Below are 288,358 nucleotides of genomic sequence, written 5' to 3'. Positions count from 1 at the left end.
GAACGTTTGCCATCTTAAAACATAAAAATACTTTCACAATATAGCATACTATATTTGAACATTTTGAATCAGCTCAGTCGGAGGATAGGAGGACTAATTCCTCCGAACCGTCCAACTCTACACAGAGTTTTGTTTCATTATCATGACACAGGCTTACCTCAAGCTGTGCATGCCAACGAAGCAAGTAAAACATCCAAGATGGAAACAAATGGACACCAGATTCGAGTTTACAGAGCGAATTCTAGTGACAAACATAACTTTGAAGGTTATAGTACAGATTAAACCTGCATAAATGTGATGCAAATAAAATGATTCCCACTTCAGTTTCTTTTCCTCATAGTTCTCTCCTTAGGCCTGTAAAGAAGAACCAGGACGTAGACTATTAGCTTTAAATTGCAGCACTGAATTTCCTACACATAAAGCTCTAGGATCCAGGAGAGCCATTAGTGAAGAATCTCATATTAAGTTAGCACAAAATCTGAATCCATATTTGGTACTAATCATCGTTAGCAAAATAACGATATAGGGAAATCAGTGCTCTCTGCTTGATGGAATTTCTGTGGTCTTGTACTTTAAATATCTCAGTTTTATGTGTTTTTAAGACATGGAAGCTACGGAATTGAGCAAGTAACAATCTAAGACACAATGGTCCAAAAGTTCTAAATCTCCGATGCTGATTAATGGTAAGAAGTATAGACTAGATGAAGCTCATATGAGCTGGTTGTGTTTTTAGACCTTTCCATTTCAATGGAATAATGTAATGGTCAACTCATCATTCATATCTTCACTCTCACTATTAGTACTAAGTCATAAATTCAACTAATTTAGAATTAGACCTTATGTGACCTAATAAACAAAATTGGTGACATCTAAGGAAATTTATGGCATCAAGATGAGCTAAGAAGTTTTTTTTTCTGTAACATCATGACCAGTTAGAATAATTACCACTGAAGGAAGATGAGAGAGCAAAGCTGAGTGACTCAGAAAGGGAAAAAGTCAATCTCCTGTTACTAAACTCAAATCAAATGTAACAGGAGAAGTATTGATTATAATTGCTTATCATGCTTCATAACATTTTAAATAATATAAATTTTTATATCACGGCTTAGGGCACTATTTATTAGGTTTATTAAATTGTCTTTATTGTCAGGTACAGCTATGTCACTTTTAACACATGTAGCATTACTGAAAACTTGCATGTAAATGACATATGTGTACTCTGTATCACTTTCCCATAGACTTAATATGTGATCTCAGACGTAAGTTTCTCCTTTGGTGTTGTGGGGAAGTGAATGGAGAAAAAGATTTCGTGAGTCACGACTTTAACACTTATTTCTCTGAGAATCATACCTTTACCAATTTCCTGCCCATTGGCATTTAATTCTTCCTGAATGCATATCTCAATGGGCATCAAATCTAAATGCACTTTCCACACTCACTGAAACCTAGTAGTTTGATTTTCACGTGTGGTTCTCAGTGATCCTATGGATCTTGAATATTTAAGCGGTCACAGTGTTTCATGTATTCTTGTTTTAAATTGTGGTCATTGCTATATTTTCAAATTATATTTTTAAATTGTTTGCTGTTTGTATACACTAATTTCTCTGATGTTTTAAAAATGCTGATCATTCTCTGTAGCTTCTCTTGAACTTTCATATGAATGATAATATCTACAAATGATGACAGGTTTTTTTCTAATCCTTATAAATTTATTTATTTTGGATACCTTATTGATTTAGCAGAGACTCCAGTACAATGTTGAATAGAAGAAGGCTTGAAGTCTTGTTCTTGACTTTAAAGACAATGTTTTAATATTTTATTATGAAATATCTTGTTTCGTGTAGGTTATATTTGGTGGCTAACTTTTTAACATAGTAAATAGTGTCTCTTCTATTGCTATTTGCTAAGAGTTTATGTCATGAATGTGCCCTGAGTTTATTGAACAATTTTCCTGCATGTATTGAGATAATCGTATGTTTTAAAACTTTTAATCTGTTGTGATAAATTACACTAATAGATATTTTAATATTGTTATACCTGCATTCTTAAGAAAAAAATCCTCCTGTGTCATAATTTATATATGTATACTTTTTTGGTTACATTTGGTAATATTTTAATTAGGATTTTTGCATCTGTATTTCTAAAAGATAACAATCTGATATTTTCTTTTATTACCTGTCTTTGTCAGGTTATATCAAGATTATAGCAAATGTTACAATTGCTTTACCAAAACAAAATTGTTGAGGAGCTTTCTTATTTTTCTCTCTTTTTTTTTTGTGAGGAAGACCAGCCCTGAGCTAATATCCATGCCAATCCTCCTCTTTTTTGCTGAGGAAGACTGGCCCTCGGCTAACATCTGTGCCCATCTTCCTCCACTTTCTATGGGACGCTGCCACAGCATGGCCTGACAAGCCGTGCATTGGTGCGCGCCCGGGATCCGAACCCCAGCCGCCAGCAGTGGAGCGCGTGCACTTAACCACTACACCATGGGGGCCAGCCCCTATTTTCTTCTCTTCTTTAGAACAGCATGAACAAAATAGAGATTATCTAACCCCTGACTGTTTGGTCAAATTATCCTGTAAATATATCTAGGATTCATGTTGTTTTTGCTTGTTTGGGTGATTTTTGCCTTTGTTTTGTTATTGTTGTTTTTGTTTTTTTTTCACCCAATGGTTAAATTGTTGACTGCTGATTCACTTTCATTTATTTTAATAGGATTACTCAGATTTTCTATTTCTTCTTGAATCTATTCTATGAACTTTATTTGTCTAAGAAATTGTATTTTCAAAATTATTGGCAAAATGTTATTTTGTAATTGTGGTCTAGTTTTCATTAAAGCTTCTTTTGCTTAATCTGCCACAGATTTGTCTATTGTATTAGTTTCTCTAAAAAAATTACCTTTGGGTATTGTTTGGCCTCTCTATTACTTCTTCATTTTCTATTTTAAAATTTTCTGTTCTTATTCTTACTTTTTCCCTTTCTTCTACTTTCTTTGTATGATATCATTGTTTTTCTATCTGTGAATCAATTTTCTATCCGTAAATTTGAAGCTGTGCTGATTGATTTCTAGTCTTCCTTCCTTTCTAATATATGCATTTAAGGGCTTGCTTTCTAATTGTGTTTTCAGCTAAATCCCACACATTTTGATTTATAGTATTTGCATTATCATTCAGGTCTAAATATTTTCTCATTTTCTCATCATTTCTTTTTGACATGTTCCTTGAGTTATTTAACTCCAGGAGTTATTTATAAATATATTCTTATTCCAAATATATGGAGATGTTTTTCTATGTTTTCCTGATTTTTAATTTTATTGACTTGTAGGCAGAAGCATGATCTATATGCTTTTTTTTATGGCTAAGTATGTTGCCATTTGTTAATAGTTTCATATATGTTTGAAAAATATATACTTTAATTCTTGGGTATAGATTTCTGTCTATGTCAACCTTATAACTGCTTTTTATAGATCTAATATATACTTAATGTGTATATATGATAAATATGTATAAAAAATTATATATATATAATTTGTATATTTATATAGACATAATTTTTCTATAATAAATGTGAACATTACATAAAGAAGCATGTTGAAATATACCGTGATGATTGTAGATTTGATTTTCATTTTTTGCAAACCAGTCCATTTTTGCTTCATATATTTGGAGGCAACACTGTTGAGTACATAGTGGTAAATTGCTCCTTTTATTATTTTGCTATAACTTTTTTTCCTTAAGAATGCGTTTGGCTTTAAAGTCTATTTTGTTTGATATTATTATAGTGATATCAGCTTTCTTTGTTTAGTATTTACTTCAAATATAATTTTCCATTCCTTTATAGTCACATTTTTGTGTCTTTATGTTTTAAGTAGGTCTTTTATAAATAAAACACAGGCAGATGGATTATTTCTTAATCTACTCTAAGAATTCTTGCCATTTAACTTGCAAATTTAGTCAATTTACTTTGGATTTATTTCTATCATTCTATTTTTTTAACTTTTATTTTGAGATTCTCGTAGATTGTTGTGAAGTTATAAGATATACCCTTCACTCAGTTTCCACAATGGGGGAAATATTAAGGGTACTATTTAGTATTAGCTAGATAATGGTCTATAGCAACACATTTATTATCCCACAGTTCTGGAGGTCAAAAGTCCAAAATGGGTTCCACTGATAATATCAAGGTGTCAAGCCTTCTGGAAGCTCTAGGAGAGAATTGGTTTCCTTGCCTTTCCCAGGTTTTAGAGGCTGTTTGCATTCCTTGCCTTGTGGCCCCTTTCAGCAATCACATCACTCTGACCTCTGCTTCTGTCGTCACATCTCTTTCTCTGATTCTGTCCTTCCTGTCTCCTTCTTATAAGGACTCTTGTGATTAGGTCCATCCAGAAAATCCAGGAAAAATCTCCCCATCTCAAGATTTTTCATTTATATCTGCAAAATCCCTTTTGTCATGTACGGTAACATAATCACGGGTTTGGAGGGATTAAGACATGGAAATCTTTGGAAGGCCATTATTCTGCCTACCACATTCTCCCTTGCTGATTCTTCCACATTCTTCTAATCTAAACATTGGTGTGCTCCAAGGGCTCAATCCTCAGATCTTTTTTGCTTCTGTATCTACACTTATTCCTTATGTTAATTGATGTAGTTGTTCATATAGGTCATATATATCATGATTTATAAATTCCAAGTATATGCTGATGATGTTCAAATGTACATTTTTCAGTCTGGACTTCTCTACTGAAGTCCAATTGCATATTTGACAATCTTCACTAATATTTCCAATGGGCATCTCAAATTCAATATACCTTAAATGGAATTTCTCATTTACCGTCTATCCAAAAGAAAAAGGCCAATGGATACGACCCTAAAAAAGAAATAATGCTTGTATTTTTAAAAAAGTACCTTAAACAGAATTATAGGAAATCAGCAATATAGGAAATCAGCAATATAGGAAATCAGCAATATAGGTAATCAACAATATAGGAAAATATTTGCCAAGGCTTTGATAAACAAAAGTTGAATGCCTTTAATATATCAAAAACACAAAAACAAACACAAAAAACTCAAACCCAAAAAGAACATCAAAAACAAGACAAAAAAAACCCCACCACCAACAAAAAACCCACACAAATGGACAAGGCAAATTCTAAGTATTCTACAGGAAATTATATAAGCAGTTATTTGCCAGCTTTAATGAAATGATGCCCTTGTGCCCTTGGAATAAAGTTCATGTAATTTAGATGGAAGAAGCCAACAAGTGATAATTAAATTATTTTTGTCAGTATTATTCTTTATTAATATTCCTATGTTGGCTCTATTCCAGGGTGTCTGGAACAGACCGACGAGACACCACGGACTGCTCTCATAAAATAGAAGCAGTCACGTGGCTTTGGACTTTGCGTTTTTCAAGGAGCACACAGTACATTTTCTTATTCTTAATAGTAATTTTAGGAGTATTTATCAATGTTGAGTAAGAAAATGATTGGTTGTGAGTCACGGCCACAAAACAAGGCGGCTCTTTTTGTACTGCTGTCTTTAATTGTAAGCAACATTCATATACTATTTCTAAGACAGGCCCTAATTCCAGTCGAATTGGTGGTAGGCTTATTTATTTATAGCAAATGTTCTTTAAACAATTGCATAGAATGATTAAACATTCCTAAGTGGACTGTGTATACTGCTATTGCTGAACTTTTTCTTTTCATTTTTTTGTAAACATTTAATTCTTTTCTGATTATAAAAATAATTTCTGTTAATTCATGGTAAAATAAATTACAATATACAGAGAAATATAAAGAAGAAAATTTTTCCTATTCTCACCACATAAACGGTTTCTATTTCTGTATATTTATTTTACAGTAAATTTTCAACTACAGTTTAGCAAAGCCAGGATCTTACTCAATATTATTTTGCTTCTTGATTTTGTAATTCAGTTTCATATTGTGAACCTTTCTCATATCATGTTGTTCAAAAATGCAAAAACTCATAGTTTTAATTTTATAAATGCATTGTATTTTATTTATATGATAAAACTGATCATGTACTCCTATTTTTATCTTGACCTAAATGGAACTGATTAAGGTTTAACACAATTGTCTGTAAGTAATCAGAATTGAAGTTCTCATCGAATAAAATCAGAGCTAAGGACCATTTTCATTAAATTGCTTTGCCTGCAAAACAAGGAGTCAGGCAGTTTAAAATGTATTGGCCTGTTGCTCTTCTTGGTTATCCTGGCTCAGATATGAACGACTGTTTATCAGAGGTTGTGAATTAGCCAGTCTTCCAAATACAGTGAGATATCGTGGCTCAACCAATCGACATCCTTTTAATGATGGAATCACACACTTCTGGCCCTGACCTTGGATGGTCCATCCAAATGAGCAGGACTATTTGTGACTTTTCTAACATCTGGAAGTTATTAAAAAACCAGCATCCTTTCCAAGGTCTTCTGGATCTTAAAAGCTTTTAAAAAAAATGTTTACTAAGCAGCTAATCTTATAGAAAGGACAAGTTTTTTATTAAGAAACCAAGACCATAAATAATACTACATCAGTGCTTTCCAGAAAAGTCTGTAGTTCCTACTATCTGGGACAGAAAAGCAGTTATAATTGACTGCGTCTTTAAAACTCCCTCCTTGTTCCCAAGGAAGAACATTGCCCTCTCTTTAGCAGGGTTCTGCTCCCTGGTTGGCCTAAACCATTTTGAAAATATACTTTCATTTGTAAACATCAACAGTTGGTCTGAAGAAAATTCCACAATATAACATTACAATGTCTACAAACACCAATTCAAAGCTTCAAGGTGGGAGTATATTTGTAGAGTTCAGAAGAACTCCCTGGGTGGAATGGGAAAAAAAGAGTATTTTTTAAGCTGTAAAAGCTAGTGAATAAATAGATTGTTAAATTTGAATCTCTTGCTTCTTAATCTTAAAATCTCATTCCAGTCTCTTTCCACGTCTGATTCCATTTGTTTATATACAAATCCAGGCCCAGGACCATTAGGTTGATACCATTTTTCTTTTTGAATTACTTGTGTATTTCATTTAGTGGTTCTTGTCATGACTTCACCTTTTATTTTTGTGGCAGCTGTAGAGATCAATTAAAAAATATATTTCTTCCCTATTAGCATTCCTAACTGTGATGTCCATCATTTTATCAAATCTAATTGAAAAGGACACTGTATCCTTTTTAAAACAAAGAAGTAAAGGGCTGCTTTAGATTTCTCATACAGCTTATTCCAAAAGAGAAATCACTAGAGCTTTTGGCTTTTCTTCTCCCACTCTCCCTAGGAATTCATTATTTTTAGATTAGTCACATAATGTATAGATTTGATCCAAATAAATAACGAAGTTTATATTTTTAAACAATGTAAATCAATGGAAGGTAATGTTTAGATGCTAAATTATGAGATCAGAATTCTCAAAAATGTCTGTATTGAAACTGAATAAAATACTCAGCACTCATTCACAATCAAGCTGTGTTAACCAAGACACAATGAAATTGTTCAGAAAATGACATTTCCCTACAAACGTTTGTCTTAACACACGTGTCTTGACTAATACTACTCACTGAATTTTCCAACTAAAGCCTATCCATTGATATTTTGAGGATTAGGGATCTGAAAGAACAAGGTTCTACTTCAAATGGACTTAGTGGAGGCCAACCAGGGCAGTTTTATAACTGAAACTTACACTACTCATCTCTAAAAACTGTAGTTTATTGTCTAGCAGTCAACAGATGAAGATAGTCAATGGCCAAATAGGAGAGTCAGTATATGTGTGTGTGTATAGAATTGAATACAATGCGGATTTTGCTTTGCTTTGCTTAAAATTTGCAATTAAAGTTTAATAAGTATATTCTATATAGCAATGTAATGAGCACTTAACTACTGTGTCTGCCCACAACTCCCGTGTCTGCCCACAACTCCCTGAGGCAGACACCCTCTCCACTTTGCTGTCTGCCCCAGGAGGCTGACTTGCTTAAATGGCATCAATAGATTCCTGTGCCCTTGGACTTCCACATGGTTTTGGCCAATGGAGAGCTCAGATAGGCTATGGGGGGGGAAGTATGGGGTCAACGTGTATATTTCCCAGTTCACTCCCTATGAGATTGCCTTGACCTGGCCACGTCCCCAAACAGAAAGTCACTGCTCCTCTCAAGACAGCCTGAGCTATCTAATTCTCTCCTTCTGGGCTCTGGTAAACTCTCCCTCCTCTCATCCTTAATAGTCTACAGATTTGGCTAGCCCAGATTTGTGCATGATCCCTTATGGCTCTCCTACAACTTGCCCACATTTTTGTAATTAGTCACTTTTTTTAGAAACTTTTCTAGAATTTGTGTGGGCCATGTGATTTCTGCTGAGGCCCTGTATTATGTCTGTTTTTGAAGAACTACTCCTCTCCTAGGAAATATTCCCGCCTTCATATTAGTACACGAGCTCGTCCACTGCCACAGTCAATTCGGTGCTGACCAAACACCAGACCTGAGATGAGCAAAGAAGAGTCCCCTCCTAGAAATTTGGAAATGAAACTAAGAAATTACAACTCAATCTGACTGTTACCTTACCTTAAACAGACGAAATGTCACCCCAAGATTTTGGTGGGTTTGAGAATTCAGCTCTTAGGGAGTAAGAAGAAAGCCAATGTGTAAATGAAAGGTGCAGGATCTTTAGTTTTCAAATCCCTGGTTCCAGTTGTTTCTGAGGCCAAGCTTCATTCTCATCCTTGGCTTCTGAGAGGCACGCCAATGTGCTCTCACAGTTCCCTTCTTTTGACTTCACCTTGTCTAAGATGGGCTTCTGCTACTTGGAACAAAAGACCTCGCATACAGCCAGCACTGTGCTTAATATTTCCCTTTAAATTCTCATTTGTAGCTCTTGACTCCACAACAGCCCTACAGGGAAAATATCAGTATTTTCTTTTACAAGACAAAAACCGAGGCTTGAAGAGGTTAAGTAACATATTCAAGATCACACAGCTAGCAAGTGGCAGAGCTAAGATTTGCACCCAAAATTACAAAATCAAAGTACATTAAATAAATTCTTTACAGCAAAATTTTATTGATTTTGGAGAGGTAAAAGGATGTATTTCCACCATGTTTAACCAGAAGTTAAGTTACCTTTCTAAAATGCAAATCTTTCCTGGCACTTTCTTCTCTGCTTAAGAATGTTTCAATGGCTCCAACATCACTCCCATATAGGTTAGAAAGACTATTGCTCCAACATAGGTTAGAAAGATTGGCATGATCCAGCCGCTGCTTGCCTTTTAGGAATTTTTTTTTTTCTTTCTCCTTGACATCCACAACTTTTACCAGGATGTATCCAGGTTTGGAACATTTTCCTTTACACATGCTTGCCATGTTGCATCACCTTCACATCTGAAGGTTTGTGTGTGTGTTTTCAGTTCAAGAAAATGTTGTTCTATTATTCATTGCTCTTGCAATTTTTATTCTTTTTTTTTGATGAGGAAGATTGGCCCCAAGCTAACATCTTCCTCTATTTTGCATGTGTGACACCGCCACAGCATGGCTTGGTGAGTGGTGTGTAGGTCTGCACCCGGGATCTGAACCTGAGAACCCCAGGCCGCCGCAGCGCAGCATGTGAACTTAACCACTATGTCACAAGGCCAGCCCCTGCAATTTTTATTCTTAATTATCCTCCCATACTCTTTTTTATTCTATACCCTGGGAAATTTCCTCATCTTTTTCTTTCTGATCACTAATAGTCTTCAGCTCTGTCTGTTCCATCATTCAGCCTATCTTCTTATTTCAGCAATTACATGCTTAAGTTTTTTGTATTCTTTCTTGCTGTCTGATTTCCTGCTTTTCGTGGCAGTTGGTTCTTGCATTTATGAATGCAGTATCTTCTTGAATTTCTTTGAATTTATTAATTTTGAAAATTATTTTTTACTTTTTGTGTTATTTTTGCTTCTAGTTTGGTTATTTGAGTTATGTTTTCTCTTTCAGGCTGTTAGTTTTTGCCAAATATTTTATGGTCTGTGGTTGTTAATTAATATTTGTAAGTAAAATAATAAGCTGATTGGTTTAGTTAATTAGTATCAGTTTCTCCAGCATTTGTCTATATCATTTTCACAAAAGGCCTGTCCCTGGCATGAGAGGGCAGACTGTGGGCTCTGGGCTTTGTGGGTAAAAAGGCTGGACATAGCACAATCAGGTGGATTCCCTTTAGGGTGCACGGTGGGGACAAGCCAGAGAGCCAGGACCCTTTTGACTGTCAAAGTAAGGAAGTCTTAACTGACAGTAGAGGGTTATAGACCTAACTAACTACTATTTTCTCTCCCCTTCCTTCCTTCTTTTTTTCTTTTCTTCCATCCATTCTTCTTCATGCTTGGATGGCAACTGCAAACTTAAATCAGATGTGATAAATAATGTGTGATTTGAGTCCTGCAGATGTGGGCTCTGCAATAACTATGTCTGAGGATCGTGGACTAGTTTCCATGAGATCCCTATGTATACACTATTGTCATTAGAAAAATCACCTAAAATACTTAATGCCCCCCAAATCACTTGAGATACCTAATGCCCCAAATTTTCCTGCCTAGCCAAAAAAAAATCTCTCATGAATAGGCAACCTCAGCCAGCTGAGAATTTAACCCCAAATTCACTTGAGAAGGTAACCCCAAATACTTGGGATAGTTTATTATTATGGTGAAATGCCTTTCCCTTGAGGAGCTTTAGAATTAAGCATAGCAATAGTTATCAGACTTTAGCATGCATCAGAATCACCTGTAGGTCTTATTAAAACACGAATTGCTGCGCCTCACGACTGAGTTTCTGACTCAGTCTGACCACGGGAGGTCTGGGATGGGACCCGAGAATTTGCATTTCTAATAAGTTCCTAGGTAGGGCTGATGTTTCTGGTTCTAGGACTACATTTCCGAGCTAAAAGATAGAAATGGAAGTAAAAATAGAACTTATAATATTAATATTTTGTGTTAGATTTGGGAATAGTCTCTATACACTTATTGTTTTAATTGCTCTTAATCTTTACAAGAATTTAGACTATTAGAGCACCTAAAAATCAGACTTAAGCTTCCAATTTAAATATGTAATTGAGTTACGGATTTAGACTTAACAGTTTTAGGCCGAGAGGTGTAAGAGTGTTTGACCAAGCGTGAAAACAGTGTTGGAATGTTTAAAAGATTTTTTAAATTGTTATAATTTTATTACTAAGATATGTATACATTTAATTTATTAGATTTATAAGATGTTGTGGTACTTGGGAAGGTTTGCTTGTTAGATGAAGTACTTAAGGAGAAAATTGAGTATACTAAATTTGTAAATGTAGTTTAAAGTGCTTAAAAGAATTTAATTAATCGACTTGTAAAATCTCTCTTAAAAATGATGTTAAAATTTGCTATATTAATAAAAATATAAATAAACAAAATCAGAAGGTTTGTAATTTGGACTTCAAAGTATAAGGAAGAGTTAGGATTTAATTTGAAATATCAATGAAACAAGTAATAAAAAAAAAAGAAGCCGCCCCTGGATAATCTTTTCTGTGCACGGAAGCCACTGTCAAGGATGTCAAACTGCATTGAAAGCCCCTAAATTACATGGGAAATTCTTTTGTGTTTTCCTCTATTCCAGTACTGCGTACAGGCTGGAGGAGCAGGCATGGTAGAATGCCTGCTCGTAGGCTGCTTCTAACGTCTTCCTTCCAGCAACTCCCCCAAACCCACCCCCACCCCCACCCCCCCAGCTGAGGGACCACAGAGGGAAGTACTAGTTCTGCTGGTTTACATCGCCTGTCAATCTCCTTCCTCACACCTGAAACCTAGGAAGAGCTCAGAATAATGGAGAGTTTGGATCTTTGTTTGCTGGTCTGTGTCTAACATTCTCTTAGCTTCTCAGGAGCAACTCATTGTTTTAAGATGTGAGTTGAGGGAAAGTTGAAGTGTCAAAGGTCTATGCAGGGTAGTTAATATTACATACCACCCTGTCCTGTAAGCACAATTGTATGTCCCAGGTTTCATCAGCTTATAATACCAATAGGATTATATTTATATTAGTCCTTCCAAATCCTATGTTTCCCAACATCCTCTGATTGACTAGCATAAAATCCAATATTTTCTTAAGGTCTCCATTTTCCACTATTTCTGAGAATCCCTGCCTATAAATCATTCCTAATCACCCTCAGTGTTCACGGAAGAGTAGGAATTTAGGTATCCCCCTTGAGTTTGGGCTCCCAAACAATAGCCTCAATGATAATTGCATGGGAAATTGATCAGCACTACCTAACTGCTGAGGACAGCCCTTTCAAAGTGAGGAAGAATGCTCCCTTCTCCTGTGCTTTGCTCAGTCAAGGAGTGTCCTTCAGCCAAGCGGCACAGGCCCCAAAGTGTTATAGGTCACCTATACATACAAAAGCACATGAGAACATGCATGCACATACACACATGCCATTTCCCCTAGGGTGCACACAATCTGAATCTGATTGACTAAGGTGGGTCCTGGTGTCAGCTTTACATGGAATCAGAACCACCACTGCTTTCTAACCCTTCCAAACTTTGCCTCTCAATCTTCACACAGATTAGGACTCCTTATTTCTATTTAGAAATTCCATTGTCCTTCTTGCAATCTGTATACAGTCAGCAGCCATTCCCAACCAGCAGACGTATTTTTATATATAAAACTTATGGGGGGGGGGGGGCCAGGTTTCCAGTCCTTTTGTGCCTCCAGAGAGACTTATCAGCCTCATACGTAACCAACTGGACTCAAAACAGCATTTGAGGGGAAGGACACAAAAAACTCCGCCTGCTAATAGCATGCAAGCACCAAAATGCAGATGGAAATCTTGTAAGCAATGTGACACCTGCCTCATTCAGAGCCAACAGAGGCCATGCCCTGTGAGCCTATCTCTCAGCTAAAATGAAGACCACACATATATGGAATACTGTATAAAACATTTGATTTCATTTTTCCATGGGAAAATTAAATCTCATCTTTAAAACTATAGATTAGAAATGTTTATTATTTTGGTATTTAACCAGTTTTGTTTCTTGAATTTATTTTCAAATATGCACATTTCCATGTATTTATTAACCAGTAAGTTATTTTTTCATAGTCACTAATACCAAAGACACAAGAGTTGTGATACAGGCTCAAGACAAGGTTGACATCATTAGGGAAGCCATATTGTAGAAAAGAAACCCTATTGTAACTTTGAATGACCTCTAACTAACTAACCTAGCTGGATATTCACCCTCCAGGAGATCTAACTGATCTGTAGATTTTATGACCCCTGCTTGTGCATGTACCTCCCAGCTGTGATAAGATGATAACTGTGTTCTTTTGAGTTCCATAGGAATGTGATGACCCCCTAACAGAGAGTCTATTCTGATAGCTTTCATCAATGAAAACTGAAAGATCTGGTGTGGCGACTCCCAGTCTGTAACACCAGAGGGTCAATATTCCTAATCCCCTCCACTATAATCCACCAGCCTATATAACTGCTGTAAGATTTTGTGCCCCCTTAAGATGGTTCTTTTGGACATTAGTCAGCCATCTTCCCTCCTGCTAGAAAGCTGTAATAAAATGTCCTTTCTCTGCCATCACTTGCCTCTTGACAATTGGCTTTTGTCTCGCAGCAAGCAGATCCTGCCTTTTGTGCAGTAACAGTTGTAGATACTGATACCGAAATGGTGTTCATTGCATAGTTGTGAAAAATTGATCATTTTCCCCTAGGTGCTAAATTTATTATCAGAGAGAAATGATATGGACTAATAGTTTACTATAATTTTTACTTGATAATAGCAGCAAATTGAGAAACACTACTCCTAGATTTTTCTTTTTCTAATGGCAAGAGCATATATATTAGGAAAAAAATCACAAGTAGGTGTATCAATTAGAAAGTTTTTACCTGTAAGGAACAGAAAATACAATTTGCTTAACAAATAAGGATATTGATTGCCACATAACAAGAAGTCCAGGGACAGGGCAGGCTTCAGGGTTAGTTGATTGATGGCTCATTTTTTTATTAAGATTTCTAGTTCATTTTCTTTTTCTGCTCTTACAAAAACACATTAACTTCATCCTAAGGCTAATCACCCTTTCTTCCATGAGATGGCTGTCACCAACAACTGGGGCTACATGTCTCTTTGTTCAGGAAAAACAGGAGAAAGAAAATCCTCTCTCAAAAACCTTGAAATCAAAGAACTTCCTATTAGTCAGCTTGACCAATTTAAGTCACTAGCTCACCCCTGGACCCATAGAAGCCACCAGAGTTTTGCCATGAACTGAAGAGCCTACATCAGTGTTCTTTACAACTTCCTTAATGGCAGGAAAGATTTACAGTGTTTGGTAAAAACACAGACTTCTGAGACCCCAACTCAGACCTACTGAATCAGAATTTCAATAGAAGAGTCTGAAAATCTGTATATTTAACAAGGTTCTCAGGTAAATTCTATAATCAGGGAAATTTGGGAAACCTGCAGATGGATCAGAATCCGTGACTGGAGTTGGGATGAGGTCAGCTCTGGGTTATACAGGGCAAGTGTGGATACCTCAATAAACTGGAGTTCTGTTAAGATGGAGGAAGACAAAATAGATGCTGGATACCAACCAGCAGTAACATCTAAAGTGGCAGATTTTATCTTAGTTCTTTACTCTGAGCCCTTCCCTCTTATTGATACCTTTCCTACTCTGCCTCCATAGGCGCTCCTTCCCCACCACCCCCACTGCAAGGCATGGATTTCTCATACCTAATTCTAATTATGGGTGCCAGACTGGGAGCCTCTATTGAAAAATTGAGCCTAAGGGTCATCATTGGGTGAGAGAAATGTTTCTCTGGACTTCCTCTACACTGAGAATATCAGCACATAGGCAGTGGCCTATTCGGCCTCTGTGGAGGGCCAGTTCACCTGGTGACATGCAATCCTGCCATGGAGAGCTCCTACAGATTTGTATTCATTCTTCCCACACTCTACATTAAGTCATAGAGCCTTGCACCTTGTCATTAATAAAATAATGGTAAAATATGTAAAAATCTCCTGAGATTGAACATGTATCTTACATAACATGCATTGATTTGAAGATACACCCAGGAGACACAGCAAGAATACAGATCCCACAACAAAAAATGAGATACAGCATTTTACTCTCTGACACTAATAATTTTAAGGTCATTTTTCATTAGAGTAGATGCTGGGTATAGTGTCCTTGGCTGGTTGTTTTATATATAACTAACCATAAACTTATAGAAGAAACAATTATTAAGCCTGTGGTTACTTTCTAAATATGGCACAGAGGACGAAAACAGGTGACAAAAACAACCCCCAATTCACCCTCCTGTCGTTCATGTCATGGTTTCTCATTATTTCACTTCATTATTTCTCATCATACTCACACTCACACATGCCATAGTTGGAAACAAACTTTTCTTGCATTATTCACTAGGAGGAGCCCCTCTCACCTGCATCCTGAATGGGCAGCTGGACAACACACAGGGCTGGCAAAGGTCAACAAGAAAGAGGGGATCCAATGTTCCTAATAAACCAAAGCCCTCTTCATGTTTTCCACGAAAGGATGAGAAATCATCCAGCCTTTCTGTGAAAATTACCATTTGACCCAGCGCAATGGCTGCATGTTTAATATCTACGGCTAGGAACATCCATTTTATTATTCTATGCTGCGTGACTCTCGTACGATTCACTGTATGGTTACATTACTCATCGTTGTGCAAAATTAATTCTCTTGCTGAGGCTGCAGACCATTCACATGGAAATATTTTCTTATGTATGCTGATTATTTTATAGACATTACATTGAGCAGAAAACACATTGTAGCATATGTTTATAGACCAAAAAATGAGTCAATGTATAATTGAGGAAGCTTTCTCTAATTAATACCATGTTTTGTGCATAATCCTTAATTAGCTAGAATGGATTTTTGTGAATTGAATATTGTCTGCTCCTCCTTGCCCTCAACTTATTTCTCTCTTTCTTTACTAATAGGTAAACAACATGGTAGAATGATTGTATTTTAAATTTTCCTAGAATGAAAATTCTATTTGAGAAGGGATTTTTGTCTGTTTTGCTCACCATGTATCTCCTGTGTTTAGAAGAATGCCCAGCCCAAAATAGGTGCTAATAACATATATAACTAAGGCAATCAACTCCATCTCCTGCCCAACTCCACTGTCATTGCTTAGTGCAGTAGTGGTCTCTTACAGGGGTCGCCAAACTACAGCCAGTCGTCCAAATCGGCTTGCTGCCTGATTTTGTAAATAAAATTATGTTGAAACAGAGCCACACCCATTTGTTTACATACGACATACGGCTGCTTTCACACTGCAACAGTGAAATGAATAGTTACCACAAAGACCGTCTGGACCAGAAAGTCTAAAATATTTGCTGTCTGCCTCTTTATTGAAAATATTTGCCAACCCCTGGAAAATTGCAATAATTTATAAGTAATCTCCCTTCACTCAGTAATGCTACCTCCCTACACACACACTCCCACCACAGTCCCTTCTTCACTGGCCTCAAAGAAATCATTAAAATATATATACATATGATCTTGTCAATTCTCTGACTTCTTTCCTAAGACACTCATCCACTGACCTCTTTTTTATAAGCATTTATGATGTTTTATCAATCTTCAAGTAAAAAAATCTTTTCACAATGAAGCTTCAAGCCTACTCTCACGTATATCCATAAACACACATCTCCAACCATATTGTAATTCTACATTCTTTCTATATAGAAACTGTTGAGCTGGTACTGCTAGGACAAGGAAAGGGTTCAAAGAATAAAAAGGAAAGGGCTGCAAGAGAGAGTTTGTGGAAATAAGAAGCAAGCAACAGAGTGGGAAGGGGATCCAAATGAGATATCCCTGGAGGTCTATGTATTGAGGTCTTATGCATTCATATGGTGAAAGGGATCATAATCGCTAGATTAGGAATGTCACCTGATTTGTTAACCCAACTTCTTCTGTCTATTCTGTTCAACTTTGACACTGTGTGGTAGGCAGAATTCGAAGATGACCCCCAAAATATTCATTTTCTGTTGTCCACACCTCTTATAATCCCCTGCCTTTGAGTGTGGATAGGACTTGTGAATATAATGGGATAGTCAGTCTCTTGACTAAATTATGTTATACAGCAAATGATGATGGAATAGTCATTTTGTGATTACATTCAATTATATAAGATTCCTTTGTAGCAGACTGGAGAGAGATTGGAAGTATGAGAGCACCTAAGAAAGGGACCCTGTGGCAAGGACCTGGGAGTGGCTTCTAGGAGCTGAGAGTAGACCTTGGCTGACAGCCAGAAAGACAATGAGGACTTCAATCATACAACTGCAAGGAAATTAATTCTGTAATAAACTGAGGGAGCTTGGAAGTCTATCTTTCCCCAGCTGAGCCTCTGGATGAGAAAATAGATGGCCAACACATTCATTTCAGCCTTGTGAGATCTTGAGCTGAGGACACAGCTAAAACATATCAGAATCCTGAACTGCAGAACCCATAAGACAAGAAATTTGTGTTGTTCCAAGCCTCTAAGTTTGTGGTAATTTGTTATACAGCAACAGAAAACTAATACATTCTATTAATGGAAAAAAAAAGAATAATTTAAACTTTTCCTTAGGGTGGAAAGACATACTTATTCAGAACAACAGTGCCTATCTTTTGATCACTGCAATGGAACACCATATATACAGTCCTCAGGTTGTCAGGTATCAGACTCTTATAATGAGAATATCCCAAGAGAGAAGTTCATTGTCAGTCTCTATAAGTGTGGAGTGGCCAATTTTTTTGAGCCAGGGAAGTGAGGATGGATTAGCATTTGTGTCGCTTAGATTGGTTAGCTCTACATTCCTGAGTTCAAGTTTTCCTCAGAGTCAAGTGGATAATTAAGCAAGTGGTTGACATATTTGCATGAGCCCAACTTAAATTCCTGTAATGCCAAGGTTAAAAATAGTATTAAGTAAAATTGGAAAACCTAGGAGGGGAAGAACATTCTGACCCTGAAATATAAGTTTAGTATAAATTGTATCAGTCAGGAAAATATATGTTATATGGTAGTAACAAACAATCTCCAAATCATAGAGGCTTACAAAAACGAAAGTTTAATTGCTCACACTCTATGTCCATCATGGTTTGACTGGAGCTCTGCACTAAAGGCTCCGTTTCTCTACTTTCACATTTTCTGAGGCAGGAAACTGAATGCGGCAAATCATGTGCTGGCTCTTGAAGCTTCTACTTGGACTTGACACACATCACTTCTGTTCACATTTCATTGGCTAAAACAAGTCATGTGACATGTATTAGTCGGGGTTCTTCAGAGAACAGAACCGATAGGATGTGTGTGTGAGATTTATTTGTTTTAAGGAATTGGCTGGCATAATTGTGGAGGCTGGGAAGTCCAAAGTCTACAAGGTAGGCTGCCAGGCTGAAGACCCAGGGAAGAGATAATGTTGCAGCTTGAGTCCAAAGGCAATCTGCTAGCAGAATTCCTGGGGAATTCAGTCTTTTCTCTTAAGACCCTCAATTTTTTGGATGAGGCCCACCAGATTGTGGAAGATAATCTAGGTTACTCAAAGTATACTGATTTAAATGTTAATTTCATCTGAAAAAAAACCTCCACAGAAACATCTAGAATACTATTTGACCAACTATCTGGGTACTATGGCCTAGCCAAGTTGACAAATAAAATTAACCATCACATGGCCATACCTCACTTCTAAGGAAGTCCAATGTTATCATAGGTTTGGTAGGTACAGCAGAAACATTTGGTGAACAGCAAAACAAATTGCAATCAGCCAAAGAACATAGAAAGATCTGTTTGCCATGTATCTATTTCCCTGAACAGAACAAAAAATTAGAGCCTGTTGAGTCAGTTGTTGGGACTACAAAATAAATTAAGATTAAATGTCTAATGAGAAGCTTGGAGAGATTTTTGGCATAGTGTGTATATATTGAAACACAAGGACAAATGCAGCTCTGAACTTTATGATTACCTGGCACAAGGTTTGTTTGAAGATCTCAAGAAGATGATTGAATTAGGAAAAGAGAGGGCAAACAAATTGGGATTCAGAGGAGCATACGATACTTACACTCAAAGATTCAAAGAGTCTGCCTACCATCATAGCTCTAGCCTAATGGGTAAAACACTATCAACAAACTCAGTGGCTGCCACAACATCTTTTCTAAAAAATTATAAATATCCTCAGCTAACGAGGTTAGTTTTCTCTGAGATGGAAACAAATGCCCTTTTGTACTTTTGTTTTACAGGAGGAAGATAATGTCCTAGGGTCTTAAAATATCAAAGGTTATTTTTTTTTGGATTGATTTCTTTTTCTCAGTGAAAAGTTTAAAGATGATAAATTTAAGCACTTCAAAAACCTCAAGGCTTTTAAAAAGCTTAATTAAAGGAAAAAATGTGTATAATGTTTATAAATTAGGTTATTTGTGAAATTTACAAAAGTATTGTAATAATGTTTGTTAGTTCATGGTAAAATTTAAAATATAGTACATATTTAATATAATTTATATTTATGAAAACACAAAATATTTTATATATTTAATATGTTATTAAGTATTATTATTAAAATACATATAATATATTTCAAAAGGGTAAAAGTAGGTTCACAATCACAGCTTTCTCTTTCAGTTGGAAAACAGAGAGCTTGGAAATTATGATTTGTCATTACAAAGTAATTTTAAAGTAAATAACTACATTTTATACCAATATGAATGTAGTGAAAGTAACATAAGTATCCTTTTCAACAAAATCTGCAAGTGAAAAGGCACCAGAAGAAAGCCTTAGCACTAAAAAAAAAACTCTTAAATTTCTTACCAGCGGGAGTCATGTTGCATTGAGTGAGTTCATACTTTACCGTATATATATACATATATACCACATATAACTGCCACTTACATATATTCCCTCGGAGCCTATGATGAACTCTATTGATGTGAGCCATGTTACCAAGGACCTAATTCTGTTGCAAACCTAATGCACTAGGCAAGAAATTTGCTAAGAGAGTAGGATATAAATGTTCTCCTTAACTCAATTTCTTATTCTCAAGATTTTTCATTGTGGTCCCTGAGGAAATGCCCTGTAGGGGCTACTTTTACTCTCTCCAAGTAGACCCCAGGCACCACCTCAATTGTTAGGAAGCAAAAATTCCCAAGGTACCATAGGGTTGGAGAAAAGTGTCAGGATATCAAAGCAAAGAAATTGCCACAGTCAGGCCTCCCAGGTTTCTAGGCTTAAGTTATATCAGAAGAGAGCCTGGACCGGGAGTTTGGAGGCCAGGGTTCTACTCTTGGCTTTGCAACTAAACCACTGAAAGGCCTTAGCAAGTCACCAAAACTTGGGAGTTCCTGTTCCTTCATTTGTATGATAAGAGGGTTGGACTAAAAGATTACAAAGGTCCCTTCAAACTCTAAACTCCAATTAATCTATGCTCTGGCTAATGAATTCATGGTTAATCCTTCCTTGATAGGCTCCTGGAAGTTCTAATAAAAATTTTTCACGTATCAAGAGTGTGCCATATGCCTGAAATCCTGACAATGATCCAAATGTCTGACACCAAACTAAATGCTTTACTGCGACCCTGTGAGGCCTGTACACCTCTGCTGTACAGCTGAGGAAACTGAGGCTCAGGAGAACATTGCCTAAGGGATGTCTGACTGAGGCAAGTTCTCTCTCTTCATTCCTTCTACACCACATAGCCTCTCATAACTAATCAGCTTTTATGACCATTAGAGCTTTGAAGAGCCAAATGTGAACACTCTGCTAACATTTATGTAAATTAATGAATGAGTCAGAGAATGTGGAGCTAAGACAAACTTAGAGGCCATATTTCAGCCCCTAATTTTACAGATGTGGAAAACGACACCCAGAGAAGTTTAAGAAACTGAGATGTGACAAAGGGAGGACTAGGGTCTATGTTTCCTTCCCCTCCCGTTCCTTTCCCTCCTCCCTTCTTTCCATTCATTCCACAATTCCCAAAGTAATTCTATGATATAACATGTACATTAGAAGGAATTTTTATGTGCTATAAATATTCATTTCCTCTCAGGGGCTACCTGATGACTTTTTGAATACTACTATAGCATGCCTGCTTTTTCTTTACTGATTTAGACGCTACTATCAATACTCAATATTCAAACCAGAAGAAAATGGAGCTTTACTATGACAGGTGCTTTTAAATACACCACCTCATTTCCAAAAACTCATCTCTTTGTACACATGGATGAGGGAAATAATTGAAATCTATAGCCTTGGAGGCATAAAAATTAAAGTTTTAGCTACTATTTAAAAGTTGTACTGAATGACTTTTTATCCATACAATAAGGAAAAATAAACATTTTTTCTGTACCTTAGAAAGCTCTGAATATCTTAGAGGCAGCACATAAATATAGTAGTTTGCTAATAATACATGCATTTACCAATAATATTTGATCTCTACTCTTCTCCAGAGAAACAACATACACTGATACCTTACGCAGTGAAAATAAAACTCCTTTACAACAAAGGTAGTCGAAGGAAATCAAAACAAAGCAGCCGACACGAATGCTGTAATTAGAAGCCCAGCTGTCAGGACACTGAGGGGGGCATGGGGACATATTTTAAATGAAAGTACCCATTGGTAGCAAATTTAAAAAGCACACATGTATACTCTAGTTATGTGTGTGTTCATGTGTGTGTATCTATGCATGCACGTGTTAATTTGTGTATTACACTTGCTGCAAACTCCTACTCTGTCTTATTAAGTTGATCATCGTGGTTTAAACATAACATTATATATTATTTAAATCTGCTCAGAAATCAAAACAACTAGAAGGAGATCTTCACAGTCTCATATTATCCTGTCTTGTCATTATCGCAGAAATTAAGTGGCTCCTGTCAGGGATTACCTTTCATCTCTTCTCTTTCAAATACACGTCTTGACTTTTTAGTCTCTAGAATGAAGTGCCAGAACCAAATGCTAGGAGATGATGATCAATACAATCATTTTTCTTTTTTCTTCTCCAAATCAGAATTTCTGAGGCTGGGTGGTTGACAATGAAATGTTTTGGGGAGAGAAGGACAGGAGTTTATTTTTTAAAGTTTGTTCAGCATTATGAACCTGAGCTAGTTACTTGACATTGTTATAATTTTATCTAAGGCATTCCAGGATTGGGTGGGGATGGAGGGCATAGCTTCAAGTATTCAGGGGATAGGCTAAGTAAGCATTTGTTAGGAGGCCTGGATCTAAATATATATCCCCAGAGACCTGGCTACCGATACTTGTGAATATGTAGTGCTCAGTCCAAGCAGAAGGGCAATTATATTAAACACACATGGAGGGGGCATATTGACCTGGGCCCTGGCCTTGTTAGCATTGATGAAAATCAGAGTTTCCAAGTAGAGGGTAGAGGCTTGAGCAAACGCGATAAGGCATATACCTTTCTGCTTCTCCTTGGGTTATTTTCACCACCTGGAATGTTCTTCCCTTTCTATTCCTCCAAGCCCATGAGATTCCACATCGACATAAAGCCACCTTTGCCTATTCCCACTTCCACTCACATCTCATTTCCAAAGCTCGCAAAGTCCAGAGCAGTGCATTTGTACTTTACCAACTTGTTTTTATCTTTTATTTTCTCTGTTGCTTTGTCTTTTCCTTTTTTTTTTTTTTTTTGAGCTCATTTCACTTATCTGGATATATGGTAACTCTAGCAAAGATCATACTTTTACTAGACCCTATACAACAGTCAGTACATACTGGATATTCAACAATTATTAACTTGCTATCGGACAGATTTTTAAGAAAGAGCACAATAATGGAATGAAACATAAATCTGCTTCAAACTTTATATTCTGAGGTCAGAATAACTACAGATGCCCTTCAAACCTCTTCAACCCTTGATGCTCCCACTGGGGCAGGGCACTTCCTTTGGACACATCTAAGCACTCCCCAGAAATCAAACAGCAAAACAGAAAAGAAAAAATAAAGTGAGCAGTATGGTTGAAAGAGAAAGGGAAAGGAATAGAGTCGAGAACTATAAAATACTCGCCATTATTATTTAATCTCATTCTAACAAAAAATCCTGCAAGGTGCATATTTCTTATTCCTACTTCACAGGTAGAGTCTCAGAGGGTTTTTGGTCAAAGGTAAGGCAGAAGTGAGATGCACACACAGAGTTGACTGGCTCCTTAGTTCAGAACTCCAGGGGCTTATCCTCACTGACTGGGCGCAAGAGGGAAAGAGAGAACAAGACCAAGCAGGAGTTGTATGTATTGGGAGGGAGGACATTATAAAGCCAGCGTACATGGCACTTGTCCAGTCTTGGACAAGAAAATGGAAGGATTGTCCTTGTTGGAGAAAGAAAAAAGAAATCTACTTGAGAATTTTTTTTTTCAGGAAGATTTGCCCTGAGCTAACATCTGTTGCCAATCTTCCTCTTTTTTCGTTTTTTCTCCCCAAAGCCCCCATACATAGTTGTATATCCTAGTTGTAGGTCCGTCTAGTTCTTCTATGTGGGACACTGCCACAGCATGGCTTGATGAGCGGTGAGTAGGTCTGTGCCCTGGATCCAAACTGGCAAACCCTGAGCCACCGAAGTGGAATGCACGAACTTAACCACTATGCCACCCGGCCGGCCCCTACTTGAGATTTTTGTGGGGGAGAAATACTGTGTCTCTCAGTAGATTGGAGAAATGTCCACATCAAAACTATGTAAGGTGAGTATCAATGCTTTTTAGTTCCTAGAAAATTGCTCATTCCCTTTAATGCAGTCCCCTACTTAACTACAAAGAGAAAGACTTACAAATGAAATACTCAATTAAAATTGCCCTTAGTTCAAGTCAACTAGTTTAAGACTAATTTTCTTCTGCTTACTTAAGATAGGGTTCACTGTTTTTGCTGTCACATCAATTCAGCAGAAAGTTTTCCTGCAGGCTTAGAAGTTATTCAAGTCTCTTAAAAAGCTAGCACATGTGGAACACTAAATACCGAATTTAGGGCCTTTTCAAAAAAAAAAAAAAATTCTCCTTTAACGGGTAAGATGGTATTTTGACATTGATTCCTTGGAAAGTAAAGATTCCAAATCAAGAAATTTTATCATGGTATAGAAGTATCTATTTGCTTCCATATGATAGGATACAAGGTACTATTCTATTTTTATTTTCCTACATCGAGTGGATTTTAAATAGATTAATTTGCCATTGAAAAATTTTAAAAAATATGCAGTGAAGTGGGCAACATGAACACCAGTGATCCATTGTGTGTTTTTAGTTTAATATGTATGGGCTTGCTCCTCCTCTGAAATTCTTCAAGGCCTGTGGTCATAGCTTACTCATTTTTTGTATACCTCACAATACCTGGAACATTGCCATGCTTATGTCGTATATTTAATAACTAGTTTTTGAATGGATTTAAAGATAAAGAGCTTTTTATTTCTCCCCAATATATTTAAAAATCTGAAACAAAAATGTCTTCAAAGCAGAAGTTGTAAGCTAGCAGCTTGTAAGCTAGCAAGACTGGGTGCACAGAAGTGTTTTCTTTGGGTGGAATATTATTTTTTAGATGTTTTGACAGTCTCTTTTAAAAACCAAGAGATTTTAACATAAAGATCCAGATTTTTGTTTTGCCTTTAAAAATTGGAAGATCTGGCAAGACCAGACCTTAATTTCAACATGGCAACAATCAGCTGGAGTAGTGTCTGTTTTGAATAGGGACACACTCTCCAATTTACTGTAGTCTACAGCCCCCTATTGTCCTGCACCCAGCTTGCTTCACTCAAGCTGATTAAGAATCCCTGCTTTAGGGGCCAGCCCAGTGGTGTAGTGCTTAGGTTAGCAGGCTCCACTTTGGCGGGTCCAGGGTTGGCAGGTTCAGATCCTGGGCGCCCACCGACACACCACTCATCAAGCCATGCTGTGGCAGCATCCCATGTACAAATAAAAAAAAAAAATAGAGGAAGATGAGCATGGATGTTAGCTCAGGGCTAATCTTTCTCAGCAAAAAGAGGAGGATTGGCAATGGATGTTATCTCAGAGCCAGCCTTCCTCACACACACACAAAAAAGAATCCCTGCTTTAAAGAATAGCCCATTTCCTCATCACTTGAAACACTTGTAGTTTTTAAAATGCTATCTGCTTTCAATATTTCCCAAAAAGAGCCTATAAGGGTGAAGTTTTGCAGAGAAATAGAATGCCTTCAGATTTCATTTGGTCACAGTAATTAATCACCTACCTGTTCAATGACACAATCAGTTCCACAATAATGAAGACCTTGTAAACAGGGAATTACCACAAGGAATCAACACTATTTCCAGGAGCAAAAAAAAAGAAGAAGCAAATAGAAGAATTCATCAAATCTGAAATATCTTTTACCACAAAAATATGCCTGGTAATTTACAAATGAAGGAACAGAAAAATGGTGTTTGCTATCTAAATACTCTCATAAGAAAACTTCTGCCCCCGTGTCCATATGTTACTTTTTTATATTCACCTGCCTCCACTCTTTTAAGCCACGATACTACTTCAAATACCATCAAAATATATTTCATAGCCCATCAAAATATATTTTGTATCTCTTTCCCAATGAGTCTTAATATCCTTCTGTCTTACAAAGAATTGCAATCCATTTGATTTTTCTGCCACTCATCAGGGTATTAGCTCTTGACACAGCGTTTTGGTAATGCCTTCCTCCCATTGATACCGTAGTGCCTCTGTTTTATTCATTTTTTTTTTTTTGAGGAAGATTAGCCCTGAGCTAACATTCATTGCCAATCCTCCTCTTTTTGCTGAGGAGGATTGGCCCCTGTGCTAACATCTATGCCCACCTTCCTCTATTTTTATACGTGGGACGCCTGCCACAGCATGGCTTGACAAGCAGCGCGTCAGTCCGCGCTTGGGATTTGAACCTGCGAACCCTGCGCCGCTGAAGAGGAGCGCACGCACTTAACCGCTGTGCCACTGGGCCAGTCCTCCGTAGTGCCTCTTAACTGTAAATTGGAGATTTTACTGAACAATCAATCAGGGAACAAATTTATTCTTAGGGTATACATGTTGTTATGACAATTTAGGTGAATTAATTAAGAACAGACCAATTAAGTAACTTTAAGGAGGCAATGCAGAAAGCCAATGATAAACCCGGAAACATACCATATTTTTCTTTCTTCAACCCCAATATAAGCCTCTTCCCTACCAATATATTGTTTAGTTGTTTACAGGCACCATTTTAGCTCACGGCATAAAATAATTTTCAATCTGATTCAAGCTCATGCTTCTGTATAATTAACTTTGGTTAATTTTTTAAACCATCTCACGACCAATGAAATTGAGGAAATGTATTCAACTAAACAATTACTGCATTAAATATGTATATTTCAAAATGGCAATATTTGGAATGACTCTACATATAACCCTTTTAGGATTGTGAGTGATCATTACATATTTCTGTGAGCTTAACAAACAGGACCTCTGAATTGTGAACTCCATGCTGTACGGACACCAAGAAACTGGTTTCCTTAGCGATGGTTACTAAGCATGTGAAACATACTGGAATTTCCTTCTATCTTATTGTAAGATATACTGTCATTTTTTTCCCAGAGACCTCATAATTTAATAAATTAAAATTATTTAACTCAAATTTGCTTCAAAGTAAGGCACAATGTTTAGTTTATGAATTTGCTACTGAAAGAACCTGACATTTGAAGTAGTTTCTCAAATATATTAAAATATGGATAGCTACAGAAATTAATTTCAAAATTAGTTCTTTAAAGATTTCTATAATTGCAAAATATATATATAATGATATTGTTTAGTGCTTTCAACAGGAAAAGACTTTTCATAAGATTAAATAGAAAATTCAGCTTGATTCGCCTAGAATTTGTAACTATTGTTCTTTATTAATAATCCATTACACTTCCAATTTTTAATTGATCAACCATTGATCTACTTTTCAGTCTGTCACATACTTATATTGCGCAAAATTTTGTCATATAGTGAGTAAAATTAAAGTTTCATTTGGACTTACTTAAAATCTTAAGTGTATTTATTGTCTATTATTTCAGAATTGCCCCTAATTATACATTTTTGTTACATTTTAGTTATACATTCAGTAAACATTAAGAAAGTTGAAGCAAATAACTGAAGTAAGAAAATTTACTCTGTTGCTAAGTAAAAAATGATTTGATCCTGAAGTAGGTGGATAATTGAAAGGAGGGCAAGACCAGGGAGGAAACTGATTCTATCAAGAGACCATCCCTAACCAACCGAGTTCTTTATTAGCCATGCTCACAATCAGTCCAGTTTGCTTAGAACAACCTCAGTCTTGGCTATTGGCATTGCTTGTTTCCAGATATTTGCTGGATTACATTACGTTTTTACTTTTTTACCTTTAGGTTAATGGCATTATTTTCCTGCACACTACAATCCCACTGGGGTAAAATGATTAGAAAGTCCTTTGTGTAACTGATTTGCTTCTTCCAAGGAAAAAAATCTCACAGTTAGTATAAATGCAGAGTGATTGGCTCGTTCAATATTTAATATTGGTTTCGAGTGGGTTCTTATAAAATTTAGATGACTGTTCAATAAAACATCATTCCTAAAATTCCCATCTTCCTAGGCATTTTTAAGATTGACTGGACTCCTATATGTCCTAGTTAATCTAATTTTTTCTGTCATTTCTCTAAACACCTCCCTACTACTTTCAGATCCTGTGTTAGGATCTCACCTCATTTGCTTCATAGCTCACTGCAAGCTGGTTGCCCCGCTAATACTGCTCTGAAACTTGCTTTCTCAAATATTGTAAATCATTTTTTTAATTTGCATCATTTCTTTGCAAAATTCTCCTCTGGGTTCTGTGACCCCACTCTGCCCTGGCTTTCCTGCCACTTCTCTGACCAGACTTCACTAGAAGGATCTCAGTAGATCCTTTTCCTCTCTTTGCACACTTAAATGTAGTAATTCTCCAAGATTCTGTCACATCTCTTCTCTGCAATCTGGCCACAGGTGGTCTCATTGTTGCCCATCAATTCAAATTCTATGTATATATAGATGAATCACAGCCTTCTAGCTAGTGTTCAGATTCCAGATACATACTTCCAGTTTGATATTGCATATAAAGAAACCTGAATTCCACAGACAAGATATCCATAATTAAATTCATCATCTCTACTTCCTACTCTCTTTCTTGCTTCCTCTTTCTGGTTAATAATATCATTTTTAAAAATTCTGTGGTAAATATTAATGATGTTCACCAATATTTCTGCTTCTCTTCTCCTTTTGGGCACTCCAGGGGATGCCACTTCTACATTCTTTAAAGTTAGGCATGGCCATGTGACACAGTGAGAAAAAAACCATTGTTGCTTTGAGCCGCTGAAATTTGGGTGTTTGTTTTTACAGTGTAACTGAGTCTGCTCCGACTGCTATATAATTTCTCAGATATAAAATCTCACGTCACTGAATTGGTTAGAAATAAGCTTAGGTGTATATAACACAAAAAATTAAAATGTGAACGACTAAAAGATAGTTTTACCTTTATTTCTGTGTCAGGTAAAACGTGTCCAGGAGCAAACATTCTTGGGCCACGGTGATGGCCCAGCAATCACCAGTGACTCGGGCTCCTGCTTTCCGCTCGTCATGAGCAGGAGCATCAGCTGCAGCACTTGGCCTCCCGTCATAGAACAGGATGGTCGCTTGTGCTGCAGCACATTCCATCCACACGTCAGAACCTGGAAGGAAGAAATGGGAGAAGGAAACACTTCTCTTTTAATGAGAATTTCTACAAGTTGCATTTATGCTTCATGGGCTTAAAAATAATCCCATGGCCCTACTCAGCTATTGAAGCTCTAAAATATAATCTTTCAGCTGGGTGGCAATGTGCCCAGCTAAAATTCTGGGCAATGCTATTAAATAATAAATATTGAAAGGTACCTAGCAGTCTCAGCCACAGTTACGCTTGACTTGAACGTTTACCTCATCCTTCACATTATCAAAATTTCTTAATCCCACTTTCTATGTGCCTCTCAATTCTGATTTCTCCTTTTCACCCAATGATACTACGGAAATAGTTTTCATTAGAACTATTGCAATCACTTGATATCTGCTGTCCCTCCTTTCCTTTGAGAATTGGAACATCTCAATGTTCAGTGCTTCATGTAGCCATAAGAGTTACTAGTCTGTATGATCACTATTCTATATAATCCTTTAGTCCCTCATTGTACATTCTTCAATGATTCCCCACTAACCATAAAATAGAGTTTAAATTCTTTTGCATGAGATTCAACACCTTCTATTGTAAATTTTGTCATAATATACCTTTACACCATCATTCCCCATTATACAATGTACATTCACATATATTCCTCCTTTCTGGCGTCACTCTTCTTCCTGAGAGTAGGCATAGTCCTGCCTCATCTCCACTTATCACTGTTGTTCTCATCTTTTAAGCACCAGTTGAAATATTACTTCTAGGAAGACTTTCCACATCTTCCAGGACATTTGCATTGTTCTTTCTTCCTTCCTCTACCAGAGTTTTATTTATATTTCTTTTAAGTACTTAAACTTATATTCATGTATGTATATGTCTTCCTTATTGAATCATAAGATCTTTGAATGTAAGGACTGTGCTTTCTTAATTTTTTACCTTTAAACGTTTTGTATGGATATTCAGGAAATGATTGTTGAATGAGTGTATACATGAGATTCTGTGCCACAGAGATAATATTGTATCCATGCAATAAATATTGTCATGAATATAAACGATGTCTCCTTTAGTTATTCTGTGGCATTAATTACAGTTAAGTAAGACAACACTGGCTCTAAATCAGATTCCCAACTTCTTCCTAGACCTGTCATCATTTATCTTAAATATGCTTCATGACCTAATTGGGAGTCCTAATCAGAGTAAATGAAACAATGTTGTCATATTAACTGCTTTATTTAGAACAGAAAGAAGTCTGATTGCTGCCTAATCAGCTATATTAGCACCTAATAAAATAAATTTCCCTAAAGGAGTCTAGTAAGTATTGATTTTTAATTGCTGACCTCTACATTAAATCAAACAGTGGGTTCTTCCTAGAAAACCTAGGCTCACTTAGATAGTCTCCTACCCTTTTCAAAATAAACACAGTAGTACTGGTGTCAAGAAATAAAAATACTATCTATGTCATAGATTTCCTTAGTTATTATGAGCCAAATAATAATATGTACCTAGGCGTGTATTTTTCTAAAAGCAAAATTTTTTGGCAATTATTAGAATCAAATTCATGGACTAGTGAGGTCTTTCAAAATGAACTGTGTTCATTTTTATTTAAAATAAACAAGATCTTAGTGCACAATCACATCTAAGGATAGAGAGGCCTTTACAGTATCTCCTTTCTTTGGGCTATGACTAGGAGTTATCCCCACTCTAGGTTCTAGGGGTGGGTCTTATTTGGCTACAATTCACTTCATGAGCTCAGGGTCGAGACCTGTGATAACATTTGTGAGCCCTTGATGGAGTATAGCAAACAAGCTAAGGAGGAATTGCCAAAAGAATCTCAAAAAGATGGAGTAGAAGCCTGATGAATCTTTGTCTGTCGTCTGCCAACACTTTGGACATTTCAGCATTTGCACCAGCAAAATTCTTTCTATTGTTTAAGTCAGTTTGAGCTGGAATCCAAACTAATGAATTACCCAAATCAGGGCCCAGGGTCACTGAGGTCCTCTGCAATTGAGCCATCATTATATTTTTCAAGCACTTAAAGGGGAAATCAGATGCTTTTAAAACATAATCAGTGATACTTCTTAAAAAATAGATTCACCAATGGGAAAAAACTTTACTTAAATCTTGGCCTTTGGAAACATTTAAGGGTGAACTCTGCTGGATAATGTGTATACACTCTAGAAGATAGGCAGCGACTGGGAAAGAAGTACCTAATTTAAGTGGCCTACAGAAGCTACCCTCTTTGACTACTTGGCCAATATTTATCCAGCTTTCTCATGTCAAAGAATCTGAGCAAATTATGCCTGCAAAACATTTATTTTCTCTTCACAGCTATTGTTGTCATATTATATGACACACTGTATGTTCCAGAAACACTGAAGTATGAGTTTATTTCCTAGCAATAATTTGTTAAAGGCTGAAGAACTGGCATTTACTCAAAAAAATACAGTAAGTAATTAACTCTGTTATTTACCCTTCTGAGAACATTGCCTCTGTATATTAAGAATATGCTTCAAGAAACAGCTTATAAATGAAAGGTCAACATAGTGAAGCTTATCACCTAATTACTCCATATCACAGAAGAAGAAACATTTTAATTTCCGTACTTTATCCCTGGATTTGAGTCATTCTGAGACTCTAAAGAATAAGACAAAGTTCATCTGGCACCAAATAAAATGGCGAAGATAATAAAAGAAGTGATTCAAATATTTAAAATTCTATTAATAAATTATATCCTTTGCTGAAAGAATACAGTCCAATTTAATATTGAATTTAAATATTTAGTTACTTTCTGAAAAATGTTTAAGAAAAATAAATTGCTCTAGTTAATAATATAGTATTGTATACTTGACAGTCGCTGAGAGTAGATTTTAAGAATTCTCACCACACACACACACCCAGAGTTAACTATGTGAGGTGACGGATATGTTAATTATCCTGATCTTGGAAATCATTCCATACATATATGTATATCAGATCATCAGGTTGTGCATTTTAAATATATTCAATTATATTTGTCAAGTTTTCCTTAATAAAGTCGAAAAAAAATTCTTAGGTATCTTCTTTGTCTGATTCTTGATCTATCTTTATCATTATTTGCTCTGTGTGCATGTAAATGCTCATTTTAATTATTAGTCGCTACATTTGTTTGCTAGGGCTGCCATAACAAAATACTACATACTAGCTATGTAAACAACAGAAATGTATTTTCTCTCACTTCTGGAGGCTGGAAGTTTAAGATCAAGGTGTTAGCAGGCTTAGCTTCTTCCTAGGCCTCTTTCCTTGGCTTCCAAATGGCTTCCACCCTCTTGCTACCCCTTCACCTAGTCATCTCTGTATGCATGGATATTCCTGGTATCTCTTCTTCTTCTATAGGGACACTGGTCATATTGGATTACAGCCCCATTCTAATGGCCTCATTTTAACTCAATCCCCTCTTTAAAGACCTTATCTCCAAATATGCTTACAATCTGAGGCACTGGGATTTAGGAATTCAACATATGAATTTTGGGGAGACATAACTCAGCCCATAACAGTCACTTCGCTTTCTCTTTGGATATAAAATGTGTAAATTACAAATATGTTCATACTCACCTTCCTATCTTGATTGTTACAACAGGGCAGAGGGCATATCCTAATATATGTTCCTGCCAGGAAGAAAATGTCTCACATGGAGAGGACATTTAATCAGTATTTGTTGAATAAATAAATGAATGAATGGATATAACACATAGATATACTTAGTAAATTAATATGTATATGTTCCATGGGCTTCTCAAATGCAACCTCACCAAAACTGAACTCATCGCGTTCCTCTCACAAATCCTTTCCTTCTCTACCCACTGCCCCAGCCAGAATCCTTAATCTCTCCCTTTGTTTTCCTCTCCCTGCCAGTTAGTCACCAACTCTTGCAGATTCTTCCTCGTTAATATGTCTTCAACCCATGCATTCCTCTTTATTCATGTCATAAAGTTTATCTCCCATATTATTGCAACACACTTTTACCAGTCATCTTAACCATAAAAATCCATTGTCCATGCTGGCAGAGTCATCTTCATCGCTCTTCTGCTAAAATCCTTCAATTGCTTGAACTGTTCTTAGCATAAATCCTGACCTCCTTCCTTGTACAGCCCTAAATGAACTCATCCCTTCTTATCCTCTTCATATCTCACAACTCTCCATTTCATAGCCCATTGCACCAATGATATATAAGTTCTCAAGTCAAGCATGTGCTTTGTCTCTTCTAACTATTATTGTATGTTCTTTCCTTAATCTAGAACATTCCTCCCATATACCTCTCACTTTTACTTGCAACTATCGAAATCCCACTTGAACCTGGGACTCTGCTAAGGCATTACCTCCTGCTTGAAGCTTTTGTTGAACACACAGTCTGAGTGCTTCTTCTATGTTTCTCTTATCAGGGACTGGTTAAAGGAAAACTTAGAAAATTTATAACTATTCAAAGCATAAAGATAACTCAGTAAGTGGTTGGATTCAAAATTAAAATAGTCATATCAAGAATCACTAGGCTTCATGTGTACAAACAAAAACCTGCTCAAGTTATAATGAAGAAGACAACATTTACAATCACAACTTTGATGAAATACCTAGGGCAACAGGAATTGTAAACAATCTCTGCAAATAAAACTCTGAAAAGCCAGTGAGAAACCCAAATGAAGAATTGAACAATGGAAAGAATACCACATTCATGACTAAGTGGACTCATAGAGATGTCACATTCCTAAATTAATCTATAAATTTTATATCTGTTCAATAAAAATACCAGTAATGTATTTTCTAACTTGCTAAGCAGATTCTAGAAGTCAAACAGAAAATAAACAAGCAAGAATAGCCACAAAAATTGTAGGAAAAAAAGGAGTAATACTTTATTTCTAATATCACAAGGAGTACCAGATGGATCATAGATTTGAATGTAACATTTGAAGACATGAAAGTAGTAAAAGGAAACATTGGATACTTTATTAATAGAATATTTGTATGAAAATGGCCTTTTAAAGTATGACAAACTCCAGAAACCAGTCAATAAAGTATTGATAAACGAAGACGTTCAATATGTCAAATCCACTATAGTCAATGTCCCAGCCAGAAAAAGATGGTGCATCCAAATTGAGTGATTTGAGGAGTGTTAAATGAAAGGACTAATTACAAAGCTAAGTGTAGGATGTAAGGAAAACACTAGAGTTAGTGCATTGTCTGAGAACTGGTACTAGCAGGGCACATTATCCCCTTTAAGCCTGAGGAAGTGAGGGAAGAGAGTTACTGGTTTCAGAGAGAGAAATTTGTGTTAGAGGTCTGAGTGGTAGAATCTGACCCTGCAAGAATACAGACCCCCTCCAGGGATGGAAGAAGGAAACCAGAGTTATAAATATCCTGTCCTCACTCTCCTCCCTTCCTTTAATCTCCTGTCAGTACTCTTGGTTGGTGGAATTTAACCAGTACCCATCAGTCAGTCTGTAGAGTTCATTCTCTTAAGGCATAAAAGCTAAAAAATATAGGGGCTGGCCCCATGGCATAGTGGTTAAGTTCAGTGTGTTCCACTTTGGCTGCCTGGGTTCGCAGGCTCAGATCCCAGGCATGGACCTACACCACTCCTCAGCCATGCTGAGGCAGCAACTCACATACAAAATAGAGGAAGAGTGGCACAGATATTAGCTCAGAGCTAATCTTCCTCAAGCAAAAAAAGAAGAAGATTGGCAACAGATGTTAGCTCAGGGTGAATCTTCCTCACCAAAAAAATACAGTAAGCAAATTTAAGAGCTTAATGGGTAGGTTTTTTAGATTGGACACAGCAAAGATCATTGTAAACTAGAATATAAGTTAGTGTAAAACACCAGGTTGAAGCACAGAGAAAAAAAGGGGATAAAATATCAGAAAAGAGTAAGAGGTATATTGAATATTGTTAAAAATTCTAAAAGAAAATAGGTAAGAGAGTATGTGACAGAAGCAATATTTGAAGATATGCTGTCAAAGAATTTTTTTAAACTTAATGAATGTTTCAACAAATGGTGTTGAGAAAACTGGATATCTTCATGCAAAAGAATGGAGTTGGACCCTTACCTTACACCATATACAAAAATTAACTCAAAATGGATCAAAGACCTAAATGTAAGACCTAAAACTATAAAACGCTTAGAAGTAAACATAGGGAAAAAGCTTTATGACATTAGATTTGGCAGTGATTTCCTGGATATGACACAAAAAGAATAACAACAAAAGAAAAATAGATAAATTGGACTGCATCAAAATTAAAAACTTTTGTACATCAAAAGACACATCAACAGAATGAAAAGGCAACTCAAAATGGAAGAAAATATTTGCAAATCATATATCTGATAAGGGGTTAATACTCAGAATAAAGAAATCCTACAACTTGACAAAAACAAGAAAACAAACAACTCAATTTAAAAATGGGCAAAAGGCTTGAACAGACTTTTCTCCAAAGAAGATATACAACTAGCTAATAAGCACATGAAAAAATGCTCAACGTTGCTAATCATTAGGGAAATGCAAATTGAAACCACAATGAGATATCACTTCACACTCATTAGGATGGCTATTATCAAAAATACAGAAAATACCAAGTGCTGGTGAGGATGTGGAAAAATGGAACCCCTGTGTACTGCTAGTGGGAATGCAAAATCGTGCAGCCACTATGGAAAACGATATGGCAGTTCCTCAAAAAATTAAGAATAGAATTACTATATGATCCAGTAATTCTACTTCCAAAACAATTGGAAGCAGTCTTGAACAGATAATTGTACACCCACTTTCATAGCAGTATTATTTACAATAGCCAAAAGGAGGAAGCAACCCAAGGCCCCATTGACAGATGAAGTGATAAACAAAATGTGGTGTGTCTATATATATATATATATGTATATATATACACATATACATACATACAGTGGAATATTATTCAATCTTAAAAGGAAGGGAAATCTGACACATTCTACCACATGAATAAACAGTGAAGATATCCTAAGTGAAATAAGCCAATCATAAAAGGACAAATACAGTATGAGTCCACTTACATAAGATACTTGGAGTAGTCAAATTCATAGAGACAGACAGTAGAATTGTGATTGCCAGGGGCTGGAGTATGGACAAAACGGGGAGTTATTGTTTAATTGAAAGGAAGTTTCAGATTGGGAAGATGAAAAACGTTCTGGACATGGATGGTAGTAATGGTTGCACAAAAATGTTAATATATTTAATGCCACTAAACTGTACGCTTAAAAGTGGTTAAAATGGTAAATGCTCATTGTTTCATAAACACAATTGTAAGAATTAAAATCTCCATAAATTGGTCTGCAGATTCTATGCAATCAATCAAAATTGTACATAGGGATGCTCAGGCCAGAAGCAAGGTAAACGACTGAGGCCAGGGAGACAGACGGGGCTTAGTGCATCTAAGGGGGTACAGAAATTGAATCTTGTACTTTGAGAAAAACAAAAGCTCAGTTTTGCAATTTCCACTTAGTGGAGTGTGTAATATATAGTAGGAGCTTTAGAAGTCTTTTTTAATAACAAAAAGATTAGTGATTAATGTATCTTGCTTTTCTTAGTCAAAGGGATGTCATGTTTGTATCTTACTGACTCAACTTTCTTGTTCCAATTATTTTTACCTCCCGAGAAGTAAAGATTGCCTACAAACAATAACACACACTCACACATGCATGCACAAACACACACACACACACACAAACCAATGAAAAAAATGAGGAAAGGCTATGAACTGACAATTCCCAAGAAAAAATAGAATGATCAATAATTATCGGAAAATCATATCAACCTCAGACATAAAATTAAATGGCTTGAGTTGAAATGTTTATTTATGCTGCCTCATGCAACTCTACTAAAACGACAGTAAATAGATATCAGTAGAAAAGAAAGCAACAGTCAACGAAAGATATCCACAAACATTTGCAAGATAGAAAAAGGACAAAGGCATAGTTTTTGACATAAAAGAGCAAAGCGAGCTTAAACTTCAATACCAGTACAGAGGATGCCTATACAGAGCATACTAATTCAAGTAAAACCTATATAAGGCTCAGGAGAGAAGCACCATTTACTTCTGAAGGAGATAAAGATGGGATGAAAGTACAGTGGCAAATTTAATGTGAGCATAAAATGGAGTTAAAACCAAGTTCTCTTCAGTTTGCCTGCCAACTGTGTGCTTATTACTTCCTATCGGGAAACCAGAAGGTTTTTTCATGGGAAAATTGAACTACAGCACTCCCAGATTAAAGAAACTAACCAACTGAAAGTGGAGGTGAGGTGTTGCAATAAAAATGAGTGAATAAAAAATTAAGTGAGATTTTACCCATTAAATAGGGACACTCTCCCTCACCCAATTTTATTTCCCAGTTCATTTGAATAGAACATTGACAGCTCAGCACTTATCAGCACCTACTAAATCAGAAACTGAATGATCCTTCACAAGAGAAATTGAACAGCCCAGAGAAAAGCCCAGCAAATACTGGACTTTGGCACTGCCCTGTCATGCTGAAGTGAAGCCCACTACTGGACAAGTCTCAGCAAAACACACAGAGTTTTCAGTGAGCTTTTTAGAGCCTTACTCTCACATTCTAAAAGCTATCCAAAGATCACCAGATGTTTGAGAAAGCATAAATTTTAGAATCAGCTTGTCAATACTACAAAAACTCTGCTAGAATTTTGATTGAGATTTTAGCTGAATTCATCAAATTGAGGAGAATTAACATCTTAACAATATTGAGTCTTCTAATCCATGGACACAGTATATCTTTCAATTTATTTAAGCTTTTTAAATTATTATTACCATTATTGCTTCTCTCATCAATCTTTCATAGTTTTCATCTTATAGATACAGTATTTTTTTTCCTTTAGATTTATACCTACATGTTAAATTTGTTAGTGCCGTCATAAAGAGTATTGTCTTTGTAATTGCATATTATAATTGCTTGCTGCTCATATATAGAAATACAATTTATTTTTTTTGGTATTGACTTTGTATCTTGCAACATGGTTAAGCCCATTTATTAGTTCTAGGAGCTTTTTTGTAGATTCTTTGAGATTTTCTAAACAGACAGTCATGTTATCTGCAAATAGAGTTTTATTTCTCCTTTTCTGATCTGTATACTTTTAATTCTTTTTTTTTTTTTTTTTTGCGCATTGCATTGGCTACACTTTATAGCACAACATTAAATTGGAGTAGTGAAAAATGACACCCATGCCTTGTTACAGATCTTAGGGGGAAAGCATTTAGTCTTTCACCAACAAGTATGATGTTATCTGTAGGTTTTGGGAGATGCCTTTTATTAGGATAAGTTGCCTTCTATCCCTAGTTGGCTGCGAGTTTATATCATAAAAGGATGCTGAATTTTGTTGAATATTTTTCTATATATATTGAAATGACTTTTTTTCTACTTGGTCTGTTAATGTCATGCATTATATTGATTGATTTTGTAATAAATAAGCCTTGTATTCCTGGGATAAACCCAAATTGGTCATGATGTATTTTTCTTTGTATACATTGCTGGATCTGATTTGCTAAATTTTTTTGAGGATTTTTTTATGTCTATGTCCATGATGATCTGTAGTTTTTTTTCTTTGTAACGTCTTTTTATGGTTTTGATATTAGGATAGTACTGGTCTTATAAATTGAGTTAGGAAATATTCCTTCCTCATATTTTCTAGAAGAGATTTTGGCGAATTGGTATTATTTCTTCTGTTAATATTTGGTAGTATTTATCAACGAAACTATCTGAGCCTGTTTTGTGTGTGTACATGTGTATGTATAAGATTTTTAACTATGAATTCAATTTCTTTAATAGATACAGAATCATCCAGGTGAGCTATTTCTTCTTGACAGAGTTTTGGTAGTTTGTATCTTTCAAGGAATTATTGCATTTAATTTACATTATCAAATTTATGGGGATAGAATTGTTTCTATTATCCCTTTATTGAATTAGTTATCTATTGATGGGTAAAAAATTACACTAAAAATTATAGACAGAGGTTTAAAACATTAAATATTTATTTTCTTACAGTTTCTGTGAGTCAGGAACCCATAAGTCAAAGAAAGAGCCTGGCTTATCTGGATGTCTCTGGCTCGTGATCTCTTATGAGGTTGCAGGTATGCTGTCAGCCAGGACAGTGAATTCATCTGAACTCAGCTGGGGGTGGGGGGAATCCACTTCCAAGCTCACTCAGGTGGTTGTTAGCAGGCCTCAGTTCCTTGCCATGTGAGACTCTGCAAAGCTGTCTCACAACATAGTGTTTGGATTTCCCCAGGACAAGCAGTCCAGGGAAAAGCAAGAGAGAGGGCCAAAGATGGAAGTCACAGTCCTTTTACGATGTAATCTCAGGAGACATATCCCATCATGTATGGAATATCCGATTCATTAGAAGCAAATCAATAAGTTCAACCAACACTCACTGGAAAGGAATTACATATGAAAATGAATACCAAGAAGTATTGATCATTGGGGACTATTTTGGGGGATGCCTTATACACCTATCCTCTTAAAGTCTGTGGGGACTGTAGTGATATCTCTTCCTTTGTTAATAATATTGGTAATTTGTATCTTCTCTCTTATTTTCTTGGACAGTCTAACTAGAGATTTAGCAATATCATTGATATTTCCAAAGAAACAATTTTGGTTTCATTGATTTTCTCTATTGTTTTTCTGTTTTCAATTTTATTGGCATCTGATTTTATATTTATTATTTCCTTCTGTTTATTTGGATTTAGTTTGCTCTTTTTACTGGTTTATTCTGGTGTAAGCTTCAATGTTGATTTTAGAATTTTCTTCTTTTCTAACATAAGCTTTTAGCCCTGTAATTTTTTCTCTAAGAATTGCTATTAGGTACAAACAGAGTTTTGATATGTTGTAGTTTTTATTTTCATTTGGTTTGAAATATGTTTTATTTCCCTTGACATTCTTCTTTGACACATAGGTTCTGTAGAAGTATGTTGTTTAATTTCCCAATATTGGGGGATTTTCCAGATATCTTTCTATTTTTGATTTCTAGTTTAATTCTGTTATTGTCCAAAAAAGTACTTTGACTTCTTTCAAATTTAAGGTTTATTTTTTCGTCTAGCATATATTCTACTTTAGTGAATGTTTCATGTACACTTGAAAGTAAAGTATATGGTGCTTTTCTTGGTGAAGTGTTCCCTAAATACCTATTAGATGTAATTGGTTTATCGTGTTGTTCAGATCTTCTCAACCCTTACTGAATTTCTGTCCACGCATTCAATCAATTACTAAGAGAAAAGTGGTGAAATCTCCAGCTATAATTGTGGATTTGTCTATTTCTCTTTTTAGTTTCTTCATTTTGTGTTCCATGTATTTTGAAGCTCTGTTGTTAGGTACATAAATACACATTTAGAATTGTATTGTCCTCTTGGAAAATTGTACCCTGTATTATTATGTAATGATCCTCTTTATCTCTAACAGTATTTCTTGTTCTGAAGTCTACTTTCTTTGATATTAATATATTCCAAATTTTTATTAGATAGTATTTGCATGGTATAAATTCTTCCATTCATTTACTTTTAACCTATATATGCCTTTATATTTAAAGTAGGTTTCATATAGACACCTTATGATTTGGCCTTACTTTTTATTTTATCCAATCTAACAATCTCTGTGTTTTAACTGGTGTGTTTAGGCCACTCACATTTATGTCATTATTGATATGGTTGCCACAAAGTCTACCATCTTGCTAGCTGTTTTCTATTTATTCCATCTATTCTATGTTTCTTTTTTCTTTTTCTACCTTCTCTTATGCTGATCAAGAATTCTTATTGATTTCAATTTATCTCTTCCACTGATTTATTATTTATATATCTTTAAAAATATTTTTTTATGGGGGCCGGCCCGGTGGCGCAAGCGGTTAGGTGCGCGCGCTCCGCTGCGGCGGCCCGGGGTTCGCTGGTTCGGATCCCGGGCGCGCACCGACGCACTGCTTGGCAAGCCATGCTGTGGCGGCGTCCCATATAAAGTGGAGGAAGATGGGCACAGATGTTAGCCCAGGGCCGTCTTCCTCAGCAAAAAAAGAGGAGGATTGGCGGATGTTAGCACAGGGCTGATCTCCTCACAAAAAATATATATATATATATATTTTTTTATGGTTGCCATAAGTTTTACCATATACATCTGTATTTGTTTCCTATTGCTGCTGTAAGAAATCACCACAAATTTAGGACACAAATTTGTTATCTTACAGTTCTGCATATCAGAAGTCCAAAATCACTATTACTGGGTTAAAGTCACAGTGTTGACAAGGCTGGTTCCTTCTGGAGACTCTGAGGAAAAATCTCTTTCCTTGCTTTTTTCAGCTTGTAGAGACTACCTTCATTCCTTGATTCATGACCTCTTTCTCCATCTTCAAAGCCAGCCAATCTCTCTCCCCCTCATTCTCTGTCTCACCTCTGCTCTCAGCATTACATTTTCTTCTCTGACTCTGACCCTTCTGCTTTCTTCTTATAAGGACACTTTGGATGACATGGGGCTCATCCAAATAATCCAGGATAATCTCACCATATCAAGATCCTTGACTTAATCACATCTGCAGTGTCTTTTACTGTTTAAGGCAATATATTCACAAATTCCAGGGATTAGGACATGGATATCTTAAGATTCCATTATTCTGTTTAACACACATGTTTGACTAATATCAATTTACTTTCAAATAAATATTACACTGCTTCACATGTAGTGTAATGTTCTTACAGCAATATATCTCTAATTCCTTCTCTCATCATCCTTTGTGCTATTGTTGCCATAACTTTTACATTTACATATGCTATAAACACATGATACATCACTACTATTTTTACCTTAGGTAGCCAGTTATTATTTAGAGCAATTAAAAATAATAAAATAAATTTTATTTTACTTTTACTCATTTTATTTCCAGCATTCAAGAGTGGTTTTTCCCCATACAATGGAGTACTAAACACAAGTTTAAATGATTGAACTAATTACATGCATTAAAACAGATAAATCTCAAAAACAAAGTTCAGTTAAATTAGCAGGTTACAAAAGGATATGTATAGTATACCATTTATACGAACTAGGGAAGCATCCAAAATAATTTTTATTGTTTATAATTTTATACCTATGTTTAAAAAAGTATAAAGACCTGCCTGGGGACGAGTCACAACAGCCACAGAATAGCGATCATCTCTGGTGGGAAAACAAGGAGGAAGGGAGAAACAGGGGCAATTTAGATGTTTCTGTGATGTTTCTTTTTTTCTTTTTTAATAGCTATTGTCTTAGTCCATCCACGCTGCTATAACAAAATACCACAGATTGGAGGGCTTGTAAACAACAGAAATTTATTTCTCACAGTTCTGGAGGCTGAAAGTCTAAGATCAAATCTCCAGCATGTCGAGTTCTGGTGAATACCCCTTTCCTGGTTCACAGCAGGTACCTTCTCACCATATCCTCACATGGTGTCAAGGGGTCTTTTTCATAAGAACACTAGTCCCATCATGAGGGCTGCACCCTCATGACCTAAGCCCCTCCCAAAGGCCCCACTCCCTAATACCATTATCTTTGGAGGTTAGGATTTCAACATACGAATTTAGGGGGCACACAAACATTCAGACCACAGCAGATATAAAGCAACATCTGGTAAATGTGGGTTATGGGCACATGGCTGTCTGCTACGTATTTTTCTTCACATTTGAAATATTTCATAATTAAACATTTTTAAGGGAATCCAGTTTATATTGCTCCCATGCTTATTGTTCCAGTCCAATTAAAGATAATCTATTTCAAACTACTTGGACCTACCATACGTAAGAGCTGCCCATACCAACTGTTTTTCAAACAGTTTAGCAAGAATTAAAGAGGAACATTAAAAAGTCTTACTAGTATACAAGTCTTCACTGGTGTGTGTACTTTCCATCAGGTACAGATTAACTAGGAGACAACGTTTGTCCCGAGTTGCTGTGAAGTTCACTGCCAGTTATCTTCCCTGTGAGTGGCTGAAATTGTTACTCTAACTGGTGGGGTGATGATTGTGCTTCCGCATTACCTTCTGCTAGCGGTGCCCTTACACATCTATGACCCCTATGCTGCGATTACATTCTGGTCAATTTAGAGACATTTAAAGTGATCAAGTCATCTCTATCTCATTTATATTTAAATTATTTTATTTCTCAAACATCTCATCATGGTGCATGTTCCCAACACTGGACTTAGGTAGTAGTACATTTTGGGGTAAGATAAAATGTAAAGATGCAATGGGGGTCAAGAGCTATTTGTAAAGGCCTTTTGCATAAGACTTGTAAGTAGCCTGCAAAACTGCAAGCAACTGGGTACGTTCCCTTTTATATTTGGAAACCTCATTTCTTGGTTCATGTAAATCCTTGAACATCTCTGACTATATGTACATATATGAATATTCTGTTAGTAATTCGAATGTCTCTACATGCGTCTTGGTAGGATATGCAGTGATATCACATTATGAGGATTCAACATGACAGTATAAAAATGATGTAAATTTATTGCTGTGGCTAAAATTAATTCTCATTAAAATCCCTACTAACAATAGCAAGGTAATTAGAATCAATATCTGCTACTTTCAAATGTATCACTTTGACAAATATGTCTACAAATATACAATGTCTTTTTGATACTATTAGCACAAATAAGGGCCAATGTAATAGACCCTAAGCAGAATGAAGATGGAGAATTAGGTTTGTAGTGGCTACCGATAGTTCAAGATCCTGCTTCCATTCCTATATTTCAACATTTACAGAAGTGGTATCTTAAAAGTTTCTAGGAAAGCAAGCTTTACAAATGTCTCAAGAAAAACAAAAAACCACCAGGACAGCTTATGGCCCCAAATTGCCTCTGGTCATCTTATTTTGAAATCACGTATTCCATTACTTAATACACAGACAAGAAGAATTTCTTGTAAATGTTTCAGTCTTGCTAATTTGGGAAAATTAAGAAATTTAATTATAATCCTTTATTAACATAGAACATTAGCATTTTAATCAGTATAAATTGGTAATGCAATGTAATAAAGAATAATCAAGTTGAAATAAACACCTTCGGTAATCAGGTTTAACCCAAATTACTTGGTGAGGTGCAGTGCTTAAATCTGAACAATTTTTTCCATTAAATGTGTTTCCAATTCTGAATCAAGATGACGTATTTATGAAATGGAAAGTATTCAATTAAACGGTTGCCTATTGTTGCATGCATCAAATTCCAACACAGCAGGGATATATCTACCCAAAAAAGAAAGATAAATATCCATTATCTACAATGATCAAATTAATTGGAAAATTTCCAGATCTCTATTTCTCTCTGTATTCTGTAGACCTAGTTTCTCTGTTCACTATCTATCCAATCTGAGGAGTGATAGAGCAGCCCATAAATATACTTGCAACCAGTCTATATCTAGGAAATCGATTCATAAATTATTTTAAAAAGTGTTTTATGATAGGAAAACTAGACTGAGTTTTAAGCATTATAAGATGTTACTCGCGTTTATCCAGTTAGTATATTGGGCATATTAGGCAGTCTCCTTTCAGCAGCTCTGGGTAATAAAACCCAAATCAATCAGTCATTGATGAACAATTCTTTATTGATTTCACTGAGGGAGATACTTTGGAAGATAGAGAAAAGTTATCAGACACAGTCTCTCTGCTCTAAAGACTTACTACACTGACACAAAAGTGAACTTTCTATCCCACTCAAAGACATTTCCAGACTGACAACGTCCCCTGAACAAGTGGGGAGAATATCTTAGACCTGTAATAATGTCAAGTATTAGTCATTTTTAATCCAATTGCTCTCAGCAATACAATGTGCATCTATTTAACTTTATTACTATCTCTGGTCCTCAAATCTACCTTTTCTGAATTTCTTTGGGGTGACTGACATAATTTCTGCACTGCAGAGCTAACCAATCCAATCATTGAGTTAGCTAAATGGCAAGTGACATGTATTGTGCTACTATACTGCTTTAGAAACTTGGCAAATATTATTCAATCAATTCTCAAAACAAACATGTGAATTAAATTTTAATATCCCTTTTCTACAAAATACCAAGAGAAGCAAAACTAAGCATGCTTCTGGCTGCTAAGAAGTAGCAGAGCTAGAATTCAAAGTCAAGTGTCTTAACTCCAAAGTTCATTCCCTTATTCTTTTATATTCTTTTATTGGGGCCAAGTTATAACTTATCAGAAGAGTGATGATGTGATTTTTAGTTTTAAAAAGATACATATTAATAACTAACATTCATTGAGCAATTGCTATGAGTCAGGCAGTCATCTGAAAACTTTGGAAGAAAACTTTTAGACACATTTGATCCTCATGAAGACCTTGTAGGCACTACAATTACTCTCATGTTACACATCAAAAAACTAATGCTTAGAGAAGCTCAGTAAATTGTCCAGGGTCACAGAGTTAGTAAGAAGTGCTCCAGGTTTACATGCTATTTGATTAAGGAACCCAAACTCTTAGCCACTAGATGAAACTGCCAGCAGGTACGACATTACAAAACCACCCCACTTTTGATCCGTTGTTTTCATATTCGTATATTTATCTATTCTCTAATTAACACTTTATGCAAGATACTATGCCATGTGCTGGATTCACAAAGAGAAAAAGCCAAAATCTCTACAAAGAGTTTATGTTCTATTGAAGGAAAAAAAGAAAATGATGATTACAATGTTCTGTAATAGGCATATACAGAGATTAATTATGGGTGGACCCCTAATCCATAATGAAGGAATAGAGAAATATGAGCAGAGTCTTATACAAACATAGCATATATTCATTCATAGCCTCTTCTCTTCATAAAAATACAGTGCATTTTATATACTTATAATATTTATATTATTTTTGCTCCAGACTCCTCTGATTTAATAATATTTTTAAGAAAAGTTCTTCTGCAATATTACCTTTGTCCAGATTAACTGACAAGTCTGGCTAAATTATTAGGCTGTTTTCACAATTCCCATGAAAAAATCAATAAAGTTTCCTTTTACTCTGCTGAACGATGTGATATTTGGTGTGGATTTTGTTGGATGAGAGGAAGCTGTCAGTTCATTCTTCTCTAGGGAATGTTCTTGATTTGATAGATTGGGAATTAAGGAATCCAATATATTTGGACATTTCAGTTCGGAAAACTGGCTAAACTGTTCTCTGTGCTTCTGTTGGAGCAACTGAAACATTGGCCTCTATTATAAGTGTTAACTCAGGCATCTTTCCATAAGGATGGGTCAGACTGAAAAGCTATTCCTATCAATGTACATTAGGATGTAACAATCTTCAACATCATGAAATGTCAAGTTTAATCCTCAAGGAGAATGGTATAACACAGAAAAATAGGCCTTTTGTTGTAAATTACAAACTGAACTGCTTAAAATCTTGAGTGAAGCTCTTAGTGATTAACTGGGCTCACACTTAGGGCCATAAACGGGACTGGACCAAAACACACTGAGTTGGTCCAATTCACCTGAGGCAGGTAAAATATGAACAAGCCCTGTTCCTGCCAATCCTACCTGGAGTGAATTGTAACCATTGACTCTTTTAGTTGCTTCGTAATCTGCTATGGTCAAGCAGCAGCCCTTATAAGGTTTCTCACACACTTGCCATCTTTCCACGCTACCTTCTTGCGTCTCGTTATCTTAATGCATACACACCTTCCTCCCTCCAAAAATAAAATTGAACCCTTCAGTTAATTAGTTACTGAGACATGGAATAATGTTTCACCATGAGTTATAAGGTCAATTTGCTTCTAGCATATCAATAAATCAGTTTAACCTTCTCCCACTCTGGCATGATGGTCAAGGATTAGAGAGAGACCTTTGCGATAGGTATAAGAGAAAATGGTCCCCACTCCTTTGAGAACTCACCACTTAGGTGGTGTTTCTTCAAAATCTGGCACTTCAGCAGAAATAGTCAAATACTCCTTTAAACCATAGGCTAAAAAAAGTCTAGGATTTTATTTTTTTATCTGTTTATTGCACTTAAAAAATTATTCAAATGCAACTGTAGTGTTTTCCTTATTATTTAGTTTATAATCACTTGTTTTCTAGATAAATTAGCTTAAAAAGTGAGAGAAAAACATACACACATGCTGCTTAGTTCAAATAGCTCTAATAAGTAAGGTCACATACACCAGCTAATAATTTTAAATATGTTTAGTACTTTTTCTATTTGTTCACTCTAACTTATAGACATACTAACACTAGATGGTGCTTATCTAGTTTTTCTGGAGAATTTTTCTTAAAATCTTTCTTTAAAAGACTTAAAATTCTATCACTCCTCAAAATCCATAAAGCATTTGAAAAATTTATTTTTCTGTTAATTTTTAGCAGAAGATTGCAAAATTGGAGCAGTACATTTTACCTGGAGACATAGGACTATTTTTTTCCTTTGTATTAGGAAATCTAAAGCAGAGTTTTCCTCCTTCTGCTTCAGAATGTAAATGGGAACTCAGAAAGCAAGCTATATGATTAGGCTATTTCTTCTTAACTTAGATGGCATCATCATCGTTACCGTCATCTCTTGCACATCCACAGTAAGGTTTGCATCCTCTAGGTTAGATGTGCTTCCTGCTGCCAACTAGCTCAATGGTGGTTGAGATAATATGGATTAAAAACTGATGATGCTTAAATAAATGAATGATTATCCTGTGATACATGTGGCTATAAAGAATACTTAGTCACATGTTCTTAAAGAGATATGTCATGAGGTAGGCAGTTCCTGTCTAAGCAAAGAAAGCTTCCAAAGGAAATTATTTCTAACATTTATTTTATGTTTCCTTTAATTTTGCTTACTCTTTTAATTTATTTTTAAAATAAACCTTTCTGATTCTGGAAGAAATGCACGGTTATAACATAAAAGTTAGACTACACAGAAGAGGACAAAGACCACAATACAATCAAGTATAATTCAACTACTTCCAGATTTCATGTGCTAAAGACTAGAGAAGAAAGAGGAAGATCCTGGCCTGGGGAAGTGTCTGTTCACCGGTCAGGCCGGGGAAGAGAAAGCCAGTGTAAGTAGTGTGGAAAGGAGGTGCGGGTGCGTGAGGGGAGGCCCAGTGCTGCAGTGTTTGTGAAGTAATTGGTGCTTTAAGAATTTTGAGAAGACCACCATGTTTCGGTTAAACATTGTATCCAAATATCCTATCTTTTAGAAAAATTCTTATGGGTTTTTCTGTTCTTTATGTTTAACTAGACTCTATGGTTAATCACCCTCCTCCAGCACTGAGATGGGATGACTTGTGTGGAATTCAAGCCAGAGACTTTGGCCAAGAGAGGAATATCTTGCATCCACAGCATATTTCTTTGACATGCTTACAGAGTTTCTTTGTGTGGAGCACTGGGGCAGGTAAACTTTATTTAACCAGTAGACGGGTTAAGGCAAATTTAGAAGTGATTTCACCTTGGCAGTATACAAGAGCAAAGAGCTTTGAGTGTTTTCTCAGAGATGCAGTTTGACTCTTAACACCATTCCTGGGACCCTGCCACCATCTTTACGAGCTGCCATTTATCACTTATCTTCCTCTGACTATTCTTCCTCTTTTGTGTAGGCAGCATAAATGACAGACACCAATTCCAAGCACTGTCTTGAATACTTTCTTTATTGAAGCCATACTGATGCAAATTTCTCTAGTCAATGGATTACTTTGAAATCTGTAGATATATTGTTTTAATAACACCAGGCCCTATAGGATAGAAAAATGATGAAGTTGAGTCATTGCGCCAACAAAGCTTGCATGCCCGTCACATAATCAAATGCATCCTTTATGCTCCCTGACTAATTAAAGGCATCTGTATTCATATTTTAAAAAAAGAAAATGCATGGCTCATGGAGCTTAGTCTTTTTAATGAACTTTTCCCCTCTGAAGACAATACTCTGAAGTTACTTTTAGGGAGTAGCCAGCTGATAAATGCATGACCCATGAAGCTCCATATTTCTTCCTGTTAGTCCATTAGGTGGGATCTAAGAACTAGGAGTTTGAAATGTACTTATCACAGTTATTCTACTGTCCATAATGGTGGCCTGAATATTTGTAGTTTTAAAATAATGTCTTGTCATCTTCTAGAAAGAAACTACATTGATTGGAGTGATACACAATAGAAGCTTCCAGAAAGATGTCAAGCTACTGCAGATCCCTGTCCTCAGGAGGCCAGCTCAAATTCTCTAAGCTCTGCTCCACTGGTTCCCATCTGATGTGGAAGACCGCTGTGTGCTCAGAACAGGGCAATAATTAAATCCCAATGTTTTTACCTGCAGTAGTTTGTTTAGAAATTAAGAGTGCTTTTACGTCTATCATGATAAAATAAGCAAGTCTTACATATATGAATTTTAATATGTTCCTTAAAAATCCAAAAACACACAACAGACTATATCCATTGCGTTTCTAAGTCAGGCACCAAAGGAGAACTGGGACACTCTATATGTTTTTGGAAAATACATTTCGTTTTCTATCCATAATTTTCCATATCATGCTTTAGTTACAAATATTTATTCCACAGAATTAATTTGCTACGTTGTTAAAAACAAACTTTTCAAGAACAAAGCCTGTCATTTTCTAAAGAGAAAAAGGAAAAATCCTTATGAATACAAATTCATTTCTAGGCACACTTGATCTCAAAATGAAATGAATTTCACCAAGTATGCCTTATAACTCATCATTTTAAGCTGGCTAGGTTGGTTTACATATTAATCCACTTCCCCAGCATCTCCCTTTGTGCCCTGGCAGGCTTCAGTTATGCACAATGGCATAGAGACAGTCTGCTGAAAGGTCTGTTCTTTTAAAATGTCACTCCTCACTGTGGAATATGTTTTATTAAGGGTAATGGGAAACATGTAGGTCCAGTGGTGAATTTGCTTTTCTTTCCTCAGACGAAATTTGAACACAGACTTAATTGGGAAATTTGTCATTAAATTGTAACAGCAGAATGGGTTGGGGCTGGGTGTTAGCCTCCACTCCAAACAGAGGACTCCAGCCTAACTTCTCAAGGAGGTTGGCCATCACATCCCAGGGTGGCCACTGGCTGAGGTGACAGATCACATGCTCAAGATTAAGCATTGCTTCAGAAAAATCTAATTAACAGGCTAAGAAGGAAAGTTTCTCGGTCACCATAATAGAAAAACTTTTTTTAAGCAATAACAATGATGCATTAACACGATTCATATTGTATGCTTTCATATAGATAATAATATGCAGGTCGAATCATTTGATGGAAAGTATAATGACTACCAAGAATCAAAGCCTACAGTGGCACGGATTGCCTAAAAGGTGGGTGCTAGTCTTTCTCCCCTAACATCAGACATATATGAGGATTCCTCTTATCTTAGTAAGGCTTTTAGCCTTCCATGGGTGATTTTGATCCCTAAGGAACCTGTATAACTCCTGTTTCCTCTACTTGAATTACATGACTTCCAGGATGGGAAGGAATTCGGTTTTAGAGTCCTACATAACTGTGTTGGATTCCAAACTCTGTACTTAGTACTAACAGTGTCAGCTCCATGGGTGTTTGACTTTATGAAGTTTCATGAACTTTAGTCTGTTGTATGAACTCTTCCCCTCTGAAGGCAAGGCTCAGAAGAGGGTCCTGTGTTTGGGTTTCAGTGCTTGGTAGTCGCTGTCTTGAAATTCTTCATAAATTTATCTCTAAATTTGCGATTTGTTAAGCAAAGTCTGATGGGACAATAGCACATGTGCCAGGGCTTGGGGTCTGGGTTCAGGTGTAGTCTTACCTCCCACAATGTCTCATCTTCCTGGGACTGGTTCTCAGATGCCTGCTCCCTCTTCCCCTGGTACCCCAAGCCTCGCATTGGCTTCCTCTCTCAGCCCTGCCCAGTGACCACTGCTGTCTTGCACCCCAGGTGGGACTTAGACAGGGGAGGGTCAGGTTAGGCTTGCAAGCCCAGTGCAACAGGTTGCAGAGCGAGGCTTCAGGCACCTGTTAGAGTCTGCATCTATCATTTGAGCATCCTCATACCCAAGTGAGGGCAACATTCAACCGCAAATAAAGGACACTATGACAACTTGACACTATGACTACTTTTTGAACAAGGGGCCCATATTTTCATCTTGCACATAGCCCCACAAATTATATAGAGTCAGCCCTGACTATCAGTATGATCTTGTACAAATCCTGTAACATTTACAAGCTTTAGTTTCCCCAACTAGAAAATGGGAATGACAATGACACTCAAACATAGAGTTGTAATGAGGATAAAATTTTTAAAAATTTATGTAAAGAAGTTAACGTGGAACCTGGTGCACTGTAAGGAGACTAATAACATTAGTTATTAGTTTCAAAAGTTATAAAACAAAAACATGCTTTGATTTCACATACTTACATGGACAACACAGAAGTATAAAATAAACTTGTAATTCAGGATAGCTCAGAAAATCCAGGGTCTATATTAAGAATATTTTGGCCCATAATTTCTTGAAGTTCATACATACCAAATTAAAATGCATGTGTTTTCAGAGTTACTGAAGACCTTGGCATTTAAAGAAAAACCAAGAGTCTTTCATTTAAAAAAGAGAATAATTTATAAAATGTAGAAAATATTAGGAAAAACAACTTATTAAGGAACAATTGCTAGAATGTCACTCTATGTGGCTGGGGACCACATGGAGAGAACATCTGATACAAAGCCTGTGGATTTAGAGTGTCCAGCCTCAAAGGACTGCTGGCGCAGCCCTGGGAGACAGTGAGCCTTCCATTCTCCATTTTTAGAGAACTCTCAAGGAAAATGTTCCAGCCCGAGCTATAACTACTCTCTAAAAACAATTTGCATAGAAGAAATGGATGGTGGAGGAAAAGGTTAAGAAAAAGAATGAAAAAAGTTTGCTATTTTCTTATGTAGAAAAGCAAAATGTTCACTTTCTATAATTTTGGGGGGAAGAATTTAAATGTGATATGTTGAGTATACTTTGTGCTAAACCCAGAAGTCATTCATACTCTATTCGGTCCTAAGAGTGATTTCTTATCTAGAACAAAACTCCTTTGCCTTCCAAAGAACACATTCAACCACTCAGAGGCATTCAGAGTGGACTAGGCCCTCAGGTGAGGCATTGTCCAGCAGCAGAGTCACAGCAACTTTCCGATTTGTGGAGCTCTGGTCCCTCCCTGCCTCTTGGCCAGAGGCTCTTTAGGACACTCTACAGGCAAACTCAATGGCCAAACGCACATGAGGAGGAAGGCCATGACTCCATTTTAGACTTATTGTCACTATTGCTAGACTGTGATAATCAGAAGATGGAATCACCTGTTGAACAATGACAACCTTCTACATGAAACTTGAAAAAAAATTTTTATTTACCTACAGTGTGATGAAAGCAAGAAAAATATAACAGAAGGAGTATGCCATACATACAGCAGAAATGAAAAAAGAATAAATCTAGTATTTAGAAATCATTTTCTCCAAAGTAAAATTAATATCCTTTTGGAATTAATATCTCCCAGCTTGGTGTTTTCAGACATATTGCTTTTACCTCTGTTATATTTCTGTGTTCTGCTTAATAATTTGTAAACATATGTCTCTTTGAGAATTTTAAGCTCTCAAAAGACAAGTATCATTTCTAATTGATCATTGTGCCTGCCACATCAGCTTCTACTTTGATACTTGGTACACGTATAGTATAGATTAATGCTTATGTACTTGAACTGTTATTCCCTAAGCAAAAACTTTTCATTGTTAATGTTAAAAATAAAATAGCCCCCACCTTGTTATTGATTAATATTGATGATAACAAAAGCTTTATTACAGTTTAATGTTATCCAAACTTTGACAGTCATTAGTCCATTTCCCTGAATTTAATGTACTTCTTAGGAGAGGCAGCATGGTATAGAACACTGGATCTCAAAGTGTGGTCCTCAGATGAGCAACATCAGCATCACCCAGGTATGACAAGTTAGGAATGTAATTTCTTGTGTCCCAGCCCAGACCTACCAAATCACAAGCTCTGGAGTGAGGTTTAGAAATCTCTGTCTTAACAAGCCTTCCGTGTGATTCTCATGCACATTGTAGTTTGAGGACCACTAGTGCAGAGGAAGAAACAAACTATAGTGAGATGACCTGAGTTCTAGTCCCAGTCCCTACTTGGTTTTATAAATTTGTGCAAATTATTTAACCTCTTTAAGGATCCATTTCCTCTGCTGCAAAATTAAGGATAATAATTTCTATTTCATGAGTTTGCCATAAAGATTATAATAAGATAATATTTTCTAGGAGTCTGACACATAATAAGCTCTCAATAAATGGTAGTCATTGCCCTAAGATGGTTCATTCTGAAAGGTCTAGCTTACGGCCCTTCATAAATGCCTAATCATCCTCCTTACTCATATCTCTTAAGACTTTTCAGCAGCTAATACGTAATTCCAAGTTGGGATTCAGAAATAACAGTTATTACAGCTTTCTTCTTTGGAAAAAGAGTCCCCGATACAATTAGCTTTTTGCAACTAGAGAAGCTGTTACAGTATGTTTGTTAAGTACCAAGCGAATACTCCTTTTCACAGCATATCAGTGGTTAGCCCCACTAGATTTTGTACATGGCACAAATTAGGCACTTAAAGTGGATAAGCCATTGGCAGGGAAATCCAGACAGTGGTAAGCAAGGAATAAAATAGAAGGCTCTAAATAAAGAATACCTCGGTTTTGTCAGCAAGACCAGTAGGAAAAACTATACTGAAGTCTTGCCTTCTAATTGGCTCTTCTGTTAGAAAGCAAATCTCTTGTGTACTGTGCTATATGACTGACAGGAAAAAGGTAAAAAAAAAAAAAATTGTTTTGGAAAGGGCCACTTCCTTGGCAGACTTACCAGGCTATTATACTGTTACAGAGCTGAACTTTCCCCAAGGCACTTATTACCAGAAATGACCACCTGGAGGCTGGGTGGGCCCCTTTTGTTCAGGGTCTCGGGTTGCACAGCTCTGTGATGAAAACCCTCACCATCAGTGATAACTACCAGCCACCAGCAGCAGCAAGGTAATGAGATCAAATCATTCCCCTTGCACTTTAACCTGTCTGGGCAAGACAAAGGCTCAGCAAAGAGAATACGTCATTAAATTTAATTTAGACTTCTGGAGTTTAGACTTTTGTTTACATCAGTAAAATAAATGTTTAAATCTAAAGCCATTTGCAGGGGCAGAAGCAATGAAACATTGACTTATTAGCTTCTAGATAATGCTAGGTTCTAGCCAGTGCATACATTCCTAACAAAAGCAAGAAAAATTAAAATGGCGAGTATTGTCTTGTGGGAGATCAAGATTTGGCCACCCTGAAATATGTCTCTTTACCTTGATTGTTTTCTCTGAAGGACATTTGACCGCCCCCACTAACTGCCTAAAGAATTTGACATGGTGGCTCCTTCCTGGAACAGATCTTCTATCATGATGGCTATAAAGATAATGTAGGATAGAGGTTACAATAGCAAAGACACCAAGCCTTTTCTATCAAAAACTCTGTCTCTCCCTGACCACATTATCTATAGATGACCCTGAAAAGAATTGTCCTCCTGCCCTCTGAAGTCCCAGGCCACTACCTACCCCCAACACGCTCCTCGCCTTTAGCTGCAATACTTAAGCAAGCAGCTTAGACAGAGGGGCAAGTTGCTCATTTCTGAGTTTCTCCCATGTATACATGTTATTAAACTTGGTATTATTTTCTCCTGCTAACCTGTCTTGTTGATTATTTGGCCAGCCATAAGAACCTTAAGGAAAAGGGCAGAGGGAGATTCTCCCTCTTCCCCCGACAGTCTATTGCCCATTTAAAAGATCTGTTCTGGTCTACATGTCCAGTGATCTTATACACATAAGCTTTACTTTTTTGGATGCATTTTACATTTGTCTTTGAGTTTGTGAATAATATTATAATTATGTTGAGCCTGAATTATAGGTTTGCATTTGCTCAGCAGAAGATACTCTCTGCACTAAATGACTTTTTAAAGAGTTCCTAATGAGCAGTGGTGTTCAATATGTCGGGAGCCATGAGCACCACATGTCTCAAAGTGCTAGCTATTAAAACAGGTGTGGGACATCAAGATTTGGCCACCCTGAAATCTATCTCTTTACCTTGGTTGTTTTCTCTAGGGACATTTGACCTCCTCCACTAACTGCCTAAAGAATTTGACATGGTGGCTCCTTCCTGGAACAGATCTATCATGATGGCTGTAAAGATAATGTAGGATAAATGTTACAATAGGAAAGGCAGCAACAAGCCCATCTTATCAGAAGTTCTGTCTCTCTGGCCACATTCTCTGGATGGCCCTGCGAGGAGTTGCCAGACAATCATTTACATTTATAAGGGAAATCTCCATTTGTAAAGGTATCTCCCTCTCTGTTTTGGGAAGAGGGGGGTATGGCCTCATTTCTAGGGGCTTATCAATGTGAAAGGTGAGGCCTTAAATCTGCATAATAACCTTACTCTTGTTTACTGTGCTTTAGTGGTAATCTCCTGTAACTGACTCCCCCCACTCCCAACATCCTCCTTTGTCATTGGCTGAACATGGTATTTAAGACGAGAATTTCTGCTATTGTGTTGAGAAACACAGTGTCCCTGCTTTCTCCCATGTATACATGTTATTAAACTTGGTATGACTTTCTCCTGCTAACCTGTCTTGTTAATTATTTGGCCAGCCATAAGAACCTTAAGGAAAGGGGCAGAGGGAGATTCCACCTCTTCCCCCGACATAGGTTTCCTTAATTAAAAGGAATTAAATTATCTTTAAAGGAGCCATTTGACTTTATCAAATAAACACATTACAATGATATGGGGGAGGAGTCAGACTCATTGCAGGTAGTAAAGAAGTGACTAGCGAGATCAATTAAAGTTTCCAATTTTCTCCCTCCTCTTCCCTCCATCAGCTGATCTATTTGCTTCTAAGTTGACTGCAATATAGATGTCTCATCTTCATGTTGACCCTGGCTGTTGCTCAAAGTCCTAGTTTGCTTTTGGCATTTTTGACTTCACAAACATCCCAGGTTACTGCATTACCTCAAACTTGCACTTTGCCATTCCATACTGAAGACTATGAATATTTAAAACATGAGTTATTTGTACTATGTATTTGAACAACTATGGAAGTTAACATTACACATATGCCAAGAAAAGACTAAAGAAAGAGAGAAAGCCTAAATAAAAAAAGAACCAATATTGAAGGCAAGTAAAAAATCTACATGCTACATAATTTATTTCATAACTCCATGAAAGTTTCCTTAAAAATGCATAGCATTTACCATCACAATATTTGTTGAATACAAGTGATGAATGACTTTAGGTCTTGTTAGACTACTTAGTTGGCTGCTGGTACACGTACTATCACTATGGTTATAGGAAGAATGGACATGCATGATCATAAGGCATCTAAATAAGTCTCATTGCTTTGTGGGCTAATGTATTTCTATATGACCATTTATCTACCATGCTGAATAAAAATGGACATGTAATCGAGAAGATGCTGTCAACACAAATCCTTAACTAAAATATTACTAAACAACGAGAGAAGGTGATAAAATTTAATAGCTATTATTTTCATTATTAAAAGTATCTATTATTTTTTAAGATCAAGGAGAGTTTTATTTCAGTGTTCTTCAACTAATCAACTTACCATGGGAATTGGGTAAATTCTAAAAATTAATTTTTAACAAATCTTCAACAATTTATTTTTTCTGTTTAAAAAAGAATATATATATCTATTTTTTAAACTTGGAAAACAAGTAAAACATAGAGAAGAAAAAGAATCCATAACCCCACCACCTAAAAATAGTCTTTAAAATATTGGATATTTAGCTCATTCTTGCATATCATTTCCATACTTTTTAAATAATAGATTTCATACTTCCTCTGGGGAGCCTTCTCTGTCCCCTTCCTTCACCCTGGAAGGCAGACCTGCTTCCTCTCCCAGGAAATCCACATTTCCATCACTTTACCCCATCTTACTCTAGGCATCTATTTAAAGGTTAGCTCACCCTTCTTTACTGAGAATTCCAAATGAGAGAGATCATGTCTAGTTCTTCTTTGTAGCTAGCAATGAGTGCCCTGCATCTATAAACATTAAACCCAAGACTGTGAAAAGAACAAATGTATAAGTGAGTTCAACTGTAATGCTATAATCAACTTTTTTTTATTTAACCTGATATCATAAGAGTTGTCCCATGTCATTAAATTCCTTCAGAAATTCCCATTTTTGAGGCATAATATTTCATCACATGGCTATACTATAATTTCTTTAACCTTTTTACGTTATTAGGTAATCATCCTGCCTTTTTTGCTATTATAAAAAGCACGGTGTTGCTTCAAAGAAGTCAGTATAGCAGAGAAATTGAAAGTATGAATCCTACCATTAAAAATTAAAATTTTTTTAATTTAAAAATTAAAAATAGAAAGTATGTTAATTATTTTTATTGTATGTATGTGTATTTGTAATCTATTTTTATTAGATAAAATAGAAGGTATGTTAGATGATATTTTTGAATTAATGTTAAATGTCCTGACTGCAATAATGGCACGTACTTAAGCAGAATAATGTTCTTATTCTTCGTGATAGATGCTGAAATATTTTGGGGTATATATACAGAGAAAGAGAGAACAAATGTAGCCAACATTTAACAATTGGTAAATTTGATTGAATAGGTGAATGGTTCATTGTACTCAGTTGTCAACTTTTCCATAAACTTAAAATTTTCAAAATGGGAAGGAAACTGGAGACTTTGAATTTCCCACACAGCTAGGTTTTAATTCCAGTTTCATCACTTATCATTTGTGTAATCATTAGTCAATCAACCTCACTTAGCCCACTTCCTTACCAATAAAATAAAGGCAATAACAGTAAATATCACACAGAATTATTTCGAGAATGATTATATGGGATAATACATTTAAAACATCACAGTTCCTACTGTATAATAAGTACTTCATAATAGTCAGCTATTATGAATATCATTATACATAAATGTTTGTGTATATTTTGCATTATTTAGACTATTATAATTTTTCCTTAGGTTAGAATCCCAAAAATACAATTACTGAGTCAAAGAGCATGGGCATTTTTGAGGCTTTTGATTCATAGTACCAAATTGCTTTCCAAATAGGTTGGATCAGTTTACATTCAAGTAGTACTCTTTCCAGCACTGAGAATTTTTATTTTTTAAAATTAAGGATAGTAAATAATTTGAGTTAATTGATTGCTATCTCAATATGTCTTAAATATGATCAGTGTCAAATAAATATTTTTAAAGCTTATTGCCAACACTAAATATGAGAAATAATGCTATAGTCACTGGACTTGCTAAAAAATAAGGCAGTAGGATGAGGATTGTTGTCAATTCTTAAATATCCTGAATTTAACAGATTCAGAGTGTTGTGGATTGTGTATATTTTTTCCTTGCTTTTCCTCTGTGTCTGATTATTTTGCTTTGGAACAAATATTATTTATTATAATCATTAGCAAAAGAACAAGGAACTTACTTTTCTCAAAGCAATTTTTAAAAGTTTAGTAAATGAGGCGGCTTGAAAAGCGTGACTGCAGTGAGCGTTGGTGGGGGTGGTGGAGTTGCTACTTCTTAACATTCCCACTGATTGTAAGTAAACTGTAAATCTAAAGAAATTCTATTTCTCAGGCTGAGTGCACATTAGGATATCTCACACAAACCTACCTGGTGTTAATCATAAATTCTTATTCCTATCCACATATTTCATATACTTGCCATGCACAGAGCAAGCTTAATCACACAGAGAATAGTCCTCAAGCATGGCAGGCAATGAGAAATGAACACTGTATTTAAAGAAAAAGGAAAAAGAAGGAGGCTTCAGAAAAATATGAAATCAAAGTATTTCAGATAGACTATTACTTTTTTATTACATGTCAAGTTATTTCATCTGTAATCCAAAGTGCTAGAACATAAAAAAGGAATTCATATTTTGAAGGCAAATAAACTCTGAAAAACCACCTAAAGTTTTGGCTTGTTTCTAAGGTTCCCATGTCAGTTCAGATACCGTTGGCTTGCTAAAAATTATCCATAATTTTGTCTAAAAGAGGAATGCTGGGGTAGAATCAATCAATAAGTAAAAGTCCTTAACTTTAAGTAGCTTTCATCAATTTCAGAGATAATTCAGGAAAGCTTCTGTTGAACTATCTTTATCAGTTCAAGCATAGTGAATCCTGATTACTACATATAAACCCTCACTGGGAGCACAGCTTCTACCTCCCGTCTGATAAACAAATTCTCATTAGATGAACAATGTTCTCCTTATCTTTGACACAGTGACTGACACCAACCAATATCATGGCTTTTCTAAATTGAGACTATAGACTCCCCCACGTTTCCCATTGCAGCTTTCAGTTCAACCCAATGAAAATTATCTCCACAAGTCACATAGGTTTACTTTGGGTGATCAAGGTCTATTTTTCTCATTTCTTCTGTCATTAACGTTTTGAGTGTGTCAGATCTTCTAAGTTTCTGCCATTTTTCCTAAGATGTGTTCTAAGTATTTCATGTATGTATATATGTGTGCATGCATGCATGTTAGCTATATCCCTAGCTTATAGTCATTAGCTCTTTTCTTTATGATTATATCTGAGTCCTCTAAAATGAGAATTTTCAAAGATAAGACTCAGAAAATTTATATCGATCCTAGGGTTCAGAAATGGCCCTGTAAGCACAAGACCACTTTAAAATCCTCGCTGAACCTAAGGTTCTCACATCCAAAGGCACCACACAAAGTAAAACAAGCTCATTAAAATACATCCACGTTTTGGCCACAAAACAAGTCTCAATAAATTTAAGATTGAAATCATATCCATAATCTTTTCCTATCACAACAGTATGAAACTAGAATCAATTACAAGAAGAAAACTGGAAAAAACACAAACACATAGAGGCTAAACAACACGTTACTAAATAACCAATGGATCATGAAGAAATCAAAAACTACATTGAGATGAATGAAAACAAAAACACAAAAGTCCAAAATCTATGGTACATAGCAAAAGCAGGTCTAAGAGGTAAGTTTATAGCAATACAGGCCTATCTCAAGAAAGAAGAAAAATCTCAAATAAACAATCTAACTTTATACCTAAAGGAACTAGAAGAACAAGCAAAGCCCAAAGTTCATAGAAAAAAGAATTAATAAAGATCAGAGTGGAAATAAATGAAATAAAGACTAAAAAAACAATAGAAAAGATCACTGAAATTAAGAGCTGGTTGTTTTAAAAGAGAGATAAACAAAACTGATAAGCCATTAGCCAGACTCATCAAGAAAAAAACCAGAGGGCTCAAAAAAAAACCAGAAATGAAAGAGAAGTTACAACTGACACCACAGAAAAGAAATACAAAAGATTATGAGAGATTATGCACAATTATACACCAACGAATCAGACAACCCAGAAGAAATGGATAAATTCCTAGAATCATACAATCTTCTAAGACTGAATCAGGAAGAAATAGAAAATCTGAATAGACCAATTACTAGTAATTAAATTAAATCAGTAATCAAAAAACTCACGACAAACAAAAATCCAGGACCAGACAGCTTCACAGGTGAATTCTACCAAACATTTAAAAAAGAGTTAATACCTATCTTTCTCAAACTACTCCAAAAAATTGAAGAGGAAGGATCACACCCAAACTCATAGTACAAGGCTAGCATTACCCTGGTACAAAATCAGACAAAGACATCACAGAAAAACAAATTTAGAGACCCATACCCCTGAAAAACATAGATGCAAAAATCCTCAAGAAATTATTAGCAAACCAAATTAAATAACACATCAAAAGAATCATACACCATGATCAAATGTGATTTATCCTAGGGATGTGAGGATGGTTTAATATCCACAAATCAATCACCTGATACTCCACATTAACAAAACGAAGGATAAAAATTATATAATCATCTCAATAGATGCATAAAAAGCATTTGACAAAATTAAACATCCATTTGCAATAAAAACTCTCAACAAAGTGGGTATAAAGAGAGAACATACCTCAAGATAATAATAAAAGCCATATATGACATACTCACAGTTAACATTATACTCAAGGGGAAAAGCTGAAAGCATTTCTTCTAAGATCAGGAACAAGACAAGGATGCCCACTATCCCCACTTTTATTCTACATAGTATTGGAAGTCCTAGCCATAGCAATCAGATGAGAAAAAGAAATAAAAGGTATCCAGACTGGAAAGGAAGAAGTAAAACTGTCACTATTTACAGAAGACATGATACTATATATAGAAAAGCCTAAAGACTCCACCAAAAACTATTAGAACTAATAAATAAACTCAGTAAAGTTGCAAGATGAAAAATAAATATATATAAATCAAATGTATTTCTATACAGTAACAACAAACTATCAAAAAGAGAAATTAAGAAAATCCCATTTACAATTACTTCAAAAAGAATGAAATATCTAGGAATAAATTTAACCAAGGAGATGAAAGACCTATACACTGAAAACTATAAGACACTGATTAAAGAAATTGAGGATGACACAAATAAGTGGAAAGATACACCATGCTTGTGGATTGGAAGAATTAATATTGTTAAAATGTCCATACTACCCAAAGCAATCTAAAGATTTAATGCAATCCCAATTAAAATAGCAATGGCATTTTTCACAGAACCAGAAAAAATAATCCTAAAATTTGTATGGAACCACAAAAGACCCCAAATAGCCAAAGTAATCTTGAAAAAGAAGAAGAAAGCTGGAGGTATCATGCTCCCTGATTTCAAACTATACTACAAAGCTATAGTAATCAAAACAGTATGGTACTGACACAAAATCAGACACATAGATCAATGGAACAGAATAGAGAGCCTAGAAATAGACCCATGCCTATGTGGTCACTTAATCTATGAAAAAGGAGCCAAGAATATACAATGAGGAAAAGACAGTCCCTTCAATTAATGACGTTGGGAAAACTGGACAGATACACGCAGAAGAATGAAACTGGACCACTTCCTTACACCATATACAAAAATAAACTCAAAATGGATTAAAGACTTAAATGTAAGACCTGAAAACCATAAAACGTTTAGAAAAAACATAAGTAGTAAGCTCTTTGACATTGGTCTTGGCAATATTTTTTTGGATATATCTCCTCAGTCAAGGGCAACAAAAGCAAAAATAAACAAATGGGAGAACACCTAACTAAAAAGCTTTTACATGGCAAAGGAAACCATCAACAAAACAAAAGGGCAACCTACTGAATGGGAGAATGTATTTACAAATGATATATCCAAAAAGGGGTTAATAATCAAAATATATAAAGAACTCATACAACTCAATGTTAAAAAACCAAATAATCCAAATAAAAAATGGACAGAGGACCTGAATAGACATTTTTCCAAAGAAGACATACAGATGGTCAACAGACACATGAAAAGATGCTCAATATCACTACCAGTCAGGGAAATGTAAATCAAAACCACAATGAGATATCAGTTTACACTTGTCAGAATGGCTATTATCAAAAAGACAACAAATAACAAGTGTTGGCAAGTATGTGGAGAAAAGGGAACACTTGTGCACTGTTGGTGGAAATGTAAATTGGTGCAGCTTATGGAAAATAGCATGGAGTTTCCTCAAAAAATTAAAAATAGAACTACCATATGATCCAGCAATACTACTTTTGGGTATTTATCTGAAGAAAATGATAACACTATCTTGAAAAGATATATGCACCTGTATGTTCATTGCAGCATTATTTGCAATAGTCAAGATATGGAAGCAACCTGCGTCCATTGGTAGATGAATGGATAAAGAAGATGTGGTGTATGTATATATAACAATGGAATATTACTGAGCCAAAAAACATAATGAAATCCTCCCATTTGTGACAACATGGATGGATCTAGAGGGTATTATACTACGTGAAATAAGCCAGATAGAGAAAGAAGAATACTGAATGATTTCACTTATATGTAGAATCTAAAAAAATAATGAGGGGCCGGCCCAGTGGCATAGTAGTTAAGCTCGCATACTCCACTTCAGAGACCCAGGGTTCACAGGTTCGGATCCCAGGCGTGGACCTGTGCACCACTCATCAAGCCATGCTGTTGCAGGCGTCCCACATAAAAAAATGGAGGAAGATGGGCACAGATGCTGGCTCAGGACCCACGTTCCTCAGCAAAAAGAGGAAGATTGGCAACAGATGTTGGCTCAGGGCTAATCTTCCTCTCCAGAAAAAACAAAGAACAAACAAAACAAAACAGAAACAGACCCATAGATACAGAGAACACATTGGTGGTTACCAGAGGGGAGGGGGGTGGGAGGAAGGGCAAAATAGGTGAATGGGATTAAGAGGTAAAAATTTCCAGTCACAAAATAAGTAAGTCTTGGGGATGTAATATACAGCACAGAGAATATAATCTACAATATTGCAATAACTTTGTATAATGAGAGACGTTTATTTGTCTCATCAGGGTAATCATTTTGTAATGTAAATAAATGTTGAATCACTATGTTGTACACCTGAAATTAATACAACATTGTATGTCAACTATACTTCAATAAAGAAAGAAGAGATTACATGAAAGTATTATGTAACATATTGTACATTTTTAACAATTATAAATCTCTTCTCAGGAATAAACGTATTGCATAGTTTGTATTATAACTGTAATAAATTGCACCTGTTCTTTGACAGGTTTAAACTAGATAATTTAATGTTAACTATGTGGAAAAATCTATATCTACTTAATTTAACTATAAATTGGAAGGAATATTTATATTCATAAAAAATATTCATATGCCACAATAAATATGATTTTTGCTATAAAAATGTTTGAACAATTTTCATAATATTGTTTTTGAAATTATTTGGCCATGAGTAATTTTCTTAAGCTTGGCTATAATTTTTCTGGCAACCAACAGAGAGGACAGTTAGGAATTTTTGTGAAGTGAAAAATATCTAATCCACCAACAGTTATGAAATGTAATGCCATAAGCCATGAATTAAAAGACTGATAATTTTTCAGTACATAAAATTAAGATCACACTTACACACACTACTACATACAAAGTACATTAAACATCTGTTATGTACCAGTTCAGACTCTCTCAGCCTCAGGTGTCTCTTTTTCCAGTGATGGCTGCTCAGGGGGAAAAGCGAAGTTCATAAAGGAGAAAATGAGGCTTAATCTGACAGTATTTTACCTCATATCACACCAAGAATCTCTCACATCCTGCCCCGAGGCTTCCTCAAAAGACACTGACCAGAACTTCAACCTGGAAGTTTGGAAGAGTTACAGTTTGTTGGGTAAACTTTTCATCAATTGGAGGTAGAAGCTGCTAGATAAATTCTCCCTTTCTTCCTTTCTCCATTTTTTGGGAACGTAGGCTATAATGTTATCTGGAAGAAGTACTTAAGAAATCATTAACACTGGTTAACTTCTATGGAGTAAGATAGGTAGTGAGAAAACAGAGGTAATATATTTTCACTTTTTTATACCTTTCTGTGTCATTTGAAAAGAATTAACATGTGTTTATATTATACTTACACTAAAAATAATTTAGCAAACACTTATACTAAAAAAATTAATGATTTCATGAAGGCAAGGTAAACTAGAAGAATTCTAAAGAGCTTAGGCTGTCAACACCACGGCACCTCTGATGGACATTTCTAGCAATTCATTGGGAAGCCCTGTTCAAAGAAATTGCATGTGAAACCTGGGAGTTGTAAAAATCCAAGAATGTATAAAATTGGTGTAGTTTAAACATTGTTGATTTGCGATGAAGTCTGACAAATTCTTCTTTTTACATTAAACACAAGTATCACTTTAAAATGTATACTATATCCTAGGAGAAAAACTTCTTTAACAATCTTGAGATTCAGCAAGTGAGAAAGATCAAATTGGTTTGATGTCCAAGAACATGTAGTACTTACATCCTGTTCTCACTCAAAAATAAACAGCAACCGTAGACTCTGTAACATGAGCTATAATAAGGCTGAGTGAAACAGTACAAACAAATAAGCAGCAACTAAAACAAAGCATATCAACCCAAACTTGGGCTCAATTTGATAAGGTGGGAGGTTGGGAAGTTTGAATTGAATGGATTAAAAGATATATAGATGAGCCTTTTTATGGGCATTAGAAATATCTGAAAATAGAAAGGGGACTAAGAACTGAACTAAAGTTAATTATAGTCATTTTCTGCATCTTTCAGCTGAAGATATTAAACCAAACTTTATTTGGCGTAAGGTGGGAGGGAAGTGGTGATTACACATTATTTATTTATTTTCCTCAGTCATCATCTCACTTCAACAAATTTAAAATTAGAATTTCCAGTGTCTTTAAATGTGTCAGAGATATTACTGTTCCATGCAAATGACATTACAGGGAAAGTTCTCATAACTTCGGAATTAGCCCATAAGCCGTGTTTCCCACAATCGCTTTTAATGAGACAGGGAAGTAATATTTCTCAGCATACACTCTGAGACACACTGCCATAACCAACTGGTGGCTTTGGAAGGCAATGACCTACTCTGTTGTGTTCACTTCTATATCTCCAGAAGCACAGAGCTTAGGCACTCATATTTATATATTTGTGGATAGACTACGTGACTGACTGACTCTAAATCAGTGGATGAATGAACAAATAAATGGGTGGCTGTGTGAATGAGTATGTAGATGAGTAATTGAACAACTGAGTAAATGAAATGATGGATAAATGAATGAATGAATAAATGCACAGATTAGTCAGTTAATGGATTAATAGGTGAATTAATAATTGAAACATACAAAATGACTACAATTACATAAACTGAAAGAAAATTGCCACTGTTTTCTCTTTTATCCCAATGGCCTTCAATCCTGCCTGCACATTGGAATCACCTGCGGCACTCTAAAGACAAATACCAGTTGCCCCAGCCATGAAATCTGATTTCATTGGTCCAGAGTGAGACCCAGGTATGGGTAATTTTTAAAAGATCCATTGGTAATTCTATTTTGTAGCCAGGGTTGAGAACAACAGCCGGCCCACCCTTTCTATCACATACCTCTTTTTCAGCTCTCTATTTTTACTTTATGTCTTTCTCTGAAATCCCCAGTATTTTCGTCTCCAAGTACTAATTTCCATTCTCTTCCCACCCTGCCTCATTCCTGAGGCCTTGGTTGAGAATGGGGGCCATGAGAGCTAATGTATTTTTTTGAACTAGTTAAGCTTTTGTGCTCTTTACTTCAAGTGAACAGAGTGAAGATCTTCAGGTAAGAGGGTCAAAAAAAAAGGTGAATGTAATAGACGTCCAAGATTATAAATTTATATTAACAATAACTTTCATAGACATGTTCCTGTAACTCAAATATGACCAAACTACACATATAGGATAAAAACAATCTTGCTGATAATTGCATTGGAATCTGCTATAATAAGTGTAAACATGACATAGTGGTTTGCACTTGATAAAGTAGTCATTTGATTTAGCCCTACAATAAGGATATAGTATATTAACACTAGGAAATATTATTACTGTTCATAATTTACAAAAAAACTACTCAAAGAATTTAAATGATCTACTCCACATACTTGGAGTCAGACACATATGGGTTCAAATCCTGGCTCTGCTATTTACCAGTTATGTTACCTGAAGAATGTTACATAACCTCTCTGAACCCTTAGGTCCCTTATTTGTGAAATAGGTTAATAATAGCTATTTCATTGGATAGTTGGAAGTAATAAATTTTATGAAATGTCTAAAATTACCTTCACAGTGTCTGACAGAGAACAAATGCTTGCTAAATAAAATTTAAAATAAAAGATAACAAAGACAATGTGATAGAGAATTTAAACTCTACCTTTCTTCCATTTTACTAGATAGCCCTAACATTTTCTAGATATTCTTACAGCAATACACCTTACTAATTTTGTATCATAGATAATATTCCTTGTATCAGTGCAAATTCTTTTGGTTGCATAGAAAACCCAATTTGAACTCAAGCAAAGAATGGAATACATTTGTTCCAATGACTAAATTGTCCAAGGATATATCTGACAGCAGGCCCTGCTGGAAACAAAGGAAAAAACATCATCATCCATATCTAATTTTATTCATTCCAAAGGGCTCTTTTCTCATGGCTGCAAAATGGCTGCCAGCGTTTATGGGACTGGCAATAAACCAGTCAAACTCAACTGAAATAAAAGGTAGAATCTTTATACAGGACCTCTTGTTCTGGGAATTCTGTATAAACATTTACTCTGATTGGCATGGCTTAGGTCACCTGCCCAGTCCTGAACAAATCAACGTAGACAGAGCAATGGGGCACTCTGACTGGCTTAGATCTGTTTCACATGTCCACTCCCAGCCCTTGAGAGCAGGGCTCCACCCAGATGATATGAGTGAAGAGTGGAGAGGATCTGAATTTCTAAGTAAAAATGGTGATTCTTTGTGTCAGAATGTCTCTTTCTAATGCAAAATGGGAGACAAATACAAATGTCTTCCATGTCTATATTTTACAAAGGAAGAAACCGTGTCCTGTCTAATAAATCTTTGCCTACCCTAGTTTGCGAAGATATTATCATCACGTTTTCTTTAGAATTTTTATAGCTTTGGCTTTTATTTTTAGGTCTATGATAATATCGCAGAGCCATTACTGTATTATATACCTCAAAGTTGCTAAGAGACTAGATCTTAAATGTTCTTACCATAAAAAAGAAATGATAAGGGCCGGCCCGTGGCTTAGCAGTTAAGTGGGCGCACTCTGCTGCTGGCAGCCCGGATTCAGATCCTGATCGCGCACCGAGGCACCGCCTGTCCGGCCACGCTGAGGCCACGTCCCACATACAGCAACTAGAAGAATGTGCAGCTGTGACATACAACTATCTATTGGGGCTTTGGGGAAAAAAAGGAGGAGGATTGGCAATAGATGTTAGCTCAGAGCCGGTCTTCCGCGGCAAAAAGAGGAGGATTAGCATGGATGTTAGCTCAGGGCTGATCTTCCTCAAAAAAAAAAAAGAAAAAGAAAAGAAATGATGATTATGTGATGTGATAGAGGTACTAGCTAACACTATGGTGGGAATCATATTGCAATATGTAAATGTATCAGATCAACACATTGTACACCTCAAACTTACACAATGTTATATAACAATTATATCTCAATTAAAAAACGTGGAAAAAAATGGTAGAGCCATTATTTACAGCAGGTTTTTTGGTTTTACTATGTCACTGACCATCACAAATTTGCCAACCAAGGATTGAGTACATACCCCAGAGAGGATGCTAGAAAAAATTTGTGAGCTATTTGCAGAAAATTAATCTTTTGCTCATAAGGTAAGATGTATGGGCAAACTAGCAAGAATAGGATTCCAAAACCTGTATTCTATCGCCTATTTTTATTTATTGTATTGTCTGATCTTTTTTCTCTTTTATTATTAGAGTAACTAAAATCTTTTTGAAAATTATTCTAACTCAGTTGTACTAAAAATATCAAGAGGAGGTGGTTTTATCCACACTTAACTGAAAGCTTTAAAAAGGGGGAAAATAGATCCCAAGGATCAGTGGGGAAATGGCAGTGGTCTGTCTCCACCAAGAGATTCCCTTGCCAGAACAAAAACCTCAGGGATTCTAGGCCTTGTTTTAATACGGGATATTTTATCAATAATTAATTTCTCATAGAATATTGAAGATTAATTCAAAATGTAAGCATTTATTTTAAAAAATAGGATAATTCCATGGAAACTGCTTCAACATTAGCAAAAAATATATAAAATATTCTGTCCCCGAAGAATTACAGTTTGTTTAATTAAACATTCTCCTGACACTTAAAATCAGCAGGTAGGAAGTCATAGAGCTTTTAAATATTTCTCATTTCTCTTTACTCACCAGGAACTTTAAAAATACAAATGGAGTGTGTTATGAGCCTTGGCAGGTGTTGGAGAACGAAGATAAGCACCTCTTCAATAACCAGGCATTTTTGGAACATAAAGTATATTGAATAAACCCTAACTTCCATCTCTGCAGCATAAAACTATAGGAAGCCAAAAAAGTACAAAACTAATGTTGACTTTCTAAGGTGTTCTCTGACTTGCTAAATATAACTATCTTCTATAACCAAGAGTTTTGAATTTTTCATCCTGTCTCTAGTATAACCTTAAAAGTAAACAAACAAAAAAGAAATTCTATCAATAATTAAAAGAAGGCTTTTAAAATCTTTATAGATTTGTCTATTTCTCTCTTTAGTTCTGGAAATTAATATATTTTGAGCATTGTTATTTGGTTTATACTCATTTAGGGTGGTTACGTCTTCTTAATAAATTGACCATTTTTCATTACGAAATGCCCCTTTTCTCTAATAATCCTTAAAATCTATTTGCCTGAAATTAATATATTCACTCAGCTTGCTTATAATTGTTATTTCCACTGCCTATCTTTTACTTTTTACTTAACTTATACTTTAAGTGTGTGTTTTGTAAAGACCATCTAGTTGTTGTGCTTTTTTATTTCTGATCTCTTCCTTTTCCCTAAAGTGTTTAGTCCATTTTAATGTAGTTATTTATATACTATGTTTATGTATACCATCTTACTACTTGTTTTCTATATGTCTCATCTGTTTTTTGTTCCATTTTATCTTCCATCACTGCCTTCTCATGGATTATTTCTCACTATTCATTGTATATCCTCTTTTGTCTTTTAATTTTATCTTACAGTAATTTTCTTGAGGTTAAAATATACATCCCTAACTTATTTTGAACTAATATCATGCCACTTTCCATATGATGTAAGAACTTCCTAATTATATACCTGCATTCACACTGTTTCTTTCCTTTGTGCTATTGTTGTCATGAATTTTACTTCTACACTATAAACACACTAATATAACATTTTGTCAATATTTTTTCTTTGAACAGTCCATTGTCTTTTAAAGATATTTAAAAATAAGAAAAAAAATTTATTTTCACTCACATATTTATCATTTCTGGTTCTTTATTTCTGCATTCAGACCTGAGCTTCTATCTAATAACATTTTACTTCAGCCTAAAGAACTTCCTTTAACATTTCTCAAAGTGCAGGTCTGCTGAAAACACATTCTCTCAGCTTTGTTAATCTGAAATTTTTGCCTACATTTTTGAAGGATATTTTCACCGGATAAGGACCTCTAGACTGACCGTATTTTTTTTCTTTTCAAGATCGAAACTTCACTGAACTTATCAGCACTCATATTTTTTGTGGGTTCTTTAGGGCTTTCTATACATAAGATCATGTCATCTGAGAATAGAGATAAATTTACGTCTTCTTTTCTAATCTGCTGCCTTTTATTTCTTTTTTCCTGTGTAATTTCCCAGCCTAGATCTTCCAGTGCAATGTTGAATACAAGACACATTGCATTGATTTTTGAATATTGAATCAACCTTGCATTCCTGGATAAATTCCACTTGGTCATGATATGTTATCTTTTTATTACAGTGCTAGATTCAGATTGCTAGCATCCTATTGAGGATTTTCGCATCTACATTCATAAAACATAATGGTCTGTAGTTTTCTTTTCTTGTGATATTTTTGTCTAGTTTGGTATCTAGATCGTGGTGGCCTCATAGAATTTTGGAAGAGTTTGAAATCTTTGTTAGAAGTTGGGTTTTGTTTTGTTTTGTTTTGTTTTGTTTATTGCTGATTCGATCTCAACTTATTCTAGGTTCTTTGAGATTTCCTATTTCTTATTGAGTTAGTTTTGGTAATTTGTGAGTTTCTAGGAATTTGTCCATCTCACTTAGGTAATCTAATTTGTTTGCATATAATTGTTCATTGTATTCCACTATAATCCTATTTCTGCTAGGTTGGTAGTAATGTTCCTTCTTCCATTTCTAATTCTAGTAAAATGAGTCATCTCTCTTTTTCTGTTTGTCAATCTAGATAAAGGTTTATCAATTCTGTTGATCTTTTCAAAGAACCAATTTTGGTTTTATTGATTCTGTCTACTATTTTTCTACTCTCTATTTGGTTTATCTTCACTTTAATCTTCACTATTTCCTTCCTTCTGATTGCTTTGGATTTAGTTTGCCCTCTTGTCCTAGTTTCCTAAGGTGAAAGTTTTAAGTTATTAGTTTGAGATTTCTTCTTTTTTTATGTAGGCATTTACAGATATAAATTTTCTTCTGAGCACTGCTTTTGTTGCATCTCATAAGTTTGTGTATGTCTTGTTTTGGTTTTGTTTATGTCAAAGTATTATCTATTTCTTTTGTGGTTTCTTCATTTCATTGGTTATTTAAGAGTGTGTTGTTTAATCTCCACATACTTGTGAATTTTTCAAATTTCCTTCTGTGATTGACTTCAAATTTCACTCCACTGTTGTTGGAAAATATACTTTGTATTATTTCAATATTTTTAAATTTATCAAGACTTGTTTTGTGGCTTAACATATGGTGTTTCCTAGAGAATGTTCCATGTAACTTGAGAAAAGTGTGTCTGTTATTAGGTGGAGTGTACATAGGCGTCTGTTTGGTTTAGTTGCTTTATAGTATTGTTCAACTATTCTATTTGTTTGCTGATCTAAAGTCTCGTTTTAGCCATTATTGAAAGTGAAGTATTAAAATCTCCAGCTATTATTGTTGAATTTTTTTATTTGTCTTTTCAATTCTCTCAGTTTTGGCTTCATGTATTTTCCTGTTTTGTTGTTAGATGCATATATGTTTAAAATTGTTATATCTTCTTGTTGCATTGAACCTTTTGTCAATGTCCTTCTTTGTCTTTACTTTTTTTGATTTAAAGTGTTTTTTTGTATGACAATAATATAGCATCTCCAGCTCTCTTTTGGTTACTATTTGCATAGAATATCTATTTTTGTCATTTTTCTTTCAACCTATTTGAATACAAAATGGGTCTCTTGTAGGCACCATATAGTTGGATCATGTTTTCTTATCCATTCTGCCAATTTCTGCCTTTTAATTGAAAATCTTAATCCATAAAGAAGGACCTACTTCTGCCATCTTGCTATTTATTTTTATATACCTTTTTTGTTTTTCAATTCCTTCATTATTGTCTTCTTTTGATGTTAAGTAAATATTTTCTAGTATACCACTTTAATTATCTTCTTGTTTCTTTTACTATATATTTTTGAATTATTTTCTTGGTGATTGCCCTGAAGACATAATTAACATCTTAATTTATAATAATCTTGTTTGGACTAATACCAACTTTATTTCAATAATATACAAAACTTTGCTCCTATAAGCTCTGCCTCTCCTTTATGTTGATATTGTCACAAATTATACCTTTATACATTGTGTGCCCATTAACAAAGACTAGTAATTATTATTTTACGCAGTTGTCTTTTAAATCATATAGGTACAAAAGAAGAGTTCCAAGCAAAAAATGAAATAACACTTTCTTTTTTATTTACCTATCTAGTTACTTTTACCAGTGTTCTTTATTTCTTCATGTGAATTCAAGTTACTAACTTGTGTCCTTTTGTTTCAGCCTGAACGACTCCATAGAGCATTTCTTGTATAGTATGTCTGATAGCAATAAACTCTCTGTTTCTCTTCATCTGGGAATATCTTCATTTTCTCTTCATTTTTGAGGATAGTTTTGCCAGATACAAAAATCTTGGTTGACAGGTTTTTTTCTTTCAGCATTTTGAAAATATCATCCCACTGCCTTCTGTCCTCCATGGTTTCTGATAAGAAATCAACTGTTAATCTTATTGAGGATCCCTTGTATGTGATGAGTCTCTTCTCCCTTCCTGATTTCAAGATTCTCTCTTTGACTTGGCTTTTGACGGTTAGACTATACTGTGCTTAGGTATGGATCTCCTTGAAGAGGCCCTATTTAGAGTTATCTGAGCTTCTTATATTTATAATGTTTTTCATCAAATTTGGGAAGTTTTTGGTCATTATTTCTTCAAATATTCTTTCTGCCTATTTCTTTCTCTCCTTTCTCCCTGGGACTCCCATTATGCCTAAGTTGATATGCGTTGTGGTGTTCTACAGGTCTCTTAAGATCTATTCATTTTTGTTTATTTTTTTCCTGTCCTCAGATTGGATAGTCTCAACAAATCTATTTTAAGTTAGCTCATTCCTCCTTATGCCTATTCAAATATGCTGTTGAGCCCCTCTAATAAAGTTTTCAGTTTATTTCAGTGTACTTTTCAACTCCAGAATTTGTACTTAGTTCTTTTTAATAATGTCTATCTTTTTATTGCCATTCTCTATCTGGTGAGTCATTGTTCTCATGGTTTCCTTTAGTTCTTTAAGCATGTTTCAAATAACTGATTTAAAGTCTTTTTCTAGAAAATCCAATGTCTGCTCTTCTTCAGGGACAGTTTCAATTGGTTGCTTTTTTTCCAGCTTATGGGCTATATTTTTTGTTTTTTGCATGTTTCATAAGTTTTTGTTGAAACTTGGACATTTCAAATATTATAATATGGAAAAATCTGGAAATTAGATTCTTCCCTCATCCCCAGGATTTGTTGTTGCAGTTTGTTGTAGTTGTTATTGCTTGTTTAGTGACTTTTCTGAACTAATTTTTTAAAGTTTGTACCGTTTCTCACACATGGCCTCTGAAGTGTCTGTTTTGTTAGCTTTGTTGTCAACTAATATCTGGACAGAGATTTCCTTAAATACCTGGAAGAAAAATATCTCCTAGACTTTGCAGAGGGGCTCTATGTATGTGCTGAGGTTTGTCTTCATCTCTCAGTCAGATAGTTTACAACTTTGCCTTAGCTTTCACTTCCTGCTTCTGCAGACCCTGAATGTCAGCCAGAGGTGAGAGCTTAGGGCCTTCTCAGGTCTTTTCTGAGCATGCAAAGAGCCCTGATCATGGCCTTTTGGATTCTCAGAAACATATTAGAGCTTTTCAAAGATGAATCCCCCAGATCATCTTATTGTTAGCTTTTCCTCCTAAACTTTTTGGTTAATCTATATTTTGTCCCAACTGTTATCCATTGCCTCAGGCAGTAATAACCAAATATTTGCCTGTGAATGTTTTTGACAAATGACCCCAGAGAGCCACTTTAGCATTGGGTGAGTTAAGTGAAATAAAGGCAAGCGTTTTGAGCTAGTCTTCCAGGGAGCCACCAGACAGGTTAAAACAATTACAATTCATTGTGAATATGGTCCATTCTGCTCTCTTCAGTACCAGTACCAGGAATGCAGGCTGTTATTTTCAAGGCTATCACTGAGCTGAGGAGTGGAAGAAGGGACAAGCGTAAGTTATAATGTTATAAAACTCACTGTTCTTACTGAGATTCAGCTGTTTTTTTTTTTTTTTTAATTAAGCACTCACCTGGTTGCTACAAACTTTTGGTTAGTTTCCAGGGTTCAAAAAAAGTTGATTCTGACAGTTTTTGTCAGGTTTTATTGTCACTCTTATAGAGGGAAAAACTTACACCTCTTTACTTTTCCATTTCCACTGATGTTATCTATAGGAGCTCTTTTAAAATCTTTGGCTGCAACTCCACCATCTCTGGATCTGGTTTTTTTTTTTTCTCTTGGTTTTGAGTGATAGGCTCCTGCTCCTTTGTATATCTAATGATTTGCTATTGTCTGATGGACATTTGCATGCTATGTTGTTAAGAATCTGGATTATATTATCTTTCTCTAAAGAGTGTTGAGTTTTGTTCTTGAAGGCATTTGACTTACTGGTGGCTCTGCTTATTCCCATCAAGACTTGGTGGTAAACATTTTTAGGGTTGGTCAAAGGAGCCCTAAATCTAGAGCAGTGGTTTTCAACTGGGGGAAATTTTGTTCCACAGGGGACATTTGGCATTGTCCAGAGACACTTTTGATTATCATAACTGGAAGATAAATGCTACTGCCATGCAGTGAGTAAATGCCAGGGGTACTGCTAACCATTCCACAATGCACAGGACAGCTTCCACACAGTTATCTCACCCAAAATGTCAATACTGCTGCCATTCAGAAACCTTGCCCTAGAGGTAGAGAAGTCGTATCCCAATGATATGGCCTTTTTGAGGTCTCAATTCAATGCTTGAGGTGTCTAGCAGTGTCTCTCCACTCTGGTTAGTCAGAATCCCAATATCTCCTACAACTATGTCATCTCTGGAATCTCTATTCAGCTCATGGCTTCCTCAGAGCTGTTTTCTTCTTGGCCCCAAAGAATCTCTCCCTGAGCATGTGCAGCTTAATATCCAGACAATAACTCATTTCTGGAGTTCCTCCTCCATGTAACTATCTCCCTCTAATAGCCTGGCCAAAAAATTCCACCTGCCTCAGAAGTTCCAAATTTGGTTTCCATTTCTTCCACCTAGTGAGAATTCTGCTTTCTTTTTATGCTCTACTTCCCTATGTTACAGTTTGGGAAGTGTCTCTACTCAGAAATCTAGTGTGAATATGGAGCTCACTTTCCCGCTCTGTCTGATGTCCATTGTCTGAACCAGTTGTTTCATTTATTTTGTTCACTTTTATAGTTGTTTTGGCACTATGAGAGAAGCCAGGCTAAGAATAGTCAACACACAGAAGAGGGCATAACTGAAAGAATTGTAGAGAAATAGAGCCATGACTCTTAATAAAAGAATTACAAATATATATATATATATAGTCTTGAAACTAGCCAAAGAAGCATTTTAAACCTCCAAGCTTGTATCTTTCAAATACTAAGATGCATACGTAATTTTTACAGAAGTATTAATATTTCTGTTTATCTTTGCTTGAACTGGACTACCAAGTTACAAAATTTAAGCAGAAGAAAATCCTTTAAAATAAATTCGTAATTAAGATTATTGTATCCCTATGTAGTGAACATGTTTTTTGTTTGATGCCCAGTATCAATTTCTCATTTCCCTGGTAACATTACTCTAAATTTCTTTTGAAATATTACTCATTCCTCTATCTCAGGGTTTTGGATGAAATTGACCCCACTCTAAGCTTGAAGAATGGACTTTGTCTAGATAAAGCCAATCTAAATATACCACCACCTGTGGTGGTGGACCCAATCAGATATGGGCATATGGCCTAAGGCAGTCAAACTAAACAATATTTACCAGTAATGCTTGCAAACAATTTTTCTTCTTGCTTTTTTTGCAAGCAAACACTTTTTTTTGGACTTGCTGATATAAAGAAGTCAATCCTAAAATTGCTGCTGCCACTTTTGCAAACATGAGAGCTAGTCAACACACAGAGGAGTGCATAGTTGAGAAAATTCTTAAGCAGAACCCTGAAGACGTGAAACTCTGAATCAAACAGCTCCTGAAGCCAGTTCAGCCTCTGAGTTTTTTATTTATTTGAGCCAACACATTTCCTTTTTGTAAAAACCAATTTGATTTGAATTTTCTTTCTCTTTCAACCAAAACACTCTCAAATTATTACTCTTCTTGTCATAATTATCTATGTTTGAAAAAGCCTCCTTCACCAGGTTAAGTTTTTGGCAAGCATTTTTACCTAATGGTAGCATCCTCATGACATGGAAGCCTTAATTCAACCCCAGAGAGCTAACCTTGCAGCTCAATCGACATTATTATCTACATTATTGCTCACTCTCTCCCAGGATAAGTCCATCAGGACTGACTCATAGAAAGTCAGGATCTCGGGTTAATGCCAGTTCTTTCACGTTCTTATCAATCCCTTTAGTGATAAATAGTTTAATTATGAGACAAACCTTAATATTCACCTACTATGAGAGAAGACTTTAAAAATCATCTTGGTAATTTATATTATTTTTTATTTACTCTTGCTCTTTAGTTATAAAATATTGATTATCATTTTAAAAACTTCTTATAAAACAAAATGTGAGAGTCATCCTTTATCAATTCATTGTCATTCAGAATATTACCTTATTCATTTTTAGAGTTATGGATTTACATAGAAATGCATATATTTTTTGTGTGTCAGTCATCCTCTGAAATGGCTCCCAAAGATACTTACCTCCTAGTAGTCATATGCTTCCCTCACCTATGGCCTGGATTGAGTGACTGGCTTCTATTGAATAGAATATGGCAGAAATGATGGGATGTCACTTCTGAGATTAGGTTATAAAAAGACCATGCCATCCTTCTTGGGTGCAGTCTCATTCTCTCTTGGATGACTTATTCTGGGGGAAACCAATTGCCATGTTATGAGGCATCCCTGTTGAGAGGGACATGTGAGTGAGCTATGAAGCAGATCTGCCGAGGACTGTCAACAGCCGTGTGCATGAGCTTGGAAGTGGCTCCTTCTCTAGTCAAGCTTGAGATAGCTGCAACCCCGGCCAATACGTTGACTGCATCCTGATGAAAGACTCTGAGCCTAAACCACCCAGCTAAACTGTTCCCAGATTCCTAACCCAGAAACTCTGAGATAATAAATGTTTGTTTTCTTAAGCTACTATGGTCTGGAGTAATTCGTTATACAGCAACAGAAATCTAACGCACTTTCTTCACATGCAGTTCTGATACACCATTCTTCATATCAGGATATTTGTTTTGATGAAAGTAGACTCTTCCCTTCGCATGTCCCAAGCATGAGTCTTGCTCCTCCAAATCTGGATAATGTCTAAAACACTAAAATCTTAAGATTGTTTTTACTTCTTGGTATTAAAATTTAAATTGTTCCTATTTACTATCAAAACTTTGACTGTATATGAACTTCTAAGGTTATAGGTATTGTTTATGATCCTTTTCTACATGTTTGTTCCTAAAAATTACATTATTTTATTTTTTATTCTGTCATAAATTTTATTCCCTGAGAATATGGTCTTGCTTTTTATATATGGTGTTGTTTGGGACCAGGGCATGTGGGTGATTTTAATGACTCCCAGATCTAATTCATTGTTTGTGAAATTTTAAGAGGTGTCATAAGTTTCCTCCAGCACTCTTCTGTCACACAATGTAGTGTCCCAGATAGGGACTACACCTTCTGCCTGGGTCCTAGAATGAGAAGTCAAGTGGATCAGAGCTGCCACAGAGATGCAGTCATTCTTGCATCACTGATTTATAATGCAAAATTCTTAAATAAATATTAACAATCTGAATTCAGAAATATTTTTTAAAAAAATAACTCAACATGACCAAACTAAGCTTACATGTAAAGTTGGTTCAACATTTAAAAATTGAACAGTGTAATTTACTACCTTAATAGATGAACAAAATTATGTAATAAAATTTGATATCTATGCATGATTTTAAAAATACATTTTCTCAAATATTACATGATAACAGAAAATGAATACCTGGGAAGTGATGGAATACTTCTCATTAAAGCCAAGAAGAACATGATTGTCAGGGTAGCCATAAAACTTATCAATAGGACTTTAAAATAAAAATTTTAGAGGAGGTTTTATTAGTCAGATTTGCTGCAAAACAAATGAACACCCAAATCTCAGTGGCTTATGACCACAGACATTTCTATTTTTTTATTGCCAATGCTTTATATTTTGACTTACGTGATATGTGTCTGGATATATGCTTTATAATTATTCTTTAATCTATAAAATTATACATTTCTGCTTTATGTACTTTATTATGTTATATTTCAAAAAAATCTCATAAAGTTCCAAAAATAGGAATGGGTAAATTTATCTAGGAATAGAATTTAGAGTGTGAAGAAAAGAGGGAACCCTAAGGAACTCTAATAATATTTGAAGGTTGGCAGAAAAGAAATTGCCAACAAAGCAAAGGAAGAGTAATTAGAATAGGAGTCAGAAACATAGGATAGTGATGTGTCACGAAAGTAAAAAAAAAAGTGTGTTTCAAGGAGATCTCGGTCAACTTCTTCCAATGTTCTGGAGAAGCTGCAAAAGATGGTGACTTTCTATTTGAGCTCTAAAAGGAGTCTTCGCAATGTTCTATTCCACTCCCTCATTTTATAGCTGAGGTTTTAAAAAAGAGAGGAAAGAAGGAAAGGAAAGGAAAAGGAAGGGAAAGGGAGAGGGAAGGGAAGGGAAAGAAGGAAGGAAGGAAGGAAGGAAGGAAGGAAGGAAGGAAGGAAGGAAGGAAAAAGAAAGAAAGAGAGAAAAAGAGAGAGAGAAAGGAAAGGGAAGGGAAGGAAAGGAAGAAAAGAAAAGAAAGAAAAAAGAAAAGGTCCAGAAAGGGGAAATGACTTGTATCATATCATAGAAAGGTAATTCTGGAAATAGAACTGAGTTCTTTGACTTCCTACCCAGTCTTACAATTTTAAGAGTTTTGCTCTAGCCAGAATGGGTGGGGTTGTTATATTTTAAAGAGCTTGGACAGGTCTTCTTTCATGTCTCTGATACTGGCTTCAGAATGTAACAATTAGAACTGTCAGTTTTATTTAAAGACGCTATAATTTTTTAGCCTCTTCCTCCATTTTTCTGCAACTTTTGTAGTCTCCTAACTCTTTCCTTCAGTACAGATTGCTGGACATTCAGAAAAATCCACATCTAGTTGCTATGGGCAAAGCCTCATACATTTGAATATTGAAAGTTCTAATGCTTAAAAAAGACTCTTGTTCTCTTTCTCCTCTCCATTTCATTATTCCCTGTACCAACTCCTGCCCATTTAGAATCTCCCAATTCCTGGCTTCCTTTTTGGATTATTTCTTTCATTCTACCCATTAACACAACATCAACAAAATATAATTTGCTTATCAGTGTTTTCTTCCTGTTTTCTGCTGCTTCTGTATTACAATAGCTCTGTGACTCTACATCTGTCTGGAAGCCAGACTTCTGGAAGCCTGACCATTCCAGAATGTAGTTGTACATTCAGAATTAAAAAGCAAAAACAAAAACAAAAAAAAAGAGTATTTTTTGACAGCCTCTAGGCTGTCAAAAGAAATTTCCAAAATCTCAAGCCCTTTACCCCCCTCAGGATGCCAGATGATTACGTTATTAACCACGTAATATGCAAAGCTCAATAAAGCTTGTTACCGAGTTTACCTGATCAGAGAATATTGGAATCAGGAAATTCAAATGGAACCAGGATGTGGTTCTCTTGAGGCAGACTCATGGCGTTTGTTAAAGAAATGACAGTTGATAGCACGGGAAGAGATAGAGCAACTGTAGAAAGAGAAGAATCATACAAATTTGGTAATGTAGAGCCATTAATGTAAATCAAACCAGAAAAGGTCAGATTAAATTCAGTGGAAACAATTTAGGAAGGCAGGGAAGTGTGTAATACATTTCAGAAAGATTTAAATCAAAATATTTGCTGGTCTTTATTTGCTCTTTAGTTTTAGTGCTTAAAAGATAAGTTTAAGTTTTATTAACAACTCCTCAGTACTCAGCAGTATTACAATGATGAGGCATTCTTGTACCACAGAAAATAAAAATAGCTCCTATGTTTCCATCAGTTTCATCAGCAGCATCTTTTTTGACTATTTTGTCTTGTTTTTCAAATGAGATATTGAATAACTACCTCTGTCTCTCACTCACACATATTCTAATATATCTAGTTTTAACTTTGTGTCTGAAAATCTGTTTACTTGCAGTAACATTTTGCATAAAACACGCAGCACAAAAATAACAGTTCCTTTACACATCTGATTAGATAATAGGACTAATGACAGTAATGATTTTTGAAATGGGTCCCTGATCTCTTGTACATAGATTCAATCCATTTTATTATATTTTCAAAGTGTTAAAGCATTTTTTTTGTAAAATAATGTTTAAAAATATTGACTATTAAATAGAAGATAAATCATCCATGATCTTACCACTTTAAATAATACAATTTTGACATCCTTTCTCTTTTTCTATCTGTACATATATTTTGCATGATTCTAATGATGCTATATTCACAATTTATTCTGCTTTTCATCTAATATTATATGCTAATAAACATTGCTTCCATATCTTATAACATTTTTTTCTTGTGGTAAAATACATATAACACAAATTTACTATCCTAGCCATTTTAAAGCATACAATTTTTAAGATTTTTTTAAAACTTTACAATTGTTCATCCAGTAAATGTAATATCATTTACCTTACTATTGTCCAATCGTTAGATATTTAGGACATTTCCTTTTTTTCAAAGCCTACATAATATGATGATAAGCAAATTTGTGTACATAATTGTAAGGTTTTTAAAACTTTTTTCTTAAAATAATTTCCCACAAATGAATCACCAGTTTCAATTTACCATGTCAGCAGCAATGTATGTAGCTTAACAGTTTCAGAGCTAACTTTCAAAATCTCTATGGCAAATCACTTTCATAATGCGAGTACTCGTTCCTGGTTTATCAGATTTGTTAGTTCATATTTTATATTTCAAATTATCTTAAGTCAAGGCATACACAACTGCTTAAAAACTAAAGTTCTCCAATGTACAACCAACGCCATTGGCATACAGAACAAATTACCTCTCTATGAGAATAAAGCATGATCATAATGCTTAATGGTTCCTATTTTTATTCTTCAAATGAATCATTATAATATTATTTTTAGAAAATAGCAGCGAAAGAATTGCAGGTATGGTGATGGCTGGCAATGATTAGAATGACTGCGTTGAACTCTACTGGAAATTTTCAGACTTGTCTTCAGCATCGTGTAGACAAGCAGATGATCAACCATTTTAAAATTCAGTTTAAAGGTGGAAGTATGTTTTTACCAAAGGAAAACGTAAATATAAGTGTGCTAATAAATAAAGTGTGTGGATGTTTAGCAAAAGTAACCATAAATTTGATGCCAGTTATTATGTGATTAAAATTAAAAATCAAATTCTAAATATGTATATATATACATACACATATATATACGTATATGTGGCTATGTATATATTTATAAATATTGTATTACACATGAGTACTTTACACTAAATACATTCTGGCAGAACAAAAATAAGATAAAGTTAATTAACTTCTTTTCAATACATAGGTGCTCATGATTGCAATGATAAAATTCCAACTAAGTTGTTTCAATGGCTAGAGTGTTTCATATTCATACACCAAAGGAGGCAGGTAACAATCTGACTGTGTTTGCTGGGGAGAGTAGGCAAGATAGCGAAAGAGATGACTGGAGGAAAACGCGTCACCAGAATATTCTAAAAGCCATGGAACATAAAGACAGCCCTTATCACAGATTCTACTGCTGTTTATGATTCTGAGGCTCAAAATATCCCATATTAGTCCTCCCTAGTGTGTGCCTGATTTGGTGATTTGCTCATTTCATTTTCTGATTATGACTTCTATGACTATTCCAAGGTTGGCTCTCATAGGTGAAAGAAGAAGGCAAATCCTATGGGAGGTAACAAAACTCTATGAAGATACTCTAGCAAATATCTTCTTGGAAGCTGAAGTTCCTTTAAAAGAAGACAAAGCTCCTAATTTCACAATTCATAATGAAAGCTAAAATGTAAAAACTAAAAAAAAAACCTGTCACGGGGAAGTAAGGAATTCTTTCAGGAATAAACCAGTGGTCAACACTGGCTGCCCAATAGAAACACTAGGGAGTTTCTAAAATATTCTGATGCCAAGACCTCAGATCAATTGGATCAGAATCTCTAGGGGGAGGGGCCCAGCAAATGGCACTTTTGAAAGTTACCCTTTGCTCTCCCACCTGCTTCCTTTATACTCCAGATATTCCAGACAATCTCATCATAATTATCCCAGCTTTCCCTCCATGTCCAGCTCTTATGCAACTATTTTCTTCTTTTCTACTCTCCTGCAATTCCATGACTGTGTGATGTAAATTGACCTAACATCTCTCTTATCAATTAAAAATACTCTTTCTAAAAGAGAAGACAGAGAGAGCAAATGGTGACTCACTATGGTAGAGTTCTAGAGAGGAGAAAGCTGTGAACCTACCAATGTTAACTCTTACTGCAATGCTAGGGGAGTCCAAACTAAAGGACAATTTGAAGTAATGTTTCTTCTACTTACCTGCTTCTTAGTAACCAAGCAACTATATCTTCTTAGTATAAAAATCTCAATAAATATAATTTGAGAAAGCATAACATGTTTCATGGTATATAGCCCTCTCAATTTCTAGAACAGTTGTGGAATCCAAGAATAGGTGTCAGAATTTGAGACCTACCAGTAGCAACCATGACTGTACTCAGCACCATGGGATGATGTTAGCGGGAGAGAAGGCAATAAAAATCTTGTGAAATTGTTAAGGACATAATGAGAACAAAAGAAATAGTCTGATATCTTAGGGAGAACACCAATGTGCAGATGACCCAAATGCTACGAGACTGATCTTGAAGATGGGAAAATGAAAAATTCAGACATAAAAATTGAAAGTGGTTGAATTAAATTTTATAGGATGCCAATGAACAATTGTATTGGACATCTTCCATTCGGCCCTCCAGGTCCACTCCCTACCCTTTTCCACTAAGCTCTGTGCTCCAAAGGGCTGATCTGTATTGATTCTGTCCACAAGCTTCCTTGCATTTTGGCTTCCCTTTAATTTTTGCCAAAGAGAGGTAAAGACAGGAAATAGTTGAATGGGAAGAGAAAGAGGCTGGTTAAGATTTTTATTTTTCCAACTCTCTCCTATGAGGTCACCATGATCTGACTGCATCCTCTACAGAAGGCCACAGGGCTATCAGATAGCCCTGCTCGTGCAGTTACTCTTTCTGGTTTCTTCCTTACCCATTCTTGCTAGTCCTTTGGTACTTCAATATTCCTTGTTGATTCCCTATAAACCCTACCCACTCTTTTATAAATACAGTCATGCACTGCATAGCAACATTTCAGTCTACGATGGACAGCATGTATGATGGCAGTCCCATAAGATTAGTACCATACAGTCTAGGTGTGTAGAAAGCTATACCATCTAGGTTTGTGTAAGTACACCCTACGATGTTTGTACAATGATGAAATCACCTAATGCATTACTCAGAACATATCCCCATCGTTAAGTGATACATGACTGTGGTTCCTTTATCAAATCCCCGCCATTACTGAGTTCAAGTGTGCTGTTTCCTGACAAACCCTAATTCAGATTTCTTAAAAGAAAAAAAAAATTACCATGCTCTGAAACAAGATTGAAAATAATTTCCCAACAAAATTATTTTCCTTATTCTTATCATACATCAACTTCCCACAATTTTTTCCCATCAATATTCTTTATAGCATGATAAATCCTCATATATCCAAGCTAAAGGAAAATACACATATCTATCACATAAAATACAAAAAAAATTTTATTAAAAATTATATTACCTGGCTTTGTATTGCATTATTTTTTTTGATATGGGATGACGAATACATTTGTCTTCAAAGATATCTTGTGTCTGTGACCCAAAATCAGCTTGCCTTTGAGGGTGGAGAATGAAATGGGCCCCCTAGAAGACTGCTGGATTGTAAAGAAAATCTATTCTGAGATGAATATTTGACTGTAACTTTAATAAAATATTGACCTTACGTCCCTGTAACATACACATGATCTTCCTCATAAATACAAATTGTGTTAGCCTCAGAAACAGAATGATTTGAAGCATATTAGGGGAGCTTCTAATAATCCCAAATTTTCTCCCTCTTGCAAGTGTTAAAGTGCTTGAAAGGTTTCCATTAGTTATTCCTTGAGTTTGTTAAACCTTCCTCTCTTCTTTCTATCCTCTCTCTCCTCCTCTTTGCAGATACGTTTACCTACACAGCAGGAACCACACAATAAATCATTAGCAACTTAGAGGGAATTTCCTATCAGATCTTCTCTTGTTAGCAAGAGTAAGGCACTTGAGCTGCCTAAGAGAACAGGGGCTTTGGAAAAGTGAGAGGCTGCACTAGCAAACAGAGGAGGAAAGAACAGCGTTGGAGATGCTGTCTGTGCTTCATAACTGATGTACTTCACAATTCACATTTCTGTAGGTGAGCAGCACAAGTTTCTCAGTAAAGTCCCTAAAAAGAAGACAGAGAAGGAGGAAAAGAATAAAGAGGAAAAGAAAAGGAAGATATTGAGGTAGCTGTTTTGAAGCTCTCCGTTAAATCCACATAGTAACTCATGAATCAGTCGCCCTAAGCTAAATTATGAAATAATTTCTGGCTCCCCTATTCCCTACCAGTGACATGAAAAATTGTTCATTAACCTCTTGTAATGATTGGGCTCAAAGGACGTAGGAGATCACCATTCTCATAAGCTCTTACATGCACATGGGTAACTGCAGGACTTAAAAAAGTCTACACGGACTGAATCTTGAATGGAATTTTGGTCCCAATGATAGATGGTTTGAGCTTCAGGAAACCTCAGGTGGTCCCATCACAGAGGTGACCAGAAAGTCTGCACATATGTATGTCTGCCTTAACCTGGGTATCAGTGATTATCTGCATGACTCCTCTGCAAAGTTTCACCCTAGCTGTACACTTTCAACTCTTCTCCATTAACTGGTCTAAAGTCATAGACCACCTAAGCACCAAGAAAGCAAACAGGCAATCAGATTTAGGAAGCATAGTAGAGATACGCCAAGAATAACCACAATAACAACAACAGAAGCAGCTATAACAAACCTTGGTGCCATGGAGAAAGAAGGCACATCCATTAATTCTCTGAGACAACCTGCTCATTTGTTTGAATATGTTCCATCTTTCTCCTAAATTATATGCTCAGAACCAGCCTGGTTTAGCTGAACGTAGGCATCTCTGAAAACTCCTTTATGCCCAGGTGTGTGTTCTATTCTTGAATCATAATTTTTTCTCTCTCCATTGAATTTGTTTAATTACTCAGTTTGAAGGATTTTTCTAATTCAAACGTCTTTTCAGTTGGCACATCATGACACTCACTTAGAGAGACCTGCTCTTGCTGTCTTCTACAGAGTATTTACTCTGCTCTAAACTGGAAGCACATTTACTATTGTTAGCCGCAACAATTGTCCTACAACGATTTAAGAGTTTTAGTAGCGCCCAAAATGGATCTTCATTATTTAACATTTTTCTAATTTAGTACCACGTACAAGACAGAAATCTTGCTTTCCAAACCATCAGCTCATCCTTATAGATTATGATAAAGTTAGTGCCTACATGTTCACTTTTGTCATTTCAAAGACAAATATAAGGGGCTACATTTCTAAATTTTTACTGCAAATTTCTAATTCCACCTTGTCATTTCCTTAAAGGAGTATTCCTTTCCCTCATTATTTTGTGCTGAATATACAGGTAAAATCCTTTCTTGTTGAAATACTCTGCAATTGCATGCCTCTTGCAGCTTCCCCTTTATAAATTTTCATGTAATTTTTCTGGTGTTCATATCTTAAATTATCTTCCCTGCCTCACAGTTGCAAGTAGAAAAATAAAGACCTTCTTTGGGTTGACATTTAAAGGTTTATTATTCTCTCTTTGATATATGAGCTTAATGCTCATTAACACTAAAATGAACCAGCTGAGAAAAAAAAGCTGCCTTCAAAGTTCCTGGGATAAATAATGTAACACAGTCTCTTCCTTTCCTCTTCACTAAAATGATATTAACCAATTCCACATGCCTTCAAAGTAAGCTTTTAAAAGTTTAATACTGTCTGCTTTCACTTTTCAAGGGTGTGCTAATGCTGTCCTGGAGTCTGACTGCTTTGAGAAAAATTCTTTTTTTCAAAATAGATTTAAAACATCCCCTTCCATCTCATTTTCTATATTTTTCCTTTAAGATTAAATTTAAAGCAACTTCAAAATACCCAGTTATTTGAAATTAAATATAAAGCATGTAATCCTTTGGGAAACGTGATCACTTGATCCTCTTGGGATTTGGGGACCTCCAATAGTTGAGGTAACATTTGTTTAATTAAAAACTTAACATAAGGGGCCCGCCTGGTGGCACAAGCTGTTAAGGGCGTGCGCTCCGCTCTGGTGGCCCGGGGTTCGCAAGCTGGGATCCCAGGCGCGCTTGTCAAGCCATGCAGTGGCGGCATCCCATACAAAGTGGAGGAAGATGGGCACGGATGTTAGCCCAGAGCCAGCCTTCCTCAGCAAAAAAAAGAGGAGGCTTGGCAGATGTTAGCTCAGGGCCGATCTTCCTCACAAAAAAAAAAAAAAAAACTTAACCTAAGAGGGGCCAGCCCCATGGCGTAGTGGTTAAATGTGAATGCCCCGCTGCTGGCGGACCGGGTTCAGATCACGGGCCCGCACGGATGCACTGCTTGTCAGGCTGTGCTGTGGCAGCCTCCCACATAAAGTGGAGGAAGAGGGGCACGGATGTTAGCCCAGGGCCAGTCTTCCTCAGCAAAAAGAGGAGGATTGGCAGATGTTAGTTCAGGGCTGATCTTCCTCACAAAAAACTTAACATAAGAATTTAAATCAATGTTTTTCCTTAATAAATTTTATTTTAGAATCCTTTTCTGCTCTTTATTTTTACCAGTTTCTTTCTGTGTACATTTATTTCTCTCTTCTATTAGCATATTTCAGGCTAACGTCAAAATTACTCAGCTTTTGCTAGGAACTACTCGGAACACAGTTTGTTTCTCTGACCCTTTAAATCATACCCTTTCACTCTGCATCAGCCAAGAAAACATCCTGCCATATGAGTCTAATGGTGATTTTATGTAATTTTCACAGGTCATCTGTCATATATGAATCACATATTAGAGACAGTTCAGGAAAGCCACTGTATTTTCTCTCTCCATCATGAACTTCTAATTACTAAAACAACACTAAACCCTGGGATTTCCTGAGATGGAAAACACTTGGATTTCCTGGAACAAATATTAAATTTCCTAGAGGGATAAGTTGTCAGTTTTGCAAGGTGAATGCCAATTATCAGAAGTCTTCCCTTGGGCATCTTAACCTCAGTGGATAGCCTTCTATCCACTTTGATAGTTTTGAAAATAGAAGTTCTCCAGGAACAGGATGTACAGGCTCCTGTATTGGTGCTAACTTCAATTCCTACCCAGGGTCCCCTGTCCAGAATTTTCCACTTGCTCATATTCTCCTTCCTCAAGTTTCAGTTCTTAATGCTGATCAGGACTACCTCAGGGTTCAGTTTTGTGTAGCAGACTGCATGCAGAGATAACAAGATAGCTAGAGTTTTCATATCTGATGGGCCTCACTGCTTCAGCAGTCTGGATAGTGGAGCCACATTTTCCATAAGCTTGTTTGATAAATAGAGTCAAAGACTGAGTAGGTCCTCTAACATGAGCCTTGACCCTTCCTATGTCAGGCCCTTACCTATATCTCATAGAAATGAGAATCAGCTGGCTTGTGCTTCATTCAGGGAAAACAAAAGTCAAATGTATTAAATCCCAACCGTGCCTTCCTCAATTTGACAAGACACTTATTCGCCTTTAATGCCAAGGTTTACACCAGTACATCCCAGACTGTCATGTGTCTGTGACTCCCTGAGAATCTTCTTATGATGCAGATTCTAATCCACTAGGTCTGGAATTTGGCATGAGATTCTGCATTTCTTACAACTTCCCGGGTGATGCTGATGCTGATGCTGGTCCACAGATCATACTTTGAGAAACACGAGACTCCAGATGCTTAGAAGTTCTCAGACTCTAGTGTGCAAAAGAATTCTCTGGGGAAACTGCTTGAAATGCAGAGTCCCAAACTTCATGCCTAGAGGATCTCAGGTGGAGCTCAGGCACCAATTTTTTCAAAAGTATTCCTCATGTTCGGGCTTCAGAGCATCAGTAGACCACTCTTTAAGGAAGACAAGTTCAGGGTGTGCTGGATTCTACTTTGGACAAGGCATCAGACCAAGGTGCCAATCCTGGCTCTACAACTTACTGTCTGTGATCTGAGATAAGGAATTTAACATCCTTTAGGCATAGTTCCCAAGGCTATAGAATGGGTTTTGTATTGCCTGCTCTGTTGGTGTCCTCGCATTGCTGTGAAATTCCAACAAGATCATGCATGTTCACGAGCTATACAAATGTAAGTTGTCTGGCAACCCTCTCTAATCATTTCCAGAGTCATTTGATACTGAGATGTCAGCACCTTCTTCTTGATGTGACACCAGCCCCGCTTTTCCATCCTTTGAAATATTCAGAGAAGATCACAGTAATATGCTCTGAGGGAGTTCTGGAACCTCACCAGGAAGCCTCAGATGCTGAGAAACGCAGCAGAGCATTTACTTAGGAAAGTCAGAGAGACGGGCTTCGCCTGTGTTGGTTGGAGTTGGCCATCATTCAGGACAAACACAATTGCAGACGCAAATTTGAATCTATATAGCCCCAGTTTCCTAAGAGATCACTTTTCTCTTCAAGCTCCAATAATATCTTTGATATTTTTCTGTTCTTGGAGCCTAAAGCTTTGGTTTAGAGACCTGTATGATAAAATGACAAAACTTTTTTTCCCTCCCTGACTGGTGAAAAAAGAGGATTAGTGACCCTCGGTGTTTGCATCAGACACGTCTCTGAGGCTAAAGGGATGACAGTGTTTTCAATAAATAGAAAACAATGCAAGTGTCAAGTGATACTCTAGCGCTTCTATTTCTTCCATTTCATTGAACATCTATTCAATCTTGTAGTTCCATCAGCCAACAGAAAATATCCTCTCATCTTTCCTAGTGCGTTACCTTCCACCCCAGCTCCCTCGCATTCAACATCTGTTGTTTATTCAAGATGCAGGAAATTCCCTTCTGGGAGAGATCATCATTCAAAGACATGCGAATGCACTATCCCTTGGAAATAATTATCTGAGTCAATATAAAATTCAAAATACTGATTTTAAACATAAAAATAAGTGAAATTGTGGGCTAGCCTGGTGGTATAGTGGTTAAGTATGTGTGCTCTGCCTCAGCGGCCCGGTGTTCACAGGTTCGGATCCCAGGCACGCACCGACGCACCACTTGTCAAGCCATGCTGTGGTGGCATCCCATATAAAGTAGAGGAAGATGGGCATGGATGTTAGCCCAGGGCCAGTCTTCCTCAGCAAAAAGAGAAGGATTGGCACCTCAGGGCTGGTCTTCCTCACAAAAAAATAAATGAGTAAGTGAAATTGAATATGTAAAAATGCACTACACAGTATCTGAATCCATATGCATGCCAAAATATGGGTACATTCACACACATACACACTACATGCACGCACATACATATATATGCAAAAAATTTTCTTTAAATCCTTTATAAACTTTATATGTTTAAAAAAACATCACATGCAAAGCTTTCACTGAGCTCAGTTGAGTTGCTGAGTCTCTGTGAGATCTGCTGTAGGAAAAATGACTTCTGGGATCCTGAGGAATGAGAAGATCTCCAGGAAAGTTTTCCCATCACATATGCTCACCACTTATCTGCCTGCACCCAAACCACAAATATCTTCCCCAGCAGACTATTTCCTGAAATTGTAACATTAGAAAGTCTTTCTTTGGAGGTAAAAAAAGAAAAGACTACACTTTAATGTTTTTAAACTTTGTCAATTGTCTAACCTCCAGATAGATGTCTGTATTAGTGTCCTATTGCTGCTGTAACAAATTATCACAAATTCGGAGGCTTAAAACAACACAAATTACTTCTTGTAGTTCTGGAAGTCAGAAGCCCAAACTGAGTTTCACTGGGCTAAAATCAAGGTGTTGGCAGGGCTGCATTCCTTTCTGAAGCTCTAAAGGAGAATCCCTTCCCTTGCCTTGTAGAAGCCACCCGCATTCCTTGGCTCATGACCCCTTCCTATATCTATATAGGTGTATCTATATAGATGGATAGCCTATATCTATATAGATATATCTATATATATATAGATGTATAGCCAATAGCATAACATCTTCAAATATCTCTTTCTTTCTCTGACCTCTGATTTGTCTTCATATCTCCTTCTCTGACTCTTTTGCCTCCCTCTTCCATCTGTCCCACATAGAAGAACTAGAAGGACCTACATACAACTAGGATATACAATTATGTACTGGAGGATTTGGAGAGAAAAAAGAAAAAAAAAAAGGGTAAACAGTGATGAAGTCAAACTGCATCTACTTCATAGTTTTACTTAGGCTCTTTTACAAAATATCAAATATGTAGGTGATAAGCACAAATATGCTTATGACTATATATACATATACGTGGCATACATAAATACATATGCACATATCTGATGGGAATTACACTGGTCATTTTTGATGGTGTTATATGGGTAATTTTTTCTTCTTTCTGTTTTTCTGTAATTTCTCTTGATTCTACCTTCTAAACATTCCGCCCTCCTGCTGTGAACTGCCCTAGTCCAGGTTCCATCTCTTCTCCCTGGGATTCCTACAGTAGCTTCTGAAATAGCCTCTTTATTTTTGTGTTTGCTCCTTTAAGCCCTTCTTCAAGCATCATCCAAACACACCATCCTAAACTGCATATCTGCCACCTTAGCCCCCACTGCTTCTCCAACCTCAGCTTTTTTCTAGCTTTTCTCACACTCTCTGCTTTAGCCACACTGAACTTCTTGATGATCCCTGAAGACAGACCACCTGCCGTGTTCTCCCATAGTACTCTGAATATCTCCCCTCCTCTTTCCTGCTGTCTTGATTTTTCACTAGACTGTGTTCTCCATAACAGCAGGGATTGTTACAACCAGCATTTGACACGATGTCCAGCATATAATAATTCTTACCAAATGTATTTAATAAGTAAATGTACCACTTTTAAAATAAAAATACAGACAAGATAGCTTTTCCTCTATTCTCAGACAAGAATATAGAAGGTGCTTCTGCCCTCAGCAACACCTCCTTGCCAACTACTCCTTGCAGGAGAGAACCTTAGCAGTGAGAGACCAAAATTCATTGGTCCACATCCTTTGGCCCACAGTGATATGCTTCAGAAAACTGATCAATAAGACAGCATTGAAATTACTAATTGTATATGAACTATGATCACAGTGGCATGAAACATGCATAGTATAAGCAAGCACCAGAAGCATCTACAGAAAATCTAAGATGGCTTTGTAGTAAGATGGCTTTGTACTATAGCAAGTGGCTTTATGGGTAGAGAGCTTTCTATTTTAAAAATGCTTTTTAATTTGGTTCATACATCTCCTTTAAGAGAAATTGCTTGCTATTATTTACAGTGAACTAGCTAGACAGAGCATTACACTCATATATGAAGACATAGCCACACACAGCTCAATTCAGTCATATAGTAGGTGTTTTTTCTACATGTCTCCAGACAATTAGTTTTTTATACTAACTTGACAGATTTGATGCTTTATTTGCTGGTCCAAAAAAATGGATTGTTTTTTCCTTTTCGAAGATAAGCAGCCTAGTAATAACTATCCAATAATTATGCCATGGGCATGGTTTTTATTCCATGGACAAGACCAATTGCCAGAAACTCCAGAGCAAGAGGAGGGGTAATGTCCTGTGTTTCATCTCAAGAAGCAGAAATCACCTTATAGTTTTGCGTAACCCCCAAGCCAGTATGGTGGCAGGGATGGTGGTTTGGAGAAGCAGAGCTCAGGCACTGACCAGAGTAAGGAAAGGGAAATGCTCACATATGAAACCTTTTGAAAATTATTCTGTTGCTGTGTATGCCACTATGTGATCCTAGGGCATAAGTAAACAATGGCTACATCACAGCCCCCAATTCCAGTGAGTTAGTGAGGAAGACAGATATTTTGAGCACTATCTGTTTTCACAGTACACATGTTGATATTTTTTCTTTTTCAACCTAAAACTCAAGATGCAACATATAATATGAATATTGCATTAACAAATAAAATAGCATCAGGGCTGTTTTCTGAAATGATGCAGATACTATATCATTGTGTAATTACATCCCAACTGGTGCATCTTTTATCTTAATCAGGTATTTCTATCAATATTGTCTGATTAACAACCATGACTGGGACTGGTGGCCACAGTCAGCATTAATGGATCCTTGAACCTCTGTCAAATAAATCCCCAGGGATCAATTTTGTTTATTTTATAAGAAAATACAAAGGATTTTTGGCTAAGACATTTAAAGAATCTCTAAGAAACAAGTGAAAAAGATAAGGAAAATATAAAACAATGTCTAGATTTAGATCTAAATTTCATAGTTAACAATACAGAAAATGACACACTCTGTTATGTTTATATAGCTGTATGATAACTAATTGCAATATCAGGCTATGTTTTCACAAATGGATAACACTAAACAGACCTTATAGTGAATTTCTGGTACATAAAAAGTTGCAGCACTGAAGTATATCATTAGTTTTACTAAAGAAACTACTTCATGCAAGTTACAAGATAAGGCTTTTAAGGGACAGAGGGACAGGGTAGGAATGTTAAAAACCATGACCTCATCTTGCTCTCAGTTATTTTGCAGAAAATACAGGACATGGAAAAATGTTCCACCATATCAAGTCACAGAAGTGCAGTAGAAACAAATGAGGAGATTGCTATGGTGCATTGGGCCCTATGAACACAGCACGTGCTTAATGATAACAGTTTGGTGATAATGTATATGAAGTGAATCTCACTCAGACACAACTGCTGTAACAGCGACAGCTTTTTGGTAACCAATGCCACTGAAATTCTTTAATAACTTTTTAGAGAGTAAATCACTTTTTAAAAAATGTAGTAGCCATGAAGAAGCATATAGGGAATGGCTCTCAAACTTTAATTTTAAATAATGTTTTCTGTGTGAAATAGCCACTCTATAAGATCCCTTTGGTACTTCAAACATCCCTACTTAGGTGAAGTTCAAGGCTAGCCTGTCTTATACTAAAATTCATGGTTAAAAACAATAGTAATCATAATATTGAAAAATATAGCTAACAATTTTTGAGCAAAATAATCAATTGGAAATCAGAAAGGTTAGGCCTCTGTTTTATGTCTGAGTGCATTTATTCATTTAATAATAATCCTAACTGAATTTTTAATAGATAATAACAAGATGATTTTGAAGTTAAAAAGGGAATAAAAATTGAAGAACAGATATTTCTTTCAAAATAAATCAATTTCTTAAAATTGTCCAGATGTAAAAACTGAGCTTCACAGAAGTAAGCAACCTGGCTTTAATCACAGAGCTAGGAAATGATGTAGCCAGGATTATGATCCATGTCTGTCTGACTCCATTTCCACGATCCTAACCACCTTGCTGTACAGCCTCCAAATATAAGAAAACATGTGAAAATAATACTCTCCTGGCATATTTCATTGCATTTGCTTGGTGGAGAGGTCCCACGTGTCGGCTCCTGGTACCAAGTTGGGACCCGGACATGTTGTATTGGCTAGCAATTTACCTCCTTCGCACCTCATTCATCTGCCTGGGCCTGAAGGTATTTGAGTTGCAACCTCTGAGATAACGTAGTCTGTGTTTCAAATTATTTTCAGAGTATCTTCTTATATTGTAGTTGCTACTCAGAATAAACCAAAACGTTAACAGGAGATGCAGTGTTATTCCCATATGATGAGAGTGGACTGAAACACAGACAACTTAACTTATCGAGAAACACACTGTAAAGTGGGGAAAAGAGCACCAGGTCTGATACAGATTATCGTTGGACTACTTTGGGGCAAGTTTCTAAAACCATCTGAGCCTCCGTTTTATCATCTGTGAAATGGGGTTCATATTACCATCCTCACTGGCTGTGGTGAGGCTTAAATTATACACAGATAAACCCTCCTACAGAATGTCTATCATCTAACAGATTCTCAACGAAAATTAATTTGTTTCCATCGTTAATGACTGAGAACTAAGCTAACAATGTATGAAGAAATGAGATCAGTGGACAGGATAATAACGATCCCCTCTGCTCTCTCTCCAGGATGTGATCCTGCCCACCACTGTGAATACAGATTAGAAGCTTAATGAAAGTTGAAGAGTAAGATCAATATATTCTTGAGCTAAATGAAAATGGAATCAATGTTTAACCAGATTTTTAATTATAAAAGTACGCTTCTGGTTAAAAGAAATCCAAAGAGTGATAGGAATAAAACTAGAATTCATCGGACTCAAAGCTCCAAGGACACTCCAGAAATAATTACTGCTGGTTACATCTATACTCCTATACTTTTCATGTTCTTTCTAAGCATTTTTACAACATATAAATACATAGATATTAGTATTTGTATGTAGCTCTTTACATAAAACAGATTATAAATATAAATAAATATAAATATACACATACACACAAAGGGATACCACACACATAATGGATATTATATACACGTATGTATATATATGGATATACAGACACATGCATATGTTTATATTAAATATAGCACATTCTTTATAACATCTGTTATAAATTACTACATAATTTAGAATTTTTCTGTCATCTTTAAACCCTTTTGAGCTATTATGAACAATACTACCACAAACATAAATCTTTGCATGTCTGATGCCCTATCTCTAGAATACAATCTACAGGTAGGTCTCAGACATGGCATTCTTACTTGTGACAGGTTTTACCAACTATACTCCAAACAGTGACTCATCCCTGCAACAGGGTATGAGGGAATATTCACTCCAACCTCTCTACTACTGTTTAATATTTGACAATTTGAGAAGAGAAAAATGTAGTCTCACTGCATTACTTTATTTCTTTCATTTTTTTTTTTGTGAGGAAGATTAGCCCTGAGCTATCATCTGTTGTCAGTCCTCCTCCTTTTGCTGAGGAATATTGGCCCTATGCTAACATCTGTGCCCATCTTCCCTTATTTTATATATGGAACGCCTGCCACAGCATGGCTTGATAAGCAGTGTGTAGGTCTGCACCTGGGATCTGAACCCACAGGCCTCAGGCCACTGAAGCAAAGCATGCAAACTTAACCACTACACCACTGGGCTGCCCCAATACTGCATTACTTTAATCGTTTGCGATGTTGAAAATATTTTTTTGGTATTTTTTGTGAACTACTATTAGCTCATTTTCATATATTTTTTTAATTTACAAGAGATTTGCATAAAGAAAATTACCTATTAAAGCATTGCTAATAACTTAAAATTAACCTTTTAAAGCATTGTAAATATTGTCTTATATTGTTCTTTGCCTTTTGATTGTGTTTATAAAGGTTCTTTTTTATCCTTAACAATTTTTTTGGTCTTAAAAATTTTAAAACAATTCTAAATCAATTTTATTCATGATTTTTGGATACTGGTTCATTTGTAGAAAGGACTTTCCCACTCAAGATTATTTATAAATTCACATAAAAATTTATTTTCATGCCCTTGTTTCACTGTTCGCATATACATACTACCACCACCTGTGATTCCATTTTGGTATATCTAATGACAGAAATGTAGCTTAATTTTTTTCCCACTTGATACACAGTTATAACAACACAAATTATTGAAGATTTTCCCATTGATTTGAAATTGTTCATGTTCTAAAGTCTCATATGCATCGGCATATATCGTTGAACTCTCTATTCTGCTTCATTAATTTGCCTTTGTATTTCTGGACCTATGTAAAATATGTTAGCTTTTAAATATACCAAATAAGTTTAATCGTTCACATTGCTCCTCTTTCATTAAATTTTCTTAGCTAACCTCATATTCTAAATGAGGTTTTGTTGAATACAAATAAAGTCTGATTGATAATTTTGAGAGACAACATGGCATATATAGGTTCCCTGCATTATTATTAGCTGTATGAACATGTGAAAGTTATTTAAATGTTCTGTACCTCTGTTTTCTCATCTATAAAGTAGCCATAATACTTGTATTTTTTCATAACATTATTGTGAGGATTATGGAGAAAAAAAACAAGTAAAACACTTAGTATGATGCCTGGCATACGGTAAACATTATAAATGTTAGTGATTCTATCATTATGAATAATTTATAGAATGATTTATAGAAAATTGGCACATCTTCAACATCATGCCTTCTACAATTGAATGGGTTATATCCTTCCATTAATTCAAGGCAGACTTCTTTTACCTCATGTTCTAGGGCTTTAATTTTTCACTTATATAGATTCTGAATGGTTTTATGCTCATTTTGAAGGTGACTTTCTCTACTATTAGTCGTTATATTTTCTCATACATTAATTTTATTACTCACCACTTAAATTATCCTACTATTTGCAACAATTCCTGGCTTTATTCTCTTGTGTTTTCTAGTATAACTATGTCATTTAACAATAATAATAAATTATTGATAAAATTATGATTAGCTCATTTTTTAGTTTTTAGCCTTAGTTATTTCTTCTAATTACATTGGCTAATTAAACATGTCATTTAACACTAAGAGTAATTTTACCTTCTCTTTTCTTGTATTTCATACTTATTTTCCTTCTTGTCTAATTACAGTGGCTAGTATTTTTAGAAAAGTATAAATAACTTCCATAATTTCATAACCTTTATACTTTCATAACTTTTATATTTCAAGTATGATAATTGACATTCTTCTATGTCTCCTATCTTTAACTGTATTGCTTCTATTGTTTCACCTTTGAGCATAATAGGGACTTTTAATTTCCAGTATGTATTTTATAATTTTAAGAATATATCCACCTAATTTAATGAGTTTTTCTTATAAATAAATGTGAAAATTTATCAAATACATCTTACATATGTTTGTGTAAATGTTAATATTTTCTTCTCCTCTGACCTGTTAACATCTATATCTATATGACATATTTTATAATATTGAACATTCATAATTATACTCTACATAATTCCATTTTTATTAATGAGAGAAAATAAGGAAAGTAAAAGTGAGAAGGAGATAGAGAAAGTGTATGATAAAGAGGAGGATATGTGTATATTTTATATGTGTGAGTCTCGTGTTAAATATATTCAGTCACTAATATGAGCAGCATGGTAATGCAATTAAATAAAATTTTTTAAAAAGAAATATTCTTTCTTTCTCATGACTCAAAAATATACTATACTATGTATGCTCATCATGATTTAATGTTTATTTAGTAATAGTTATAGTATAGGTATTCCACAATTTATTAAATCTCAACATAATTCTCACCTAGAATTTTTTACTTAAAATTAGACAAAGATCTTTGCCTTTGCCTGAGAATAGACACACAAATATATGTATGTATGCTTGTAGGTGTATATGTGCATATGCATATATATATATTTAATAATTATCCTAAATGATTGTAATAAGATAATTTTAATGTTATGAAAGGAAAAATAAAAATGCAAGAACAGACATTTCTTGAAAAATCAATCAATTTCTTAAACAGAATACAGGAAGGAAGAACAATAAAAGAAAATATTAATAAACTGGAATACATTAAAATTAAGGACTTCTTGCACATACTTAACCACTGGGAGCTATTAAAAATATAATAAGCTGCTTGGACAAGCACGAAGGTTTGAGAGGCAACAAAGAGCTAGGGCAGGGTTGAATGACAAAATTCATCTCCTATATGAGGCTACTCCTTCAAGACTAGGAGAGGTGGTTGTTTCATCTACTGTATAGAAACCAACACAGAGAATCAAGCAAAATAAAGAAATAAAGGAATATGTTCCAAATGAATGAACAAGATAAAATCTCACACACACACACACACACACACACACACAAACTTAATGAAATGGAGATAAGTAATTTACCTGATACAGAGCTCAAAGTAATGGTCTAAAGATGCTCACCAAACTGGGAAGAAGAATGGATGAACACAGTGAGAACTTCAACAAAGAGATAGAAAATATAAGAAAATATCAAGTAACGGAGCTGAAGAATACAATAACGACACTGAAAAATACGCTAGAGGGTTTCAACTGTAGATGAGATGAAGCAGAAAAAAGGATCAGTGAACTCGAAGACAAGGCAGTAGAACTTACCCAATCAGAGCCGCACATAGAAAAAAGAATGAAAAAAAGTGAAGATAGCTTAAGTGACTTATGAGACAACATCAAACAGACTAACATTCACATTATAGGGCTGCCAGAGGAGAAGAGAGAGAGAAAGGAGCAGAAATCTTATTTGAAGAAACAATGGCTGAAAACTTCCCTAATATGGTGAAGGAAACAGATATCCAGATCCAGGAAGCCCAGAAAGTTCCAAAAAAGATAAGCCCAAAGAAACTCACACCCAGACACATTATAATTAAAATGTCAAAAGCTAAGACAAGGAGATAATCTTAAAAGCCACAAGAGAAAAACAACTTGTTACATACAAGGGAACCCCCATAAGACTATCAACAGATTTTTCAGCAGAAACTTTATAGACCAGCAGAAAATGGCACAATATGTTCAAAGTGCTGAAAGAAAAAAACTTCCAACCAAGAATACTCTACCCAAAAAGTTATCATTCAGAATTAGAGAGTTAAAGAGTTTTCTAGACAAGCAAAAGCTAAAGGATTTTATCACCACTAAACTAGGCTTACTAGAAATGTTAAAGGGACTTTAAGCTGAAAAGAAAGGGTGATAATTAGTAACAAGAAAACATATGAAAGAATAAATCTCACTTCATGTATAGCTGTAATAAATCTCACTGTAATATTATATATAATATATAGGAAAGGTCAATATTTAGCAAAAGTAGTGGATCAATCACTTATAAAGCTAGTATGAAGGTTAAAAGACAAAAGTTATAAAAATAACTATGATTACAATAATTAGTAAAGGATTACACAAGATACATAAAACATGGGGGTGGGGAAAATAAAACTGTTGAGCTTTAGAATGCAATCAAATTTACATTGTTATCAACTTAAAATAGAATGTTATAGATAGGAGTTAGATGTAAACCTCAAGGTAACCACAAAGCAAAAATGTATAGTAAATATACAAAACATAAAGAGAAAGAAATATAAGGATGCCACTAAAGAAAGTTGTCAAACTACAAAAGAGAAGACCAAGAGAAGAAGAAAGGAAAACAGGAACTACAAAAATAGCCAGAAAACAATTAACAAAATGGCAATAAGTACGTATCTATTAATAATTACTTTAAATGTAAACAGGCTAAATTCTCCAATCAAAAGACATAGAGTGGCTGAATGGATAAAAAAACAAGTCCCATCTATATGGTGCCTACAAGAGACTCACTTTAGATCTAAGGATACACAAACTAAAAGTGAAGAGAAGGGAAAAGATATTCCATGCAAACGGAAACCAAAAGAAAGCTGGAATAGATATACTCACATCAGAAAAAATTGACTTTAAATCAAAGACTGTAATAAGAGAAAAGAACAGTGTTACATATGATAAAGGGGTCAATCTAACAAGAAGATATAACATTTGTAAATATTTATGCACCCAACATAGGAGCACCTACATATATAAAGCAAATATAAACAGACCTAAAGAGAGAAATAGATAAATAAAGTAATACTAGGGGACTTTAATATCCAATTTACATCAATGGATAGACCATCCAGACAGAAGACCAAGAAAAAAACATTGGCCTTAAACAACACATTATTCCAGATAAACTTAAGAGATATATAAAGGACATTCCATCCAAAAGCAACAGAATACATATTCTTCTCAAGTACGCATGGAACATTCTCCAGGATATATCATATGTAAGACCATAAAGCAAGTCTTAATAAATTTAAGAGGATTGAAATCATATCAAGCATCCTTTCCAACCACAATGGTATGAAACTAGAAATCAATTACAAGAAGAAAACTAGAAAATCCACAAATATGTGGAGATTAAAAAACATGCTACTGAACAACTAATGGGTCAAAGAAAAAATCAAAAGAGAAATAGAAAAATACCTTGAGACAAATGAAAATGGAATTATAACATACCAAAATTTATGGGATGCAGCAAAAGCAGTTCTAAGACAGAAGTTCATAGCAATAAATGCCTACCTCAAGAAACTAGAAAAGTCTCAAGTAAACAACCTATATTTACACCTCAAGGAACTAGAAAAAGAAGAACAAATGAAGTCCAAGGTTACTAGAAGAAAGGAAATAACAAAGATTAGAGCTGCAATAAATGAAATATAGACTAAAAAGACAATAAAGAAGATCAATGAAACCAAGAGCTGGTTCTTGGAAAAGATAAACAAAAATGACAATCTTTTAGCTAGACTCACTGAGACAAAGAGAGGACTCAAATAAAATCAGAAATGAAAGAGGAGATATTACAACTCATACTACAAATATACAAAGGATCATGAGACTACTATGGACAATTATACACCAACAAACTAGATGACCTAGAAGACATCCATAAATTCCTAGAAACATACAACCTACAAAGACTGAATCACAAAGTAATAATAGAAAATCTGAACAGACCAATTACTAGTAAGGAGATTGACTCGGTAACCAAAAACCTCCCAACAGGGGCCGGCCTGGTGGCACAAGCGGTTAAGTGCGTGCACTCCACTGCGGCGGCCTGGGGTTCTCTGGTTCAGATCCTGGGAGGGCACTGACGCACCACTTGCTAAGCCATGCTGTGACAGCATCCCATATAAAGTAGAGGAAGATGGGCATGGATATTAGCCCAGGGCCAGTCTTCTTCAGCAAAAAGAGAATGATTGGCATCAGGACTATTAGCTCAGGTCTGGTCTTCCTCACAGAAAAAAAAAAAAAAAAAACTCCCAACAAACAAAAGTCTGGAACAAGGTGATTTCGTTGGTGAATTCTACCAAACATTCAAAAAAGAATTAATACCAATCCTTCTCAAACTCTTCCAAAAAATAGAAGAGGAGGGAACTCTTCCAAACTCATTTTGCAAGGCCAGCATTACCCTGACACCAAAACCAGACAAGGAAACTACAAGAAAAGAAAATTACAGGCCAATATCCCTGACGAACATAGATTCAAAAACCCTCAACAAAATCCAGGAAAGTAAGGACGGTTCAATATCCACAGATGAGTATGATACAATATGATACACCACATTAACAAAATGAAGGGTAAAAATCATATGATCATCTCGATAGATGCATAAAAAGCATTTGACAAAATTCAACACCCATTTATGGTAAAAAAAAATAAAAAACTCAACAAAGCAGGTATAGAGGGAATGCACCTCAACATAGTAATGGCCAAGTATGACAAACCCGCAGCTAACATCATACTCAATGGTGAAAAGTTGAAAGCTTTTCCTCTAAGATGAGTTATAAGACAAGGATACCCACTCTCACCACTTTTTGTCAGCAAAATATTGAAAGTCTTAGTCAGAGCAATTAGGCAAGAAAAACAAACAAAAGGCAGCCAGATTGGAAAGGAAGAAGTAAAACTGTCACTATTTGCAAATGACATGATATTATGTAGAGAGAGGTGCCATCAAAGACCTGTTAGAACTAATAAACAAATTCAGTAATGTTGCAGGATCAAAATCAGTACATAAATATCTGTTGCATTTCTATACACTAACAAAGCACTATCAGAAAGAGAAATTAAGAAAACAATCCCATTTATAATTGCATAAAAAAAGAAACAAATACCTAGGAATAATTTAACCAAGGAGGTGAAAGACCTATATACTGAAAACTACAAGACATTAAGGAAAGAAATTGAAAAAGACACAGATAAGTAGAAAGATATTCCATGCTCATGGATTGGAAGCATTGACGTTGTTAAAATGTTCATACTACTCAAAGCAACCCACAGATTCAATAGAATCCCTACCAAAATTCCAACTGCATTTTTTATAGAAATAGAAAAAACAATACTAACATTCGTGTGGAACCACAAAAGATCCCAAATAGCCAAAGCAATCTTGAGAAAGAAAAACAAAGCTGGAGGCATCATGCTCCCTGATTTCAAACTCTATTACAAAGCTATGGGAATTAAAAGAGTATGGCATTGTCATAAAAACACACACATAGATCAATGCAACAGAATAGATTGCCCAGAAATAAACCCACAAATATATGGTCAATTAATTTACGACAAAGGAAGCAAGAATATACAACGGGGACAGACAGTCTCTTCTATAAATGGTGTTGGGAAAACTGGACAACCACATGCAAAAGAACAAAACTGGACTACTATCTTACACCATACACAAAAATTAGCTCAAAACAGATTGAGGATTTAAACATAAGACCTGAAACCATAAAACTTCTAAAAGAAAACATAAGCAGTAAGCTCCTTGACATAGGTCTTGGCAACGATTTTTTGAATCTGACACCAAAAATAAAAGCAACAAAAGCAAAAATAAACAAGTGGGACTACATCAAACTAAAAAGCTTCTGCACAGCAAAAGAAACTATCAACAAAATAAAAAGGCAACATACTGAATGGGAGAAAATATTTGCAAATCATATATCTGATAAGGGTTCAATAGCCAAAATATATAAAGAACTCATACAACTTATAGCAAAAAACAATTTGATTTAAAAATGGATAGAATATCTGAATAGACATTTGTCCAAAGAAATACAGATGGCCAACAGGTACATGAAAAGATGCTCAACATCATTAATCATTGGCAATGCAAATCAAAACCACAATGAGATATCACCTCACACTTGTTAGAACAGCTATTATCAAAAAGACAAGAAATAACAAATGTTGGAGAGGATGTGGAGGAAAAGAAACCCTCATACACTGCTGGTGGTAATGTAAATTGGTGCAGCCTCTATGGAAAACAGTAGGGAAGTTCCTCAAAAAATGAAAAATAGAACTACCATATGATCCAGAAATTCCACTTCTGGGTATTTACTCAAAGAAAATGAAAACAGTAACTTGAAAAAGATAGATGCACCCCATGTTCGCTGCAGCACTATTTACAATAGGCAAGATATGGAAACTACCTAAGTGCCCATCAATGGGTGAATGGAATATTACTCAACCATAAAAAAGAATGAAATTTTGCCATTTGTGACAACAAGGATGGATCTTAGAGGCATTATGCTAAGTGAAATAAGTCAGACAGAGAAAAACAAATACTGTATGATCTCTTTTATATGTGGAATCTGAAAGACAAAACCAAGCTCATAGATACAGAGAATAAAAATAATTGGTTGCCAGAGGTAGGGGGCAGGGTGTAGGAGAAATGGGTGAAGAAGGTCAAAAGGTAAAAAAATAAAATAAAGTAATGTATTCAATGTCAAAAAATAGAAAGTTAGGAATTTATCTTTAGTCAGTGAGGAGTTATTGCAAATATTTGTTTACATAAATGGGATGACCAACATTATATAATTAATTGGCTATCAAGCTTAGAGTGATTTAGATGGAGAATATACTAAAGACAGGAATATGAGTTTCGCAGCCAAAACTGCCCATCCTGTGGTTAACAAAAACCAAAAAATAAAATAAAAATAAAATGATAATGGCTCTAAAGTGTTGATTGTGCCTTAGAGTTATGACTTACAATTTGGATGACAATCAATTGAATTCACATTCTATTCCACTAAGATTGTAAAGACAAGTACGATCCTCTAGTATTCTACTTATTACAACAGTGTTGTTTCTAAGCTAGTCAGGTCTGTTTTAGCGATTTGTCAGGTATAAAGTGAAGGATTGACTTATCCTAAAAAAATTAAATTCAATTGAACTGGATTAAGGACTTATTTTCTTTTAAAAAGGTGGAGGGGGGGGCATTAGAAGCCAAGCTACAGCATGGGAGAAGATATTTCAATGCATACAGCCGACAAAAGACCTAAATCTAGAATATATAAATAACTCCTTCAAATCAACAATAAAAAGACAAAGAACCCAGTCTAGAAAGGGGCAAAAGATCTAATAAAGGAAGTGACATTCAAAGGGCAAATAAGCATCAGAAAAGGTGCTCAACTTAATTAGTCACCAGAAACGACAAATTAAATGCACAATGTGTCTATTAGAAATTTGGGACTATATTAACAGAACAATAAAAACGAATAAGAAATTTCACATATATGTAGACATTTCATTTATGAAAATGTGGTATTTCAAATTAACTGAAAAAGGAGAGATTAGGCAATATATGGTGTGGGGAAAATTGGCTATCCATTTGGAAAACATATAGTTAGATCACTACCTCACGTTGTACAGAAAAATAAATTCTTAGATTGATTAAAGACCTAACTATAAAGCTAAAATTATTAAAAGAAAATATAGAAGAATATAATTTATGTTTTTCTCATGGAGAAGGCTTTCCTATGTAAGACAAAAAAAAAAAACCAAGAATTATAAAAGAAGAAAGTTTGATAAATTTAACTAAATGAAAGTATAAAGCTTTTCTATAAAAAAATAAAAGAGTATAAAGAAAAGTGACAGACTGGACAGAAAAACATTATAATATATGGTAGACAATAGAAGATTTTATCCATAATATACGAAATGCATTTATAATCAATAGGAAAAACACAATGTGATACAGAAATAGACAAATACTAGGAATAATAAATTAATAGGAAATGAAATGCAAATGGCATTTAAAAATATGAAAAGATGCTCAACTTCATTAATAGTTCAGAAATGCAAATTCAAACAATGAAGTATGATTTGTTACCACTCATTTTGGTAAAATTTGAGAGATAAATGATAGCCTATATTGGTGATGATGCAGGGAAATAGGTACTCTCATAAATTCTTGGTAGGAATATAACTGACACATTAGCAATTTCAGTTGGCAGGATCAATAAAAATTTTTTAATTTGTCTATACTTTGACCTCAAGTTTCACTTCCTGGAATCTATCTTACAGAAACACTGGCACATGTACATAAAAGTGTATTATTTGTAATGGCAAAAAACAAACAAACTTAAACACTTATGAATAAATCATGATATGGCCTTATCATGGAATACTTTTCTTCCATTAAAAAGAATGATATAGCAATATACATTAAGACATGAGAGAGAGACATGAAGTAATCTCCAAGACATATTGTTAAAATCAAAGAGCAAGTTGTAGATGAATAGTTTATATGATGCCATTTATGACATTTTTAAAAACCCCTAAATTAAATATGTGTGTCTCTGTTAAAAAGGTCTGAACAAATACGCATCAAACTATTACCAGTGGTTACTTCTGAGGAATTGAGCTGGGGGGAGCAGAGGAGGTTAGAGAGAACTTGATTTTAAATTCCTTGGTATTTGACTTGCTTATATCTATTAGATATTTTACATATTACATTTGTAATTTTTTTTCTAAAAAGACAGAAATACGTAATTTATCAAATGAGAAATGATAAAAAGAAGAGAATGCAAACATGCGAAGCCTGGCTGACCACAATGTTTGTAATACCTACAGTCTTTGGAAAGATGGAACTTAAGCAACATTTGTGAGACAGTGTTCATCACGTACACCTTAAAAATCCATTGCCCTGAAGGCAACAAGAGGTAGAAATAGTAAGAGGTTGAGAACAATTGGCAGCAGGGGACATGAGGTCTTTACTAGTATTCAAACGAAAGCGCAAAGAGGTCAGAGCAAAGAGAACACATCTACACCTAGAAGACCAGGAGCTTTTGACAGAGGAGGATGGGCTCCAAATGCAGAGTATGCCAAATACAGGAATTTGGATTCACCCAAGACCAATTCCGTGCTCCCAGTCCCAGGCTAGAGAGAAGCCAGTGCACGGAGCAGTTACAGCTACCATCAGGTACTGAGGTCCCAGACTTCTTTTATCACCAAGCCTCTCCCCTGGCCTCTCCTTTTCTGCAGCGCTCTACAGAACTCCCTCATGTTAGTATCTGCTGCTTCTTTGCAGTCACTCACTCTTCCCCCTTTTGCCTGTTAGAAGCAAAATGGGATTGGCTACAGAATGGTGCAAACAGCAAGAAGGTGCAAAACAGCAAGAAGAACAGGAGGAAGGGTGGTACCCATTTCTAGATGATCACTGCCTCAGTGTCACAGTCCTGCCCCAGCGTGGCATTCTTACAGATGGACATAAAGACCCAGTGAGCCAAGTCTCAAATACTGGCCGGCAAGCCGTGATTGAAAGCTATAAATTATCTTAACAACATTTATGAGAATTATCAGAGATACCCCTGCTGAAATCCCCAAGGAGTCATCCTAGATGCTTTCTATGGTAAACAATCAAAAATAAACTGAGCTAAGAAGGAAAATACTTGGTCTAATCTTCATGCTATTTTTGACATCTATTTCAGGAACCAATTAGAAATATATAAAGGATAAAATTTAGTTTCAAATATTATATAAAATTAAGGACTTGAAAAAATATATATAATCACACATACACACTATTATTTGACCAACAGGTAGGACATTTGATTGTTCTCCAGTTGAGACAACTAAATGAAAAATTCACCCTCCTGTGACAGTCATTGAAAAACAGCAGTAGCTTAATATAATCCTTGATGTGATGTCTTTGCGAGCAAGGCACTTTAATTCCCAAATTTGATCTTAAGCAATACATAAATATTTCTGCACCAGCCATGACTCTTCAGACACTTTTTAATTATCATAATTAATTATAAGACCTATGACCACCATCAATATTACCTTTGGTGCCCGGCATTGTATCAGCAGATGACAAATCCAGCCTTCACAGAGGGTCATTCTTTGGACTCCAGTAAAGTTGAAAGTATAGAGTAAGCGGCATTATATTAGAGACAGGTTAATTAAAATCATAAAGATGATTCTAGACAAAGGACAAAGAAGCAGCATTTAGTACCAAACTTTTTACTTAATATCATTCGAATCAGTTACTTTTACCTCATATAATCTAATCCCTTTTCCTTTGTATTTTGCAGTTGTTCACTTTTTAAGAAGCGCAACTGTGTTTCTGCAGTTTAAACTGCATTTGGAGCCAAAACAAAGGAAACTAAGAGGTAGACACTACACGCAGTAGGTGAGAGTTTGGGCACTGAAGTCAAAATGCCTTTTTTTTTTTTTTTGAAGATTTTTATTTATTTATTTATTTTTCCCCCAAAGCCCCAGGAGATAGTTGTATGTCATACCTGCACATCCTCCTAGTTGCTGTATGTAGGATGCGGCCTCAGCACGGCCGGAGAAGCAGTGTGTTGGTGCACGCCCGGGATCCGAACCAGGGCCGCCAGCAGCGGAGGGCGCGCACTTAACCGCTAAGCCACGGGGCTGGCCCAAAATGCCTATTTTTGATCTTTGTCCTACCACTTGCTAGTGCAGACTCTTAGGCAAGTTACTAAACTCTAGCATCTAGGACATGGGGTTGATGCCAGAATCAAGTGAGCTAACATGCAGAGAGAACTCAGTCTAATGCCTGGCAGCCCATGGGGACACAAGTTCTGTCTTGCTCTGCATGATCTTTCCAGTACCTAACTTATCTGACACAGAGTAGGTGCTCAGAAAGCCTATCACATGCTGGGATGTTTCCTTAGAAACCCAGTATGAGAAGTTCTGCAGATTACTACATGTGGACTACAGCTTACTTGCATCAGGAGTTGAAAATCAGCTATCAAAACTAAATTCTAGATTTCAAAACTGGGTCTTTTGAAACTGGGCTATGTGAATAAATAAGATTTTTCCATCCCTGGAGACCCACATTCCAGTTTAACTAGCTTAAACCTCCTTATAAAGAACCCTGTCTCCCCAATTCAAAGTTACATTTCGAGGCTCTAAGATTGCATAAGGGGAAGAACTTGCTTAGGGGCATAGAGAAGCGCCTTTTCCTAACTTGGTCAAACATCTCAAATCAACATTCCAGTTGAGAAGCTCACATACATTTCCCAAATCAACCACTGTCCTTTTTTCTCAAATAGATATCAGGCAATGTCAAAGTCATAGATTTCAGTACTTCACATAATTGAAATTTAGCCTTATATGCCTGGCTTGGGCAATTATGAGATAGTCAGGATTGTTTTGTATCTCAATGACCTTCCAAAATTAGATGTGAAGGGGAATGGCTGATCTCAGGACAGTATGCTGTGTTCTCCTCTGAAAACCCAGGAAGGCCCTCCTTAGGAAGCATGTATTCCCCAAAATTCATGTTGAAACCTAACCCCCAACATGATGGTATTAGGAGGTGGTCTTTGGGAAGTGATTATGTCATGAGGGCAGAGACCTCATGAATAGGATTAGTGCCCTTATAAGAGCTCCCAATAAAGCTCCCTTGCCCCTTGTGAGGATACGGTGAGAAGATAGCTGTTAATGAGGAAGCAGGCCCTCACCAGACACTGAATCTGCTGGCGCCTTGATCTTGGACTTCCCAGCCTCCAGAACTGTGAGAAATAAGATTCTGTTGTTTATAAGCCACCTAGTTTATGGTATTCTGCTATAGCAACCCGAACGGACAAAGACAGCTCCCATCATCAATTCATATGCCACTGAGAATAAGTCCAAGGACCTCAACGAGTCCACCCGCTCCCATTTGAGACCCTGTGAACTGTTCTCTAGAGACAGAGTTTTTAGGTAGGAGTCATACAGAGATTTGAATACTTACAAGAATCAAAAATATTAACACAAGTAGAATTAGCTCAGAAGTAATCCTAAGGGATGTGTGATCTATGGCAAACTAGAGCGACAATGACCCACCTAAAGGAAGCAATTGCCACTCACCACCAGAGTATGATGGCCGTGTAACAGCCATGCTATCTTCTGATTTTGCAAGGATTTTTAATTTTTCAATGAAGGAGAAATGGAAATCAAGATTTTTATGTGAAACCTTCTAACTTTTAAAATTATAAGGTAATTGAAAAATTTTAAACATTCTCTAGGCCACACAAATTTGTATTTGTAGGCCAGATGTATCCTGAGAGCCACAGTTTCTAATCTCTGATTAGTGCTGACTGGGCACTATCCAGAACCATTCTGCAGGTCAAGGGAAAAGGTGACCCTATAGGCTTTTAGAAGCAGCTACTTTGGAGAGACATAACTGATGCTAGCCAGTAGGAGAGACCCCTGTGACCTATGGCACTAAGCTGGTAAGAACTTGAGTTGAGAAGAGTCTCCAGGAGCCATTGGTTGAGTGAGCCTCCTGGGCAGAGAGTAGCTGGCCAATGCTGCCAAGAAAGACAATCTGCTGTTGGGAGTAGCAGATAAGAGGGTTATGTGGGAGAACCTCATTCCAATCAGCCAACCAACCCTCTCACATGCTACTCCCAGATCTATCTCCAGCATCTCAGAGTGAGTCATCACTGATAGCTGATGGCTGTGAGCCTTGCCATTTTCCCAGTATACAACTCACTGTAGAAATGAAAGAATTTCCTTACAAGAAAGCAGGGAGAATAAGATTCTCTGGAATTATGGAGAAGCCTTAAATTATATAGACTTTCATTGTGATGGATGTGGCCCAAGAAAACAGGGCTGTACCGTAAAAGAGCAAATTCATTTTATTAGAATTTCTACCCGGGTAATGATAGAAACAAAGCACTCTCACTAGGAGTTATCATGTGATCAATGACAATTTAACACTCTCTAAGCAGCCTCTGAGGTTTTTTAAACAATCAGAGAATCTGTGGTTTTAAAATAGCTTGCTTCGTTCAGATTTAAATTCAGGGTTTAAGTTTTACGCCTTTGCAACACATATTTTGTGCTATGAATGAGGTATCACTTCCTATGTCTTTATCATGGGTTATTTTACTAAAATCTATTAATTCCTGAACACATCAAAGCACGCATTTGGGTTGCATTGAAACTGATTTGAAAACAAAAACAGGTGCTGAAGTTGAAATGAAAGGTTAATGTTACTCTGACATCCTTCCTGAGCATTGACAAGGGTCAGCACACGTTTTAGCATTTCTTTTTCTGGCAAATGAAAACCACCGTTCAGCGCCATGGAAAACAACAGGGCCTATGTGACCAGGGGAGGAGATATTCTCCAAGAGTCGGGTCCTCAAAGATCACAAGTACAGCTGCTGAAACCAATCTAATTTAATCTTAAATTAAACATTCTCTTTCTAATGGGACCTCTGCATAAAGAAACTGTAAACTGTCCTTTCTTCCTCATCTAGGAAAAACATGTCTTGTTTTGATGTCCAGGACAATAATAGCCAGAAATAAAATTTGCTATATTTCTAAATAATCTTAATTATGAACTACTTCGTTGTGATTCCTTAAAGAAGAGAAAAATACAGATAAGGAAGAATAAAAGAGGTAATGGCCAACAATTTACAAGTTTGTGTCATTTATTTCACGAGATAACTTGAAGGAACGCTATTCAGGTAACTGAAGTTTAGTGAATATGGTTAGGCCAGAATCCTAACAGTCTACTCTGATGTCTATTAAATAAACTTTTCATAAATTCTATTTTAAGCTGTTTTGTTTGCCACTCAAGAATAAGATGCAAACGTAGCGCAGAATCTTAAGAGAACATGACTTCAACCATGTCTAAATGAGAATATTATTCTATACTAACAACACTATCATGTCACTTTGCTGTCTGTGAACTCTTCCCTGAGAAGGACAGATGTGAAAAACCAAGGAAGATGTGAATTCGCTATACCCTAGAGCTAATTTGCCTCTGTTTTTTCAACTGAGTTCAAATTTCAAAATTCTCATTTAAAAACTTCAGACAATTGGTTTAGAGTGGGAGTAGAAACCTAATGCGTCTGCTGGCACAGTTCCAACTTCTATATCATCGGCCTGCATTCCTGGGAGTATCTCCATTAGCTGGAGGTGAAAAAGCTAAAATGCAGTTTAAACCAAAGAAAGAGATTGGAGAAGAAGGAAAATGACCAATGTGTAAAATAGTGGAGCAATATTCATCAATATCACCAGTCAGCCACTGGTTAGGACAATCAAGAAAAGCACCATTAGTTTCCACGTCCAGATCTAAAAGAAATTTGGATGAGCCTAAAGGAAATCAGCCAAGAAGATTTTAAAAGCTGGGGCTTTCCTCAGATAATTTAATAAGGTCTATAGCTTATCGTGTGGATTTTGTAGTAATATATATGTGGGAAAACCCTCCAAATTTAATTCCTAAAGACTGAAAGTCTATGTTCTTTCTTTCTAAGTCTCGTTTCCAAAGGGGAAATTGAAGGAAAAAATAAAGAGGAGATGAGAGTGGCCAATAAACTTGCTAGGGGGAAGAAGAATATGGATTCTTACTTTTCAAAATTATTTCTAGATGTGTACATATATATGTAAAACATGAGTGTAATCATTTTAGGAGAAGATGATTGCTTCACTGACGTCCTGAGTATCTGACTGCCCTCTATCAGCCACATGAGCAACATAAAAGAAATTAGTCATAACATCACGATGAATTATTTGGGGATCCTCCATATGACAGCTAATAAGATTGTGGCTTCATGCCATTATTAAGTCAGCATCAGGCAGAGGCTGATTTAAGGCAGCAAGATACATCTTTGTCACAAAAGGAGCTGCTTATGTATGGTGTACAGTGCAGGAAAATATTCATCACTGTTGGATTGAAAGATAAAAATGCTCTGTGTTATAATCCTTCTATATTTTTGAGCATGTCAAATTGATCTAATCCAAAAAGAGAGTCATATACAAGGTTCTTTATCAGCTTATAAGGAAATTTTTAAAAATAATAATAAGAGCAACTCTTTCCCAAATTCCACTAGAGCCCTTGATTCTTCCATCCCTATCGCCAAATTATACTAATATTCAGCACACAGAAATAAATTAGCAGGCCTGACAATTTATTGCTTAAGCCAATCCCTCCCGACACTCACTTCCTCATAGCTACCCAGCATGCACTCAGAGGCTTCTGGAGAGGAGCCACATATGAATTCATTTGATCAAATATTTAATGCCTGTATCAAATTTCTTAGAGTAGAGAGTCCAAAGCTCTCTAATATGGTCAGACAACTGGAGCACAGTGATTTTTATCGGGCATCTCAGTACCAAAGGTGCTATTGTGAATATACAGTAAAGAAACTCCATTCAGGGAAGAGTTTAGTCAGTGTTCTCTGCTCTCTTACCTTGTAAGACTAGCTTCTTCCTCTGCCATGCTATAAAACTGCTACAGTACATTCCTCTGTCAAATGTCATGACAACTTGTGAAATGGAGGAAAGACCTAAAGACTTTCCAAAGAATTTAATTGCCAAGTGCTTTCTGGGCAGACAGGAATTGGGAGGCACTATATCCTGACTGACCCTTGCCAAATGCATGCTTTTCAGACTACTATCAAGTCATCAGCAGAAAGAAGAGTATATATACCAGTCTAGAAATACTATTTATACTTGTAATAAAAGGAACAACTAAAAATGAGTGATAAAATTAAGTACATCCTGTATAGACCCATTCAACCAATGATCATTTCCAGGAAATATAACTGGTTTCACCTGAAAAATAGCAGATGATTGCCCCAGATAAGTGGTCTGTAATTTACTTGCACTTTACAAAAGGCTACTGATTAAACACTATATAAAGAATTTACCCAGAAGGTTAATAAATATGGACTCAAGAATAAGATCCTTTGGTTTGATAGGAAATAGCCTGGCTAAGGTACAGAGGGTAAGGAAGCAGTTTAGCCTAGAGATGAGAGACCAGCCAAATGTCACAAGCTTCAATATTAGAACCAGTTTGCTTATTTACTAGAAAGATTAAAGTCTTGAAGGAGAAAGGTGAGAGAGCGATGACATTTCTGATATAAAGCTGGAGAACTCTCAAATTCAAGCTCCCATTCATGGAGAGTGAGATGAAGAAGGATGAAAGCTATGCTTCGCAGTGTGTGCACCACCCACAACTAAAAACTGGATCTGATGCAAAAAGCACGAGCGGAACCATAGCCTTGTAGAGTGGACTGACCGAGAGAAAGCAGTGGGTAGAACAAAAAAAACCAAAATGTCAGTTCACACTCTTGAACTATCTTAGAGAGCCTTTGGACTCCAGTTCCTTGTTGTTTAGTGAAAACAAAGTTGGTCAAAGTTGTTTTTTGCCTCAAACATCTGGATTTGGATATGAGGTAATCAATTACAAGTCACTTCTACATCCTTAACCATCTCTTACTCAGAAAGTCCTGGCGTTGGTCAGAGAATTTAATTTTTCTGCCTAAGTACAAAGATCTTAGAGACGGAATAAAATATGTGCAAGTCTACATTGGAATTGAAAGCTAATAAAGATTAGTGCAATTGTAATGCTGGTTTGTCCATAAATCCTGGTATTATGTCCACACATGGAGGTGCCCAAAATAATTAAATGCAGGCATTTTCAATATTTAAAAAAAAAAAACAAAACACTAATCTATGCCTTTGACATAGAAGAGTAATAGAATTTCAAAGTTAGAAAGGATCTAAGATATCTGTTTGTTTGATCCCCTCATGTTATGAGATGTAGAACTACAGCCCTATAGTGTCATTTACTCAGGACCAGGCAGGATTTTAACAATCAGAGCACAGAATTCAGATTTTATGACTCCTATACTAGACGTTCATCTACCACACACATCCCTAACTTGTGTTTTCTTTTTGTTTTATATCCTTCAACAACTCTAGGTTCTGTATCCTAAAGCTCAGTATTCTATATTATATTACTGACTGTTCGAGAGTATTGTTAGACATTGTACCAATTTACATCCAGGTTCAATACGTAAAGAATAGAACAACATGAGTCTCTCTTGAAAATCTTGTCATCTCTGTAACAGGCCTTAATTATGCTTAGGCTATGTATAGAAATAATGAATTTTAATTTTCTCAGATTCTGAATTTATTCTACATGAGCAGTAGAATGTGCACATTTACTCCGGGATTCACTAATAATTCTGTCAAAGCATAATATGTAGGAAAATGGATCATTCAGTAATCTTTCATTACCTTGTTCTAGCTGAAATCCGCAGAAAGTCAGGACTAGCTTTTATCACAGCACTTGAATCCTACTGGATTCCTAGAAAAATTAGAATATGAGTACATCATCTAAAGATGCAGCCAAGCATATTCTAAAGTACAAGGGAAGTTGAAGGCTTTGGGATACAGATTTAGTTATGTATTTAAGTGGGATTGGAGAAATTTGAACAAATTTTGATAAAATAGCTATGGAATTAAACCATGCCAGCTCTCACCCACATTAATATAATTTTTTGCCAACTCCTAGCATCATCCTAGGCCATTGTAGCAACCACGTGATCTATTTATGAGGACACTTATGGTTCCTTTACCTCATCAACTCTAATGGTCTTCATCTCCACTCCAAGCACTATGGCTGATTCCCTAAAGAATTCTCGCACAAGCAATCTTAACTTCCTTACCCACTGTCCTTCCACTGCATTGGCCCTACAAATTCCCGCCAGAGGTCAATCCTGCAATTTGCCTGCACCCATATTCATCTACCTGGGTGCCCCAAAGAATACTATACAATCACTTGAGTCAATGACATGACAGATTGTGCAATATAATTTCAGTGGCCCACTCAAATCTCTTTTGTCCCTTTCGGCAAATTTCATTCTCATTTCCTTGATGTCTTTTCCAAAACTTTACCACTTTATTCAGGTATCTTAACCCAGCATTTTTGCATTCTTTCTCATCAATGATATGACCTCCTACTTCACAAAGAAAGCATAAATGAATGAGGATAATCAGGCTTGAGTTGTCCCAAGGTCCCTAAGAAAAAAAGCAGACCTCTGTTTGTACTTATCTCCCTCCAGTTTCAGAGGATGAAGTGGCCATGTTCCTGTTCAAACCCAGTTCTAATCCCAGGATTCTTGACTGCTCTCCCTTCTTCTCTCTCTTCTGATACCTTGCTACATCAGGTATCCCTTCCCTTTCTGTATCTTCAGCCTCTCCCTGTCATCTGATCCTTCTCCTCAATTTATAAAACTGCCCCTGTTCTCTGATACTTTTTAAAAAGCAAAGCCATCCTGTGACCCCATTGCCACTTAAGCTACTCTTTTCTCTTCTTCCTATAATGGGCAGACTTCTTAAAACTGTCTTCATGTGTTGTCTTCATCTCCTCAACACCCAGACCCTTCATTAGACTCAGGTTCTGCTCCCTCCACTCTTAAAGGTTCCCTGGCAAAGGTCAAAAATCACTTCATTATTGCCCTCACAATTTCTCTGAAACTCCCCTTTTTGAGGTTACCAAAGACATAATATCCAAATCCAAATGGCATTTTTCAATCCTAATCTTATTAGTCTTCCACCTTGGATTTTTATTACTTACAACCACCTTGTTCTCAAAATTCCGTCTTTTCTTGATTTCCATAACCTCCATCGTTCCTGGCTTTCCCTCAATCTCTCTGACCATTTAATCTTCTTTATAGACTCTTTTTAATCTGCTCCTCCCTTAAATGTTGCTCCTCCCCAAGGGCTTGTCATCTCTCCACTTATTTTCTCATTGAACTTTCTCTCTCAAAAGGCATCTTTTCCATTCTCATGGTATACAATTTTGAATAAATCTCAGAAAAAAGTACCCATATTTTCACCTGAGTACTGCATTTGTTTTTTGGTACTCTCTACATGTAACTTCGGCCCACAAAATCAGTTTATTTAGTGAAGACAAATAAAAGTAGCCTGATAGAAGTTTTCTTACATTAGTAAAAGGCAGTATGGTATGGAGAGTGTCCTTAACCTGGTTAGATGAATCTGTTTTATGGAGATTCTGAAATCCTTTGCAAAATTTTGTAGAATTGGTGCATATTTTCAGAGGCTTGAGTCAGTTAATTTTAATCATATTCTCAAAGGAATATATGATCCAAAAATTCACTAGTAGAAAAGTAAAATTAAAAGAAATTTAAAATTGTATTCAGTAGTATAAATTTGCTAACATAAAAAAAGCATGGGCTTTGAAGCTAGGTAGGCCCATGGTTGAGTTGAGTTTTGGCTGTAATTTACAATTATGCCTTGGGGTATGCCATTAACCTTTCTAAGTCTCTGTTCTATATCTGTTAAATAAAGGGTTGGGATATTTCTTATAGTTTCTAAAATTATCTTCTATATTTTAGCATTGTTTATGCACAGGATTTAAACAGATTAATTGGTTTTGAAAATCTAATGACATAGAGATCATTTATTAAAAGTTATATGTGGTATGAAAATAGTAACTCAAAGTGTTCAGTACCAATGTTAAGGACTGTATTAGATTTTTATAGCTGCTGTAATAAATTTTCTTAAATTTGATGGCTTAAAACAACACAAATTTATTATCTTACAGTTCTGTTTGTCAGAAGTTGAATGGAAGTCTCACTGAGGTGTTGGCAGGGATGTTGGCAGGGATGCATTCTGTTCTGGAGGCTCTCAGGCGGATTTGTTTCCTTGCCTTCTCCTGCTAGTAGAGACCATCAACATTCCTTGGCTCATGGCCCCTTTCTCCATCTTCAAAGCTACCAACATTGCATCTCTCTGACTGTTCTTTTGTAGTCACATCTCCCTCCAATCGCAGCCGGAAAAGAATAGCCCCTGTTAAAGACACAAGTGATTACACTGGGCCAATCCAGATAATCCAGGATAATCTCCCACCCCAAAATTCTTAATTCAATCACATCTGCAATGTCTCTTTGCCACACAAAGTAACATAATCACAGGTTTTGGGGATTAGGACATGAACATCTTTGAGAGGGGCCATTATTCTGCCTATCATAAGAACCAAGTAAAATTTCAAGCCTAATATAACTTGGGCCCTGTTTTATTTTATTTTTTTAATAAACTTTTTTTACTTTTGAATAGATTTAAATTTACAGAAAAAGTTACAAAGACAGTACAGAGTTCCCGTACACCCCACACCCAGTTATCCCTATTATTCACATCTTACATTAATATTACATCTTACATTTGATGTAATTAATTAACCAGTATTGATGCACTATTTTTTTTTTTTCAGTGAGGAAGATTAGCCCTGAGCTAACATCTGTTGCCAATCCTCCTCTTTTTGCTGAGGATGACTGGCTCTGGGCTAACATCCATGCCCATCTTCCTCTACTTTATATGGGATGCCGCCACAGCATGGCTTGACAAGTGGAACATCAGTCTGTGCCCAGGGTGTGAACCTGCGAATCCCAGGCCACAGAAGTGGAACCCGTGAACTTAAACACTACGCCACCAGCCAGCCCCCCTTGATGCACCATTTTTACTAAAGTCTACACTTCATTCAGATTTCCTTAGTTTTTACATAATGTCCTTTTTTGGTTCCAGGGCCCCATCAGGGTGCCGCACTACATTTAGCCATCATGTCTCCTTAGGCTTCTCTTGAGTCTGACCGTTTCTCAGACTTTCCTTGTTTTTGATGACTTTGACAATTTTGAGGAATACTTGTAAGGTATTTTGTAGAATGTCCCTCAATTGGGATTTGTCTGATGTTTTTCTCATGATTAGACCAGAGTTATTATGGGGTTTGGGGGAGAAAGACCACAGAGGTAAAATCCCATTTTCATCACATGATCTCAGGAATGCATACTATCAGTATGATCTATCACTATTGATGTTAATCTTGATTACCTGACTGAGATAGTGTTTGTCAGGTTTCTCTATTGTAAAGTTACTCTGTTTTTCCGCTTTCCATACTTTATTTTTTGAAGGAAGCCACTATGTGCAGCCCACATTTAAGAAACTGTGTGTATTTCAAATTTATTATTATTAAATATTATATAGACTGTTCTATTCTATTTGCCTTCCTCTATAAATTTTAGAATTAGATTGTCCATATATAGATCCTGTATGTATTTTGTTAGATTTATACCTAAGTATTTCATTTTGGGGTACTATTGTTAATGTTCTTATTTATTTTTTAAATTTCAAATTCCAATTGTTTATTGCTAGTATGTAGAAAAGCAATCAATTATTGTATATTAGCCTTATATTCTGCAACCTTGCTATACTTGCTTATTAGTGCCATAGGCTTTGGTAGATGCTTTGGGATTTTCTACATAGATAATCAAGTCATCTACAAACAATGGCACTTGTATTTCTTTCTTTTCAGTCTATATACCTTTTATTTCTTTTTCTTGTCTTATTGCACTAGCTAGGACTTTCACTGCAATGTTGAATAGGAATAGTGAGAGAAGACATCTTTGCATTCTTCCCAATCTTAGGGCAAAAGTGTCCAGGCTCTCAACATCAAGTATGATATTAGCTGTAGGCATTTTGTACATGTTTTCTCTATCAGGTTGTTCTTTATCCCCTCTATTCCTAGTTTGCGGAGAGTTATCATAAATCACTGATAAATTTTGTCAAATACTTTTTCTGCATCAATTGTTATGATCATGTTTTTTCTTCTTCAGTCTGTTGATATGGAAGATTATACTGATCGATTTTTTGAAAGTTGAACCAACCTTTCATATGTGAAATAAATCTCACTTGGCCATGATGCATAATTCTTTTTATACATTGTTGGATTTGATTTTTTAATATTTTGTTGAGGATTTTTGCATCTATGTTCATGAGAATATTGGTCTATAGTTTTCTTCTCTTGTAATATCTTTATCTGATTTTCACATTAGGGAAATTCTACCCTCATAGAATGATTTAGGAAGTGCTCCCTTGCTTCTATTTACTAGAAAAGAGTATGGCCCATTGATATTATTTCTTGGTAGATTTGAAAAGTAAAATTATCTGGTCCTTCCTTTTTTTGAGGGAGAAGGTTATTAATTATTCATTCAATATCTTTAATAGATAAAGGGCTATTCTGGTTATCTATTTCTCCTTGTGTTTTAGTTTCCATCTTTCAAGGAATGGGTCCATTTCATCTAAATTATCAAATTTGTATACAAAAAGGTTTTATTTTGTGGTATTACTTTATCATCTTTTAATGTCCATGGAATCTCTAATGATAACTGTTTCATTCCTTATACTCATAATTTGTGATTTCTCTCTTTATTTCTTTGTTAGCCTGGCTAGAGTTTTATCAATTTTATTGATGGAAACAGCTTTTGGTTTCATTTATTTTCTCTATTTTCCTGGTTTCAATTTCATTGATTTCTTCCCTAATGTTTCTTCTTTTATTCCTCTTATGTTAGGCTTAAATTGCTCTTCTTTCTCTATTTCCCTAAGGTGAAAATTTAGGTTATTGATTTTTTATCTCTCTTCTAACATATCTATTCGATGCTATAATTTCCCTCTGAGCCCTGCTTTCATGATATTCCACAAATTTTGATAAGTTGTATATTCACTTACATTTAGTTGAAATACTTTTTAAATTTATTTTGAGACTTCTTCTTTGACCCATGTGTTCTTAGAAGTTGTTTTGTCTACTTTCCAGAGACATGGGGATTTTCTAGCTTTCTTTGTGTTATTGATTTCTAATTTAATTCTATTATGGTCTGAGAACATATTTTGTATAATTTCTATTCTTTTAAATTTTTATGGTGTATATGGTGTATTTTATGGCTCAGAATGCATTGTATCTTGGTGAATGTTCCATGTGAGTCTGAGAAGAATTTGTATTCTCTTGGTAGGTGGAATATTCTACAGTGTCAATTAGATCAAGTTGATTGATAGTGAAGTTCAGGTCATCTATACCCTTGCTTGTTATCTGCTTGCTTGATCTATCAATTATTGACAGAGAAGTATTGAAGTCTCCAACTATAACAGTGGATTTGTCTGTTTCTCCTTTCAGTTCTATCAGTTTTTGTCTCCTGGATTTTGATGCTTTTTTGTTAGATGCATACACATTTAGAATTTTTTATCTTCTGGTAGAATTTATCCCTTTATTATTATGTCATGACTTTGTCCTTGAAGTCTGTTCTGAAGTCTGACTTGTCTAAAATTTATATAGCTACTCCAACTTTCCTTTGATTAGCATTGTCATGATGTATTTATTTCCATCCATCCCTTTACTGTAAGCCTATGTGAGTCTTTATATTGCAAGTGGATTTTTTATAGACAACATAGAGTTGAGTCTTGTTTTTCAACTACTCTGACAATGTCTTTTAATTGGTATATTCAGACCATTCACATTTAAAGTGATTATTGATATAGTTGGATTAATATCTACCATGTTTGTTACTGTTTTCTATTTGTTCTTTCTTTCCCCTCCTTTTTCTGCTTTTCTGTTTTAAATTGCACAGTTTATATGACTCTATTTTATATCCTCCCTTAACCCAGCAAGTACACTTCTTTTAAAAGTTACTTTAGTCATTGCCCTAGAGTTTACAATATATATTTTAAACTAGTCTGTGTCCACTTTCAAATAACATTATACTGCTTCATGTGTAGTACAGGTACCTTATACCAGAATATTCCCAATTCCTCCCTTTGATCTCTTATGACATTACTGACATTGATTTCTCTTATCCATATTCTATCATCACCAATACACTAGTATTATTGATGTTAGAATAAAGTTATCTTGTAGTTTAAGAATAAAAAACTAAAAGATTTTCTTTTACTTTCACTTATTACTTCTCTAATGTTCTACATTTCTTTATGTAGATCCATATTTCTGACCCATATTATTTTTCTTATGCCTGAAGATTTCTTTTAACATTCCTTGCAGGAAAAGTCTGTTGGTGATGAGTTCCCTCAGTTTTTGTTTGTCTGAGAAAGTCTTTATTTTTCCTTTATTTCTAAACAATAATTTCACTGGATGTTGAATTCTAGGTTAGTGGTTTTTCTCTTTCAACACTTTAAATATTTTACTCCTCTCTCTTCTTACTTGCATGATTTCTGATTAGAATTCTGCTTTAATTTTTATCCTTGCCCCTCTATAGGTAAAGATATATTTTCCCCTATAGCTTCTTTCAAGATTTTCCTCTTGTCTTTTATTTTCTGCAGTTTGAATATGATATATTTAAGTATGTTTGATTTGGTATTTATTCTGCTTGGTGTTCTCTGAGCTTCTTGGATCTGTGGTGTTTTCTGTCATTAATTTTGGAAATTTCTCGGTTATTATTACTCCAAATATTTCTTCTGCTCCATTCTCTCTTTCTTCTATTCCTGGTTTTTCCTATTACACATATGTTACATCTTTTGATATTGTCCTTAAATTCTTAAATGTTCTGTTTTGTTTTGTTTTTATTCTATTTTCTCTTTGCATTTAAGTTCGGGAAGTTTCTGTTGCCCTATATTCAAGCTCACTGATTGTTTCCTCAGCCATGTCAAATCTACTGATGTGTACATGGAAAGCATTCTTCCTTTTTGTTGCAGTATTTTTTATTTCTAGAATTCTTTTTAATTCTTTCTCCTTGCATAATCATCCGTTCTTATATATTGTCTCCTTTTTTTTCTTATTACAACCTTTAGCACATTAATTATAGTTATTTTAAAAATCCTGTCTGATAATTTTAACTTCTGAGTCTGATTGTGATGATTACTTTGCCTTTCACACTGTGTTTTTCCTTGCCTCTGGCATGCCTTGTAATTTTCTGTTGAAAGCTACACATACTGTACTGGGATATAGGAACTGAAATAAATAGGCCTTTATCGTACGGATTTAAATTAACCTGGCTAGGAGTTGTACTGTGTTTAACATTTGCCAGAGGCTTCAGATTCCCCTCATGTCCTTTCTTTTGGTCTCCTCTTGACTTTTAGCTTCCCTAAGTACTCTTCCTCAGAGAAAGTCTGCATCTTGCAGCTCTTTCAGCTGTAATCCACTGTTTTTATACTATAGCCCTGTTGATATGATGGTAATGTGTGGGGGAGGTGAGCATTCTATAATCGTCTGATTAAATCTTGGTCTTTTGGTGGCCCTATATCTCTGGGCTGTGACTTTCACATGTGCTTCTCCAGTGCCAGCCCCTACTCCCTTCCCTGGCAGCAGTGTTCACAATCTATTTCCTTGGAGTCCTACCCCATGTTGACTATTTTCTTCCATTAGGTGAGAGAGAAAAGCCAGGGGGCCAGGAATTGAAGAAACTCCCTTCCCCACCAGGGATAAAACTCTGGCAGTCTTTTGCCCAGAAAGCAGATCTTTGTTATGGAGAATGTGTCTCACAATGATTACTCATTAGCTCCACTTGCCAAAGCCATGAGGGGATATTTCTCATATCTTCACTATGAATTCCTGGAGGTAGAGCCCACGAATATGTGGGGGGGTATCCCTAAAACTTTAGAGTTTAAACTATCTCCCAAAGTAGTTAAAAGCATTACATAAGGTAATGTAGCTAAAACACTGAGCTTATGGCTGGTCCATAATACTCAAATAAATGGTCAATTTTAATAACAGCTCTGGGTGCTACATTATATCTGAGGAATACAAAAACAGTTAAACCGCTCTCAAGGAGCCAACTGCCTCTAAGAACAAACAGAGATATAAACAGATAATTAATATATATTATGATAATTGCTGTAATATGGACTAGCTGCATCTAACTGCTTGGGGAGAGTAAGAAAGGTATATTGGGGATGTATAATGTGCTGTTTCCTAATAAAGTTATTAATAAATTAGCCGATCAATATTTATTAAGCACCTACTTCTTGGCTAGCACTGGGTTAAGGTTTTGTTAATACTTAACCAAGGTCCTAGCTTGACATTTTGATCTCCAAAAGCAGGAGGAGCAAGTGGAACTATGCTCACCTTAGGAAAACCGGAACCAAGGAGAACGAGTGACTTCCCTGTGTTTTCACAACAAGTTTTGTGATAATAGAGACCAGAATTCAGGAAATGCAAACTTTAGAGCAGCCCCTGTCAATTGCACCAGAGTAAATATTTTTACTCCTATACAAAGCAAATGAGACATTATTTTTCTCTCTCAGATTCAGCAATCATTCAGCTTAGAGCACTTTTAAGCAGCAAAGGGTGAAAATTCCCCATGTCAGTGATATATTTTGAAACAGATTTGTTATCTAGAGCTTTCTACATCAGCTAAAAAGTTTCAATTGAAAAAAAGATAATGTTGCAATAACTAGTTGCTCTGGTTGATTTTTCCAATTCTAAACTGCATCATACCTAAGGTAGAGATTAGATTGTACACTGTAAAATGAGGGGGTAACTTGATCTTACAGGATCAAAATAGCAACACAGTCTAAAGTGGATAAAAAATTGGAAAATTGGCACTCACTTAGCTCAACACTTAAGTCTCTGTGGTGCAGAAAAGGCAATTCTACAATCCTTGAGACAGCTGCTCTGCTGGAAAATCACGGATTAAATCATCGGTTGGTGTCTCCGTATTGGAGATCATAATACCCTACATACAATGAAGAAATGGCTTATAGATCTGCCATGAAGTGAGTAAAAAAAAAGTGGTCTGGACTTCAAATGGACACTTCCCATTTTCTGCCAATGAACCAAAGCACATTCAACTCACAAGGAGATTATACTACTCACCAAAAACATCTTTTTCAAAACTGAATTTTATAAGTTTCCATTTGAATAATAATGCTGCCATCTCTGAGCCCCTAGCTTCCTGCAAGTTTCCTGAAGAAAATTCAGAGGAAATGACTGAATGAGTAAAATAAGTCCTTATTGGGTTGTATGCTTTTGCAACATGTAGTCTATGAACTATCCTATTTGGTGCCCATCCCAGACAGGGACTCTGAAATTAAATCTGATTGAAAGTGCAACTTTTCTGTTGTATATACATATAAACTGAGGTTGAGACGTACTTCCAGTTTCTTCCTGGAATGTAGAGAATTGTAAAGAGTGTCACTTCCTTTCCCTTACCACAACAACAACAAAAGCCAAAGAAACTGCAAGTTTTTTACTTTTTAAAAATCTATCAGAGACCTGAGGTCACAGGGCAACCAACTAGCTCCAAATCTAAGGGAATAAAATACAAAACATGGGCACTTTCCCAGGGGCAGATATTGCTAGAGAAAAGTTAGAAGAATTCAGCTAGAATGGTTAACAAATTGGTAGAGGTCAAGAAAGAAAGGAAAGAAGAATGACCTAGGTGAGTCCAAAGAGGGCATCCGTCATGGCGCAGGTCTAGAAGAGGAGAACATCAGCAAGGTGGGAAGATCGTGAAGCCCCACCCAGATCCTTCTTCCCTATCCTCCCTATTGCCTCTAAGAAACAAAAGTCTTGGGGAGGGAGGGAGGACACACACTGTTGTCCTTAGGGCACTGGTGAAAACCCATTCTATCTGGGGAAGAAAATAGGAAAAGAACCTTCTACCCATGGGAGAGGGACAGAAATATATGCTGGACTCAACAATAGCTGGGGGGGGATTAGGAGCACTAAGAAAGCTACATTCCAGAGACCCAGGGGCACAGTGCCGGCCCAAGACTAAGGTTTCATTAGAGCAACAGAGTATTTCTTCCCTATCCACCACTACCAAGAAAATAAGTATTAAATAACAAGCAATACTGGGATATTGCTGGAAGAGTGTTAGGAGAGAGATAGGAGGACGAAGAGAAAAGCTATTTGAAGCAAAGCTCATAGGGAAGATGCAAAGCTGAGGACGGAGTATACATTAAGAAAAACCCTCTGGCAAAGGAGCCGCCATCCTAAACACAAAATATCCCAAGAGGAATTTGAGACCTGTGGTTGTCTCAAGGTATCCATAGCAACAACAAACCCTAAGCCAGCTCAACTCCGGACCAGACTGGCTTATATCCCCACACTAAAGGCTTAACAGAAGGAACTGCATGCCATTTCTGGGCAAAAAAATTTTTACCTCAGTCTCTACTGCCCTATGTAATACATAAAGCTTTAGCAACAAAAGTAATAAGCCATATGAAAAAGCAAAAAAAACCCAGCACACTGCCATGTAAAAAGGCATTAAACAGATTCAGACTTATCTATGCCAGAGATATTGGAAATATATCCAATTATGTTGAAATTTAAAATAAATATAATTTATATTTTAAAAGCTTTAATGAAAAAGGTGGTAAACATGCATGATAAGAAAGATGCATCATTAGAGATATGGAAATCATAAGAAATACAGGCATATCTCATTTTATTTTGCTTCACTTTATTGCTTCACAGATACTGTACTTTTTACAAATTGAAGGTTTGTGGCAGCTCTAGGTTGAACAAGTCTATCGGCGCCATTTTTCCAACAGCACTTGCTCACTTTGTGTCTCTTTCACATTTTCACAATTCTTGCAATATTTCAAACTTTTTCATTATTATTATATTTGTTATGGTGAACTGTGATCAGTGATCTTTGATGTTACTATTGTAATTTTTTGGGGGCCCCATGAACTGAGCCCATACAAGACAGCAAACTTAATAAATGTTGTGTATGTTCTGACTGCTCCACTGGCTGTTCCCTCAGCTTTCTCCCTTTCCTGGGGCCTCCCTATTCCCTGAGATACAACAATATAAAAATTAGGCCAATTAATAGCCCTACAATGGCCTATAAGTGTTCAAGTGAAAGGAAGAGTCACAAAGAAAGGAAGTACGTCTCTCACTTTAAAGCAAAAGCTAGAAATGATTAAGCTTAGTGAGAAAGGTATTTTGAAAGCTGAGATAGGCCAAAAGCTAGGCCTATTGTGTCAATTAGCCCAGTTGTGAATGCAAAGAAAAAGTTTTCAAAGGAAATTAAAAGTGTTACTCCAGTGAACACATGAATGATAAAAAACTGAAACAGCCTTATTGCTGATATGGAGAAAGTTTTAGTGGTCTGGATAGAAGATCAAACCAGCCACAACACTCCATTAAGCCAACACCTAACCCAAAGCAAGGTCCTCTCTTCAATTCCATGAAGGCTGAGAGAGGTAAGAAAGCTGCAGAAGAAAAGTTTGAAGCTAGCAGAGGTTGGTTCATGAGGTTTAAGGAAGGAAGCTGTTTCCATAACACAAAAGTACAAAGTGAAGCAGTCAGTGCTGATGTAGAAGCTGCAGCAAGTTATCCAGATCTAGCTAAGATAATTAATGAAGGCAGCTACACTAAACAAAAGATTTTCAGTGTAGATGGAACAGCCTCATATTGGAAGATGCCATCTAGGACTTCCACAGCTAGAGCAGAGAAGTCAATGCCTGGCTTCAAAGCTTCAAAGAACAGGCTGACTCTTGTGTTAGAGGCCAGTACAGCTGGTGACTTTAAGTTGAAGCCAATGTTCATTTACCATTCTGAAAATCGTAGGGGCCTTAAGAATTATGCTAAATCTACTCTAATTGTGCTCTATAAATGGAACAACAATGGCTGGATGACAGCACATCTGTTTATAACACGGTTTACTGAATATTTTAAGTTCACTGTTAAGAACCACTGCTTAGAAAAAAGATTCCTTTCAAAATATTACTGCTCACTGACAATGTACCTGGTCACCCAAGAGCTCTGATGGAGATGTACAATGAGATTAATGTTGTTTTCAAGCCTACTAACACAACATCCTTTCTGTAGCCCATGGATCAAGGAATAATTTTAACTTTCAAGTCTTCTTATTTAAGAAATGCATTCAGGACTTTCGGTCAAGATGGCGGCGTAGGAAGACTCTGAACTCACCTCCTCCCGTGGACACAGCCAATTTACAACTACTAGTGGAAAAATTGCCCCTGAGACAGAACTGAAAACTGGATAAGAGGAACTCCTGTAACAACGGACAATCCTAACTGAGGTAGAAGAGGCAGAGACTCCCTTCTGGAGAGGAAAAACACTGCCTTCACAAGCTGCAGCGCCTCACAGCCGCCCGGGAGCAGCCCACAGGTACGCAGCCCTCCCTGGAGGCGCGGGGCCTTGAGCCGGGGAGCGCCCCCGCTGTGGGCATTTTGTGGACCCAGCACAATCGAGACAACTGGCATAATATCTGACTTTGCCTGCTACTAAAACATTGGGGAGTACCCCCAGGAAAGCTGGTTCACAAAGAAATTAAAACCGGCTCTTAAAGGGCCCACGCACAAACTCTCCCGTTTCAGAAAGCAACCTAAAATCACCAGAAAGAAAGGTGCACAGTGCTTTGGTGAAAAGAGACTCACCTAATAGGCCCTGAGTGCATCTCGGTGAGAAGTGAGACCTCTCCAGGGACTGGGACATTGGTGGCGGCCATTATTGTGGCCTGGTGTGGGCGTGCTGACACAGACGCCATTGGAGTTCTCCCTGGGGCCTGCTAGCCCAGGGTCTGCCCCACCCGCTAGAGCACTGATTTAATCCAGCTCAGCCAGGGCAGGCAGCCCACCCTAGAGACTGGCCCCACCCAACAACAAGCCCTCAGGCAACTTGTGGGCCTGCAGAGATTGGTGACTGGATTCTCTGCAGCCTGGCAACTGAGCCCAATTCAGTGGGACAGGGCGGGCACACGGAGCGGGTGGAGAGTGTGGGGCAGTGGTGGAGTGTGTGAGGCTTCCCCCTGGGAGAGACTGGGTCCGCTTCAGGAGGTTGGGGCGTGCACACGGGGCAGGACAGTGTTGACTGTGTGTGTGGACCTGTGGGCGGCAGGGCTTGTCAGCTGCAGAAGACTTGTGCTTCTCAAAGACCCACATAGGGGGTTTGCCCCACCTTCCAAAGCCTGAAACAATTGGGTGCTCCTGTGCCTGAGGCCAGCCCCACCCAGCTGCAATCCTCAGAGAGCTGACAAGAGACCTAAAGGCTGGAGGCTTATAGCAATTGTAAGGCCCTGAGCCTAACAACCTGCCACACTGGGGGCCTACTCACTTAAAAGAAATACTGCAACACAAATGTGGTATTAGAACTTGCAGCCAACTGTGCTGGGGCTCCCCACACCTGATAAAGAGACTGAAAGGCCCACAACAACTACAAGCAGCTGAGCATTACAACAGCTGGCCAGGAGCATAACTCGGCCTCCCTGGGCGCCTATAGGGAGAGCAAACAGGCCACAACAGAAGGACACATGTAGCCTACATAGGGGTCACCCCTGGAACATTGAGAACTGGGGAAGTACACTGCAGGCCTCCTAAGCCATCACTAACATAAGGTCACCTATCCAAGAGCAGGAGACGTAGCTGATCTACCTAATACGTAGACACAAGCACAGGGAAAGAGGCAAAATGAGGAGGCAAAGGAATACATTCCAAGTAAGGGAACAGGACAAAACCCCAGAAAAGGAACTAAGTGAAACAGAAATGAGCAACCTACCTGACAGAGAGTTCAAACTAAGAGTGTTAAGGATGCTCACTGATGTGGGGAGAAGAATAGATGAACTCAGTGAGAATGTCAACAAAGAAATGGAAGATATAAAAAAGAACCAATCAGAAATGAAGAATACAATACTGGAAATGAAAAACTCACTAGAGGGACTCAAAAGCAGAGTAGAGGATACAGAAGAACGGATCTGCGAGCTGGACGAAAGACTAGAAGAAATTACCCAAGCCGAACAGGTAAAAGAGAAAAGAATTAAGAAGAGTGAGGACAGTCTAAGGGACCTCTGGGACAACATCAAGCACACTAACATCCATGTTATAGGTGTCCTGGAAGGAGAAGAGTGAGACAAAGGGGCAGAGAATCTATTTCAAGAAATAATAGATGAAAACTTCCCTAACCTAAGGAAGGAAACAGACATCCAAGTACAGGAATCACAGAGAGCCCCAAACAAGATAAACTCAAAGAGGCTCACACCAAGCACATCATAATCGAAATGTCCAGAATTAAAGATAAAGAGAGAATCCTAAAAGCCGCAAGAGAAAGTCAAGTTACATACAAAAGAAACCCCATAAGGCTATCAGCTGACTTCTCAGCAGAAACCTTACAGGCTAGAAGAGAATGGCACGATATATTTAAAGTGCTAAAAGGAAAAAACTTACAGCCAAGAATACTCTACCCAGCAAGATTATCATTCAAAATGGAAGGAGAGATCAAAAATTTCCCAGACAAGCAAAAATTGAAGGAGTTTGTCACCAAGAAACCAGTGCTACAATAAATGTTAAAGGGACTGATTTAAGGGGAAAAGAGGAGACCACAAATAGGAAAAATTATCTATTTCCATGATAAGAGGGTAATGGATACAAATGCACAAAAAAGAGGTTAGATATGATATCAAAAACATAAAAGAAGGGAGGAGGGGAGTTAAAGAGTAGAGCTTTCAGACAGAGGTCAAACTAAAGAGACCATCAATTCTGTATAGAAGAAGAAAGGAACAGAGAAGGACTACTAAAACACTGAGAAAAAAAAGTTAAAAAATGGCAGTAAGTACATACTTATCAATAGCTACTTTAAACATCAATGGACTAAATGCTCCAATTAAAAGGCATAGGGTGGCTGATTGGATAAAAAAACAAGACCCATATATATGCTGCATAAAGGAGACACACTTCAGACCTAAAGACACTCACAAACTGAAAGTGAAGGGATGGAAAAAGATATTCCACGAAAATGGCAATGAAAAGAAAGTTGCGGTAGCAGTACTCATATCAGACAAAATAGACTTTAAAACAAAAACTGTAAAAAGAGACAAAGAAGGGCATTACATAATGATCAAGGGAACAATCCAACAAGAGGATATAACACTTGTAAATATCTATGCACCTAATGTAGGTGCACCTAAATATATAAAGCAATTATTAACAGACATAAAAACAGAAATAGACAGTAACACAATAATAGTAGGGGACTTTAACACTCCACTTACACCAATGATCATCCAAACAGAAGATCAATAAGGAAACATTGGCCTTAAATGATACACTAGAACAGATGGACCTAGTAGTTATATACAGAGCATTCCATCCAAAAACCGAAGAATACACATTCTTTTCAAATACACATGGAACATTCTCCAGGATTGGTCACATATTAGGCCACAAAACAAGTCTCCATAAATTTAAGAAGATTGAAATAATACCAAGCATCTTTTCTGACCACAACGGTATGGAACTAGAAATCAACTATAGGAAGAAAATCAGAAAAGCCACAAATACGTGGAGATTAAACAAAATGCTACTGAACAACGACTGGGTCAACGAAGAAATCAAAGAAGAAATCAAAAAATACCTGGAGACAAATGAAAATGAAAATACGACATGCCAGAATTTATGGGATACAGCAAAAGTGGTTCTGAGAGGGAAGTTTATAGCAATACAGGCCTATCTCAACAAACAAGAAAAATCTCAAATAAACAATCTAACAATGCACCTAAAGGAACTGGAAAAAGAAGAACAAACAAAGCCCCAAATCAGTAGATGAAGGGAAATAATAAAAATCAGAGCAGAAATAAATGAAATAGAGACCAAAAAAAACAATAGAAAAAATTAATAAAACCAAGAGATGGTTCTTTGAAAAGATCAACAAAATTGACAAACCTTTAGCTAGACTCACCAAGAAAAAAGAGAGAAGGCACAAATAAGTAAAATCAGAAATGAAAGAGGAGAAATTACAACAGACACCTCAGAAATACAAAAGGTTATAAGAGAATACTATGAAAAGATATATGCCAACCAATTCGACAGTCTGGAAGAAATGGATAAATTCTCAGAATCATACAACCTTCCAAAACTGGATCAAGAAGAAGTAGAGAATTTGAATAGACCAATTACCAGTAAGGAGATCAAAACAGTAATCAAAAACCTCCCCAAAAATAAAAGTCCAGGACCAGACGGCTTCCCTGGTGAATTCTACCAAACATTCAAAGAAGACTTAATACCTATCCTTCTCAAACTCTTCCAAAAAATTGAGGAGTGGGGGAAGCTCCCTAACTCATTCTATGAAGCCGACATTACCCTGATATCAAAACCAGACAAGGACAACACAAAAAAAAAGAAAATTACAGGCCAATATCACTGATGAACATCGATGCAAAAATCCTCAACAAAATACTAGCAAATCGCATACAACAATATGTTAAAAAGATTATATGCCATGATCAAGTGGGATTTATTCCAGGTACGCAGGGATGGTTCAACATTCACAAATCAATCAACGTGATACACCACATTAATAAAATGAAGAATAAAAATCACATGATCATCTCAATAAATGCAGAGAAAGCATTTGACAAGATACAGCATCCATTTATGATAAAAACTCTGAATAGAATGGGTATAGAAGGAAAGTACCTCAACATAATAAAGACCACACATGAGAAACCCACAGCTAATATCATCCTCAAGGGTGAAAAACTGAAACCTATCCCTCTAAGAACAGGAACCAGACAAGGATGCCCACTGTCACCACTCCTATTTAACATAGTACTGGAAGTCCTAGCCAGAGCAATCAGGCAAGAAAAAGAAATAAAAGGGATCCAAATTGGAAAGGAAGAAGTGAAACTGTCACTATTTGCAGATGACATGATTTTATATATAGAAAACCCTGAAGAATCCACCAGAAAAATTTTAGAAGTAATAAACGAATATGGGAAAGTTGCAGGATACAAAATCAACATACAAAAATCAGTTGCATCTCTATACACTAACAACGAAGTAGCAGAAAGAGAAATTAAGAATACCATCCCATTTACAATTGCAACAAAAAGAATAAAATACCTAGGAATAAACTTAACCAAAGAGGTGAAAGAGCTATACACTGAAAACTATAAAACATTGCTGAAAGAAATTGAAGAAGACACAAAGAAATGGAAAGATATTCCATGCTCTTGGATTGGGAGAATTAACATGGTTAAGATGTCCATACTTCCTAAAGCCATCTATAGATTCAATGGAATCCCTATCAAAGTTCCAACAACATGTTTCACAGAAATAGAACAAAGAATCCTAAAATTTATATGGAACAACAAAAGACCCCGAATAGCTAAAGGAATCCTGAGAAAAAAGAACAAAACTGGAGGTATCACACTCCCTGATTTCAAAATATACTACAAAGCTATAGTAACCAAAACAGCGTGGTACTGGCACAAAAACAGACACACAGATCAACGGAATAGAATCAAAAGCCCAGAAATAAACCCACGCATCTATGGACAGTTAATCTTTGACAAAGGAGCCAAGAACATACAATGGAGAAAAGAAAGTCTCTTCAACCAATGGTGTTGGGAAAACTGGATAGCCACGTGCAAAAAAATGAAAGTAGATCCTTACCTTATACCATACACAAAAGTTAACTCCAAATGGATTAAAGACTTGAATGTAAGACCTGAAACTATGAAACTTCTAGAAGAAAACATAGGCAGTACGTTCTTCGACATCGGTCTTAGCAACATATTTTCAAGCGCCGTGTCTGACCGGGCAAGAGAAACAATAGAAAAAATAAACAAATCGGACTACATCAAACTAAAAAGCTTCTGCACAGCAAAGGAAACCATCAGCAAAACGAAAAGACAACCTAAAAATTGGGAGAAGATATTTGCAAACCATACATCTGATAAGGGCTTAATCTCCAAAATATATAAAGAACTCATGCATCTCAACAACAAAAAAACTACCAACACAATTAAAAAATGGGCAAAAGACCTGAACAGACATTTCTCCAAAGAAGATATACAGATGGCCAACAGACACATGAAAACATGTTCAAAATCATTAACTATCAGGGAAATGCAAATCAAAACTACAATGAGATATCACCTCACACCCGTCAGAATGGCTATAATTAACAAGACAGGAAACAACATGTGTTGGAGAGGATGTGGAGAGAAGGGAACTCTCATACACTGCTTTTGGGAGTGCAAACTGGTGCAGCCACTATGGAAAACAGTATGGAGATTCCTCAAAAAATCAAGGCTAGAACTACCATATGATCCAGCTATTCCGCTGCTGGGTATTTATCCAAAGAACTTGAAAACACCAATTTGTAAAGGTACATGCACCCTTGTGTTCATTGCAGCGTTATTCACAATAGCCAAGACTTGGAAGCAACCTAAGTGCCCATCAAGGGATGAATGGATAAAGAAGATGTGGTATATATACACAATGGAATACTACTCGGCCATAAGAAATGATCAAATCCAGCCATTTGTGACAACATGGATGGACATTGAGGGTATTATGCAAAGTGAAATAAGTCAGAGGGAGAAGGTCAAATACCGTATGATTTCCTTCATTAAGTAGTAGATAATAACAACAATAAACAAACACATAGAGACAGAGATTGGATTGGTGGTTACCAGAGGGGAAGGGGGGAAGGAGGAGGGCGAAAGGGATAATTCAGCACATGTGTGTGGTGATGGGTTGTAATTAGTATTTGGGTGGTGAACATGATGTAATCTATGCAGAAATAGAAGTACAATGATGTACACCTGAAATTTATACAATGTTATAAACCAATGTTACTGCAATAAACAAAAAATTAAAAAAAAAATGCATTCTGTAAGGCCATCATTGCCATAGATAGTGATTTCTCTGATGGATCTGGGCAAAGTAAATTAAAAACCTTCTGGAAAGGATTCACCATTCTAGATGCCATTAAGAACATTTGTGATTCATGAGAAGAGGTCAAAATATCAACATTAGCATGAGTTTGGAAGAACTTAATTCCAACCCTCATGAATGGCTTTGAGGGGTTTAAGACTTACGTGGAGGAAGTAACTGCAGATGTGGTGGAAGTAGCAAGAGAACTAGAATTAGAAGTGGAACCTGAAGATATGATTGAATTGCTACAATTTCATGATAGAGCTTTAATGAATGAGGAGTTTCTTCTTATGGATGACCAAAGAAAGTAGTTTCTTGAGATGGAATTTAGTTCTGGTGAAGATGCTGCGAAGACTGTTGAAATGACAACAAAGAATTTAGAATATTAAATAAACTTCGTTGATAAAGCAGTGGCAAGGTTTGTGAGGACTGACTCCAATTTTGGAAGAAGTTCTACCATGGGTAAAACGTTATCAAACAGCATCGCATGCTACAGAGAAATCATTCATGAAAGGAAGAGTCAATCCATGCAGGAAACTTTACTTTTTTTTTTTTGAGGAAGATTGGCCCTGCACTAACATCTATTGCCAATCTTCCTTTTTTCTTTTTTCTCCCCAAAGCCCCAGTACATAGCTGTATATCATAGTTGTAGAGTTGTAGCTCTTCTATATGGGATGCCACCTCAACATGACTTGATGAGTGGTGAGTAGGTCTGCGCCCAGAATCTGAACTGGTGAACCCCGGGCCACTGAAGCAGAGTGCGCAAACTTAACCACTACACCACCAGGCCAGCCCCTTCATGTTGTTTTAAGAAATTTCCACAGCCACCCCAAACTTCAGCCACCACCACCCTGATCAGTCAGCAGCCATCAACATTGAGGCAAGACTCTCTACCAGCAAAAAGATTACAACTCACTAAAGGCTCAGATGATGGTTAGCAATTTTAGCAATAAAGTATTTTTTAATTAAGGTATGTACATTTTTTTTAGACACAATGCTATTGCACACAATAGACTACAGTATAGCATAAACATAACTTTTACATGCACTGGGAAAGGAAAAATTTGTGTGACTTGCTGCATTGTGATATTTGCTTTATTGCAGTGGTCTGGAACCAAACCCTCAATATCTCCAAGGCATGCCTGTACAAGATTAGGGATGATACTCAAAGTTATTGTAGGGGGTACTCAGAGGTGTCATTAAGAAAGTAGTGGTGTGACAATCTTACAGAGCTAGAAGAAAAAACTTACCATCATATAACTCTATGCCTAGAAAAAATATCTTTCAAAATATAGAGGAGGAAAAAACTTTCTCAAAGAAACAAAAATCGAGGGTACTCATTTAAAGGAAACTCACACTGTTAAAGGATATTCTTCAGGCAGAGAGAATATGATGTCACACAGAGATATGGATCTACACAAATAAGTGAAGAAAATGGGAAAAGGAATAAATGAAAATAAAAACAAAATTTGTTGTTTTCTTGTATTTAACATTGCTAAAAGATAAATATCTAAGCAAAAATAGTAGTAATGTGTTGTGTGTTTATAGCATATATAAGAAAATTTCTGTGAACAAAAGTGCAGAAGAGGTAGAAATTAGGAATGTACTGTTATAAAGTCTTAATACTACATGTAAAATTGTATAATGTTATTTGAAAGTGATCTCTGATATTGTAAAGCCTAGTATAACAACAACAAGAAATTTTAAAGAGCTAAAAATAATCAGTCAAATAAGAAAAAATGGCTCACTTAGCCCAAGTAATGGCAGAAAAGTTGAAAAAAAAAAGAAATAATGGCATAAATAGAAAACAGCAAGATGGTAGGTTTTACTCCAAGCATATTAATAATTACATTAAATGTAAATGACATAAAAATATTAATTAAGAGACAGACTTTCTGGTTGTGTAAAAAAGCGAGACCCAACTAAATGCTGGTGGAAAGAATCCCACTTTAAATATAAAATATAGTTAGGTTAACAGTAATGTTAAATAACTCATGGATTAAACAAGAAATCAAAAGAGAAGTTAGAATATATTTTGTACTGAGTGAAAATGAAGACACAACATATCAAAATTTGCGAGACACCACTAACTAGTACTTAAGGAAAATGTACAGCACTAAATACCTATGTGAGAAAAAAATAAAGTTCTCAAATTAATGATTTATAATTCATCTTAAGAAACTAAAAAAAGATGAGCATACTAAACTTCAGCAGGCAGAAGAAAGGAAATAACAGAGATCAGAGTACAAATAAATGAAAGAAAAAACAGGAAAACAATAGAGAAAAATCAATAAAAACAAAAGATTGTCCTGTGAGGTCAATAAAATTGATAAACCTCTAGCTAGACTGATCAAGAGAAAGCACAGGTTATCAATATTGGGAATGACAGAGGTAATAACAGTAAAGATTCTACAGCTATTAAGGATAACAGTGGAATATTATGAACAATTTTATAGCAATAAATTTGATAACTTAGATGAAATGAACTAATCCCTTGAAAGACAAAATCTATCAAAGCTTATTCAAGAAAAAACAGATAATCTGGGTAGCTCTTTGTCTATCAAAGTAACTGAATTTGTAGTTAAAAAATCTTCTACAAAAAAAAAATCCAGACCTAGATAGCTTCATTGGGGAATTCTACCAAACATTAAGAAATAAATAATACTGATTCCACACAAACTCTTCCAGAAAATTGGGAAAGAATATTTTCTCATCTAACTCTATGAGACCAGCATTATTATTATACCAAAACCAGATAAGACATTACAAGAAAATAAACTTACACACCAATATCCCTCATACACATTGATGTAAAAATTCTTAACAGAATTTTAGCAAATTGAATCTAACAATATATAAAAAAAGATAATACAAAAATGACTAAGTAGACATTATGTCATGAATGCAAGAGTAGTTTAATATTTGAAAATGAATCAATGTAATTCATTTTATTAACAAATTAATGAGGAAAACTATGTCACAATTTCTATAGACACAGAAAAAAAATAGAAAAGTCCAATATTCATTTCTGATCAAAACATTCAGTAAACCAGAATGTTGGGAAAGGCAGTCTCATGCATGCAGTCTTTTGACACCCCACTGGGCTGCATAAGAATGGACCTTTGGCCTAGAACTCTTTCTTCCCAAGAGATAAAGAACCCACACAGCCTATTCCAGGCTTATCACCTTGTGTGGAAATATCTTTCCCTGTTTCAGGCTCAGTGAGTTCTCTTTTGTTCCACTTAAAGTATGTGAATCATATGGCACCTGGCCAATCCCACTACTATATCTGTCGTCCACAGGGAGGGAATGGGGTCCTTTCACTGCAGCACAAGAGGGGTGCGCATAAACCAATTGCCCTGCATCAGCTGCCAGGATAGACCTGCTGGCCATGGGGGACCAATGCCCACTACTGAAGCTGATCTTGCTCTGTCTCTCTCAGTGTATGTAAAGCATCGTTCCATCCAGTGCTTAACTGCACTGTGTTTTCTTGGTGATGCCAATACCAAGATGCAATAGGCAGAAGTGTTTGGACTCCTATTCCTGGTGGTTGGTATAATGATGATTCCTTGCTATCCTCCACTTAGTTGGAGTCCTCCCCTGGTATTGGTAACTGATGCAGGATAATCTACTCCCTTGAGATTAATAACCAATGCACAGTACTTTGCTCAACATAAAAAGACATGGAAACATTCTCAGGTTGATAAAAGACATCTACAAAAAATTCACAGCTAATATCTTACTTGATGATGTCTGACTGAATGCTTTCCCCCTAAGATCAGAAATAATACAAAGATTTCTATTTTCACCCTTCTATTCATCATTGAACTGGAGATTTCAGCCAATGCAATACAGTAAGAAAAAGAAGTGTAAAGATATCTATATGGAAAAAAAAGATGTAAAACTCTCTTTATTCACAGATGACATGATCATCTGTGTAGAAAAATCTGATGAAATCTACAAAAAACTACTAGGACTAATAAATAAACTTAGCAAGGTTGTAATATACAAGATAAATATACAAAAATTAATTGTATTTCTCTGTATTAGCAATAAACATTTGAAAACTAAAAGTAAAAAAAATACCATTTACAATCCAAAAAACATGAATTAATTAGGGATAAACCTGAAAAAAATGTATAAGACCTGTACAATTAGAATGAAAATACAAATTGCTGAGATAATTTAAAGAAGACCTAAATAGAAATAAAAGGAAAGACATCTCATGTTCATGGTGTGAAGACTTAATATTGTTAAGATAGCAATACTCCCCAAATTGATCCATAGATTCAACACCATCCCAATAAAAATTCTAGCAGGTGTCTTACAAAAATTGACAAACTGATTCTGAATGAATGTAGGTGCTGTATTAAAAAAAAAAAAAAAAAGTTCTAGAATAGCTAAAAATTAGAAAAAGATAAAAAATGCTGAAGAGAAAACAATACCTGTTCCCATATTTTATTAGAAAGCTAGAATAATAAATACAGCATGACATTAGCTTAAAGACAGACAAATAGAGGAGACATCAGCAAAATGGCAGCATAGGAATTTCTACCGCTTGTCTCCCCACCCCTCAACATCAATTTGAACAATTATCTGCACATGAAAATAACAAGAGCCAAGGATTCCAGGTGAGAGATTACAGAACCTGGGTGAAGCACAGAATTAAAAAAAGATGCATTGAGGAGGGTAGGAAAGATAGATTCACACTACCTACATTACCCCTCCCCCAAGCCCAGGCAAGGAAAGACACTTTCCTCATGGGAGAAGGAGAGTAAAGTGAGCCTGACCTCACCATGGACCCTAGAGTCAGCCTGCCCCAGCACCAGGCTGACTCCTGAAGTTCCAGGTGGCTTCCTGTGGGCTCCCGCAAACGCAGACCTTCCACTCACCCTAGTGCCTAGTGGCTCCAGTGACCCTCAAGTGGTGTTCTTGGCAGCAGGCACCTAGCAGGCTTCCATGAGTGCAAATTAAAAGCACAATGAGATACCACTACACACCTATTAGAACAGGTAAAATTTTTTAAGACTTACAATACCAAATGCTGGTAAGGATACAGAACAGCTCAAATTCTCATATACTGCTGATGGGAATATAAAATGATACAGCCACTTTGGAAAAGAATTTGGAAGTTTCTTATGCATAACAATTGATTTTATACTCTATGACCCAGCAACCTCACTCCTAGGTAATTATCCATGACGAATAAAAACTTGTCTTCTCACAAAAGCCTGTGTAAAAACGTTTATAGCAGCTTTATTCATAACCTAAAAACTGATACAACTGGTGAATGGATAAAGAAACTGGGGAATGTTGATACAGTGGAATACTATCCATCAATTAAAAAGGATAAAATATTGATTCATGAAACAATGTGAGTAGATCTCAATGCAATTTGCTAATTGAAAGAAGCCCAACCAAAATATATACTGTGCAATTCCACTTACATGACGTTCTGGAAAAGACAGAACTATACAGATGAAAAACATCAGTGGTTGCCAGGGGTTGCGGTAGGGGGAAGTGCTGACTTCTAGGGGGCAGCCTGAAGAAACTTTAGGGGTTGATGGAACTGTTCTGTTTCATGATTATGGTGTAAATACAGTACTCTAAATATTTGTCAAAATCTATAGAACTGTACACCAGAAAGTACAAATTTTACTGTTAAGTAAATTTTTTAAAAATTTAAAAATAAATTGAAATCAAATTAGATAAAGCACTTTTTAAAGTCCCACAGGGTGAAAAAAAAATGCTAGAAAGATTAATTTTGAATTTTCAATCTAATGGAAAGACAGGATGTATAGAAATGCACACATACCAACAGAAAATTAAATATCCAAAAAGGCTGCATGATGTAATAGAAAGAATACTAGAGAAAGCACCAGAAGATTCAGTCTTAATGCTGAACCTGCATCACCTTCCTATGTGTCCTTGGAAAGGCCACCTGAGCTTCTCAGTTTCATTCATGGTAAAATAAGTTGCTAGCATTTTATAGGGGAAAGACATGGATTTTTCGGTTAGACAAATAGGCCTCATTTTAAATCCTCCCAAAACTTTATGAAACGCCAGTTTCATCTATAAAATGCAATGAAAATACTAATGTGTACATTGTTTTAAGTTTAATAATGCATTGTATTTGGTGAGGCTATGTGAAAATAAGTACATTCTACATTTGATTACGTATAAAAAAATCTCCGACGGGTAACAAGAAACTAATTACAGTGATTCCTTCTGTGGGAGTGTGAACAATGGGAATTTGGTGAAAAGGAGCAAGGGGAAGGAGGGAGACTTTTCACAAAATGTTCTGTAATAAATCATACGAATGAATTAATTATCCAAAATATAAATTAAAAATTTAAATAGGTAAGATATAAAGACCCCTTCCCAGGACCTGGCACTCAGAAGGTGTTTATAAGATATTCCAGGGGTAGTGGTGGTCCTGGCAGGCATTGCCATAATAAAGGTAGTCTAGAAAGGATTCAAGAGGATAGTATTTATGCTAACATGTAAACACCGCCACAAACGATAATCTGACCGTAGTCTCATTGGTAGATGCTATTTATACACAATAGCCTTTACCGTAATTTTCAAAGATGTTTATAAATCAAGACTTCCCCAATAGAACATCCCTATTAACTAAATATTTCACTCTCATTTTTCTACTATCTCATTTTTCTAACCTAGCAGGCAGAATATCTATATTTTTTAATTAAATGTTTATCACAAACCAACTTCTAAGTCTTATTCTTAAATGATCAAACTGTTCTTCTAAGTATTAAAACACTGGCCTTGCTATTTAAAGTTTTGAGCAAATGTTTAAAGTTCAACTAACTTCAAAAAAAAACCCCAACTTCATTATAGCAGCTATTAAAATAGAACATTGCAGAGTGATGGCCTGTCACACAGCACAGTACATGGCAGTTTAATGTAGCATACTGTAATTCCTCGTGACAATGTGTGTCCATGTGTCAACAGCATGCAGTCTGGTTTGCATAACAGTTGATTTTATAAAAAGTGGGTAAATTTATGCAATAAGAATTACGATGATGGAATGTCTAGCTTATTATTACCTCCTGGCAAGCTTTCTCTTTTCCATTTCAAGTTGTCGTTAAGTCATCATAAACGTGCTCCCATACAGAAGGGCTGTATAGGATGCTGCCATTCATCAGCTGTGGTCAGCTGTCCTAACAAGGCAAATGTTTTCCTGGTTTAGCTCTGCAAATATAGAATTCATCATTAGAGTCTACAGTTGCCCAGGAAATTCACGGGTATGACACGCTGTGCAGCATTCCATTATCCAGGGCTTGTCCAACATTTTACAAGATCCTTAACCACTATTGAGGACAAACGATGATTTTAAAACACTTCATCCATTCAACACTTGAAGATCAAGACAGAAAAAATTAAATTAAATCAATAACAAATATTTTTAGTGCATATAATTATGTATAGAGGCCTTCTCTCACTAGGAAAGATCAGGTACATTCATTCTTGTCTGACATCAGTGTTGCATCATAATGACTCTAAGGTTTCCTTCCTTCAAAGACAAACTGAGTTATGTTCAACATAGAGTCTTATCTTCCTCTCTATTTTTACTTATTTGAAAGCACTACTGCTCTTAATGAATACTAGTTCTCGTTAGCATCCCAATACTTCCATTGTATCAGCCAATGAATGCTCCACAGTTCACTGTATATTTATTTCATTTCAACCTCAAAGAAACCCTAGAAGCTAGGGAAGATAGATATTCTGTTCGTTTTACAGATACGGGAGCTGAGGCTCAGAGAACTAAAGAAATTGGAACAAAATCACACAGCTATAAACTGGAAATAGGATTGGAACCTCCATCTCTGTGATTCTCCAAATAAGTTCTTTCCAATATGTTATGTTGCCTCCCCTCAAGACCAAGGCCATCACTTATATCTTCCCCCTTCTCTTAACCCTCACAGCATCTGGTGTAATAAGTACATAATGCTGAGAGACAATTTTTCATGGCATTTCTGCACATTCTTGGACCATCTTTCTAACGATGCTTGATTAGCAAACAGTCTTGGAAGATAGAGATAGTGTCTCCTTCTGGGGCAGAGGAAGATTTGTTTCCTGGTCAGGATAATAAGGATCACGTCTCCCTGTGGAGCGAAGTTTGGGCAGGTTTTGCTAGCAATCTCTTTAGAAGATTGGGGGTGTGGGGCTTGGTTTCTAAGCTCAGTGTTCTCAGCTATGACATTAACCCATTGTGTGCTTCGTCCATTTGGGCCACTCCCCACACCTCCCATGGAACTTGTGGGGTGAAGTAGAACTGAACCAATGTAGATGTATACTGTGGGAACAAATCATTGATAGAAGCTCATGCTTTCTGCTGCTGAGAAATAAAATCCCAGTGGTCTTGTGTGGCTGGCAAACTTGCTAGCTTGCAAGCAGGGTAGAATCACAGACCCCTCACAGTTCTCGACAATAGCGGGTGCTCTATATATACCTGTTGACTTTTTAAAGTACATCAAGTGGTATTCAAATATTTTGCAATTTAGTGAACTATGAATATATAAAAACTGCTATGAATATTTTGAATATAAGGAATATTTTGCTTAGACAGATAATTCATTTTCTGATACACAGTAATAGAACTTGATATAACCGACTGAGCAGTCACACAAATGCCTTATCTCTTTTGTAATGCTAAAGAGTAATTTCTATAAGAATAAAGTCAGTCAGTCAGTCAGTCCATTTTCTACTCTGAGAAGCCAGACTGTACTATAATTTAATTAGGGTTATCAGATTAATAATTATAATAATAAGTAAAAAGAATTCTTGATTCCTCCTGTCCAAAGCCAATAAGATTAGATTTTAGATTCTATTTTGTTTAATTACGAAAAGACAGTGTATAATATTTCACTCTGAAAAAAATTAGTTTTTTCCAACATCATTTCAAATCTATTATTTGCCTCGTAAAGATCGTCAGATAAGCTGAGTCACAAGCAACTTGTCATTGTTCTTAAGAAATTTAAACTGCAAATACCAGCAAGAATTAATCATCCTCTATTTCTTTTGCTCTCAGATTCTCTTCCTAAATTAGAGGCCTCTGATCTTTAAACAACTTTGACTTAATTTATGACCATACTGATGCAGTGTGCACAATTCTGAGAGCAGACTGTTCTTTAGAAGACAATATAGAGTAATTAAAAAATTAGACAAGGTTAAGGTAAATTAAGATGGGCTTTGAGCGGGGAAAACAAAATCAAGAAGCTGGCATTAGGATTTTTAGTATGGTTCATCTTTTCCTTTCTAGGTTAAGTTTTGAACTATTAACATGTTTGTAAGTTCTACCATACTAGTAATTCAGAGAGTAGTGGAGAAGGATGTGTACCTAGAAAGAAAAAAAATAGGCCTATTAAATATTGGCAAGTTTTTGAATACCCAGTGGGCATTTGACAGTTGAATGTGCTGGCTGTTAGGAAAAGTGGGGGACAGACACAGCACCCAGGTTCCTGAATATCTGGTTTTGAAATGAATTTCTCTATCCTCTCCATAAGGTCTGCTTTTTTCTCAGGGTCACTTTACTCAGATGGCGTTAAGTGGGGAAAAAAGAAGAGGGAAGATATTTTTGAGCGTGCCGCCTGCTACAAGTAACCTGTGCCTTTTTCTACGGTTCAGATTGCAGCTGACAACATAATGTATCTTAAATCAATAGAGAGGAACCAACTCTCTTCTGAATGCGCTTTAACTCTCACTGTTTCCAGCTACCTCATACCCTGCCATCCTGTCTGCTCAGCCAGTGCTCCCCAAGCTTTAGTGAACATCCAATTGCCTGGAGAGCTTGTCAAAACACAGACTCTTCCCCCTGCCCCTTGATTTAGTGTGCAGGGTGGGGACATGGATTGGCATCACTAACAGCTCCTAGGCGATGTTGATGCCACTGATTCTTTCAGTAGCACTGTGGCACATCACATTATCGAGAGTGCAGAGTAGGAAGTGCAAAAGACTCTCAGGCTTTTAGCTTCTGCTCTTCTCCTCAGGAAGATTAATGTTGGGTGTGGGGGTGGGGGTGAGGTGGGGGGGGGGTTCCAGGGCTTTCATGCTATCTTACCACTATGAGCCATAGAGAAAAATGTCGTATTTTAGAAGAACTTTTAAAAAGAATTGTCAATGTTAGAATTTCAAGGGCTAGATAAAATTATTTCTTACCTTTAAAATTCCATTAAAGCCAAAGTGATTATGTAGTAAATTGCCACATAATTAGGTATAAATGTGTTGTGTCTGGTCTTCTCTGAGATGTTCTATATAACATCATTTTCTGCATAACACAAGGTTCAAAATATGGTAGTTAGCTCACTATAATTATTATTATTATAACCAGTAGTTAATAGTTATCAAGCATTTACTCAGGATCAAGGGCCAGGATGAGTACTTTCAAATACTACGTAATATATTGTTACTTAATATCATCATGGTAGAACTAGAAGCCCCAATATTGAATTTTTTTTTACATTGGTGACATTATATGGTCTGGTTCTCTACACATATAAAATTGCCTACTAAACTTACAGAACTCTACTTTATTTAGCAGCGTGTAGACATAGTCTTTGAAAAATTATTACATTCCCAACTCATTTTTTCAGGACAGCATTATATCGATACCAAAACCAGACAAAGAAAAAAAATTACAGACTATGTTCATATCTCCTGAACATAGACACAAAAAATCCTTAACTATAAAACTTCTAGAAGAAGTCATAGGAAAAAATCTCTTACAACTCATATAACACCACAAAGAGATACCACTACAAACCCAATAAAATCACTAAAATTGAAAAGACTGATAATACCAAGTTCTGGTGAGGAGGCAAAGCAACTGGAACCCTCATATATTGCTGATATAAGTACAACTACTTTGTAGTTTGATAGTTATACATAAAGTTAAATATACAGTCGGCCCTCCGTATCCATGGGTTCCGATCAGAGGATTCAACCAACTACCAATTGAAAGGCCTGTGATCATTGCGTCTGTACTAATCATGTACAGACTTTTTTTCGTCATTATTCCCTAAACAACACAATATAACAACTATTTACACAGCATTTACATTATAGTAAGTGTTATAAGTAATCTAGAGATGATTTAAAGCATATGGGAGGATGTGAGTAGGTTCTATGCAAATACTGTGTCATTTTATATGAGGGACTAGAGAATCCGCAGATTTTGGTTTCTGTAGGGGGTCTTGAAACCAATCCCCTGTGGATACCAAGAGACAACTGTACACTTATATAATCTGCTAAACCCACTCCTAGATAGGTACCGAAGAGAAATAAAAATAATTGCCCCCACAAAGACTCATACGCAAATGTTTATAGCGGCTTTATTCATAAATGCCAAAAACTGCAATCGAGTTAAACGCTCATCAACTGCATAAACAGAGTATGCTGCAGCCACACAATGGAACCTCACTCAGCAGTAAAAAAGAACAATCTACAGCTACACACAACATCCTGGATGAATCTTAGAAGCGTCATGCTAGGTAAAAGAACCCAGACACAAAAGGCAACAAAATACTCTGTTTGCATTTATATGCTTTATGTATATGACCTTTTGGAAAAGGCAAAACTGTAGGTACAGAAATCAAGTCAGTGGCTGCCAGGGAGCGGGGATGTGGACAAGTGACTGATGGTAAAGGAGTAGGGGGAAACTTACTGAAGCAACAGAAATGTTTCCTATTTTGCTTTTGGTGTGATTATTACCCAATTCTGTACAATTGTTAAAACTCATTGACATGTACATTAAAATGTGTACTAAATAAATACAATGTTTTGTTTTTATTATTTTTTTTTATTTTGGGGGGGGGGGAAGTGTTGTATTGAGAAGTGTTTTCGAATGGCCCAGATCTTAGGGGTGTCCCCATCTCCTCTGGTTCTCCTAGAAATTCACATTCCAGTTGTCAAGCGCCTAGTCATTGCCAGTCAGTGCATTAGCTTTAGCCACAAGAAAATCTAGTATGGCAAAGAATTTGGTATGGCCTAAAATTTGACAAGAAAAGGATTAATTTTCCTCAACCTGGACTTCAGTAGTTTCAGACTACAGAGAGAAAGAGTTTTCTCTAACAAGATTACATAACTGCACTGGTTTTTTTCCCTGTGCCTTTTCATCAGAGAAACATGGAATAAAATGTTGATCTCTTTTGGGAGTGTGGTTTTCCCAGGGATCTAAAGAATAATCAACACATTGTACTATCCTCTCATTTTGCTAACAGGGTCCCCAGAGCTTTACCTTCTCTACTGGTTTGGCTTTGCTGACTTCTCAATCAGGAATGGGTTAATACACACCAGCCAGTTCCATTGAGGGTCTGTGATTTGCAAACCCACTCTTAGTTATCAATTTCTTTTCCAGTTGTATGAATAGCCAAGGGTCACTGAGGCTAGCTCAAGTAAGTAAGTGGCAAGAAGGGGGGAGTTGTAATTTTCTTTAAATGTTTTATTTATTTATTTTTCTTTTTACCTTTGACCTCCTTCACCCACCCCCCACCTCTGGCAACTACCAATCTATTCTCTATGTCTATGAGATTGGTTTGTTTGTTTTTTTAGATTCCAAATATAAGAGAGATCATATGGTATTTGTCTTTCTCTGTATGACTTATTTCACTTAGCATAATGCCCTCAAGGTCCATCTATGTTGTCACAAAGAGCAAGATGTCATTCTTTTTTATGGCTGAATAATACCTCATTGTAGATATATACCACAATTTCTTTACCCATTCATCCATCGATGGACACTTAGGTTGTTTCCATGTCTTGACCATTGTAAATAATGCTGCAACGAACACGCGGGTGCCTTTAAAAAGTGATTATAAAGAGTTTTCTTTTTTGCCTACAGCCTTTATGTTTTAGAAAAATTTGCAGGCATTCCTTCATTGAGAGTATGTGCTTGCTTAGACATTTCAGTCCTTTCATACAAACAAAACATCCTCCAACTTTCTAGAAGGAGTATGAATTTTGGGGGAAGAGGGTTACCCTCTTGTTACCTAAATTATGCAAGTTTTATACAACACTTGTTTAATAGCTGTTTCACATTGTTGCTGCCAAATACTTGGATGGCACATCAGAAGATAATAAAAGCAACACTCAAAACATTTTTATTTGAGCATCAATAAGGATAATAACTCTAATGAACTGACACACTTCAAAAATTTAAATAAGAGTTTAAGATAATGCAAATAATTAGTCACCATTGGAGGATACCTGTAAACCAAATTATCATTTTGAAATGGGTAAATAAATGCAAAGATCAATCATTTATTCTGCTTTTCCTATATTAGTGTACCACTCTTCATAGATGAGAGGTAGATGACAGGAAGTTTCTCTTAATAGAAGTATTGCAGCTGATAAATGAAAAAGAAATGACAGAATTAAGGTATCACCATTTAGCAATAGGTTATGGATCTAGTGATTCATCATCAATGGTTGTTAACATCACAAAAAAGAAAGACAACCAGACATTATGTGTGTTCTGATGGGAGAATGAAAATATATATTAAAAATAAATACACATACAATCTGAACACGATTCAGATGACTCAGTCACTACAAGGGACTGAGGAATACGTAAAATACGTATGAGAAGGCAATCAGGATAATCTAGGTGGGGGGAAAAATTTTTCAAGAGAAAAATGTCCATTTCCTCAACAAATTAATTACAAGGGATAAAAGGGAGTGGGAGTAATCTATTGATTGAAACAGCCTTAAGAAACATATCACTCATTTGCAACGTGTAGACATTATCTAGATCATGAGTCAAACAAACTGTGAATGAAATGTGACATTTGTGAGATAATAAACAGTGGATAATACTAAGTATTCTTAATGTCTGACAGCTGTATTGAATTTGTGATTATAAAAAGAGTCCTTGTCTTCTAGAGATGCATACTAAAATATATAAGAAATGCATGAAAGAGTTAAGAGCTGGGAGTATAGATAAAATAGGATTGGCCAAGAGTTTGTAATGACTGAATCTAGTCAATGAGTACAATGGGGGTTCATTCAACTATTCTGACAGCTTTTTTAAGTGCTTACTTTCCATAAGAAAAAGATTTTTTAAAGGAGATACAAAAGTGCACAAAAAAATAAGACGTTTCTTGAGCGTGTTTTAGCTGGCTCTAACAAGCACATCACAGTTTCAAACCTTAATACAGCCAACACTTGAAGGTATGAAGAGGCTTGACCTTTATTATTTTTTCCTTTCAGATATAAATTTTCTTTGCCCTTTCTAATCTTGTAACTAATGAGCTCTTCAGTTATACTTATCATTCAATATTTTAAAACCAAATTTGCTTTCAGGATGACCCTTCAAAACGACCTTTACTGCCACCAGTTTGCTTCTCTGCCCTATCCCAGCACTGTTAGTACCTGGAACTAAATAGTCTTATACAATTGGTTGTAAAAATGTCCACTTTGAAAAGTGAACTCTAGTATCTAAATATCACAACAAACCTTCAAATTCCCTTATAAATTATTCCAAATGTTGTCTTCTAATTATGGTAGCATGCTCTGTACTTTTGGCTCTACTAACTGAAAGCGGTTCTAGTATTTATGAATGAGGACTCTACTATTCTTTCTTTTTTCCTTTTCTTAGTCAATGGCATACCCATGAGGATACACATTTTTGTTCCACTCTTACTCAAAAAGTATTCAGGACCTACTGAGGGCTCTGAGGTGGGTATGCAAAGGAAGGCATCATTGCCTTAAATTTGATTAGACAGTAGAAAGGAAAGATATTTTTAAAACTAAGGAACATTAGTAAGTTAATAATAACTTAGTCTGAAGTATATGTAAATTTAGTTAGTCCTAAATGTTCTGGATAACCTTTGAGAAAAGCCAGTCTTACACAAGGTTTTCAAATTAAATGATTTCAGTTGACGGAGATGAATCAGAACAACTTTCAGGGCAAAGTGAAACAGTACTAGACTAAAAACTGGAGATCAGTAAAATGTATGAGGCAGCATCTGGTGTGCAAAAGTGCTGGGTAAGACTTATTGGAATGAAACAGAAGGAAAAAGACTTCATTGGATTGGATCTGTTGGGTCGATTAGATTGATTGGATGGATTGGGTCACTGGAGTTGAATTGATTGGGTTTAATTAAATAAGGGAAGAGCTTTTTCTGGGAAATAATGAGAATAAGAGGATGAGGAGATCTGAGACAGCCAGCACAAAGAGCTTGAGTTTGGCTCGTTAGATCATGGGAAAGAGCTCTGCATTCTTGAGCTATATGATCCACAAAATTAAAACTTTGATTCAAATTTAAATTAAACATTTATGGAGCACATTCTAGCAGGCACTATAAACTTTATAATTCTGGTTAAGAAAAAATTATCTCACCAGCTCTTTTAGGATAAACTTGAAGAGGAATAGATTGAAGCGACAGAGATCAGCAAAAATGTCACTGAGTTCCTCCAGGCATAAAATAAGAAGGGCCTGTTGAAGCAGCGACAAGCAGACTGCCAGGATTTCAGTTACTTGACTCTCTTGGTTGAGATCCAAGTCCAACAAAATTTATACCAAATTCTGTTTTATACCAAAAAATATTACATGAAGTTCCAAAGTATTAATATTAAAGTAGCCTTGCAGTCAGTTTGCTTGATAAATATTTTAGACTTGTCATCCTTTATTACAAATATCATCACTAGTAAAAATAACCCATTTTTTGTCTTTACAGGCCAAAAAGCAGAGCTATTCAATAGAGAATATTTTTTAGCAGTGTAGAGTTCCCAAATGGGTCATAGCCCAAAATGTCTAGATAGATGACCCTCCTCCTCCAGACTCCATTCCTATTGGCATCCATTAATTTGCAAAGGGGATAGAAGCCTCCTGAGAAAAGAACTCAAAACAGTTTGTACTCGTAGTTAAAGCATAAAGAAGAAGGAAGATCTAAGAGATCCTAACAGGGAGTACTCTAGGGTTGCTGTGAGACAATTCAGTGTGGTAGTTGTTACTGAACTTGACTCACACCAACCGTCAAGGCGTATATGTCTTAGCAAAGAAAAGCCAGTAAGTAGAACTAAAAGAGGTGTTTGGGTAAATTCTGCAATACTTTGGTGCCGAGTCTCTCTCCCTAGAAACAGCAGAGGGAACCAATTTCCTAGACCTTAAAATATTGATAAAGACAGGCACCCCTGGGGAGGCAAGGCAGAGAATACAGCAACCAAAAGAGCAACAAGCAATAGTCCAGGGTGAAGGGACAACAATAAAGCCAACAGCAGCTTGAGGGAGCTTCAAGCATTTGTTAGATAATCTTGGGTGTTTCTTTAAAGGAAGAAAATCTCCAACAGAAATCAGAGTCTACAGTAACACGTCCTGGCATTAAGGACTATCAAAACAACAAGATTCTGATTAGTTAACACAGAGCTGCCAATAAGGTGAATAAGCGATGAATAAATTGCAGGGGAGCTACGAAATACTTATGGCATCTGTGGCACAGATGAAAGATACTTATGGTAAGATATTTATGGTTTCTGAAGATACCCTTCATCTCTCAGGGTAGACAGATCTCTGGGCAGCAAAAGCCCCACCCTCCACCCCAGCAGGAGACAAGTACCCTCATCTCTGGCTGCTCCATGACGAAGTACTGCTTGCAGGCAAGGAGGTGCTCTATCATCTGGCCAGATTAGAGCCCCCGACAATAGGCCTATGGAGCTGCTGCAGGTGCCTTCTAAGAACGAAGAAGAAAGCCTGAATCAAGGTATAAGGAAGAGCAGGGTGTGGTGGAGATTGAGGACACAGGGCACAGTATAGGTCTGGTAGATGCAGCTCTAGGGAAACAGTAGGGAATCTCTCTTCACGTGCATGGGAGAATGTTCTTTGTGGCTGATGTGGCCTTTACCAGGATATCCAAGCCAGTGGTAGAGTGACTGTCCCAACAATGTGTGTGCCTTCTGTAAGTGAGAGCATCATCAACACTTTGAAATGCTTTCTATGAAAATTTCTGTTGCATCCACCATCTGCTCTCATCATCCTAATTTCCACATTTCACTTGCTAATAAAAGAAGGAGTTGACACTTTAAAAGTAATTTCTAATCTTGTGCATTTTTGAGTAGTTGTGAAAAAATTTTATCACTGTCTGTTGGAACACTCTCAATAATGGCAGAAAATTTAATTCCTTTATTCAACAAATATTTATTGAGCATCTACTATACACCAAGCACTGCTCTGGGTGCTGGGGATACAGTAGTGAAGAAAAGAGACAAAAATCCCGCCTTTGGGGTAGGTCAATAATGAGCAAGTACCATATGTATGCTTTGGATAATGCTAATTGCTAATAAGGAAAATAAATCAGGGAAGGTGATGGGGTTACCATTTTAACCCAGGATCACCAGGGAAGGCCTTACAAGAAGGTGATGTTTGAGTCTAGACCTGAGTCTAGATCTGCGTCCAGATCTAATGAGGAATGGCAGGGCTACTTCAAATGTAAAACTTGATTTTAAAAGATTAGTTCACATAAATAAGCTCAATTTCTTTTTAAAGTTTGAAAGGATTTTATTAGGAAATTTTGCACCAATGTGTGTTTAATATAATTCCTAAATCTCTGATTATTTTTATAATAATATTATATAAAGAAACTCAAATGACACACTGAAGAAGGTCCTGTAAGGCTGTTTCCACAGTGGTGTGGACAGAGGTAATGTCTGGAAATTTCAAACTGCTGTCATTCTTTGATTATAAAGGTGCTTGTGTTAAAAAGTGATTTTTATTTGTATTGTAGCCTGAATTTCTCAAGTAACTGCTATTCTCCGCTGTACTCTTTGGAGATAGAAGGAGCCAAAGTCACAGACTCATAACACGGCTCTTTTCTCTCCTGAACTGCCCACTCCTCAAGGGCAGAAATTTTGTCTTGTTTGTCTTTATAGTCCCGCACCTGCCCAAGCCTGACACATGGAGCCATTAATCAGCATTTGTTAACAAATGAACTTTGTTTTAAATATTTTCCCTCCTTCTAAAAGTAATACATATTCATTGTAGACCTTTGTAGAAAAGTTGAAAGAAAGAAATGTGCCTGTTGGTCACATTCAGCGGGGACAGGACCAGGACACCAGCTGCGGGCCAAATGCCAGGCTGAATCTATCAGCAGCAGAGCAAGAACTGATTTACCCTCCCATTCCCACCTCCAGTAAAGTGAACACAGCCCAGGAAAAGAAAGAAAATTGGCCTGTGCCATTGTCTGCCCCTGCAGTCCATGCCTCAGGGCTCCCTTTAGCCTGCTCTCTGTTGCCATAGCTGCCCGCAGCCACCCACCCTTCTTTGCAGACCAACACCAACTTGTAGGCCTCCCTTCCAAGTTGCAACTGAATTCAATGAGACCCAAGTTCCCCCTCTGTCCAAGGAACTGTCAGGTCCACGAGCCCTCCACCTCGTTCCTTTTTCCCTGGGCATATGACTTAATGTAAAAACTCTCCTGTCTTCTATCTACTCCCAATACTTTCATCATACACAGACCACCCTGCACTTCCTCTCGCTTTGCCCAACTTTCTGCTTTTCTTTTCCCATCCACACTTTGCTTAGATGAGGACTGAAACAGCCATCAATCAACACACTCCTCTGTATCTTCTATCTTCACTGAGTGTCGTCTGGCCTTACCTGAAACCTGAATCTCCCCTGAGGACAAGCCTCTCAACAGGAGCTGGCTAATCATACCACATCCCACGTACCACAGAGACCAGAGAAAAGGAGCCACGCTTATTTCATTCTTCCGTATTACTTCCTACCTCACCTGTTATGATACTTCCACTCCACTGGCTTCATATTCTGGTGGACATACTGATGAAATGTCATCACTAAAAAATAAGTTGCTAATTCAGATGTCCATTCAAATGTCCAGACTATCCCAATCTCCTATCCTTCCAGTGAGCTTGCCCAATTATTCTCACAATTGATCTATAACCTCATAGGTAGCACAGGCAGTCAAGAATTTCAACCACTCTCTTTCAGTATCCTAAACTCTTTTTCCCCATGTTCTTTTCATCCCTCCCATCTCACAAAACCTCAATCCAGAATTAATCCACCTAACTGTCTTCCCCGATCCTGCACTCAACAAAGCACAAATATTGGACAGAGCAAGACATATTTATGGGAGAGTGAATAGGCAAGTTTGTAGAGTACAGGGTTATTCATAGGACAATGAAAATTATGGCAGAGAATGTAGACATAAATAAGCCTCAAAGCTTTTCCTAATGAATTTATTGGCTAAACTAAAAAAAAAAAAAAAAAATTCCTTACCTCCACACTCATTAAGAAATTTGTAACTTATTGTATAACTAGTACCGACTAAAATTTCACTTTACTTCATCTAAAACACAGCTGGCTGGGGAAACTATCTGCTGAAGGCGATTAAGCCTGATTAAGATTGAAGCCCAAGAAGTTCTTTTCAGATAATTATAAAACCACTTTATGGATAAAAATTGCCAAAAATGAATAAGATAATTACCAAAAATACATTTATACGATTCTTAAGACATAGCCTACTTTCCCCTTTCCTGCCCCTGTCAGCAATGTGACTGCAGGCACCTAAAAATAATAAAACTGCATTTTTAAGATGAATGTTCTAAGTCAACTTGTCACTAAAACAGAAAGGCTTTTCTCCCAATTAGGATAATTTTGCCTTGTTTTACTGCATTTAAGGAGGGCTTTAGAGATTTCACATTTTATTTTTCCTTTTATGCAGGTACAGTCAACCTTAATTAATTTAGATTTTCAAAGTAATTCAGAAGACTACTCATTTGAATAAAGATCACCCTTAAATGACATGTTAAAAGTTTTTCAGTTTGTTTTCAAGTAAAGTTGTAATTCTAAAGTAAGGAAGCTGAAATTTGTTTTTAACAAGAAATCAGAAGAATGTCCAAACGTGCATTGACCTTTACCCAGACACACCATGAGCCAGTCCCAACGATATCACTGTTGCATGAAATCTTATCTGAAATCTCCTGTTGGAAAAACTTCCAGAGCCAGTACCTGAGCCTCTCAAAAGAAAAGAAAAGAAAAAAAAAAATTCAATCACAGTACTTCTACTGTGACCAAAAACAGTGCTATTAATTTTATTCTCCAGTTTTGACCACTAAAGAAAATTGGCTATTTCTCCAAAAAAAAATCCCTTTCAAAGGATGTGTTTTATCGTTATTAAGGATATTCAAAAGAACATACTCTGAAAAGTAATTCTAACAGAGGAGCTTCAAAAATATTTTGAACAATGAGAGTGTCATTTAAATAAATGTGTAACATCCCAGAGAGATTGCTTAAGGAAGTAATACCCAATTAGAGATCAAAGTTCTACAGTGTTTATAAAAAGGTCATATCACTGGATAGTCACACTTTCTATTTATTCAACAAATATTTACTGAGCATGTATTTTGTGCAGCACTGTGCCAGGAACTAGGTAAACAGAGATATTCTCTATACTCGGGGAGCTTAAAATGTAGTGGGGAAACAGTGGGCAAGGAAGCAAAGAAATACATAGTGCAAGTTGTGTGTGCCACAAAGTAAAAGAACAGAGTGAGAGGATAGAGAGTTTCAATGGGACCTTCTTAAGACAGACCTGTCAGGGAAGGCTTCTTGAAGGAGGTTATATGTGAGCTGAGATCTAAGGGCTGAGATGGAGCTAGTCATTTGCAGAAGGGGGCAGCTCAGTCCAGCCTGAATGAAGACCCAAATGAAAGAAAGCCCAGTTGATTCCAAGGAACTGAAAGAGCATGACTGTTTCAGAAGTGTGGGGAGACAGGAAGATAGAGGAGAGACACAGGACCAGCACGGGAGAGGCGGACCAGGCAATGCAGAGCCTGGAAAACCCTGGTTAAGAAGTCACTGGCACTATGACGTATGCTAATACGAAAAAGAAAAAAAGACTACAAAATGGTCTGTGCACGTTGATTAAAGGTACGTAAAATGCTTTACAGTGACAAAGAGATCACAGAAACATTAAAACCATTTCTGTTTGAAGGTGAGATTTTGTAGTATTTTGTTTTAGAAATACTCCCTGAAAAAACTGTTAACCAAATAATACTATGATTACACTTTAGATAAAGAAATGGGTTACTGTAATATACTTGAAAAGCTAATTCTCTCAACTAAGGATTCGCTTTAAAATCTTGCCCACACTACTTACTGGCTGTCGCAAACCCCATTCACTTAGGTCCTGTCAATCCCTCTTACCAGCGTTAGGCGTCAACCCTCCAGATCCTACGTGTGCTTTGCTTCTAACTGTTCACTATGGAAATCTTAGATTTGCCTGTAGGGTTGCCTTTGGACTTTGGAGCTGCCTGTAGGTGAGAACCAGAGGGCCCCAGGAATTTGATGTCCTTCCCAACCCGTGCTGAGTATAAACACCCAATTCGTTTTCCCTGGAACGACAAAACTATGAGGTGCAACGTATACTCCAGAACACCCAGGGGAATTAGGCTGAGAGTGGGACTTTACTGGAAAGCAGAGCTTTGCTTGGCTTCTTCCCCTAATTCCTCCGTGGTTTCTCTTGGGACCACTCAGTGCACCAACTGAACTCAAATCCTCAGCTCAAGATCTTTTTAAGGAATAACTGGAAGTAATTATTCCTTTATTTATACATGCAAGTTTTACTTATTCATCTACACATTCTTTCATCTAACTTTATTGAGCATCTATCAGGTGGTGTGCACCACACAGAGCAGTTAGTGTATAATGAAAAAGCATGTTTTCGTCTAACCCTACATCTGAGTATAATATATCCTAAGTCAATGAAGTTATTTGTATGTGATTAATCATATAATTTATTTACATGTAATTAATCAAATTAATTAAATGAAATTATTTGTATTTGATTATATTAAATCAACTGACCAAATGAAGAAGGTACAACTAAAGATATAATGTTTCCAGAAATATCCACACTCTAAATTGTTCTTGAAATAAATACATCTTGAATAAAAGCAAAATATATGCAGTATTTTTAAAGCCTTTACATATCTAAATTCACTGTGTATGTTTAAGATAAAAATGGACTGTGGACTATGTGTAGCATAAGTTACTTATAATTATTGTGTTTTTTATAAGTAGCTCTGACTTATCTAGTTGTATTTAAAAATGCATTTGTATTACAGTGGTTTGCAGAATACATTTCTCCATATAGACTTAATCTGATTGATTTCTAGGTTAACTAGAGCAACACATAGACTGTTTAACCTGTAATGTGCCTGAACTATTATACATTTCCTATAGAAAGATCCTAAGTGTTCACGTTGGTGCAATATTGCTGTCTGATAAAGCAAGCAAGCAAACAAAACCCCATAGAACTAAGAAGAAAGTCATTTTCCTCTTCCCTCAGTTCAGATGCTGTAGGGTATACTCTTCGTGTGGGAGTCTCCCTTCTTCTCCTAGGCCACACCAGGCAGACGCATTTGTCCTTTCACTTCTACCACCCCGCCTTCAGCAATATCATCTCTCATTCAGTATCTGTCATTCCCACATAAGACTTTGGCTATGCTTCACTTGAGCCCCCCCAAATTTCAGTAATACCTCCCCCTTCTCCATCAATGCCCACCTGGAAAGGAATTCCATGAGAGGCCTAATTTGCCTGTCTTCCCTGGGGAGCAAGATGTTCACGCATAATCCTTATATCTTGAAATGAGGAACCTAAAGGGTGCGCCAGCAGCTGGCAAGAATCCTGACAGGTGAGGATCATCATGATAAATAATCTTTTTACTGTTACTTTTACGGAGTTCATTGTCATTAACTATGTTTTGAATTAATTACATAGGCTTTTTTTAAGTGTCAGAATGTTTTATGCAGATTTTCCCTGTGAATATATGTTCAATGAGTGGGTATCTATATCTCACGGCTTGTGTGTCATATTTTAAAGTTAGGGAAACAAACATATGAAATCTTATAAATAGGTATATGAGCATCTTTCTGATAAAGTGGTGTCTGATTTTCCCAACCTGTTGGGAAATACTCGTCTCCTGAATGCTCAGAGGCATACCTTTTGGTATGTATCCTGGGTGGCCCCCCTAGAATATTCGAGTACTTGCTCTAAGTTCAAGTGCAGGGGCAAAATCTTTTTCCTCATTAACTTCCATAGCACCTCACACTGTCATACAAATAGTAGGAAACAGAAAAAGTTTGTTGGAGATGTGAAAGGCATGGAAACTTTTTATCAAAACAAAACGTTCTTCGTTCACTATAATTTGATCTGGATCTTATTGTAAAAGTTGGGTTACTTTGGGACAATGAAATAGAGATCTGTTGCTCACCCATGTATTTGGAACTAAGACAATAAACAGAGGTGAGCCCCACGTGTGGGATTTCAGAGCTTTTATTCCACCATTTGTAGCACAGATGCCACTCAGGTTCATAACACTCCTTAAGATGCACTTAATATTAGTTCAAGTTGCTGTATATTTAATACTCTCCCTGAGACACCTGCAAATTCCTGGGTACTTGGACTCTCATGGTTACTTTTGAATTTCCTTTCTTATCAGAATTTCTGTTCTCTACTCTGGGCCTTGCAGCATTTACTTTACCTCCATCCTGGCATCAACCCAAATGTGGAAAACAATAATTGTCTCTTTATTCCCACCCAAAACAGTTGTATATAAAATATAATTGCATGTAGCAGAACTATTATTGAAGGTGTGTATGCCTCGGAGAAGCTCAAGACCGTACATCACTCAATCAACAACTTAAAAGAGCATCTTAGATGGTCTTCCCTATTCTTTTTCTCATATTTATTAAATATAAAAATATTGCATGCTCATATAAAAGATTCAAACAACGCAGATGGATATGGGGTGAGAACTAAAATTCATACCCCACATCTTAATACTTTTTTGTTTATTTTTCCCAAAAAGAGTTGTACCTATTGTGGTACATTCTGTTCATTGCCAACCCAAAAGCTATCCCCTACCTCTACAAAAAGAACTACTTTGGCTCAGGATGTTGGTATTGTTAACGGCAGGGTGCAATCATGACTTATCTCAGCCTCTCATGTCAATCCTTTTTCCTGTGTCAGATACTCATTTGGGCTTCCCTTGCAGTGAGTGGTGACCATGTGACATAGTTCAGAACAATGGATCATATATGTATGCGGATGTGTGTGTGTGTGTGTGTGTGTGTGTGTGAGTGGAGGGTATGGAGCTGGCCTCTAGCACTTGGGGAATTCATGTGCCTAATTAGTGAAGCACATTTATACACACACATTCACACCAAGATTCATTCATATATACCTTTATATACTCTCTCATACTCACACACGTTCTCAATATATTTCTCACCTTCGCACATTTACAATCTGTCAAACGCTTGCTCACACACATGCTTTCTCCTTCCCTCTCTCTCTCTCTCTCTCACCTTCTCATATTCTCTGGTGTATTCACACTTCCTCTCTCTCATATACTCTTTTTTTTTTTCTTTTTTTTGTGAGGAAGATCAGCCCTGAGCTAACATCCAATGTCAATCCTCTTTTTTGCTGAGGAAGATCAACTCTGGGCTAACATCCATGCCCATCTTCCTCTACTTTCTATGGGACGCCGCCACAGCATGGCTTGACAAGCAGTGCGTCGGTGTGCGCCCAGGATTCGAACCTGCAAACCCGGGGCTGGCCACAGGGGAGCACGTGCACTTAACCACTTACGCCACGGGGCAGGCCCCTCTCATATACTCTTTATTAAACACTCACCTACACTTTCTTTCTTTCATACTCTTTCTCACACACACTTTCGAGTGCACTCTCATACTCTTACACACTCACATGCTCATACTCTTCCACACAAATATTTTCCCAATCTCTCACACACATTCTCATACACTTATCACCCACTTTCTTACGTACTTTTTTGTATACTCACCTCTCTCACACTCTCAAATACAATCTTTTACTTTCTTACTCTCTCACACACACTCTCCCATGTACATACACACACACCCAGGCGCACACACACATATATATATGCTACATATTGTGGCCCCATTTTCCTAGTTTTAAATAAGTGTTTTGTGAGAATAGTTGAAATGGAAATAAAGGAAATGGTGAAAGTAACACGTCTGTAAGTGAGATTTCACCAGCGTCTAAAACTATGTTCCGGTTCTAAAACACACATAGTAGTATACCCAGCAACTAAGTGATGCTGAGTGTTGTAGAAATTTTCTAGAAGAGTTGGAGTAATCTCGAAGGGTTCTAATTCATGATGCCTCATATGGTTATGAAACAGAAAGAGATAAAAATGACCACTTTGACCAATCCTCTCTTGTAATAAATTAAGAATCTGAGACACAGCCAGGCTAAGGGATTTCTCATGATTTAAATGGTTAGTTAAATAAGCCACTATGGAAATTAGTCTCCGGAAATGGTTCAAGGTAACTACACAGCACAGTGATTAAGAGTGTGGCCTGTGGAGTCAACTGCCAGCATTTGAACTTTTCCCTTCCACCCATTATCTGTTTCCCTTGGGCAAAATCACATCTCTAAGCCTCAATTTGCTCATCTGTAAAATCACTATAAAAGTATCTACACACAAGTTTGCTGTAAAGGATAAATTAGTTAACCCATGGAATGCCCTTAGTCTAGTTCTTGGTTCATAAAAAATGTTCAAAAAATGTTAACTATATTGTCTGCCAAATTTGTATATCTATTTTCAAAAGTTGCTTTAAATTATATCACTCTTAATTTATAACAGTCAGGAAATTAGGGGGAAAACGCTTTTTACCTAAAGCTTGTATTTCCAGAAATTGTATGAGACTATTGGACTTTATCCTATCAGGAAAAAAGAAATCTCTGTATTTGGGCAGGGAATGAGATCAACATGAACTGTTTCAGATTCTTCGAGATACCACCTAGAGTAATCTACATCATGAATCCTAAATGTTGTAAGAATGAATACATGACCCACCCTCCCAAAAGCAGACACGTGACATCCTTCCTGACTCTTGAATCAGACTCAAGAGATGGCCTTGGGTGCACACCAAGGAGGCACCAAAACGCGTATTGGGCCAGATTTTGGAGAACTGTGAAGAAACTAGGAGGTAAGAGAAGAGGGAAATCAATACTGACCCCACAATGAGTGCAACAGAAAATAAAATTATTGATCGTGAGATAAAGATAAATAGAGTATATTATGCCTTAGGATTTTGTTATAGTAAATTATTAAAAAGAAGTCTCAATAATACACATTTTTAAATTTTGAATTAACCATTAGAAAATAAAAAATAATAGAATGTATGTTTTTAAAATGGAATCAATATCTTAGCACTCTCATTTATTAGGTTAGAATAATCCAGCACACTCTTTGGAGATCATCATTTACATTCTAGATCTGGGTAAAAAGAGCTTTTTTTTTTTTCACTAAGTGCTTTATGATGGCATTACTGAAACACTATAGTTACATACACGTTCGCATTATTTGTGAGTGACAAAGAGTATAATCAAATTACCCTCATTCTCAACACACACTTGCAGAAGGTCAGGACTGGGACCCAGTTTCAATATTGACTTGAGCAAGGATTGTGGCTGGATGCTGCCAGTTATGCCACAGATTTTATGTGTGTCAATCTTAGCATTCAGGGATTATACCACCTAACTAGTCCACATGAGCACAGTGCTCTTCTCTACTGCTTCCCAGCATTCCTTTCTTTTTTTATGAACCACTTTATTGAGGAATGGTTGACATACAAAATGCTGTACATATTTAATGTATATGACTTGATGAGTTTGGAGATAAGTATACAACCATGAAAGCATCACCACAACCTATGCCATAAGCATATCCATCACCTCCAAACGTTTCTTCCTGCCCTTTTTATTATTTTTTTTAATAACACAACATAAGATCTACACTCTTAGCAAATTTTTAAGTATACAGTACAGTATTATTAAGTATAGGCACAATGCTGTACAGTAGATTTTTAGGACTTATTCAACTTGCACAACTGAAACTTTGTACCCTTTGACCTCCCCATTTCCTCCTTCCCTCAGCCCCTGGTAACCACCATTCTATTCTCTGCTTCTATGAGTTTGGCTATTTTAGATTCTTCATATAAGTGGTATCATGTAGTATTTGTCCTTCTGTGTCTAGTTTATTTTCAGTAAGCATAATATCTTCTAGGTTCATCCATGTTGTTGCAAATGGCAAGACTTTCTTCTGTTTTTAAGGCTGAATAATATTCCACTGTATATTTACCACATTTTTTAATCCATTCATCTGCTGATGGACACATAGTTTGTTTTTATATTTTGGCTATTGCTGCAGTGAATGTGGGGTGTAGACACATCTTTGAGATTCTGATTTCAGTTCCTTTGGATATATACTCTGAAGTGCTGGATCATATGCTGGATCATATGGTAGTTCTAATTTTAATTTTTTGAGAAACCTTCATACTATTTAACATGGTGGCTTATCATTTTACATTCCCACCAACAGTGTAGAAGGGTTCCCTTTCATCCACATCCTCACCAGGGTTCCCTTTCCTCCACATCCTCACCAACATTTATCTTTGGGGTTTTTTTTTTTATAATAGCCATTCTAACAGTGAGGTGATATCTCATTGTGGTTTTGATTTGCATTTCACTGATGTTTAGATGATTAGTGAACATTTTATTCTCTGCAGTGTTTATAAATTTCTGTGAATTCTAGGGCATACCTGTATATTTACAAATGAAGCCTGGAGAGCCGTGGAGGTGGGAGGATGCTGAATGAAGAAAGCAGGGGAAGGAGTGCATGTGAATGGAAGGCCTAGTCTGGATCCTCATATAGAAAGTGGATAGGAAGAAGGGTCACCCCATGGAGTCCCAATATTTATAAACTGTAATGGCTTACAGTTCACACTGTAAGTTAGAAAATAGTCTCATTTCTTGTGTTCTGAAATAAGTTGAATGGTTGTAGATAGACTGAAAAAGAGTTGGTGCAAGATAAAGGCTACAGAGGTCGACATGTTCCCTATGTGCCGTGTAAAGTGGCTTTGGGAAAAACATATGCCCTCAAAACAGTCTTTGAATAGCTGATGACAAAGGCATGACCCGTATAATCCCCACCCATAATTGCCACCAGTAAAGAAATAGGGGTATGTGGGGGGAAGGAATTAGGATGCAGGTCAATTTACTTTTTAGCTATCCTTGCTCTGTAGGTTCTCTCTTTTTAGATGGTTGTTGGAATAGACAAGCAGCCACTTTTTCCACCTCTATCGTATAGGAAACAAGTACTTAACCCAACTTAAAATGACAGCAGACCCACCAAGCAGATAATCCAAGGTGCGCTCTTCTGTGCCACATCTACAGGGCCAGCCACAGAAAGCTCTGCAGAGAGCAAGATTATTCCTTCAGGGACACACAGATGGAGACAAGCAGATGTAGGACCAGATGGAGTTGTGTGATTTTGTCTTATCAACAGAATCAGGAAAACAAGGGAATTTCAGGGGAAATTACTAATGGAAATAGATCTATTCACTCTCTAGGAGGAACATAAGGAAGACCATAAAGGGAAAGTTATAGTTAACTCTTGTGTCTTAAACCACAAGAAAAATTATGGTCCCACTAACAGTAAGAGAGTACAACACCTCCCAATAAGCCTCTGGATTCAATTCAGTTTTTGTGGAAATGGGTGCTCTCAGGAGAAACAAAACGCTATCCCAACTTTCCTACGGGACACTGCCCCTTGTGCTGATCTGTCTCTTCTATGACTCCAAACTCCAATTTGACTACATCGTCACGTTTTTTTTCCAATTGAAATGGAAGCAACATTCTCGTGGATATTTAAGGCAACTTTAGTAGATCTGGCTTCTGCATTTTTCCAATCCTCAAAATGATAAAACCTTGTTCTTTCTATTGAGTGCTTTTATTCATTCATCCAACAAGCATTTCCTGAGCTTTTGCTATATCTTAGGCAAGGGGATAGGTCCTGTGATTCCAATGATCAATAAGAGTCAGTCTCTGCCTTCAAGAAGCACATAGTCTTAGTTCCCATGTGGAGCTGATAACGGTTCCTCTAAAGTGCCACTTCTGCTCCATTGCACCGGCCAGACCTTACATAAGAGGGTTTCCATAGAGCATACTAGCCATTAATGGTCCAGTCTGAACTGTGCAAATGAACTGCTCATCACATTGCCCCAACCTGCTTCCAATTCTCCTCACCATCAACTTCATCACTAGTTCTTACATTTCCCGCCCTACCATCATCAGATCTTTGAAGCAAACTGCTATCTTCCTGGTTATGATCTTGCTTTTCTCAATGGCAATTCTTGTCCTCCACCCTGGCAACACTGCAGTCTTAGCTTGTCTTAGTTATGCCCTTTCTGCCTCAGTTTATCCCCAACACTCTCATACACCTGGCTTCGGCCTCAGGGATGCAGCCCAGAGGCCAGGAAATTAACTGTCAACTCCAAAGTCCTCTTTGTTTCTCTTAGCCAGGGTGGCCCTGGGATGTGTGGGGCCACCTGTTTATATAAGCAATTTTATTTAAAAAGGATTATTATAAAATCCTTGGGTCCACATGAAGTACGGTTATTTATCAATAAAGATTTAGAAAAATGGGTAGAGAAGAAGTATTTAAATATTTGTTTATTTTCCAATCAGTGTACGAGAAGATTCTTCATAGTATTCAGGCAACATCTATTCCTGTTCAGGTTCAGCAACCACTTCATCATGTTTTTTATTGTCAAATGTGTCATTCCTGTCTAATTTCACATCTTCCACTGTGAGAAAAAGGTAATAACGCTATTATTACTCACAATACCTTGGCTCCTCAGAAGTTGTTTGTATGGAAACAACATAAATCTTGTTGCCTCTGCAGTTCACTAATACTATTTATTTAATGCTGGTTACTTACATCATTACTCATGGCACTGCATCATCGGTCATGGCTCCCACAAATACTAGCTTTCATGACTTTATCAGAGGTGGTTACTGTGCTTCCTTGATGATAACCATAAATGCAAGTCTTACCCAGAGTATGCAGAAAAATGTGAATGACAGTGGATTTTCTGGGAATGATAAATTTACTTTTCGGGATTTTATAGCATAAACATAGGGCAACATATCTTCCAACCATCTCTTTTCTTGAGTTCTATAGGCTGTAATCATGTCATTCCTAGAAAGTGATCACTTTCAATGTTGACCACACAGCCCTGCCTTCTACACACCACTACCAGTGGTAGGATAGACAAGAGGCCTAGGGATAGAACAACAAGAGCAGCCCCACTTGCTCAAAGAATGTCTGTCCTCCACCAGCATGGCTTAAGACCAGCGCAGGCATGCTTGATGACGTTACATTAATCAGAAGGCAAGAGAAGTCTCAAGGCCCTCAGGGTGGCCCCAATCCTTGGGTAATGTTGATCAGAGGCAGCGCAGTGGTAAGAACAAGGATGAGTGAGAGCTAATGCACAGGCCCACACAAATAGCTCAAGCTAATAGGTAACGTAAACTCTTCTCACCTCTGATGATTGTGAGTCATCCAAAATCAGCATGTCATCCCCCTTCTGGTGGCCCAATATCATGCATCCCCATGAAAGAAATACCACACCAGCCAGCAGGAGCAATCTGCTTGCCAAGCTGCCCTTTAGGAACCAGGTCCAGGCCAGAGGACCCTGGGATGACCCCATAGAATCAAATTCCAGAACATTTCTGGGCATCTAGTCAACTCTATCCTTACGGAGTAGAGAGTCTGAAAGTGTCCTAAAGAGGAAAATCAAGGACAAAGACTTGCAAAAATTCCTGGGGTGCATCATCTGGAAGTAACTGGCAGCCGTGTTCAGTCCCAGTTTTTGAAAGGTGACTTAGAACATTTTGATAAAGGCTCTCCAACGTCCAGGGTCCATGGCCTGTGCCTCGGGGACAGAGGCCATGTTTGCCCGGATCAAAAGGTAGTACCACTCACTGGGATCAGAACATGCAAATAAAATTCTTAGTGATTGACTTATCATCCCAAACTTTCTGAAGAAGGTAAAATCTACAATCACCATAGCCTTGCTTCATTACTTTTGATCTGGCAAGTAAAACAGGCCTATGAATCTCAACAGGATCAACTCTGAAAGGAACTAAAAAGTTAAGAATGCAGAAAAAGAGAGCAAGGTATTGGGAATTTGATAAGGAGCTATGATTCTGCAAAGAAATAGCAGAAAAGGAAGAGACCAATAGTTTAAATTACAATCATGCTAGGAAGAACAAATATTGTACTGAAAAAGATGTTCCTCCCGTAATCCAATATCTTCTTTTCATCATTCTAGCTCCTTTCCAACTCCCAAGCAAATTCATTATTTTAAAATTATTAATTTGAAAGTTACTTTTAGGCATATAGGTATTCCTGTCCCCAATATACAATTTTTTTTGAGTCATACCAGAAGGAAAAGCTCCTGGGGTTGGAAAAAGCTGGACATACCTACTTCAAGCTGTCCTCATTGGACTAGTGTCCATCATCTATGCATTTTCCATGGAAAGAGTTACATTTTGAATATTACTTTTTCTCTGTAATCACACTAAAGCTGAATTTCAACTCATTTTAGAATTATACCTGATTTGCCCTTGAAATGACTTTAATGCCATTATTATTTAACGTGTTTCCAATTTTAAATATTTTAAAGTGTATTTAAAGTATTATACTTACCACTACAAATCGACTACCTGATAACCCCACCATTTTTATACTATAAAAGATGATTTAAAAATCCCCCAAAAGGAGGTAAAATTACATTTCCTTAAAATTTGAAATAAAAACATTACACATTAAATTAACATTTTTAGTTCAATGTGAAGAAATTAGCATTTTATAACTCAGAGCAACAAGAAAACCATAAATTAATATGTGAGGAAACAGCAATTTTCCTATCATTTTTCTTTTTTGGGAATCAAGATTTCAACAACAGTTTTTAGATTTATCTTAGCTATTATGATGTTTAGCCAGCAAGATGGATATGACATTTTCTATTCGTGCTTGATAGATTTATAAAATTTACACCTGCACAAGACCTTAGAGATCATACAGCCCAATCTCCACTCTGACCGTGGGAAAACTGAGGGTCTGAAAGATTTCCTGACTTGCAAAGGTCTTCCCAGGAGGTCTGTGAGAGAAATTGGATAGATAGCTTGACTCCAAGACTGGTGCACTTCTTTTTAATCTATCAAATAAGAGACACAGAGGGAGATTGTGGATGTAGAAAATTTGAAAAGAATCTACAAACTAGAAAAATCAGCAAGTGAATGGGACTTGGATTGAGATTACATTGAATCTATAGAGCAATTTGAGGAAAACTGATATCTTAACACTCTTGAGTCTTCCAATCCATGCACATGATGCATTCCTCCTTGTATTTAGGTCTTTAATTTCTCTGAGCAACGTTTTGTAGTTTTCAGTGTAGCTCTTACACATCTCATGTACATTTATTCCTAAGAATTTATTGTTTTCTGATCCTGTGGTAAATGATATTGTTACAGTTTTATTTTTCATTGTTTGTTGTTATATAGAAATAATTGACTTTTTAATGTTGATTTGTATTTAGCATACTTGCTAAATTCTCTTGCTAATTATTCTAGTTTGTTGCAGATCCTTTTGAATTTTCTACATTCACAATTGTATCATCCACATTTCGTGGCACTTTTTCTTCCTTCTTGCCAATTTTTCTTTTATTAATGATTAGGACCTCAAAGATAGTGTAATTACAAGTGGGCATGGTGGACACCATTTTCTTCCCAACTTCAAGAAGAAAAGCTCTATTTCACTACTATGTAGACTTTTTTTTGTAGATATTCTCAGTAGATTGAGAAAGTTTTCTTTTATTACTATTTTTCTGTTTTTTAAATCATGAATGAGTGTTGGATTTTAGCAAATGCTTTTTATGCATCTATTGATTTGTTAATGAGATTAATTATATTGATTAATTTTCAAATATTAAACCAAACTTGCATTTCTGGAGTAAACTCCACTTGGTCACAATATATTATCCTTTATTTACATATTGCTGAATTTGATTTGTTAATGTTTTGTTTTATATTTTTGTATCTAAGTTTATAAGGATATCAGCTTATAATTTTCTTTTCTTGTAACGTCCATATAGAGTTTGGGGATCAGGATATTCTACCCTAAAAAAGGCATAGGGAAGTGTCTTCTTTATTTTCAAAAGTATGTATAAGGGCCGGCCCCGTGGCTTAGCGGTTAAGTGCGTGCGCTCCACTGCCAGCGGCCCGGGTTCGGATCCCGGGTGCGCACCGAGGCACCACTCCTCCAGCCATGCTGAGGCCGCGTCCCACATACAGCAACTAGAAGGATGTGCAGCTAAGACAGACAACTATGTACTGGGGCCTTGGGGGAAAAATAAATAAATAAAATCTTTAAAAAAAAAAAAAAAAAAGTATGTATAAGATTTCTATTATTTCTTCATATTTAAATATTTGAAAGAATTCAACAGTGAAGCCATATAAGCCAGGAATTTCTCTTTGCAGGAAGGTGTTTAAATTTGGATTCAATTTCTTTAACAGATACAGTACCATTCACATTTTCCCACTTATTCTATTATAATCTTGGAAAGTTGTGTTTCTCTATTCACCTAAATTATCCAATTCATTGTCATAAAAATTTTCATAATATCAGCTTATTTTTATATCTCTGTAGGATCTATAGTAACATTTCTTTTGTCATTCTTGCTGTTAAACAGCTGTGTTTTCTTTTATTGTCTTAGTCTATGTTCACAGAAGTTATCAATTTTATTAATATCTTCAAAGAACTCATTTCTAGGGGCTGGCCCAGTGGCGTCCTGGTTAAGTTCATGTGCTCCACTTCAGCAGCTCAGGTTTCACAAGTTTGGATCCCAGGCAAGGACCTACACACCACTCATCAAGCCATGCTGCGGTGGCGTCCCATATACAAAAATAGAGGAAGATTGGCGCAGATGTAGCTCAGTGACAATCTTCCTCAAGCAAAAAGAGAAAGATTGGCACACATATTAGCTCAGGGCCAATCTTCCTCACCAAAAAAAGAACTCATTTCTAGCATTTACATTTTTTTCAATGTTTCATTAACTTCTCTTCATCTCCTCCTTTTCCCTTTCTTTGTATTTTATTTGCTCTTATTTTTCTAGCTCCTTGAGGTGGAAGCTTAGATAACTGATTCTTAATCTTTCTTTTCTACTTATACTTTTAAAGCTATAAATTTCCCCCTAAGTCCTGCTTTAGCAGCATCCCACACGTTTTAGTTTGTCACATATTTATTATTATTCAGTTCAAATTTTTTTCTAATTTTAATTATTTCTTTTCCATGTATTATTTAGAAATGTTTCTTAATTTTTAAGCATTTATAAATGTTCTAGTTATTATTCTGTTATTGATTTCTTGATTGATTCCCTGTATTAAGAGGCTATATTCTGTATGATTGCAATCCTTTGAAATTTGTTGACACTTGCTGTGCTGTTCAGCATAAGGTCTATTTCGGCATATGTTCCACATGCACTTGAAAAGAATGTGTACTCTGTAGTGGCTGGATGCAGTATTCTGAATATGTCATTTAGACCAAGTTGATGATTTTTTGTCTACTTACTCTATCATTACTTAGAGAGGTTTATTAACACACCTAACTATGTTGTGGATGTGTCTATTTCTACTTTTAGTTCTGTCAGGTTTTGTGTATATGTTTTGGACAATATTAACAAGTTTATACAAAATAAGGATTGTTATGTCTTCCCAGACAATTGACCATTTTAGCTTCATGAAACTTTCCTCTTTATCTCAACAAATACTTTTACCTTAAAGTCTACCCACCAACATTTTTTAAGTTAGTGATCACATAGTATATCTTTTCCCATGCTTTTTCTTTCAATTTATCTGTGTCCTTATAATTAAAGCATATATCTTATAAACAGCATGGAGTTGGGTATTATTATTTTAACATCATATGAAAAATTTCCCTTTAATTGGAGTATTTTATGTATTTACCTCTAGTGTAATTTTTATATACAGTCATGTGCTGTTTTACAACGTTTTGGTCAATGATGGACCACATATAGAGGGTGGCCCCATAAGATTATAATGAAGCTGAAAAATTCCCATTGCCCAGTGATGTCATAGCCATCCTAACATCATAGCACAATGCATTACTCACATGTTTATGGCAACGTTGGTGTAAACAAACCTACTGCACTACCAGAAGCATAAAAGTATAGCAAATACGAATTATGCATAGTATATAATACTTAATAATGATAATAAACAACTATGTTACTCGTTTATGTATTTGCTATACTATATTTTTTATCATTATTTTAGAGTATGCTCTTTCTACTTTTGTTTTTTTAATTTTTGCAATTTTTTTTTTTTGGCAGGGAAAGATTCACCCTGAGCTAACATCTGTTGCCTATTTTCTTCTTTTTTTTTTCCCTCCCCAAGCCTCCCAGTGCATGGTTGTATATCCTAGTTGTAAGTGCTTCTAGTTCTTTCATGTGAGCCGCCTCCACAGCATGGCAACTGACAGACGGGTAGTGTGGTTCTGTGACAGGAAAACGGACATGGGCCGTGGAAGCAGTGAGAGCGCCAAACTTTAACCACTAGGCCATCAGGGCTGGCCCTCTTTCTACTTGTTGAAAAAGTTTACTGTAGGGGCCGTCCCAGCAGCATAGTGGTTGAGTTCACACACTCTGCTTCACTGGCCCTGGGTTCACAGGTTCGGGTCCCGGGCACAGACCTACACACCACTCGTCAAGCGATGCTGTGGTGGCATCCCACATACAAAATAGAGGAAGATGGGCACAGACATTAGATCAGGGCTAATCTTCCTCAGCAAAAAGAGGAGGATTGGCAATGGATGTTAGCTCAGAGCCAGTCTTCCTCACACAAAAAAAAGTTTACTGTAAAACAGTATGCTGTGTTAAAACCAGGAGCAGCCTCATATATCTTGTGCTTACCACGTCTGGTGATTCCATCATTTTCTCTTGTGCTTAATTTAATCTTGTGTTTTATTCATCAGGGCCCCTAAGCATACAAAATTCAGTGCTAATGTTGCCAGTAAGAGGCCACATCAAGTGATTGATCTGGAAATGAAATTAAAAGTGATTGAATACTACAAAGGAGAAAAATCAGTGATAGTTGTTACTTTCCAGTAAGGCATATCCCGTTCCATCATAGCTACGATCTTAAAGCATAAGAACAAAGTGACAGAAGCTGTTAAAGGATCTATTCATTGAAGGGAATGACACTAACAATAGTTTGAGAAGGGCCTATATCAGACATGGGGAAACTTCTGATGACCTGGGTTGAAGACCAGACACAGAAGTGTATCCCGCTCAGCACCATGACAATCACAGCCAAAGCAAAATTTTGTTTGCGATATTGAAAGAAAATGCTGGACCCGACTACAATGTTAAATTTACTGCTGGCTCTGGATGGTTTAAATGATTCAATAATTGTTATTCATTACATAATGTGAAAGTGAGTGGTGAGTCTAAGAGTGCTGATGTGAAGACAGCTAAAGAATTTTTGGAAACTCTAGATAAGCTGATTGTGGAGAAAAATTACTTGCCACAGCAAATATTCAATAAGGATGAAACCTCCTTATTCTGGAAACAGATACCTGAAAGGACTTTCATCCATAAGAAGGCCAAGTCAATGCCAGGTTTCAATGCTTTTAAGGACAGAATAACAGTCTTGCTTGGGGGCAATGCTGCAGGCTACAAACTGAAACTCTTTGTGATCTGGCACAGAGACAACCCCAGGGCCTTCAAGCATATCAATAAGCATATAATACCAGTATATTGCAGGAGCAATAAGAAGTCATAGATGACCCAGCTCCTCTTCCATGATGCCCTCCTGAATTGCCATGCCAGTGAAATGGAGAAGTACTGTTTGGAGAATAACATGCCCTTCAAGATTTTGGTTACTGTTGATAATGTTCCCAGACATCCTCCTTTCATTGGTGATCTTCATCCCAATATCAAAGCAGTATTTCTCCCTCCAAACATCATGTCTTTGATCCAACCAATGGATCAAGGAGTTATAGCAGCTTTTAAGGCCTACTACCTGAGGAGGACCTTTGCCCAGGCTATTGCTGCATCTGAAGAAGATACTGAGAAGACACTGATGCAATTCTGGAAGGATTACAACATCTATAACTGCATCAAGAACCATACTTGGGCTTGGATGATGTCACCAAGGAGTGTATAAATGGCTTCTGGAAGAAGGCACTGCAGAGGTTCGTCCATGACTTCAAAGGATCTGCCAAGGATGAGGAGGTTGTGAAAATCAAGACTGTGGTTGAGATGGTAAACAACTTTAACCTGGGTGTGGATGAGGATGACATTGAGGAACTCCTAAAGATGGTTCCTGAGGCATTGACTAATGAGGAGTTATTGGATCTGGAACAGAAATGCATAGCTGAAGAAGAGGCAAGAGAAAAGGAAACTGCAGGGGAAGAAAAAGAAGAACCTCCAAGAAAATTCACAGTGAAGGGTTTAGCAGAAGCTTTTGCAGACCTCAACAAGCTCCTTAAAAAGTTTGAAAACGTGGACCCCAACACGTAAAGATTTTCATTAATAGAGAGGAACGTTCATGGTGCATTATCTGCTTACAAGCAAATCTATGATGAAAAAAGAAACAAACCAAGCAAACCACCATGGACGTATTTATAAAAAGAATGACACTTCCTCAAGAAGAGCCTCTGGCAGATCCTTCAGGAGGTATTCCAGAAGAAAGCATTGTTATCACAGGAGATGACAACTCCCAGTGTGTTATTGCCCGTGAAGACCTTCCAGCAGGACAAGATGTGGAGGTGGAAGACAGTGATATTAATGATTCTGACTCTGCATAGGCCTAGGTTAATGTGTGTGTTTGTGTTTTAGGTTTTTAACAAAAAAAAATTTTAAAGTAAAAAAATAAAAATTCTTAGAAATAGAAAAAAGCTTACAGAATAAGGATATAAAGAAAGAAAATATTTTTGTACAGCTGTACAAAGTATTTGTGTTTCAAGCTAAGTATTATTACAAAAGAATCAAAAATTTAAAAAAATTAAAAAGTTTATAAAGTAAAAAAGATACAGGAAGCTAAGGTTTATTATTGAAGAAAGAAATATGTTTTTTTATAAATTTAGTGTAGCCTAAGTGTACAGTGTTTATATAAAGTCTACAGTAGTGACAGTGATGTCCTAGGCTTTCACATTCACTCACCACTCACTCACTGACTCACCCAGAGCAGTTTCTAGTCCTGCGAGCTCCATTTGCGGTAAGTGCCCTATACAGGTGTACCATTTTTTATCTTTTATACCATATTTTTATAGTACCTTTTCTATATTTAGGTACATTTAGATACACAAATACTTACCATTGTGTTACAGTTACCTACAGTATTCAGTACAGTAACATGCTATACAGGTTTGCAGCCTAAGAACAACAGACTATACTATATAGCCAGGTGTGTAGTAGGCTATACCATCTAGGTTTGTGTAAGTACACTCTATGATGTTCACACAAAAACAAAATCACCTAACTATGCGTTTCTCAGAACCTACTCCCATCTTTAAGCAACGCATGACTGTAGTTGCATTTAAATGTACCATCATAACATTTGTTTTTTATTTACTCTAGTGGTTCTTTATTCCTGTATTTCTCCTTTGCTTTCTGCTTTGAGAATAAAGTATTTTTTCATTATTCTATTTTATCTCCTCTATTGGCTTTTTAGTTATACATATTTGTACTAATTTTAGTGATTATCCTAGAGATTACAATAAACATACTTGATCTGTCACAAGCAGAGTTAATGTAGTACTTCTACCACTCCCCCCAAAATGCAAGAACTTTTTTTTTTTTTTTATAATTTTATTTATTTATTTTTCCCCCAAAGCCCCGGTAGATAGTTGTATGTCATAGTTGCACATCCTTCCAGTTGCCATATGTGGGACGCGGCCTCAGCATGGCGGGAGAAGCGGTGCGTTGGTGCGCGCCCGGGATCTGAACCCGGGCCACCAGCAGCAGAGTGCGCACACTTAACCGCTAAGCCATGGGGCCGGCCTGCAAGAACCTTACAGTAGTTAACTTTCCCCTTGCCTGCCCTTTTTGCTATTATTGTCATACATTTCAGTCCTGCATGTTTTATGTGTCAAAAGACATTTCTATTATTGTTGTTTTAAACTATCAATGTTATTTGAATTTATCTACATAATTACCTTTCCCAGTGCTCTTCACTCCTTCTTGAACTTCTGTGCTTCAATTCGTGATCATTTCAACTTCCTTTAGAATTTCTCATAGAATGGGTATGCTGGTGACGAATTCCCTCAACTTTGTTATCCGAAAAATCTTTATTTCACCTTCTTTCTGAAGGATGTTTTCACAAGTTATAGAAATATAGGCTGGTAATTGCTTTCTTTTATCATTTAAAAATGTCATTTTATTTATTTTCTGATTTCCATAGTCACTGTTGGAAATTCAGCCTTATTCAGTCTTATTGTCTTAAAGGTAAAGGGCCTTTTTTTCCTCTGGCTACTTTCAAGATTTTTTTCTTTCTCTTTGGCTCTCAGAAGTTTATTTATGACATAATTTCCTATATGACTTGTAGTTTTCTTTGTATTTATTCTCCATGGGATTTTCTGTGATCCTTGAATTTGTGGATTGAGATCTTTCATCATTTTTGGAAGATTCTCAGTCAGTTGCCTTCAATTGTTGCTTCTCCTGCTCCCCTTCTGAGGATACGATTATATATATTATAGATAGGTAGGTAGATAGATAGGTAGGTAGGTAGGTAGATAGATAGGTAGATAGATAGATAGATAGATAGATAGATAGATAGATAGATAGACAGACAGATAGATAATTTCAATTGACCTGTCTTTATGTTCACTAGTTCTTTTCTTCTGTGCGTAGTCTGCTGGTAGGCCAATCCAATGAGTTCTTAATTTCAGATTTTATATTTCTCAGTTCTAGGATGTGCATTAGATTATATTTATAGACAACAATTCTTTGTTGATATATTTCATTTTGTCCATCTTTCCTTCTATTTTCTCTAACATATTAATTATATAACTTTATAGTTCTCTTCTAGAAACTATATAACAGCTGGATGATGGTGGCTCTGCCTTTATTGTCTATTCTCATGTCCTTTAAGTTTTTATTGTATTTTTTGTATTTGCAGGCAGAGTTGAGAAGGAGTGCTCTTTAGTGAATCTGGATGAATGCCTCTCTGAAAATGCTGTACTGCATTGTATCTTGGAAGTTATATGTAAGAGATCCTTAAGACCTAGTAGTAAGGGAGTTTCTGCACAATGTTATTTCCAGGAATGGAAGTGAGGGATAGTTTAGTTCAGCTCTAGTGACAAGTTTGTAAGTGAAATAAAAATCTTGTTCCCAAACTGCCACTTGCAGGCTGAGTTGAGAAGGAGCGTTCTTTAGTGAATCTGAGTGACTGCCTCTCTGAAAACTCTGTACTGCACTGTATCATGGAAATTATATGTAAGAACCTTTTTTGGAAATAGGGTCTTACAGAGGTAATAAGTTAAAATGAGGTCATTAGAGTGGGCTCTAATATCATTGGTGTACTTAAAAAGGGGGAAATTTGGACACCGAGACAGTTACAATGTGAGGACAGCCATGGAATGACATAGGCAGAGATTAGACTGATGCAGCTGAAAGCCAAAGACTATCAAGGATTGCCAGTAACAACCAGGAGCTAGAAGGAAGCAAAGAAAGGTTCTACTCAGAGACTCAGAGGGAGTGCGGCCCTACCAACACCTTGATTTCAATTTTCTAGCTTCCATAACTATGAGACAATAAATTTTTGTTGTTTTAAGCCACCTAGTTTAGGTATTTTGTTATGGCAGCCCTAACACACTAATACAACAGTCAAACTAATTGTTCTTCCCAATGGAGCTATCTGGCCACTCAAGTTAAAATCATGTACTGAATTGCCAAAATAGAAAATTGACTCAAAATCAGAGACTGATTCAACTACACAGAATAATATTCCAATGTCTAAGTTGATCCCAACTAGGCCAGATTTCCATCTCTAGAAAGTGGAAGCAAAGATACTATCTCAGCTGCCTCCCTATGAATACTATTTCCTTTTCCACTCAGCTCCTACACTGAGGCATTTTCTATTGGTATATATTTGGGGGTGTTAGGTAGGTTTTTCTGTGAATGCAGGTGGGGTTTGAATGTTTTGGTCTGAAGTGTGAGGAAAGTTAAAAGGCATTTTCTTCATGATAGAGGGATGAAAGACCTGTGAGAGATTCAACCACCCTTGAGGTTTCCTCTCCTCTCATATTCCCTGGGCTGCCCCAATCCCCCAAAGCTGAACCAAATTGATCTCCATACCGCAAGGCTCTGTCCCCCTCCCAAGTCTTGTATCAATCATAACTTGATTTCAGCAGACCGAGACAAATGTAGTTTTGATACCGGCCTAGGACAAGGTTGACAAGAGAGAAGCCATATTGTAACTCAGAAAGACCTCTGACTAACTCACCCACACTGTATATGTTTTACCTTGCACGTAGCCTAGGAGATAAATAGCTACCCTCTGGGAAATAATCCTGGCTGACGCATGTACCTCCCTGTAGTGATAGATGATAACTTTGTTCTTTTGAGTGTCTTAGGAATATGACAGCCTCCTCAGAGAAGAACATCTATGCTGGCATCCATCATCAATGACAACTGAAGGACCTGGTGTGGTGCCTCCAGTCCCCAATGCCAGATGGTCAACATTCCTGAGCCCCTCCTTTACAGCCACTAGTCCCTATATAACTGCTTAGACATTATGCCTGGGGAAGATGGTCTTTGGGACATGAGTTCACCATCTTCCAATTTTGCTGGCTAATCAAATAAATCCCTTTCTCAACCACTGGCTTGTCTTGCAATTGACTGGCTTCAGGGTTTTGGCGAGCAGAACAAGCCTTTTCATGGTTACAGTTTGATATCAAGTCACTCCCATTTCCAGGCTCAACGAGGACAGAGCATCCCAGGGGTGACCATTGCTCTGATCTCTAACTCACAGATCACCCCAGCATAACCAGTCTCCTCCTGCGCTAAAGCACTTAGGGTACCCCATCTGTAAGAATGCACTTCTGCTCTAGTCTTCAGAAGAGAAAAGCATGGCCATATGGTTAATGTCAAAGTAGTCTACCTAGTCTGGTTTGTGTTTGGTACTTTATAGATGTAACTTGTGATACTCACAATAGCCCTAGTGTGCAATTTATTACTCTCATTCTCTACAGGAGTCAACTAAAGCTATTGAAACTTAAATAATCTGCCTTAGTCATGCAGTTAGTAAATGATGGGGCCAAGATTCAAACTAAGGACTGCCTGTAACAGGGTGAAAGAAGCACAAAGAAAATATGTAACATTTGGTTTATTTATTTTTTTATTTTTATTATTTTTGTGAGGAAGATCAGCCCTGAGCTAACATCCATGCCAATCCTCCTCTTTTTGTTGAGGAAGACTGGCCTTTAGCTAACATTCATGCTCATCTTCCTTCACTTTATGTGGGACACCGCCACAGCACGGCCTGACAAGCGGTGCCTCGGTGCGCGCCCAGGATCCAAACCCCAGCCTCCAGCAGCAGAGCACAAGCACTCAACCGCTATGCCACGGGGCCAGCCCCTATATAATGTTTGGTTTAGATGGTTGCTTAGGGATGCTTAGTGTCTGTCAGGCTTTCAGATCCCCTCTACTTCTCCCTAGGCTCCCAAGTCATCTGGATGTGGCTTGCTGAATCCTTTGTTGGCATGAGAAGAGTCTCTTCTTTGTATTAGGTGCCCTGTGCAGCTCTCTTTGCTCTTAATCAACTCATATTTCCTTGTCTGCCTGGTTACTAGTGACCCTGCTGGCACCTATTGCTGATATCTACACTGGAGTACTAAGTCATGACCTGTTTTCCTTCAGCTTGGTCAGGGCCCAGGAGTCCTCTCTGCTAGCATGAACCCACCTCAGCTCTCAATGGTGTTGCAAACCCCTTCAGGCTGGTAGTGAATCCTAGGTAGTCTGTCAAAAGTCCTTGGATATTGTAGTCACTACCTTTTTGTCCTTGCAGTCACTACATTTCTGGCAAGCTCTCCACCCAAACTCTTGGCTAACTTTCTGTTTCCCTGCCTGGGAGGGATCCTGGGATTTGAGATTCCTATCTCTACTACATGAAAAACAAAAGTGGCTCAGAGGAGCTACACTGAGGCCCTCCCTCTGCCAGCACCACCCCTCTAACACTGAGGCCGTCTTCCACAGGGGTCTAGGGCTCTTTTATAATACAATTTTAGCCTAGAATATCAAATATAAATTCTTGCAAAAGATGCCTTGCTTTACATTTCCTATCTATTATGCCTCCATCTGTCCAGGACTTCAGTGAATCAGTAGTCCATGTCTCATCTTTGTCTCTCTAGTCACATAATTCCCTGGACTAGAGTGGTATGTTTCTCCCTCCTTTCTCAAATGAACTCCCCTCATGTTATACCCTCCTTATTCCTGTGTGAACTATTTCTGTGTCTCCTCCTTAATGATAGAAGGGCTAGCCTCTCTATATTATAGAAAAATCTCTGTAATCTAGATGGTCAGGCCTGGCTCTTGATATGTTAATGAACAATTATCTGTTAGAATGCCTTCAGCTGTTATTAATAGACAATGCCAACTCAATTTGTCTTAGACAGTAAAGAAATGGCATTATCTGATGTGATTGTTCCCAAGGTGGGGCTGTTTCAGGTTTGTTAATTCAGTGCTTGACTGTGTCATCAAAGACAGGTTCCCTACATCTTTCTGCCTTGCTGTATTCGCCAGTTGACAGCCACACGACAGCTGCCACCATTCCAGGTGTCACAGGAAGGTACAATAATATCTAGCAACAGAAGATAACTGCTTTTTCCTCTGTCAGACTTTTTATTTGTTTTTTTGGTAAACATTGTTTTTTTAGTTGAAGTGTAACATACACCAGCAACATATAAGAGTTACTATTGCCCCACATTCTAGTCAACACTTGTCTCATCACTTATTTTTCATTACTCATTTTAGTTAGTACCTCAATGTGGGTTTTTTTTTTTTGACATTTCTGAATAATAATAGCTATTTAATGCTAACTAGATGAATGCACAGTGCTTCCTCTAAAATTATTTTATATACTATCTGCCTTTTTAAACTCCTCTCGCTAACAACCATATGATATAACCATTTAGCCAATTCATGCATTCAATTAGTTGCCAAAACAACATTACTTTGACTTTTTATAGCAAGGAAGACCTTGATCAGAAATATCCTCAAAATCTCATTTCTCAGAAGTGCATCATGTGCCTATACCTAAGCTATTCTTTGGCAAAGGGAAGGAGAACACCATGGTTGGCTTAGATCAGTCACGATTCAGCCCTGGGTTGGTGCAGGCACATATCTTCCTCTAGGTTCATGTGGGGTGAGCCTTACCTCACAGTGGGGTGACTGAACCAAATCAGGGTTCTGTTAGAAAGGAGAAAGGAAAGTTACTAGTTACTGAACAGGCAAATAGAAATGCACACTAAAAATGCTAGAGCAATTTTTAAAATCATTTTGTCTCTTGATAAATTCCAGTTTTCATAATTATTTTCTCTACTCAAAACCTTATTTTGTTAATCTAAAGCTAAATGACTGCTATATTAGGCAAATGGATGAATCAGACTAACTAGTCGGGAGATCATGTACGTGGAAATACAAAAGAGAAAAACACATTAATATATTTCTAGAACAATTTCCCCACTGACTTAAAAGCAGTCTGTCACCAAAATGTTATGAGCTATAGTCTGAATTTCAAATGAGGTAACATTTGTTAGATAATGTTGACTTGGGTTGTTTCAGTTGGCTAATAACCAACATATATTTGGAACTCAGCAAGTCTATGTTTAGCCATCTACTGCAGCATTTGGCTATTAGCAGTGCTTATTTGGCTTCCAATGAGAGATTTTTTTTTTTCCTGCATGACACTTTAGGTCTTAGACAGCTGTTTAAGTTAATTATAAATTTTGTTATCTATAGTCAAAAATCACCGGTTCCAGACATTGGCTATAAACACATGTTTGCATAGCCATATGTACATTTCTTTTTATGACTACTGTAGGTTCAAAGAAAGATAAAATCTCTCAATCAGATGTTGAATCTTTCTCATTCCCCTGATAAACAATAAAATCTCTTGAATCCCAATAAGGTATGATTTTTCTTTAGACAAAATTTTTTCCATTTAAAAAAATAATTGGCTTAAAAGAATCTTCTTTGATACATTATTTTATCAGTCAAAACAAATGTCTTCATTTAGCCTTGTTATAAGGATGTAGTCTTCTAATAAAACACACTCTTAAGATTTAAATCTTAAATCTCCATAGTAAATTTGATAGGATTTTATAAATTGGATAACAGTTGTAATTACCCTTACTAGCTAATTAAATTGGCTTTACTTAAATAAACATTAAAATTAGTTGGTTGGAAACAAACATGCTATTCGAGTCTAATTTTGGATAAGGGCATTTACATAAATTCTTTTCTAGATACAAAAGGTGAAACTACATATGATGAGGTCAAGCACCAACTCCTTCCAAATTTCTATTTCCACACATGTCAGCAAACAGCTGGAGGCTAACAATAGTAAAGGTTATGCTTTTGACCCCTTTAAAAATAAAAAAGGCTATACTTTGAGAAGGCAAAGAAAATAATACCTTAAGATTTAAACTCTGTGTATCTATCTCAGGCTCACCCAAGTTGCCAGTAATATTGTCTTCCTTTTGGAAGTTCAGTTACAGCCAGGCCCTGGTCCAGTGCAGTCAGGCCTGGTGGTTCTCTCTGAGCCTCTCTTTAGCACACGGAAGCACCCCTGAGTGAACAGTGTCCTTGGTCCCAAAATGATCGGTAGGCTACAGCCTTCCTAACCTACCCCCGTCAAACATGCAGGACCTCAGAGCCTATTTTGTCTTAGCCTTCTACCCTGGACTATTACAGTCTTGACCCTTTCTCCTAATTCCTATTGAGACTTTTTTTCCAGGGCTGGGCCATGCTTCCAGATCCTTCACCTTATTTCATTCAGGCCTTCCATCCTTACTCTCCAGATACCAAATACCAATAAAAATCACGGCCATCCTAATGCCTCCCATTGGCCCAAACCCTGCCTGCTATGATAAGAAACATCTCAAACTTTAATCTTACTTAGATCCAATCTGATTTTGACATTCTACTTCAGACTATATTTTAGATTGTTTGCTTTCCACTAACGGCCAGCTTTCCTCAGCCTCCACCAATTAATTACCAATTCCGTCCTGTCCCCAGGTCAAGCCTGTTACCCTAGAAGGAAATTGTATCACACCATGCAGCTAGACAGGGCTACTAGTGACAAATGGTTATGGTACATATCAGAACACTCGCATTTAGTTGATAGACACCTAATAAAAGTCAGCTCACCACATAAGCTGGTGCAAAGAAAGCAAGTGACTATCCTAAGCAAAAAACTTTTTTTTTTCTTCATTAGGTAACTGGATTTTTTTAACTGTAGTTCCAACTTTGTTGCTAGAGAGCAAACAGCTGGTAGGGGGATATAACAAGAAAGGAGGCTTAAAGAAAGCTGTGATTTTTACAGTTCTTCTAATAAATGCGTGACAGTCAATCTGGAAGCACAGGAAAAGAAGAACTGAAAATGAGTGAAATGCTATGGATGTGTGAGGTCTCCTCTTCAATTATATGGTCAGAAGTTTTTCCATTATGAAGCATGAGTGGTAATAATAAGAGTAAGTTAAGTTTATTAAGAAGGTACTTTACAAATACTAGTTAATTCTCACAACAATCATAGGAGATAGATATCTTTTACAGATGAGGAAACTGAGTCACAGAGTGTTTACAAATCTTACCCAAAGTCACACAGCCAATTAAATGGCAGAGTAAGAATTCAAACCCAGATAGTCTAATTCTAGGGTGATCCTAAGTCAATATAAGTCAAAGTTAACTATCATATAGAAAGGAAAGCACAAATTCCTATGTACCCTGTTTCACATTAAAATACTTCTAGAGGAATTTCGGAATAGTTTCCATTCTTTGGCAAGACAAGAACACAAATTCTGTAAATTTCTTGTCCTTTATCAGATAATCAATTTAAGGTAGCATCTGAGTGAAACATATCCTCTCGCCTTCCGTTACTATCTTACCCTTAAATATTTAAGTACCATCAGCAGTATTTATTGGGTCTCCAATTAGAGAGATCTTAGAAATCTAAAAATCCCTAGATCCCTGATCAGTCACTTAACATGGCTAAATCTTGAGGGGTCAAAGCATAGTGGACACTCCGGGAAAAGAAACACTCTTTATTACCAGTTAGGACCTGGTTTCCCACCCTGCTAAACTTGGCTGTACCATTTATGATCTTGGGAATCCCTTTTCTAAGCAAGAAGCAGACCAAACGTCCTCTTTGGTCATTTCCCCTGAACATCATCCTGATTTTTCTCGTTAAAATATTTCTTTTTAAAGGCGAAGAGGAGGATGTAAAAATTAGCCCACAGAAAGAGCCTTTTCATAAAGGCTTGAGTAGTACACTTCACCCTTCCTTCCTTCCTCTTGAATTCTGTTCTAGTCCCAAGTAAATTTCCAGATAAGAATCTGAGGAAAACCCAGTTCCCGACTATCCTGTTGCACCAGACTGTTTCTGGAAGACACAGAAGCAGAAAGATATGTGAAGCAATCACCAAAGGAAGAAAACATAATGAGGGAAACCATCTAAAGAAAGTCTTCCACTTGAAAGACAAAAATTTTAAAACTCTGCACCGCAACTTGACTCAATTGTATCTGACAGAATTTTTCCTCCTCAGGAAGAAAGACAAGGTTATGCTGCAGTGACATAAAATCTCAGTGGCTTATAAAAAGAATGTTTATTTTTTGATCCCACTATGTGTCCAACATAGGTCAGACACTGTCAGGTAAAGAAAAGAGAAACATGGCCAACTTCAAGCTGGCTCTCAAAGTTTCTGCTTCCATCCACATTCCATGGGCCGAAGAAAATCAAACGGTCACTTCTGAGTTCAAAGGGCAAGAAGGTATAATCCTCTTGCTGGGATGGGCACCATATATTACATGATGCCAATGGAGTAAGGCAAGTATAATTTGCCCCCAGAGAAGGGCAGTGAATATTTTGAACAAAACCACAATATACCATAGGTTGTGTTTTTCATTTGGTCGTGTATCATCTTCTATGCTGCACAACAAATTACCACAAATTTAGCAGCTTGAAGTAATACACATTTTACTCTCATAGTTTCTGTGGGTCAGGAGTCTGGGCACAGCCTATCTGGATTCCCTGCTTCAGTGTCTCATAAGACTGACATCAAGTTGTCAACCAGAGCTTCAGTCTCTTCTGAGCCTTGGGGTCCTATCCAAGCTCACATGGTTGCTGGTAGAATTCAGATCCTTATAGCTGTAGGTCTGACACCCTCATCTTCCCCAGGCCACCCTTAGTTCCTTGCCATGTGGGCTTCCCCACATAGGTGGCTCACAATATGGTGGCTTGCTTCTTCAAAGCCAGCAAGAGAATCTCTAGAGATAGTCTGCTAGGAAGTCTTATATAACATAATCAGCAGAGTGACAGACCACCATCTTTGCCATCTTCTATTGTTTAGAAGCAAGTCATCAATTCCACACACACCAAGAAGAGGGGATTATACGAGCATGTGAGTACCAGGAGATGGAGATCATGGAGGCCACCTTGAAGTCTGTGCACCACAGCTGGTGGGGTGGGAAATGAGCAAGGAATCTTTAGGCTCCCTCTAGAAAATAGAGTATACTGTTAATATAAACTTCAAAAATGTGGCCAAGAATATCCCAATTATTACCAAAAACATTATATTATAGCTCCCTGGACATGTAAGATTACTTTATTTAGACAGTGAGATTATGGCATCAGTTTTGTTTTAATCCCATCGTATTCCCCCTGCCCAGAGGCTGCTATTCCTCATTTACTAGGAAAACCATTTTAAAAACTACTTGGTACACCTGAAACTTTTATAATAATAGTAATAAAAAAGAAAATACTCGGTTATGATATTGATGAAAACCATCTTTGGTTCTTACTTTTGTTTTTCTCGGTTTCTAAAAGAAAAATGTATTTCTTTTAATATGTACTACCCTACATACATTCACAACCTAAGGTTTCTTTCATCTGCTCCCTGTGAACTATCAATTAGCGTTTCTACATTAGCCACAGATGATGTATGTCATAAGAATAGCTAATAAACACAACCTATGCAAAGCAGCTTCTGTCAAAATAGGAGAGAATGCCAGGCTCCTGGTTTCCACAATTAGTGCATATTATGTGTTTATAAGACAAGCAGCTCAAATAAAAGGCTCTGCCAGAGAACATAGTGAATGAAAATGTTTACTTACCAAAAAGAAATTTCTAAGTGCTAATTATGACCAATTTGCTTTTTCCTGAGACTAAAATAATGCTGCAAAAGACTTTCAAATACAAGTTGGCAACAATAAAGATGGCCATTTTTAGCAGTTTATGGTATGTATATTATGAGGAATGTTTTGACTGAAAGAGTAAAACCCACTTCAAAGGGAAATGCAAACATTTTACAAAGCATAGATTGTGCTGTACTGCAGTACTAATCAAGAGCCTGTTAGATGGGAAGTATATTTCTCTCACACCGTAATAATGAGAGTACCCTTGTCTTTCAACAGAGTTTCATAATAAATTAATACTATATTTATACACAGCTGCTAATGTCATTGGTAACACCAATGATAATATATATATCATGATAATGATAATATAATTCCTGACCCCAAAGTTTACACGTTGTTCTTGTTCTCAAAGACACTAGAAGGTAACATGACAATCCAAACAAAAACTAGGCTTCTAAGCAGGTCAGAAGATACTCAACTTGACTCATAACTAAGGACATGCTAATCCAAACAGTGAGATATAAATTTTCATCTAATATAGTGTCAAAGATCAAAGTTTTTGAAAGTGCTATGTTGGCCATGGTATGGAAAAACAGGTTCTTTCATATTTTGTTAATGAGACTAGAAATTGGGGCATCCTCCTTGGCAGGCAATTTGGTAATATCCATCAAAAAATTAAAATACATATAAACATTGACCTAGGAATTCTGCCTAGATTTATACTCACACACCAGCATAAAGACATTTTCTCAAGGATAATCTCCAAAAACTATTACATAGTAAACAAACAATTTGAAAAAGTCAAAGCATAGATGGGTGTACATGACATGGTCCCACTCATTTAAAAAAAAAGGAAGATATACATGTATGTTTGCATATACATTTTTCTTTCCTAGAAGGATGAACAAGAACCTGTTAGCAGTGGTTATCTCTAGCAAAGGGAAATAAATTGCGGAGTAGAAATATATATTACTTTTTGTTGTATAGCTTCCAGTACTATATGCAATTTTTACCATTCCATTTTTTTAGTGAAATACAGAATAAAATAAGAAAATGAAACTGACTTCATCTGAACAGATCAGATATATTGAAGGTCATATTCTAATTAAAATTATGGAGTTATATTTTGGCTTCTCAGCCTGCCCACATTTTAAATGTCCTAAAGAGACAAAATGAATGATAGGATAGGTGCCACTCAGAATGCCAATTCCTTTCTCTGGCATTCTGAGTGCCATTTGTGCTTCAGAGACTTATTCCAGGCTAGCATGACCTCAAGAAATTCATCCTATTAGGTTCAGGGTCATTCTCTGAAGGTGAAAGGGTTGAGGTTCTGAGATTGAGAGCATAGCCTGGGACAGAACCAAACCCTAGATCATATCACCGCAGAAGTTAAGTCATTTGTTGAGGAAGGAGTCAAGAACCCTCTCAAAATGTAATTAGACAAAACTGTTTTGAGAAGTTTCTTTATGCCCAAAGCATAAGGCAATCCTAAAATTGGATTCCCAGAGTTTGAAGACCAAGAATGGACCAAAAAACAAACCAAATTCTCAAATCCGTCTCAGTTTGGTCTATTCTCCTACTCTTAAATCAGATTCAGTGTACCCCCTGGTGGTTAACTTTAGAAGAGACATTCTTTTCTGTCTAACTCACCGTAGCCCTTGATTCAGACAAATGGGACATGATTTATTATGAAGACAGTCAAACTTCCCAAAAATGAAAAACATAATACAATTTGCCAACAGGCAGGGAACAAAATCTCTAGTATGGCAGTATGAATGGAGGCTGAGATGGAGAAGACAATCACTGGTAGGAAAAGTTTCTGTTTTAGATACAATACTTTAAAATGGTTCTCTGCTTTGCAAATGCGTTTTCTTCTAGCCTCATTCCCCTTTCAAATGCCACAATTTTTTTTTTTTTTTTTTTTTTTTTTTTGTGAGGAGATCAGCCCTGAGCTAACATCCGCCAATCCTCCTCTTTTTTTGCTGAGGAAGACGGCCCTGGGCTAACATCTGTGCCCATCTTCCTCCACTTCATATGGGACGCCGCCACAGCATGGCTTACCAAGCAGTGCGTCGGTGCGCGCCCGGGAGCCGAACCAGCGAACCCCAGGCCGCCGCAGCGGAGCGCGCGCACTTAACCGCTTGCGCCACCGGGCTGGCCCCTCAAATGCCACAATTTTTATTCTACTCAGTGCTGTATGCCCCAGCCTCTCTGAGCTGCAACTGATTCACTGGCAATAATTTGTACTTATATGGGTTGATAACATGTCACCTCAGTGTACTCTAAATCACCAAAGACACAGAAGCATTACCTCATCTTCTAAATTCCCTAACACCCTTAGGAAGAATTTGAATCTCGTGGGCAAAACCAATCCACTTATATTTGTCTCACTAGATTTGGTGTGTTCTGAATTTAGTGTTAGTACAAGCTATGGTGTCTGAACATTGTTCCTGGAATACATGACATCTTTATATAAATATCAAAATATCTATGGGCTTCTAAGTAGCTTGTGTTAATAGGAAGATGAAGAAATAGATACACTTGTAGATTCTTCTAAGAACTCAGCTATTTGTTCTGCTTTATTTAGTTCTAGTAAACTTGCGACATTCCCTAAAGGGCTGACTTCTTGAAATTGCCTTTTCTCATCTAAGGCTGGAATGAGAAATATGTTTTGATATCACTGAAAAACCCCTACAGAATTAGGAGGTGGAGAAGGAGGGGTCTCTCCCATTTCCAGGATTTACGACAAGCTCCGCAGAACTTCCTCCCTTATGCTGGTGCTTCCTGGTCCTCATTTTAAAAGCAAAAGATTAAAATGTAGTTATTATTTTTTTAACTTAATTTTTTAACTTAATTTTTTATAAATAATAAAATAGGCCAAAAGATAACGTAATAACAAAATGGATGAAGATTTTAAAAACCAACTGCTAAACTTAAAACTGCACGTGGTCAATTGAAAAAATATCCCTTGACCAAGAAATGGCTCTTTGATGTATTCAAATGGCTAAAAAGTGACTAGCATCTGTCTGCATTGTGGATACAGGGTATTCTGATTGACAGAGTCTCTCTGGGAGCTCCTGGATTGGGACCCTCTACATCATCACCCTTCATCTCATGCCAAAGGTTCATGCCCACAGCAGGAGGGGTGCATTCATACCTTCAGGTGGCATAATCAACTGCAAACCAATAATCAAACAACAATTGATCTTAGCATCTTTCAGACCAATTATCAGCTTGTGGAGACGACAAACCTTCTTTCTCTCCTCCCACAATTCTTTCCCTCTTTTTAGAAAGTCAAAAACTATGAACTGATCCTTATTAAGTGTTGAAATAAGTCCAACTGATTGATGGTTGCAAAGCGTCAGGGTCACCATCCATAGCCAAGGCAAGAGTGGAAACTGAAAGTCTTACTAAGGCCTACAAAACTCTACAAAATCTGCCCCGCTCCCTCTCTGACCTCATTTCTTGTTAGTTTCTCCCCTCTCGCTCTGCTCCAGCCAAGCTCACCTCCTTGGTTATCTTCTCACACATCAGGCACACTCCTGCCTCAGGCATCTTCACTTGTCTTCCCTACTTGGAAAGCTCTTTTCAGATGTCCCCGTGGCTAGCTCCCTCTCCTTCAAGTCTGGCTGGAATATCACCTTAACGTCACCACCGCCTCCCCCAGCACTTCTGATACCTTGATCTATATTTTACATGTACTTAAGAGCTTCTTAAATACTATACAATTTAACTATCATGTTTATGTATTCCTATCTATCCCCCAAGACCCCACACACACGTTATAACATAATCTCCACAAGGGCAAGGATTTTTGTATCTTTTTTCACTGATGTATCCTCAGTGTCTAGAAGAGTGTCTGACACATGGTAAGTACTCAATAAATCCAATGTTGTTAAATCAATAAATGAAAGCATGAATGAAGCCATTAACATTGCTCAGAAGATGGGTTTTTTTACTCTGCAGTGTAAGTGCAAGTCCAAGTAAAAGAGACACAGCCCTGGGTACAGAGCTCCCAAGTGGTGCATGAGGAGTATACAGAATGGCAGAAGCGAACAGGGTCACAAAGTTAATGCAGCAGAACTTGCTGAATTCTTTGGTCGTAATTGCTAGAATAAGTTTAGGATAGCAGTTGCTTGTCATTTGCTGCCTGAAGGATTTTACTGCTTTTTAATCTAGAATGTCTCTAGTCTATCTATCGTTTTTGGCTTGAAAAGCTTTCAGTCACTCTCTGATCGTAATCCTTCATTTTCCATTTCTCTGCGAAGTAATGCCTTCTCTAAAAGGATAGAAGACCCTGAGGGTAAATCTAAATAACTCAGTAATTTGAAACTTGGCTCCATTCATTCTCATCAGAACTACCAACTTCCAAGGACACCACTCTGATATTAGCAAGTGGATCTACACCATTTACATTCAATTGACTGGGTGGGGAGAGGTTCTTAACTACTCTCTTCCAATCCCTCAGAATTATTCTGTAACATATCTGGAATGTCTACCTTTGCAATGACTGCTTTTCTGCCCTGTATACATGCCTCCCTCTCTTATTTGCTCATAAGTTACAGGATATATTTGGGTTGTCACCTTTTCCTTCCAAACTTATAAGTTCATGATCCACATCCAACTGGTAATCTAAAACAATATTGCCTGAATGCTAAATGTTCTTGGCAACGGAACACAATGAGTTATCCTGTCAGTGAAGATACAAAGTAGAAGGGAAGACCAAAGTTTATTGAGCAACTACAGTGTGTTACACACTTCACAGATGTTACCTTATTTCAACATTACAAGGAATTTCCACAGAAATGGTGTATGTTTTACCCCATCAATTAGATTATAACCTTCTTGAATAAGTGACCATGCTTATCTTCCTCATCAATGTATTCCTACATCTAAGGTGCCTGGCTTATAGCAGGTGCTCAATAAATAGTTTTGAATAAATGAATGAATAAAATTATGTCATGGCAGTTCCTCCTACCTATAAATCTGGCCCAAATCCCAATTCCATATCTTGCCCCATTAGCTGTATTTTACTTACAAGGCTGAGTCTCACAAGATGGTGGGTATATTCTTTCCACATCCCTAGACTGTTTCTTAATGCAAACACAGTGATCATTAGAAACTCAGTTAATACAGAGGAACATCAGCCTGTCTCAGCTTGATTTAATTTGACTCTGAAATAGAATCTTTAGTAAAATATCCACTATTTCAAAAACTACGTTGACCTGTTTTTAGATGGTTCATTGAAGCAGCCTAGGATGAAATTCAAGATTTCATACAATAGAACATTTTGATAAATATATCATGTTATTAAACCATGAGATTTCCTCAGGACACCTTCTGTCAAGTTGTAGGTCACGGTAGCAGTCAAGCAGTCTATGGATTCATTTTAATTCCCATCATCCCATTAGGTGTGAATTAGACAACAAATTTGCATCTGTTTCTCTGTTTGGGTTTTTGTTGTAAGATGTTATTGACACAGGGTTAAGAAACCAGGAATAGACATTTTTTCTTATAGTTAAGCATGACTATTCACAGATAATCATTTTTTTCACTGATTCACTACTTTTAGTTATAATAAAATATTTATTCTGGTCATAGGCTCACTCAGAGACTACTTAAAGCGAGAAAAATAATTTTAACTTCAATTTTATTATTTAGTTTATTATTGAAGCTAACTGATATCACTTCATAGCTTTAAAGACTTTGTAGTAAAATAATGAAAAAAATAATAAAACCTTTAAAGCATTACTTTGTCCTGTTCTCACTAAATCCTATTAATAAAACTTTAAGGGCAGTTTGACTTACATAGAATTAATTCAACCAGGGAGGCAACAATGAAATGTGACATTAATCCCCTGAGCTAGGAAAAAGTAATTTGTGCACTAATTTAAAAAAAGTAATGAGTTGCTATTAAAACAAACTGAACTGTCCAGAAAATTATTGCCAATATCAACAATCACATAAATAGAAGAGTAATGTGCATTTTCCCCTTTAATTTTTCTTCCTTGACATTTTCTTAACTATTTTTATGAACTTTCTCTTCCAGGTGAACTTTAGAATCAAGGTACATAAAAACCCCATTGGGATTTTTACTACAATTATTACATTGAATTTATAGATTCACTCAGGACTAATTGATTTTTTACAATATTGAATCACCTACCTACAGTAATACATGTTATATACTCTGTTTTTTTAGTTATTTTCTGTATCCTTCAGTACAGGCTTATATTCTTTGGAAAATATGTACCTTGAACATTTTTCATTTAATATATTCCTAGGTATTTTAAAGTTTTTGATGCCATAGTGAATGTGCTCTTTCCACAAATACATAGAGATATAAAAAACCAAGCAAATTACATTTGAACTCTAATGCTCTTAGACCCGAGTATCAATGTGACTTATCAGCTCAAGTCACAATCCAGGAGTAGTTTTTTAAGCTTGTCTTTTTAACTGCATTAGAAGATGATGATCTCAAGAAAATATCCAAGGACTTCCTGATCAGAAACATATGTGCAATCTAATAATTTTTATATTTAACTTGAAGCAAGCAATTGTAAGACAGAACATGTTGTAAGACAGAAAAATGAGAAATAACCTGAGATAACTTCACAGAACAACCAATTACACGGAGCCTACTGCAATGTACTAGCTCTATCAGAGCCAAGGCAAGAGGATGGAAGGGAAGCTTTATTCCAGCAAAAGCTGCCAAACATCTTATGAGGCACATGCAGAGATAGTGGCTTTGAATTTTCAATTTTATTCACCTCCCCAAATCCTGTGCTAAACACCTGTGGACTGGTGAGTTTATCATTGGGAATGATACATTGCAATTGTAATCTCAAAAGGATTCCTAAAGAGACAAATAGATTACTTTTTATTAAAAATAAGGTTGATGCATTGCAAACAGAATTGCGTTTATTATAAAAACTCCTATTTGCTGAGCTTTCATAGGAACAGAATCATTTGCTACACATTTTTTCTCCAGATGCCATATGTCTCCATTTCTTTCTCATTTCTCTTTACAAGTCACATCTTCCACCTATTGAGTTCACGGAGAAGCCCAGTCATTTCCAACTCTTGTGAGATGAAGCAGGCACTTCACAGAGCTCCAAGAATAGTTTGTCCTATTTAAGAAACGCCAGATGGAACAGCTAATGCCGTGCCTTGCCGCATCTGTACTGTCAATGTGGCACAACTTTTACTTTCCATCAAAACCAGAAAAGTCTTTACCTCCGCACAAAGAGAAAGGAGAGAAGCATCTTTAGACCCTCAGCCTCCAACACAACTGTATCACACCCTGAGCCCCTAACCCAGGATCAGTTTCTAAAACAGCAATAAAATCAGGATCAGTAATTATTAAATAAATACGTTTTTGAGCAGGAGTTTGGATAATGGTGTTAGGCTGGTATTGAGATTTCAGTGCTAAAAGAAAGAAAGGAAACTCTAAAAGAAAGGAAAAGTGACATATATCTAATCTATTAGAAGAATCGGAAACAGAGTTTCTGATGACAACAATCACGTAGGGGGGAAAATGAAAAGTCTAATATTTTCCCCAGAACACCAGTTCCCCCTTCTCCTGCATCTAACAATCACATACCTTCATTCAACTCCTACCAGTGTTTAAGGGAGGTATAATCAAAGTTTACCCTTGCTGGGAACATATGAGCTGACGGAGGATGTGTTTAAAATATATAAGTGACTATATTAGAGAGAAACCTGGACTAGAAATATCTCAAACCAAACGTCCCGCTCTATGTGTTCCTGATCTAGAGGTCATTAAATGACAGATGGAATTAATAGAAAAAAGTGCGGAGGAATAAAGGTCTTCCTTAATTAAGATTTTCCAACAGAACCCTGATATAATCAGTTGAATTCAGTGTTTTATCTGGCCATCTCCAAGTCGGCTACCACTGCCACATCCCATTTATGTGTTTCCCTGGGTAGAAGTTGTTTCCCTGCATCAGTTATTTGCACAATCAGGATTTTATAATCAAGAGGACAGTCATCAAATTACAAAGAAATTAAAGGTTATTCCTCATCAGGAAAATTTTGGAACAGAGACAAAAGAGATAGCAAACCACAGATCCTTCATAAATTAGATGAGCAGCCCCTGAACTATAAAATTTGATTATAGCTCCAAAGGCATTATTTTCAGGCAAAAACTGCCATTCTTAACTTTTTATGTTATTCTCTTATTCTAGAGATATTTTGTTCAATTTGATTATTTTCTACTAGCTCTTCATGTGTAAGAATAAAACACAGAGTTTACTGTGTTAACAGCTAAAATTTAAAGGAGGTAAGGTAAGGTGCAGATGGTGAAATGTATTAGTCAGGACAGAATAGGCTATGCTGTGGTAACAAACACACCCTAAAACATGAGGGTTTAACAGAGCAAAGGTTTATTTACTGCCCACTTCACAGACATATGTGTGTTGGAAAGATCTCTTTGGTGACTTTCATAACTTGGGACTCAGAGTTCTTCCATCTTGAGACACTGACATCTTCAAAACACATGAACTTTGCACTCCCAATGGAAGGAGAAGAGAGAACCAGGATGAGGAACATAAACCCTTTATTGATTCAGCCCCGAAGTCACACAAGTGACCTCTGCACCCAGTGCATTGGCCAGAACTCAGTCTCATAGCAGGGAGGCTGGGAAATGCATCTTCCTGGTGGCCAGAAAAAAGGAAGTAAACACAAATCACTGTCTGCTACAAGAGGCGTGGGCTGTGGAGTCAAACAAAGGGATTGATTCCTACGGCATCTTGGGCAAGTTGCCTAACCTCTCCTCACTTTAGTTGGACCATCTATAAAATGGGAATAGCAAAATACCGTTCAGGGCTGTTGTGATGATTCAATCTATTATCTGTATAGATTATTTAATTTAATGCTTAATATATGGCAGCCATTGTTACTACTATTTAAATAGCCCAAAGTTTTTATAACTGGCCCTAAGTCTAAAGCAGACTTCAAGTTCAGCACCATCAGATCGTCAGACTGTTCCGGCCTTTAAAATCGTTCTGTATGGACCTGAGTTTGTGCACTTTCAAGCTTACTTCACCAGATCGAACTCTTCACACAAAAACATCCACCTTTAATTTGCCACAGCTCTTTCTTCTCCACTCTCTAATGAGTGTTTCAACTGCAAAATTCCTCAGACTTTTACCCTGGTCATTAACTTGGGGAGTTCTAGTATTTGCTTTTTCATTCCTTTGTTTGTGTCTTTCCTTTTCTCTTACTTTTTTTTTTGGAGCAATGGATTGAAAGCATTAGAGATAATAGTCCGATGATCAAATATCTCTTTCCTTCTGAAGTTTTACTATGTTTTCAGAAACTTGGTTGAAAAACCTAGAACCCCTAAATGTCTTAATAAAAAGTGGGACCTAAGTGACAACATTTTTATTCCTTCCCTTTCTAACTTTGCCTTCCCTCATTGAAGAGCTCAATTTAACACAGGTATATGAATATATCTTCCACATAAAGCACTGCTGGATCCAGATGCAGAAGACAGATGCGCCTTTCATCTTCCAACTCCCTGTTTTGAAACATCTAAACAGAGTCTTACCAAAAACAGGGGATGAGAGCTCTACTGTGGCTTTTTCTCATTATGACTTTAAGATTTGATTCACAGGACAAAGATCTGTCAACACAATCATTCAGGTGGCAAGAGAGACTGCAGCTGCTGCCTAACTAGGAAACTAATATTATTCCTGGAGTGTGTTTCGTCCTGCAGGGCTTGGATTAACTCAAGATGGATACTTTCTCTCCGGTGCTTTGTTACAAATCACTTCTGGTAGTACCAGAGGTATTGCAGAGAAGCATTCAACGCCAGCAAAGGAGTTATTTAAAATGAAATATGACGCATTCTGACTGCTTCTGGATTATCTCTGCTGTGTTCTTAATGAATTTTTTAAAAGGAAGTAGCAGCTTTTCTTCTATTAGAGTTCCCAAAAATGTGCTTGTGCATATATCAACCTCAGTCAAGACAAAACTGTTGAAATATTATTTTAGAAAATAGGAATCTATCCACTAGACATAGTTCTTTTTTAAATTTTAGTTAGTATTGTTTTCTCATAACTCAGAGACAATTCTGTGTTCGACTTTCACAATGCATCCTTGGGGCCCTCTGGTACTTGGCAGAGTGTTGAGCTCCCAGCTACTGCTACGGCAATCTCGCCCCTTTCTTCTTTATCCACCCCGCTCCACAGCTAGGAAGAAAAGTTCAAAATACTCTATGAACCATCTGATGAATGCCTAATGCTCCAGGGCAGTGGAGCCATCAAAGAAGACTCAAGGACCTGGTTTTCAGTGCAGCAAGCGCAATGAAATTGTGCCTGGTTTTTCCTATAAATCAATTGCCTTCAGCTTCTCCAATTCCTGAAATCATCTTGCACCGCAACTGTTGCCTTATATAAGGTGACTTTGCTAGATCACTGTAGACATCTCTTGGAATTGCTCCTGGTTATCGTTACCTGACTTCAAAACTTCCAAGGCTAAGTGGCAAAGAAAGTGTCTCATGATTCCTAAACTCCCTGTGAAGGGAGTGTGAGGCGACAAATCCCAGAAATTATTGAATCTTCTCTCTACTGCTTGGCTCCTTTAAAGCCTCTTTATACTCATCTGAACAAGAAAGATTTAAGATAAAACAGGAATACTTTACCTTTGCTGTGTGATAGTTGCTAAGAAAGCGCTTCGAGAAGGAGTTTGAGTCCTGAGCAGATTTAATGCTAGCCACCCCGGCTCCCCCGAGCGTGGTAAGTTTGGAGCCAATTCCAACCACATTCTAACTGGCCTTGTCATTCACCTAGAAATACGGCACCATCAGGATCAGACCTTGGAACCCAAGATAATAAACTTAGTAAGAAGAAGCTACCATCATCATGTATCAACTATCCATTATGGTCCAGAAGGGCAAGGGGTCTATTTAGCTGCATGTCTTGGACAACTCATTTCTCTTCTCTGAATCTCAGTTCCTCATCTACAAAATGAGATATTCCTGACCTATTCCTCAGAGTAGCTCAGGCGTGAATTAATGGTTTTGTCTGTTATATTCTGCTACCTCATTTCTGGGATAAAGTGAAAACAGTAAAGAATAAAAGAAGGGAATGTTAATCAAGTTCATTGCAGATTTAAGATGGAGACAATCATTGGATAAAATTACACAAGAAAAACTCTGTGAGTTACAATGAATGTCACGGATGGCCCATCATAGGGAATGTGATTTAAGGAAAATCATGGAAACCAACATGCCGAAATGCAACCCCTCTTTCAAGCTGTCCCCAATACCTCAATTGAGGTCTTGAGCCATTTAAAAAATCTCAGCATACCTGAGAGGGGAAAGGTTAGCTAGCAATGCCTTAACTGTAATGGGCTTATCAGAAAAGATCTCACCCTTTCAGAACTCTTCAACAGGTTCCAGAGGTTTTAAGAGGGACAAAGCAGGATCCCTGGCCCAGAGGAAATGGGAGCTACTAAATGGGGTAAAGATAGGGATGCAGGTTTGGTGGGGAGAGCAGACAGGATCATAGTTACTATAAAGCCAGATGCAAAGGAGGGACCAGATCACAAAGATATATGACAAACTTCCAGATACTAGTGACAGAGGAGGGGAACAGGACCTCCAGAAAGACAGCCTTTGATCCACTGGTCTAAGCTTCCTAAACTGTGTCCAAGGACACAATTGATCCAAAAAATCTGAGTCAGCCTAAATGCATAGTTGGTGGTTCATTGGTCCAGGATGTGACAGAGTGTCTCAAATGCAGGGAGTTAGACAATTCTATCCCCTCTTTGTCTAAGCCTTCCTCTATTAGAGAGGACTAAGTGCTTGAGAGTAACTCCCTATGTCACTGGACATTTTCACCCACTCCTTTCACTGAACACTCTCATCATCCTATGTGATTCTATAAGGATTTCTGTGCTAGGTTTCTGAAAGTCATGCTGAGAGATCGAAGCCCTTCTCAGTTTTGGCCTTATCCTTTCATAGCAAGTGGTCCATTGCAAAGAATCCAAGTTAATATTTAAAACCAATGCTCTGAACATATCAGAATGAGGGACAGAAAGGAAAATTCACTTCTTCACCAATCTGTTTTTGATCTTTCTGTATCTGAAACAGTACTTAAGAGTTTTCAGCCAGGATTGTGTTTAGTTCTCTCATGCATATGGCAAATTGTCCCATGTCCTGGAGCCTCAGGCAAACAAGCAGACTTTCAACTTGCTAGAGCAGCTCTTTTGTCCCTGAGACAGCTTCACAGAGGCTGAGTTCTGGACACACTACACTGGTTCTAAGGCCTGATAACAAGGACAATAGCTAGCATTTTTTGAACACATTATATGCTAAGTGATGTTCTAAATGCTTTACATCTATTTACGCATTTAACCCTCGTTACAGATCTCTGGAGTAGCACCATTCATGACTGAATTTTCCAGAGGCCCAGATGGCGTCAGTAATTTGCCCAAGGACGCATAACTAGTAAGGGGTAGAGCTGTGATTTGAGAAGAGCCAGACTTACTCCAGAGCTTAACCACCTTGCTGCTCTATCTCCCATTGCTTATATGTGCTACTAAGTTTCCTTCAAGAAAAAGGAAACTTATCTCTTCTTTGGACAACAGCCTCCAGTAAAAACTGGAGTTAATGCTGAACGTCGTTGGGTACTATTTCCCAAACTGTATTCTTTAGAATTCTATTCTCAAGGACATCAATAAACAAGCTGTCAAAAGAGGGATCTCTGTTGAAATAAGTTTGAGAATGCTAAATACTATATCCTCTTGTAGAGACGATACAAGTACAATTCACAGGAGCATTTCAAAGGCCATGAAAGTCCTGCATGTGAAGAAATTTGGTTACCTTTGCTTAATTTGGCAAGTGTCAAACATACTTGACAATAGGACTCTTTTTGTTTTTAATCATGCATTAATTAACATTCTAGAGAACAGTATTTGCGGAACATCAGCTTGGGGAAAGTTGGTCTACAACCACGACAAGACATTCAAACTGTTCTAAACATGGTTTATGGGAATGTGGACCCTGGTCCCTGGATGGAAACAGAGAAACTAGCCCCTTCCCAGGTGATGTTAGGGGTAGCATGAATAGGATCCTACTCCAAAGAGTAGGATGTACGGTCTTATGGCAGTATCTGGGGGACTATTTGTCACAACTAAGGATTGCTACTATCTCTAGTAGGTAGTGACCAGGGATGCTGGTAAACATCAGACAATGCATAGGACAGCTCCCCACAACAAAGAATTATCTGGTCCAAAATGTCAATAGCACCACTACTGAGAAAGTCTGCCTTAAAGGAAATAACCCCATCTATTCCTGACTTACGCTTAGAGAGAAGACCTGTCCACTGGACAGGGGACAGGGGACATGGGACTATAAATCCCATGAGCAAACAGCCATATCACCAGCGCATGGCACTATTCCTATTACATAATAAACACTCTATGAATATTTGCTGACTGACTCTCTAGGCTAAAGGATCCTTCGCTAGCCTCTGTCTTCTTTAGCAGAATCTTAGTGCTTTGGGAACTTCTAGGTGAAGGAAACCCCTGACACAATCCTCTCTGATTCAAGGAGACTGGATCAATTGAATCTTAGAGGGCAACAGGAGGAGATGCCAGATTCAGGTACTCTGGCCAGCAAGCACATTTCTGTGATGTGCCCCCATCACGAGGTCTGGGAACCTGTGCCTACCACTGAGTGCAATGGCTGGATAAAATAGTCAGTTAGAGTTTCTTCGTACTGGGAGACAGTGTTTTCCTCCCTGACTTTTGGGGCTTTTAGGAGAAGAGTTTCTCCAACCCAGAATAAACAGGAGAATTTGGCCCACTGGGTTTGGAAGGAACAGCTAGATTAAAGCTGGATGTCAAGGAACTTGGCAAATAAATAAACCAAATGGGAATAAACTGAATTATGTCCTCAGAGCACCCAAGAATGATGTTCTGTTGTCTTGGGAAATCACCTAGAGGCCTAGGAGAGGTAGATTTTGATAGTTTGAGGTCATGCTAGTCCATGGATCCTCATTCGGTATTAGGCACGTAATCCTGTTCTTGGTGGCCACAGATTCTCCCAAACTCAGGGCACATATGTTTGTAATGGATAAGGTTTCAGCCTCTGAGCATTTAACTTCTCACACGTTCCAAGTTTGGAGTAACTGAACTGGGAGCCATCTGCCACTAAGCATCTGGTTGCATTTGGACCTAATCCATCTTTGCCAGGTGCCTGATAGTCACACACTCTGAAAACCCCAATGCCAAAATTACATGTGAATCAAGGACCTGGGGTTCCAAAATGATCCAATTAAGAAATATTTTTAGAACTCAGCTTGATTTTTCTAAGGTTTAATCTTTAAGGATTATTATTATATAATCAGTAATCTTTGAAATGAAATCCAGTTGGAGATACTTCTTAAACTAGAGCATTTCTCACCATGGTTTGGTAACTTTCTTAATCTAATTACAATGTATCTATCCATACATTTTTTTCATAATTAATACAATTTTTAAACATCTTTTCCATCATGATAATATTCACAAGCACTTGGTTAAAATTAGTCCATAACAGGGAGATATTACTTTGTTGTATTTTGTTCTGATGATCAAATACATGAACAACTGCATTCTCTACACTGCCTTTCAAATAGCTATCCAAGAAACACAATATCTGCGATCTGTACACTATACATTCAGCACCATAATAGGCGTCCATTTTGTCTTAAAAATAGGATTTTAAGTTTTTGAGGAATAAAACCATATCTTCCACTTCTTTATATCTATAGTGTGCTAAACATATAATAGGTATTTGTTAAATAATTCATAAGGTAAACCCAAATTTCATCATCCTGTGATCTTACTCATAAACATGAGAATAATAGCTAATGCACATTGTGACCTTTCTATTTGCCACACATTGTGCTAAGCATACTTTACATATGTAATTTTCCAAATAATCATCTGAGATAATTTCTGACATACCCCTATTTTACAAATAAAGCAACTGATGCTTAGAGAGGTTAATAAATTTTCCCAAGGACACAAAGCGAGTAAATGGCAAATTGGAGTCACAAACTCAGATCTTTCTGACTTTGTATGAGTACCACTTGCTAACTGACTGTGCCACTAGAGCTCCCAGATCTGTCTGACTTCAGAGCCCACTGCCTTACTTACTGTTTTTCCCCAGGCCTGAACATATCCCTCTTCTGGTCTTCTGTTAGCAGTAGGCCTTATGGGAAAGGATTGTTATGTATTGAATTCCAGACAGCAAACTAACATTGTAAATTGTATATGCTGCCTGTGCCAGCTGCTTCCTGGGATATCAATTCTTCTGTCTCTTTCCTGACTTTGTACACCACACCAGCTTCTCTTCTTAATGGAAAACTTGGGCCCTCAAGTGTTCAAATTCTCAGACCAGGCTTCCTGAGTTCTCTACAAAGTCAGAGGAGTCACTTACCTAGTGACAAACTAGGAACCACTTTTTAGACAGTCCGAGGAGACGAAAAAAGCAGCATAGAGGTGAAACAAGTGTTCACAGAACATTCAAAAAACATCTCAAAGACAATCAGCTTCAATTCTCATTCTACATATATGGGCTCATGAGGAGAAGGGACTTCCCTGAACTTACACAGCTAATTTGTGACAGAGCCAAGACTGGATCTCCATTCCCCCCTCCATCAGGACCTATTTCTGTCATACCATATGCCCTCGCCCCGAATTACTCCAAGCCAAAAAAATACCAGTCTTTAATGCAGGGTGATCCAAGGATTTTTCCAATGACCCTTCTTTCCATGGAGCTTTCTAAAAATAGAGAAAGGAAATATTTATAGCCCTTATTTCAAGGTGTTTTTCAAATATCTAATTATCCAACGACCCACACAGGAGCTAGAGGTGGCAAAGGACAGTGGACTTGGCTGTGTGTTTTATAATCATTCATCTGATGACCAAAACTCCAGTGCTTAGACAATGAATGCCCAGGGTGAGGATGCTAGGAAGTGAAGGAAAATATCTGTAACTGTCATTTAAAGATACGCTGAAGGCAGGAAAAAAATCTTTGGAAAGCTTTTAACCCATTAGAGGTAGGTAACAAAGTGTTTGATCTCTAAATGACATCAGCAAACTTCACTAGAGTTGTCTGGGGCAGATTTTCTGTTCCATTCCAATTTTTTTAAGTGTTCTTTTGGGCTTTCTAAATGATAAAGCATGGGAGAATACAACTCTGAGTTGTGCGAGAGACTTCAACAGGCAGCATTTATAATACAGTCCACGAGTCTTAGAAATGTTTCCATCTACCAAATTAGACTATCTCCATCTGGCAGACATTGCTCCTTGCTTTGGGAGATGAATGGACTGAAACTGCCATGGCTGCTTTTCAAGGCTTAAATTCAATGTAGGCAGCATTCTCATGCCCAGGTCTAACTTGGCTTCATTGCTCTGGGACGATAGCATCGCAGTTATTATAGCCCGAAGAGAAAGATTAACTGCTCTGGGAGGAACCAGATAAGACAAAATTATAATCATAGATCCTGGGATCTGGCTTCAGGTGTTAATAGGCATGAGCCAGGGGGTTCTTACAAAAGAATGGATAGAAGGAAGCATAAAGAAAAGCACAGAAATCATCAGAGTGCACAATGTTTCCATTTTTTCTCTTGCCCATTTTAGCCATTTTGCAAAAGAGAATACCTTCAGAGAGATATACTTAACCTGCTCTATGCCTGAGGCACCATCAAGGGGTGGAGTAATGATAGCAAGATTGTTGGGCCGGGAGCCTCCACCAGAAATAAGCAGAAAACGCCAGCTCTCCAGGTCCTTTTCTTGCTGGTATGGTTCTGGGATCACCCACTTGAGTTCTTCTTCAGCCCCTAACGTTTCCCTTTATCATTGCTCAGGCTATTTCTCCATTAATGCCCTTGAAGCTCCTCTTCATGGCCTTCTATCTGCCCTGATGTTCACCACCTGGCACCATGTTCTCCAGAAATTACACCCCCTTCTGAGCTACTGCTCCACATGCTGCAAAACTGGGTAGCTACAATGAGTCACCATATTAACATCATTCCCTCCAATTCTCATAGACCTTTAGAATACATCCAACAGCCCAGTTTCTGCCTCTGATTTCATATCTAATGGCATGAGCTCAACCAGACAAAGCTTTGGGACTTGATTTTGTCACACTGATTTCATTGATTTCTCATAGAATTTCTTGTCAATATTCTCATTTCCATACAGAAGACCAGAACAAAGGAAAAGAAAGCTTACAGTATCTTTAGAGCTACAACTCTCCATTTCATTTCTCTTCTCCTCTCTTCTCCCTCTGTCTCCCTCTCTCTCCCCTCCCTTTCTCTCTTATTCTTCCACTTTCTTCAAGAAATCATCTTTTGGAGATCTTGGGACATGTTCTTCCCAGGTGCTGGGCTAGAAGATAATATGCATCACACCACAGTAGAGCAGCCCAAATCATCAGCCTGTTTCCCTGAACTGAGCCTGACCACTTACACTGTTTGTCACCAAGGTGAGCTCCCTGCCTATTAGAACATTATTTGGTACGTTCAGAAAAGGCTCTTTCTCCCTACCTTCATCCATGCGCTTACTTCCGGCAATCCCATTAGGCGCTCATGCAAATAAAACTCCCAAGGGCTTTCGTCAACATGCACCAAAGTGCCAGAATTCCAACAGTGTAACATTAAACAGCCACTTCCCCTCCAAGTGTTTTGCTCTGGATGTGAAGTCACCAAATGAACCATCTTTCACAGTGAATTAATTTAAGGACCATTACAAGAGTACATGTCTGTGGAATTGATAAATTGGCTGTACAGCATATTTTGGTCATGAAGAGCAATAGTTTAGGTACAAAGTTTAAGAATTCTGCAATTTGTAAGAAACTACATATTTTTTTCCATAATAGCAAAAAAAAATGCTTCATGATGTCTCTCTCAACCTAATAGCTCTTATTATAACATCCTTCATTTGAAAACTTATTCTTTCCTAAATTGTACTGCTTGGTATTTTTGGTTTATTAATTTATTCAGCAAATATTATTAAGCACTTATACAAGCAAGGTACTGTGTCAAGCATCTAGATTCAAATGCTGGCTCTGATAGTTTTTACCTCACTCTTAGGTTGTTCCAAGGATTAGCAGAGATAATAGGCTTAGAAATTAAGTGTATAGGGAGATGAATTTTGGATGGTGGCATGAGGAGCTCTGAGATCCTCTCCCCAGTGACACAATCATAACTGGTAAAAAATAAACAAACAAAAAAGTCTGGAAATAGGTATAAGGGAATATAGCAAATGAAGAAACATTTACTCAAGAAAATCTACCAAATCTTCGTAAGAATAGGAAGAATCTGTGCATTTGAGTTACAAACCTCTCCCACTCCAGTTCAGCATGATGGAAGCTCTACTCTGGGCAGGTGCAGTCAAGAACACAGGGCTCCCTTTCCTTTCAGCTTCCAATTGACGGCTACAGCATCTCTTTAGGGAGGGCAAGCTGCCAGTATTTCCTACCCCTCCCCCCACCCCAATTCTGATCTGTATTGCAGGAGTTCTATTCTGGGCAAGAATAGCTGTGAGGTCTGGGGGTCTCTTCCTCTAACTAGCTCCCATTCACAGGGTGGAAACTCTACTCCAGGCTCACAGACCTTTAATACAGATCACCTTCACTTCAGCTTATTCATAGGGCAGAGGTCCCATACCAGGAGAGACAAGCTGAGAAGACCAGTGGCTGCTGCCCTAGCCCAGCACCCTGCTTGTAAAACCAGAGTGTCACTCCAAGAGAAGTGGGCCACTGTCTCTAGACCCAGCTCTAGAGCAGTGGTACAGAGGTTTTCTCGGAGGGAGAGGCAGACAAAAAACAAGGATCTCTGAAGATTTTTCCAAGGGAACTGATTTTATTTGGAAGAGAATAAGGGAAAATTTCTATAATATATTATTTAAAATGCCCAATATTCAACAAAAAATACAATATATACAAAAAGGGGGGGGGGCTGTGACCCACACACAGATTAAAAAGCAGGCAACAGAAACTATCTTTGAAAGGTCCCACATGTCAGACACAGCAGACAAAGACTTCAAAGCAGCTATTACAAATATGTTCAAAGAAATAAAGGAATCCTTGCTTAAAGAAGTAAAGAAAGACGTAATCACAATGCCTTATCAAATAGAACATATCAATAAACAGATAGAAATTATAAAAAAGAAGAATCAAATGGAAATTCTGGAGTTGAAAAGTACAATAACTAAAATGAAAAATTCTCTAGAGGGTCTCAACAATACATTTGAGCTGGAAAAGAAAGAATCAGTGAACTCAAATACAGATTAATAGAGATTATGTAATCTGAAGAACAGTGAGGTAAAAAAGAATGAATAAAAATAAATAACATCAGAGAAAGGTGGGATACCATTAAGTGTACTAACATATGCATAATAGGAGAGGAAATAAGAAGAGAGAAGAGAGGAGAGAAAGAAGCAGAAAAATTATCAAAGAAATAATGATTATAATCAAATTTGACGAAAAATATTAAACACATCCAGGAAGCTCGATGAACTCCAAGTTAGATAAATACAAAGAGATTCCATCCAAACATATAACAGTAAAAATTATGAAAGACAAATACAAAGATAAAATCTTTAAAGTAGCAAGAAAAACATGACCAAACATTTAAATAAGAATACCAAATGCCACAATCTCTTCCGTACAATAGAAGAGTAAGGAACACTTCCCAGCTCATTCTATGAGGCCACTATTACCCTGATACCAAAACTAGACAAAGATATCAGTGCTATGAACTGAATTGTGTTCTCCCAAAATTTCCTAACCCTAATGTGACTATATTTGGATATAGGGCCTTTCTGAGGTAATTAAGGTTAAGTGAAGTCATAAGAGTGGAGCCTCAATCAAACAGGATTGGTGTCCTTATAAGAAGAGGAAGATATGTCTCACTGTCCCTCCCTCCTTTCCTACTCTCTCCTCCATGTGCTCAGAGGAAAGGCCATGTGAAGACTAAGTGGCCATCTGCAAGCCAGGAAGAGAGCTCTTACCACGAACTAAATCAGCAAGTACCTTGATCTTGGACTTCCCAGCCTACAGAACTCTGAGAAATAAATTTCTGTTGTTTAAGCCACAGAGTTTGTGGGATTTTTTATGGTAGCCCAAGCAGACTAATATAATCACCAAAAAAAAAAAAAAAAAACAAACTAAAGACCATTATGGATACAGATGCAAAAATCCTCAAGACATTACTATCAAACCAAATCTAAAATATATAAATATGATTAAACACTATACCAAGTGAGATTATCCCAGGAATGCAAAATTAGTTCAATATCCAAAAATTGATTAATCCAATAAACCATATCAATATCATAAAGTACAAAAGCTACATGATCATCTTAATAGATTAGAAAAAAAGCATTTGACAAAATCTAGTACTCTACCATGATTAATTTTAAAAAACCTACACACAATCAACTAGAAATAGACAAAAATTTCCTCAACCTCATAAAAGGCACCTACAAAAAATCCATAACTAATGCTATATTTAAGGGTGAAAGACTAAAAGCTTTCTGCCTAATATCAGGAGCAAGATGAAGATGTCTGCTCTACCCACTTCTATTTGACATTGTACTGGCGGTTATAGCTAGGGCAATGAGGAAAGAAACAAAAATTATCTGATTAGAAAGGAAGAAGTAAAACTATCTCTATTTGTTAATACTTGATATTGATATTGCATACAGAACATCTTTAGAAATCAACTAAAAATTATTAGAATAAATGAGTTGAGTAAGAGTGCAAGGTACAAGATTGATACACAAAAATCAATTGAATTTCTATACAGTAGCAATGAAAAATCTGAAGATAAAATTAGGAAAACGATTCTACTTGCAATATTATCAAAAAGAACAAAATACCAAAGAATAAATTTAAAAAAAGAGGTACAAAACTTATACTCTGAAAATTGTAAAACGTTGTTGAAAGAAATTGAATAAGATCTAACTAAATTGAAAGACAACCCATGTTCATTGAAAGACTTAATATTGTTAAGACTGCAATACTCCTCAAACTGACGTGCAGATTCAACGCAACTAAAATTGCTATCAAAATTCCAGCTGGATCTCTTACAGAAATTGACAAGCTGATCCTCAATTTCATATGGAAATTTAAGGGACCCAGAAAATACAAAATAATCTTTAAAAAGATGAACAAAGTGGGAAGATTCACACTTCCTAATTTCAAAACTTACAACAAGGCTACAATAATCAAGATAGTCTGGTACTAGTATAAAGATAGACTCGTAGATCAATGAAACAGAATTGGGAGTTCAGAAATAAATCCTCACATTAATAGTAAATTGAGTCTTGATAAGAGTGCCAAGACAATTCATTGAGGAAGAAATAGTCTTTCCAACTAATAGTGCTGGAAGAACTGGATACCCACATGAAAAAGAATGAATGTGGACCCCTTCCTTACACCCATCTCAACAATGAACTAAAATGGATCATAGATGTAAATGTAAAGCTAAAACTATAAAACTCTTAGAAGAAAACATAGGAGTAAACTTTCATGACTTTGGGTTAGACAAAGCCTCTCTGAAATGACACCAAAAACACAAATGACAAAAAAAAAAAGTTGATAAGTTGGCATTTATCAAAATTTAAAACCTTTGTGCTTCAAAGGGCACCATCAAGAAAGTGAAAAGAAAATCCATAGAATGGGAGAAAATATTTGCAAATGATATATCTGATAAGTGGCTAGAATATTTAAAGGACTCTTACATGTTATAATAAAAAGACAACCCAATTTTCAAAATGTGCAAAGGATCTGAATAGACAGTTCTGCAAAGAAGATACATAAATGGCCCATAAGCACATGAAAAGATGCTCTAACTGTTCATAGCCTATGTCCCTCAAGGGCGTGCTCAAATGCCTCCTCTTCTAAGACGCCTCCCCCAATCTTTTCCCTCTCCTCCCACTTCATCATACATAGTCTCTTCTTTTTCTGCCTCTCAGCAGCCCTTTGCACTTCTATTATAAATCTCATAATGTTCTACTTTGTAGCCCTTCTGGATATACCTTCTTGAAGTCAGGGACCTCATCTTCAGGAAACTTAGCATCCAAAAAAGGACAGCTGAGCACCATGACTTGCATTATTAGGTCCTCAAAAACTGCTGAAATGAACTTAAAAGCTGATCATGAAGACATTTTTGGTAGCATGTCTGTGAGAGGCAAATTCTGGTTTATATGTTAACAGAAGGTGCTGTGTGAAATGGCTCTAGAATAATCTTGAAGCACCACCATTTCATCTCAAAAAATGCCCAAAATAGTACTTTACCCTTCAGAAATCTCATGTTGACTGCCATAAAAATATATGAAATAACATGAAATGAAGATAGTGTGCCTTCTGTTGAATTTAAATTTGTGACTTAAGAAGGAAGTTAATGCTTGGAATAAAGCATTTGTGAATTCTAAATAAATCAGTAGAAAGGGTACAGACAGAAGATTTTTATCTTCTCAAATATTTCCAGGAAATATGGTAAATTGGATGTGCAAAGAAGACTGAGGAAGTTTTACGCATATACTTCAATCCATCTGCGCCACTAATCATATTAAAGAGCCTCCAGCTATGGTGGCAAAACCATGCAACTATTCATCAAGGTTTGTAGCAGAACCACTTACAAGTAGCCAAGAGATTGACAAAGCTGTGTGAGTGTGTGCTTGGGGTAAGGAGTGTCAGAGTGGAGAGTGATAGATTTTGATTAAAAAAGAATTACTTAATTCAAAATACTACATAGAGAATATTTAGGTCAATCTGACAAATATGTGACGACCCAAATCTATAGATAGTCAAAATAGGTGATCTGATTACATGTTTTCGGTATTTTTTTCTATCAGATCTCTTCTTTTTTCCTTCTTTCAAAGGAACCAGATCATTCTAAAAAGAAATATCTCTGTCATATTTGATATGACAAATCAGTAAGAGAAAGACAGTAAAAAACAGGAATCTCAAAGATTTACACACTGGAAAATTGAGCCTTGGATATCATTTGACAATATTACTATCGTGCCTTTTATAATCTCCTTTCCCCCACAATGCTCAAAGCCCTTAACAACCTCACTTAAGTATTTGTCTCAGGTTACATCTCGACAAATTCAGAGGTACAGAGTGAAGCCAAGCTTTAAATCAGTGACAGAGCTTAAAATGGAATTCTCATCTTGATTCCAGGTACTACTAGTTAGAATATATACACCACAAACAGGCAGCAAAAGGGCAGTGGTTAAGAGTGTGGACTTTAGAATCAGAATTTGAAGGTTCGAATCCAGGCTCCTCCACTTAATAGCTGTGTGACTTCCTGCAACTTAACCTCTCTGCCTCAGTTTCCTCATCTGTAAATAGGAATAATAACAGTACCTACCTCAGAGAGTTTTTATGATGATTAAATATTTTTAAAAGCTTAAAACAGTGTCTAGCGCATATTAAGCACTATGTAAGTGTCTGTTAAATAAATACACATGGTAGTGAAACGCCAAAGAGAATAAAGAGCACAAGAAATGCATCTTGGAATCAAGAAGGTTTGGCTGAAAAGTCAGTTGCCCGAAAAGGTGAATGACTAGGGTGACCACCTTTCTGGTTTGCCCAGGACTGAGCAGTCCCAGAGACATGGGACTTGCAGTGCCAAAACCCAGAGAGTCCAGAAATTTCCATGTAAACCTGGATGACTGGTCACCCAAAAGGGACTCAAGTAGGTAATAGTAATAGACACCCTCTTTTTGAACTCCTATCATGTAATGGTCAGTACATAACATGTAGTACCTCATTTAGTCTTCCTAACAACCCTACAAGTAAGGTAATTTTATTTTCACTGTTTGGAAAAGGAAACTCAGAGAGCAATAAAGTAATTTGCCCAAGGACACACAGCTTTAGAAGGTATGATCAGAGATGGATCCCACATCTGCCTGAATTCAAAGCCTGTGGTTTCAAATGTTTTGTTCTACTTTGTACAGTGATTTTAACATAGCCTCCTCTAGAAAGGAGTGGTTTCATATGCCAGCCGGTTCAGGTCCAGTTGAGGACAGACCTGGAGCAAGGAGCTAGTCAAGACAAACCCTTCAAGCTCAAAGGCCATTGGTCTGGCCACATTGTCCCTGACTTTTCAGACAGTATGTGCCTTCCTGCAGGACTTTTATAAAGCCACTTGTCAATGCCACAGCTGGGCGTTGAGTAAATAAGGAGTCAAGCTCCTGCCATTTTGTTGAATCTTAATAAAAACACCAGATTAAGTTCTCCCACTGCTTACCAGTTTTTCTTTACTCTTTACCAATAATTCCCTTTCAAAAATGTAGCCCTGTTTTTAGCATAAAATTTTGAAATTTATCTATCCTCCCCATCTTTTTCCTCCATCTCTGCTATTATTTTGCTATTACAATTGGAATAAAATAAATACAGCTAAACCTATTTAGTCTCTTTTCTTTGAATCTTCATCTGCTTAAATATTTTTTTAGGACTCTTCCATTTCATAACACACCAGCAATGGGATAATTATATACCTGAGAGAGGGTCTCACCTGACAACAACATCCTCAGAACAGGCAGGTATAGCTCTGTCTCCATTTAGAGAAGCCACTGAAGCCACCCTGATCATTTCTGATGGTTCTAGATCACAGATGTAAGTGTGTGGATGGTGTGAATGCCAACATTTGAACAAGGAGTAAAATAACAACAAATAACCCACATACTCTCTCTATTTGAGAACCTGTACTTAATTGATTAAAAATATCCAAGAGCACATATTGTACTGTCTTCATTTTTCCATGCAAAAGAGGACAAAAAGTGACCAAGGGCAGTTTTAGTTATGGAAGTCTTTAATAATAACTCTGATGTTAATTAAAACTCTCTTGCTACTGCCAGAAATCTACTTCTTAAAGTACAGGTTTTACTTATTTAGCTGAGCTGCTGAAAAATATTTCTACACCCTGCCTTTCTCGTAAGTGTACTGGTTATGCTTTGCAGTAACCGCTCACTCCCCTTTTCTAGGAATAGCTGCAGCCCACGCTCTCAGTCCTGTTTCTAATCCTTTCCCTCACCCCAGTCATAGCTGACCAAATCTGGAAGATGATAAGATACAAGGCAGCATATTCATTGGCCAAGCAGATTCTCTCAGAATTTTCAAATAAGAAACATACAGAGGGTACTCGGTTGGTAGTTTCATCTTTGCAAATACGCACTTCTGCATCCCCAAGTCCCCACCTTCAAAATGAGACTTATGATTCCTGCCTATGTGAAATGATGTTTGTGAGACTGTAAAGCGGTGTCTTCTCTAAACCAAGATCATTGTATAAAGGCAATGGACTTTTTGTTGTCATTTTGGGTTTTTTCTTTAATTTTATGGAGTCATTCTTTTCAGGTGGATCCAACCAAATTCAGATATTTATCATTTTCAGTTCCTGAAGGAATTTTCCTAACTTATTTGGTGACAACCTAAGGTTTAGTTAAGAATGGCCAGAGCCAGCCCTGATGGCCTATTAGTTAAAAGTTCGGCATGCTCTGCTTCAGCAGCTCGTGGTTCAGGTGCAGAACCACACCACTTGTCTGTGAGTAGCTGTGCCATGGTGGCAGCTCACACAGAAGAACTAAAAGGACTTAGAACTAAAATATACAACTATGTACTGGGGTTTTGGGGAGAAAAAAAAAAAGAAGAAGATTGGCAACAGATGTTAGCTCAGGGTGAATCTTTCCCAGCAAAAAACAAGAGAACATTTTCATTAAAAAAAAAAAAAAGAAAAGAATGGCCAAATGTGCAAAATGAAATGAATCCCCTTTATTTTATATATATATATATAATGCCTATATATAAAAATACATAAATGCATAGCTATATATAATGCATATATTTATATATATATGTACACACAGAGCATTCCCACACTATAGATGATAAACAGTACGATGGAAGTGCTCAAGTTAAGCATCACTAAGGTGTTGGTGAAATCCTTAGTCCTATATTCCTCTGTTTCCACTGCCATGACACACATAATAAGTGGTAATATTGGTATAGCACACCAGGGTAAGCTGCTCATTTTCTCAGTCTCCAAGTCTGTCAACCTTGAAGTGATCACTTCCTTCTATCAGGGCATTTATATTAATTTCAGAGATTTCTCAGTCTCTTTGCACTAGTCAGAGTATACAGTTTAAACACAGAGCCTTCATCAACTATTTTTGTATAGCTTCATCTACTGCCATCTCTAATTTGTTACTGAACAAATTCCTGCAGACCTTCTTAAAAAAGATCAGTACTCTGGCCACTCTCTCCATTTTCCATTTAGCTGCAGATGGACCTGCTGCTTTGTACCCTGGTCGTCAAACCAGAGGTTCCCTCACATCATAGGCCCTGTCCCAGCTATGCCCTTTGGTAGCAATATGCTCTCCCTTTTCTTCGCATGACTGACTTCTTGGTATTCACAGTTTGCCTCAAATCTGAATGGTTTTCCTTAACCACTCAATCTAAAGCAGTAATTCAGGCACCCCTTTTACGTCAGCCCAATTTATTGCCAGCTGGTATTGTGTACATTGTATTTGTTTATTATCTTTACCTCTCCGCACTCCATGAAAGCTTCATTAGAACAAGAACTTGTCAGTCTTGTTCTCAAATGTTCCCTAGAACCTAGAACAGTACTGGCATTTAGTCAGTACTCAAATATTTCCCGAAAAGTAAATGTTACATAAATTGTTCCTCTGCCACTGCCTCCTACCTGGGAATTATTTCTCTCTAAACTCAGTTTTTAATAAGAAGAGAGCAAGTTTCCAAGAAAGTACATCTGAAATTGTCTGTCCCACTGCATAGAACTCATTGACCATTCCTGAGTCACATTAATAAATATCCTCCTGAATTAATAAACAAGTCACCTGGAGTTTGTACTTTACTTCATGTTATTTTTTATGTGAGGGTTATAAAACCATTTTATATATCACAAAGACATATATAAAAATTAGCTTTTTTATTATTATCTATGGTCAGAGAAGGACACCACCTATTCATGTTCTTAAAGTATCTCTAGGCCTCCTTTCCCAAATATATCACAATAAGTGCCTGCAATCCCCAGTCTACTCATGACCTTAGTTTACGCTATTCAAGCCTGTTAAAATCCAAAAGTATAATGAAGTCCTGATCAGGTCTAAAGGCAATTCCTAAGGTGAAAAATCACATGCAGACAAAATTACCCTTGAAAGTCCCTTAAATCACCCATGAAGTATAGCATGCACATATGTCATTTCTCAACAAATCAAACACAGTCAAGTTTTTTTTTTCCTTCCCCAATATTATTGGAACAGAGAACTATTTCTCCAACTGATCATTAGATGAAGTAGTTGGCCATATTGTAGGAAATTTACATATATTTAAATTTTAGAACCAAACTCAGCCCAACAAAACAGTCACACAATGAAAACAGAAATTGAGACTGACAAGGGAAAAACAGATATGTAATCTGCCACCTTGTTCATTCCTGAGCATCTATACATGAAATAGAATGGATGCTATGGACTGAATTGTGCCCCTGATCCCCCAAATTTATATCTTGAAGCTCTAACCCCCAGTGTGACTGTACTTGGAGACAGGGCTTTTAAGGAGAAATTAAGGTTAAATGAGGTCATAAGAGTAGAGTCCTAATTCAATAGGATTAGTAGCCTTATAAGAAGAGCAAGAGAGAGAGATCTCTCTCTCTTTGCCATGTGCGGACACAGCAAGTCAGCAAGCTAGGAAGAGAGTCCTCATCAAAATCCAACCATGCTGGCACCCTGATCTCAGACTTCTAGTCTCTAGAACTGTGAGTAATAAATGTCTGTTGTTTAAGCCACCCAGTCGATGGCACTTTGTTACAGCAGCCTGAGCTGACTAGTACAATGGGGAACACATTACAACTGTCACTATTTAATTGCTCTCTTTCTCTCGCTCTCTTTCTCTCTCTCATCTTCTTCAATTCCCAAACCCTGTGCTCATGCTTGATTTAAGTTAAATGTGCATAAGATGCAACTCTTTTGTAACACATTGAATCATACTTGGTCATTGCTACCTTAAACGGAGGAGCTGGTCGCATTTGTTAGCCAGATATCAAGCAAAACCTAGGAGAATGGAACACATGGGAGTCAGTTAGAACAAAAAGAAAGGAGTGAAGAAAAGGCAAACAAAGGTTCTCCAGAGGGAATACTGAAGTGTATGCCGAGGAGTGGGTTTAGGCTTGAGCATCTAAGGGGCAGCAGAGAGGTTGGGCATTAAGTTCTAGAAGTTTGGGAAGGAGATTAATAAAGGAGAAAAAGAAAATAAAGACATGTTGGTGGCCTAGACAACTTCCTTGGTTTTGCCTAAGGCTATTCCTGCTCGTAAATATAATAACTGTGAGAACTGCTTAGTGTGTTATTAATCTTACAGCAGACGGATAAACAGCCCCACTTACCACCTCTTCATATGCACTTCTCTATTCCTTGTCTCAGAGGACACAAAGAGAAAATTCACTTCCAGAAATGACAAAGAGAAAGATTACCTATTCTTGTTCACACTTAGATAAAATTTTGAGTATAATTACGCACAAAAGTAGGGGAATCATCTCCAAAGCGAAATGGTTTTTGTGATCTTCAGGTGGGCAAAAAGGAGCCACTTCATTTATGCTTTAACAAAATAGGAAATTTTAAGTTAGAGACATTGGATGCTGAGGATTTGAGATAACTTTTAACTGACTTTAATGGATTCCTTTTTTGAGACTCTGTCCTTCATGGTCTTTTCGAATTTTCAATTTCTTCCATCTTAACTGTCAAAATAGAAGGGGTGCTCTGCCCATTACAGTAATTAGTCGAAATGAGGAGAGAGCAGTGAAAGGAATTCAGAAGCCACAGAACATTAGTATTAATGCTGCTTGTGTTTCAAATCTGAACAAGAGGCAGGGATATGCATGCCAAATGACTGAGACACCCAGACATTCGGTCAAAAGCATTCTTTGACACCTATTGTGTGAGGAGCAGCATGCCTGGCTGCTGTCTGAAGAAAGAAAAGAAACACAAGACAGCCCTTATCTCTCAGCCTACAAGGCTGCAGGTCTCAATAGACCAAGACACTTTGGGAAGACTGAAGCCATTCCCACAAGAAGAGGCTGTTTTGTCAGACTTAATGACAATTGTTAAGGACTGAAACTATATCTCTCTTATAGATAAATATAAAGTTGCATTGTCCTAAATTTACAGAGAACAATTACTTTTGGGAGACTGTGATTTTGATTTTTCTTAGGAAAGTCTTAATTTTGTCTATTACCTGATGCAGCACAAGAAAAAGTATTAAAAACAGTTCTTCAGTGGGACTGGCCAGTGGCATAGTGGTTAAGTTCGTGCACTCCCCTTCAGTGGCCCGGGGTTCACAGGTTCGGATCCCGGGTGCAGACCCACACACCGTTTATCAAACCACGCTGGGGCAGGCATCCCACATATAAAGTAGAGGAAGATGGGCACAGATGTTAGCCCAGGGCCAATCTTCCTCAGCAAAAAGAGGAGGATTGGCAACAGATGTTAGCTCAGGGCTAATCTTCCTCAAAATAAAAAAAAAAAAAAACAGTTCCTTCGTGCTTTTACAATTGGTAATCACCACAGATCAAATCAGCATGAGATGTTCTTTGTGTGACTGTGAGAGGTTTCAGAAAGTGAGCTGTGAGCCTGGTACTAGGTGGACTGTCCTACTAACAGGAATTGGATTTACTTCAATTCTTTGGCCATCCCAGAGCAAGGACTTTCTTGACAGGTTCTCTTTTTAAAGAAAGAAAAAAATTAACCCACTTTAATAATTCCATGCTGATTTAAAAATAAAATTTGCGAGAAATTTCAGCACTGACTAAAAATGTGCTTGACTTGTTACAGAAATATTTTCAGGCTGACATGAGAATCGATATCATACTAATCAGGGCAGAGCTGTGAAGTAGACATACATAACAAGAACGGCTCATGGGAGACAATTATAAACAACTTCATTTTTATCTCCCACTCTCTCTGCAAATTTATTCTGTTGGGCTAGTATTTCCACTGCCTCCAGATGAAAATTTGGGAAGTCCTATTACTTTTTCTGGTATTCTTAGGTAATAAAAAGTCCTAGAGTCATTTTAAATCACAAAACAACATTTTATTTCAGTAATAAATCAAAATTCCAAACTTGAATTAAAGCTGAAGCTTCTCCCTCCCCGCACTGAAGCCTGTAGGAGGGAAACATATAGTTGGAGAAGGGCAAATGGTCTTCTCTCTTTTTCCACTTTGTGATCCTACTTCTCCACCCCCAACTTAAATTGGAAAACCTGGAAGACAGGAGGTTCAAAAAAAACCTTACTTGGGGGCCAGTCCATGGCATAGCGGTTAAATTCGGCGTGCTGCGCTTTGGCAGCCCAGCTTCACGGGTTCCGATCCCAGGTGGACCTACACCACTCGTCAGCCATGCTGTGTCAGCGACCCACATAGAAAATAGAGGAAGATTGGCACAGATGTTGGCTCAGGGCAATCTTCCTCAACAACAACAACAAAAGACCTTACTTGACTGATACTCTTGTGAGCTGGTGTCAGCCTTCTCCAAGTTTGTCAAATGTTTAAAGGTGAGTTCTCTTATGGCTTCTTCTGACATCGCTAATACACAAACTCACATACACAAAGCTGTAGATCTTTCAGCAGCCCATGACACAGGAGAGGAATTCTCCATATCATCAGCTAATCCTCCTTTCTCATTCCTGGGCACGTGGAAATCCCTCCAGGTTCCTCTGTGGTGGTGGAGTCATCTTCTAGCATCTTCTTGGACATAACTTAAGATAACCCCAGACCAGATGTCTCTCAGAGCAAGGGGCCCACATCTGTCCTATAGAAAATACTCAAGAATAAACCTATCGATTTACTCATTCTCCAAATGCTTGTTGAGCTCCCATTAAGTAGCAAGTACTCTTAAAAACATCATATGGTGAAACATAAATGAGTAATCAGGCTTAAAGTGTATCTTTTCCAAGGAGTGTTTGCATTTTAAAAAGACAATGTTTTTAAACCACATGAATAAATCACATGACCCTAATCACACAGATGGACTTATTCAATAGAAGCCCAAAAGCTTAGCCAGAAAGCATAGCATGAAACTTCTACATGGGGGGTGCTCTAGAGGCAGCAATATGTTCTGAAGGGTGAAGCCAGGGGGCTTTGAATTTTCAATGTGCAATAAGACCACTGCCTTTACCTAAATTCTGTGGTTATCTGGCGTCATTTGAGGATGGTTGATGGATTCTGTGGAATGGAGGGCCTAAACCACTTCAAGCTACACCTTGATACTGTTTTCACATCATTAATATTTACAAATCTGTTTAGTATTAATTTTTTACAATAGAATCATAGAATATCTGTGCTGGAAGAGATCTTAAAAGTTATCTGGTCAAAATCTCTCTGTACATACCTTTCCTGGGTATGTGAGGTTACATGCATGTATCTATGGGGACTTTCGTTAGATAAGAATGTGCTCTGAGCATATATGCAGAAAACCCACCAATACTAGCTCTGATTCCTTTCAGCAGCTTTGCAGACTGCACAATCATTTATCTTGTACCCTCAGATCACCAGGGTAAAGGCTAAATTGCCATATTGACAGATCATCTTATGTATGAGGGAACTGCAATCTGGTCTGGCTTGAGGTGTTTGATTCAGGGGAAAAAATTACAAGAGGCTAATCAAGGTCCTTCCACCCGTAATTTTCTAGAGATCCTTGTGCGGGATGCTTAACGTTTTAAAGACCTGAAGGAGGGTCACTGGAGGGAGTATCAGCCAGCACCAAGACTCTGAGGGGTGTTGCGCCTGGTGTGCCTGAGAAGCAGCCAGGAGGCCTGTCTGTCTGTGATGTATTAAGGGAGAGGAAGAAAAGGAGAAGGCGAGGGGAGAGGGGTAAGGAGGGAAGGTGAGAGCAGATTGTGGAGAACAGTGGATCTCAACCCTGGATGCCCATTAGAATCGCTTGGGGAGATTTCAGCAAATTTCAATGCTCCAACCATAAAACCAACGAAATCAACATTTCAGGGTTCAGACTCCAACATAAGTATTTTGTTAAAGCTTACCAGATTGTGTCTAATGTGAGCCAAGGTGGAGAATCTCTTGTAGGACCTTGTAGGTGACTTGACTCTGACGTTGAATGAACTGGGAAACCACTAGAATAGGGTTTTTGAGCAGAGGAGTGCCTGATCTTACTTAGGTTTTCAAACCATCCCTCTGGCTACTGTGTTGAAAATAGATTGTAAAGGGGCAGAAGTCAGAACAAGTTTTAGAATGCCTTTGCAATAATCTAGATGATGGTGGTTTGGTCCAGGGTGGGAGCAGTGGTGGTGTGAAGAGTAGTTGGATTCTGGATGTATCTGAAGTGGGAACTGACAGGATTTCCTGATGCATCTGATGTGAGGTGGGAAGAAAAGCAGAAGTCAAGGAGGACGCCAAGGCTGTCTGTCGGCCCAAGTACATTCTTTCCTCTGACAAGCTCTGGAAGTGCCACTCATCCTTGCACTTACCTCTTCTTGAAGCTTCTGCCCTCTGCGGTTATTCCATTCCCTCCACATGCCTTTCCTTCTCCCCCATGTTTCCTTCTCAAAATCTTGCTCTTGTGAAAAGATCTTAAAAACTTTATCTGCTGAGATATAAATGAGTAGTAAGGCTTAAAGTATACCTTTCCCAAAGGATATTTGCATTTTAAAGGAACAGTATCTTTTAAACTTCATGAATAAAGACCTATTCTGATCCTAATTGCACATATTGATTTAGTCTATGGAGCAAGTCCTAATACTAGCAGACCTAGAATTTCTACTTTGGAGAGGCTTTAGAGGCAGCAATATGGGGTAAGGGAACCATCAGGGAGCTTATCTTGAAGCTGAGTTTGCATAACAAGCGCACTGTTTTTCAGATCACAAGCAGTTTGCAGTAGTTTGAACTAATTTGTAGGTAATGGATGGATTAGAGAGGTAGGTGGAGGGGATGGAGGGGGCTAAAGCCCAGGCCATCCCTTGGCACCATCACTATTTTCACACATATTTAATTCCTTTATTATATTTTTAAACAATAAAATAGAATATCTGTGATAGAAAAGATCTCAGAAAGCATCTGTTTCACATCTCTAAGATTCTAGAAAAGGATATTGAGCCTCAGAGAAGCTGAGTTTCTCACCCAAGGATCCATTGCTATATCAGATGAGAGGGCCTTTTAATATTGCAACAAAACTCAAGGTCTTCAGACAGAAAATACCATGGAAATCCATTCAAACTTCAAGCATCAGTGATCTCTTAACTAGAAGAGTAGTCTTCCTTTAAAATTTTATTTTTGCTTCCTTTTCTTTATTAAAAGTAATGTGTATTATTATAACTAGTGAAACAACGCAAGGTTGTATGCAGAGCAAGTTAGTAATTTCCTCACCTCCTCCATTCCCATTCTCCTGAAATAACTTCCTCTACACTCATACAAATATTTACATATATACACATACATTTATATGTGATTGTGTGCTGTTTCTACAAAAAAGTGAGTGATATTATATATGTGTGCATATACATATATATAAAATAGATATGTATATATGTGTGTATATATGTATATATATAAACTATAACTTATTTTCTCACTTAACAATATTTCATGTATATCTCTCCCAGGAAATAAATACAGAACTATTTTTAAATAGCTGCATAATATTTCAAAGACTAGAAATATAACAATTTATTCAACCATTTTAACTCTCAGTAAATACTTTTTTGGGTTTTTGCTTCTAGAAACATTGAAAACAACTGTACATTTACCCTTACATCTTGATGCTTTTATTTTTATAGGATATATTCTCTGAAGGCTTAAATAAAGTAAATGACTATTTTTAAAAAGTTTCTTCCAATCTCCTTTCTATAAATCTACCCACTAGACTCTGTTCTTAAACTCAGCCTTTGACTTTTTTCTCTTATTAATTTATTCACTCTGCAAATATATATTTAGTGCTGTTACTATACTTGGTCCTGAGACACCTTCCTGGATCCTATATCTTTAGTTGCTATTCAAACATCAAAATGATTTTTGTTTGTTTGTTTGTTTGTTTGTTTTCTCTGAGGAAGTTTTTCCCTGAGCTAACATCTGTGCCAATCTTCCTCTATTGTGTATGTGGGTCACTGCCACAGCATGGCTGACAAGTGGTACAGGTCGGCACCCAGGATCCAAAACCACGAACCAGCCAGCCCCCTCAAAATGGAGCTGGCCTCATAAAGACCTCAAAATGGTCTTTAATAAATGGTTGTTCTTCACATCTACCTCCAATCTAATTCACCTCCCATTGCCTACAATAGTAGCTAAAACACCACGTAAGCATTTCAGGCCTGAATCTATGAAAAGTAATGAATCATTTCTAGAAATCATGTGGTTTGCCCTGGGTCAGGACTTTCATTTCGCCAGAGAAACCACCTTGTGCGAGGAGCACTAGAAAATTATGAGTAGAAAGACCTTGATTAGCCTCTTGTGGCCTTTCTTCCCCAAATCAAACCATCAAGTAAGACCTGATTGCATTTCCCTCACATGTAAGTAGAACTTTCATTTGAAAATTTAGCCTTCACCCTGGTGAGCTGATGGTGCAAGATAAATGGTTGTGCAGGCTAAACAATGTCCAGAGGGAACCAGAGGCAGTATTGGTGGATTTTTCTTATCTAAGAAATCCCCACAGACACTCTCTCTCTGCATAAACTCTCACATACAAAGAAGAGATAGTGATAGAGATAGCTACCTTTCACATAGAAATAGAATGCCATTTTCTGATTGTAAAAAGGATGTATTCTGTCAATGGTTTGAGGGCAGGTTCCCAACCTAAATAGGAATGCAATACTCAATAAGAGACAATGTGACATAGAAGAGGCATTGCAGTGGTAAAGACCATGAGCTTCAGAGTCGGAGAGACATGGATCTAAAACCTGGCTCTACCTCAGACCTTTATGTTGACTCTGGGTAAGTCATTTAACATCTATAAAAGCCATGCTCTCCTCACCCATAAGTGATAATATGCATACTTAACTCTTATGGCTGTTGCAATCATTAAATGACTATTAAATGCAGAGTATGGTACTTGCCACATAGTAAATACTCAGTGAATACCTGTTATTATTATACTGGTCAAAGTAACTTCAACTTCCCCATTAGTCCTTTGATCAGGTAGAAATACCTTAGATTACATTCAAAAAGTATTACACAAAACTACCAAAGGCCTGGGAAAAAGAGCCATGAGATAAAATAAAGAGCATATATCAAGGAGGTGAAAAAGCTCAGAATGGAGTACAGCAAGCTCAGAAGAGAATAAAGACCCAAAGACAGTCCACAAGACAGGCTTCAGGGCTGCACTGTGAATCCAGGAGTCAAAAATAACTAGAAGAAAAGAAAAAGTACGAGTAAAAAGACAAATCAAAAAGACTGGTAAGACTGGAGTTCAGATACCACTGATTATAGCCGCCTAGCTTCTCTCGAGTTAGGAGCAAGTAACAAGAATGGTATTGAGATGTCTGATTGTGTGTGGTGGGGCCGAGGGAGACTTAGGGAGGATGTTGATAAAGAGATGAATTAGGGGAGTAACACTGGAGTCGTGTTCTTCTTCTGTAACTTCAACTTTACATGAGAATTTCACTCATCAGGGATATATGGATATGGGAGGCCACACAACTGCATTAAAGCAGTTAATTCAGACAAATCTGATCCTCGAATGCCCAGAACTCCTCAGCTCAGTATGCTGAAGGGAGAAATTACTAGGGTTCTGGGCCTCTATTGTAAAGTCTAATGGTTATTTTAGAATGGAGGATAAAATCATAGGTTTATTCATTTATAATGCACCTATCACTAAAGAAAAAAATATATGTATATATATATATAGACTCAGTTCTCCATTATCCACACTAACAAAATCAAACTCTGACACAGATAAATCAAAGATTTTTGTGTAGCTTTCATTTTCTTCAGAGATTACGTTTCATATCCTTTTAATTGCTGGTTCATTTCCTGACGGCTGAGATGTTCTGCACTTTCTCCAGCCTCCTTAGCACTCCTCATATCTATCCTGAAGGCCTTGGGTCAATTGGCCAGGCAGCAAAAATTATGGGACATATCCCAGCACTGGCTCAGGGCAGTGGGGCAGGCACAACTTTAACTCAGCTGCAACAGAACTCTAATAAAATATTCAGAGAGACACACCACTCTGAATGGAGATGAGATCACCCACGAGAATTCTAAATGGAAAAAGTGAATTTCCATTCCACCTTCTTTAGTCTTTCTAAATAAGTCATTTTCAGGCTTCATGAGGTTCAAATGCTGAATTCCAGGAAACAAAGCTCTAGAGTGTCTGATAAATAAATCCTGCTTTCATTACAGCACTGGCTCTGTTTTTGCAAAGTGAATATAGTCTTGAACAGAACAGTATCAGAAATCCAGAGGCAGTGGGGCATAGCAGAAGGATTCTTGGGCTTGGAGTTGGAAAATACGTGTTGAAACCAGACTGTGCCACATTCTATCAGTGTGGCCCAAGGCAAATTATTTTTTCTTTAAGCCTGCTTTCAGGGTGGCTTGGAGATTTGAAGAGATCATTTAAGTGAAAATATTTTGTTAAAAGTAGAGCATTATTCATTCATGCATTATTATTAAATATAAGAAAATTATTTTACTGTAATATCAGTGAATTTTCCTTAAGATCATCACAAATAAAAATATATATATAACCAATACTGTGTGCCTAGCCTAGTACTGGATTACAAAAGAAGTATAAATACAGTCCTTCACCACAAAAAGAGACTCCTAACATTTATTTAAGTTCCAAGTTACTGCTCATACTTTACTTGGCTATTTGTCCCCACAGAAGACAAAATTATTGAAGGTTTATCAGTGGAACTTCAGAAAAACAATAATCAGTTTTATTTAAGCCATAAAATACAAAGCATTTCTAAGCATTGGGATGCATTGGAATAAATGCACTGGAAAGAACAAAGGCACAAAATCTGTGTGGCATTCACTTAAATTCCTTAATCACTGGGCTTTCCTTTTTTTCTCCACCAGTCTCTATTTTCTCGTTGCACTCGTTATCTTCAAAGGACCATATTCTATGTAAAGCCATTATCAACAAGAGTAGATTATGTAAATTACCTATGTAAACGTACTTAAACAATTACAGCCACACAGACATTCAAAGTTAAAGAACAAAAGCAAAGAAACACTAATTCTAATTAGAGAGCAATCACATAGGCCTAAGGTCTCTTAGTACCAGTTAGCAAGGGGCTCCCTAATACCTACTGTGTATATTCACGTATTTCACGTAATTACTTTAATGCTTATAGATCCACATGTGTTAAATATATACATATAAAACTCCTTAAAATTGATTCATGTTTTTTTCCACAAACTGTCCCTCTTTAAAATACATCCACATACTTAAATCATTATATTAATGCAATCAAGTCAGAAACTAACATCATTTAGTCCTGCTCGCTATTAACGGGAGTATCAGAATCTGCAGCTGCCTTCCATTAACGCTATCAGCCTGGACTTTCATTTACAGAATGAAACCCATTTATTGTGTCCAAGAATATCAGTTTTGTCCTTTAATGACCCATGAGCTCTTTTCAAAAGCAGTTCAGTAATGGTTACTACATTAAAACTTCAAACATGCACAACCACAAGATGAGTTTCTAAAGCACCACTTTCATCAGCATGGCAGGGTCATGTGGGAGGAAGAATATTGGCCTGGGAACTAAACATCTAAGGCAGACTCTGTTACTAACTGGTTGCATGACCTTATGCATAAGATTGCCATAAAAATACAGGATGCTCAGTTCAATGTCAATTCAACAACAAATTACGTTATATGTCCCAAATATTACATGGGACATACTTATGTCAAAAAATGATTCAGTAGTTAACTGAAATTCAAATTTAACTGGCCATCTTGTATTTTTATTTGCTAAATCTGACAACCGTATTTGGGCAAACTAATGGTGGCTTCACCATTTAAGAAGTGCATGGGTTGGACAGAATGAGCTCCAAGAGAGACCCTGCTCAAACCAACCAGTTACCCATTTCCACTAACAACAAGCCTCTGGGCTTTGTCTTCTCAATTCTCTTAATGAGAAAATTTAGATGAGGGAGAATGGGGAAAATGAGAACACTAAGGTTAGCATAAAAGACAAAGTCTGAATATTGGCTTCTCATTAGCTCTATGACTCTGTAATTCAATCACTGAACCTCTGTTTCTTCAACTACATCACTGAGTTTTCCTTAGAATTAAATAACACTTGCAGAAGTATCTAGCCAGTTCAAAATAATATAATACTATTAGGACTAAAAAATGGCAATAAAAATATAGTCATGCCATTTAATCCAGTAATTCTTCTTCATTTCTCATTCATTTGTTTAACAAAAATTTATGAAGTCCATACCATACGCCAGACATTGAGCTTGGCACTGGGGATGCAACAGTGAACAATACATATAGTCCATACTTCATATTTTAGAGGAACTATAACTTAAGGAAATGATCTAAAATATTAAAAGAAATCATAAACATAAAACTATGTGGCAGCATTAATGAAATAATAGAAACAATAAATACCTAATGATAGGAAAATTTTTTGTCTACAAAGTGAAACATTCTGCAGGCACAGAATGAAGACTATGCAGTTATCTGGAAAAATGCTTTTAATGTGAAATAAAAATTAGGGCATAAAATTGCATGTACACTATGATTACAAATATGTAAAAGTAGGAATATATTATAGAAGAACGGACTCAAACTGACCAAAAGGAAACACTGGTTAAGATAATGAGATAACATTATGACTGACTAACATTTTTTTTGCTCCTTTATTTTCAATTTTTTAAAAAAATTTGGTTATGCTACATTTAGAGAGAAAAAATGTATACTAATCCATTAACCATAATTATCTGCAGTAGACGGGATTAGCAGAGACTTTTACTTTCTATTTTCTTTATTTCAGTATTATTGAAAGTTTAAAATCAGAAAAAATATAGAAAGTTTAAAATAGAGTTATCACTGGATGGAAGCATTCGTTTCTTCTTCACCTGAGACTTTTTGTTGTTGTTTTTGGGGATTTTCTTTTTTTTTAGTTTCCCACAGATGAAATAGATTGCTTCTGGAATCAGGGGAAAAAAAAAAAACATATTTTTAATTTAGTTGCAAACTAACTGGTTGGAGTGCCTGGCAGACAGTAAATCTACAAACGTCACATAGGTCTGGCGTTCCCCAGGTTCATGAGGTCTTCCTTGCAGCACACAACCCACATGAATCTCTTCCAATAGCAGACGCGCGGGGCTTCTACCCAAGAGCCGTGGTGCTTCCTTCCTCTCCCCCAGGAGCCCCCTGGGGGGCCCAGGATTTTGCTGGTCTTTCTAACTGGAGCAGCACCTAAACTAAGAACAGGCAGTCAGCTTCTGTCTGCAGGATTGAGTTGAAAGGCTGTAAATGACTGCAAGATTCCTTTTCCTAATTGTAACTGACACTTTGGAGCATATCACACAATAACTCAAGTTTGAATTATTTTTCCCAGGTGTATTACTTTTGGCTTCACTCACATTTAACAGGCAGCTTTCTCTCTGCCCTGTGCTGTGAGCTTGGTGAGGCAGAGGGAGGGGTTCTACTCTCAACTTTTTTCTTTTTTTTCTTTTTTGCACGGGAAGATTCACTCTGAGCTAACATCTGTGCCAATCTTCCTCTATTTAGCATGTGGGTTGCTAAATAGCAACCACAGCATGGCTGCCCATAAGTGATGTAGGTCCATGCCTGGGAACCGAACCCAGGCCGCTGAAGCAGAGCAAAGCACACCAAACTTATCCACTAGGCCGTGGGGCCAGCACCCTACTCTCAACTTTTTGACCACCAAGGACCTTCTCACTCCCACCCCTCCCCTAACCCTAACTCCACGTTTCTAAGATGCTTATTTATAAAACTGCTTTTATTAAACAACAAATGACTAATCTCCCTTTTTATTAAAGATAAAAACTAACTTCCAGCAGTCAGAGCTTTAGACAAATACGAGATAGTAAAATTCCAACTGAAAGCAAGTACATTTGACGCTTTGGTTATCCTGGACAATGATTTTCATGGATAAGTGTATGATTTCCATTAGAATTTTTACAACATTAACAATAACTGTTGTATGCCCATCACTTTGTCCCGAGATGCCTAAGGATCCCAAGAAGGAAAAATTTTGCCCAGAGAAAAATCTCACTTGAGACCCCATGATCCACACAAAGAGGAGTTCGAAAGGCCCAAAGAAATTGTTTTCTAGTTGTAGCCATTTCAACCCTCAGTAGATAAAAGACAATTCCTCTCATTGCCAAGTCCTGCATTTGGAGTCTGAGGGGAAGAGTTGCGTTCCTTTATACTGGAAGGAGTCCATCACGTGAAGAGCAGGGTTGAGTAGAGTCTTTATTTGTGTTGAAGTTGCTGTTCTGTCTTCTTGGTTAAATAGAACTGAAACCATGAACTAGGCAGAGCACCGGAGGCCGAGAGCAGGGCTCTGAGGTGAGTTTATAATCAAACGACTGTAAAAAATATTCCCCAATGTGCTTTAACTCTTTTGTCTTAATATATTAACACATTTGAAGCCTTTTTATTCAATATTTTGCAACCAAGGTAATAATTATAAACATAATTGTCTTAGCTGAGTTCTCCCAGAAGCAGACTCTGAAAAAAAAAGTATTTCAAGGAAAAGAGTTTATTTGTGATATATAGGAAATATATAGGGAATAAAAGGGCAATATTTTATAATATAGAAAAAAATGCTATAGGGAAGGGAAGCCAGAAAATAAAGCCATTATTAAGACATCTACCACAGCGGGCAAATGAAGCTTACTCCCTCAGAGAAACTCTAGAAATAGGACAGTGTCATTTTTATCATTTTTTACACGCAATGCATTTAACACTATGATATGTTGTAGTCATGGTAGACATAATTTTATTTCCTACTCTCAGATATATGCTAGAAACTGTCTTTTGGTAAATAAATCTCTAATTCCTTTCTCATTGCCCTTTTTCCCTAAAAGCAAAGATTTCAGCAAAACTAATTAATTTGGTGTTCTGGTTTGGGGCTACACTAAGAGGTAGTAAGGTATAGCTGTTAAGAACCCCATGTCTGAAGCCTGGGTTCAATGGTGTTCTCAGACACTTACTAGCTGTGCACCTTGAGCAAATTGCTTAACCTCTCTGCGCTTCAATGTCCTCACCCATAACGTGAAGGTAATAATTTTACCTCCTTGATAGTGCTATGGTGAAATTTGCCTGAGTTAATATAAATAACCTAGAATAGTGCCTGGTTCATAATGAGCTCCATATAAATGATTGTTGAGTAAAAAAAAGAAGAAATAACAACTACCATTTCTTGAACCTATTCTTCACACCAACAGCTCTTCCTGACCCTATGGCTACACAGATCAATAAGATACACGGCAGCCCTGTAGGAACTCAACAGTTTAGTAAAAAAGACTAATAATAGTAGTAGATGGACAAATGATAGTTAAGCAGATAATTGTATCACAAGGTCGTGAGGACCTTAAGCGCACAGAACGGGGAACAACCAACCATTTGGGCGAAGCTGGGACAAGCTTGCCCATGGAGTTGGTGTTAGAGAGAAAGCAGGCACTGTGAGATGGAAAGGAGTGCTGGATGCTCCAGGAAGGGACAACAGCCTGTGTAAGGAAAAGGACTTGTGAACTGGCATAGTGCATGGGAAAAATGGTAAATTAAAGTGTGACTAAAATTTGGGGTGCTGTGTGGGAAGAAGTGTTAGGTTAGGACTAGGGAGTAACTGTCTTTGCTCACCAGGTAAAAGATAATGACTTTTCTTCTGTAAAGAAAGAGAAGCCAGAGATGGTATTTTTTGTAAGAAGTGACATCTCAGATTTGTTTCTTAGAAAAAGAATTCAGTCATCAATGTGAAGAATTGACTGGAATCAAGGAAGCAAAGAGTCTGCTCTGGCTACAGTCCAAGTTGGAGATAACTAAGGCAAGGGCCTTGGGGGTGGAGAGCAAATGACAAGCAGCGAATGGGAGGTTGAAGGAAACTTTTGGAGTGGGTAACTAGTTGGATAGGTCTAGGCAGAGAAGAGGGAGGAGTTAAGAAAGATACTATGGTTTCCAGCTCTTGAAACTTGACTGGCCACAACATTGATAGACATAAGGAATATAGAAGACAATAAAGTTAGTGGGCCAGGAGTGAGGGGACCATGATGAGGTAAGATAATGACAGGGTAAGTCTGAGGAGCCCACAGGAAATTCAGGCAAAGTTTTCTATCTGGGTATCTTTGGATTTGGCAGACATCAGCACGTGAGTATGCACGTAGATAATCTCACCCAGAAGTTACACTCTATTTGGAAGATATACTCTATAAGTTATACTCTATAAGATGACACCCTGGTGCCTCAATCACACCAAAATAAACATATGAGATGGGTGTATCTACTAAGCTGAATAACATCTCCCATTCCCAGCTTTTCAATGGCTAAATTTTATACAGAAATCACTATATAACACTTTTTCTTTCTTGTTTCCAAGAAGTTAGGTGGCCATTTCATTTTATGATGCTGCTCCAATATATCCACTCTAAAATTGACAGGGAAAGTCAAATCTTGATTCACAACATATGAGCCATAGTTATTACACAGTTTTTCTGAGGTTAATCTGTCAGTAATCATTTGATTTCCAAGACTGATTTCACAGAGTGGTCAGCTCTTTCTCCCTTGTTACCATATATGTATTTATCCCAAGGTTGTACCATTGACAGAGGCTTTCTTAGATAAAGAAGGTCTGTGTTTCACGCAAGGATCCTACCTTTAACTATGCTCCTCTGCTAGAACCCTAAAACAACAAGGCTGATTTTTCTTTAAAAAGTAAACAGCACACATATCTCCAGTGTTTTCACCTTCAATGTAGTGGTCATTTAAGAGGCTAGACATTTTTTTCCCAATGATGCTGCCACCCCTCAAAACAACATTAGAATTCTTTAAGAATAATCATCACAGCCTGCCACTCTTATTTTAATGTACTCAATGACAGCACAATGACAGCACATTCTCATCCTTTAAAGTTGGATTTGATTTTTATGACCGACCAAACATTATCTGCAGCCAAGTGATTAAGATAAAGAAGTAAGTTCAAGAGTGAAGCATAATCATAATATAATGTTGATAGTTTTCTATTTTCCTATTGCTATAGGCAAATCCCAAACACAAAGTCTAAATATGACTGTACTCTTGGAATAAATGATCACTTTTAAGGAAATACCCCTTAAATAATATGTTCCAGTCTGTTCATTAAAAGGAAAAATCAGGGGCTGGCCTGGTGGTGTCGTGGTTAAGTTCATGTGCTCCGCTTCGGTGGCCCAGAGTTCATGCGTTCAGATCACAGGTGGGGACCTACACACTGCTCATCAAGCCATGCTATGATGTCATCCCATATACAAAATAGAGGAAGATTGGCACAGATGTTAACTCAGGGACAATCTTCCTCAAACAAAAAAGGGGAAGATTGGCAACAGATGCTAGCTCAGGGCCAATAGGAAAAATCAATCTCATTACTTTGTTATCTTAGTATTTCATTACTCTTTTAGATTTTTTTTTTTTAATTTTTTGTTTATTGCAGTAACATTGGTTTATAACATTGTAAAAGTTTCAGGTGTACATCATTGTACTTCTATTTCTGCATAGATTACATCATGTTCACCACCAAAATACTAATTACAACCCATCACCACACACATGTACCGAATTATCCCTTTCACCCTCCTCCCTCCCCCCTTCCCCTCTGGTAACCACCAATCCAATCTCTGTCCCTATGTGTTTGTTTATTGTTGTTATTATCTACTACTTAATGAAGGAAATCATACAGTATTTGACCTTCTCCCTCAAGATTTTTTAATAAAGAACTTCAACAAGACCTCTTAAAAAAATTAGTTTCAAATTTTAATAGATGCTGAAGCTTTTTAAAAATATATTTACCATTAGTCCTTTGCATAACCATCATTAAGGACCTCAAGACTACTCAATTTAGGTTGGTTTATTACTAATTTAAATCTCCTTGTCCTTTATATATAATGTAACACTCTGGTATTTTTTAGTTTATCCCCTAAAACCACGATCTTAATTTAACCATACATCAATGTTTTAGATAACACAGCTGAAATGTTAATGAACAAGTCTAAAAAATACCACTGGCCGATTTTTCATTAAAAATAAAATACCCTTTGGAAAAGAGTCACGTGAATTGATCATGACTGAATACTATTCCCTTAAGTCAGAGCAATGACCTAAGTTTAACTGGTTCACATAAAAGGAGTCTTATTAGACAAATCTGACAGAATCCTTTGGCTGAATGCCATCTTATCTTCAGATTTTTCACCAACTATTTTCCTAAATGCATAATTAGAGACCAGTGCTTAATTATATTAATTATATACAAAGTAGGCAATTTGTTTGTTTGTTTTTTAATACCTGCTATGTACTAAGCATGATGCAACGTAGTAAAGACACAGTGGAAAACAAGACAGATACAAGCATGACCCTTACCCTTACAGAGTTTATGGTCTTAGAACATATCATGAATGATTTCTGATTCTACACAGATTTTTGATCCTCCTTTTGTTCATCAAAAGGAATACTCATGGGGCCGGCCAGGTGGCATAGCGGTTAAGTGTGCACGCTCCACTGTGGTGGCCCGGGGTTCAGATCCCAGGTGTGCACTGATGCAGTGCTTGTCAAGCCATGCTGTGGCAGCATCCCATATAAAGTGGAGGAAGATGGGCACGGATGTTAGCCCAGGCCGAGTCTTCCTCAGCAAAAAGAGGATTGGCATGGATGTTAGCTCAGGGCTGATCTTCCTCACCAAAAAAAAAAAGGAATACTGACAATGATCAAATATCACATACATTTCATTTTGATGAAAGCTTTAAGTATGATCACCAAAATCAAGTGAGAGTGTGAGAAAATCTTAAATGGTCTTGACTTAATAAAAAGATGTGCTGGCTTGATGATAATACATACTGGTGTGGCTTACCAGCACATTTCTTCTGAGTGGCATTGTTTTCTTGCCTCAGGATCGTAAACAGATGGTCTGTATTTCCATATCCTGTATTTCATACATTTCATCTGATCTTGTATTTCACTGTTACCTTCGCTGACTTACTCTTCCTTTTCTGGGTAACTTGCCTATGGGAAATTTCAAATTCATTTGGAGTGTGGAGCAGACGAAAGTAAGGGGTGGAGAGGGATGACAGAAGCATATTCCAAGGCCTGAAGACCACCGCTTCATTTTATTTATAGAGGTTTAATAAAGCATTTGAAAGATCAAATGGATGAATATCAAATATCAAAATGGATCAAATATCAAATGAAATATCAAAAGGGAAATATCAAACCCTTAGCTATACAGTAATAGTTATTTTTTTTTTGAGCACTCACTATGGAGAAAGTATTCTGCTTAGCACTTTACATACATTATTTCATTTAACTATCACAGCCACCCCATGAGGTAGGTTTTATTGTCCTTATCTTACAGATGAGGAAACTAAGGCTCAAAGAGGTAAATTTGCCCAAAGTCACACAGCTTGTATGTGTCTTAAATTAGATTTAAACTCAGATCTGTTCAACTCTGAAGCCCAATTCTTAACCAATATTCTAAACTGCTTTATAACAATAAGAAGACCAATAAAGAAGAGGAGGAGGAGGGGAAGGAGAAGAAGAAACATTACTAGTGACCATTGTTGAAATTCTTTGGTAAAGTCAAGAAGAAATACAACTTTACACCCCCAGGTAGGTTGTGAGTTCCCATTAGCCTGTCACTTCAATTGCTATCTCTTTCCCATACTGAGTTGTCAAAAACAATCTTCATATCAAATCCTTACTGGTGGCAGTTCTCAGATGTGTTCATGTTTTTCTACACACTGGGATCCAAAGCTATTACTATCTCTTTGAAGTAGACTGCAAATTGATTGAGGATGAGTAGGATAATTTAAGTTATTTTAGTCAATAGTTTCTACTCCAAACCCTTCTACCTTTTAATCAGACTGCTGACAAGTAGAATTGACTGACTTCTCTAGCCAAGGCATAAGGCCACAGGGCAAGAGCTAGGGTCAAGAGGAGTGAAACCATGGGGCTGGTTGCTCAGCATGATAGGAAAGGAACCTCTAGAGGGAGAGAAAAAGTCACAGCCCCAGGGAGACGCTGATCAACAGAATGCAAGGTCAAACAATGTGGAACTATAATCCAATGAGTAAATCTTGGCATTTTCCACAAGGCAGGACAAGCATCATCTCTAAAAGTTCAGATTGGGGCAATGTAGCCATAAGGTCCTGTCGATAGCATTAACCCATGTGGTAGTCTGATGTAGGGGAAGGGAGACAGAGAAGCAGCATAGCCCTAGGGAAAGCATCAAACTAAATGTCTGAGATAAAGGGCTAGGCTGTCTCAGATGACAGATGAGATTAAAAAGGAATAAGTATGTGGCCTAGACTTTCCCAAGAAGCTCTCTCCAGCAATCATAGAATCTTTATGTTATTCCATTCTAGCCAATGGGTGGACCTAGATTCAGGAAGCTAGATCATCAGATCCAATCACTAAACAAACCAAACTCTTTGGACAGAAGGCTTAAAGGTATCCCAAAATCTGATCTCGGCCAATTCTACCCATTTGAAAGAGCTCATAGTACAAGAGAAACTCACACAAGTCCATAGCACAAGTCCCAACTTGGAGAACATGTCAAGTTTCTGGAAAGATCCCAAACATTTTTCTTCTGGAAATTTCTAGGATGATGATGATATGTAGAAGTAATTATTTAATGTGTACTAAGCAATTTGCTAAGAACTATACATACATTAGTTTGATCATTCTCAAACAGGTTCACTTTGGAATTTATGGGAGCATTTTGACTTGTAATAATGACTGAGGTCACTACTGGCATTTAGCAAGTGTAAGCTAGGGATCTAAACAGTCCCACACAATGAAGAATCAATGAACCTGAAATTCCAGTAGTATTCCTTTTGACACAAATCTGATCTAGGCCAATCCTACCCCTTGAAGTAGCTCTGTGAGTTTGTTCAACTGATCTTAACAACATTACAATTGTCATCTTCTTGTATTAGAGGAGAAAATTGAGGTTTAGAGAGGTTAAAGAACTTATCCCTGATGTTGCTCACAGGGCTTATCATTGGCAGAACCACAATAATAATCCAGAGAGTCCAGCCCATTATTTTGCATGTTTAAGCACTGAAATCATGTCCACAAAATGACTCACGGGGGCTAAGTGTTAGGAAGAGACAGAAAGGTAAGAGAAGAGCCAAGGGAAGGGTTATCTATTTCAACTTTTGTCAATAGACAATGGCTATTTCACTATTTCCTTCTGGCTTGCCCAGTGCTGTCTCAGCTTGAGATAAGTACAAAGGGCAGTAAATGAAAACTTTGAGAAGAACCTCTTATCCTGAGCCAAAACCACGTCTAAATAGCTGTGCCTTTCCTTTCTATTAAACGTGATACAATGAAAAGCATGCAGGACTGAACCAGAATTCTAAGTTTCTTTTCCTAGACTGTCCACTAACAAATCTGGCCAAGTCACACAGCCTATTTTTCAGGCTTTTTCCAAACGTAAAATGAGATGTCTAACTTAATGATCTCTTGGATACTTTCAAGATCTTTTTTTGGTTTTTGGCTTTTTTTTTTTTTTTGCTTTGCTTTGAATGGTATGAGGCTGGACATGTGTACAATATATTTGGCTTCAATAAATGTGCATATCTTTTAGAAAAATAGTGGTTACCCAAGGACAATGCTAAATATTAGCTGACATATAGACAGTAGAAGAATCTATCTTCAAAACTCCCTCGGCATCCATGGAGTGTTGTGGGGGCCCCGAGTTCATAGGACTCCGTTTTGCCCACTGGAACATTAATATTTCACATATGCTTCCCTAAAAGTTGTGAGATTCCTGGAGTAAAAGACTAAGGAATGCTCTCACTTGAGGCATTTGAGCTATAAAATTTTAACAACTCACTGCTTACAGGAAAAACAAAAAATTTCAGGTGAGCTTGCTAAGGTTTTGTAATACTATTGATGCTTGCAATGTGGAATCCAGCATGAAGGAATCCACCATCAAACTAAATACTTCCAGACTACAGAGAATTAGAAATTGTCTTCCTGCCTAGATGGACAGGAGACATTCTGAATCTCTGTCCTGTACTCTCTCAGGAAATGATGGGGTGTTAAAGTCAAAGCTGTATGAACCAAGCATCCAAAATTCTTTGAAGAACAGAATGGCACATTAACCTCCTCAACAAACAGTGTCTTAAAATATGTAAAAATACATTTTAAAACATCCAAAACTGGGGCCAGCCCCCATAGCCTAGTGGTTAAATTTGGAGTGTTCCGCTTCGGCGGCCAGGGTGCAGTTCCCGGGCATGGATCTACATCACTGATCTTGTCAGTGGCCATGCTGTGGCGGCAGCTCACATACAAAAAGAGGAAGATTGACAAAGGATGTTAGCTCAGGGTGAATCTTCCTCAGCAAAAAAAAAATCCAAAACTGAATTGAATCAAAGTGAGGACATGCATACCAGAATGATTCTCAAACATTTCTCTTCCTTTCCACTTGCATTCCTCAAATGGATGTCAATGTGAATGGACCTATATTTTAGTGAACTATCTCATTCCTGTCTCCTCTTTGCAATTGCATATTATCTGACTGGAACCTATGAGAGAATGTGCTCTTCGATTTTGACAAGTTGTTCTCTGTATATATATTTTTTCCCATGTTTTCTTATATGGATTAAAGCTAAACAACTATAAATATCTAACAGTGAATAACACATTTAAAAACTTGGTGATTAGAACTATTCTGGTTACAACTGTATTGAACAAATAAATGGCTGTTTGTCTTTAAGAAGAGAAGTTAACACCTTAAATGAGGGTGTCAAAATGTGTTTTTATAATTAAGAGCATAAATGTATGCCTAATTCAACACCCTCTTTAATTATCTAAATGCTAGTGCTTATTTTTTAACAAATCATTAGCCTTGTAACAGAAAATCAACATGGTCAGAATCTACATACTTATTTTTGGTATTTGATAGGAGTTAATTAAAATATTCTTTTTTCCCACTTGAATATGGAACTGAGAAATAAAAGGAAAGAGACAGGGGGCAAAAAATGTCATTTATTACTAAAATAGCTGAGTAGGTAGATATGGGTTACATCAGTGGAAGAGAATGTTTCCTCATGTTGAACCCAGAATTATAAAGACTAATCTACCCAGTGATAGGCACTGCTGGACAGGACAAGTCTCTCCCTCTATACTCAACCAATGAAGGTTAGAGCCTTCGCTGGAGAGGAGCAGAGCACCTACTCCCTGTAGGAAGCTGGCTCCCAAGATGAATAAAGGAAGGAATAGATCCAAGCATGCCCAGTTTACTCTAGCCAAAGGCAGCAATCAGATAGTGCTCAGTTCCCCTGGGAATGGGTGAGCAAAGGGGCAGAGAGAGGCTAGGAATGTTGCATTCTATCCCTCCATATGGAAGGAAACATAGGAATCGGGAAGAAATTTCACTTGTGAACAATACTATAATCCAGACAGTCACTTCTTTGGGCATAGGAGGCAGAGAGCAAATTCATATCCCCTTTGCCTAGTATAAATATTAGAAAAATGTTTTATGTAAACTACCTCTTAAGATCATAAGCATTAGACTTCTCACAATGCAATAGTCATCTCTCAGAGATGGGTAACACAGAGGAATTTATGTTTCAGCAGAACTTTACAACTCTCTATTTTAGCAACAGGCCTGATGGTTAGGAGGGAGAGAAGGAGGGACGGGTCAAATTGCAGGGAAAAAGATAATAATGTGATCTTTACAATAAAGATGTTCTTAGGAAAGCCTACTAAAATTACTTTCTTTTTCCCATGATACCCATATGAATTGTGATAAAGTTTACCTAAACTATACCCAAATCAAGCTGAGAATTATTCATGTCGGCAATCTGAGTAGCAAACTTTTTCCACGTCTAGTGATGTTGCTTTAAAATCACATTTTTCCATCTTGTTAGCTTTCCAAATTGCTCCTCACACACTGGGTGAATCTATTTTTAAATCATTTAGACTAAAATTAGTCACACTCCTTTTCTCACCTGTAAATATAGTGACAAAACTGAACTATAAGACTTTACCCAGAATAAGATCTTATGGGATCTCCAGCCAAGAGGGTTCTCAGCATTATGAAAGATGCTATTTTCGTTTTTAAATGGAAATGACAAGTTTTATTTTTGACTGTCATCCCAGTATTTCAGATTTGGTTTTGGTTGTCAAAGATATTTAAAAGAATTACTAAGTTATTATTGTTTAACATTCCTTGATAGACTTAATAAGAAATACTAGATCATGATCTTCTAAAGGACAGATTCTTTTAAATCCACAACAATGTAATATGCCTACTTTTAACAATGATAAATACAGTTTTGGAAACCTCTATTGAATGGTGGCAACTTGATAATTGGTGCCATTTACAAAGCAGATTTATATTAATCTACTTCTCTTTGCTGTCAGTGATTAACTATGGAGGGAGATAGAGTAGATAAGGTGAAGATGGACAAAGACTAGTATGTTTTGGTAGTTATTTTATAAATTTCTATGGTCTCATTTCAATCTCAACATTACTTGTGTTCATAAGCTATTTAATCAGCTTCATCTTACCTTATACTCCATGAAAGACTCTTGCTTAGGAAATAGAATAAAATGTGTGATTTCTTCTAAGACTCCACCAAGCCTACACAAGATTCAGTGTATGTGATAGTCTCACCTCCTCTCCCTAAAAATAGCTCAAAGGTAGAAAGAAAGCAATATTACATCTGATGGCAGCAAGGCCTCTTGCCCCACCTCTTCAACTATGACCCCAGATGATCGTAGAACATCAAGGCTGCAATGGCAGAGACTAGTCTGGCCCCTCATTTGAAAGACATGAAAACTGAGGTTCCTTGACATTAGTTCTCCTTCTCGAAGTCACACATCCAAGAGAGGCTGAGTAAGAACTAGAAACAAGGGTTCCTGACCCAAGGTCAATGGTGCTTCCTTTATCAAACCTGGGGCAAGAGCTGAGGTTTAAATATTAGAAGAATAAGGAAAAAAACAGTTAAGTTTTATTCCTTAAATCTTACTAAAAGAGCTTTTCCAAAAAGAGTTCTTTACCAGGGATTTAGAACTTACATTGGGATGGAGGTTGTTAGATATCTGAAAATGTCCATAGTGTGATTCAGTTTTTCCAGCCTCCATACAACAGATCTACACTTAAAACTTTTAGAACAAAATTCTCTCTCCACTACAAAACTGTCAATGATCAAGTGTGGGAAATGTGGGGCCAAGGGACTCTTAGGAATAAGAGGTAGAAGGCTACATTCTGATGACTTGTTACTCATGTTTTGGTACATTTTAAAGAAATTACAGAGCAGTTTATTGATAGGAATCATGGGATGACTTAGTTTCATCAGAAAGTAATGTGCTCTTCATGAATGTGTATTAATCCAAATAAAGTAGTCCTGTCTTCATTTACAACCACCTGTTGAAAATAAATTTTTATGAGTTGTCTTCTCAACACCGAGAGAAAACAGATGCACATTTAACCTCAAACCACAGGTTCACTCAGCCTATTCTAAAGCTGGATAAGATGTCTAGGATGGCATATACACAAATTAAAAATAAATCTGTTTACTTTGTGCTTTTATAGTTTAATATTTCATGCAGAACAAAAGTCTATAAATAAAACCGTTTAACTTTCAAACTCGATACAGCCAGAGTCACTCTGCTTTCTGCACACTCACATCATCACTGAGCCTTTATTTTTAACACTTTAAAAGAATTAAAATTGATTTGGGCTTACTGAAAATGTCAGATTATTGTCCTGAGATGACAGTGAATGAAGGGTCCACAGAACAGGGATAGAACTGGCAGAAGTGGAGACTCACTGGTCTTCCTAAGTGACGGCTTAGATGGATCAGAAATGCAGGTGTGGTACAACTTCCAGTCTGAAGGGTTATTTTACACTAGCTCAGTTGCAACAAGAGACACTAGGTCATTTCTTTTTAGTCGTGAAACATTGGAAGGCCTTTCTGCAAGAGTGGATAGAAAAGTCTCTTTCCCTAAACGTTAATAGAATCAATAGAACTATCTTTCTGAAATGGTCTGTTCTGTTTTCCTAAAAAGTGTGTACATTCCTTCAAAGCAGGGCCAGATTTTATAGTGCTTTGCTTCCACTATATCCAGCAAATATTTGGAGCCCAGGAAATGCTTGTCAATGGTAATGAGGGGTGTGACTAGATATCATCTAAAATTCCTTCCAAAACACTGGGCAGAGAGTCAGAGGACCGGCTTTCAAGTCTTGGTTTGACTATTTTATTGGCCATGTGGACATCTCCTTTCTGAGGTTCATAGTTTTCTCGTCTTTAGAACTGATGCTCCCAGTCTACAATGTACATGAATTATCAAAATCCCACAATATGGTAGAAGAATAAGACAGAACAAGAGATCTGTTAAGAAGCGTCCTACAGTAAGTTAATCTAGAAATCCGTAGTACCTCTTGGGCATGAAAATCCCGAGGCTATATCCATGTTATTGTTTTACCCTCATCAGAACCTCCTAAACTATACTTGCTTCAATTGAGGCTCCAGATGTATTTTCAATATCTCTGTCCTTATATTTATAATTGGTCCCAAATCACAACTTTCCTATATACCAGTTTATTCAATGGAATGTCTTTATATGGACACATGACTAAAAATCATATTCCCAGCCTAGGGCATCCAGAGATGAAACATAAGGCAAATATATGACATCCCCATGGTTAATTAGCAAGTTAATAGAAGCCTCGATTTTTTAAAAAGTGCCTCAGAGAGCACTGGTTTTAGAGTTAAAAGGCATTGGATTCTAGGACTGCTTTTTACCTTTGGGAGTTACTTAATATCTCTGAAACTCAGACTTCTCATCTATTTTCATTTAAGAGTATCTTCGATCCTTATCTTACACCACTCATAAAAATTAACTCAAAATGGATTAAAGACTTAAATGTAAGACCTGAAACCATAAAACTTCTAGAATAAATCATAGAAAAGAAAGCTCCTTGATGTGGGTTTTTGACCCATTAACAAAATCAAAGCATAAGCAACAAAATCAAAAACAAACAAGTGGGACTATATCAAACTAAAAAGCTTCTGCACAGCAAAAGAAACTGTCAACAAAGTGAAAAGACAACCTACAGAATGGGAAAAATATTTGCAAACCATACATCAGATAAAATATATATAAAGAACTTATACAACTCAAATAGCAAAGCAATAATAATAATAATCTAATTAAAAGATGGGCAAAGGATCTGAATAGACATTTTTCCAAAAAAGATATATGAATGACCAACAGGTACATGAAAAGATGTTCAATACCGCTATTAATTAGGGATAGACAAACCAAAACCACAAAGAGATAGCACCTCATGCTTGTTAGAATGGCTATTACCAAAAAGACAAGCAATAACAAATGCTGGCATGGATGTGGAGAAAACAGAACCATTGTGCACTGTTGGTGGGATTTTAAATTGGTACAGCCACTAAGGAACACAGTATGGAGGTTCCTCAAAAAGTTAAAAATAGAACTACCATATGATCTAGCAATTCCATTTCTGGGAATACATCCAAAGGAAACTAAAACACTATCTCAAAAAGATATCTGCACCCTCATGTTCATAGCAGCATTATTTACCATAGCCAAGACACAGAAATTACATAAATGTCCATCAATGGATGAATGGAAAAAGAAGTTGTAATATATATATATATACACACACACATATATATACACACACACACACACACACACACTGAACTATTATTCAGTCATAAAAAACAAGGAAATTCTACCATTTGCAACAACATGGATGGAACTTGAGGGCATTATGCTAAGTGAAATAAGTCAGACAGAAAAAGACAAATACTGTATGATTTTACCTATGTGTGGAATCTAAAAAAAAACATCACCAAACTCAGAAAAAGAGATCGGATTTGTGGTCACCAGAGGTGGGGGATCACAGGTGGGGGAGGAGGAATTGGAGGAAGGGGGTCAAAAGGTACAAACTTCCAGTTATAAAATAAATAAGTACTGAGGATGTAACATACAACATGATGACTATAGTTAACACTGCTGAATGATAGGTAGGAAAGTTAAGAGAGTAGATCCTGAAAGTTCTCATCATAAGGGAAAACTATTTTTTTTTCTTTTTATTATATCTATATGAGATTGTGAATGTTAACTAAAACTATTGTGGTAATCATTTCATAATATATGTAAATCAAACCATGCTCTACACCTTAAATTTATACAATGATGTATATCAAGACATTTGTCAATAAATGTCAATATATTCTCAATAAAATAGGGAAAAAATTTTGAATAAAGGAAAGAGAGTTGGGGGAAAAAAAAGAGTATCTTCAGGTGATGAGATCATTCCTGCCGATTGACAGAGTTGTCACTAACATGAGGCAGCGTGGGTAAACGTATATTGTAATGCTCTCTGTAAAATTAAAAGTAGTTATTAATAGAAGCAAAATGGAACCAATATCTTCATTCTTTTCCTTCTCAACTTCCTAAATGTTATCGTTTTGATTATTTTGCTTTAATAAATGGGTATAGTTTAAGTGATTGTAATTTCTGAGATGGGAAGACAGATGAAGAGATGAAAAATAACTGTCATAAAAAATACAAATTGCCCACCATGTCCACAGCACCACCTTCTGTCCCCAAGCACAACACACATAGCATATAATTCAGGGTTTATTGTTATAAAATGACTACCACGTCACTTGTTCCTTGTAGATTTATTGTATTCCATTTACACAATAGTACCAGAATGTACATTGCTATGAGCCACCTGTAAGACAGTATGCTTTTTTGGTAATGGTATGTGTTGTAGAGAGTGTTTAACCTCTAAACAATTACCTCTTAATTATCTATATTTGGGTTGTTCACTTCATGGATTTTCCCTGGCCAACTTTAAATCCCAAACTAGTTTTCCTTTGTCATTCCCCTACAATGTGGGGAGATATTTCTCTCCACCCACACACATTCTCGGGTGTGTATTTTGGAAATGAAAACCTATTTATTATCATCCTAAGGAAAATTAAGTTATGACAGTAAATCTGCTGCCAGAACATAGTCAGGACATCTTCCAAAGGCAAATATAAATGATTTGAGGTCATCCGTCATAATTTATTCCCTTCTCTGCTCCTCTCCAGGAAAATAATCTACTTTATTCTTTGCTTCAAAGGTCTTTTCCTTTAGTTTGCATTCCTTTCTGCTGCTTGAAATCTGCACTATTTGGTCAAATTTGTGCAATGATGATCTCAAATTCGAAACGAATTAAAAAGAGTCACCAAAGGAACGGGTTTTAAAAATAGAAATTCTCAGGTCCTTCTCCCAGATGCTCATCACTGGGAACACACATTTTAAGGAATTCTGCAGTTGTTCCTTTGACACATTTGGAAAACCACTGGTCTCCTGAAGATCAGGATAGACCCACACTTGAGTCCCTATAATTCATGGTTCACTCGGTCTTTGTCTTGGCCCTCTGACTCTTCAGAGAGATTTTAGGGTCTGGATCTTCAAAGTAAGGACCTTTCATCTCAAAGCATCTCAAGCAATTCAAATGCACTTTATTTTGGACCTTATTTTAGTCCTGGACATAAATATTGCAAGGCCATTAAGCTGCCCAAATTAAGATAAAGAGACACACAAAGGGCACTTCTAAAAGTGACCTACTTAAAGTCAACAGGGTCTTTTTGAAAAGCTATTTCCCTACTTCAGCTTCTCTTTTTGAAAAGTGCGCTGCTTATAAAAATTCAGCTGGGGCAATTTACTCCTCTAACTATTCAATCAGATTTTTCATACCAATTAGGATAATTATCAGCACAATTTAAACAGATTTCTTAATTATAGCTACAAATATCTCTCTCAGAGAAAACAAGTTCCAGAGCTTTTAACAAAAAGAGTTTTCTGTAAATAGCAGGTGAGCACTAATTTCCATGCCTCACATTAATGGAAAAAAATATTTCTTCTAGCATCCATTTGCAGGCCATAAAGAAATCCTTTGTCTTCACTCCTAATACTATAAGCTCAGACCTACATTTTTTGGTGTCTAACATTTGGGTACACATCACTTCACACTGACACTGGCTATAAAACAACGTTTCTGACCATCTCGTTAATTAAAAAGTAAGTGTGAAGCTGTCTTGGTTTTCCTTTCACGCTTAGCCTGGAGTGCCTCATTTTTATTCCTTGTTAAGGAAACACTCGCCCAAGAAGCAAGGAGGGCTTGTGCTCACTGTGCTGTGACTTAGCTACTCTCTGCTTCTGTAGAATCCTGATGTAAAGCATGCCGCTCGCTCACTTACTCATGTCTGCCACGGATACACATGGGGAAAGGGTGGACTTGAACAAACGCTTCAAGGAGTTAACTTGACGAGTTAAGTTCAGCGAAAGGCCAGAACCCCCCTGAGCACAGGCCAGATGATCTATGTCCTGAGATATTCCAACTACACCGGGAGGAAACGATGCATAATTCATCACCTTCTTTTTTTTTTTTTTTTTTTTTTTTTTTTTTTTTTTTTTTTTTTTTTGTGAGGAGATCAGCCCTGAGCTAACATCCGCCAATTCTCCTCTTTTTTTGCTGAGGAAGACGGCCCTGGGCTAACATCTGTGCCTATCTTCCTCCACTTTATATGGGACGCCGCCACAGCATGGCTTACCAAGCAGTGCGTCGGTGCGCGCCCGGGATCCGAACCAGCGAACCCCGGGCCGCCGCAGCGGAGCGCGCGCACTTAACCGCTTGCGCCACCGGGCCGGCCCCCCACCTTCTTTTTTTTTTGAAAACCAAAATACATTTTGCCATGAACTTTCCCTTTTCATTTAGAAATCTAATGTATGTTAAAGGAAACGTAACCATACAGCTAAACCCTGTCAAATGTAATCTTTGGGGGAGTTATTTGAATAATAGTATTCAATTTAATTAGCACTTCTGAACATCCATGAGGTGCCTAGGAGGCATCAAACAGGTGTGCACAACATGGGCAAGACACTGTCCTGTGAACAAACTTCAGGTCAACAGAGACTTGTCAGCTCTATGTATATCAAGGTGAATAATTGACATCAACATATAAAGAAAGCATTAAAAAATGTTATAGAAAAAGAAAATCATATGTTGGTAAGAGCTAGAAGGAATCTTAGGAGTCAACACAAATCATTCCTACTTTGTAGAAGAAGAACTACAGCCTAAAGTGGTGAAAGGATCACAAAAGAAATCTGTGAAAAAGTGAGAATAGATCATTCAATCATTCTAACTTCTATACAAATTTCACATCTTCTCACTGCTCCTAAGCAAATGGAAGCCTCTCGGGGTGGGGGGGGCGGTATATAATCCTCCTTTTCTTTCAAAGCCGTACATGCATCTATACCTACTCAAATATGGTAGACAATGGAAACACTCCAGACTTTGGAGTCAAACAGGGCTGGGTTGGATTGCAGGTGTTTTTAGCACTTCCTAGTGGACTGTCACTGGTTAAAATTACTTAGACATTGTAGAAATAGCATAAAGCTGGAGTATCAAACTCCAATATGTGAAGAGTCAAAGCATGGACTAGAAAGGATTGAGGCAAGACCAGAGGAGACTACCGTGAACCAGAGCACAGGAGGACTGTCAGCACTTGTTAAGAGGATGTATGTGGACCCGAGGCTGCCAGATTGTCCTATTTTTCAGGAAAGCCAAAAGTCCAAAATCTTTTGTGAAACCTAATTTTTAAATGATAGCAGCTAATTCAAAAATTTAAAAACCTCGTGAGAGCCAAAGAAAACATATCTGCAGGTTGCGTTTAGACTGTGAGCTGCCAATTTGCAATTTCTTAGTGGAGCATGTCTGGGCAAAGAAAACATAGGGAATGAGGCCAGATCAGAAACAAGCACAGTTGTAAAAGGAAAAACTGCTACTCCCATTCAACATAAGGAGGATATAACTCAAAAATTCACAGTTCAAAATTTAAAAGCCTAAATTAATAGAAAATTAGTACTGCTTTAATTCAATAAATGAATGCACTAATAATAAAGTTGTACATGGCATAGTGCTAAGTGTTATAGGGGATATGAAGACAAGTATGACATTATCTTTGCCCTTTAGAAGTTTACCCCTTAGCGCAGGAGATAGGAAATTTACAGAAATAGTGAGAATACAGGAAGAACATGAGGTCATTAGAGGGTAGGTACAAGGTTTCAAAGAAGGGAAAACTTATATTTGGACTGAAAACTCAAAAAGATTTCTGGAAGAGTAGGTGAACTGGGAAGCAGTGGAGACCAGGTTGCTCAGTCAATCAGCAGGGAACAAATACCTACTGAACACCTCTCAGACGCAGTCTAGGTACATGGGTTACAGTAACGAATAAAGCCCCAGAGACTCTGCCCTCAGGAGCTTACATTTTAGCGTGAAGTGCCAATACATAAGAAAGCAAACCAAGAAAAGATTTCAGGTACCGGGAAGTGCTGAGCAGAAAGTCATCAAAGGTCCAGGGTGAGACCTTCCTTATCCATTGACAGGGGTGGCATCACTCACTCTGCACATCCAAATGTGAACTCAGGGGCCCTGAAAAGCCAAACCTACATCTGAAAACAGGTGTTCTTGTCTCCTTAAAAGTCCATAACTGTCCCTACTAAAGAAAATTTACCTCCTCAAACTGTCTGTTGCTGTCTTTCCATTACACATATAGTAATGAGATAGAGTAACTAGGGCCTATGTAGGGTAGACAGAGAAGGTGTCTCTGAAGAGGTCACATTTAAGTTGGGAAGCCAGACATGAGTAGTTCTGAAGAGTGTTCTATGCAGAAGGAACAACAAGAACTAGGCCTGAGAAGAGAATAAACTTGACATACTTCAAGAACAGAAAGAAGGCCAGTGTGGCAGGAATAGTAAACAAGATGTAGTGCAGAAAGGTTGAGGTCAGTGAGGTAGGCAGTGGCAAGTATCATGGTCTGTTAGGCCGTAAGCAAGAAGTTTGATATTCTTCTGGATGCAGAGAGAAGTCATTGGAGGATTTTAAGCAGGCAAGTAACATAATCTGATTTAGCCCTTAGAAAGATTGATCTAATTGGTCTTTGAAAGATGTACAGTGGGGAGCGAGGAATAAGCATCGAGGTGGGGTGCCAGTTGGGAGGCTGTTTCAGCATTTAATACCCTGCACTGTGCTTCAGTAAACAGGCCATCCCTCTTGCCCATATGCTGTGCCTCTTATTACCTGTTATGTAAAAGAAGTTATAGCCAGCACCATACCTTATCACCTAACTAAGCCAGTTCAATGATCCGTCTGATAGACGTAGTCATAACAATATTGGCAAAAATACATTTTCATATTGATTAGCATCTAATGGCATGCCTGTGAAGAATTTGTGGTTTACCATGTCACATGGCCTACCAATTGATAAGTCAATTTCTTCACTGGCGGTTAGCTTGAAATTATTTATCTTCAGGTTAAGTCTTCAAGTTAAGTTAACAGCTATTGGGGGGAATGGTTCAGAGAGAGAACAAGATTGAGAACGTATTATATGCCAACCCAACCCTTGCTATGAACTTTGGATTTCTTCTTTATTAATTTATATAACTTTGCCTAAAATGCACAGCAATTCACATCATACTACAGCCAGATTTTCACTACTTTCTTTTCGTAATGGTGATTACATTTTCCTTCAAGAAAATACCACCATTTAACTTTTAAACTGAAAATTGGAGAACCCCAATATAGCAAATGTGCCTTCCCCAATGGGTAATGATCATTCAACAGAATAATTTAACTTCAAATGTAACTTTGAATATTTACAAAGATACTTCTGAGATTTAAAAGAGTCATGAGATACACAGTAAAAATAAAGCCAATAAATCTGAAAAATCAAGAAGGAATGAATGTTTTTTCTGGAGTTAGATATATTCCATATCTATCTATCTAGAGACAAGAGACAGAAAACCAATCCAAGATGAAATGGACAGCTAAATAGATCAATAATTAAGGACACTGATATAGTATTCAAAAATTTCCTTCTATACTGAACAAAACACCTTTACTGTTTAATTTTACCAAATTTCCAAGGAATAGATGATCTCTATCATATATAAACTATCCCTGAAGAAAAATTATACACCTTATATTATAAAGCATAATCTTGATTACTAGAAGTAGAAGAAAAATATAAAAAGAACATAGGTCCATGACATCTTAAATAAAATGTGAGAAAATTGGAATCAAAAGTAATTTTTTAAATAAAAATGCATCATTACCACAGGGAATTTATCCTAAGAATGACAGGTTAATTTCACATTAGGATATTTATCAACGTAATTCATTACATTAACGGATTAAAGGAGAAAAAAGCACATGGGTTATTTCCACAAAGGCTAAAAGAAAAAAAAAAAGCATTTGAAAAATTTACTCCTATATATGACTTCTTAAAATTCCTAGGAAACTAGAACTAGAATGGCATTTCCCAAACTTAATAAAGATTATCTGCTAAGGCCATATAATAAACATCATACATACAGTAGTACTTTAAATATATTCCCATTAAATTCAGGACTATATTAAGGCTGGCTCCACCATGAAACACTGTGCTGAAAGACCTAGCCAAAACCAGAAGCAAGACGAGGGGAAAAGAGATGCAAGGATTGGAAAGAATAGGTTCTTTTGCAAGTAACAGAAATGCCAAAGAATTAATACAGTAGTTTTGTTTTGGGGGGGTTTCCCCTCCTGTAAACCTCAGCAGCCTGGGCTCATTGTAAAGACTGACAATCATCAGGGATTCAGCATCTCTCTTTCTTGTTGTTCTGCCATCCTCAACATACAGTTTTCAATTCATGGTCCATGATGATGCTCCAGCACCAGCCATCACTTCTGCATTCCATACGAGGAAAATGTGGTAAGAGGTTATAGTTTCCCTTTAAATTCCCTAAAGTTTCATACACTCCTTTCGGTTACACCCCCATTATTAAAAGTTAATCATATGGCCACACCTAACTATAAGAGAGCCTGAGAAATGTAGGTTTTATCCTATAGCCATATGCCCAGTTAAAATACGAGGCTGTCTTCCAGAGGAAAAAGGATAATAGAAGAAAAACGCTGGTCTTCGTCACAGAAAGAATTTAAATACTGTCATTATTTGGATTCTTTTCCAAAGAACTTCCCCGAAAGAAAAAATTATGAAAACCAACGAGACAGTTTAGTAAGGTTTCTAGACACAGATCAACATTCAAAAATCAATAGTGTTTTGTTTATGCCACTAATAGCTACTTGGGAAAAAACAAAGGAAAAGGATGCCATTCACAGTAGCAGCATTTTTTTACTCCATGAAAATCCTAACAAAAATGTATGAGACCATTTCAGACAAAACGATGAAACTCTTTGAAAGTCATAAAGACCTGAGTGACTGGGAGGACTCAGCGTAGTAAAAAAGCTTTCTCCCACAAATGATCTAAAATTTAAGGCAACTCCAAAGAAAATCACAATGACATTTTCATAGATCTTAAACCGATTCTAAACTTCATATGTAAAGTAAAAAGACAAAATAGCTAAAACAATTTTGAAAAAGAGACAGGGTTCTTGCCTACCAAATGTAAAGCTACACTAATTAAAATGGTATAGTGTTGATACCGTAATTGTCAAATAAATCAGTGGACTAGAAGAGAGAGCCCAGAAACTGACCTATAAATATAGAAGAACATGGTATGTAATCTATGTGGTATATGACTCTGTGAGGAAAATACAGAATCTATAATAAATTATATTAGCAAAAGTGACCCTAAAGAAAAGAAAATTAAATTCACTAATTCCAACAAAAATAAAAATTAGTCCCAGATACATTAAATATTTAAATATGAGAAACAAGCCTCTGAAATTTTGGAAAAGACATTTATACATTAGAATTGATTAAATAACCCAGATTAAGAAGATTTAATTTTAAATAAACATTTTTAATTTTAATATAAAGTTAAAATAGTAACCAGAGAAGATTTTTGCAATGTATTATCCAACGAAGAAATAATATCCTGACTATACAAAGAACTTCAACTAATCAATGAGAAAAAGACAAAAATCACAATGATAAAATGGGCAAAATATAAGAACAAGCAATTCCCAAAACAGTAACTCAAAATACAAATGAGAAAATATGCTAATTCTCTCTTGGTATCAGGGAAATTCAAAGTAAAATAACACATATATTATTTTTCTACTATCACACGGTAAAATTGTTTAACCTCATAAAGTGTTGGCAAGAATTTAGGAGAAATGGTACTCTCACACTTGGCTGAAGGAGATGAAAACTGTTACAGCCACCTTGGGATGCAATTAGCAATATCTAGGAAAAACGCAAATATACCTCGTGTCCTATACCTCAGGGACGACAATCCTCGAGGTATGACCTCAAGGAACTCTCACAGAAGTGCATGTGAAAAAATGTATATTCAAACATTGTGTGGGGGGAACTATACACAACCCTCATGTCCAAAAGTGATACACAAGATAAAATGTTATGCAGCTGTTAAAAAAAACAAACTAAATCTAGTATATATTCATACAAATTAGTAAAAAACAAATGCATAAAAATATACTATTTATGTGTATATATATAACATTTATGTGTGTATATATACACATTACATATAAATGTTATGAATACACATTTGTATGAAAAAGTATAAAAACAGAAGGGTACTCATTAACTTGATAATGGTTACCTTTGAGACTAGAAAGGGAGAATGAGATTGATGGTGGGGTTGAGGTAAACTTTCTCTCTATTTCATATATATGAAAATTTGAGAAGATATTAACAGTTGTAATTCTAAATGAAAACATATTTTTGTCAGAGTCTTCTTTGTTTTTGTTTATTTTTTATATCTCAAAAGATGAAGAGACAAGTAGCCAGGTAGATCAATTTTGAAGAATTTGTTATGTGACAAACAACCAGTTGTTAAATTTCACAAATCTTCATCATTGTTGAGCCCAAAATGATTTGAGACTGAAAAAAAAGAAAAATAGAAAAACAGAATGCAGTACATTACATTTGAGATGATGGAGGATGAGGAGAAAGATATCCGAAAAGTGCAAAAGAACAGATCCCTTCTCCAGCAATAAAACGATGACAGACGATAAACAACTAGCGAGCACTCTGACGTTCCCTGGATATGGTCAACCTTGAAGGCTCCTTTCCACTTCTCATGAACCCATAAAGAGAGGAATCTTGGATCCAATGTGTGCAAACACAGTGTGTTTTCCAACGGCAAATACACTGATGCTCTTTTCACTCATGAAACAAGAGCCTAGGAAAAAGAAACTAGGTACACTTGAGAATGTGTGAGTGTGCAATTAAATAATGCTACCCTCTGGGGCCAGCCCCACGGCTTAGCGGTTAAGTGCGCGTGCTCCGCTACTGGTGGCCCGGGGTTCGGATCCCTGGCGCGCACAGACACACCGCTTCTCCCGCCATGCTGAGGCCGCGTCCCACATACAGCAACTAGAAGGATGTGCAAGTATGACATACAACTATCTACTGGGGCTTTGGGGGAAAAAAAAAAAGGAGGAGGATTCGCAATAGATGTTAGCTCAGAGCCGGTCTTCCTCAGCAAAAAGAGGAAGATTAGCATGGATGTTAGCTCAGGGCTGATCTTCCTCACAAAAAAATAAATAAATAAAACTGTTTTAAAAAATAAAATTAAATAAATAAATAAATAATGCTACCCTCTTCCTACTAATATAATTCACCAATATATAGTTCACACAAAAAACAAAGCAACTGTGTCCCTGGAGTGACTTTCCAAGGAACCCATAACTTGCATATCATCATGAGTAGAAAAGAATATTTTCCTAATAAAGTTTTTTTCCCTTGGAACACTGATCTTAAAATAGGTACCTCAGAAAAAAAAATTAGTGGTCAGTTAAGTTTGGGAAATACTAATTCCAAGTCTGCCTTTTGGATACTTACAATGAATATTCTAGCACTTTAAGGTTCTGAAAAGTCTTACAGTTGAGAAAACTCTATTTTGTTTAACTCATGAATCCTCACATTTATTTACACAGTGGTTCCTTTTTAGAGGCAACAGGTAACTCTGATTCCCGTGTGAAACAAGTGTACTGTGGACCTCAGTGTGGATAATGCTGATTTTTTTGAACACAGAGAGTTTAGAAAATATTCAAGAAGCAACATAAGCTAAACCACCCCTGCGGCCCATGGTGCTCGGGACACGGCAGTCTGCCAGGGTGGGGCAGGATGGATAGAGGACAGGGTCAGAGTGACACAAATCAAATTTCTCTGTCTCTCACAGGGCCTTCTCTGCAAGAACATGAGTTTATCTCAAATTGTTCCTAATATGGTTCTCAGGGTGTGGCTCCTCCGTGCTCCATGAACCAGTTCCTTTAACTGATGCCCTGGTGACTGAGTTTTCCATTTTCCTCATCTTCAGCTCCAGCTCACCATAGTGATGCTTCCTGTATCTGCTGATAACCCAAACCCGTAGTTATACTGCCTTGAAATGCTGCTGCTGCCACCAAACTGGGAAGCTGCCTCTGCTGATGACACCTAAGACTGCCGTATCAAGGCTGCTAAGAGCATCATGTGCATCAAAAGCATGACCACTGGTCACTGCCAAACCTGCAGTGATGCCTCTGCCCATCACTGGCACCCAACAACGCACTCAGCATTCCCAAAACCTCAGTCAAGTCTTCTCTCGTCCCCACCCTCCGCTTCCTCCCAGGCCTCAGCGTGAGTGCCTGGGTCAGGGCCTGAGGACAGTCTAAGTGACAGACACAAGGCTGGCCTCAGAATTGGTATGTGCATGTCATATTTCTCTTCCTTGAAATGTCTCACCAGTCTTTCAGACGTATCCTAAACCTAAGACAGAATGAAGCTCATCCATCTTGTTTATAGGCACATTCAAAAGGAGCACTGTGAAATGATCCTGCAATACTAAGTGAAGATGTTCTTACAACTTTCTGTGTCCTTTCATTACCCTAAATATTTTATTTTTTGCCCCTGCTTCTTTCTTTGTCAACATAAGCAAAGACCACAGAAGTATTAGAAAAATTTGGTGTTTTCTGGGCATGGAAGTGGGAATTCTTTTAAGGGTTCTAATGGAACTGGGTAAATTGGTTACCTGAGATTCCGATCAATCTAGTCAACCTGACCCTCAGCTTCGCCTCCTCCAAACCTCTACTTCCCAGCTCTCGAAGTCCTCCACCATCTGGCCTCACTCCACAGCCCCAGCCTTATTTCTCTCTGCTACAGAGCAATTGTACATTTAAACACTGAACAATACTTTTTTTTTTCTATTGTCAATCCTCCTCCTTTTTTTTTTTCCCCCAAAGCCCCAGTAGATAGGTGTATGTCATAGCTGCACATCCTTCTAGTTGCTATATGTGGGACGCGGCCTCAGCATAGCCGGAGAAGTGGTGTGTCGGTGCACGCCCGGGATCCGAACCCAGGCCACCAGCAGCAGAGTGCGTGCACTTAACCGCTAAGCAACGGGGCCGGCCCTAAACACCGAACAATACTTATTGATCACCCAGTCTATGGTAATCAGGCACTGTGCTGGGTCCTGATGTGAATAAGTCACAGTTCCTGGTCTCAAAGAGCTTTTACAGACAGTTCTTTTCTGCCATGTGAATTTCCTCAGGGTTACATGAGCGCACCACATTCCATTCCCCTCTATGCCTTTGTTCATTCTCTCCCTTCAGCATACAATGGCCTTTGTTATTCTAATTTAAACACTGCTTATTTAAGGTGCAGTTAGGGTTGCCACATAAAATGCAGGACACCCAGTTAAATTTGAATTTCAGATAAATGAGAAAAAATTTGTAATGTACATATGTCCCAATTATTGCACTCTGTTTATAATATTGCATGGGACATTCTTATACTAAAAGTATAAGTATAGACAGTCGAGGGGGCGGTTAATGTCAAGAAGATAAAGGTGCTATTCTTCTACTTTAGAAGTTTATTGTATAAGGGAATCACACATTAATGGAAAGAAAGATATTTGGAGAAATAAAATAACCTGGGTTCAAGTAGGGTTCTTTAACATGTGAATTCTACTATTTTTAACAAATCACATCACTTTGTTATGTTTCAGTTTTCTCAGCTGAAAAATAGAGATACAAGGTGTCCTGGAGCCAGTATATTTTCTCTACTCCACGTTCAATAGCAAAGAGCATTGGTGGCTTAAACTAGGCCATGGTTAGAGTATTTACACCATGGAAGTAAGCAAATGCTAAAAGTCAGGGTTTAATTTTTCTCTAAAAACCAGTTGTTAAATATTTACTAATACACCACTGGTAAGTAATCAAAATGCTTCTTTATATGCCCTAATGGGCTGTTGATAGAAAAAAATAAATATATACATATATTACACGTATATATGAGCATTTACATTATATACTTTACATAAATTGTAAGTTACATTATGAATATATATCAACATAAGTATATAATTATAAATATACATAGCATTAGATATTACTACAAGCCAGTTGAGATGTGTGTGTTTGTTCTTCAGCTTTTATTAATGAAGTAAAACATTTATATACTTAGAAAAATATTTAATGTCAAGTAGAATGAAGGTAAGCAAAGAAGATATTCATTTCCAGTGGAGCATGAAATAACGAGACTGATAATCCTACAAGAGCCATAAACCCCATGGGTCACATTTAAGGAGAATAATTCCTTGTTTCTTCCAAAACAATTTTCCCCAAGTACGATTTAAAAATCCCCAGATTGACACAATAGGCTTCTCTGCACAGCACTAAGTAGAAATTCATTTCCACAGACAGCTGACAGAATGTTGTAATTACAGCTGCTATTGTCCCTGGTCTGATAAGAAGGGAATGCTTTCCTACTTGTCACTCCTTGCAGCTTCTGGACAAGAGCCACAGCAATTCATGTCACGTGCTCATTAGCTGGGAAATACACATGCCAGGTTCTGCCATCCTCTGTAGAGCCTGAAGGGTTTTTGGTTGTTGTTTTTTATTTTGTTAAACTCGCCTACTCTTCAGGTTCATTGAACTTTGATTTGAAGCATTCCTGGGCTATAAGGACATACTTTGAGAAGCCACCTGATCCTTCCAAATAATTTCTTCTGAATATTCTACTTACTATTTACATTATTAATTATGCCGTACTAAATGAGGGTCATAGGAGAATTACAGCATGATAACTATTTTTCTCAATCCCTGATTTCATACAAAAATAGCCATTCGGTTACAAAAACATGTTTTCTCAGCTTATATTCATAATTACTGAGATACCTTCTGTACTACTTTCAACTCTCCTCAGAAATATTATGAAGCTCAACTGTAACTCCCCCAATTTTGACTCTAGACTTGCTGCATACTGTGTGGGAAAACATTGAAAGAATCAAATATTCAATAATTAAGTGCCTACTGCATAACATGTATTATGGAATGTGATAAGAGGAAGATAAGAGAAATAACAGATACTATTCTATTCTAGAAGAACCTGTAACTTAGAGAAATAACATAGAAAATAAGCAGAGAACACCACAAAACATCAAATATTAGAGTTATGCCTAATTTACCCATGTCTTTGGATAGTGTAGTACTTTACATGAAGTAAAATATTCAGGCATTAAAATTTTTCTCCTTTAAACATAATTATGTCAATTTTAACACTTTTATGAAACTTTCTAAAATGCATTCTGTATTTGTCTGCCTTTAAACAGAGTGTATAATACCAAATCAACCTTTTTTTTTAATGATTCGGGTTTATCACAATATCAATATTGTATATTTCCACAACAGTGACACTCTAGAGCACATTTGAGCTCTATGGAGCTCCAGCTGCTGCACGGCCCAAAGTATAAGACTGCTTGAGATTTTGCACCTGTTTCAATCATATTTCAGTCTATTCCTTTCTTGTCAAAATGTCACAGAAAGAACACTAAAGTAAAAAAAAAATCAAAAGATCGGGAATCCACACCCAACTTGTTCCATACCAGCAATGGAATTTCAAGTCTGTCATTCTCAACCTACAAAAAACTCCGTTTTATAATATTTAAAATAAAGAGTTGAAAAAGATGCTTTCCAAGTCTTCTTCCATCTCCAAAAGCCTATCTCACAGACTACTGGTGAAAACATAAATTGTTACAACCACTTTGGAAAAATTTTTATCTAATCAAGTAGAAGTTACACGTATTCTGTAACTCTGGAAATCCACTCCAGCCAATTCCACCCTGAGAAACACGTGTAAGAATGTTTAAAACAGCATAATTTAAAATATCCAAATATTCATCAACAGTATAATGGATGAACTATTACACATTCAGTCTATAGAATACTATACAGCAATGAAAATGAATGAATTACAGCCAAACACAACGATGTGAACAAACTCACAAATGTGATGGTAAGTTAAAAAAAAGTCAGAAAAGAATACATGCTATAAAGTATGTATTTCTATAAAGTTTTAAAAAGTCAAAACTATTACGTGTAGAAACACATACTTAATTGGTAAAACTATAAAGATAAGGCATGAAATGTCACCATAAACACATGACAGTGATTAATTTTAAAGGAGAAAACAAAGATTGTGATTAGGAACACAGGTATTTGCTTTATTGAAATTCATTAAGCTGCAAGCCAAGGATTTCATATCCAAATAAGTTGGCCTTCAAGTATAAAGGTAACAAATTGTTATGCATAAGCAAGAGGTCAGGGAACATTATTCCTAAGAGTCCTTCATGAAGAAGCTATTAGAGAATAAACTTCAGAAAATCAAAATGACAAGACAAATATTGATATAAAGACTACGGATGAGCATTAAGCATATTTGAAGAACTAAAACTAAATAACAGTTATAAAGAAGACTGATTACTAAGTAATGGCTATATAGTCTGACAATACAGAGAGAATGCAACTACAAAATATTAGGAAAGAATGGGGAGATTACATGAAAAATAGAATAAACTCATTCATTATCTGATAGAAATTAGCTGGGAGTAAAATTTATTTGTATGTATCTAGTTGTTTGAACAAAATTTAAACCTTTCTATATAACCAAAAATACAAAAGAAAGGGAGAGAGAGATACCAATAAATACCAAAGGAAAAATATATATACCATACAGCAGGATATTTTATACATATGTGTATGTGTTTGTGAGTAAAACAATATGGAAGTGAAACCAATATATCTCAGATTGCCTAAAAAAGCAAAATAAAACACTATGCTGTATATAAGAAACACATTTAAATGGGAGAGATTCAGAAAAGTTAAAAATAAAAGGATGGACAATGAATACCAGGAAAATACAAATAAACAAAATGCAGTGGTCACAGTGTTCATATTTGAAAAGGAAAAATTCAGAAAAATAAAGCATTAAAGGAGAAAAAGGATACTTTAAAATGCTAAAGTTAAGATTCATCATGAAAACATAGTAATGATTAAAATTTCTGTTCCCAGTAACACAGCAAAAATCTTTCATAAAGCAGAAACTATAGAATATTCAAAAAGAATAGATAAAAATCTCAAAAAAATTAAGAATTTAACCTACCTTTCTCAATCTGAGATCAAGTAGGTAAAAAAAAAACTTGTAGGAATATAGAAGCCTAAACAACAACAATAAGCCTCATAAATACATATCAAACTCCAAACCCCAATAATAGAGAGTACTTCCTCTTTTCAAGGGTGAACATAACATTTATGAAAATTGCCATATGGTAGGCCACTAGAAATGGTCAATTAATACCAAAATTAGAACTAATACAATATTCTATGACCAAAATGTTAATGAAAACAAAAAGAGCTTTCTCTCTGAAAATTAAAAACATGCTATTAACTTGGATCAAAAGAGAAATATAAAACCAAACTACAGATTTTTCTGTTAATAATAATGAATACAGAACATATCTGAAACTGTAAGATAGGGCTAAAGCAATTATCAGAGGAAAACGTATAGCATGAATACATGTATCAACAAAACTGAAAATAAATTAACCATCTAACTCAAATAGCTACAAATGAACAAATGAATTACCATCCCCTTCCTCCAAAAAGAGAGAAAAGAGTAAGATAAAATCTAAAATTAGTTTTTCAGGGAAAAAGTAAAGATAATAAATGAATATAAAAGCTAGTTCTTTAAAAAATAACAAACCAAACCAAAGCAAACCTAATTCAAAAGTGGAGGGAGGGGGAAGAAAAATCAAAATAAACAAATGACAATGGGTAACGACCATCAAAATAAACACTACTATGCACAACTCTTTGCAAATAAATTTTAAAATCTAAGTTAAACTGATATTTTCCAGAAAACACAATTTACCATATGTATTAACCACATCTTTTATTTTCTGCATTCTGATGCTTTGACATCTGGGGCTTTGCTGATCCTGGAAGGACTGCCCCACCCAGGGTTTGCCAATTCTTAAATATAGCAAATAACTTGCCCCTGAGCACAGTGTGCCTTTTAAATGCAAACCAACCAATTCAGAGCCGACATCCCCAACCATCTCCTCTGTAAGGCTCTCAGACTTGGGACCACTATCCACCTGCCCTAGTTACTCCAGGACCAGCTACCAGATAACTAGGGACAGCCCTTGTGTTTCAGAGCCTGTGCAACTACTCAATTTAGCCAATCCTAAACCTACTTACCCTGCCTTGCCCATTCCTTCCCTTGGAAACCACAATAATGGCTCTGCCACATATTCCCTCTCTCCCTCTGCCTCCTGACCAACCCTGGAGTTTCCCTGTGTAGCCCCGCATGGCATGGCATGCCCCATCCTCTTGGGATCCGTAAGTATAACAAACTATTTTTCAATGGTAGTCATCTCCTGATCTGTTGGCCTTGCCATATCTAAATAATAATAAAAACCGTATTTTAAAACACCACATTGCCCTAGAGAGAAACAAAGTCTAAAGTGTCTAATCTCCATACAAGAAATAGAGGAAATGTGTGAAGAGCACCCCCTCCACACCTCACCAAAACAAAAACCATTAGATCCAGATGGTTTCACAGGAGACTTCTACCAAAACTTTAAAGATTAGATAACCCCAAGTAGATGACTCTAGAATATGGTAAAAGAAGAAAACTTCCAAATTTCAAAGAGTTTCACGCTGATCCAAAAACATGAAGATTGCACCAAAAGAGAAAATTACAGACCACTCTCACTATGGATATCAATACAAAAATATTAAACATATGTTAGCCAAGATTACAATAGCAAATAAACACATCATGTCCAAGTGTGTTTATTCTAAGATTCTAGGGAATCTAATATAATCCATTATATTAGTAGAGCTAAGGAGAAAACTCATGTAATCAACTCCATAGGTTCAGAAAAATCATTCAACAAATTTCAACACCCATTCATTATAATAACACTCAACAAAACATGAATTGATGAAATTAGAAATGAAAGAGGAGAAATTACAATGGATACCACAGAAATACAGAGGATTATAAGAGAATACTATGAGAAATTATATGCCAACAAATTGGACAATCTAGAAGAAATGGATAAATTCTTAGACTCATACAACCTCCCAAAACTGAACCAAGAAGAAATGGAGAATCTGAATAGACCAATCAAAAATAAAGAGATTGAAATAGTAATCAAAAACCTCCCAAAAAATAAAAGTCTAGGACCAGATGGCTTCTCCGGTGAATTTTACCAAACATTCAAAGAAGATTTAATACCCAACCTTCTCAAACTATTCCAAAAATAGAGGAAGATGGAACACTTCCTAAATCATTCTACGAGGCCAACATCACCCTGATACCAAAGCCAGACTAAGACAATACAAAGAAAGAAAATTACAGGCCAATATCGCTGACGAACATTGATGCAAAAATCCTCAACAAAATATTGGCAAACCAAATACAACAATACATTAAAAAGATCATACACCATGATCAAGTGGGATTTATACCAGAGATGCAGGGATGGTTCAACATCTGCAAATCAATCAACGTGATACATCACATCAACATAACAAAGAATAAAAACCACATGATCATCTCAATAGACGCAGAGAAGGCATTTGACAAGATACAACATCCATTTATGATAAAAACTCTCAACAAAATGGGAATAGAAGGAAAGTACCTCAACATAATAAAGGCTATTTATGACAAACCCACAGCCAACATCATACTCAACGGGGAAAGACTGATAGCCATTCCTCTGAGAACAGGAACGAGGCAGGGCTGCCCACTCTCACCACTCCTGTTCCACATAGTACTGGAGGTTTTGGCCAGAGCAATTAGGCAAGAAGAAGGAATAAAAGGAATCCAAATAGGTAACGAAGAAGTGAAACTCTCACTATTTGCAGATGACATGATTGTATATATAGAAAACCCTAAAGAATCTGTTGGAAAACTATTAGAAACAATCAACAACTACAGCAAAGTTGCAGGGTACAAAATCAATCTACAGAAATCAGTTGCATTTCTGTATGCTAATAATGAACTAACAGAAAGAGAGCTCAAAAAGATAATACCATTTACAATTGCATCAAAAAGAATAAAATACCTAGGAATAAATCTTACCAAGGAGGTGAAGGACCTATACAAAGAAAACTACAAGACATTATTGAAAGAAATCCATGATGACATAAAGAAATGGCAAGATATCCCATGCACGTGGATTGGAAGAATAAACATAGTTAAAATGTCTATATTACCTAAAGCAATCTACAGATTCAATGCAATCCCAATCAGAATCCCAATGACATTCTTCACAGAAATAGAAAAAAGAATACTAAAATTTATATGGGGCAACAAAAGACCCCGAACAGCTAAAGAAATCCTAAGAAAAAAGAACAAAGCAGGAGGCATCACAATCCCTGACCTCAAAACATACTACAAAGCAATAGTAATCAAAACAGCATGGTACTGATACAAAAACAGACACACAGATCAATGGAACAGAATTGAAAGCCCAGAAATAAAACCATACATATACGGACAGCTAATTTTCGACAAAGGTGCTAAGAACATGCAATGGAGAAAGGAAAGTCTCTTCAATAAATGGTGTTGGGAAAACTGGACAGCCACGTGCAAAAGAATGAAAGTGGACCATCTGCTATCGCCATTGACAAAAATTAACTCAAAATGGATCAAAGACCTGAAGGTGAGACCTGAAACTATAAAACTCATAGAAGAAAATATAGGCAACACACTATTTGACATTGGTTTTAAAGGAATCTTTTCGGATGACATGCCTACCCAGACTAGGGAAACTAAAGAAAAAATAAACAAGTGGGACTTTATCAGATTAAAGAGCTTCTATAAGACAAATGAAAGCAGAATCAAGATGAACAGACAACCCACCAGCTGGGAGAGAATATTTGCAAAACATACATCTGACAAGGGGTTGATCTCCATAATATATAAAGAACTCACACAACTGAACAACAAAAAAACAAACAACCCGATCAAAAAATGGGCAGAGGAAATGAACAGACACTTCTCCAAAGAAGATATACAGATGGCCAATAGGCACATGAAAAGATGTTCAACATCACTAATCATCAGGGAAATGCAAATCAAAACAACACTAAGATACCACCTCACGCCCGTTAGAATGGCTATAACCACCAAGACAAAAAACAACAAATGTTGGAGAGGATGTGGAGAAACAGGAACCCTCATACACAGCTGGTGGGAATGCAAACTGGTGCAGCCTCTATGGAAAACAGTATGGAGATTCCTCAAAGAATTAAAAATAGAGATGCCCTATGACCCAGCTATCCCACTACTGGGAATCTATCCAACGAACCTGAAATCAACAATCCAAAGAGGCTTACGCACCCCTATGTTCATTGCAGCATTATTCACCATAGCCAAGAAGTGGAAGCAACCTAAGTGTCCCTCGACTGAGGACTGGATCAAGAAAATGTGGTATATATATACAATGAAATACTACTCAGCCATAAAAAAAGACAAAGTCGTCCCATTTGCAACAACATGGATGGGCCTGGAGCGTATTATGTTAAGTGAAATAAGCCAGAAAGAGAAAGACAAACACTGTATGATCTCACTCATATGTGGAATATAAACCAACACATGGACAGAGAAAACTGGATTGTGGTTACCAGGGGCAGTGGGGGTGGGGGGTGAGGGGTGGGCACAAGGGGTGAGGGAGTCATAGATACGGTGATGGACAAACAAAAATGCACAACCCAAAATTTCACAGTGTTAAAAACCATTAAAACATCAATTAAAAAATAATGTAAAAAAAAAAAAAAAAAAAGTGAATTGATGGATGCCTCCCTAAGATGATAAGGCAACATCTTATTTAAAGGAGATACACTAGAGGCTTTCTTACTGAAATCAGAAACAAGTTAAAGAAAAATCCTCTTTCTTCATAATTATTTAATACTTTGTTGGAAGTATAAATTAGTACAAGGAGACAGGAGAAAACAATTAGAGGCATAAGAATTAAAAAGGAAGAAGTAACACCTCTTTATTTACAGATGATATAATTATACATCTATCAAAACCTCAAAATTGATGGGAAGTACTGCAAACATGAGAGAATTTAGAAAATAGCAACTCATAAAAAAGTCAATGTACAAAAATCACTAGCATTCATTCATACACTCACAACTTAGAAAATAGAACAAAAAAAGTCTTCATTTACAAAAGCAGGAGGAAGGAGAAAGAGACCAGACCTCGGCAAAAACGTAGCAAGAAATGTCTAAAACCTATGAACAAAACTATAAAATATTTCTGAAAAACACAAAGCTAGGCTTGAACAAATGAAAATACATACAACATTCTTGGATAGAAAGTATCAACATCATAAAGGTGAAAGTTCTCCCTAAGTTAATTTCTAAATAGAACACAATTCCAACAAAAATACCATTTTTTCCTAGAGTTAGATAGTTGTTTTTAAAGTGCATTAGAAGAAATAAAAACAAGCAAGTTTAGTCAGAATAATCTGAAAAAGAAGAACAATGCAGGAGACATAGCACAACCAGATATTAAACAGACCATAAAGTCTCAGTACTGAAATTGGTATGTTACTGATGTTTGAATAGACACACAAACCAGTGAAATAGAACAGAAAATCCAGACAGATTTAATTGCATATGGAATTTTAGAGTATAGAGAAAAACAGCCAAGAAATCAGTAAGGAAATGGAATTTTAAATAAAGTCTGTTGTGATCATTAGAGCTACAAGTATAAAATTTGATCCATTCCTCAACTATATAGCAGCATAAATCCCATCAGACACTTAAAGTGTAAAAAATTATATCATAAAAGTACTCAAGGAAGCATGGGTGAAGAGCTTTATTACCCAAAGTGGGGAAATTTTCCCTAACTATGACATATAATCCAGTAATATAATTAAATGATAAATTTCATAAAAAATATTTTTATGGCACAAAACATTCAACAACCGAAGCCAAGTAAAAAGACAAATGATATATTAGGAAAAGACATTTGTAAATTATATCATATAAGTTTAGTCTCCAAAATGTGGAGAAAGCTGCTAAATATAGAAAGAAAAAAATCAACTCTAAAGGAAAAAAAAATGGGCTAGAGATATGGAAAGACAGTTCCCCCAAAAAGAAATTCACATGGCCTTTCCTCATTTGAAAAGCTGATCAGTATCTCTCATAATAAGATAATAGCGATTTAAAATGAGATACAAATTTCAGCAAAAATCCAAAAGTGGGCAATATCTACTGTTGGCAAGGCTATGGGGAAACAAGCATTTTCACATATTGTTGATAGGAAGGCAAACTACATCAATCTTTCTGGAGAGGAATTTCACACAATTAGTCAAAAATAAATTGCATTTGGCCTTAGACCCAGCACTCCTTTTCTAGGAATCCACCCCAAAGATGCCATGGCAAAAATACAAAAAGACTTTTTAAAAGGCTATCTGTGGCAGTATTTTTGTAACAGCAAAAAAAGTGAAAATGTCCACCAGACTGATGGAATATACTATGGAATAGTCACACAGTGGAGCACTATGCAGCTGTGAAAAGGAATAAGAAATCTCTCTTCATATTTGTATGCAGTGATTCTGTTTATACTGTACAGTAAAAAAAAAAGGGCAAGGTAGAGAACAGCATGTAAATTATTTTACTATTTATCTAAGTAAAGGGGCAATACAACACAAACACACTTAAAAATAGAAAGATAAATCACAAAAATGTTTGATGGTTACTTATAAGAGAGGAAGAAAATAGGGTGAAGAACACAGGATAGAGGTTAGATTTTCCTGAATATATCTTGTTTTTATACAGTTAACTTTGGAACCATGTAAATATTGTATATAATTATAAATCTAAATCAATTTTATAATGAAAGACAATTTCTTAAAATTTGAAATAAACAAACCTAACTCTTGAGTTGATGGTATAACTATACAGAAAGGAATTATTTAGTTGTACATTCCTAGAGATATTTGCTTTAAGCACAGAAAGAACTGTGGTGGGAAAAAAAAAAAACTTTAAACTGTTTCCAGTAATCATAGTATAGATGGTGGTGTTGATATTATCCTAAGACTGTTATCTGTGAATTGTAAAGAAAATGAGTATGCTAGTGTTTTACAGAACGAGGTTTTTGTCATGGGAAGAGAGATACAGACTATTTGAAAAAAATACATTTCCTAACTTGACTATCTGAATAAACCTTCACACAATGACCAATCTGTAGTAATTAGCATCCCATCATGGTCTCTTAGCATTGTTTTCTAAGAGACCATGATCTGGTCTCTTGGTATTACTTTCCACCAAAAGAAACTAGGGTACTTTGGAGAGAACACTGATTTCAGGTCTTGGCAAGAAAATGCTCAAGATAAGTCTGGAAAATCTTGTCACACTAGAAAACAAGAAAGTCATCAAAATTACTAAAAGGACTCAGGAATCAACTGTTGGAGCTCTCATTGGTCAAAGATAGGAAAATCTGAGCATCAATAAGAATAATGTTGTAACAAATGGAAACACAAATATATTTAAATTCACAAGTTTATAATGATTCCCAAAAAAAAAGATCTTGTTGGTCACCTTAGAAGAACGTTAGGGAAGTGATTCATTTTGAAAAAATAGTAAGTCAAAAGAATGCATTAAGTATTTACCTCCAAGTAGACAAATGTATTTCAGAGTAGCCTGACAGTTAACGCAGTGCTATTTCTCTTTACAGAAGAATCTCAGCAAATAAATAAAGAAGGAATGATAAATTAGAACACCACCCTTTTATAATCTCTAATGAGTTAATGGATTAGGCAATGATTACCAATGGCTGCTAACATCACAAAAGAGAAACAAAAATTCCTAATAGAAGTATTTAGTACCACTTAAACATTCTTGATAAAATATTTGAACCTGAATCTTATCAAGCCTCTAGATATAACCATCAATTTGCAGCAATACAGGGAACAAAAAAACATGGTAAAGGACACTAATGGGATGAAGTCAGCAAAGTCTACATTGCGAGAATCCAAAGTCTTATGACCCAACTTTTTTAAAAAAAAAGAATAAATTGCAAGGAGGAGAAAAAGAGAGAAAGGAGAAGCAACCTATGGATTAAAAGAGATTTAAGCAACACTGCAGCCAATTATGCTGTATTGATCTTATTCAGAACCTGAAGCAAATTAATCTTACAATAAATTGTGCACAACTGAAGAAATTCAGTCACTAACTGAATAATTGATATTAAAGAATTACCATTAAATTTTGGGACAATAAAGCAATTGTCATTTTGTTTTTAAAATGAGCCCTCATCTTTTACGAAGACATACTGAAATATCCACAGAAACTGACATAACGCCTGAAATTTCCTTCAAATTAATCCATGGTAGGTGAGGCATAGACAAAATAAAGTTGACCATGAGTTGATAAGAGTTGAAGTGGAATGGCAGATTATGAGGGATCATTTTATTTTTCTTTCTGTACTTGCATGTCTTTGACATTTTGCATATTAACAAGCTAAAGAAGAAGAAAAATCTACACAGCTTTCACTGATTTTATTTTCAAGAGTTTTCCCTTCCTTTGCTACACCGTTAACTCCTAGCTTGTTTGTAGAACATTTTAAAAATAAGTAACGTTATTTTTATTTACCCCTTTTATTATTAATTTTATTGTACTGGAGATAAAAATATATTAAAGATCTATTTTTCTTCAGAACAATGTGCTAAATGCAATGAAAACAACAAAACAGGAAGAGCCACTTTCCTTGAAACTTTGAAATTTATTGAGAAAAGAAATATATATGTAAACATCTTAGGAAACGGATCCATAACCCTATTAAATAACAGTCCTCATTTTTGCACAACACATTGGATTTCAAAATATGTGACTCATTTATGATCTACTTCATTAGGACCACTGTGAAAATTAAATGAGAATGTGTAAAAAGCACTCAGCATCGTGCCTAGCATATAATAAATGATCAACAAACGGTGCCTATAAAACCACCAATCCTTAATCCACAGATCTCGTTACTAAAACACGCTGCCATATTAAAATGAAAATTTAGGAAATGGAAGGATACACAATAGAAGATAAAGGATAGAGCAACATTGTGCAGTTTAAACAGCAAAGAGTCCCTGGAAGGAGTGAATTCTCAACTGGGTTTTATACAAAGAATGGATACCGATTACAGAAGAAGGACGTCACTAACCGGGGATATTGCAGGAGTCAAGGGACAGAGACCAGCCCTAGCAAACCATATTTAATGGAGTTATACACTGAAGTAAGAGACTAATGAGAGGTGAAATCGAACGGCTGGACTGGGGGAAAAAAAGAGAGGGATGACACACAGGCCAAATTCAGGCTTTGAATATTACTATTTTAGGGAGAAGTACTTCTTCCCTACTCCTGAGTTTTTCTTCAAAGTGAATCAAGCATGCATAGCATTTGACCTCTGGTTTCTCTGTACCCATTTACTCATTTCCTCCTTTTGGAGAAAGACTGACCTGTGTAGTTGGTAAATTTAAGAATTAATTGAGAATGCTCAGCGTAGCTCTGCCTTTTTGTCCCCTCCCTTCAAGAAGCTGCCCATAGGGGCACACACCATCTCCTGCTCCTCACATGGAGAGTCCTGCCCTGGTCCCTCACTGCTTAGGGGTAGGTACAGTCCATTTGGCCCCACACAAATCTACACCTCCAAACTTAGCCTTTAGCAGTGAGGAAGGCGATGTTTGGCCTTCATCTACCACTCCTTTATCTTAATTAACATTTTGTTCAGGACTTGGGTTGAGAAGAGGATGCTAATTATTGAACCAACTCCAAGACTTAATTAATAATATAAGCAATAGGAACACATTAAAGGGCCTTCAATAGAGGAGATAAAAAAGCTTTAAGTAAATTATCCCAGCCATTTTTGTGAAACAAGCAGAGATAAGAGCCAATTAAATTAATCTAGTTATAGGAAACAAAGATTGGACCTACAAGTTTCTATCTTCTAAGACAGAGGCTGGCAAACTTTCTATAAAGGGTCAGACAAAAATATTTTAGGCTTTCTGGACTACATATTGTCTTTGTTGCATTTTTTTAACCCTTTAAAAATGTAAAAACTATTCTTAGCTCGTGGGCTGTATACAAAAAAAAGGCCACGGGTTATACAAAAAACAGACTGTGGGCCAGATTTGGCCAATGAGCCATGGTTTGTCCAACCTCTGTCAAGGGATAATTCCTTTGAACAAGGGATTATGCACTTGCAAAAACTATAAACCAAATTCCAATAAATAAAGATTAGCCAATTTCTGTCAATCAAAATTGCTTAGTTAAAACCATTCTGGGGCTCTGGCCCTTGCTTAGTAGTAGAATCAGTCTTTCACGTATTGCATATACGGCCCCTATACATAATACACACACACATACACTTTCATACAACCACATTGGTTATTGATCAATATAACCAGTAATTTTGGAGGCTTGCGTGTGTGCAATGCTCTGCTAGGAAAGCTTCATTCTTCTCATTGTTGACTAATGCTAACCATCACCTTATGTGGCATTATGCTGCTAGAGAATTTTTGTGTATCTGCTGGTTCAAATTCAAAGCAAAAGAGACTAAATACCACGTAAGAAACGAGGATGCAGAAAGGCATAAACTTTATAGGATTAATTATTTTCTCTGCCAACAATCTTCTCAGTACAGATAAAACTACTATTTTCTATCAAGCTGGATATGAAACATTCAATTCATTATATTTTCATTCATATAAATTTTCAAAGTAATCTCTCTTCCTGCACAACTATAGGTGTCACATCTGTAAGAAGTTTTGGATATCCAAGAACCAAACCAAACTTGTCCCAGATGGAGGAAACCTAATTTTTTTTGTAACTGCAGCCTTTCAAAGGGACTTCCACCTTGCAAAATTGGATGTTTAACTGCAGTTACTTATGATTTATGAGTGTTAAAATGCCTATGGGCTAAATACAAGAAAATAATTCCAGTGTTTTTGTTCTTCTCTCAGTCTCATAACTCATACTCGAAGAAATTGAATTTCACATTCCCTTTAAAATTCACCCTTGAGCTAAGACCAAGATTAGAGATACTTCAGATTGAAGAAAAGGAAACTGTTCAGAAAGTTGAGAAGATGAACAAAGGAGATTCCTAACACAAAGCTTTCGTAACCTTAATATATACATAGAGACACGTGTAGTTTCGCTAAGGGATGAAAATCCCTTCTCAGAGAAGATCCTCTTAGGAATTCTAGTGTCTCCATAGATATTGTAGGCCACAAGGAATACCATCTTTTTTTTTTTTTTAATCAATAGACTATTTTTAGAGCAGTTTTAGGTTTATGGAAAAATTGAGACAGTACAGAGAGTTCCTATATACCTCCTCGCCTCCAAACACACAGTTTCCCCTATTATTAATATCTTCTGTTAGTGTGGGACATTTGTTACATTTGATGAATATTGATATATAATTATCAACCGAAATCCATAGTTTACTTTAGGAACCACTCTGTGTTGTATAGTTCTATGGGTTTTTAGAAATGTATAATGTATCCACCATCACTGTATCATACAGAATAGTTTCATTGCCCTAAAAATGCACTGTGCTCCATCTATTCATCCCTCCTCCCCCTCCTCCTCCTCATGAATCCCTGGCAACCACTGACCTTTCTACCGTTTCTATAGTTTTGCCTTTTCCAGAACGCTATATAGTTGGAATCATTCAGGCTGGCTTCTTTCACTTAGCAATATGCATTTAAGTTTCCTCTATGTCTTTTAGTGGCTTGATAGTGCATCTCTTTTTATCACTAGCTCTTTTTTAAGACAGAGAAAGTAATTCCCAAAGAATTTAATGTCTTACCAAAGCGCATTTATTGAAGGATGTTAAATAATTCTGGATGAATAGGTGAGTTTACTAGTAGGGTAAACATTTACCTGACAAAAATTGTTTTCACAGGTTCTTCATACAAGAAGTTGCTACACAATTTTGCTAGACAGAATTTCAAAATATAATAGCATTCAAAAAATAATGAAAAATGGCAGAAATATAGTTAGTACATGCTGTCTCACTCAGGTTATGATCAAAGTCAGGCACCATCAAAGCAGAGAGACATAGAGATAAATGGACCTGCCTACTTTCAGAGATGCGTCCATTTGCAAATAGGGACAAGTAGGCTCGGGAAATAGGAAAATAACCCATTTTCAATGATGTCTGTGCTAACTATAGGACCCCCACCTTCTTATAAAGGAGCTCCACTGTGCGCAGCTTGTATCTCAGCAATTGCTGGAACAAGTACAGGACACTAGTCCTTATTCTGACACTTACTAGCTCTGATTTCAACAAGTCCCTTTTCCTCTGTGAGCTTTGGGACCTTCATCTATAGCATGGAGAAAATAGTGCTGCCCCTTCTGACTCAGAGCTATTGTGAGGATCCTGTGGATGAGGAGATAAAGGTGATTCATGGGGAAACACTGCCAAACCTCTACAAGGTTTACTCTGTTGCCATAACCACGTTAACGATGTTGTTATTTGATCAACTCCCTACCCCAACCCCTTTACCACCCCCTTCCACCCCCTGGCACTCATCCCAGAAAAGAGAGTGTCAGGAAGGACATCATAAAGGAACCTGCTTAAGCAGGGAAACAAGAGACCCTTTAACCAGAAAGTAAATAAGCATCATAGGAAAGGATAATAAGTTATGTCTCAAAAAAGAAAGTGTCAAAACCTTTCTAAAAGGAAAAGTGTTGTGGTTGCAATGTGTAAACCAGGGGTGAACCACTTGACTTCCAAGATAGCAGACCAGTCTGAAAGGCAGAACACACCTCCTGATAGCTGAAGGACAAAGAGGTAGCACAACCCAAATGTCTTATACAGGACACTCTTTTCTCAGCAGCAAGAAAAAGGAGGCTTCCTGCCTGAATGCTGTAGTGTGGTTAAACCTGATTTCTTCCCGTTGCTCTAGCCACAGAATTGCACTGCTCTAACTGGCTGAACAGAGAGACAACTGTTGAAAGCACAACTCTCCCTAAGTGAAATTGACTCAGATAATCCAAGATAGTCAAGCTAACTAAACCAAAGTAATCCTTTTCCTTTGGTTTATTTAGTAGAGGGGGATAGGGAGCCTCACTAACAAAACGACAACACAGAAACAGCAAACTGTTGGAAACCACTCCCCTGCACACCTGCCCCTGCAAATCACTGTTAGATCAGAAGGCAGATTTATCTTTAGGGTCTAGATCTATGATGCTTAAGAAAGGACAAACAAATCAAAGCCTTAACAAATCCAGGAGAAAGACCAACAGGCACCAGGCACACTAGGGTGATATGGTATTTCACATGTCTGCACCAAAAAGATATAACTGTACTCTCAAATGCATATATAACCAAAGCAAATATTGAAGGTAAACATTGACAGTCTAAAAGTGGCTTCCAGAACAAAGGTAAGAGTTCACCAAAATGGCATGAGTTCACACTTGAATAAACCATCTGCTTTGCAAACACAGAGTAATGCCAGAGTATTAAAACTGTCAAATTAATGAACAGAAACTTCATTAAATTAAAGTCGTGAGGCCAAAAGGGGGAGCTCTCATATCCTATGTGGATAGCAGAGCCCAACAGGAAAAAGAAAGACTTCCTCTTCTTGACCTGCGAGAAGCTCAGCCAATGAGAGACTGTCAGGACTCAGCCAGTGAAAAGCCACTACACATCCAACTCTGTTTACAATAGCCCTCTCAGCTTCCTCTTCCCCTCTATAAAAGAATTTCTCTTCCCTTGGTGCTGCTGGGGCACTTGCACTTGGCTCGCCATGGTTGCAGACCCCAAATTGCAATTCTTTGCTGATCCTGAATAAGCCCATCTTTGCTGGAGAAATAACTGGCTGTCTATTTGTTTAAGGTCCACAAAATAAAGAGGCAAAAAGACACAGTCAGAGCCAAAACCGAGATAAATATCTCTTTCCAGTGGAAATAGTATAAAAACACAAAGCAGTAAAAAGAACTGAGGCCTTGGATCTACTGAGTTCTGGAAGGCAGCAACTGCTAGTTCAGCCCTCTCATTTAAGCGAATTGAAAGTACTCCCTGTGAAGAGGGGAACTGCAGCCTGGCTCATTGTTTGAAGACAGGAGTTGGAGGTGCCATACAAACACAGTCTTCAGAAAGGTAGCTCCAAGAGAACGGTTGCCAACGACCACCTGTGGCTATAGTTTTATACAAGCTGTGGGACTAGGAAGGTAAGAGGTCACAGACAGAATCTAAAGAACAGGAAATGAATCAAGCCACCCACTGACTCTGCAACTAGATCTGAAATATCCTATCACAGGGGACAGGAGCCCTGAAAGGACAGTAAAAATCTGATTCGAGGCTAGAGACCCAAAGAAAAAGCAGTGAGAAGCAGTAGAACAAAACTTCCCATGCAAAGTAAAACCATACACAACATTAAAACAGAGGAACAGGAACTGACTACACAATTTTATGAAATAGTCTGACAAAGGCTTTAAAGTTAATAACCTCAGGATGCTCAAAAAGGTAAAGAAATACTTCCATTTAGAAAAAAGAAATTATACTAAAATAGCAGAAAACAAAGCAAGTATAGAAGGAAATGAAAAAGAACACAAAGATATTTTTGAAAATAAAATATTAATAGACACGATACAGTTAAGAAGAGCCAGTGAAAGATAAAACAGACGTCTAGAGAATAAGACAGGAGTAATTTACCAGATTGCAGTATGAAAGAGCACTCAAGAGATACTAAGAGAGGCTCCAAAATAGAAAGTTCAGGAAAAGAGAATAGAAGCTGTGGTGGAGAAGCAATATTCAAAGAGATAGTAAAGGAGAAATTACCAAGACCAAAGAGTTATCCATTCAAAATTGTGTTTCAAGAAGCTAACAGAAGGAGAAAAGTAAAGCCACATCTAGATACACCATAATGTAACTGCAGAATATCAAGGAAAAAGAGAAAAGCTTACAAGCAACCTGAGTGAAAACACAGTTTACGTACAAAGGAAAGCACACATATAATAGTAAACAACTCGAAACTTGTGAAATTACTCACCAACCCGAGAATCCTGTAGACTAGCCTTAGGCCAGTGTCCAAGACAGGAGCTTGATCTGAGACTATCCCATTAGTCCAGAGATACACGGAGAAGACTAAAGTAATCCTAGGTTGGTTGTGCCCCCTGTATCCCAGCAGAAAGGAGCACACATCCTCTCTTCAGGAAAGCATCCTCAAGTTAGGTCCCCAGGATGCTCACAGGCTACTTTCAAACAAATATGAACTTACAATTAAAGCTCTCAAACCAGCAAGAAAACAAATCAGAGGGGCAAGTGTCAGCAAAAATAAGAAACGATCCCCAGAAACTTAATGTATTTACATTATCAGAATAAAAATTACAAAGTAATATGGGTGACATGTTCATAAGATAACAGATGTAATCAGAAAAATGAGCCATCAATGTTGCCTAAAGTGACCAGGTAGATTTGAAAAACAACCCAGTAAAACTTGTAGAAACTAATTTTACTTTATTGTTTAAATCAAAAACACAATGAAAGGTTTAAACAGCAGAATTCATGAACTAGATACATTTGAAGAAATTACCCATAGGTGGCTTGGAGATACAAGTAGATGAGAAATACAGAAGGAAAGTTAAGAAATAAGCAGGATAGAATGGGAAGCTCTAATTGAAGTTCAGAAGGACATTCAGTACCTCTACTCATGCAGGACCAGAGGTCTGCATTATCTGATTCACTTTGAACCTTGGAGCCTTTTCCTACTTAGCCCTGCAGTGAACAGCTTAAGTTTCTTCTGTACTACAAAGCCTTTCTTTTGCACCCATCTCATCTGTCTCTCTTTTAAACTAATTGTCCAAACCCACTAGTTACATATTTGTTGCACATTCTCTACTTTTCTGTGTTACCTATTAGATAGAAAGTTGGTCCAAGAATACTTCATGAGTTCATCTTATTGGAAAATATTACAGCTGAATAGGTCTCTCATTATAAATTTTTAGTAGGTAAAAAGGAAAAATAAGGAGGGAGGAGAGGTGGTAGAGAGAGGGCTGTCAATGAAAAGTTGTTCATAACCAAGGACAGGGAACCTCATCCTAAGAGATGAAAGGAAATGCAGGCCTGTAAGATTAACTTACTAAAAGAATCCAGAAGGAAAAAAGAGAATAAGTTGGGAGAGAAGACTACAGAATATGGGTTTTTAAGAGATGGGAGAAGGGGAAAGGCTGAGATCAGAAAGTCTTACAAGGAAATATAAAAATGTAACAGCTGAATGTAACTGACTCCATGGAAAATTAGAAATGTGGAAGTCAAAATTGAGAACCTCTCTTAGAATGTGCAAAAAAAGATGAAAAGGATAAAAATGGAAAGATAAAAAAAAACCCAGACAGCAGAGATGCAACATAACAACTATGTGAAGGGGCACTAATGATAGGAATAGAGGCACACACAAGGTTGAAAAAAAATCAAGTGTCCACGTTAAAAGGACTCACCACTTTCCAGGCAAAATCAATCTGGGCTCTCACTGGGCTAAAATCAAGGTCTCCAGCGGCTGGGTTCTTTTCTGGAGGCTCTAGAGGAGAATCTGTTTCCTTGCCTTTCTCAGCTTCTAGAGGCCCCACATTCCTTGGTTTGTGCCCCCTCCCACCCTCCCTCAATCTTCAAAGCCAGCGATGGCAGACTAAGTCCTTCTCCCAGCACAGCACAGCACTCTGACTACTCCTCTTCCTCCCTCTTCCGCTTGTCAGAACGCTTGTGATGATATTGGGCCCACCTGGATCATCCTATAAAATAAGGACATTAATCCTTCTATTAAGGACTTATTTTAAGGTCAGCCAATTAGCCACCTTCTATCTGAAACCTAAATTGTCCTTTGTCATGTAAGGTAACATATTCACAGGTTCCAGGGATTGGGAAGTGGACATCCTGGGTGGAGGGGCATTATTTTGCCCACCACAGCCTCCTAATAGAGTTTTCTTACTTGTGTTTCAGAAGCTGTACTCATGCCACACCTGATTTAGTTTAGCTGATACTCTCCTAAACATCTGATCCATTTCCTACTTAGTCCTTCAACATCCAGCTTAAAATTCTCCTCTGCCATGAAACCTTTCCCACTACCTCTACAATCCCATCTCCCCCTTAAACTAATGATCTAAACCAAACAGTCACATAATTTTTTGGAACAATAATTCTTTAATTTATTGCACTATCTTTATAATTCTGTTTCATGTGTATTCTAGCCCCAAATAAACTTTAATCTCTATGGAAAAAACATGTTCACAAAGCACTTAATGAGTAAATTATTATAAAATGGTATACAGTTTTAAAAAAACAGAAAGCAAAATCAAATATATAGTATCATTAATCATTGAAAAAAATGCAGAGAAATATGATTGGAATGTTAAAATTACTTCATAGTAATGGAATTAAGATGTTTATCTCTTTTTATAATGCTTGGTTTTTGTTCAGTGTTCTGCATTGCTGTGTCACAGCCCGTATCCTTTCTGCCCACCTCTGAGTTCACCTGCAGCTGCAGTGGATAATTCCCAAACCTTGACACTCCAACCTGAAGGCCTCAAGACTTCTCTGCCCAAGGGTTTTCTCTGGCTTCTTTGAAGTTTGCTTAACCCACATGCAAAACCTCCTAGAAAGGCCAGGGAATCAGTGATGGGCAACCCACAACCAATGAAGGATGAGAGTTGGGGGATAAATACGCCGGCTTCCCTGTCCCATGGCACATCGGAGGCACAGTCTATACAGTTCCCCATAGGGCCCCACTGGGACTGAGCCTCAGTTGCCCACAGCAGTGACCCATTCATTCACGCACATTTTATTGGGTTTCCCTGTTTCCCTTTTCCCATGTTATTACTTTTACTTCCTGGGATCACTTTCTATATAAACCACCTGCTGCGGGAAAACAGCTCAGCTGTGGTACCTGGCGGTCTTGCAGGTATCCGTATAGGAAAAGGCTTGCAACCCAGCTTATCAGAGTCTTGGTGGAATGTTTCATATTCTACCCTGAACACGAGAGAACAGCAGGTCTGTAAGGACCTGATGCGAGGTCATCTCCCACTTGCCTCCCTATTGACTATCACAGGACGATTTCCCACCACCTCCCGCAGTCTGGTGAGGTACGCGATCTTTTGCTGAGGCCCCATCAGAATAGAGCTGCAGAATATAGAACCCACTGATCACAGTCCAGACTTGGTCTACAACTCGGGTTGCAGTCTTCTGGGTCCTTTTTCTTCAGTGCGTGGGACAAAGATCCAGGGGAAGTGGCCCTTTGGTTTATTCTTCATTTTGCTGTTTATGTATGTAATCAACTGTCTAATCTAAAAGTAGCTCATTGTATCTCTACCGTTTGAATCATCAGGCCTTGGCTTTGACCTCTTTTGGATGTGTGTGTTGTACCTGCACCCAAGTCCTTGCATTTGGAGGACAAAACTCAGATAAGCAAATAGCACTTTTATAATTGGTCACAACATGATCTTAAATCAAAAATCTAGATATAAACATAACATTCTATATGAATTTGAAGTGTAAATAGAGACTGTATGTGAATGTGTAAAAGCAAAGAAAGGCCAAAAGGAAAAATCTCCAAAATGTAAGCAATGATTATATATAGGAAGAGGGATTATTCTGACTTTTATTTTTGTCTCTCTACTTTTGGTAGTTTCTAAACTTTCCATCATGAGTATTATTACTTTTATAATTTTAAAAAACCTATTTTTTAAAAAATTGAATTGGGAAGAATATTTGAAATATACATGGCAAGAGTGTTTATCCTTTACATATCAGTGTTTTTACACACCACCATGCAATATGTAAACATTCTAAAATAAAAGTGGATAAAGGACATGAACATGATAATCACAAAAGAAATAGAGATACTATGAACACGTGCAAGGCAGTTCAATCTTAATCAAAGAGTCATTAATCAATGACACAAATTAATTAAAACAGGGCCGGCCTGGTGGCGCAAGCGGTTAAGTGCGCGCGCTCCGCCGTGGCGGCCCAGGGTTCCTTGGTTCGGATCCCGGGCGTGCACCGACACACTGCTTGGCAAGCCATGCTGTGGCGGCGTCCCATATGAAGTGGAGGAAGATGGGCACGAATGTTAGCCCAGGGCCGTCTTCCTCAGCAAAAAAAGAGGAGGATTGGCAGATGTTAGCACAGGGCTGGTCTCCTCACAAAAAAAAAAAAAAAAAAAATTAATTAAAACAATGAGGTGCCATTGTTTGCTATTAAATTGGCAACTTAAAGGATAATATCTGATGTTAGCATGGGTGCAGTGGAATAGCCTCTCTCATATACTATTGATAAGAGCGTAAACTGATCCAAAATTCCTAGAGACATTTTACAAAGCCTTACAAACGTTTATCCTCTTAACATGGTGATATCACTCAAAAGAATTTTTCTCTGGAAAAATCAGAGATATTCACAAAGCGTTCTGCACAAAGCATTATTTCTAAGTGATGGGATTATTATGCATGATTTTCATTTTTATACTTTTCTGTAGTTTTCAGATATTTTCACTAAATATGTAGTCGTTATAAGCAGAAAAACATAAAGTAAAAATTACTTCCTCTTTTTTTTTTTTTTTTGGTGAGGAAGATTAGCTCTGAGCTAACATCTGTTGCCAGTCCTCTTCTTTTTGCTGAGGAAGATTGGCCCTGGGCTAAGCTCTGTGCCCATCTTCCTCTACTTTATGTGTGGGATGCCTGCCACAGCATGGCGTGATAAGTGGTGCCTAGGTTTGTGCCCGGGATCCGAACCTGCAAACCCTGGGCCGCCGGAGCAGAGCACACAAACTTAACAACTATGCCACCAGGCCGGCCCCTATATCCTATTTTAAAAGATAAACATGAACCAACAATTACACTCCACAAAAGACGCAACACCTTTTCGCTTTCCTACTTTCATTCTGTTAATGTGTACAAGGATGACACAGGTGAACTAATCTGCCACTGCAGGCCGCTTGCAGAGAGAAAATAGAACTCCCTATTTGTTTCTCTGCCTTGATATGAAATCAACACGGTTTTTCTTTAAAACTAGAAGAAGCAATGACTTGGCAACAGAAGTGAATTGAAGACAATTTTCTATCTCTATGGGTCTTAATACTCAGTTACGTTTCAGATGTCACCTACAGGCTTTTTCTGCATTAATAACTCCTTATTTACCATCGTTAAAACACACAATGGATATAGCCAATTACTACAAGAAATGGATTAGCACACACTTCATTCTTCACACAATGGATGTTAATATTGAAGCTATGATGAAGAGAAAAATAATGATGTTTTCTTCTCAGAACATGATAGTTTTGACTTTAAGAGCTAGAACATTTTAATGTCAACTCCCTTCATTTGCTAGATTGGGCCTTTTTTGTTCTTACTAACACAGTACTTAGATATTTTGAATTAATGTTAAGATACTCAACTCCTGGAATATGAAGGGACTTTCTTGCATTTGCCAATTAAAAAAATAATCTAACAATGTCTTAGCCAAATCAGCCATTTCTCATACTTTAAAGTGCCATATTTCATCATCTCTAAGATGCCACAACTTAAGATACACCATTATTTTAGGTACCATAGAAAAATGTTGCAAAGTAAACGATGAGAAAGTGCATATCTCAATTATAAAATGCATACCAGTTTCAGAGATGTTCAAATGTGGGGGAGGGGAGTGATCCGAGAATCAAACTATGCAAAGTTTAGGTGTTTCAGCCACAGACTGGGGGCAGTTCTCGTTCATTTGGTTAATGTTCTGCATTCTGATTTCTGAAAGGAACTGGCAAGTGTATAAACATATTCAAAGCTGAACCACTCAAAGACTAGAAGTAGAAAGTGAGATCCAGACTCCACACCATGGTATGTCCCCTACCATCAGCAACGCGCTGGAGCCAGGCTCGGACCAGGATACGCAACGAGGTTGAAAACTGCCAGAACTCTTGTGAGCCAGTTGTTACAGTCGACTAGTGAAAATTAAATTACGTTAACTTGAAGTTAAATAGATTTTACTAAAAACAAAGTTAACGAATACTCAAAAAGCATCACTTCCTAATTACTTTACTATATTTCACTATTATCTTGCTCTCAAGATTATGTCTGATGTATCTGTACAGCAGAAATATTGTACAGCTATACAGTGGTGAGCCACTGCACATCTCTTGCCAGTTCTGCATTCAGCGATGTCATGTTGGTAGGTTGAAATCACTCGTGGTGGAAGTATTTACACCATGGAAATCAGCAAATATTACAAATCAGGGCTACCCTCCCACCCCCAGAAAACCTATTATTAAACATTTACCACCACTGCCTACAATAACAAAAAACTATAAAAAGTTTGGCTCTAAAATTGATACACTAGCTACATATTACACATCAATTTATATGTATTCAGATGAAAGCAGCATATCATAGAAAGAAAAAGAGGCAGGGAAGCTAAAAAGAAAAACTAAAAACCTAAAGATTGACCTTAAAACAAATTAAAAAGATCTAAAAATATATATAAGGTTTCTATTATCCAAATTATTCAGAGGAGAAAGAGGTTACTTCAGTTTTCAGTGTTCAAATTTCGGTATTCAAATGCCCGAATGACCTTCCTACCTTGACTGCTTGATAAAATGGAGAACGCTACACACTGCAATTTTTACTATAGGGAACCTCTAATATGAGTGGGATCACAATTTATCCATAGTTTCTCGTTAAATGGGAGACAATATTACTATCATTTTTCAACAACAACAACCTGGCATGAGTTTGACTACAGAATATTGCCCTCAGAACGACCCTCCTCATCTACAAACCGGTGAAATGCAACGAGGTCAAATAAAATTTGTGTGCCAAACACCAATGGCCTTTTAAATTTTCTGTCATTTCATGAAGAGTGATATTAAGTGATTTCTGTATAAAATAGTCAAAACAAAAAAAACCCATGATCTCATAAGATGTCAAAGATTGCAGTTCACTGTCCTTCGCCTCATATCTGAGGACTCGGGTAACCCGGGGAGATTTATTTATGAGAATTCATGTAAATCCCATTAGGCTCTTCTTAATACCCAATGGCACTTTAGAGAGAATACATTTTATTTTATTTGCATTTACATAATACAATTTGATAGTCTCATATTGTATAATTTCATTTCACTCAGTTCATTTTTTAAGGAAAAAGAATTGCTCGCAGCTTTTCTACAAAAGAGACCCTATGTGAACTATACCCAAATAACTTGCAGAGAACTGGTTGCCATGGTTATACAGAAAAAGTAAGACACTATTGCTAATAGGAATGTTTGAAGAGTCTGATTTCCAACCTGGATTTATGACACTAATTTTTTGACCTTATGAATTAATGAAGCCAATGCAGCATCCAACTCTTATCTAAGAAACCGGGGCAAATACTCTTTTGTATAATTTTTTAAAAATAAAGAATGTGTGAACATTTATAATTAAACTGTTAAAAAATTAGAGATATCAGTGTCACCTGTGTTTCACTCTCTTTGTTTCCTAATACAATGTTGCTGTCTCCTCCTTAATGCAACTCAAGTTTTCCCTAGGGATTATTTCTGACCCTGGAGTCATTAAACACTGGATTTGTCAGTGTGAACAAAGAGAGACAAAAGTGTGACTGAGCACAGCCCCTTCAGGAAATGTCAGCAAGCCCTTCATTACTGGGACAAAGGTTCTCGGAGAGGTTGGAGGAGAGAATGACGGGAGATGAACCTACAAAGCCACAGTGAGACAGCATCGTGAAGGGTCATGTATATGCTGTGATCAGAAGTTTGGCATTCTCTTGTAATGCAATCAAGAGTCACCAAATGTTATTTTTTAAATAGGGCACAATTTCTAAAATGCTTTAGAAGCCTCAGTTTGGTGGCTGATCAAAGATGTTTCAGAGAGAAAAGTTGCCTAAATAAAGGATACCAACTTCTTAAGACTCAACTGCAATAAACTGAGAGACAGAAAGAACTTGCACTGTGAAGCAGATTTCAAGAATCACTGCAGGGATACTAGTGTTTTCCATGTAAAAGGTCCAGTCAGGGGCCCGCCCGGTGGCACAACGGTTAAGTGCGCGTGCTCTGCTTCGGAGGCCCGGGGTTTACAGGTTCAGATCCTGGGCACGCACCAATGCACTGCTTGTCAAGCCATGCTGTGGTGGTGTCCCATATAAAGTAGAGGAAGATGGGAATGGATGTTAGCCCAGGGCCAATCTTCCTCAGCAAAAAGAGGAGGATTGGCATCAGATGTTAGCTCAGGGCTGGTCTTCCTCACAAAAAAATAAATAAAAAGTCCAGTCACACTTGTGATAATAAAAGACCCTTGTAGCTTTACTGAGACTTAAAGAGTTACAGGTCTCTATCCCACTGCCTCACCACACACGCCTCTGCAGGATGTAGTTACTAGTGCTCTCTCCTCCCGTCTCAAGTATTTATTTCTTTGTAAACAGCCCAGTCAAGCCAGTCTGCCCTTTCCAATCCCTGGAATTCTGGAGAATAACATCTTCTCCATCATATTACACATATACCTGTATTTCTATTCTCTGAGTGGTAAATTTTGTTGCCTTAATACAATATACATTTTTTTTAAATACATACCCTACTTGCATATATATAGTGTACATCTGTAGCACCCTGAGAAAATAATAAAAGTGTTTCTCTTCCCTGATGGGGGTGAGAAGGCACTCAGGAGGATCCCATTGTATAGAAATTATTCAGATTTGTGGTTTGAAGAGTTTTCTTAAGAACTATATCTGAAATAATGAGGAAACGGACTGAAGGGAAAAGAAATAGTGTTTTACAAGAGATCAGATTTCCTTCTGATTCTTCATTAGGACTAGATATCAGAGTTAGAGAGAAAAAGAATTAATGTAAAACAGTCAAAATCTTATTGGAGTAGATGACCTTCAAAGGGAATGATTTTCAATTTCGTTACACTCTCACTAATATCAAAGTAATAGCAAATACTATCATCAACAGTAACAATAGCTCATTATAGCAGTAATTCTTATTTGAGGAATCTAGCTTTGGTTGGGAGGGGAAATGAATGGATCTATGCGTTTTGAAAAACTTCCAAGTAAAGCTGATATAACTTTCCATCACCCCTGATCCCACCCACCACCCTTACCATAAATAGTTTCCTTCTCCCTTGCCCTGAGTTAATGTCTGCTTTATGTCTGGTCCACCAGAAGTTGATTTGAGACCTGGGGCTCCTATCAGCATTAAGTTGAGTTTTGATTGGAGTCATTGGACCTGTATTCATGTTCTCATTGTAATCCTCTGATATGAACTGAATTTTCTGTTTCTTGATTGAAGACAAACTGGTAGACCAAAGCCAAATTCAGCTACAGACAGTGCTTTAGGCCTACACAATGATTTTTAAAATGTGTGTTTGGTTGTCTTTAGATCAAGCATAGATTTTTCCAGCTTTCCATTATCACATCTACTCTCTCTTACACCAGGTTTCATCCATTTATTTGTTTTCTATCTGGCCCCTAAAGGGATTGTTTGTGACTTCCTGCTTAGGACAAGATACCTTATAAAGATGTAACATTTTACTTAAAAAACAAAGCCTTCCTATCCAAAAATATGTGACAAGGAATACAGGGACAGAGTAGAAGTTTTCTCAGGACAAGTGTAATTATTCTATTTCACTGTCTTTTCGGCAAAGATCTTGCTCCTTCCAGGCCTGATAGTGAGACTCAAGAGCTGTAAAGTGAGTCTGGGTCATCTGAATGATGTAAAAAAACAAAATGCTGGGGCCAGCCCGGTGGCGCAAGCAGTTAAGTGCACGCGCTCCACTGCGGTGGCCCGGGGTTCGCCGGTTCAGATCCCGGGTGCACACCGATGCACCGTTTGGCAAGCCATGCTGTGGAGGCATCTCATATAAAGTGGAGGAAGATGGGCATGGATGTTAGCCCAGGGCCAGTCTTCCTCAGCAAAAAAAGAGGATTGGCAGATGTTAGCACAGGGCTGATCTCCTCACAAAAAAAAAAAAAAAAAAAAAATGCCTTTGTCCTGGACCTCATGGGTTACCTGAGGTTTGGGTTCAAATGAAACCTTGCCAGCAGTCTATCTCTCTGTCAGTCTATGTTTCTTGCCATTACAGGTTGTCACACTGTTCCCAGTGGTGTGTCAACATGACAATCTTCCTTGACTAGCAAATTGCTATAGACAGAATGTTTGGTTTGCCCCCAGATTTGTATGTTAAATCTTAACACTCAATATGATGGTATTTGGAGGTGGGATCTTTGGCTGGTAATTAGGTCATGAGGATGGGGCCCTCATGAATGAGATTAGTGTCCTTATAAAAGAAACATCAGAGAGCTCCCTCTCCAGCTTCCACTATGTGAGAACACAGCAAAATGACGACTGTCTATGAACCAGGAAGCAGGTTCTCACCAGACACCGAATCTATTGGCACCTTGATCTTGGACTTCCCAGCCTCTAGAACTGTGAGAAATAAATTTCTGTTGTTTATATGCCACTCAGTCTATGGTATTTTTGTTAGAGCAGCCTGAATGGACTAAGACAGAAATTAAGAATTCTCTTTCCACTTGTTTTACTGTCCTAGGTCAATATTTCTGAGTCCTTAAGAAACTTGTTTCTGGGCCTACCATGTATTTTTTTTAAGTTATAGGCCAACAAGATGAAGTGACTTAATGTTATAGAATGCCAACAATCTAATTTTGTTGCCAGAATTTGACTCAGTTTCTGCCAAGGGATTATCATTGAGAGTGACAGAAAAGAATGTCATAAATATAAGGAAAGAATGCAAATACATTAAGAGGAAAGAATGTTAACATGATGATACAGAACTCTCCCGTCTATAGTACAGGTGAATCTACTCCAGGCCCTTACTTGAATACTGGCAAAATGTTCTCTCTAATCTTACCTTCAATATGCATAAGAATAAAATACTTCCCTCTGATTTGAAAGAATTTTAAAACATTACCCACTCTTTCCTGGAGAAATGCTCATCACTCTGCGAAAGCTTTGAGTTAGCAAAGTTGATGCTCCCGGGGATTATTTACAATCCTGTATTTCCTCTACAATTCAGGAAGCTACAGTTAGGTAGGTAGCATTGCACCAATTATGCCAAATAGTTCAAAAAGCTCGTGTGGGGGCCAGCCCGGTGGCGCAAGCGGTTAAGTGCGCACGTTCTGCTGCGGCGGCCCGGGGTTCGCCGGTTCGGATCCCGGGTGCGCACCAACGCACCGCTTGTGAAGCCATGCTGTGGCGGCGTCCCATATAAAGTGGAGGAAGATGGGCATGGATGTTAGCCCAGGGCCAGTCTTCCTCAGCAAAAAAGAGGAGGATTGGCATTGGATGTTAGCTCAGGGCTGGTCCTCCTCACAAAAAAAAAAAAAAAAAAGAAAAAAAAAGCTCGTGTGCAGTTTATGAAAGCAAGATATTAGCATTCTTTTCCACTCAATTTTGATTTTCAAATGTACTTCTTTATTATGTATAAGCACTGAATATTGTAATGGATGCAAATTTATCTTACATATACCCAGGTGTGTATGAAATACGACTATATTTTTATAACTCTATCTCATCTCCATTTGGCACCAATCTCAGTCAATTTGGAGGTCTCCACTCCCTTTGTTTATGTCCTGTGTGTGTGAGGGAGGAGGGGGGTGTTAGAGAGTGTTAAGGTACAGTATCCACTGGCATTCACTAAAGAATGTTTCTCAAAGTGTAGGTTTCAATCGATGACATCAATTTAGTAGATCACACCAGAAGCTTTTAAATTAAAGAATAAAATAGGAAAGAAAACATAAGCCAGCATCACAAATATTGTTTTATGAACATTTTGTGTGTCCTGGGCCACAGTGTAAAATGTCTTTCTTATTGTAGGTCATGGGCCAAATTTTTGAAAAGCACTACGCTAAGACATCGATGTGACTACTGGGTCTCCAGACATGAGGTCCAAACGTTGCCTACATCTTCCTTGAACTATCCACAGGGTCTCTGCAGTGCCAGATTTTTTGGTTACTTTCGGGCCTCATACTGGGATGCCTAGAAAGATGTGGCCACTCCCCCAATGCCACTTCAGAACAGCAGAGAGCTTTCTGAGGCTGTCTGAAGTCCTCTCTGCCTAGGTACGCCACAGAGATGTTTCTACTCCACCTGCCCTGAGTTCTTAGGAATTCAGGAGTTCTTCCCTTCACAGCTGCTGTCTCCCTGGCCCCCACCCTGAAGTAACGCTTCAGTTGCCACTGATCTTGAATACACAGACCTACCTGGGGGTTTAATCTCCACCTCCTGCCTTCCAACCCCAAGGAGCAGGGTATAGGCCCACTTATCAGGCAGATATACTGAGCATTCATTTTCTTCCTTTCTTCAGACTCTCTTCCCCCAGTTCTTGGGACTTTTATCTAGTCTAGGAGAAGAAAAGCTGGCTTGGGCAGTATTGTTTCATTCCTGCTGTTCCCGGCTTAAAGGCATGCCCCGAGCACTTCAATCTCTGGCTTTTTAAGCCAATACAAATGTCCAGGTTCTTCAAACGCAAAAGCATTTTTTCTCTCAAGACTATCGTTTCTCCCTTGCATTCATAAGCCTATTTTTAAAACTAAAAGCCAAGAATTGACTGATTTTTCTATTCTTCTGCCGTAACCACCTTTCCCTAAGGCAATGGATACCTGAGTCTTCTGTCTTAGCTTTAACAGGAAACAGGATGCAGGGTAAAGAGAAATTATGAGACATGAATAACATTTCAATTAGTATTTCAACACTATTCCTAATTACTAAATTTAAAAGGATAATAAGTTAATGCAAAATTCAAAGATGTGCGTGCACGTGTATGTGTATGATGCTCTCACACTGGTATTTACAGTTACCAAATGATGTTTAATCAAATCCTCTTTTTATTCACAACTTTCATGGAAGAATTCTTAAACTTTTTTAAAAAAATTATTACATAATTTATATAAAAAACTCTGATTACATACATGCCTCTTGATTTCAGGTTAGTAAAGTGTTATTACTTTTTGCGGTGACTTGATTTCTCATTTTATGCTAAACAAACTATGCAAATTCAATGTGATGAAAAATCTAAATTCTCCATTCAGGTGTAAAATTTGAAAAAAATTTGTTTAAACCTCCCAATTTGTAAAAGTTCACCAAGAATTTTATGATTTCAGAGCTGGCAAGCCAACTTGATTATAAACTATGTGTTTGCTATTGCCAAAGAGATGACCCTTTCATGTAAACTATAAATACCCACCCAGTCTTTCTTCCATAGCACATAAGTCATGTTCTGTTTACTTGCATCAGAATTGTACAAGAAATTTTGCATCATTATTTTCATTTACTATTATCATACTTCAATTTTTTCCTTATATGTAAGATATGCTGTATATTATTGATAAAGCGGTGGGGCTAGTGTTAATGCAGGAAACATTATTAACATTATTATATATTATATATAATTATAATACATTATTATATATATAACATATATTATAAACATTATTAACACCAAAATCAATAACTATGGAAAGAAGATGTGATTAAAGACCACGAAGGAGGCCAATCAATTGCCATAACACCCTGTACTGATAAAACAAGCGTAAGATTTATTCAGGCTTATGGAAAACTTAATCTTGAATTATATGAGTTTTGAATCATAGGTGGCCTTCAGAAAAGCATCCTTTGCATAAAACGCAAATGCCGAGCACTTGAGCTACATATAACTGTGGCAATAAGTACTTCAGAGTTGGGGATTATTCTGATGACTGTTATTTTCCTCAAACTAGTATCAAAATCATTCAAATCACCACATCTTTGGCTCCATTCTTTTCAGAATTCTTTCCTGCCAACATGATTTATCAGGAGTTGGGAAAGTGATTGCAGCTATTTAATGCATCTATACTTTGTTTTTGAGATGTCTATGACTGTTTTTTGTACCATTTAGAAAGATGATGCATAACAGCTTTGTAAAGTTGCTTTTCCCACTCGAAAATTTGCACCTATCAGTCACTGCCCTATTTTCTTGATATATACTTATAGAGTCTTGCCACAACTTTATAAGCTAGACCTTGTCAGTCAAGGTCCAACCAGGAAAACAGAAACCTTTCTGAGTATTAGAAACAGAGGTAATTTAATACAGGAATGAGGATGGGGAGAGGGATCAGAGAGGCAACCAGAGGTTAGAAACAGCAGAAACTGACCACCCAAGAGCTAGAGGGAACAGGGAGAGAAGTGAATTACCAAAACCTAGAGGCTGAGCTGTCCTGGCAAAAGTTGGACTCGTGGTAGGGCTGCCCAGGAGTTGTGGAGTTGGAGGAAAAACAAGCAGTGCCAGGAACGCCACCAAGGTAGAGAAAGAAGGGGAGGAATACTCAGACATCTCTCTTCCTCTGGTGCTGGAATCTCCTGCCAATGCTTCCCATTAGCTTACCCCAGGACAGAAGCCTGAGAAAACACGCTGCAGGGGTAGACTCCCCTACCCAATAGAGAGAGAGCCAAGCTAGGGTAGGAAGGGCCAGGAAGGAATGTTAGGGTAAACATCAGCACAGCATTTCCTCCCTCTTCTCTTCCGATCGGGAAACCACTCCACTTCTGGTCAATAGTTGAGTTAGGTGCATGTGAAATAAAATTTGTGTTCAGTCCCTTCCATGCTGATCATTACATATAATCTCTCAGGAGACAGTTCTTTGGAAGAGCTTGGAGCTACAAATTTCTATAACAGAATATAATTTAAAAAATAAATGTAGGCACGATTTTAAATCATTTTTACAGCTATATAAGGTTATTTTATCCTAAAAGACTCAGACCTAAAACGTTCTAAAGTGTAGTTTAAGATACCTAGTCTAGCAATATAATAAATTCAGTATAATTGCTTCCTTTTGAATAAAAACCATCTACCACTTAGTATTAAATGGCAGCAGGGACAATGAGCATAATAAATTTTAATCACATTAACCTTTTAGTCAGTCATATATAGGTGACTTTGGTCTCCAAATTTCTAGATTGATTTTTATATGGTTTATAAATGTAATTCTTAAAGTGTATAAGATAATACAAACCCAGTTCCTGCTTTTATATCATCAATATTCTAATTATATATTTTTTTTCTGACTTTTCTTCTGTGCCATTAACATGACAAAAGGAATTCAAGGAGCATGTGAATGACTTTCCTTAGCTAATTGACAATCTCGGCAAATGTGCAAATCAATTTCACTAATCTTCAGCAAACTATAAATTAAGAAGTGAGGCTATGACAAGCTTATTGATTCCTTGCCAACAATTTTCTCTAATATGCTGCTTCTATTCCATAAATTAAAATGTCTCCACTGTGTCCTCTAAAACTCATATTTAATTATTAACAAATTCCCTACAACTTCAATTTCTTTACTAAATGTTGCCTTGTTTCTTTAAGAGAAAACTAGCTCTGCCCTGTGGACCCCCCTACCCCTGTACGTCTTTCAAAGGAAGGCTGTTCATTCTCCAACACTCCGTCACGTCAGGGTCTGAATCAGGGCACTTCTTTCTCTTCACTGCTGCTCTGGGGCCATACAACTCCTCCACTCTCTTTTGCAAGCCTCTCCTCTTTGAGGCTCACGCATGCCTTTGGCATGTGTATAGAGGAGTGTATTACCCTACACTCCTCTTTATCAATGGGGACAACCATCTCCTGGTTAGTCTGTCTCATTCATTGAAGACATTGGCACATAGCTCACTGCCATCACCTCAACTTCTTTCACCATCCTAGCTATCTTCAACACCCATAGAGAGAACAATTCCCTGAAATCTCAGTACCTTGGCTCCTCATCTCTAATGACCTTCTCTTTCACTCCACTTCAGCCATCTACACCCATGGCCATCCTGGAATTCATCATCACCTGGAATTGTTCTATCCCTGAATCATAAATTTAGACCTTTTATTCTCTAACTAAAATATCTTACTCTTCTAGCTTGCTCATTCATTTAGCCCCCAATACAGCAGTTTTCCCAATTCATTAGGATCTCTAGTTCTCAACTTTTTCTTGTCAGGGTCTTTCCCTCTTCTCTTTCCTCCTATTCTAGCTTATATTCGAGGTCCAACATTTCAATGGCTCCATTATCTCCCTTACCTCACCATCTTTCTTTAATTCTAGCCCAAGAAACCACCAACCCTGGGTGAACCCAAATGTCTGCCTTCTCTACTCATGCGCTTGAGCAACTGAGTGTTGTTGTATAAAATCACAAAAATTGGTAGATTCGTGTTGCTATAAATTTAAGATCACCAACCTCATCTGGAAACTCAGCATTATCCCAAAATACCATTATGCATTCTTAATCAAGGCTCTGCCCTGTTAACACTATTTCAAACATCCACTGTCCTCAGATGCATTGCTTTGTTGCCTTCCCACTTGTCTTTAACAGATGACAACTCCTCCAACTTCATGGAAATAAGAAAAGTCAGAGTGAAGCGCCTTCAGGGGCCCAGCCCGTGGCCCCTATTTCTCTTTTCTTTTTCCCTTCTTCCCTTCTTCTCTGCTTCCTCTTGTCACTACATGTGTTAGGCCAGTGGTTCTCAAAGTTTAGTTCCCAAATAACCAACAACAGGAACTTGTTAGAAATGCAAATTCTCTGGCCCCACTTCAGGCCTACTAAATGAGAAACTCTGGAGCTGGGATCCAGTGATCCATGTTTTAACAAGCCCTCTGGGTGATTCTGATGCATGCTCAAGATTGGGGACAACTATCTTAGGCTAGTCCTCTCTCTGTGCTCTGGATCCCTCCCAATACCACATCCTCAGGGGGTTGGAGAAAGAGCACCAACATTTGCCCCCCTGACACTACCTTATCTAGCACCTATTTCAACGGCCTCCTAACTCATCTCTCTACTTCAGTCTTGTTCCCCTGAAATCAATTCTCCACCCTGCAGCCAGTGTGATCCTTTTGGGGCATAAATTTGTTAGTGTCCTTCTATTTCTTAAAAGCTATCAAGGTCTTCTCTTCACCATTCGCATGCTATCCAGTCTTTCAACTGCCTCAGAGGTCTTTCAAGTTCTGGTGTCTGTCTCCCCAGCTTCATCCTAAACAATTCATCTCCTTGAACTTTAATACTTCAGGCATCTTGAAATTCTTTCTGTGTCTTTCATGGCATGTCCCTCCTAGTCTTTGGTCCTTCATGGATGTTGATTTCTCGTCTTGGAACACTCTTCCTGCCTATCGTTGCTTCTGGCTAAGTCTAACTGTCCTTTATGTCTCAAGTCAGAACACACTTCATTGAGGAGTCCTGGCCTGGCCTTCAGACTAGATTGAAGTTCACTCCTATATGCTTTCTTGGCTCCGTGTTCACATGCTATCATAATTTCCACCTTTTTCTAATGCCTGTTGTCTGTGCTAGACTAAAAGCTTTTTGAGGGCAGAGACTATGTTCACTTCATTCATACTACATAGTTTGTACCCAGCATAACACCTATGTCTGGCATAAGGCAGGTGCTCAATAAATAATTGATGAATGAATAAATAAATGAATGAATTTCAAAATACATGTTGTGTTTTCGGTCTTCAATTTCATTGTTTTAAAATATCCTTCCTGCTAAATGTCTTTTTTTTAGTATATAACTCTTTCCATTACTCTTTTAAACTAAAGTCCTAGCCCTGCAGTTCCCAATCTATGTGTCAAGGTGCCCCAGAATGCCTTAGCAAACTCACAGGACACCATGAGACATTTTCAATTGTCAAGAAAAGCATAGCAACATCTATCAGAAACCACACAAACTACTACTAGCTCGAGGGAGTTCAGAGTTTCAACATTAGATAACTACATTTCTTTCAAAAATGTCTTGTCTTTATGAAGCTGGGTTTTCACAGTAGCTGTGATAAAAAGGAAGTACTACGGTGGTACACAAATTAAGGTAGAGGTGTTCAATTTGACTCAAAGTTTGAGAAGGTGTGCAAGTGGCCAAACAGCACTAAATTGCTAGGACATAAATGCTCTTTAAGTTGGTTGGACCTAATTACTTAATAAGCAAAACTGTTAAGTATTTCCTTGGGCCTATAGACATAAGGAAAAAATTACTGAGACACTACAGGAACTGACAAAGTTTGGGAACCTCTGTCCTTGCCAATTGTTAATTTTCCTTTATGTGGACTTCCCTGCCTTCCTGTTTTATTTTTGTTTATATTCCCACTCCATTTGTTGCTTATTGTGATTTCTTCTACTTTGTTCTTTTCGCTAATCATGATATATCTATTTACCATCATTGGTTCCAATTCTTTTTGCCTGATTTCTATCATAATTTCTCTCTCTTCTTCTCTGTAATGATTTATAAATCTCCCTATTACTATTATCTACTTGTTTCACTGAAATATTACATTGCAAAGAAGAGAAAACCGGCTTTGGTTTTCTCTTGTGAAGCTCTCTGTGCACACACACAAATATCTGCTTTATAGGTTTAGTGTGTGAGTATGTGTGAAAAACGAATCATGTGGCTCAGCCTTCTTCTAAAAGGAAGGGGTTACAGTGATTTGACCTCACGCAGTTGTGGTGGCTCGTTGGGTGGTCTCTGTAAGGCTGTCATCTTTGCATCTGATGCTGGAGTTTGAAGTTCACAGGCAGGCAGTCAGGAAGGGAAGATGGATGTATGGTGGGGGAGAGCAATATAAAGCTGGAACTCACAGCACAAGGTGGACTTAAACCTGTGTCCATTCTCTTGCCTCTGACCTTAGTGATATGGGTGTCCTGCAAAAGCTGGGTCCCTTCATCATGGAGTTAAACACACATGCACACACCTGGAGGAGGATCAGGAGATAGTGGAGCAGATCAGCAACAGCCTTTGGGAGCTTTGAAATAGCTGCTGCTTCACTTCTGCCCTCCAAATCTCACACATGCATCTCTTTTGTGGCCCATTCTAACTGGAAACATACAGGAAATGGGATTCTGGGAAATGTAGTTCAACCTAGCCAAATGGGTACATTACAAAGTCACCACAAGCATAGCACCTAGTTCCTCTACCAAAGTAGCTTACATTACAGTTACAAACAAAATATATGTTCATTAAAAGATAAGTATCAGAAATTCAATAAATAATAATATTGAAAGAGTAGTTTCAGAGAATGTAGAGAGAAGTGCAGGCAGTGGTTAATAGAATTTGGACCACGGATGGATTTCAAGTAGATGATGAAGAAGTAACGTTCCAGTGAGGGAAAATGGCAAAGTCCCAGAGTCAGGAACAACCAGGCATTGGCGATCTAGACAATGGCAGATCAATCCAACCAGAGCAAAGGGTCTGTGAAGTGAGGATTAGGTGAAAGAATCTGGAAAGGAAGGCCGTAGCCAGACCTCAGTGTCCGATACCAAGCCTGTTTCTGGCTTTACTCTGCAGGCAGAGAAGAAATCCTCAGGATTTATCTGATTCACTGCTATTAGTTCTGATTTATTCTTTTTGCCTAGTTTCCATCTTTATTTTTCTCTATTCTACTCTGTAAAACGATCCTCTATCCTTGTACTAACATCATCTGTTGATTGTAATGAAACATTATATTGTACAGAAAAAGAAATTGGTTTTGGACTTGGGGTAAGGCAACTGGGGTACAGGATACAAACAGGACTTTAAGATGATGACTCCACTGACAGGAACTCTACAAAAGGGACTGGAAGGGGCAAAAGAAAATTGACAATATAACCTTCTCTCCTAGCAGCATTCATCACAAACTAAAACTGGAGGTTAGACTACAGTTTGGAGTCTCTGGCTATGACTCAAGTTTCTTCCCATACTTTATAGGACTCCAGTTTGTCCAACATCCTGATAAGCCATTGTTACTTTTTCTACCCAGAAGACAGTTAAATACCTTTCATCCCTACCTTAAGGCCCATTACAAGAAGGGCTGACCCCAGGAAGACTCATGCTGGGGTTGGCCAGAGCACAATGGCACCCGAGTAAGTTTTCCTTAGATCAATATCCTCTCCTGAGAGGCTTCTGCTACTAGGACAGCCAGCTCCTTCTGTAGTTAATGGCTTCCTTACAGCCTCCTCCCTGGGCAGAAGTATCTCCAGGAACCTCCGTCCACTAATTGCTCCCATAGACTGCAATCAGCAACTAATAGTCTTTCACTGGATGAAAACCCACTCTCTCCCGCAGCCTCGCGCTCCAGTGCCTCCAGAAAGAGAACTGCAGCAAGGACCCCTGCTAAGCTTGTTTTAGTGGGAAGATCCCCAGGCTGAGATCCAGGAGGACTGGATCACAATCTCTGTTCTGCAGCTCACTAGCTGGGAGATCTTGGGTACGACCCAAGATATAGCCTCTGTGAGCTTTGTAAAATGAGTTGGTTAAATTAGATACTGTCTAGAGTTTCTTCCAGATTTAATTTTTTTTTTATTTCAAGACATGCTAATTAAAATGAAATCTAAATTATACTTATCAAATCGGCAAAAATAAAAAGAATACTAATATTCATTCTTGGTAAGCCCTCTTACACTGCTGATGAGAGATCAAATTAGTAAGAAAAGAAAGGTGAACATTTGCCATTATATAGAAAAACTTTTAAAATGCACCTACTCTCAGGAATCTCCTTCCCTCACTCCCAGAATAATTGATTTCAGGGACGTAGCCTGCATATATGCAATGATATAACTATATCGATACATGTCACAACATTGCTTATAACAATAAAAACTTGGAAATAATACAAATATCCACTAACAAGCCATTGATTAAAGAAATTATAGTAAAACCATGCAATAGTACAGCATAAACCAACTTAAAATGTAGAGACATTTAATAAAATTGAAAATTTCTCTGTATTAATGTATAAATGAAAGTGATTTACTTAACATTTCATTGTCATCCAGTATGATGTCAATTTAGTTTTGTGTGTGTGTATATATATATTTCCATATACACACACATATTTCCACAAATCTGATCTGCCTGCAACTATTAAATAAAGTCACACTGTCTTTAACAGTCAGTTGACAACACATGTGAGCCCCCATTCTGCAGAAGTCCATGCTTCTATCAGGTTTCCCATTCAGGAATGTCTAGGACGCTCGAAGGAACCATTACTTCCTCCACAAATCCACTGCTGGTCCAGAGTGCTGAAGGTGGGTCTATGCCCCAATATAACTGACTTACAGGCTCCTCCTCTTCCAATACAATTAGCTCCAAATACAAAATGTATAGAAACCTGAAGAGTGATCTTTTTGAAACCTAAACCTGACCATCCCCACCTCTCTTCCCCTTCTTAAAACTATGGCTTGCCATTACTCTAAGGGTAAAGATAAAATTCTTGAAGAAGCCTACAAAGTCCTATAATCTTGCCTAGTATAGCTCCTACATGCCTCCCCAGCCTCAACACATACCAATCTCTCTTTCCATCCCAGCCACATGGGTCTTCTTTCAGTCTTTCACATTCCATCTTGCCACAGGGCCTTTGAACTTACTATTTAATTCTCTTCCTACAATGTTCTTGCCCCACTGTTTCATCTAGTTAATTCTTTCTCATGCATTAGCTCTTAGTTTAATTGTTATGTTCTCAGAGAAGGATCCTCCAAGCTACCAGCCTTGGT

The sequence above is a fragment of the Diceros bicornis genome, chromosome 10, assembly GCF_020826845.1.
Source record: "Diceros bicornis minor isolate mBicDic1 chromosome 10, mDicBic1.mat.cur, whole genome shotgun sequence".
NCBI lineage: Eukaryota > Metazoa > Chordata > Mammalia > Perissodactyla > Rhinocerotidae > Diceros > Diceros bicornis.
Note: the sequence above shows the minus strand (reverse complement) of the source record.